General features: G+C 52.1%; 8 protein-coding genes across 11 annotated transcripts; 4 read left to right on the top strand and 4 right to left on the bottom strand.

The window, feature by feature from the left end:
- Positions 1–3629: 3629 nt before the first annotated feature.
- Positions 3630–148909, top strand: MYO1D (myosin ID; the record flags this gene model as incomplete). The annotated part of the gene is made up of 22 exons (XM_080360011.1): positions 3630–3724; positions 40840–41048; positions 42767–42860; positions 43553–43718; positions 45120–45173; positions 45993–46088; positions 47980–48096; positions 48898–49101; positions 50022–50167; positions 50263–50377; positions 51575–51745; positions 56684–56754; positions 57974–58048; positions 59481–59613; positions 68444–68610; positions 74685–74892; positions 86064–86287; positions 87898–88042; positions 88635–88739; positions 100005–100118; positions 105180–105334; positions 148753–148909. The coding sequence occupies 22 exons, from the start codon at positions 3630–3632 to the stop codon at positions 148907–148909; spliced, it is 3021 nt and encodes a 1006-aa protein (XP_080216137.1).
- Positions 148910–151720: 2811 nt separating this feature from the next.
- On the bottom strand, positions 151721–154478 carry CDK5R1 (cyclin dependent kinase 5 regulatory subunit 1). Its single transcript, XM_080360052.1, has one exon. It carries the CDS (start codon positions 154415–154417, stop codon positions 153530–153532), a length of 888 nt encoding a protein of 295 aa, XP_080216178.1. The 5' UTR covers positions 154418–154478; the 3' UTR covers positions 151721–153529.
- A 2741-nt stretch (positions 154479–157219) lies between these two features.
- On the bottom strand, positions 157220–175675 carry PSMD11 (proteasome 26S subunit, non-ATPase 11). The gene is made up of 14 exons (XM_080359769.1): positions 175534–175675; positions 173625–173726; positions 169939–170063; positions 167425–167496; positions 167021–167078; positions 165034–165228; positions 164059–164203; positions 163760–163820; positions 162539–162601; positions 161818–161943; positions 161254–161289; positions 160282–160333; positions 158747–158889; positions 157220–158616 (listed from the first exon to the last, which is right to left on the bottom strand). Exons 1-13 carry the CDS (start codon positions 175622–175624, stop codon positions 158747–158749), a joined length of 1269 nt encoding a protein of 422 aa, XP_080215895.1. The 5' UTR covers positions 175625–175675; the 3' UTR covers positions 157220–158616.
- An 11180-nt stretch (positions 175676–186855) lies between these two features.
- FZD2 (frizzled class receptor 2) lies at positions 186856–188773 on the bottom strand (the record flags this gene model as incomplete). Its single annotated transcript, XM_080359809.1, has 1 exon — positions 186856–188773. The coding sequence occupies one exon, from the start codon at positions 188771–188773 to the stop codon at positions 187103–187105; it is 1671 nt and encodes a 556-aa protein (XP_080215935.1). The 3' UTR covers positions 186856–187102.
- An 11422-nt stretch (positions 188774–200195) lies between these two features.
- Positions 200196–249572, top strand: GPATCH8 (G-patch domain containing 8). Its single transcript, XM_080359999.1, has 8 exons — positions 200196–200298; positions 216790–216864; positions 224507–224579; positions 233831–233898; positions 235013–235099; positions 235565–235708; positions 243577–243707; positions 244282–249572. Exons 1-8 carry the CDS (start codon positions 200254–200256, stop codon positions 248123–248125), a joined length of 4467 nt encoding a protein of 1488 aa, XP_080216125.1. The 5' UTR covers positions 200196–200253; the 3' UTR covers positions 248126–249572.
- Positions 249573–252926: 3354 nt separating this feature from the next.
- ITGA2B (integrin subunit alpha 2b) lies at positions 252927–263358 on the top strand (the record flags this gene model as incomplete). 4 transcript variants are annotated; one of them, XM_080360012.1, is made up of 30 exons in its annotated part: positions 252927–253075; positions 253165–253295; positions 253374–253471; positions 253561–253726; positions 253796–253845; positions 254566–254611; positions 254767–254895; positions 254991–255038; positions 255439–255482; positions 255586–255645; positions 256124–256176; positions 256286–256494; positions 256995–257177; positions 257261–257306; positions 257390–257494; positions 258443–258498; positions 258587–258738; positions 259136–259255; positions 260127–260197; positions 260271–260418; positions 260922–261014; positions 261103–261182; positions 261275–261349; positions 261420–261522; positions 261610–261762; positions 261848–261943; positions 262051–262164; positions 262365–262472; positions 262549–262671; positions 262880–263358. In XM_080360012.1, the coding sequence occupies 30 exons, from the start codon at positions 252927–252929 to the stop codon at positions 262973–262975; spliced, it is 3105 nt and encodes a 1034-aa protein (XP_080216138.1). In that variant the 3' UTR covers positions 262976–263358. The 4 variants fall into 4 exon arrangements, with proteins under 4 accessions (XP_080216138.1, XP_080216139.1, XP_080216141.1 ...); XM_080360013.1 differs by lacking the exon at positions 262365–262472; XM_080360014.1 differs by lacking the exon at positions 253165–253295 and having other exon boundaries at positions 252944–253075.
- An 865-nt stretch (positions 263359–264223) lies between these two features.
- FAM171A2 (family with sequence similarity 171 member A2) lies at positions 264224–273383 on the top strand (the record flags this gene model as incomplete). Its single annotated transcript, XM_080360053.1, is given in 12 exon segments — positions 264224–264323; positions 267317–267544; positions 268760–268852; positions 268927–269082; positions 269167–269343; positions 269994–270110; positions 270244–270370; positions 271239–271476; positions 271478–271504; positions 271506–271721; positions 271723–272495; positions 273329–273383. Coding segments are annotated over 12 exon segments (2307 nt in total).
- Positions 273384–273677: 294 nt separating this feature from the next.
- GRN (granulin precursor) lies at positions 273678–281630 on the bottom strand. The gene is made up of 14 exons (XM_080359619.1): positions 281592–281630; positions 280178–280391; positions 280036–280098; positions 279853–279937; positions 279672–279775; positions 278993–279134; positions 278775–278881; positions 277262–277364; positions 277074–277171; positions 276389–276616; positions 275595–275822; positions 274726–274953; positions 273906–274199; positions 273678–273827 (listed from the first exon to the last, which is right to left on the bottom strand). The coding sequence occupies exons 2-14, from the start codon at positions 280265–280267 to the stop codon at positions 273708–273710; spliced, it is 1890 nt and encodes a 629-aa protein (XP_080215745.1). The 5' UTR covers positions 280268–280391; positions 281592–281630; the 3' UTR covers positions 273678–273707.
- Positions 281631–282895: the final 1265 nt, after the last annotated feature.

The raw sequence follows: 282895 nt of genomic DNA on the forward strand, positions 1-282895 counted from the left end.
TCTGAAAAGCCCTTTCAGCTGCAGTCACTTGGACATTCATCCTCTCACTTCTACCAAAGCTGCTCTTTGGGATGACAGGGAGGATTTTTAAAGGATGCCATATGATGTGTGCAGCCACCCCAGGGCACTTCCCCTCTGGGAATAAGTCATCGCTTCCAATTATTTAAAAAAAAAAAAAAAAAATCAAGGCTCTACACCCAGATGTTTCCCCATTAATAGGGAGGAGGGCGTTTGTATCATGGAGTCCAGAACGTCTCCCCAGACCCTATGGTGGCCCAGTGGCCAAGACAGCCACAGGTGGTGGCTCAGAGCAGGCAGACCTGTCACCCCCTCCCACCGCAAACCCACCGAAGAGACACGTCACAGCCTTCAGCTCGTGCCACCATCGCGAGGTGACGAGGCCCAGATCCCTCTGGAAGGATCCATCCCTTTTCCAGCCTCCTGGGGAGAGAAGCTCAGTAGCTGGAAGAGGCTGATGCAGGGAGGTCGTCCCAGTGCTGCCAGGAGCTGGTGGCACTTAAGCAGGCCTGGGGACACCCTCAGGGGGGTGGCCGGGCACTGCAACACACCCCAACCGTCGCCTGGGCTTAATTTGAGCCCGGAGAACCCAGAGACACCCCCGTGCACAGAGGGGACCGTCCCACGGAGAGCCTGGAAACAAGTCACGCAGTGCCACCAACTGACGCAGCATCGCTGGGGATGCTGCTGCTCCCCAAGCTTGATGGGGCCCCAGGACTTGCAATAACAGCCACTCCTCTCCCCTTTCTTGACCAAACCTGGTGCAAAGGTGTCCAGCTGCCCTGGGCCACCAGGGCAAAGAGGCTTCTCTATCCAGGAAGGACCCATTGGAACTTTGGGGCTCATTTGCCCACCAGCAGGGCCACTCTGCAGATATTTATTGAGGGGATGCGCATGAGCACCCTCTGTCCTGCGCCCCTACATGGGTACATGGGTCACCCACCCATAGTCATCCAAGCCCACCTGCTGCTCTTGGTGCCAGCCCAGGTAGGAGATTCTGTCAAACAACGCTAATAAATACTTTATTTACCAAAAACCACATTAAAATACTCCTAAGGCTGTCTCATGTCCCTTCAGTCACAGCATAAGGATCCTGGGGGAGGCTTGGAGAGCTCACGCAGCAGCACCAGCTTTGTGGCCAGCAGGACCTGCTGGTGGCCGAGGTGGCTTCTTCTGCCGCAGCGGGACAGCCGGGTGGCCTCCAGCACCACGTCCCCAAGCAGCCGGGGGCTGCCGAGCCTGGCGAGGACAGCGGCCACCAGGCAGGAGGCTCCAGCGGACCACATCTGCAGGGACAGCAACCACGAGAGCATCAGCGCAACCACCCGTGGGGCGTATGGCTTGAGGAGCTGCCCTGCCCACCACACCTTCAATTCAAGTCAAAAACGTCCAGATTCAGCTAAAGCACAAGCATCCAGGCTTGGATACATGGATGAGCAAGCTGAGCTTGCAGCCAAGCCTAACTGGAGCGTACCTGGTTTAGGAGCTTGTGGATGTGGGTGGAATAAACCACCTTCTTCTTCTGCCAGCGGGGACGGAGGCAGAGGAGGCTCTGCCAGGCGCAGCCCATCGCTCCTTTCTTCCTTGAGAAAATGGGGGGCTCAGGCTTCATCACTGTTGCCCACAGCCCCAGCACCTCTGCTGAGCAACAACAGAGCCCCAGCACCTCCGCCCGGCCCAGGGCATTTGTAGGCACTCAATTAGCATCATGCAAATTAGGCACTTGCAATAACAATAAAAGAAATATTTAGCATGTTGTATAAAACAAGGCTGGAAAATATCCCACTATTGAGGTGAACACACCAGAAAAACAAAACACAAAAAGGGCATTTTAGGGCATTTTTTTCCCCCCGCTCACCTTCAGGAGCTCCCCGGCCCTGTCCTCCCCCAGGGGCAGGCAGGGAACAAGCCAGGAACTGCTACCTATAACCAGGGGGGTTATTGCTTTCAGCTGGGGGCTGCAGCCCTTTGGGACCCACCGGGCTGTGGGGACAGGGATGGTGACAAGAATGGAGACAGGGATGGGGACAATGACAGGGATGGGGATGGCCACACTGCCTCAGCCCTGCACCCCCCAGATCCTATACCCAAACAGCAATTCTCACCCCAAATACCTTTTTTTTCTTCAGGTCAGGCCCTTTCTGCTCCCATGTCTCCCCTTGCCCTTGTTGCCCTCATTAGTATTATTAACCTAATTAGCCTGAAGCCTGGTTCTGTGGTGGTGCAGGACCTTTGCTTGGGGCACCCAGGTGTTGCTGTGATATTTTTTGCATGGTTTTATTTTGCATGTATTTGGGGGGTTTCTGGGGGTTCTGTAAGTGCTGGAGTGAGCAGGACCTGGGAGGGCACCCATGGGTGCTGGGTGCAGGATCTGGCCCCACAGGGTGGGGGTCCCTCAGTGCAGCAGGACACTTGGGGGGGGGCTAAAATGCAGAATCCCCTTGGCTGCACCCTGGGGTGGGTTTGTGGGGAGGGAGGGTGACCCCTTGGTGCAGGATCCATCTCTGCAGCACCCTGGGCTGGGGGTTCCATGGGGTACAGGATGTGGCAGCACAGCACCCTGGGGCTTCGCAGCCCCTTGTCCTGGGGGTTCCCCTGGGCAGCCTGGAGAAGCCCGAAAACCAACCACCCCCTGGGCTGCGTCCTCAGTCCCATGTCCTGTCCCTGGTTGTCACCAGCAGAGCCTGGCTCCATCCTCCTGACACTGCCCCTTTCCATCTTGATCCCCAGGAATGAGTCCCCCCTCAGTGTCCTCTTGTCCAGCTCCAGAGCCCCAGCTCCCTCAGCCTTTCCTCACACGGGAGATGCTCCACTCCCTGCAGCATCTTGGTGGCTGCGCTGGACTCTCTGCAGCAGTTCCCTGTCCTGCTGGAACTGAGGGGCCACAGCTGGACACAAGATTCCAGGTGTGGTCTCCCCAGGGCAGAGCAGAGGGGCAGGAGAACCTCTCTGACCTACTGACCACCCCCTTCTAACCCACCCCAGGTCCCATTGGCTTCGTGGCCACAAGGGCCCAGTGCTGGCTCATGGTCACCCTGCTGTCCCCAGGACCCCCAGCTCCCTTTCCCCTACGCTGCTCTCTAATTCCCCAACTTACACTGAACCTGGGGTTGTTCTGCCCACATTCAAGACTCTACACTTTGTTCTATTTCATTCTCTACCCAACTCCCCACCCTGTCCAGCTCTCCGATGGCAGCACAGCTTCCAGTGTCACTCACTCCCCCAGTCTGCTCCCATCACCAAGCTGCTGACAGTGCACTCTACACGTCCCTCCTCATGGCAGGGGTGGCACCAAACTATCCTCCGATTCTATGTGCCCCCCCGCCACTGTTTGGGGGGGGGGACCCATAATCTGCAGTGCGCGTCTGTGCCCAGCAGAGGGCGCTCTTGTTTCTCCCGCGCTTTGCGGGGGGGGGGGGGTGTTGTGTGTGTGCTTCGCCTGCGCGGGCCACCAGGGGGCGCTGCGCACGGTGCCCGCCTCGCCCCCGCCGGCCCCGCCTCACCGCAGGTGAGGCGGGGCCCGGCGGGGGCGAGGCGGGCACCCCCGCTTCCCCCCCCCGCCCCCCCCCCCTCCCTCCCCAACCCGGGGCAGCGTGAACCCAACAGTCGCCATGGCGGAGCAGGAGAGTTTGGAGTTCGGCAAAGCCGACTTCGTGCTGATGGACGCCGTCACCATGCCCGAGTTCATGGCCAACCTCCGCCTGCGGTGAGGGGTTATGGCGCGGGGGGGGGGTGGGGGGACACACGGGGTGGTGTGAGGCGCGGGAAGGGTCCCCCGGTGTGTGAGGGGTTGTGAGGCGCCGTTTTCTCTGTTCGCCGCCACTTTGGTTACCGGGGTGAGGAGGGGGGTGAGTGACTTGAAGCGGGAGGTGTCGCCTCCCCCGCCGTGAGGTGACTGAGCAAAAATCCTCACAAAAGAGGGGAAACTTGTGTAAAACTGGGACTTTTGGGAGAGCCCAGTGAGCACCCAGCCCTCCCTGTGGGTCTGTGGGGACTTTTTTTCCTCAGAAAACCTCCTTCTTGTGCTTCAGTCTCCACCTCATACCCTCTAACAGGTCTGTGCTGACATCTGTGCAAAGTTGAGATGGAATTAAATAAAACAACACAGCAATAAAAGTCACCAAGTCCAAGGTTGCTCCAGCCTCACGGGAGTTACCTGTGAACCCGCGCTGTGCAGACAGTTTGTGATCTTTATGGTTTTATTTCCTTTTTAACTGCAGTCGGCTCAGGGAAGATCTGCCTTCCCACCCCAGGTTGTGCATCCAACTCATGGACAGTTCATGATCTTTATAGTTTTATTTCCTTTCTGGCTCAATGGGCTTGGGGAAGATCTGCCTGCCCACCCCAGGTTGTGGATGATCCCACTCATGGACATTTCGTTTGTGATCTTTATGGCTTTATTTCCTTTTTAACTGCAATCGGCTTAGGGAAGATCTGCCTTCCCACCCCAGGTTGTGGATCCAACTCATGGACAGTTCATGATCTTTATAGTTTTATTTCCTTTCTAACCACAATGGACTTGGGGAGGATCTGCCTTCCCACCCCATTATGTGGATCCAACTCATGGACAGTTCGTGATCTTTATAGTTTTATTTCCTTTCTGGCTCAATGGGCTTGGGGAAGATCTGCCTTCCCACCCCATTATGTGGATCCAACTCATGGACAGTTCGTGATCTTTATAGTTTTATTTCCTTTCTAACCACAATGGACTTGGGGAGGATCTGCCTTCCCACCCCATTATGTGGATCCAACTCATGGACAGTTCATGATCTTTATAGTTTTATTTCCTTTCTGGCTCAATGGGCTTGGGGAAGATCTGCCTTCCCACCCCAGGTTGTGGATGATCCCACTCATGGACATTTCGTGATCTTTATGGTTTTATTTCCCTTCTGGCTCAACGGGCTTGGGGAGGATCTGCCTGCCCACCCCATTATGTGGATCCAACTCAATCCCGAGCGGCGCTGGGTCAGCCGGGGGGACCCTGAGTCTGCGGTTGCCTCTTTCCATTATAAAACATTCATGTGAGCTCTTCCTGATAAACCCTTATGCCCCTGCCTGTGCAAGGATTTGATAGTTACCCAAGGGAAGCCTTTGGGATAAAAATGTGATTTATCGCCTGTCCCCCACCTGCTAGTTTTGCTCAGGCTTTATGACCCTCTCCTGCTGCTTGCATTGTGGAGATGTTGGAATCAATAACTTTTCAGGCCCGTGTGGTTGTTGAACACACCTGAGAGCAGCTCTGGCAACAGCCAGGGGAAGACAGGTGGGTTAAGCTTCCTCACCTGCCATAAAACTGCTGAGGAAGGAAAAAATTAAGCTCTTTCAGGCAATTATGATGTCTGTTCTGCATAAAATGTATAGATTTTGAGCTCTGGCTTCATCAGCTGCTGAGTGTTCGAGAATCTTTGTGCTCCACAGCCGGGTGGACCCGTTTTCTGAGGTGCTGCAAGGTCAGGACTGCGAGATGTAATAGCAACCAGCATATTCAATACTGTTTTTGCTTTTATATTTTGGATTTATAATTGGGTAGCGAGAGCATTTGTGTTTAAATACTCAGAAAAATGTAGTGTGAACAGGTGAGCTTTGAACATGAGGAAATGTCGGATTTAAATACATTTTTCAGTGCCTCTAAAAGTTTAAATTTGTTTCTCATTTGTGCATGCTATGACACTGTAATTGTATTACAAAAAGCTTGCAAACGAAGTTGTCCTAATTAGCAGGAAACCTGCATGTAACGGTTTGTTCTTGGGGTTTTTATTCTTCGGTTAGTGTGCACTAGGAATCTAAACGAAGTATTGGAAATGGATCGTTAGATAACTTAAAAATCAACATAGCGTGTTGGTTGTGTTTAGGAATCAAATTAATGAACTGAGAGGTGCCTTGCACTGGTAGACTTTGCTGGTTTTGCATGAAAGAGGATGAGCGGAACAAGCCAGCAATTCTGGATCCTTACAGTTGATGCGCAGTTTGATATTTTATCGGTTTTCCTGTCCTGTTGCTGACCGTGCCCAAGGACCTGTCTGGACATCCCTGCTGTATCTAATACACCATCAGCTCCAAGGCCTTGGTCCCTGTTACTCAAAACCAGGTTTTACCTTGTGACAGCAATTCAAACTCCGGTTTCTTTTGCAGGAGAACACATGCGCTGCTTTCACTGGAGCCTTGTGTCTGTGTTATGAGCAGAATAATTCCTTGTTAAAAATAATACTGTTCATTTTTCTAACCCTGGTCCTATCATCCCCTGGTTTGAGGTTTGTCTGCACTGGAACATTTGGGAAAGCCAGGCTGAATTTTCCAGAAGTGTGGCTTTTCTGTTATACTGCTAAACTCTGCTAAGCCCTGCTCAGAGCTGTGGGCCTGGCCTGCTGACCCAGCATCGCTGCTGCTGTGATTATTAATACAATTCTCAAGCAACATTTGCGTCTCTTATTTTTACCACTTTGGAGACAGTCATTAACACTCACAGCTGGTATGTTTTAAATTGTGTCAGACCCAAATTACACATGAGATTCTGACCTGTTGACAGGTTGATGCGTCACCTGTTTTGTCACGTTGTGTAGATGGCACAAGTCACCTTTGTGCTCGCCGTGCACAGAACGGAGAAATTGTTGCTTCTCCATCATTAACTTCAAGTGTCGCGTTTGCTGCGTTTACCCGGGATGGGCTCCACCCTATTCCATAAATCCCACTTTCTGCCAGAGCTATTTTTGTTTGGGGTCACTGGCTGACCCAAGACGGGTTGTGCTGGATTTAGTTCCCAAGTGAGCCCAAATGTGAGTGGAATTGAAATCATACCAGCGTCGGTGCAGGCGAGGATATTTCCCCAAGGATGTCTCTAGTGGGAAAAAGAGAAATGGTGAAGTTGCACTTTTTGTTGCATTAATATTTGAATTTAGTGCTGTTGACATGGGCTGGATTAACGTGGCTGGTTTGTTTGTCGGTGTGAGGACTTGCCTGGGTAGGTGAGTGGGTTCAATGTGAATTTACTGCCTCGTTTCCCAATCACTGCGCTTCACGCCCTGGTGTTTGTAGGTTCAGGTAGATCAGTCAGTGAGGATATGACAGTTTTAGTATTTTTTCCTGGCCGTGTCTTACAACTACTTAATAAACTGGCCGTTTCATGTGGACATGCAAGTGCTTACTGCATGTTACATATTAGCTGTAAATAAAAATCATCCAGTCTTTGAATTCCTCAGTTCTGAGTGGGCTTCGTACCAGCGCCTGGTTGTGATTTTTAGTCATCAAAATAAAAAGAAGCAGGAGTATTGGAACGGTTAGTGTGGACTCAATAGCTAGCTTGCTTTCTTTACTGAAAAACTCCAGAGCTCGAACAGATAATTGTTGAGATTAATTGAAAAGACTCCTTAAAACAGGGAATGCTTTTGGTGTCCAGCAGCTCTCGGATCCTTTCCCTGGCACTCATGGGTGTTCAGTCGCATGCCGAGTGTTACCCGCCTGTAACCAAAGGGAGAACGTCCTGCTCTGGGCTTGGTAAAACACTTTCATTTCAGTGGGAGGGTTTGATTTAACGTGACTGTGACTATTTGGCAGCAGGTGGAGCGAGATGGTGCAGGAGCTGCCAACGTTCTGCAGAAATTGTGGCACAGATGAAACTTGTGGCGCGAGCTCTTGAGTAAGGGAAACACTGAACTGTACATCCCCTCATTTCTCATCACTCCAAGTGATACAAGTTATCGTTTTTATTTTACTTCCTTGTAAAGAAGAAGGCAAAAAGGTTATTTTTCACAAGTGTGGAATATTCAGTGTTATATATAATTTCTTGTATTATCCTGCAGTGACCCCTCATTGCACTCTCCCGTACAAATACCATTTATCTCGACAAACAAATCCAAACTTAGAGCTTTAAAAATGGTCTGTACAGTACGCAAAGAGCTTGATGTCTTGAATTATCTGTTCTGTGGTCTCAGTGGTAACTTCAGGCATCACTTCAGACTAGCTGCTCCTCACAAAGTCTTGAATGTTTTGCGGGACAGCGAGACATGATCCCACTGAGCCGGGTGGTGGATAAACCCAACGCCTCCGAGTCGCAGCCGAGGGCTGGAAGTGGAAAACCAGGTAGAAAGTAGACTATTAATATTCTATATCCCAACAGCAGGGTAGCGTTCAGGATAGTCCCGTATGAGCTGGGCGCTCAAGGGCTTTCTGTTCTCACGTCTGATTCGTAAGCAGGTGTTACTTGACTCATCCATTCTAGAGCGTTGCTCATTTTCAGAAGCATTGTGCAAATTTCCTCCTGGGAATAGAACAGATCTTTGTCATGATTATTAAAGAATTCAAGGATGCATGCAAGGAACACTGTGAAAGCACGTGGTAAGGTGTAATGGTTGTAAAAGGAATTTTGGGTTGTTTTCCTCTCTTTTTTTAACTAATTCCAAAGTCCCGATGTGCAAAGGCCGTACTTGCTGCTCAGATAGTTGCTGGTCACCCCAGCCTGCCTGAGCCCAAGGATGTCCTGTGAAGAAATACAGTTGCATAGTCTTTAGAGTTGTCTCCCTGCACACATTGCGATTTCTGACCTCTTAAAGCAACACTTAATAAACCCACAGTTCTGCATTTCATTAAAAATAGGCAAAAGTGCTTTTTCTACTGTTTCTCAACTATGTCTCACAGTGCAACCACCCCCAGCATTTTCAAAGCTATGCTACATTAAGGCGACAGTCGTGAATTCGTGTTTACTGCAGATACTTTTGAAAGACAGCTAATGTTTATTATGATTAATAATATTTTTGGTATCAAGAATGTGGAAGGAAAGTGTGGTGCTCTGAGAACTCTATGTAGGTGTTGGCCATGCAGGCAGGGTGAGGTGTAGGCTCTCCTCTTATAAAAAGGTTGTAGCAAATGGAAACAGGGAATTGTGCTCCGTATGCTGCACAGGGGTATCTTGAAGGGATTTTCTTGAGACTGTGTGAAGGCGATACCTTTTGGGTGTCTCTCAAAAAAAAGGCATCTTTTGGGGGGGTTATTCCCATTTTCTGTCCTCAACAGGTCTGGCAAAGCATGCACAAGTTCTGGGCTTAAAGTTCTTGTCTTTAGAAAATCAAGAACCCCTGTAAACGTTAGAACTGATATTTTCTCAGCCAGGATGTGGATTGTGGATCACATTTGATTCTTCATCTCTTTAGCGCTCTTTCTACTCTTCCCTTGACTTAAAGCATTGGAGCAAAGGGTGCTGTCCATATTGTATTGATGGTTTTGCACCAGCTTGCTTATCTTTTGAACACCATCTTAAACATTTGTGGTGTTGGTTGAAGCTGTGGTGGGAGAGGTTTGGCTTTTCACTAGGTAGCAAAGTCTCTTTAATCCTGGCAGAGGAAATATTATGCAAATGCTTGGTTTCATTCGTGCTTTTAGTAATGAAATATTCATGCTTAATGAACAAGCTTTTCATGCCTTTAAGCCATTTTAATTTCCTCATTTTAAATAGATGTGAATATTTGAATAGTTCATGTGGTGTTGAATTAAATAGCTGCTGGGAAGAGTCTGTTTTGTCCCTGAGGGGGTTCGTGTCACCGCGGGTGCTGCAGAACGTTCCTCACCGCTGCTCGGACGGTCAGCAGTTAAATCTCATCAGCTCTTCTTGGCTCCTTCAGAATGGTTCAGCTTGCGGAGAGCTCTCTGGTGTCAGAATTCGGAATGAATGGAATGAAAACTCCCCTTAGTCCGTCAAAATTTGACATACGGGCTTGGCCAGGATCCAGCTTGATCTTGGGAGGTGGGAAAGGCCATCGATCTAGCTTACAAAGCAAATCCTAATGACACGAGTAGTAAAAGGGGGGATCCAGGCGAACTTTTGGCTTTCTGCAGGGACTTAACGTTCAGCTCAGCTGCGACAGGTGGGCTCTGTGTTTCCTGACAGCATTCATACGAATAAAGCATTGACCAACGTCACGTCTGGCGTGGAATTTGTTTTGCCTCCATATATGTTGCATTTACAGAGTCTCACTGAATCTTCTTTTTCACATCTGTCCTCCCCTGACTTATGAATACCTTCTTTCCCCAGAGCAGAGTTTTACAGTAGTCTTTTTATAGCAGTGTGGCTGAGGTAGTGTTTAATAATTGTAACACATAGGTGTTGAATAATATACGAGGTCAGATTTATGAATGAGATTAGTCTTTCAGGGTACCTTACAGTTTTAAACCCTGGTAACGCTGAGCGCCAGAGCTGCTGGTCCTGGCTTGCCAGCCCATGCCGAGCTGCATTTATGGTGCTTCTCAGAGCACAGGTAACAAAATGTAATTGCAGGTAGCTGGCTAACAGCAAGGGGGGATGGACATTCGTGTCACCCGTGGAAAAAAAAGCCCAGAAGAATCAGTTTTTTAGCCACAACTATTTTGTATTAGCTCAACAGGAGATGTTCCTTATTGCATTTTTTAAAGTACTTTTTTTCTGCTGTTTACACAAAGTATATCTACAAAAAGCTGGTAATTGAAGAATTCCTCAGCAATCTTTTTCACAGTATCACAGTATGTTTGGGATTGGAAGGGACCTCAAAAGATCATCTAGTCCAATCCCCCTGCTGGAGCAGGAACACCCAGGTGAGGTCACACAGGAACATGTCCAGGTGGGTTTTGAATGTCTGCAGAGAAGGAGACTCCACAACCCCCCTGGGCAGCCTGGGTCAGTGTCTGTCACCCTTACTGAGAAGAAGTTTTTTCTCAAATTTAAGTGGAACCTCCTGTGTTCCAGCTTGATCCCATTACCCCTTGTCCTGTCATTGTTTGCCACCGAGAAGAGCCTGGCTCCATCCTCATGGCACTCATCCTTTATATATTTATAAACATTAATAAGGTCACCCCTCAGTCTCCTCTTCTCCAAACTAAAGAGCCCCAGCTCCCTCAGTCTTTCCTCACATGGGAGATGCTCCACTCCCTTAATAATCTTCGTTGCCCTACGCTGGACTCTCTGCAGCAGTTCCCTGTCCTGCTGGAACTGAGGGGCCACAACTGGACACAAGATTCCAGGTGTGGTCTCCCCAGGGCAGAGCAGAGGGGCAGGAGAACCTCTCTGACCTACTGACCACCCCCTTCTAACCCATCCCAGGTCCCATTGGCTTCCTGGCCACAAGGGCCCAGTGCTGGCTCATGGTCACCCTGCTGTCCCCAGGACTCCCAGGTCCCTTTCCCCTACGTTGCTCTCTAATATGTAATTTCCCAACCTATACTGGAACCTGGGGTTGTTCCTGCCCAGATGCAGGACTCTACACTTTCCCTTGTTAAATTTTTGCTATCTTGTAGATTCTGATGGGGTCCTGAAGATCCTCAGAGCAGACAGTGCATCGGTTTGTGGTACTGTGAAGCAGAATCCTGCTTTTTGTTGACTACCACACATTTGAGATGGTTTATAAAACCTGCATCATCTTAACTGAAGTTACCATCACCTGAATTTCACAAGCTAAAGGTTGGCTTTAAGATCTGCCAATTTTTTACAGTAAATATTAGCTAATATTTCCAATAAGTCTCGTGGTGTCCTTTAGTCAAGAGTCCTTTGAATTGACTTCTGTTCAAAAATCTGCCTCTTCAAATTGTTCTCCTGCCCTACAGCTCCGCCGACCACTCGCATTCCTTTTGGGCTGAGCGAGCTTTTACACTACCTGAACATTTCTCCTTTAGTCTTACTCAAATTCCTTTTAGAGATGCAGATCTCGTTAGGTATTTGATGTTACACCATCTCCCTCCTTTCTCAGTCCCTGGGTCATGATTGCCTCTTGTGGAATGAAGAAATTCTGAGAGGGGGAGAAGGAAAGAGATGTCTGAACATGGGTTTGCCTGAGTGTTAAATAGGGAGCCGTGTGTCCCTTTGTAGCGAATGCTCGTTTCCAGTTTGCAGAAGCAGACATTCAGCGATGAGAAGCTGAGGTAGGAGGATGGGGGTAGCATGTAAAGACCTTTTATTTAAAAACAGTCATTAATGACAAACCAGAGGACCCACCCCATCATCACAGCTGCTCTTGTGGTGCTGTACTTCTCAATCTCACCAGTAGAATCGTAGTCTGTTCTTGCTTTAACTCTTGATGGTGATGGCACTTTCCATTCTGTCCTCCCTAATTTCAGACCATTTTTCTGCACAGACTTTACATTTTCTCCTAGAACAGTGTTGGAATATTTGCATCTCACCACTGTTGCGTCCTGGCCCGTTCACCTGCCTGCCGAGGTATTTTGCAGCACACGTTTCCCGGTGGCTGTGATGTTGCTGCCCATCCCTTCTCCATTCAGCAGCTGGCGGCGTCTGCTCTGTTGCTGCCTCTTGTCTGCTTTGACCTGCCAGCCTCGAGATACATGAAACTTCAGCGAATAATTAGTGTGTAGCTGTTGGGTTGGCCTGATCCAGAGCATTCTTCCAGAAAAACGTACTGTTGGGTGAAATGGTGGCATTAAATGGTCCCCAGACAGCTGCTCACCTGCCGTGATGTTGTTTCTCATCTGTGAATGTTTCTTGCTGCACTCCAGGGTGTCAGCTGATGACTCCCACTGTATCTTTGAGAAATGTTGTCCCACCTGACCCTTTCTCCTCTTACCGACTTCCTGGCTATATTTGTATAATTGTGTTCTCCTCTTGGCCATCCTTGGTGACTTCTCTTTCTCCTCTGGCCTTCAGCACCTTCTTTGTACAGATGGACAGCTCTGCCCAACCTTCCCCTTGCCGACGTGTCTGTTCAGGTACCTTCAGCTCTCCCGAAGATGTCTATGTCCTCTCTGATCTCGGTGCTGATGTTTTCTCTGGTTTCGGTGTCGATCTTTCCAGCCTTGCCTGGTGAGCCAGCTGGAGGTCCCTTGGGCGGGAGGAGCGAGATCTTCTGGGCAACAATTTACATGTTATGTCTGTACCCTCTGACTTGGTCCTTTCTAGGCCTTTGCATTCAAAGCCAGATCTTCTTGTTTCCCCTATCAAATACCAGACCCAAGTCTGAGCTAGACGCAGAGCTAAAGCTCTCGCCTAGAATCACCTTCGCACTGATCGCTGTGCTCACCTCTTGCCTTACGCCTTGGCAAACCCCCCTTTCCCACATACGCCTGTTCAAAGTGTATCCACAGGGGTTGGTCGTGTTTTCTGGTTTATCTGCTTCACCTATCTCTTTCACTCTTTCCCATTTGACCTCAGAAACACAGCTTATCTCCTTTAGATGTTTATCAGTTTCTCCCACAGCACACATCTGTTAACATATCAGAACTTTATGATGAGCATTTGTGTACTTTTCCCTCAGTTGCTCCTTTTGGCATGGAAGAAATGCTCTATAAATTTCAACCAAGACACAGCCTCCTCCTTAAATGTCTAATTTATGAAATCGACCCAAACTTTGCTGTGGTAGGAGGTTTGCTATGCCGTAACCGCTGATTATCCTCTTGATCTATTCAAGTAGTTTCCTGGTTCCATATGAGATCTGTGCCCGAGGGAGTTCACGTTCTCTTGGGTCTGGACAGAGCCTGGCCTGACATTATCCTATCTGAGCTTGTTCATGCAGAGAATAATTTGATTATAGTATCATGGTCTGTTCCCATTTGAAGTCGATGTAACTTAATTTGAGAAGCCTGGAGGCTCGCTACATCTTCCTGGGGAATTAAAATCTGCAGCAGCTTTGTGGCAGGACTGTTTGCAATATGTGGTATATGATACGCTGCAAGAGGTGAATATTTAGTTTAGGGTAGTGTGTCCAACTCCATCTCCAAAGCATAATGTTTTAAGATCGTATTTTTGTGTTTTCCCCTGTACACCTGCAATCCTGCATATTTTATGTAGATTAAGCCAACTCAAGCAGCGTTTCACTGGAATTTCTGACAATCTTTGAATCAATCTTCTGGAAAGGGGCTCCTGATGCAAAGGTTTTCAGTCTCTTTTTGATGTAGAGCAGGTGCACATTGTGACCCCTCAAATAAATTATACACTGGGGCTCAAGAAACTTTCTGAAAAGGTTCCCTTTTAATATCTGGCTTCCATGATAAGCATCAGACTGGTCAGTGCCTTCACATAGTTCTGGGTTTTATTTACAGTGCCTCGGACAAACTCGCAGTAGGAAAGCTAAAGGGGGCTCGAGCAATTTACTGCGGCATTCTGCAAAACAGCCAAGGAATAATGAGAACCCATATTTTAACAGCTTACTGGATGGCAGCAAAGCCTGGCTCACAGTGAACAGCAAAGACAAACAAACTAAAACAAAACCATTTCTCTTTTCCCAGTGTCCGAACAGCACGGCTTTCTTTGGGGAGAGCTCCTCTATGGTATATTGAGGTGGTAAAATGTGGCGTGTCAGCCTGCAAGAGCCGCAGGGGCTGTAAAAGCCTTCACAGCACGGTTATCAAGGGCACAATGAGGCTTTCATGTGGCTAGACATCTACAGGAAAACTTTTACTTTTATTCTTATAACTAAATTTCAAGTAAACAGGTTATTTTCTTCACAAGAATGAAGTTTCACCTTCGGAGTCAAAACCCAGCTCTCATTGTTTGAAGGCCTCTCTTCCCGTGCTCTGTTTATAAAGCTCCTGGATATTGCATCGATCAACTTGCAAGGCCAGAAACAGCGCCTTCCACTTCTTATTAACACCGGCTTATTTGGCGTTTTATCCCTTCTTGGTCCTGGGTGTAAAGCCCAGGGGAACGACTGAAAGAAGCCTCAAAGAGCTGTGAGTATCATTTAAGCTGCCAGAAAAATCCCGGAGTACCAGACCCTGAGCACCAGGAGTCTTTAAATGAATTTGCTTAGAAAATCTGGTGCCCCTGCACGCTGCGGAGAAGATACACTCTTTTGTTATATCGCAAAGACGCCGTGCTGCTTTTCCTCTTGCTGGCAGCGCCAGAAGCACCCCAGTATTCTTTTAAAGCTGGATGTAAACAGCTCCTTGGAACAGTAGCTATTAAACTTTGTTGAAAAGTGCTTAGCAATGACAAAAAAATGTTATTTCCGAAAGGATTTTTGTAGCGCTGAAGGTTTTTTTTGTTGGTTTTTGTTTTTGTTTTTTTTTGCAAATGAAAGTCTAAATTTACCACAAAAATGTCCCTGTAACCTCTTATAATTCAAAACATATTGCTTGCTTTTCAAAAGCACAGGCAAATTACCAGGGAGGCTTTCTAAAATAAGACCGAGGGTTAGATGTATAACTTTGTGGACGACGCTTCTTGATAATAAAGTGTTTCCTTTTTTGAGCTTCGCCTGTGTCGCAGTAAGAAAGTAACTTTGCTTTATGTGGTTTATATACTGACTTCTTTTAGGTGAAAACAGCACTAAGGACGTTACCGTATTCTTGCAGGCATCAGTGTATAAAAAGGAGTTTATTAGTTGGGTTTTTTCCTATTAAATGTAGCGTTTATGTCTCTAGCAAAACAAACAATAGGAATCTTGTCTTTGTTCTTGGATTTTGGGCCGCGGTGCATCCTGGCTTTCAAGGATGCAGACATTCCTAAGTTAGACATCTCCAGTCTCTGGCAGCTGATTCGCCGAATCTTGATTCGTTCTACTGAACTTGAAACCCTTTGAGGAAACGCCAAGAAAAAGAAGATACGTGTAAACCTTTTAAAGCCTGGTGTACAAACCATACCAGCCGGGCTTGGGAGGAAACTGACGGCAAGTTGAACGATTTTGAAATGATTGGGAATAATTTGCTTAATTTTTCCGATCAGTTGATAGAAAACATGTTTTCCATTAAGGGCTTAAACTTTTGGAAACTTAAAGGGGGGCTGCTTTTTGTCAAAAGGAGTCTTGTTTTTAAGCAAAATTTGGCTGCGTCCTTTCCCCCAGGTGCTGTCCCTCCCTTCCTGCGGGTAGCAGAGGGGTGGCTGGGCCAGGCAGTCACCCCAAATGCCCAAAGGGCTGGGTGCTGGGAGTTGCTGGGTGCTGGGGAATTTTGGGTGCTGGGTGGTTTTGGGTGCTGGGTGGTTTTGGGTGCTGGGTGGTTTTGGGTGCTGGGTGTTGGGGGGTTTGGGTGCTGGGCGGTTTTGGGTGCTGGGTGTTGGGGTGTTTGGATGCTGGGCAGTTTTGGGTGCTGGGTGTTGGGGGGTTTGGGTGCTGGGCGGTTTTGGGTGTTGAGGGGTTTGGATGCTGGGCAGTTTTGGGTGCTGGGTGTTGGGGGGTTTGGATGCTGGGCGGTTTTGGGTGTTGAGGGATTTGGATGCTGGGGAGTTTTGGGTGCTGGGTGTTGGGGGGTTTGGGTGCTGGGCGGTTTGGGGTGCTGGGTGTTGGGGGGTTTGGATGCTGGGCGGTTTTGGGTGCTGGGTGTTGGGGGGTTTGGGTGCTGGGTGTTTTTGGGTGCTGGTTGTTGGGGGGTTTGGGTGCTGGGTGTTTTTGGGTGCTGGGTGTTGGGGGGTTTGGGTGCTGGGCGATTTTGGGTGCTAGGTGTTGGGGGTTTTGAGTGCTGGGTGGTTTTGGGTGCTGGGTGGTGCTGGGTGTTGGGGGGTTTGGGTGCTGGGCAGTTTTGGGTGCTGAGTGTTGGGGGGTTTGGGTGCTTGGTGTTCCTTCCTGAGGAGCAGAGGAGTGTTGGATGTCCAGCGGGATGGTAGAAGCAGGGAAGCCAGGAAAGCGTGACGGTGGACACTTACCTTCTAAAAGATGCCATGTGTATTGTCATCATGCGGCAAATAAGTAGCAATGCAAATCTCAATGTTTTAATTGGCTTAAATAACAGCTGCTTATTTTTTTTCCTGCTTTTCTGTTGGGTTTCTGGATCGTTGATGCTCTCGTGGAGGGGCCAAGGTGGCACCTGTACGAAGGAACAGAAGCAGCCAGCTTAGAGCAGAGAGGTCTTCACTGTTTCCATGACTTCTGAGGTGATAATGTTGTTTTGGGGCGCTGGTGATGCACCATAGGCCTTTATTAACTTAGAGGCCAGTCCAGATTTATTGCTGCTGATTTTGGGGAGAAAACTCTTCAGCTGATCTTAATCTCCCTCCCAGGAGCTTTTTCCATAGTTCATACGTGGTACTTCAGCTGCTTTGCTGAGGGGCAGTTTGCTAAAGTTAGTGAGTAGACCCTGTGCAGACAAATACGGTAAACACAGTGAATTTTCAAGACAATTTCTAGCACCTTGACTAAATTAAAGGATAAAATTGCTAGGGTTACATTTACTAATGTACACTATTAAACCGCAATAAATTGCAGGATGGAACAAATTAACAGGTTCTTACGGCAGGACTGGCTTGGTCAACAGGTCTGGTGTATGTTGTACTGGGGATGTGGTCAAGACTCTGCAGAGCTCAAACATTTAAGCAGTCAGGATCACTCTTGTGGGTTATTTTTATCAAGACACTTCTGCTGCCTTCTTGAAGGCTCCTCCACGCGTCAGTTATGCATCAGAAATCTTGTGTTAATAGTAATCCCCACACCGCTTTCACATCCTTTGTGCAGTGCCAAAGTATTTCTCACCTCAAGTGCCAAATTCTTGGCTCTTGATGAGCATGGTAAGCCCCATAACCAGGCTGGGAAAGCCATCCAGGGAAAAACCCCAATCCTCTCACCTTTTCGATGTAGATGTATTGGCTTGTCTTAGCCCAAAGCAGTTTAAGATGAATGAGCAGCCTCTATTTATCTTAATGAGGCATTTGATGTAGAAGCTGATAGCACAAATGGACTTATCCCAAGTAATTTGCTGGGTAACAGTGTGTAGGAAAAGTGCACAATTGTGCCCACCCATCTGGTCGTCCCTGGTGTCCACATGGAGAGTGGGAGCCTTTGACACTCCTTATATTCTCTGAATGATAGAATGCAATGGATATTGTGCAAACCAAAAGTCCCTGTCACCGAAGACAGCAATTGCTGTGTAGTTTTGACCTGTGTTTTGATACTCTGTGCACTCCAGTGCTATGAGTGCCAAATGGTCCATTTTTTTAGCACGTGGGGAGGAAATACCATGAAAAAACAACCATACCATGTACAAACCATCCATCCGTCAGTGAGGACACTCGCTGTGTGTAAATGGTGAGTGAGCAGCACTGACAAATTCCACCACTCACTGCTCTTGTTTTCTGCTTTCTGACATTTAAGCCTTTGGGAGATGCTGTGGTTGCTTTCAAACCATTCTTTCCAGTGATGAAAGCTGAAAACCTCTCTTAATAGGAGTGAAGATGGTTGTATTCATTTTGCTCTAAGAGGATGCATTTAAAACTAAACAATAGTTATCATGAGAGCCATGAAATGAATCACAAGTGCCAGCGATGAGTATTATTTCTCAGTCTGGGATCTTGCCCTGTGTTCGCCTCCCTGCCCGGTGCTGCTGTCGCTGCCACTGACCACTTGGGTTCTCCAGGATTAACTTGTATTAACTTGTCCTTCCATAGGGTTTTCACACTGAGGATTTTGCCTTTGAAATTACATCTTTCACTCAGAGTGGAAGAATGGTTTGCAGTCTCTCCTTCTCTGTGTTCCCACAAAATGTCATTGTTGGCAACAGAAGGATTTTTACGGAGCAGGTAATGTCAGAATTGGCTTCCACGGGAACGTTGATGTGACACAAGAACTGAAGGATTTCTGGAGGAATGTCCCTGGCACTGATTTGGCTGGAAATAAGCCTGGCAAGAAAAAGGATCTGTCATTTCTCTGCTCAGGATCCCTGAGAGCGTCCCATGGTGGGAACCAGTGGCACAAGAGGGTGCTGGGGGTGACGAACCTCCTGCCTCCCGTACCCCTTCCTCAGCACTCAGTTCCCCCCGTCTGCTCCATCAGAGGCATCAGAGAATGTGTCCATTGAAACGCTGCTTTCTGAGCGTATTTGTGTTCATTTTTTCGTTCTAGCGTAGTTATCCTACTTGTCAGTCTTCAGAATTATTCTCAGAGGCCTCGCTGTTCAGCAGCACTGGACTCTCTGGAAGCCACAGAAGCATCGCTCGTGTTACCCCGGTACAAGTCCCTGCATTGCTGTTACATTCTGTAATTACACACACTATTACTCATTCTCAGGTCCTTCTGGATCCCACTGCAGAGTTTATCACTCTTTTGGGTTTCATGTTTGCAGAGTGTAAGTAGCCGTTCTTCATCTGGCTTGGATTTTTCTTGCTAGATTTGTCTTGAATTACATCATAAAGAAGAAATTGAAAAAATAATTATGAATCACCTTCCTATTAAATATAGATAGCATCTACTTGTCTCTGACTTGTTTTCCTCCCAAGTGTATTTTGGGATCTCCTGGAAACTTATTTATTAGATCATACTTGTGAAGACAGTGTATGAGATTGTTCCTCTTATTCCAAATATAACCATCTTGTGATCTTAAACAACATCTGCTTCAAAATTGTCCAGCCTGACGCATTTGGCCAACACCAGCGTTCATGTGGAGGTGCCTTTTTTTGGTTAGAGACTTAATTACTTTTCTGCCTACAGGTCTGACTGTGCTAGGAGAGCAGGTTGGGATTTCCAGTTTGGGATTTCATGCGAAGGTGACTCATATTTGCCAGATCCACCTATAGCAACAATAGCAAGTGTTGTTAAAATGTGTATTATTTAGGCTACTTAATATTTATTTTGCCCAGTAGTCACTGGACTTTAACTGGTGCCTTTATCTGTGAGTTTGCTTTTTCTTCCCCCATTTATCCACCCACAGACAACCCAAAACCGCAGGTGAAGCTGCAGCGCGTCTCTATTAATGCTCCTGCTGCTACCCTGCCCTCCCACCTGCCCCGCTTTTATAACTGGGAGTGGAAATTGCCCGAGGTCATCTTCCAGAAAGCAACAACGCGTTATTCCTGCCATCGACTCTACCTCTTGGCTGGTTTCTGCAGAGCTCACGCTCCTCCTTGCAGCAACCTGCTGGTTAATTAGTGCGAGCCGCACCAGTCCCGGGTTTTAATTTCCTAGATAGTCCTTGAGTAATCTCAGTTTCAATGGTAGTTTCACTGTTGTGAGGCCGTGGTTCTAAATGGGCGAACTGCCGTATAGTCGTGTTTCTCAGGGGCTGCGCAGCTCTCGGAGCTGAAGGGGCAGGAGAGAGCTGGGGGAAAACACTTTAATCTGGAACCTGCGCTGTGGATTCCATGGGGAGCAAGAAATTTCATCCCCAGGAGCAGCGTCTGCAGTTGGGTCTTGTTTGGGTGTTCTCAAATACTGGGGTTTCAGGGTTTTTTTGGCTGCTCAAGACGTTCTTTCCCATTCTTTTCCACCCCCCAGCATTTTGTTGCTGACATCCTTGTCCTCTGGCCTCTCTTGTCCTTTATAAACAGTTTGTTTGGATCCAGGAGCGGTTGTCTTTGCTGTTGAGGTGTTTAAAGAAGAATTGCCTTTGAAATTAGTGGGAAGGTTCAATGGGCAATCGTCTCCATTTAGGGATTAAAGGAGTGAAGCTAAACATGAGGGTCTAAATAAAATATTTCCAGGTTGAAATTAGCCCTGTTTGGATGCTCCTTGTGGGGTTCCATAATTTGCAGAATTACTTCCTAATATTTACAGATATTACTTCCTAAAAGGAGATTGTTATCGATGCTTTAGTGTTCCCTCAGGGCTCCACCAACCGGGTGACCTGTAGGAAACCTAAACGGCTTCATTCTTCTCAATTTAAATTCCTTCTGTCAAAACAGTCATAACTCTTCGGATAGGGAAATGTTTTTCGCAGGATCCTCCCTGCTCGGGGTGGTCCAGCTGCACAGGATTCAGGTTGGTTGTGTCACGGGGAGGGACGGTGCTTTTCAGCCCCATGATTATTCAATATATTCCACCCTTGGGCGCTGGCGCTGGTTTTGCTGCTCGGCTCGGCGGGGCTGACGCCAGGACGTCGGCACGGCCCGCGGTTGCATAAGGGCAAACCAGCTTCAGCAAAACAGTCGTCTTGGCCAGATGTTGCAGGGAGGCAGTGATTAAGCGGGGAAAAATTTTAACAACCTTAAATGGCAGTAGATTTATTTTGGCAGGTGGAGACTGAGAAAGTCGTCGCTGCCATGTAGTGGAGTGTTGCTCTGGGGAGTTAGAATCGCGTTTGATCTGCTATAATGCTTTCTCATGCTGTCTCAAACTTATACCGGAGCAAGAGCTTCAGTGCTTTTTACAGATCTTTCTAACGTATTTGCCACCCATGTGAGAATGTGGAATGATGTTGTTTTCAGACGCTCACTAAACATCCAACATCCCATTGCTGCTTCCTTCAGAGAATGCGATGGGTAAGGATTAAAATATCCTTCTGAGCTGACATGGTGACAGCTTGAGAATAAAGTTTATCTTTTTAAGGCATATGAATGGGCATTGTAAATAATGCTGAGTACTGTAGGGGATGAAGTATCAGCCTGCCAGACTGAATCATTTGAATATTCTTGGAATAATCTTTCTGAAGGTGAAAAAGCAACTGGGTTTATCGGAGATATTTCTTTAATACTGTCCTGGCTTAAGATTTGAGCTTTGAAAATTCAGTGAGACAGTAACAAACATTTCGAAGATCCCTGAGAAGCGAGTGATAATTGATTACTGTGATAATTTTAGCAACATTTGAGCCGTGAATTATTTTGGATTGAAAAGCTCCAAGTTCTTGGGATTTCTGCTGTGGTATTTTGTTTTGAACAGGACTTTAGTTTTGACTTTAGGTTGCTGGCATTTCTCTTTTCTAATCTTTCTGCAAACAGGTGAGTTGTTAGTCGGGCAGGATGTCGTTCCATTTTCCGTAGTAGTTTGGTTTCCTTTTGCCCTGGATGCACTTAAACTCCGCACTAGTCCTGAGCTGAACTGATGTTCACTCCGAGGTCAAGGGGAGGATATTTGTGAAAACATGTAAATGCAGCCTATCCAGAGAATTTAAAAATACTACAAGTATAGGCTCATCTGTACATAATTTTCCAAGTCCCATGTTTATGGCTGCACCTGACAGTTCTAGCTCCCAGTGCAAAGAATAACGCACATCTGAAACAGCTGAGACATTCATAGATCTTAAAGAGTTTATTCAGTTTACTTAAAATCTTAACTCGACATAAATTTAGAGCGCGTTGGTTCCTTCAGAAAGCTTTTGTTAGTCTGGATAGAGGCCATATTATGTAAGATATAATTATTTGGCATCAAAGTAGTGATTTGAACAAGGAAACAGTTGAAAGCTTGATGTGGTCTCTGTTGTGCAGTAACACTCAAGTGTCAGCGCATTCAGGAATATGCCCCAGGTGAGGTATGTTTATAAAGGCACGGTTTCCTTATTTACTGTATTGCAATAACTGCCTCTCATGTCCCTCCAGTTACCTTGCTGACACAGTTTTCCTTTGAGATGACCTTTAAGCCTCGTGTTAGCTGCGTTTCCATTTAGGGCATCCTTAAACTATTTGATGTTATTGGGGGTAGACTTAGATAGAGTCAGAATTTTGAATGTTCGTTTGCTAATAGTAAACTGTTCTTCAAAAACCTCCCCTGGAAAACGCTGTAATTTCAGAGAGGCGGCAGCAGGAGCGGCCCTGGGGTGAGAAGGGCCGTGGAGCAGAGCGAAGCCATTCTGAACATGGCAAAAGAGACAAGGTCTGGCACCAAAAATGTTCCCTGAATCGCTGGAGACAGGATTTCTCAAGATCTTGGCCACATGTGAAGTTTTGAAGCAACTGTGCCATAGGGCAGCAGCAGGGACTGTTCTGGAGAGCAGCTCCTCTTCCTCCCACCTTCACAATCTGGGAAAGCAAAGCTTGATCAGAACTAGATTGTATCAGGAGCAGCTGAGGCTTTTACCTGGACTCATCTATGCATCTTGCAGTTTCACATTAGCATCTAATCCTGTTCTGCAAACATTTCCTTTTCCCCGTCTTAACTCATTCTGTGTTTGGTATGAACTGTTCAGGTGATGTTTCGCTACTGCATTGAACATAAACTTCAGTTTCACAGAATCATGGTAACATTTTGGTTGGAACAGACCCTCAGGATCATTGAGTCCAACCATCACCCAACTCCAGCACTAACCCATGTCCCTGAGAACCTCCTATAAACACCTTTTAAACCCCTCCAGGGATGGTGATTCCAGCACTGCCCTAGGCAGCCTGTTCCAGTGCCCCACAGCCCTTTGGGGAAGAAATTGTTCCCCAGATCCAACCTCAACCTCCCCTGGCGCAACTTGAGGCCGTTTCCTCTGCTCCTGGCGCTTGTTCCTGGGGAGCAAAGCCCGACCCCCCTGGCTCCAAGCTCCTTTCAGGCAGTTCAGAGATCAGAAGGTCTCCCCTCAGCTCCTGTTCTCCAGCTGAACCCCCCAGGTCCCTCAGCCGCTCCATCACACTTGTGCTCCAGCCCCTCACCAGCTCCGTTCCCTTCTCTCCACTTGCTCCAGCACCTCAATGTCCTTCTTATAATGAGGGGCCCAAAACTGAACATAATATTTGAGGGTTGGCCTCAGCAGCATCGAGTACAGTGGCACAATCACTTCTCTAGCCCTGCTGGCCACACCAGTGCTGGTACCAGCCAGGATCCTGTGGCCTTTTGGCCACCTGGGCACACGCTGGCTCATGTTCAGCCGCTCTCACCAACACCCCCAGATCCCTCTGTGCCGGACACTTTCCAGCTGCTCTTCCCTGAGCCTGGAGTGTTCATGGGGTTGTTGTGACCCAAGTGCAGGACCCGGCACTTGCCCTTGTTGAACCTCAGGCAACTGGCCTCAGCCCATTGATCCAGCCGGTCCAGATCCCTCTGTATGACCATCCCACACTCCAGCAGATCAACACTCCCACCCAATTTGGTGTCATCTGCAAACTTACTATGGGTGCACTCAATCCCCTCATCCAGATCATTGATAAGGAGATTAAACAGAACTGGCCCTGGGGTCACCACTTGTGACCGGTGTTGATGTCCGTATCGGTGGACAGGGAGTGATGGTGGTCCTGGGGCTCAGGCACAACTCATCTCACCCAGCCCCTCCTGCTCCGTCTGTGTCATTTCCCGCTCTGGCCCAGGAGCAGTCATGGAAAACACTGGCACTAGGATCCCTCTGTCCCAAGAAGTAACAACAGGCCTGCGTTCTAGTTTGATACCTGTGTGAAACTTCCACCAAGCTGCTCAGCCCCAAGATGAAGTAGGGAATGTTTTCAGCAGTGGAAAAATTTAATTGCTAAAAGTCTTTTTCCCATTTAAAGCTTTTACCGTACGCTGTCTGCAAGATGTTACCTTGAGAAAGGCGTCAGATTAGTGTTATATGGTCAAAATACTTGTTATATATTTACTATGAGTTTATCAGGCACTCAAGGGATGAACCAAATCAATGAGTTGCTGACAGACCAGCTGCACAGGCCTTGAACAAACTGGCTGAGGGGCTGAATTTCTAAGTTATGCCCCTTTGACTAAAGGTACCAGCCTGGCACAGGCTTATTTTGCCCTGGAGGAAAGTACAGGTCTTTCTGCTGGAGGGTTTTGAGGTGCACAGGTCACTGGAACTACTTTACAGCTATTTTTATTGCATTCTTTTCCTTCAGATCTATAGAGGATGCTTGTTCTTTTACCGTCCTAGTTTTTATTGTGATGACAGCCTGTGAGTGCCAGCTGTGCAGGAGGCACAATTACTGCCCCTAATTGCAGTTTTGCATGGGAGTGCCTGGCAATGTGTGTCCTTTAATGTCAGACTGTTGTTTGGATGCCTCATGGAGTATCTGTCAATAGCTGAAATAATACCGTGATCTCAAAGTGGTACTGCCAGAAATCCCTCTTGCTTGTCTGTCTCATTCCACGGTCGCAGCAATTAGAATAAACTCTCATTGCTCCGGCTGCAGCTCGTTTTGCTCGTGAATTGCCCTTTCTGCTGTAGATCTGCGTGTGCTGGGGTAGTTACTGGTGATTTCAGCGTGGACAAACAACCACGGGCCGGGCTGTTCTGAGCCCAGGTCTGTGCACTGGCCGTTATCTCCTTCCCCTAATGCTCCTTGTGAATCTGAACTTCATGGGGGGATTTAATGATGGAAACAGCAGCGCAAACCACGTTGCCTGGCTAAAAACCACTGCCTAGCTGCACTTCTCTCTTCGTTGTGGTTTATCTAACAATTTTCCTTTCCTTTTTTTTTAATTAAGTTTGGATACAATGTGAGGGATAGAGAGGAACGTGAGGGGCCAGGAGCCAATTCCAGGCTTCATGAAGCAGCAATAAAGATGCTATTATACACGAGCAATGGCTTGTAAAGGGTTGCAATCTGCTAATGTAGGTTACTGGGTTGATACCATTGATTTAATAACGGTTCTTTAATCTGTTTAGATATTTGGGCAGTCCTTTCAGCTTCAATACGAGGAACTGGTGCCTTGTGAGTTTTTCCTTACTTCTCCGGGTCCGTTCAGCAGTTGCAAACCCTGTCCGGTAACACTGGGCTGCACAGCTCCCTGCTGCTTCTGGGCCACCTACAGCCTCAAGAATTGCAGTGAAGTTGAAGTAATTGTCATCCAACAAGCTGTAATTTGCAAATGGGTACCACTGCTTGGCAATGGGATGCTATAGTTCAGAAGCTTTTAAAATACTACCTCCTGATACCTTTATTTTGTTGTATACTACTTATATCTGATTAGCATGCGATGCAAACATCACAATGCCTATTTTCGTAGCCTTTGCATCATAATTACACATTTCCGAAGCAATCAGTGTTGTGGAGAAACTGAGATGTGCAGCGAGAGCCTGTGTTTAAATAACCAGTTGGTTTTGGCCGTGCCATATGGTGCATGATGTGTGTCAGTTGTGTGTTAACAGTTGGTCGGTGTGTTAGGAAGTCTGTGGTATTGTCTGATTGTTGTTGTCGTTCACCCTCCAGAGGCTGCTGCTAACAAGAAGGGAGCAGCTGGTTACGAACCGTTGAAGAAATCGGTGTGTTAGGCAGTCAGCGCTCATACCCATGGAGCTTAGTTCTGTGTTCTCCGGTCAGATCTCTGTGCAAACAGAGGTAAAGCAGATGTTGGAGGAGGGACTTGAGGAGCAAAACATCTCAATCAACCCAGTTTTAACAGGACTGTGAATACTGCCCTGAGTTGGTGTGGTCGGTGAGCAAGGAGGCCAGCAATAGATGAGCAAAAAGAATCTCCAGCTTCTGCAAGTCTCCCTGCTTTGTGGAGGTGATGTTTTATGTTGTGTGTATGCTGTTATACTGCTTAAAATCAGAATGGTGCTTTACGTTGTCGGATGGGTGTTTGCACCATCTTCTTTCCCTACTGAATGAGGGAAAGGGGGGGGCTTAAAAATAAGATTGTCAAGGAGCACTAAGTTAATGTTTAGATTTAGTAATAACTGGTTTATTTCCTGTACACTTCATCCTGGAGTGGTTGATCTGGTTGCAGATTAACCTCAGTGCTAATAAAGGCGAACGTGAGCTCTGCTCAGGGCAGCCGGGGTGCGGCGCTGGGACAATGCACCCATCCTGCTTTCGGCCCAGGGAGGCGTGTTACTGTTTTCTGAGCCTGTGGAGCTCCAGGTAACAAAGCTGAGGAACTGAGGCAGCGCTCCACAGAACTGCCTTTTGCATTTTGCCACCGTATTTTCAGAGCAGGGGCCACAGGGAAGGAGGTGCAGAGATCTCCCAGCAGGAGGTGAACCCCATTTCTGTGTCAGGGGCACCATACAGGAGCTAGTGATGTGAAGACCTCTTTACATAGTCAGTGGAAACCTGGTCAATGCAGCTGATGAGTCAACTCCAAAATTTTACCTTCCTGAACGCAGGTATGTTGTGGAAGGCTCGTGGCAGTGTGCTGGCTCAGCCAGGTGCAGGGCTGGCAAGTCTGGATGGAAAAGACCCTCAAGATCATTGAGTGCAACCATTTAAGTGCATCCCCCAGGGGAGAGTCACCATCCCTGGAGGGTTGGACAGACGGACATGAGGTTCTCAGGACATGGGGCAGTGCCAGGGGTGAGTTATGGTTGGACTCAGTGATCCTGTGAGTCTCTTCCAACTGAAATGACTCTGATTCTATGAAATGGACAACTCTCAGGCTTGGCTTTAAGTGCACACATACATCCCTTTATTTCCCAGTGAAAACGCCACCCATAGATCATAGAATTACAGAATCAATTTGGTTGGAAAAGACCCTCAAGACCATTGAGTCCAACTGTTCCCCACCCCTGGCACTGTCACGTGTCCTGAGAACCTCATGTCCGTCCGTCCAACCCTCCAGGGATGGTGACTCCAGCACTGCCCTGGGCAGCCTGTTCCAATGCCCCACAGCCCTTTGGGGAAGAAATTGTTCCCAGATCCAACCTCAACCTCCCCTGGCGCAACTTGAGGCCGTTTCCTCTGCTCCTGGCGCTTGTTCCTGGGGAGCAGAGCCCGACCCCCCTGGCTCCAAGCTCCTTTCAGGCAGTTCAGAGATCAGAAGGTCTCCCCTCAGCTCCTGTTCTCCAGCTGAACCCCCCAGGTCCCTCAGCCGCTCCATCACACTTGTGCTCCAGCCCCTCACCAGCTCCGTTCCCTTCTCTCCACTCGCTCCAGCACCTCAAGGGTTTTCTTGGTGTGAGTGGCCCAAAACTGCCCCCAGGATCCGAGGTGAGTTCTCATCAGCACCGAGTACCATGGACAATCCCTTCCCTGGGCCTGCTGGCCACACTGTTCTCGGTGTGCAGTGCAGAATGGGGTCTGTTGGAGAGCTCTGGAGCGCATGTTGAGACCTGTTGAGAAGGGTCCCTCTCCCAGGGCCGCTGCAGGTGGTGGGCGAAACATCTGCTGGCGAGGATGCTGTGCTTGTGAGCGGCTCTGCATCCACTGGCCTGTGGAACAAGAACCTCCCCGCAGCCGATCACAAAGGTGCTAGAGGTGTTGCTGCTTGTGTGAAAACAAGACTCATAACGTGAGTGATGGCACCAGTGGGGGAGGTGGTGCCCTCCCAAAGTTGCCTGAATCACCTCGTGGGTGAAATCCAATTGTACAAAATGCTGAGCCGTTTGTTTACGGAGGAGTAATGTGCTGTAAACTGCAAGGTCCTGGGTTGGTGGCAGAGGGGGATTAGAGGACACTACATGTCACCAGTTCAGTTTGCTTCTGGAAAACAGTCATGAGGCTCAGGGACACAGTGGGGGGAGACGCAGTCAGTAAAGACATGGAAATGTTGATCTGACTTCATAAAATATTAGCAGGCTTTTGGCTTAATATAGATAAGCAGTTTTGTTTCTCTCTATTTAAAGTAGGAAAAATTAGAAGAAATGGAGGTGGTTATTGTGATGAAGAGTTACTAGTGGTTTGTGGAAGGACAGTAAGTAAAGTTTGACTTGTTTAAACTAAAAGTGCAAACAAACCCCCAAACCCAAGCTGATGAAATTGTGCTTTGTCTCCCTCCAGTCTTCTTCTTGCCCCTCTTGTGCCCTGTCTTCACCAAAAATAGGGCGAATGAGAAACAAAAGAGATATTCAGCGTGAGCTGCTCCTTCCAGTGGGGTTCAGCTCTTCTGGATCCCTGGTCCATATTGAGGTTACATCAACAGCTTTGGACTAAGGAAAGGATTTTTGTTGTATCGGGTTACAGGACAGTTTAGAAGGGGTTTTGTGTGGCCTGTTTCCTAGAACTGTTGGCGTTTTCCCTGCTCAACTGTAATTCTTTTAGGACTGAGACAGAAATTTCACTACGCAAGCAAGTGGCTTCAAGAGACGAAGCTTTACTTGCATCAGAGAGAAGAAATATATTCGTTTTTATCTACTGTGACCTGAGACTTTGAGAGAAAATACGCTGTTAATAACTGTCCTGATTTCCTGGCGTTTGCTTATCAGCATTAATGACCTGTGCACCGTAGCAGCAACTTATCAAAGGTGATTTTTCTATAGGCAGGACTATTTCTATAAGCGTTAACACAAGTCTGTACTCCGGTTAAAAGGCCAAAGAACGACTGTTCAAAATGTGTATAGACATGAAGCGTCAGATTCCTTTGTTCTCTTTCTCAAAGGACAAAGATGCGAACAGGAAATCACTAAACTTCATTTCTTTTCCTGTAAGTCTCTCTTGAATATATTTAGGAGGAAAAGAGTCATTTCACAAATACATTCCACTCTCCTTTTGACAAAACCAGGATTTGTTGTGATTTTGTTGGCACCACATGAAAGTGCTGGGAATGAAACGCTTGAACTCGGCTGTTATCTGAAGGTCCATCGAGCCATCGCGTTGTATCCCAAAGCTTATAGGCACATTCTCTTACCGGATTGTTTAAGTGATCATTTTATTAATAAGATTTAGTTAAAAGCAGGCCAGAAGAGCGTGTGCTGTATTTATATACATATAAACCTTAATGCTTAGTTGATATATGAAAATACTGTATTCAGCGTGTTTGCTGTACGTGCACACAGTAATATAGTAGTGACTATTGCATCACAATATATTAAGCGTTTAAAATGCACGTAATAAGGGTTGTATGTGCTGTGGGTTTAAATTCCCTCATGAATAGGGGTAGAAAACAGTTATGCTTTAGGTCTGAACAGCATTTCGTTAAATGACAAAAGCCACTTTGGGGTGAGGGTCTTGGCTTTGCAGCTGCTCCTGATTGGGTAAGTGTGAATTTCCTGTGTATGTGCAGAGATATAACGATTGACAGTCGTATTCCACTGTGGATTGCGAGTAGACACCTACATCTATGGATTGCTGATGCTTTCCAGGTCAAAAAGCAAAATATTTTGAGAAACTTGAAGCGCTCCCTTGTTGTCACAAGTCATTGGAAAACTGGCAGTGGATCTGTTTCCCTCTTTTGTTATTGGTTGCCTGCTGGAAGATGATCACTGAGTGTTGGGGAGCTGATATGTGAGCAGTTCTAAGCTTCTAATTGTTAGTGATTTAGCGCTATCTGTGTTATTCCAACTCCACGAGTATTGATGAGATACCTCTGCTGCAGAAGAGCTGATCGGATGAATGCGGGAAGGACAACACAAACCTCTTAGAGAATAATATAGAAAAGAATCTGTCGATCTAACAGTTGATTTCATATCTCTTTTTAAAAGCTTTAAAGACACTGAGAGTTTGGACTGTCAGACTTGTCGATGCTAAGTGTGGTTCTTTGTGTTTCGTTGCAGCGTGTTCCTGCTCTGCAGGGGCTCAGAGCGGGTTGCACACAGGAGGAAAAGAGCTCAGCGCTGCTCTAAATAAGGTTAATAGCAAAATTAGTTTGAAAGCTCGTGCTGCTATTAGTGGAAATAATTATAATAATTAGTGGCTGAAAACTTTGTTATTAAACTTTTTGATAAACAGTGTAGCATTGCTCTGACTTTTGGTGATTAATGCTCATCACCTAACGAACGCGACTTACAGAAGTAGGAGCCTGCCTGAGTTCTTGGGCTCATGCGTTGTCTGAAAAGATCTCGTTTTAAATAATTTCAGGGAGTTCTGGATTCCACTGGCCTGGAATTAAAGATGCGACGTTGTGGTCAAAGTCATCTTGGCTTGTGGGAGATGAGCTGTAGATACTTCCCAGGTTATTTATGTATTAACCCTGAGGGTATTTGTGCCGGCACACAGGATTATTTGAATGGTCTTTCAGCTCTGGAGTGGCAGCTATCTTGACAGGAAAAATATATAAAATCTAAAGGAAGTCAATGAACGCAATCTTTCCGGTGCTAACTTGCTAAAGTAAGAAGCGTGTAAATCAAGCAATCTGTTTGAATAATCAAACCATTAAAGTCCTTTTCCATGTCGCTAATGTTCCACTTGCATTATCATTATTTAACAACTCAGCGCAGTTGGCATTTAGAAATTCCCTCCTTCTGCAGTGCCTGATGGATGCAAAAATAACAGTGACCTGCTCAGCCGCTTTTCCATCCAAGGAATATCAAGTGAGCTACTTCAGACTGTGGTGCAAATTCATTTGCTTATCTTGCCGATCCCACCCTGCACGTCCACATCCACAGGCATGTTGGAAGAGTTCCCTGTATCCTTCCTCATTCCCTTTTTGAAGTTGTTCTAGTGAGAGGGGAAAAAGATCCTGATTTTGACTCTGCCAGGTCAGTCACACTCAGGACTCTGAAAGCGCTACACTCAGTTCTAGTAAAACACCCCTTTATTTCTAAACCAACCTTCCTGTAAAATATTAGTTGCTCTTTAATTGGAAGAACAAACCGTGTGTGTTTACTAGGCCCTTTCAGCACTGATGTGTTTACTTAGCCTGGTTTCTATAGGGCTTGAGGGTTTGTCTTTCAGGACACCTGCTACTTGGTTCTTGTTAATGGAACAGGCTGCCCAGGGCAGTGCTGGAGTCACCATCCCTGGAGGGGTTGAAGAGGCATTCAGATGAGGTTCTCAGGACATGGGTTAGTGCTGGAGTTGGGTTATGGTTGGACTCGATGATCCTGAGGGTCTGTTCCAACTGGAATGATTCTGTGATTCTAAAGACCGAGAGACGGTAAAGTGGGGGTTTCACTGCAATCCTGGTTCAGATCGCCATTGGGTGACATGGAGCTTTTCCAAAACAAAACAGGAAACCCAAGCAAAAAAAAGTCCCACAACCAAAACGAGCCAAATCTGTAACCAAAAAAGCGGGAAGCTTTTCCTAACTAGACTTGCTTTCAGTGAAGTGCTGGGAGAAGTCCTTTCTTTCAACCTGAATCGTTAACTGTGCTCTGAAACGTATTTGCGTGGTGATTTGCAAACTTAGTTTTTCCCTCCATTGCTTACAGCCCTTTCTTCATGTTCACGGGCTGGCGCTGTTGGTGTCTGTCCCGCAGTGAACAGTGACGGCGATAACCTGGGGTGGCCGCCATCCGTCCCTGGGCCCTGGGGTGGCCACGATCCATCCCTGGACCCTGGGGTGGCCGCGATCCATCCCTGGGCCCTGGGGTGGCCACGATCCATCCCTGGGGTGGCCATGATCCATCCCTGGGCCCTGGGGTGGCCGCGATCCATCCCTGGGCCCTGGGGTGGCCGAGCTGGTGGCCGCCCATCGCTGGCCCTTCGGCAGACGTGGCAGACGAGGATGTTTGGCGAGGCAGCTGTAGGTGGAATATCTTCATCCGTCAGGCTCAGCGGTTCGTCTGCCGGAGCCCCGAGCTGCTGATCTAAAGTGCTGCTGGGACAGTTCAGGAGCCAAAACCACAAGGGCTGTGTGAAGTCACAATATGCTGTGAAACACATAAATGCCTGCAGAAGTCAGCCTGGTTGCATGGCCAGAAAACAAACAGTCCTGTTTAAGGACTACACACTTAATATTTGTGTTTTACTGAGATGATACAGATCACTGTAATAATTCTAAAAGAATCCCTAACTATGTGGAAACCACTCACATTTGTGCGTTATTTGCATATTGTCCATTATTATTTTTACATGATTTATGTGGCCTGTGTTAGTATAAATCAGACATCTAATTTTATTTTAGATCTCATATTACCAGAGTACTAAGCAAACACTGCAGATACGGCGTTACTGTATCTTAAGACTGCAAGCTGATTCTTGGCTTTGTTAAGCCCTGTATCAAAACAATGCTGTATTCAGGAGGCTCCAGCAGCATTCACAGATCCGCACTGGGCATGAGCTTAAAGCTTAACCAATGCAGAATATTCCTTTCCAGCAGAACAATGAAGCGTCTGAACATCAGCATCTCGTGGCCGGCTGACTGCAAAAGGAGCCTCCGAGCATCTACACAGAAAATCAGCGAGATGCTGTGGTTGTACCTTGGTGCCGAGGCTTGTGGAATAAATAGACGTGGCATTAGATGTCAGTACAGAGTTCTGTTAATTGTGCAGTGAATACAGAAAATCAGGAAGGTAGAAAATACCATCGAAAACCAGGTTGAAAGTCATCATCAGCTGATGTGGCTTTAGGTTATGTTTGTTGGTACACGGATGCTGCTGCATCAGGGGTATCAGCAGCGACGTGAATGGGTTTTGTTTCCTAAAATTACCCTGTGACTTTGTCTGAATTTCTCCAGTATCAGCTGCAATCTTTGGTTTTGGGGTGTTTCTTGATCTTTTGGTTGAGCTGCAGGATTTTGTGGTTCCTTTGTAGCATCTCTAGCAAGGAAGGTTGTTATTTAGAGGCGTAAGCAAGTCCTTGCGTGCACTCTGCTCACACAAACCCAGCACTGCAGAATTCATGCACCACCGAACCAAAGAGGTGAAATCAGGCGGTACCTTCTGCACTATGAGAATCTGTCCACCCAACAGTCCGGGTTTTGCCTTTTGTGCTGCAATTTTGTCCACTGATATATTTGGCGTTATCATACCCTTTAATACATGGGGTATAATCCAACGAACAAAGCTGAATTCCCAAAATTGAAGGCAGAGATAATCACGGTGTGGCAGGTTACACTTAATGTGGTGTAGGCAGATAGGAGAACCTACCTGATTTCTGAGCTTTCTTTTTACTATCCTATAGATTATGCGCTTTTATTGGACAGATAAAAAAGTTGATGTGTAGTCCGGTGCTCGTGCTGTCCCAGGCCTGTTCTCTTTCCTGGTCAGATATAGGATCACAGGACAATTCAGCTTCAGGAGGTGATTGAGGGCAATGCTGTGATTACCACATGAGGATTTTACAGCGTTCCAACCAGACTTTTCACAGGAAAAATGCGAGTATGTTTTATTGCTCTGTGCAGCGAGATCAGGGGAAACCTCTTTCCTCTACCTGTGCTCAGTAACAACTTCCTCACATGTGGACTGGGATAAAACCACAACACATTGATGTTGTGTCTGGAAGCTTTTCAAAGAAGGTCCTTTTGTCTCACTCTCTGTTTCAGGGCTGCTACGCGTCTGGAGATGTAAGAAGGGCCCGTGGTGCTTCCCTGCAGCAGGAGAGGCACAAATGGAAGTTCAGGGACTCCTATGTTTAGTGGTTTGTTGGTATTTTTTCAGTGCAAGGTTCATACATCATGTTGAAGCAGAGGGATTTTAACATCATACCCATTTCTAGCAACGTTTCACAGTTTTAGCCTTTATTCAGCTTTCGTTAGCGCTACCTGAGCATCCATCCTCCCTTTCCCTTTCTCCTGAGGGTTTGCAAAGCTGCGTAGGCAACTCGAGGCTCAGCCGTGGAGGAGCCGAATTGGCTGTATCAAATCAGTCACTCTGCTCCAATATTTGTTTCACAGAATCCCAGAATGTCAGGGGTTGAAGGGCCCTGGAAAGCTCATCCAGTGCAATCCCCCCATGGAGCAGGAACACCCAGATGAGGTTACACAGGAAGGTGTCCAGGCGGGTTGGAATGTCTGCAGACAAGGAGACTCCACAACCCCCTGGGCAGCCTGGGCCAGGCTCTGACACCCTCACCACGAACAAGTTACTTCTCATCTTTAAGCGGAACCTCCTGTGTTCCAGTTTGCACCATTGCCCCTTGTCCTGTCCCTGGTTGTCACCAGCAGAGCCTGGCTCCATCCTCCTGACACTGCCCCTTTCCATATTGATCCCCAGGAATGAGTCCCCCCTCAGTGTCCTCTTGTCCAGCTCCAGAGCCCCAGCTCCCTCAGCCTTTCCTCACCCGGGAGATGCTCCACTCCCTGCAGCATCTTGGTGGCTGCGCTGGACTCTCTGCAGCAGTTCCCTGTCCTGCTGGAACTGAGGGGCCACAACTGGACACAAGATTCCAGGTGTGGTCTCCCCAGGGCAGAGCAGAGGGGCAGGAGAACCTCTCTGACCTACTGACCACCCCCTTCTAACCCACCCCAGGTCCCATTGGCTTCCTGGCCACAAGGGCCCAGTGCTGGCTCATGGTCACCCTGCTGTCCCCAGGACCCCCGGGTCCCTTTCCCCTACACTGCTCTCTAACAGCTCATTCCCCAACTTACACTGGAACCTGGAGTTGTTCCTGCCCAGGTGTGACACTGATCACTCAGAATTTACTATTTTCTTTAAAAAAACTAAAAAGACATGATTACAAAGGGCTCTTTAAGGTTATTTCCAAGCTGCCTGTGAGAAGAGCAGCTGAATGGAGCATTCCTGCCCTCGCTGCTCCCCGGCACAGGAAAGGAGTGGTGCACAACGCGCTCCCAATGGCATTTCCTATTTGGTTACACTGGCAACATCTGAAAACTGAATTCATGCAGGACAACTGCAAGCAAAAAATTCACCTGCACGTTAAATGGACTCAAATTCCAATTTTTCCAGCCCTCGGGATGGATCAAACCCTCGTAGACGTGTGTATTCAGAACCCTGACAGATTCTGATTGTTTTCCGAGCGCAGGGGGTGATACTGACTGGACACTTTTCTGTCTGTTTTTCCAACTGCAGCAAGAATATTTTAGCTCTAGTGCTGCCAACACAAATCCTCTTCATCTGAGTTCTTTTGTGATGGGCATGATTTTCTATCCTACACTTTTTGAGCAATTTGCTCATTTCTTTCCTGCTTGACAGACGAGTTGATTTCAAGATTTACCTAAAATAAAGTATTTAAGTAGCAGCAAATACCTGCTATCACCTGTAAAAGGCACAACTGTCTGACACGGTGGGTGAATTGTGCTTAAGCAAAATCATCTCATTTGACCAAGAACAGTATAGCTGCCTGTATTGAGAAACATTGAGAAACAGGTAAATACGATTTCACTGCCAGAAATCTATTGAAATATTAAATATTTCAGTTTGTTTGTGCTTTGGAGTTAATAAGTTGGAAATAGATAGTAGTTTGAAACCATCAGCCTTTATTAACCTTCAGTGGTACTAGGTTAGGTGTTGAGTGTCTAAGCTGAATCCAACTGTAGCACTTCAGTATCCTGATTTATTCATTGATTTCATTTACTTGAAGCCTCCGTGTTCTGTTTGAACTGCAAATCTCCATCTTTGTGACTTTTAGTCTGTTTCTGGAGCATCTGTGGAACATCAGGGTGAGATGTTACTGAGCGCCTGCGGATGTGGGAAGGATTTAGTGCGTAACACAGAAAATCCCGTCAATGTGGGAGCAATGGTGGGAAAGGACGAGTTTCAGCTGAGAGAAGGTTCTTTCCTGGGAGAAAATGGTCTGTAATATCAATAGCTGCACTTCAGCTCTCTTGAAGTAACAGAAAATGAGGTGATTGGTGTCTTGATGTGTTTTTTCCAGCGGTTTCTCCCCTCAGGTATCGGGCGGATGGAAGGAAATGGTGATTGAGTGCAGCCCTGGCACAGCCCAGCCCTGACACTGCCCCGGTTCTAAAGCAGCAGTGACGCCGCAGCCGGACCACGTTCTGTTCATTAACATGTAAACGCTTAATTAGCAATCCCTTTCCCATTGGAATAGCGGCGTCTGGAGCGGCGCTCGGTGCCTCCGTCGACTGCTCCGCGTCCTGCAGATGTTGTTTGGGAGTGCGGGTTCCAAGTCTTGCCAACTAACTCTTTTCTTTATTTGTACTGAGTGCATTTGAAGTTGCATCATTTCCTCGGTAAGAACAGTTTTATTTTTGACCGGAGCATTTGTCAGGTGGGAGAAACCCTAAATGTGAGTGCTCCCTGGTGGCAGAGATTTCTCCTTCAGTTTTCTGATTTCTGCGGCGTATTTTCCAACAGCAATTGGATGTGAATATAGGATTCTGGATTTCAGGATATATTCTTTTTTTAACTCTTTTCCCTAAAAACAAAAACTACAAAACCAAGTTCAGAGCCTTTTTCTCACCTCTCTTCTTTCCTAGACCCCCATTTCTATCCCTTTCAATGGTTTCTATTCTGTGATTTATATTTTCTCACTGTCAATCGGTGTTTTAACAAGGTCATAAAAACTCATCAAAAGCTGATGTTCTTCATCAAAATAACACACAAACATTAAATACTGTGACTTTTTCTGGCTGCTGAGCTGGAGTAATAACTAGAAAATTCAGAAGATTATTCAAATAATACAGAGATTATTCAACCAGCATCATTACAGGGAAATCTCTTCACCTTGAAGTGATGTGGTTTTCATTACACATATAAAAAAGGGTTTGCGGTGGGGGTGTCAACCCTCAGGAGCAGGTACGGGGGTTCCTTTTACCCACTGTGCTGGAAATTGCTTTAACTAACAGAAATCCCAGTTCTGTGTGTTAATATGCTCAGTACCGCAATAATTACACCGTCCTTTGTGTGCGCCCTGACTGCCGAGCAGCTTTATCGCCTGTTTTGGTGGCCTTGCCTTGAAGAAAAGAGCAGGTTTAACAGAATTTGTCCCTCCCCGTTGGGCCTGCTGGCCGTGCGTGTTTTCTTGAGTTTTCCTGAGCTCTTCTTGGGCAGGGAGAAGCAGGAATGTCACAGCGAAGCAACGCACTAGGAAAACAGCCGCTGCTGTTCTTGGCCGGCGGTTGTGCTGAGCTGATGAAAAGAGGCTTTATCAGCAGGGAGGGGTGACGGCTCCTTTTAGGAACATCTAAGCACAGCGCTGGAATTTCAACTCGGGTGCTAAGAAGTAAAGAAAAAGGAACAGAGAGGTAAATTGGGAGATTACTTGTTCGTTAAGGCTGTATCCTTAAAGCCAAGCCTGAGAGTTGTCCATTTCATAGAATCATAGAGTCATTTCGGTTGGAAGAGACTCACAGGATCACTGAGTCCAACCATAACCCACCCCTGGCACTGCCCCATGTCCTGAGAACCTCATGTCCGTCTGTCCAGCCCTCCAGGGATGGTGACTCCAGCACTGCCCTGGGCAGCCTGTTCCAATGCCCCACAGCCCTTTGGGGAAGAAATTGTTCCCACATCCAACCTCAACCTCCCCTGGCGCAACTTGAGGCCGTTTCCTCTGCTCCTGGCGCTTGTTCCTGGGGAGCAGAGCCCGACCGCCCTGGCTCCAAGCTCCTTTCAGGCAGTTCAGAGATCAGAAGGTCTCCCCTCAACTCCTGTTCTCCAGCTGAACCCCCCAGGTTCCTCAGCCGCTCCCATCACACTTGTGCTCTGGACTTTGGCCCAGAAATGGGTCTTCCTCCTTCTCCTCCTTAGGCCGGACATGAGGAAGGAATTGTTGCCCTGAGGGTGGTGAGAGCCTGGCCCAGGTTGGCCAGAGAGGTGGTGGCTGAACCATCCCTGGAGACATCCCAGGCCAGGCTGGACGGGGCTCTGAGCACCCTGAGCTGGTGCAGATGTCCCTGCTCATGGCAGGGGGGGCACTGGGGGAGCCAGAAACGTCCCTTCAGCACAAACCATTCTGTGATTCTCTTTCTCCGTCATCTTCATCTCCCTTTTGCCACAGAGGTAGAAGACACACATCATCGGGGAAGCAGCAGCAGGCCGAACTGTCTGGGCTGTTCAGCCTGCGCAGCCCCGCGGTGCCGCAGCCACGGCCGCGCCGGCAGAGACGTGTCCACCGCTTCTCCTCTCCAGGCAGTCGGGGCCACTGAACTGTCACGGGAGGAAACTTAAACTGTGCTCTGCTACCGAAAGTTTACATAATTCATGACTTAAGGGAGAGGTCAGAGTGCTGGTACTGTCATGGTGACTTGGCACCACACTTCAGGAGGGATGTCCCTTTTTTGCCTTCTCCGCAGCCATAAGGAAGCCCCGTAACCTCTCTGTGCTGGCCACAAACCCTCCAGCCGCGTGCCTGGCCATGCGGTGGGGCTTAAAACCTCCTCCAGAAACTGCTGTATCTTTATTTATCGGTAGTGCCGTCAGCGGTGGTTGTGCATCTGCTGTGTCGTGACGTTCGGAGTCTATACGTCCTCCATTGGGCAGCTTGCATTTTGGATGGCCCAGCTCCAAGAAGATGGGAAGGATTCTGCTGATTTCACTGTCCTTGTGCTGGTTTCCATTACATATGTATGTCCCAGTGTGATTTGATCTCCTGCTGTGTGTATTTGGTTTTTCTCAAGCTCTCCCATGTATATGTAGAGTCTTTGTGCTCCGGAGAGGGCAGGAGCCGAGCGGCCTGCTATCCGATCTCTGCGCACGTGTGTCTGCTGCTTTGGATCCTCCTAATACCACCATTCCCAGCTGCTTTGTGCTTCAAAAGTCAAAATTAAGGATGGCAAAGGGCAAGGACTGAGTGCGTGAGGCTTCCTTTTTCCCTAAGCCTGTCCTAAGAGTTAGGCTGTGGTTCTGTATCTCATACCAGTTGCTTGCTGTTGTTGCCTGTGGGTTATTCATCGTTTTTCTTGCAGGAATTAACTGCTGAGCTGCGGTTGGTATTGCTAATTATAATGGCCTTGTTTTCTCTAAACCATTTTTGGTAGCTTCCAAACAACATTCACCTCTCTAATATTAACATTTTTGCATTTTAAGCTCACTAATGCTTTAGGAAACGCACATCGGGACTCACCTCGGTTAAAACCGAACGCGGGATCAAAAAGATGGTTTGCAATTTGTCTTTTTAGTGAAGTATTTCTGGAGGAAGCTGGAATGAGAGTTAGAATCGCTCTTTGGAAGCGGAATGCTGGCTGCCAGATTCTATTCCTTGAGCTTTATTACACCTGCTAAGGACCAACGCTGCCAAGATGCTGCGGAAAATTCTCCAATGAACAATAGAAAATGTCACAGCTGTCACCACATGGGGGTGGTAATAAATTCAATCAAATGATGCGGGAGGTTGTGCCGGAGTCTGATAGGGATATGAAGGCCCGTGTGGTCTCTAGAGGGGTTGTGGTGCCATCTAATGTTGGAAGGTTTAAATACAGGTTTAATGGTAGAACGGCCGCAGTTAGCGTGTGGATCTCTTCATCCACAGGTAGGGTTTGGGAAAGGCGCAGTTTAGGGCAGTTTTTCAGCATTCCGCTCGATTTAGCAGCGTTGTTGATAAAGTGTATTGTAGTGAACAGGATGGAGTGGAAGGTAATTGCAAAATGCTTTCACTTGCTTCTTGGCTTTGTTTAATTACAAATGTGATCAGACCTCTGAGCGGCTTCAGAACTTGTGCTTCTCTGGCCTGAGCCGGGCTGGCAACTGCACAATGGGAAAAAAGAGTTTGCCTTTAAATCCCCTTTATATGAGCTCATCACTAACTCATCGTCATCACTTGAGGAAACAGTAACTTGTATTAACCTGAATCTCGCTGGAGAGTTTCTTAGAAACGTTTGTTTCTGGCAACATGTTGATGGCAACAGAAGTACCTGAATATGCAGAAAATCAGCTTGATTGCCTCTGAAATTGGTGTTTGTACCTCAATAATCAGGTCGGTCGCGGATCCATAAATGAAATAGTCGCAGAAATTTCCTTTGTACATGGTAAGATTCAAGGCTGGCACTAGTTCTGAGTCCTTATTGCACAGAGACATAGTAGGACACAGTGATGTGCTGTGTTGGCTGGGTAATCACAGAATCCCAGAGTGTCAGGGGTTGGAAGGGCCCTGGAAAGCTCACCCAGTGCAATCCCCCCATGGAGCAGGAACACCCAGATGAGGTTACACAGGAAGGTGTCCAGGCGGGTTGGAATGTCTGCACAGAAGGAGACTCCACAACCCCCCTGGGCAGCCTGGGCCAGGCTCTGCCACCCTCACCAGGAACAAGTTGCTTCTCATCTTTCAATGGAACCTCCTGTGTTCCAGTTTGCACCCATTGCCCCTTGTCCTGTCCCTGGTTGTCACCAGCAGAGCCTGGCTCCATCTTCCTGACACTGCCCCTTTCCATCTTGATCCCCAGCAATGAGTCCCCCCTCAGTGTCCTCTTGTCCAGCTCCAGAGCCCCAGCTCCCTCAGCCTTTCCTCACACGGGAGATGCTCCACTCCCTGCAGCATCTTGGTGGCTGCGCTGGACTCTCTGCAGCAGTTCCCTGTCCTGCTGGAACTGAGGGGCCACAGCTGGACACAAGATTCCAGGTGTGGTCTCCCCAGGGCAGAGCAGAGGGGCAGGAGAACCTCTCTGACCTACTGACCACCCCCTTCTAACCCACCCCAGGTCCCATTGACTTCCTGGCCACAAGGGCCCAGTGCTGGCTCATGGTCATCCTGCTGTCCCCAGGACCCCCAGCTCCCTTTCCCCTACGCTGCTCTCTAAATTAATTAATGTCCTTAGTCAATGTTTTATCATAATGGTTTATCATAATGATTTATCATAATGTTTCAGTGCAATGATGGATTGAAGACTTCACCTGGTGAAACGAGCGGCTCGCTTGGAAAACACATTCTGGAGCTCTACATTTGCCTAATGTCCTTTTTCCCTTTCATCTCATCCCGGGCAGGTTTGAAAAAGGCCGGATTTATACGTTTATCGGGGAAGTGGTGGTTTCCATGAACCCTTATAAAAACTTGAACATCTATGGGCGGGACATGATTGAGCAGTACAAGGGCAGAGAGCTGTACGAGAGGCCTCCTCACCTCTTCGCCATCGCTGACGCCGCCTACAAAGCCATGAAGAGGAGATCGAAAGACACCTGCATCGTGATATCGGGTAAGCTCAAAGAGATTCGCATTGTGATGAACGCTTCTCTATGAAATTCTGGGCTGAAGAACAAGAATGATTTGACTAATGACAGCGTTTTAGAAAACTGATATAAAGCTGTGGTGCTGGAAATACAATCTTCCCAGTTTAACAAAGCAACAGGTAAGTAGGTCTCAGTAGGTTTCTACCTACCAGCCTCTGAAACACAGTTGGAAAAGTGTTGCCTGTGTTCTTAGTTGAGACAAGCTCAGAGAAAGGCCTAATGCAAATGGTACATCTGCTGTCTGCGACTTCAAATGATTGTGTTTCGAGCTTGGAAATGTTTGCTCTCAGAATTTGCCTTTGAATCTGTGTGTGGAGACCTTAACCATTATTTCTCAGCTGATTCAAGAGCCGGTGTCAGTCGGCAGCTTAATCTGCGCACACAAAGCGATAACTTGGACGTGAGTCCTGGAGCTCAGGGAGAACAGAACTGCTGATTTCTGTCCCTTTGATGCCCGCCTGATGTTTTGTTCTCTGTTTTGATGCCGGCCTGACCGCTTGTGGTGGCTCCAACAGCGGCAGCGGCGCTTGTACCATGAGCTCTTGCTATCTGGATCCTGACACTTGGTTCCCTTGATGTCCCCGTGGTTCAGCAGCTCTGAAAAGCGAGAGCCCTGCGCTGGGGTGTTGAACAGAAGCCCCTTGTGCGGCGGTTCCCGGCACTGCAGGCCAGTGTTTCTGCTCAAACAATGTTCCTTTTGATGCTCAGGGTGCGAGGCCTGTCACTGACCTGCGGAATCCGCTGTCGGAACCGCCTCAGAGTCAGCACAGCGGCAACGAGCAGCAGGGTTGTGCTGTTTGGAAAAGAGTCCGAGTGCACACAAATCAGATTGTTTAAAAAAACCCAAACCAACAAAACAACAACAGAAACAACCAACCAAACAAAAAACCCCCAAAAAACAACAAACCCCTGCTACCAACCAAAAATACACAGAATAACAGGAGGTCAGAGGTTGGAAGGGACCTGGAAAGCTCATCCAGTGCAATCCCCCCATGGAGCAGGAACACCCAGATGAGGTTACACAGGAAGGTGTCCAGGCGGGTTGGAATGTCTGCACAGAAGGAGACTCCACAACCCCCTGGGCAGCCTGGGCCAGGCTCTGACACCCTCACCACGAACAAGTTACTTCTCACGTTTAAGTGGAACCTCCTGTGTTCCAGTTTGCACCCATTGCCCCTTGTCCTGTCCCTGGTTGTCACCAGCAGAGCCTGGCTCCATCCTCCTGACACTGCCCCTTTCCATCTTGATCCCCAGGAATGAGTCCCCCCTCAGTGTCCTCTTGTCCAGCTCCAGAGCCCCAGCTCCCTCAGCCTTTCCTCACACGGGAGATGCTCCACTCCCTGCAGCATCTTGGTGGCTGCGCTGGACTCTCTGCAGCAGTTCCCTGTCCTGCTGGAACTGAGGGGCCACAGCTGGACACAAGATTCCACAAAAAACCACAAACAAACAATGAAAAAACCCACAACGAACCAAAAAACTAAAACCAACCAACCAAAAAAACCAAAAAATCCCCACAACCAAAACCAACCAACCAAACCCCAACACACACAAAACCAACAACAAATCCCCCCAAACCGAACAATGTAAAACCCAAACGCCCTCAGGGTGAAATGAAGAGACACAGTGCAGTGATTTGCTTTGGGTTCTTTTGGACGTTGTGTCACGTTTGTGTCTGTGTCCTCAGGTGAGAGCGGGGCTGGGAAAACCGAGGCCAGTAAATACATCATGCAGTACATCGCGGCCATCACCAACCCGGGGCAGCGCGCCGAGGTGGAGAGGTGAGGAAACACCTACATATAGCACCGGATTCTTACATCTATTAATTTCACGCTGATTTTTCCAACCATTTTGACCAGATTTTTACCAGACTTCTTCGGCTACGACTGTTTTACTCTCGGAATTTTACAATATTGATGGCTAAAGTCACATAAAAAATATATTTGGAAAGTTCAAATGTTCCGAATACAAACAGTCTCTAGAAATGGTGTTTCCCGGGGCAGATTTGCTGCAATAGGTTGATGTTAGAAGAGTATCTGGAGTGTATTCCATGGCCTTTCAGGCTCGTGTGCTCCCATGTTGCAAAATGGGCTTGTCGACCTTAGGGTAAAAGGTTTTGAGCAAAGAACAGGTTTAGTACCTACCCCAACAAAAGTGTTGAAAGTGACTTTAAAAGAGTTTGAGAAATTGATTTTAAATCTCATGCGTATAAAGAAACTGCATTTTTGATGCTATTTTCAGTGGGGAGATCTGGTCTTTGGTTCCCATTGACTTGGCTCTAAGGAACACAGCGGGAGATTCGCAGCTGATTTCCCGTGGGATGGCTGATGTCAAACACATCCACCCAAATATCTCATCAAAGAGCGTCTCTGCTGTTACTAAATTCTCTAGAAAAGCCTGAAAATAAAAAGGCATCATTAATTTGAGTCTGCAAGTCTGGACTTACCCCGTTCTCCTTCCGGTTGTGCTGCAGAGTGAAGAACATCCTCCTGAAATCCAACTGCGTGCTGGAGGCCTTTGGCAACGCCAAAACGAACCGCAACGACAATTCCAGCAGGTTCGGAAAATACATGGACATCAACTTTGACTTTAAAGGAGACCCGATCGGCGGGCACATCAATAATTACCTCCTAGAAAAGGTAAGTCACGCCGCTTTTAGACTTGGAGACTGTAGTGTCATTATTTTTATAAGATGGGCTTTGCCAATAGAAAATGTTCATTTTTAATGTTGTCTGTTACGTTACATACGAGGGCACGGAGTCTTATTGAAATCCAGGGCGTTATTTCTTCTCTAAGAGTTACTATAAGTAACTGAAACGCTGGTGGTTTCACACCACGGGACAAAAGCTTATGTGCATATAGGTGTATAGGTGTATATAGGTGTATATAGGACTTTGTATCTGGAATAGAAGCTGAGATTAATTTAATATCTGCAAAACTCCTTTCTAAGTTCCCACATTGCTGGATAAAGATATTTAGGTCCATAAGTAGCAACGATGTGCTTGAGAAGTGCGATTCTGGCATAAAGCCACAGCCCCGTATTGTCTTTTAGTAACTTGGGGGTTGTTTATTCCAAGTGTTCCTGCGTGTATTTTTCTTTCACATCATTAAGTGCTGCGAGAAAATGTTGGAATATGTCAAACTCTATAGAGAAACTGGGCTTATCTATTGACAGTTCTCATATGTGGATGCGTCTGGCTTCAATTTATCTATTTGACCACATCTGCTAAGGTGCCTTTTTCTGTGTGTTTTTTCCTTTCCCGTTGTTTCTCTGGAGTCTATTTGCAGACTAAACACTTTATTTTATACAAACCAAACCAAACAACGAACCCAAACACTGAACATGTGATACTTCCATGCGCAGGAGTGGGGCCGCAGCTGCCCTGACTTAAACCCTCATGTATTTCATATTCTTGACTTCCACCCAGTTACATTTCTTTCCATTTCTGGTCCGAACACAATGAACTTTGTGCAGCAGGAACACGTGCCTTGTAACTCCCCAGAGTTCAAACTTGTAGCATAAAACAAGGATCTGTTGCTTGTTGACTGAATTTCCGCTGCATTTAACGTTTTGTTTCAGGTGTTTTGGGGTTTTACGCTGCTTGGGAATGAACGTTCTGAAGTTGGAGATGTCACTTGCTCCCTAAACCAGAGCAGAGCTGTCACTTGTGCGCTCACCGCGTTCTCTTTGCCCTCCTGTCTTGGGCTTGGAGAAGTGGGTTTTTACTTCCATTTTATTAAATAACTTCACCTAAATGATATTTTATTTGACTCTTCCATGAAAGCCATTCTGTGGTTACCCCTGAGGGTTCCATGTTGGCAGCAGGATGTTGTAGCTGGTACCCAAGCTGGTCTTTTTGATTCTAGACTTCAAACTCCACGGTCGTGCCTCACAAATATTGTTCCTAACAGACTTATTACCAGATCGGCCGAGTCTGGGGGTGTCCTGGCCATGGTGACCCCACGTATCGCCATCTAAAGGTTGGATAACAGACTGTCCACATCCACAAACACCCACCTTGTGTTTTCTTCCCTTCCAGTCTCGCGTGATTGTGCAGCAGCCGGGAGAACGCAGCTTTCATTCTTTTTACCAGGTTTGTATTCCTTTGCTTCAACAAATGACTATTTAACAGTTTCCCAGACACAACAGGCAAAACATTTCAAGCTTTCACCCTCTTGGGTGTTTCGCTGTTGCGTCTTGGGTGATCTTACGTCCTCTAGTTCTTTGCATGAGAAGATTTATTTTTGTCTATCCTCCAGTCCTATATTAACACATTTATAAACTTAAAAGGAGGCTAACTAAACAAACATGGTAGAACATTGGACTTTGACTCACTGTTTTATTTGTAATAAGTCTAATCCCTCTATTTTCTCTGGGGGCCTTTAGTCCATATGGAAGTCATTTATGACAACAAGTTGACTTGAATTTTTTGTTTTGGGTTCTTTTTAATGTCTTCCACATTGTACGGTGGTTCCCCTGTGTGTCCTTTGGGGGAAACATCGGCCTGTTAGTATAACCTTTATTCTCGTTTCACACTGAAGGGAGCGGAGGTTGGTTTACTCATTTCCCATTTGCCCGGTGCTCAGGCTGGTGCGTTAGCACCTTTCTCGGGAACGTGGCGTTTCCGTGTCAGTTTGTCCTTGCCAAGAGCCGTCTGTGACAAGTCACAGCTGGAAACAGCTGAAAAGCCCCTCAAGAGCATCAAATCCAACCATAACCCACGCTGGCACTGCCCCATGTCCCTGAGAACCTCATCTCTGATCTGTTCAACCCCTTGTGACTCCAGCTACTGATTCTTCTATAGCGGCGATTTCAAGGGGTTTATCATTTGGCTTGTCGAGCAGATGAGTAAGAAAGAGAAAAAGGAAGGACTTGGTTTTATTCACCCTTTCTTACAATGCTCTTTGTGCAGCTCCTGCAGGGCGGTTCTGACCAGATGTTACGTTCTCTGCACCTTCAGAAGGACGCGTCTGCCTACAACTACATCTGTCCTGGGGCGCAGCTAAAGGTGAGGGTGCGCTCAGCGACTCAGAGGGAGCTTGTCTTAAAATCATAGATGCTTCTTGAAATACTTCAAGCACTGCTGAGCGAGCAAAAGCTGAGATCAATATTTACGGTATGAGTATGGAAACATCACACCATTATGCTATTTTTAATGGAGCTTCTGCCTCCAGAAGACAGGCCGGTGTGTACTTGCGTGTGCTACGCTTGTGTCTGTGTGCAGAAAGCAAACGGAGCAGGAGAGACACCACCTCTGGTAGTAAATGCATTCACAGATATTTGACTTGTTAACAGTGTCAGACTCTTCACGCTTCGTAACAGGTAAATTAAGCTGCTTTCTGGACCAAAAAGCTGGAAGGACTCTTTTTTTACAGCAAGAGCATTGAAATGACTGCGGCATTCATTCTGTGTATCTGCCCTCTCTTGGGGGACCTCTGAGCAGGAAAGAAGGGAACGAACCCAAAAGTTTTTAGGACAACAAGATCCTGAACGCTTTAGGTCCACCTGGAGTTGTCCCTAGCATTGTCTGGACAACAGGCTCCCTGATTTCCTGATGGCTTTCTTGAGCTAGATGTTCTTTGGCAAACAAACCCACAGACCTTCTGTCACGGTCCATTCGGTGATGGACTCGTGACGGTTCTTTTACCTTGATCTCGAAGTGCAAAATTAAGGCAACCAAAACACCAAGGGGTTATAATTCAATCAAGCGGTGTTACTTTATGAATTTGCCCGTAAAGCTGCATGCAATAGAGAGAGAGAGTAAGAAAAAGAAAAGGGAAAAGAAACGGGCCAAGGTAAAAGTAAAGAAATGAGCTTGTGTTTATCACCAGTTGAGTTCCAGGAGCTCCCTCTGCTCTCCGGTCTGTGGAGTCCTGCTGGTCCTCCGTCGTGGTTTGGGATCCTCTGGTGGGAAGATCTTCAACAGTGTCCATTCTCATTTCATCTTTTATGCTTCTCCACCCCGCCTCGCTCCCGTTGTTTGAGGCCAGTCTCCACCTTGATTTCACAACCCAGGCTCGAAAGATTCCCACTTTCTTTTGCCAGTGCTTGCGTGTCCAGCATTCAGGGGTCTCTCTCTGGTCCATTGGGTGACCTCAGGACCCTTGGCGAGCTTGTCGTTGGCCATTGTTTGGGGGAGCAGGTGGGGGACACGTGTGACTGAGGCTGCAGGTGAGAACACATCTGGACAGCAGCTGTTGTCCCTGGGTTGAAGAGACCCTCGTAACAATCCCTTTCAGGAGGTGGGGGCTGGTTTGGCTGCAGCAGCAGCAAAGTCCACACAGCAGCCATTGTAAGCAGCAGCCGCCCCGTATCGGATAAACCAGTGCAGCACAATGCTGCTCCTCGGGCCTCTCTCCAGGTCACTGTCCATGCGTTCTTGCTGTCAGGGCCTCTAAGTTCTTGGTGGCGATGGTCAGGCAAATGCTGCTCCATCTTCGGCCCGACTCTCACACCTTCTCAGACAACTTTATCAGTTTCTCTAGAAATCTGCAGTGAAACAAACCCAGATGGGTGGGAGAGGAGCGGACAGAGGCTCATCATGTATTGCTGGTGCTCTGCAGCTTCCACTCAGAGGGACTGTGGGCGCAACACTTGTAACTGTTGTTCTGACCTTTTTATGAATCCCTTCTACTTTTTCACAATAAATTGCACTAGGAAGGTGCTGAACTGTTTAATTGCACTGCGGTGGATTTGTGTGTCTCATTGGTGCAAGTATTGGTGTATACAGTGTGAGGTTCGGCGTAAGCTTATGGGAGGGCATGGGAGTAAGCTGAGAAATCTCCTGACATCTGAAAAATAGCACAGTACAAATCTATTTCCCATGGATCTACAAAAATCTTTGCTTTCTCACAGCTGATTTCCATCAATCCCCTCAGTTTCCATCTCTTTCCCCTCAGTGTTCCATCAACGACGGGGCGGAGTTCAAAGCCGTAGCTGATGCCATGAAAGTCATTGGCTTCAAGCAGGAAGAGATTCAGACGGTATACAGAATCGTGGCCGCCATCCTTCACTTGGTGAGTGCTGCCCATGGGATGGTTTTTGGGAGGGCTCAGATACACTTGTGCTCCCAGCAGCTCCAATTTTCCTGCTGCAGAAGCAGCTGGAAGATCCGTTGGCTGGAAAAGTATCTTCAGTTTACAGCTCCTAGCGGTGAGTGAAATCCCTTGGTGAAACAGGACACTCATGATGGGACATCACGTTTATTCCTGCGTATTCCACATCCCAAAGCAGACACACCACCGAGTATTGGGAGCTGCTAAATGCTCTGAACAGGAATCGGTTGGGTTTAGCAGTGAGGGGTAGGGAGGTCCAGCAGCACTGTGGTTTTGCTGGGGGGACGGTGCTTCACTTCGTGGTGGAGGCTTTAGCACAGCTGGGTGCAGGAGACCTTCATTCATGCAGCGGTATCGCTACTGAATCCTGGTGTTCGATAAGGTAGGCAACAGCATTACAATAAGAACCTGGCGTTTCTGTGGCGAGTGAAGGTGAAATACTGCACTCAAAGTTTGGATACTGTGCATCATTGCCCACCTCTACACTCTGAATCTTGAGATAGTGTTTGGTTAAACCTCTGGAAGTGTTTGATGTAGTTTTTTGCCACTCAGTGTCCAGCAGAGCTTTGGGAAATGCTTTTCTTTGAGTCAGGCTTTGCTGCTTCGCCTGGCATTGGAGCTTTGCGAGTATGTGGATACGCAAGGCCCACCCTTCTAATACCTTGAGAGATTTACTGACTTGACTAGCAGGTGACTTTGGGGTGTACTGATTCATATTAATAATTAACGTTAAGAAATCTTGTTTCTTGCTACTTATTGCAGGGGAACTTGAAGTTTTCTGTGGATGGCGATACACCCGTGATAGAAAACAGCAAGGTCGTGTCCGTCATCGCAGACTTGCTGTCAACAAAAGCTGACATGGTGGAGAAGGCTCTTTTGTTTCGTACGGTGGCTACAGGTCGGGATGTGATTGACAAACAACATACTGAACAAGAGGCCACCTACGGCAGAGACGCCTTTGCAAAAGTGAGTTGAAATATCCTTCCTCCGCGTCTGATTTTGTGCGTGACAGTGACTTGGAGTCATTTCTTTTGCTTTTGCCGTTTGGTTGAGCACAGCAAAGAATGGTGATGCCTGAGGGAGCCATTCGATGTCGAATTGTCTTCATAATTGCCCATTTTTCAGTGCTCGAGTCCCGGTAGGATTCCTGGGTGGATCGATAGGTACAGAGCTTGCTGGGATGCGGGAGATCTGTGTTTCACGCGGATTTCTTTCTGAACGTGTGCGCTCCTGTGTTCTGCGGGGGCTGCAGAACCCGCCGGGAAACCCAAAGTGCTGTGGTTACTTCGGAAAGGTGGATACTGATGAGCAAAGGAGTGACAACTGTCCTTCCTTTGCTACAAAACCAAATTACAAGGGAAGAATGGATGAAGTCAGGGAGATCTTTGATTATTAACTTGACTTTTTGTCCTAAGCTTATATGTTTGCACAGCTTCACAGTACATTTTAAACGTGTAGATGTCAAAGGTACCTATGCCTACAGAATATTTTCATTTTGAAAGGTGAACAGGAGCGTTTTGCTGCCATTGTGTTCAGTTGGTAGGTTTCTGTAAATGAACTCTGACTTGCTGTTCAATATTGTTAAATAATTCTCAGGTATGGAAGTTATCAGGGAGCTCAGAAGCAGAGTGGAACCAAACCAGGGGAGCTGCTGTACCCACTGACCTCACTGGGATTTTGACTTTGTGTAAATGAGTTTTGGAACAAAGAATAAGATATATTTTCATAGACTATTTTCTTCTTATCAGGAGATGTTCACTTGTAGCAGCCTGTTATCTGTAGCTCTTGTGTAGTTACGGCAGCATCTTGTAGCACCTTGTGTCACGTTTACCAGAAAGGCCAGAGACAGGCGCAGAAAACATTCCTCAGCGTTTGTTTCCTGGCAGGCGATATACGAGCGCCTCTTCTGTTGGATCGTGACACACATCAATGATGTCATTGAAGTGAAGAACTATGACACCACAATACATGGGAAAAACACCGTCATCGGCGTCCTGGACATCTACGGCTTCGAAATATTTGACAATAACAGGTGAGCCACGTTGTTAAAGCACCGTCCTGTGCCTTCTACATTCCTGGAAATATCATCACCTTGTTTTCTTATGTTTTGTTTTTTTTTTTTTTCAGTTTTGAGCAATTTTGCATTAATTACTGCAATGAAAAGCTCCAGCAGCTCTTTATCCAGCTGGTTCTAAAGCAGGAGCAGGAGGAGTACCAGCGAGAGGGGATTCCCTGGAAGCACGTGAGTGACTTCACAGAATCCCAGGATGTCGGGGGTTGGAAGGGCCCTGCAAAGCTCATCCAGTGCAATCCCCCCATGGAGCAGGAACACCCAGATGAGGTTACACAGGAAGGTGTCCAGGCGGGTTGGAATGTCTGCACAGAAGGAGACTCCACAACCCCCCTGGGCAGCCTGGGCCAGGCTCTGCCACCCTCACCCCCAACAAGTTGCTTCTCATCTCTAAGTGGAACCTCCTGTGTTCCAGTTTGCACCCATTGCCCCTTGTCCTGTCCCTGGTTGTCACCAGCAGAGCCTGGCTCCATCCTCCTGATACTCCCCCTTTCCATCTTGATCCCCAGGAACGAGTCCCCCCTCAGTGTCCTCTTGTCCAGCTCCAGAGCCCCAGCTCCCTCAGCCTTTCCTCACACGGGAGATGCTCCACTCCCTGCAGCATCTTGGTGGCTGCGCTGGACTCTCTGCAGCAGTTCCCTGTCCTGCTGGAACTGAGGGGCCACAACTGGACACAAGATTCCAGGTGTGGTCTCCCCAGGGCAGAGCAGAGGGGCAGGAGAACCTCTCTGACCTACTGACCACCCCCTTCTAACCCACCCCAGGTCCCATTGGCTTCCTGGCCACAAGGGCCCAGTGCTGGCTCATGGTCACCTTGCTGTCCCCAGGACCCCCAGCTCCCTTTCCCCTACGCTGCTCTCTAATAGCTCATTCCCCAACTTACACTGGAACCTGGGGTTGTTCCTGCCCAGATTCAAGACTCTACACTTGCCCTTGTTCTATTTCATTACATTTTTCCCTGCCCAGCTCTCCAGCCTGTCCAGGTCTCTGATGGCAGCACAGCTTCCAGTGTCACCCACTCCTCCCAGCTTGGTGTCACCAGCAAACTTGCTGACAGTCACTCTATTCCCTCATCCAAGTCATTGAATAATACCGGCCCCAGTACTGCCCCCTGAGTCACTGCACTGGATACAGGCCTCAACTGGGTCTCCTGGAAGGGGTTCTTGGCCTGGCTGTGGCTCAGGCCCTTCCCTCCTCCGGAGCCTGAACCAAACTGCTCTGGTTTGGCTGGGGGGGATCAAGTGCATCTGCCACAGCTGGTCGCTGTGAATAGTGGGCCCCGTTTTCTCTGTTCATCAGCTCAACCCTGCTCCGCTCCTTTCCCACTCACCGACATCACAAATACACCCGCTCCATGTTTTTTTACAGATAGATTACTTCAACAACCAGGTCATCGTGGACCTGGTGGAGCAGCAGCACAAAGGGATCATCGCCATTCTGGACGACGCCTGCATGAACGTTGGCAAAGTGACGGACGAGATGTTCCTGGAGGCTCTGAACAACAAGCTGGGGAAACACGCACATTTCTCCAGCAGAAAGGTAACCTGCTCCCCCGTGCCCTCCAAACCCGCTCACTTTCCTGCGTGTGAGGCCTTTGCTATGTTTTTAGGTGGAATGGAATAAGGAAAAAGACTCGCTGGGCTTGGAATCATTGCCATTGCTGGTCTTTTGTATTGTCCTCAAATAACAGCCTGATCATTGCCAGCATTTTCAGTTCGGATTTCTCTTAAATGACAACCGTCATAGTGGCCTTCTTGCTACAATGGTTTTATTTTTGCTAATTAACACAAAAGGTCTTGCTGCTAATTAGCATGCTAATTAGCTAGGTCTCTTTCTCTCTCAAAAGACTTGGTGAAGTGTTTCTGAGGAAGGTGAATCGCGGGCAGCGTGTGCTCTGTCTGCCAGATTCCCCAGAGTTTGCAGGAGCTGAGGCAAATTCAGGCTCCGAACAGCCGAGGGTTTCGGTGAGGATGGGTTTTGGCTTTAATTTAACAAGAAACCCAGCGCAGGAAACTGAGGATGCTGAGAAATCTCCCGACTGCACTGCTGCCCAAAGAACCGCTCCACTTCCTGAACACTGTCTTGTATTTACGCCTCTAAAATGAATATCCCCACACCAATATTTGCGGCCCTCAAATTTCCCCTTCTGCTCAATGAAAGCAGCAGCAGCAGCCCCTAAATTCAGCACAGTGTGGGTTCGGGCGGCCCCGTACCCGGCAGAGGGAGCTCCAGTATGTCCAATGTGAGATCAGATTTATTCTGGATATAAAAGAGCTCGTGCCTTGACATATCATGATGTCATTTGTACCCAATCCATGCCCGGTTTCGACCCACGTGACGTTCTTCCCAGGCTGCTCTAATACGTAGTGACAGTGAAATTATTCACACTTCTGCTTTATTACAGCGCTGTGATTTTTTATTTCCCATCATCATTGGCTGCAAAACACGCTCATCTCAGATTGTACCTATGATCACCCAGGCCCCTCGACTCGCTTTGTTTTGGGTACAACGCACGAATGAAAAGGCTTTATTTATTCCTCGCTTGGCAGCGTATTGAAAACACGATCTCCAGCCTGATTAATTTGAGAATCTTTCACACCGAGTAATCAAATAAGGGCCTTTAATTTACTGATGTCTCTCTACCGGGTAATGTTTGCAATGCATCATTCAGAATGCTGGTCCCCACTTCTCCCTCCCACCCCAGCACGCCCGTTTATGTAGGTCAGAAATACAAAATTAGCCTGGTTGTATAAGATATGTGCTAAAGCGGCCTCGGGGATGCCAAATAGAAACAATAGATGTGCTTTGTCTGGGTAGAAGGCGGGATGACAAGAAAATAACCACTTTTTCCTCCCAGATGTGGCTCTCCTGAAGTGCCCTTTTGCTGCAGCACACCTGGCAGCACATCTGTCCTGGACGCAATCACCTCCATTTTACACTATCACACACTCGAGCAGCAGATACACAGCGTGTTCGGAGCAAACTCACCTGAAAACAAGTATTTTCATGAGGCCTAATCTGCGTTTCTGCATCCGAATGCAAATTGCTTGCTTTAGTAGTGCTGCTGATGGTGAATAGTGAAGCCTGGGGGGATGGATTCCAAATCCTCTGCAGTGGGGTGGGAAGTGGTTTATTTAGGCGGTGGATGGGAGCGCTAGAGAAAGGAGCTCGGTGTCTGTTCCGTCCTTGTGCCCTGTGTATGCGAAGGTGGTTCCATCCTGCAGAGAGCAGGTGATGCTTTGATACAACGGGGAAGAGGATTGAGTTGCCTAAAGCACATGGGAGGCTATAAAATGAAAATTAAACAAAAAAAACGAACCAACTGTTTGAGTCTTTACCTTCAGGAGTCCCTTCGCAGCACAGGAAACGTGACAAGGAAATATAGCCGGAGGCAGCATTCCTCAGCAGGGGGTGGCGTTGGCAGAAAAGCCTTTGCACAGACAGGAGGGAAACAAGGGATGCTGCTATAAATAATGTTTATGGGGGGGATGATGGATCTTCCTGGCTTGCTAATTTCTAGTTCAAGTCAATACAACCTTGAAAAAATCGACCCGTAGAACTCTCAGCATCATAATTATTTCCCCTCTCCTCGCATTTTTGCAGATGTCCTTTACCAGTACCCAAAATATCTTCCTCAGTCCCATCTACACCTGCTGCAGGACACCTGAGCTCCCTAAGCGGGAATGAAAGCAAACCGCTTGATTTCATGGCATCAGTTGTTTTTGCAGGCTGCGGTAGTTCTGTCCAGACACTGCAGAGCTCAGCGTAGATTGAAACCGGCCCTGAGGAGTTAAAGCTTCTGTGCCAGGATGTGATCTGGTAGAGAGCAGCGTAGGGAAAGGGAGCTGGGGGTCCTGGGGACAGCAGGGTGACCATGAGCCAGCACTGGGCCCTTGTGGCCAGGAAGCCAATGGGACCTGGGGTGGGTTAGAAGGGGGTGGTCAGTAGGTCAGAGAGGTTCTCCTGCCCCTCTGCTCTGCCCTGGGGAGACCACACCTGGAATCTTGTGTCCAGCTGTGGCCCCTCAGCTCCAGCAGGACAGGGAACTGCTGCAGAGAGTCCAGCGCAGCCACCAAGATGCTGCAGGGAGTGGAGCATCTCCCGGGTGAGGAAAGGCTGAGGGAGCTGGGGCTCTGGAGCTGGACAAGAGGACACTGAGGGGGGACTCATTAATGGGGATCAATATGGAAAGGGGCAGTGTCAGGAGGATGGAGCCAGGCTCTGCTAGTGACAACCAGGGACAGGACAAGGGGCAATGGGTGCAAACTGGAACACAGGAGGTTCCACTGAAAGATGAGAAGCAACTTGTTGGGGGTGAGGGTGTCAGAGCCTGGCCCAGGCTGCCCAGGGGGGTTGTGGAGTCTCCTTCTGTGCAGACATTCCAACCCGCCTGGACACCTTCCTGTGTAACCTCATCTGGGTGTTCCTGCTCCATGGGGGGATTGCACTGGATGAGCTTTGCAGGGCCCTTCCAACCCCTGATGTTCTGTGGTTCTATGGGAGCAGCTCCCACCTCCCAGCCCATTCACGCCTGGCTGCTCCTGTGCATCGCGCTGAGCTCCGCGGGGCGGCCGTGCCCTACATAGCACTGGCCTAATTTGTGCGCTGCGCGGCCGATCCACTGCCGCCTGTTCGGGTGTCCTGCTGGAAGCCAGACCAACCAGGAAAAATATCGGCAAATGCTTCCACTAGGGGTATTTGTGGCGAAATTTGACGTTCTGAGAGTGTGGGTTGTTCTTCTGTGAGTTGGCTAATGCTCATCTAGCTGCTGATCGTGCTTCTCTACATCACAGCTCCATTTTTCTCGACCTCTGTAAGTTCTGATTGTTTCAATTGGTCTTATACTTTCAAAGGATCAAGTGCAGCAATACACAGTCTATGAATTCCTCAATCTTCAAATTGTAGGAAGCGTCGATCTCAACAAACTGATTGTGAAGGGAAGAATATCAGCAGGTCCATTCTAGTCCCCCTGACGTAGTATCGTCCGAGACACAAGGCAACAGTGAATGTCCAAGTGAGAGAAGAATATGGAGACAAACATGTAACGATAACTCGATATGTGTCCAGTGATCTGCAGTCCAGAAACCTGAATCAGGGCTGGTGTCCTTAATAGTTTATTTCTTTTTAAAAATAAAAATGACAAAGAATTCCACGGTTTAGATGCTCAGTGAAGAGCTCCTTCCTCCCCATTTTCCTCCTGCCTCCCTTTGCCGTTTAAGGTTACGTGTGTTACCTCCTGGTTCTCGAACAGGAAAACGGTGCCCACGCTTCCCTTAGTGACTTAATTCATCTACCTGCCCCTTTTGGCTTCAAAATCCTCATTTGTATCTTGTTCTTTTTTAATTAAGCTGAGCCAGGTGGGGTTTTTTGGCTCCTGTTATTCCTGAAGGAGAATTATGGCCAGTGCTACCAAACGGGGACACTTGCATGGTCCTTGTGATGGGATGTGATGGGAAGGGGTGTTGGATGATCTAGAGGGCTTTGGGACAGAACACGTTTTGCTATTGTAACCGTCTTAATTTGATTGCTTCATTTTTGGGGTTTTTTTTTTGGCTGAGGAGGGATATTGCAATGCAAAAAGAAGTAAAGAAGACAATATTTGTTTAATAAGACTCTTGCCCCTCGATTTTGTACAAAGATACATTCTTATAACGCATCCACGAAAGCAACTATTATGAAGTAGCGTTACAACTGGATTTCGCATCTACATGTGCATATATCAAGTGGAATAGCTATAGTTTCCATTTCTATTTGCAAGGCGCGTTGCTCTTCCATGAAACTCTGTCGAGGGTTTAGATTGCGGGGTGACAATAAAACCCTGGCAGATGTATTGTTAACCCCCTCTGCCCCCCACTTCCCCCTTTTGCCCCCCCCCTCCCCCCTTCCCACTCAGCACAGGCGATCGGGAGGGACAGAAGGACAGAGAGAAGAGAGTTGGAAACATTAACAATATTTTACTAATGCTACTGATAAGAATAGAGAAAATAATACAAAATATACAAAACCAATCTGGAAAGTCTCAACAACTGCAGAGCCGGCAGCCAAAGTCCTGGACTGGACTCTGCAGCCAAGCGGAGCTGGATTCAGTCTGTCACTGGCCTCAGTTCGCGGGGATGACTCGCAAGGTCGTCTCCTAATGTCACCATAAGGAAAAGGGAATAAAAAGGGATGAGATCCTCGTGATCTCCCACTTTTATATGAAGTATTCACGTGAATGGGATGTTATACACAGTTGGTCATTCTCTTGGTCACCGGTTTCTCGTTGCCCCTCTCACAAGATGTCCATCCATGCTTATCAATAAGTTTGCATTCCATTGCTATGTTACCAAAACATGTGTCTGGTTCTCCAGGAAAATACAGTTAATATGAAGCTTTAGCTGACAGGCAAATTCACTAAAAGAGAAACTTGTTTTTAACAAAACCAGGACAAACTCGCGAGCCACAGGTGATGTTTTAATGCACGTGTATTTCTTGTAGCTTTGCGCGACTGATAAAACGCTGGAGTTCGACAGAGACTTTCGCATCAAACACTACGCCGGGGATGTCATGTAAGCTGCCTTTTCAGATATAAAGTTGCACCTTCTAATGTTGTCCTCTCGCTTTGAAATGGTACAATATTCTGATTTAACGCTGCTCTGGTATGAGCCAGAATCGCTGTCATACGGAATTACAGAGCGCGGCAGTCGCTTATCAATTAAATCTTATGCTGGTGGCTTAAACGAAAGAATATGGGGAGGGAGGGTGAGGGCAAATGGTGCAAATGGAGAGAGGAATAAGAACCAGCACTGTTTATGGAAGAGAGCTCTACTGAGCTAATAAAACCTGATTTAGTATGATTATATAACTGCCTTTCAACGCTCCAATCAGTTGGAGCAGACTCCAAATACAGGGTGCTGTTAAACCGAAATAAATATCAGTGCAAGGAGCGTTCCCTGGTCGAGTTGAAGAGGTTTTGGTACCCGAAAGCTGCACAAATGTCTATAGAATGTGACAGGAACGTGGGGAAAGATGAAACCAAAGTGAATTATGCCCGGACAGTAGAAACCACGCTGGGAAAGCTGCTGTCTGGGATATCACCCGAGGGGTTTGATGGTTCAGGATTCGTGTTGCTCCCTGTGCCAGTAGAATCTAAAGGGAGTCAACAGGGAAATAACGCAGGGTTTATTTTATTATTTTAGGATTCAATTTACCTTTCATTTTTGAGGGTAACCAGTGTGATCGCACTGGAACTGGTTTGTTCTGGAGCCCTTGCTGAGAGACAGCCCTGGTTTCAAATGTTTTTCCAAGAGGGAGGATATACGAGATGCCAGAGGTCACCATCCCTGGGGCTTGAAAAGAGGTTCATGGCCATGGTTAGAGCCAGGAGAGGGTTATGGCTGGATGTGGTGATGCTGAAGGTCTCTTCTATGATCCTGTATTAGTGGTTGAACCTTCTGCACTGCCAGAGGCTGGAGAATTTTGTAAAAGAAACCTGAAACGTGGAAATATTTGCAGATATTTGAGCCCAAACTGTGTTCTGTGGAGATTCGGGGTGGATCGTGCTGGGTTTAACTCTGAAATGATAAGTTGGCAGGATGGGATTTCTGTGGGAAGAGAGGGGCGGACTGGATAAAATGTGGGTTGTTTCTGTGCTGGGCGGAAGGTCCAAATCTCCCTCGGTGACATTAGCACATCAGGGACAGGTTGGGAACCAGAGCCGGGTTCCCGATGATTCTATAGGAGCACGAGATGCTGCTTTGCCATTAACTTTATTTTCCTTCTTTTTAGCTACTCAGTCACTGGATTTATCGACAAAAACAAGGACACTTTATTTCAAGACTTCAAGCGCCTTATGTACAACAGGTAGGGAAAGAATCTCAACGAGGTGAATTGAAATGTGATTTGTCAGAATCCTTTTTGATAGAGTGGATGCTGGAAGAGACGAACATTTTCATGGCCGCTATTAATACCTTTACTATGTGTGCAGTGAACAAACACATCCCTCTGGGATTTGGTCTTTGTGTATCTTAGGCCCTTAGTTTGATTTTTCAGGATAAAGTCTTTATATATTTTGGTTTTATTCTGATATAACCTTTGATTTAAACACATATCAAGTCTTTGAAGCCAACTCAAAATAGCTGCGCAGAGGTTACCTGTGCTGCTTGATTTGCCATTAACCAGGTGTGTGGACCAGTTGCAGCTGTACCAATTACTGATCTCTCTTTAATTAGTGCTAATGGTGCTGAGCAGCATTTGATCAACAACAGATATCACCCACCCCAGCTTGAAATCTCTCTTGAAAGGAAATATAGGAGAAAAACAAGCAAATAGATTTGAATCCTTTTCATATGTGCAGTGCCGTGAAAAACTTAAACCACGTAGTCATGTGTTATAAATACTAATTAGGCGAGTCAAATATTGAAATGTGTGTGTATATGTCAGTGCCCCAGAAAACTATTAATATAATGTTTTCCTGGATGGCTGGTATTAAATATGTTCTAATTCTTTTGTAATTGAGGCTTATCTCAACCTTTCTCAGCGAAAAAGAACCTGCAGCTGCCTTGACAACTGTTTATCTGGCTTAGAAACTAGTACAGCTATTAACTTAGTTACAGTCCTGTTTACTCCTTTGAACAATCTTGCTCTTCATGTTTTTGAGACTTCACGTCCACCAAAAACCTGCAAAATATGTTAAATTTAGCCTCTGATTGCCGTTAAGTCTCTGGTAAAGACTGTTCCCAAAGACATGATGGCACATTAAAGCGCACAATGGCTATTAGATCGCTGCAAATGCTTTCGGCTTTTGTCTCTTGCGGAGCGCTCACCATCCATCATGGCCATTTTTCAGCCCTTCGTGAAAACGTAGCTTAAAATGTCTACATTATTTTATATATTGAGAACGGTGCAGGAATACAACTCGAAATCAGATAGCGGATTTCGAGGGAGGATGGTGTGGGCTACGGCCTCGCTTTTCTGTGGTTTGATTAAATTATTGCTGTTTGTGCGTGGGTAAGGCAAACTCTGCTTGTGATAGATCACTCTGCAGGATTTTTACTATCCCATTACCGCACATCTTTATGTGAAGAGGACAATGCATTTGTCGTTCTCCTATAATATTCAGTTGTAAGCTTGAACCATGTGTTGCTCGAGAGTTATTTTACCCAGGAATGTCGTGTTGGTTTGGCTGCTGCATTTTGAGCTGAAAACACTGGTAGATCTGCACAGAAACAGCTGTTGAATTCTGAATTGAGTGGAAATGCTGTTCGACTGCGCCATTAAAGAGCCTGTCTTTTAGCTCCAACCCCGTGCTGAAGATGATGTGGCCCGAAGGTAAACTCAGCATCACGGAGGTCACCAAGAGACCCCTGACAGCCGCTACACTCTTTAAGAACTCCATGATTGCGTTGGTGGATAACCTGGCATCCAAGGTAAGGATTTCTGTTCCAAAATCAACTCCAACTGATCATCAGCAGGGTGTAGCTTCTCTGTGGAGCGGCTGCCACCTCCTATTGTAGAATTGTTGAGGTTGGAAAAGACTTTTGATCATCAAGTCCACTGGAACCATGAGCCAGCACTGGGCCCTTGTGGCCAGGAAGCCAATGGGACCTGGGGTGGGTTAGAAGGGGGTGGTCAGTAGGTCAGAGAGGTTCTCCTGCCCCTCTGCTCTGCCCTGGGGAGACCACACCTGGAATCTTGTGTCCAGCTGTGGCCCCTCAGCTCCAGCAGGACAGGGAACTGCTGCAGAGAGTCCAGCGCAGCCACCAAGATGCTGCAGGGAGTGGAGCATCTCCCGTGTGAGGAAAGGCTGAGGGAGCTGGGGCTCTGGAGCTGGACAAGAGGACACTGAGGGGGGACTCATTGCTGGGGATCAATATGGAAAGGGGCAGTGTCAGGAGGATGGAGCCAGGCTCTGCTGGTGACAACCAGTGACAGGACAAGGGGCAATGGGTGCAAACTGGAACACGGGAGGTTCCACTTAAAGATGAGAAGCAACTTGTTGGGGGTGAGTGTGTCAGAGCCTGGCCCAGGCTGCCCAGGGGGGTTGTGGAGTCTCCTTCTGTGCAGACATTCCAACCCGCCTGGACACCTTCCTGTGTAACCTCATCTGGGTGTTCCTGCTCGATGGGGGGATTGCACTGGATGAGCTTTCCAGGGCCCTTCAACCCCTGACATTCTGGGATTCTGTGAATCGGTTGGAAATCTGAGCGGGTCAGTGGCAGATGAGCTTTGGTTGTGGCTGTGGGCTCTTGTGAAGATCTCGTAGGAGTTTTAGCTGCCATCCCTGCATAAAGAAGGTGGATTTGTGTTTCCTCTGTGACCAATGTATCTTCCACTTGTGCGAAAGTCAATCTCTCTTAGGTAATAATTATTTTATCAAATAAATAATAACCTATAACAAAGCTCTTTTGGCAGAGGGCCCAGAGGATGTCGTTTCGTGGTAGAGAGATTCTCTTTCTGTCTTTCAGTGCCAAGGGACTTCTGTCCAACCATAACCCACCCCCGGCACTGCCCCATGTCCTGAGAACCTCATGTCCGTCTGTCCAGCCCTCCAGGGCTGGTGACTCCAGCACTGCCCTGGACAGCCTGTTCCAATGCCCCACAGCCCTTTGGGGAAGAAACTGTTCCTAAATCCAACCTCAACCTCCCCTGGCACAACTTGAGGCCGTTTCCTCTGGCCCTAACGCACGTCTCTGTCCAAGGTTCGGCAAGCGCTTGTGGAAAAACTTGATTTGCTTGTTTGTTGGAAAAATTATTCTAGGCACCTGCTATTTGTGAAAATAGAACAGTCAAGAGAATGCCGTGCGTGTGGTTTGAACGATTCCTGCAACTCACAACAGGAGATGAGGAGTTTCAATAACACGTTATCCATCTTGAGGCAGTAGGTACCAACATTCATCATCAAACGCTGGCTGGCTTGTGTCAAAGGAGTTGGTTTCAGTCCATTTATTGTCAGCGTCTGTCACAAATGCCGTAACCAGGAACTGTTTCCAAGTCCAAGTTAAGCTTGGGAATTTAGTAGGAGGTTCCTGTGTGACTCAGGACATTCCTTTCATGTTTCTTGCCTTCTCTAAACTTCCATTGAGAACATTCTATTCAAGATGGTGGGTTTTTCATGATTTTCTGTTGAATAGCGATGGAGAATGTTGATTAGAGCCTTTTATTTCCCAGAGAGTTTTGGATCCCATTAAAGGGAAGACACTGATTGAACAGACGTGTTTGTCACACTTGGGACTCTGCTCTTCAGAGGTTTCATGACTAATGCTCCTCGCAGGACGGTGTTTGTAGGTACTTTGGTTTGCAAAGTAAGTTATGTAGTCAAGCTTTAGCCATTTTTAGCAGAGAGCTTGGCTGTTGTACATGAAAAATACGTTAAGACCCATCCTGAAGTCAAGCTTATCCTAAAGGGTCTGATTTTGGTGTGTCCTAGAAAGGAGAGGTTGCTTAGCTAAGGGTCCTGCACACCCAATGTACTTCAAATGGAAACAAAAAGGCAGCGAGGTGATGCTGCTGCTTGGCCATTGTGCCTTGAGGATCAAACTGAGGTGGCTTTTCAGACATGTGCATGTTATTATAGCAATTAATAACCCCGGGCATTCCAGCCGTGTTCGCTGGACACTGGTTGTGCACAAATAAATAGGAGTCAGTGCCTATTTGGATACTTGTCTCAGCTCTTTGGGGAGCAAGTGAACAATTCCCAGGCCAATTTTGGGGCCACGGCTCCCTGTGGTTCAGCTACTGTCATTCTTCCCTTGGCTCGTGTTACTCATTTTTCCCAAGCTTAACTTGCCACCAGAGCTGTCCCTGCTCAGCGGTGACAACGTCCATGCGGCTGCTGCGCTTTGGACCCCGCAGGATGTGTTTTGGGGAACCTGTGGTTACAGTCGGTGAGAACAGCCCTCTGAAAACAGCGCTGAACAAACGCTGTTTGCTGCTGTGGTCTGAGACAGCGCAGGAATCAGGTTCCACAGGGAGAGGTAACGTCAGTTCATCTTTGTCTCAGCTGTTCCTCAAGAAAACAAGATGAAGATAGACATGAATTTTCATTTGAGCTGATGATTTATTAACGTTCGCGGAGCGTGTCTGGTGCGTAAGTGCTGTTCTCATCCTGGGATGTTCTTGCTTCCTTCACGTTTCTCCATAAATTGCTTTAAACCGTATTGATGTTTTCCAAACAGAATGGCAATCCAGGAGCTCTTCACTGATTCTCATTTGGCCTTCCCAAAATAACCACCTTTAAAATTCTGTTTTGCTGATGTTCCGGTTTAAATGTGGAACGTGGTGCTGAAGTGGAGTTCTGTGGTTCCCAAGTGGGCCAGGGGTTATGGGAGTGTCAGCATGAAAACGTTAATGCTGCAGGAACTGATCCCAAATGTGATTTTAACCTCAGCTTGTGTCTACATGTGTCCATGCGAGCGGGAAGATTCAGAAGATGTGGTTTAGCAGGATGCTGAGTTGGTGCTGGGCAGTGCTGCTATCAATAATACTCTCATCCTCCAGGCTTAGACTCAGAGTCTTTGGGACAGAAACCTCTGGTAGGTAGAAAGAAGTGGGTTTGTTCTTCAAAAATAAACCACCCCAACCAAACCCCAGCTTTACAGATCTGCCATGTAGCACTTCTCAAGCACATTTTACTGTTCTCTAGAGGGTTTGCTCTGTGATCTATTACTCCAGGTGGCTTTTCTTTTCAATACTGCCATGGGAAGTCCTCTGGCTGGCACGGCTGTAAATGATGAGCTTCTCTGGACATGAATCTCTCTTATATTTTGGTCTTTGCTTTTTCTTCCCCTTAGTCTCTAACTCCCTTTGTGTGACTCTCCTTTCTTCACATCCAGGCTGACAGGCTTCATCTCCAGTAAGTGACAATGTCATCGCTGGCACTGCTGGGACACATCCAGCACAAATTTGGCAGCACTGTGTCTCATCCCTATGAACCAAAGAAAACCATTTGTTCAGGGTGCAGTGGCTTAAAACCGGTTTGTTTTCTTTTTAACGCTTAAGCTAAAAATCTCTCATCTTCATTAAAAAAACCAATCAGTTGCAATTAGGCATCTAACCAGCTTTCAGAACCGGGGGCTTTGTCTGTATTTCAGTTCTTCCATTTAGAAAATGCAGCTCCCAGGCTTGACAGCCTCATGGTGCAATAATGAGAGCAGCGTAATTATCCCCCTGAAGAGCTGAGGCTGGTGGGGTTGGAAGGATGGAATAATCTCCTTTAGAATTTACCCTGGTAGCTGTCATTGCTGTGAGGCGTTAATTACACTGTAATTGCACTGATGGATGATCTCCTGTCTGCGCAGGAACTTCCTAGTTCTGTTTTCCAAAAGAAAAAGAGCGTCTTGACTGCTGCCTTTTATATCCCGTGCACGCACAAGCGCTTCTCTTTGTGCTGCCTCCAAGTCAGGGATTTATTGCTTTTTGCATTGAGATTTGGTGCATTTTTAAATGGCAAAGACGCAAACACCAACCCAAGCACCAGCCTTGGCGCGGTGAAGGGGTTTATTGGCAATAACTAATAGCTGGGAACTGCGGTGTCCCTAAGGAACAAGTGACGCTAAGTGACACCGTTCCCTCAAGTCACAGGGTGGGCTGCGCTCTCCTGACCTCGCGCTCCTAACGACTTGTTTAATTGGATCCTCCCAGTCTCAAGATGTTGCAGCTCTGTGGATTGAACAGAGATTTGTGGTATCAGTCTCATCAAAGGATTTATATTCACCTGGACATCAGACGCGACGTGATGCCACTGAGGGCAGATCTGGCCCGACCTGGTGTCGCTCTGATGTTGGTGACCCTGTTGCTGAGATAGGTTTGTCCATAAGGGTCACAGATGGCTGGATGGAGAACGTTAGCAAGAAAGAATATGGAGAATTGCAAATAATTCACCTTCACAACCACTAACACTTTCACAGCTGCTAAGGTTGGATTTAATTGCAGGAGTTCTCTGGATAACCTGCATTTTCCCCCAGTGGCTTATTTCCAGTCATGTACGCTGTTTCCCTGAAAATAAGACAGGGTCTTATCTTAATTTTTGGTCCAAAAAGGGCTTATTTTCAGGACATGTCTCCTTTTTCCATGAACAACAATCTACATTTATTCTTGAACAAAAATTTCTTCAAATACCGTCACATCATCACATTCTGCAACATCCTCATAACTCTCCAAACCCTGAATTGCATCACGAATTTCTTACGACTCTATTTCCTTTTTCCATATTCAACAATCTACATTTATCAATATTCATGAACAATAATCAACATTTATTCCAATGGGGTCTTTTGAGTGTGATTCTTTTGGGGTGTCTGTTTTTCCTGGTGAAGGGTCTGTCTGTCCTGCTGCATTATATTGCCTATTAATTTTACATTTTTCCATGTATAGCTGTCTGGACACTATTTAAATTGACTTTTTTAATGAATGGTAAGTAGGGCTTATTTTTAGAGTAGGGCTTATGTTTTGAGCATCATCAAAAATCCTTCCCAGGGCACAGCCCAACTCTGCCCCTGAAGGACAAATCACCACGTTCTGAGAGCTGGTAGGAGCCTGTCGAGTGAACAAAGACCCTCGTAAACCTTCTACCTTCACCGCAGAGATAATTTTCCAAAGAAAGCCCAAAAAGTTAACATGTAAATCTCTTAAAACTCTTAAATTGCAGCATCACATTCTATTTCCCCACTCTAATGAAAGGAGAATGAAGAGAACAGGTAGGGCTTGTGTTGTCCGACACCTTCCCCAGAAGGTCCGTTGACTGGTATCGTTTCCTGGGATATGATGCTTTACTTTTCCAGTTCCTCCAGATCTCAGCCGGTTTAGACTCATATTCAACGTATTTACTCATCTTTACTCATGTTTAGTGCGTGGAAGCTCCGCGTGCCTGTCTCTGGTGCTGTGTCCCTCCAGGTTACGGCAGGACTAGCCAGGATATTTGTCACGGAGGCACCCCGAGGTTAGTTTAAGGGGCAACAGGGTAAACAGGGTTTTAGCACTCCAAAAGTGACTTGAATACAGGTTCGGGTATCAGTTGAGGAAATTATTAAGGGGCAGCAACTAATCCAACAGGAGATCCACAGTGCGCATGCACGTGGCTTCACCACAACAGTGCCGGAGCCGGCCCTGAGTCCGGGAAGAGTCCACACTTGCCTGATACGATGTGGGGTCATTTTAAAGGGATACACGTACTCGTATTGAGCAGAGAAAGTGTACACTCGCGATCCTGCGAGGGTAAATTTATAATGCACTCGCAATCCTGTGAGGAGAAATCCACGTGGAAATATGCACGGAATATTACACGTGCTTATGTGGAAGCACGGGAGGAAAATACACTCGCGATTCTGCGAGGGTAAATTTATACACGTGCTCGTATTGAGCATGGAAAGTATAAATACACGTGCAAATGTGCACGGAAAGTATAAATACAGGTGCAAATGTGCACGGAAAGCAGATGCACTCGCAATCCTGCGCGGGTTCATTTCCTCACAGCCGTGGCGCAAGGCAAGCGGAGTCTCCGTCCCGGGGGCAGTGGCTCCTGGCGGCAGCGGCTCAGCTCAGAACTCCGAGAGATCCGCGCAAGGGGCGGAACCTCAACGAGAATCCCGTTTTATAGCCTGATCAGACCTGACTGTGGGCATTCCAGAAGCTTCTCTGCACCCCCACACTGGCTGTGAGTGCCCCTGAAGTTTCCAAACACCGCCACACTGGCCACGGGCGCCCAGCGGCTCCTGGCGCCTCGGCGCTCCCTTCTCCTCTCTGTTAACGGCCCTGGCCAGGGGCTCTGGGGTCAAACAGAAGAAGCTGTCGGCCTCAAGCAGCAGGGAGAGGGAGGTGTGTCTGTCCTTCCATATTGAAAGAGGGAGAGGGAGAGAGAGGGGTTTGCATTCTGCCACAATATTCGAGGATGATCCTGTTTTCTTCAGTATCACTGAAGGGAAAATAGCAATTTTGAGCCTTTCGTATTACCCTGAGATTAGGTAAGTGACTTAAAATCCTAGAAAACACAGCTAAATCTTAGACAAATCATAGAAAACAGGGCTAAAGGGAACCGTGGGAATGCACCCCCTGTTTGAGGATACCTCTACCTTTTCCATTCAGGTGCTTGTTCAGGCTGTTCCTCTCCTTTCCACAGACATTCTGTTCCCATTCCTCGCTCTCCTGATGCCTAATCTGAATTTTTACACTATAGTTAAACTCACCGCTTCTTTATCCTAAAACCGAATATTTCCTTTTCTTCATTTCTACCCTGTAAGTCTATAAAATGGAACATCAGGGTTGTTTTGTGGCTCCTCAATCCTTCTTGACTAAATTAATGTTTCCTCTGAGTCACATTTGCCCCCAATGCAATGGGATCTTCAGATCGGTAGAAATCTGTTGGCTTCTTTTTTCTTACAGTTTTCCTGCCCTTTTCTTAGAAAAACACGAACCTGACTCATGTTCAGCTGGAACCCCCGGGTCTTTTTTTTAGCACCGCTGTCAAATCAGTGCTTCATTCTTTTATTATACAACTATTTCTGCCTAATGCGGAACTTTGCATTTGTCCTCACTAAATAAATCCTGTATTGAAACCCTCCAGTGGTACAGCCTGCAGAATATGCCAATCCAAGTTCTACTTAAGGAGTAATGTTTATTAAGGTTATAAAAATACACTTTTACCTTGAAAAACTAGCCATGACACTTATGACACTTTATGACATTTATTAATTGCTTTTCCCCCATCAATAAAGTTAGAGGTGGGATAGCAAGGGCTAACAATGAAGAGAAAGGAAAAAATGGACTTGAAACTTTAAGCATATGCTTAAAAGAGTTATAGCCGCCCTTCACAGGCTGCTGCTCATTATAGACCACATCAGCCTGAATGAAAGTTGCCTTTAATCTCAGAGATATAAAAGTAACCATCAAAATCAGTCTAGCAGGACTGTATATGGGGCTGGTCTCATGGGTGCTGGCTGGTGGCCATGGGGGTGTGTGACCCAGGGGACTCTGTCCTAGCAGGGCCGCTCCACTGTCCTGGGGAGCAAAGACGCCCGTCCCTGTCCCTCGGTACGGCAAGGGTGATGCAGACAGAATCACAGACTGGATGGGGTTGAAGGGATCCCTGTAGATCCCCAGCCCTGCTCACGCAGGGTCCCAGAGCAGATCACACAGGATCCCAGGGGGTTTGAATGTCCCAGAGCAGGAGACTCCACACCCGCTCTGGGCAGCCTGGGCCAGGCTCTGGCACCGCAAAGGGAAGAAGTTTTTCCTCGTGTTCAGATGGAGCCTCCTGCGTTTCAGTCTGTGCCCGTTGCCCCTCACCCTGGCGTTGGGCACCACTGAACAGAGTCTGGTCCATCCTCTGACACCCACCCTGAGATATTGATCCATTGAGCAGATCCCTCTCAGCTTCTCTTCTCCAGCTCCACAGCCCCAGCTCTCTCAGTGTCTCCCCATCACAAAGATGCTCCAGAGCCCTCAGCACCTTTGTGTCCCTCCCTGGACTCTCTGCAGTGGTTCCTTGTCCTTCTCAACCTGGGGAGCCCAGCACTGGCCCCAGTTGTGCAGATGTGGCCTCCCCAGGGCAGAGCAGAGGGGGAGGATTCACCTCCCTGACCTGCTGCTCACACTCTTCCTCACACACCCCAGGTCCCATTGGCCTCTTGGCCCCACGGGCACATTGGTGACTCACGGTCACCCTGTTGTTGACCAGAACTCCCAAGTCCCTCTGCAGAGCTGCTCCCAGCAGGTCCCCCAACCTGTGCTGCCGGGGGTTCTTGTTATTGATTATTATTGGTTATTAGACAGAGGAACTTGTGTGCTGGTGTCTTGTTTGTGTCCTGGGGATGGTGTGGAGCTTGTGGTGTCGAACTGGGCTGGGAGATGGTTTTGCCCTGCACAAGGTGGCGTTCAGTGATTTCTGTCCTTCAAGGGTGTTGCTACGGGCTTTAGAGGACCTAATTCAGCACAGTTTAAAAATGATGGAGTAATCCATGCTGCTTTTAGCTGTTGGTACTGGAAAAGCTGTATCTGACAATCAGGGCAACGAATTACATTTTGTTCTGTCTTTTATGAAGACCCTTTGTTATTGTCCAAGTCTGTAGAGCAGGGGGATGTGGACCTGGTGCTGATACATAGCAAAGGTCAATTGAACTCGACTGAGGAGCATGTGGCTCCTGGAGCAGATCAAATCACTCAGGTGACTGGGCTGGACTGACATCTCAGTGTTGTCATGAGGAAGCAGTTGCAGCTGCGTAGACTCTTTTCTTTGAGTGAAACTCATTTGATTTGTCCCCCTAGGAGCCCTATTATGTCCGGTGCATTAAGCCCAACGATAAGAAGTCGCCGCAGCTCTTTGATGAGGAACGTTGCCGGCATCAGGTGGAATATCTTGGCCTCCTGGAGAACGTGCGCGTCCGCCGAGCGGGGTTCGCCTACCGCCAGACCTACGAGAAGTTCCTGCACAGGTAAGGACGGTGCCAGGAGTGACAGTGTAAGTTGGGGAACAACCTGTTGGGGAAAGAGACCTGGGGGTCCTGGGGACAGCAGGGTGACCATGAGCCAGCACTGGGCCCTTGTGGCCAGGAAGCCAATGAGACCTGGGGTGGGTTAGAAGGGGGTGGTCAGTAGGTCAGAGAGGTTCTCCTGCCCCTCTGCTCTGCCCTGGGGAGACCACACCTGGAATCTTGTGTCCAGTTGTGGCCCCTCAGTTCCAGCAGGACAGGGAACTGCTGCAGAGAGTCCAGCGCAGCCACCAAGATGCTGCAGGGAGTGGAGCATCTCCCGTGTGAGGAAAGGCTGAGGGAGCTGGGGCTCTGGAGCTGGACAAGAGGACACTGAGGGGGGACTCATTCCTGGGGATCAAGATGGAAAGGGGCAGTGTCAGGAGGATGGAGCCAGGCTCTGCTGGTGACAACCAGGGACAGGACAAGGGGCAATGGGTGCAAACTGGAACACAGGAGGTTGCACTTAGAGATGAGAAGCAACTTGTTCCCGGTGAGGGTGGCAGAGCCTGGCCCAGGCTGCCCAGGGGGGTTGTGGAGTCTCCTTCTGTGCAGACATTCCAACCCGCCTGGACACCTTCCTGTGTAACCTCATCTGGGTGTTCCTGCTCCATGGGGGGATTGCAGCTTTCCAGATCCCTCTCAATCTCTGACATGCTGCGATTCTATGCCAACAGAGATGAGGTGTGTGATTTGGGTGAAGAGTAAGTTTTGAGTCTTGGGCTTGTGGTCCTGGCTCTGGAGCATATTATTGGTGGTTTGTTTGGTTTAATATCTGCTGTTGGGTGTGATAAAACCCGAGTCTAACAGGAGCTCTGGCTGCTCTCTGTTTTGTGGCAGCAGGTTTGTTTCGAGGTGGCACTCGGGCTCAACATCTTTGTGCTCAAAGTCATTTGCGGTGTTACTCTCTGCAGCAGGGATGTGTAACGCGGTTCTTCCCCAGAGCGTAACCCTAAAACCAGAGCTAATTAACTTCTGTTTTCTCTCTGAACATTGGTTAATTGTCACAGTGAGAGGGACTGGCACAGTGACATTATGCGTGTGCAGGAGGAAACCTATGAACTTAACAGCTGCAAGTTTGAAAATAGGATAATAATGAGCCCATTAAAACATGGTTTTGATAGTTCTTGCCCTCTTAATTCCTATCAGATTTGTGACAAATGAAATGGTTTAGGTTGAAATTTGTCTTGCAGCTTCATCAAATTAGCACGGGTACTGAGAATTCAACCTCTTCCTGATGAAATAGTGAATTGATTTTTACTTGTGTCATTGAATCAGGTGAGAGAAAGGCCCTGAAGGTAGAAAGATATTAAACTATTCAAGCGGGTGGGATGTCAAATGTTAGAGACAAAGTGCTGCTAAAAGATCTTCTGCACATTTGCCTGGATATTTCGTGATACCTGAAGCGGAACGAAAGGGTCCGGCTTCCTAAATCCAGCCTAAGTGCTGCGTGTTGGTTTTCTTAACCATTCTGCAGTGTGTGCATCTGCCCTCACGCGCGGCATCCGTTCCCACTCCTAAGATTGTGGAGTTACTATTAATACAAACAGCTGCTTTGCTTCTAATGACTGTTTGAGGAGCTCCTGGAAGCTTCAGCCCAGAATTGGTGTTAACGGCCAGGGAACTAAATTAGCACATGGCAACTGGTGCAGCTTTCGGGCTTTGGAACACGTGTCGTGCTGGAGCTGGAGGAGGATTACAGGGTGAGTACGGACACGGCGGCTGGTGCTGCGGGATTGCTCCGGGTCCCATCTACACCGAATTGTCTAAATTAAAAGAAAATAAATTAAAAAAAGAAATACATATATACATATATATATATATATTAAATCATCTGGTCTGGCTATTGTTTCTTTTTGCTATTTCCAAAATGATTTGTTCCTTGTGTGAGAGGCGATTTGGGGACATAACTTCACCACCTGTTCGCTCACGTTCGGAAACAGTACCGTAAAGGTTCAGTCCCACCAAGGGATATTTAAATCCCTCACGGGCCGCTGAAGTTTTCAGATATTTCACGTTTTCTGAGCCCGGAACCTGCGCTTTGTTTTGCTGATCGCTCTTAGAGGGACAGGAGGTATAAATAAGGACATATAGAAATGAGAGATGCATATATGTGTTAATATATATATATATTTGTGTGTGTGTATGCCTATTTTTTTATATATGTATGTCTTTAAGAACATATGAAAAGCAATTTTCCTTTTGGTAGAAAAAGACTTTGTTGCTATTCAGCCCTAAAATACTGTCAGGTAGTCAATATCTATTATTTATCATTAGCAAATTAAGTGAAGCAGAGCTAATTCCATTAATAAATATCCTTTTCCAGCTTTCCTTCAAATTAAGAAGAGTTTTACTTGAGCTGCCCTTACCAATTTGTAGCAAATAAGATCTAAGTGTTTTTTTAGCGAACGAAGAGGTTTTGTGCGTTCTCTTGGTAACTGTGTGTTCCGATGATGCGTCAAGCGCATCAGGCCCGTGTGTCTGAAACAGATGCGACGCATTCTTTTGTTTTAATTGCTAATTTGCTATCAAAAATAAAAGCCAATTGGATTTTGGGAAGGGGCCCAACAGGCCTGTGAGGGCACGGCCATGGTGAGAATAACCCAAGCCTTCCCCGGCAAGGACACGACACTGAAAATGCTGCTGGGGAGAGAAGAGCGCGGCCCCGCTTCACGTGCAGACCCGACATTGTGTAATGAAGCTTCATAATTGAGCGGCTCCCAAAAATCTGGAGTTTCGGGAGAGCCGCGCTGGGGATCGGGAGCTCTTGAAGCTGCCTCGTGTGTGTTTGTCGCTCCCAGGGTGAGGACGGAGAAGAAGGAGACGCGACGTTAGTGTAGAAATGGGTGTTTAATGTATAAATGACCTTGAGTGCTGTGGAGGTCTCTTGGTGGGAGAGGGGAAGGGTTGTGGTGTCAGCGAGCACATTGATTGATGTGCGGTTATAATTACCAGTGACTTGGGACCTGTTGGAGAGCAGCGTAGGGGAAAGGGAGCTGGGGGTGCTGGGGACAGCAGGGTGACCATGAGCCAGCACTGGGCCCTTGTGGCCAGGAAGCCAATGGGACCTGGGGTGGGTTAGAAGGGGGTGGTCAGTAGGTCAGAGAGGTTCTCCTGCCCCTCTGCTCTGCCCTGGGGAGACCACACCTGGAATCTTGTGTCCAGCTGTGGCCCCTCAGTTCCAGCAGGACAGGGAACTGCTGCAGAGAGTCCAGCGCAGCCACCAAGATGCTGCAGGGAGTGGAGCATCTCCCGTATGAGGAAAGGCTGAGGGAGCTGGGGCTCTGGAGCTGGACAAGAGGACACTGAGGGGGGACTCATTGCTGGGGATCAAGATGGAAAGGGGCAGTGTCAGGAGGATGGAGCCAGGCTCTGCTGGTGACAACCAGGGACAGGACAAGGGGCAATGGGTGCAAACTGGAACACAGGAGGTTCCAGTGAAAGATGAGAAGCAACTTGTTGGGGGTGAGGGTGGCAGAGCCTGGCCCAGGCTGCCCAGGGGGGTTGTGGAGTCTCCTTCTGTGCAGACATTCCAACCCGCCTGGACACCTTCCTGTGTAACCTCATCTGGGTGTTCCTGCTCCATGGGGGGATTGCACTGGATGAGCTTTCCAGGGCCCTTCCAACCCCTCACATTCTAGGATTTGGACTGGCTGTGGCACCCGGGGACGTTGTGCTGCACGTGCCATGGGACGGACAGAAGGACCAAAGGGACCATCATGACGTCCCAGCGCCCATGGGCGAGGAGGGGAATGCTCCCTCTGCTTCAGGATGCTCTAAATACCACATTTCTATATATATGTATATATATATAACAGTTCTTCTGGGCAGGTTTGCAGTTCTCTGGCATCCAATCCTTTTTCCTTGCTGTCTGATCAGTGGGGGTTTGCACTGCCACCCTCCTTGCCTCTTGTGTTTGTGTAAAGTCTCAAGGTGGAACATTTTCCCAGTGAACTAATCACTGCGGAAACATTTTCCCAATGCGAACAGGACAGAGAAACCAGTATAAAACATTCCTATCCTCTGTGTTTGCGTATTCGACAGGCAGAATGCTTTTGCCAGCCAATATAAATGCAAAAGTCTTCTTTTGTGTGTCTGGAGAGGGCTGATTTTTTGCATACCTGCTGTATTTCTCAATCAGATCCCGGTGTGTGTGCTGGACCCCTCGCGTGATGCCGATCCCGCTCACACACCGCAGACACCCCCATTTTCCCTGCTCACAAAGGCTGATGTGGTGAATGAAAGCGGCAGCGAGATGCGTTTCCATTCAGGCTCATGTTAGTCCGTTCAGTAACTCCCGCAGTGCACCCGCTCCCGCTAAAAAGGGTTATTGCCGCGGCCCTTTAATAGTAGCTGAAAATCCTGAATGTCTGAAACATTGAGATCGATGCTTGACTTGGATCGCGTGCTTTTTAATAGAGAAGTGGTTGAGATCGCTGCGTACGTGTTTTATTTAGAACATGAATGCGGGTAATTGCACTGGAAATGTCTCTTACGCTTTGGATTATGTCCATAAATCTTGTGCGGAAAATTCATTGTTGCTTTTTACAAACGTCTATTCACTGCAATAGCACTGCGCAAGGACGGGAAATCATAGAGAGCAGAGCCTGGTGCGGTTGTTTTCATGTGTGATTTGGAGTTGTTTTAGTTCTAATCTAATTCACTTCTAAGTGTAGAGTCTTGTATCTGGGCAGGAACAACCCCAGGTTCCAGTGTAAGTTGGGGAATGAGCTATTAGAGAGCAGCGTAGGGGAAAGGGACCTGGGGGTCCTGGGGACAGCAGAGTGACCATGAGCCAGCACTGGGCCCTTGTGGCCACGAAGCCAATGGGACCTGGGGTGGGTTAGAAGGGGGTGGTCAGTAGGTCAGAGAGGTTCTCCTGCCCCTCTGCTCTGCCCTGGGGAGACCACACCTGGAATCTTGTGTCCAGCTGTGGCCCCTCAGTTCCAGCAGGACAGGGAACTGCTGCAGAGAGTCCAGCGCAGCCACCAAGATGCTGCAGGGAGTGGAGCATCTCCCGTGTGAGGAAAGGCTGAGGGAGCTGGGGCTCTGGAGCTGGACAAGAGGACACTGAGGGGGGACTCGTTCCTGGGGATCAATATGGAAAGGGGCAGTGTCAGGAGGATGGAGCCAGGCTCTGCTGGTGACAACCAGGGACAGGACAAGGGGCAATGGGTGCAAACTGGAACACAGGAGGTTCCACTTAAACTTGAGAAGCAACTTGTTGGGGGTGAGGGTGTCAGAGCCTGGCCCAGGCTGCCCAGGGGGGTTGTGGAGTCTCCTTCTGTGCAGACATTCCAATCCGCCTGGACACCTTCCTGTGTAACCTCATCTGGGTGTTCCTGCTCCATGGGGGGGTTGCACTGGATGAGCTTTCCAGGGCTCTTCCAACCCCTGACACTCTGGGGTTCTGGGATCTACGTTCTCCCTCAGTGTAAAAAGGGTTTTTGATAGTAAGGGTGGGAGGGAATGACTGAGCCAGCATTACGGGCAGTGGTGTTTGCACAGTGTGGCAGTGAACTGTCTGCTCCTTCAGTGAATAATAGAATTTGTTAGAAATGGATACGGAAAGGGCAAACAACAAAAATTATGTGCAGAATTTTTGCATTTCGGTTTTCTGACAAAACAGTTAATTCCAGTTGGCTTCTGATGCAGAACGGGAGCAAACCAGAGCTGTTGTTCCCTGCAAAACAAATGGAAATGGAATGCTGAGAGTGTGAATAACGGAGCTGCCAAATCTCAGGAAGAGAATGGCGAGGTTTGGCATTTTGCATCAGTTCGGTGTTGATGATGTGAGTTCCTCACAGTGTTTTGTTCCTCAGCATCTCACCAAATCAAACCTCTCTTATATTCATTTTCCTTGAATTTTGAGGATCATGGTTCCTACACAGGTTGTTTCTATCTATAATGACGTTATTCTTATCTATAATCAGTCCTATTAGAATTTAGATCACAATTATATCTAAGACATGTCAAAGATTGGCCTTCTTGGCCTAGATGATGCATTGACATTTGCAATTTGTACCTTGGAATCTCAGGTACAAGATGATCTCGGAATTCACGTGGCCGAACCACGACCTCCCGTCAGACAAAGACGCTGTGAAGAAGCTCATTGAGTGTCACGGCTTCCAGCACGACGTCGCTTACGGCAAGACCAAGATCTTCATCCGCACGCCTCGAACCCTCTTCACCCTGGAGGAGCTGCACGCCAAGATGCTCGTCAGGATCGTCCTCTTCCTGCAGAAGGTAAAACCCGATTTACTGCATTAAAAACTCAGTTCAAGCTCCTTAAAACACTTTTGCTCCCTTTTCAGGCTCGTGCGCGAAAACAATGAGACTTGGCCAATTGTAGAGTTTGATTACTGCTGGATTTCTTAAAGCTTTTTCAGTCGCCCTTTATAGCTGCATTGAGGTCTTGGTGTTGTGTGATGTACCACAAGCTATAGGACCTACGAGATTATTAGATGCTGTTTAAAAAGTTTGCTCTTTACTCAGGGGTGCAGAGAAACGTAGAGGAGCTTTTGTGGGTGAGTATGTAAGTGATGAACAGCTGATGTTGAGGCAGGTTTACATGTGTGAAAGTTTATTAGTGGATCTGTAGCTGATGGTATAGATCCATTTAATGGTAAAACACTTGAGGGTGCAGGGAAATGAGTGAGAGGGGAAGACGGAGTGAGAAAAGGGACATGGAGTGTTTTCCTTGGAGTCTGGCTGGGAAGAGGGGGGACGGGATCCCAAGAGACCTCAGTGAGGCCTTTCCGCACTTAAAAGGGGCTGATCGGAAAGATAGGGACAGACTTTTGAGCAGGGCCTGTTGTGATAGGACAAGGGGTGATGGTTTGAAAGTAAAGGAGGGAGATTCAGGCTGGACATGAGGAAGGAATTGTTGCCCTGAGGGTGGTGAGAGCCTGGCCCAGGTTGGCCAGAGAGGTGGTGGCTGAACCATCCCTGGAGACATCCCAGGCCAGGCTGGACGGGGCTCTGAGCACCCTGAGCTGGTGAAGATGTCCCTGCTCATGGCGGGGGGGGCACTGGGGGGGCTGGGAACGTCTCTTCAACACAAACTATTCCATGATTCAATGATCCATCCATGAGCATCGTCCCAGATCGTCCTTTCTGGTATCTCCCTCATCATACTGGTCTATTAATAATTATTGAGTTTTTATCAGAACCTGAGCAAAATCACTCTTGTTTTTTCTTATCATCCTCACTGGAGCATCCAAGAACTGGAGGCAGATGTTTGTGCGTATTCATTTATTAAGCTTTGAGCTTCCTATTACTGAGTCCTCTAATTTAAACCAAAAAATACAGCAAGAGGTGCAGAAGGAAGGGGTGATTTGCACACTGCTGGCCGTTGCTTTGCATAAAAACCTGCTATAACTTGCAGAGTTAGAACACAGGAGCAGGGCAATCACTGCCCAGCTCGGGTGCAAAGGGAGCAGAGGAAAGCAGGCGAGGGATTCCTTGTTGAATAAAGCTGCAGGGGGACACCTTGCTCCCAGGTGACTCCAATTTTCACATTAAATGCCTGAGGAATTGACCTTTATTGAAATGAAAAGGGGCAGTTAGTGAAGAATAACAACTGCAGCTGCCTGAAAGGAGCTTGGAGCCAGGGGCGTCGGGCTCTGCTCCCCAGGAACAAGCACCAGGAGCAGAGGAAACGGCCTCAAGTTGTGCCAGGGGAGGTTGAGGTTGGATGTGGGGAACAATTTCTTCCCCAAAGGGCTGTGGGGCATTGGAACAGGCTGCCCAGGGCAGTGCTGGAGTCACCATCCCTGGAGGGCTGGACAGACGGACATGAGGTTCTCAGGACATGGGGCAGTGCCAGGGCTGGGGGAACAGTCTGTGCTATGGAAGCAGATGAAGTGTCACTGCAGGGTGAGCACCGAAGCTCCTCCTTCAGATAAAATCCACCAAATAGCGTGAAGCACAATATTGAGAGCAGCACATCACTCCGGGTGGGTTTGCTGGCCTTTCATTTAGGTGGAAGCTTCACACTTATATAGTCTGAACTGGGCTCAGCAACCTCGGAGGAGAGCAGGGCTGCAGAGGTTTTGCCGCTAGAAGGTGAGCGCCTGGTCAGGAATAATTATCAGCTCAGGTATTTTGCCAGAGTGGTTTTCTGTGGCATCAAGAGTGCTGGATTATATAGAGAATAATTATAGTGGTTTGGGGGCTTCTCTTCTTGAGACAATCAGCAAAAGTGACACAAGGTCCCATTGTCCCATGGCTTCACAAACCTCCCCCCATTTTCTCTTTTCCCTCGAGTGGAGAACTAACACAAATCTACTCGGAGGGCTCATTCTTCTGCACAAAATGTCAAAATTGGACAGGTGGAGCCATCTTTTCATTATTTCTCTCTGATAAATCTCTAGTGAGGTTCTAATTCACCCAATAAAAGGTTTGTGGGGGAAGACACCTCGAGTGCTCAAGGTACCGAAGACTTGAAGAAGCTCAACCCCACTGCGGTTCACTTGTGGCTGTTGAAACCCACTGGATGTTCTTCAACCGCGCTGTAAAATGCCGACAGAAAAGCTCTTTAGAGCCCTGGAACTTGCAGCTGAAGACAAGAAACACTAATGAATCTAAATCCTTACTATCCAGCTCACCACACAACAGCGGCTGGCTTGATTCTATAGGTTTGTAATGAAACACCTTGCACAGCATTAAGTCCAACAGGGAAACAGTTGAATTTTTACGGCGTTTTCTGTGTTTCTCTTGTTTTCCCGTTAGACCTGTGGGCTCTGCTGCCGGTAGATGGGGCAGTGCTGGCAAAGGAACACTCAGCACAATTAAAAGCAGAGGAAGATGTGCAGAGGCCTCTCTGTGCTCTGAAAGCATCGCAGCGGTTCTGCCTGTATCTTCATTTCTGTGCTCGTCTTGCTCTCGATTCCTCATGAAAACTCACAGGAAAATGTAATTCTTGCTGCTTTTCCTTACTTTGGTTTTGCTTCTGAGAATCAAAGGCCGATTAACACAAATTGATGCTTCTGAGAGTCACAGGATCTAAAAGGAAAGGAGAGATTAGCTTGATTTAAAAAAATAATTGAGCCTTCTGTTGCATTGGAGCTCATCAAGTTTGAATTCAGGAAAAGGCAACTGGAGGTAAAATGTGGTGTTGTGCCAACAGGCACTTGTGTGATAAAAACCGAGGGAGAAGCGTAAAGCGCAGCCTTAAAACGTCCAATAACGCTCTGCTTTGCGCAGGAATGCTTTAACGTGAGAGAACGGTCTGCGTACAGTGCACAGAGCAGTTCTGGTTCTTGGTGGGTTTAAATGTACATCTTCACTGAAATGATATTATAAATAATGTATATTATGTGGGTTCTTGCTCGCGTACAAATCAAAAGACTTTCGGTAATTACCTGAAGAGCCTCGTTGTGTGAGTAACCATTAACCCTTAACGCTGCTCCCTTTGTTCAGCAACTATAAGAATTTGCTTCAATTGAATTAAAACCGCCTTCCAGTTTAAGCAGATAATTCTCCTGCATCCCTTCTCTTTTAGCTTTACCTTCCACGCTCCTGTTTCTCCTGCAATTAAACCATTAGTGAGATTCCAGGCCGTGGTTTTGCTCCAGACCGAACCCACGGGTGAGCAGATGGGGGGTGATAGAACCAAAGCAACTCGCTGGCCCCACGATGGGATCTGTCTGGTGTCAGAAAACCCGTACGGCAGCGGGGCCGTCGCTGTCGGCCTCACCTTGAATGGTCATTTTAGAGACACCAGCTCAGAACAGGTTTTTATGTGCTGCATTCGAGTTTGTTCCCTGTATCTGTGCTCTTGCCCTCTATACGGTTGTCTTTGTGAATGCAAATGGAGCAGCTCTAATGTTAATAATAAAAATCAGTAAAGCTGCCAGAAAACCCCATTGCTTTTCCTCCCCTTGGAAACGTTCCCACCTATTCATTAGCTTTGCAGAACGGTGCTTTGTTCAAGCAAAGCAAGCCCGGCCGGCACGTGCGGGATGCGGAGATGATGCATCTTGTCCATATAATTCAGTGCGGTGTTTCGGAGCCGTTTCATCAGAGCGGCGCAGCTGCATGTGGCCATCGCTTCACTAAATCTTCGCTGCCCAGTGCAGAGGGAGCGAGAATTGTCCTTGTGCGGGAGCGCTGGGCACGAATCCAGGAGGTGGGTGCAGAGGGACGGTGGCCCTGGTGCTGCCGGTGTCCCCGTGTCCCCGTGTCCCCGCAGCGACCGCTCTCTGGAGAGCTGTCGCTCAGCTGCCGTCACCATAGCAACATTTCCCCAAACCCGGCGAGGAAGAGCTGGCAAAGCGAACCGAGGCTGAACCGAGGCCAACTCGGCGTCATTTAATGTCCCACCTGCCCTTTCCTCGCCGTCCCCGCGGGCCCTTGAAGCGCCGGGGAGCGGTGCCCACAACGGGCAGCGATCGCTGCGGCAAAGGCGGCGTTTTCATGTCAGATTATGGACGGGCAGCGAGAATCTGGTGAGGGCTGCGGTTCGGTGAGCCAAAGCAAACGTGATGCGATGCGTTCGCCAGCCGGACTCAAGGCATTTACCATCTTGAGGGGATGTGTTTGTGAATGTAAGTGGCGATAGGTGTATAATTACGTGCGGATTTGTACCGCGGACTGTGCTTTGATCTGCAGAAGGAGAAGCTGTGAAAGGAGGAGCTGTAGGTGCTGCCAGAGGAGCGGCGTGCGGCTGAAGGATCAAGTCAAACAAATTGGATTTATCTGCCGTGTTGCCGGTGTGGCCAAGCTGATCCCTCAGCTCCGATCCCACTGCTCGCTCTGTGCTGTTTGTCTCCCTTTGCTGGTAACATCACTCGTCTGCTTCTAGTGAACCCACCGAGGCGCTTCAAACTCAACCCAACCCAAACCAAAAAATCTAAACCCTCCCCTAAGAAACAAAACCCAACCAACCTGTCCCCCCACTACCAAAAAGAAGAAAAAGAAAAGGTTATTTTCTGCCACTTCAGCTCCACAACCAGCTCCCTGTTCTTCAGAGGAACATCCGTGCTGGGGAAAAGGTTGTTGGGGATGTGCCCATGGGGGAGAACGAAAAGGAGCTGGGGGTGTTGGTGAGAGCGGCTGAACATGAGCCAGCGTGTGCCCAGGTGGCCAAGAGGCCACAGGATCCTGGCTGGTACCAGCACTGGTGTGGCCAGCAGGCCCAGGGCAGCGATCGTCCCTGTGCTGGGACCTGGGGAGGCCAAACCGCCAATGCTGGGGCAGCTCTGGGCCCCTCACACCAAGAAAACCCTTGAGGTGCTGGAGCGAGTGGAGAGAAGGGAACGGAGCTGGTGAGGGGCTGGAGCACAAGTGTGATGGAGCGGCTGAGGGACCTGGGGGTTCAGCTGGAGAACAGGAGCTGAGGGGAGACCTTCTGATCTCTGAACTGCCTGAAAGGAGCTTGGAGCCAGGGGGGTCGGGCTCTGCTCCCCAGGAACAAGCGCCAGGAGCAGAGGAAACGGCCTCAAGTTGCGCCAGGGGAGGTTGAGGTTGGATATGGGAACAATTTCTTCCCCAAAGGGCTGTGGGGCATTGGAACAGGCTGCCCAGGGCAGTGCTGGAGTCACCATCCCTGGAGGGCTGGACAGACGGACATGAGGTTCTCAGGACATGGGGCAGGGACAGGGGTGGGTTGTGGTTGGACTCAATGATCTTGAGCGTCTTTTCCAACTGAAATGATTCTATGATTCCACCTCCAATGTTCCCCTGGTTCCTGCTCATTCCTGCCCCAGCAGTCAGGACGTTGCTCTGGACTCTGGGTGTTGTCACATCCCTTCTCAGTCCCCTCTTCCCACAGAGAAGTGTCCTAGTTATTTAACTTCTCTATGGTTGGAGATCGTTCTGTGCCTCTCGTTGTCCTTGCAGTCTTGCCCAGTGATAAAACACTGGTGATCACGCAGTGACCTCTATTTTGATACATCCACTGCGAAAAAACTCTTCCTTGAATTTTCATGGGATGAGAGAACATTCCTGCTTGCTCCTAACGCAGCGACCTTGTTCTGCTGATTGTTCCTCTCAAGTTATGTCCTTTCTCCTGACATTTTCCTTCCCTGCTCGCTGCCGGAGGCAGGAAATCCCGCAGTGTGCACCCAGGATGGCCCGTGCGGGGACACCGGGGCACCAAACGGACATCGCAAGGCCTGGCGAATAGATGATAAGGAGCTTTTCCCAAGGTTTTCCGGCTGAAGTGCAGCAGCAGCAGCTCTTGTCACAGGATGCAGCAGCTCTTCTCATGGGATACAGCAGCTCAGTCTCATAGGATGCAGCAGCTCTTGTCACAGGATGCAGCAGCTCTTCTCATGGGATACAGCAGCTCAGTCTCATAGGATGCAGCAGCTCTTCTCATGGGATGCAGCAGCTCTTCTCATAGGATGCAGCAGCTCAGTCTCATAGGATGCAGCAGCTCAGTCTCATAGGATGCAGCAGCTCAGTCTCATGGGATGCAGCAGTTCAGTCTCATAGGATGAAACAGCTCAGTCTCATGGGATGCAGCAGCTCTTCTCATGGGATGCAGCAGCTCTTCTCATGGGATGCAGCAGCTCAGTCTCATAGGATGCAGCAGTTCAGTCTCATAGGATGCAGCAGCTCTTCTCATAGGATGCAGCAGCTCAGTCCCAATGGATGCAGCAGCTCAGTCTCATAGGATGCAGCAGCTCAGTCTCATGGGATGCAGCAGCTCTTCTCATAGGATGCAGCAGCTCTTCTCATAGGATGCAGCAGCTCAGTCTCATGGGATGCAGCAGCTCTTCTCATAGCATGCAGCAGCTCTTCTCATGGGATGCAGCAGCTCAGTCTCATGGGATGCAGCAGCTCAGTCTCATGGGATGCAGCAGCTCTTCTCATGGGATGCAGCAGCTCTTCTCATGGGATGCAGCAGCTCAGTCTCATAGGATGCAGCAGCTCTTCTCATAGGATGCAGCAGCTCAGTCTCATGGGATGCAGCAGCTCAGTCTCAGAGGATGCAGCAGCTCGTCTCATGGGATGCAGCAGCTCTTCTCATGGGATGCAGCAGCTCAGTCTCATAGGATGCAGCAGCTCTTCTCATAGGATGCAGCAGCTCAGTCCCAATGGATGCAGCAGCTCAGTCTCATAGGATGCAGCAGCTCAGTCTCATGGGATGCAGCAGCTCTTCTCGTAGGATGCAGCAGCTCTTCTCATAGGATGCAGCAGCTCAGTCTCATGGGATGCAGCAGCTCTTCTCATAGGATGCAGCAGCATCGCGTTGGCTGCAGCCGTTGCTGAGCAGCAGAAGGAGCTGCAGAAGCCCCGAGCGGCAGGAGGACCCTGCATCCTGCGCACCCCGGCACGTCCCGCATGTGCCGTTCAACATCACCGCCGTTCCTCTGATTATTTTTACATTTATTAGTAGTACAATCTAATTAATCTCCGAGTGGGACCCTTCTCTCTTACCAAGCTTGTGCAGCTTTGTTCCTATGAAGCAGAACAGAAGGAACGTTGTTCAGCTGACCCACGTGAAAAGAGAAAACAGTGTTTAGGAAATTAAGCGGCTCTTCCCACTCGCTGTTTATACACTTGGTAATGCGATCTGTTAGAATGGGGAGGCTTTGGTTTAAGAACCGTTTGCCTCAACCCTTCCACGGGATCCGAATTTGAATTGGGAAAAGGCTGATGCCGAATGTGGTGGGTGCTGCATGTGAGCACCAGCACTGCCCTGCCCGGAGACGACCCCTTTCAGAAGCAATCAGGGATAATATAATTAAAGCTGGCTTCAGATTCCAGCATTTATTCAGCTGCGGTGCCTCGGAGGAGCCCGTGGCAGAACCGCGCTACGGGCTTTAATATTTAATAACCTTTCTTATTTGAGATCCTTCAAAGCTGCGCGAGAAGGTTCAGGCCTGTGCACATTTCTAGTTGCATTCTGGTTTATTTTCCCATCCGGATGCCTGCAGGGCGGCATGAAATATTGATCGGGGAAGGGTTCGGGGAGGCTGTGGGAGGACTGGGCTGCGTTCCTGCAGCCGCCAAAGAGTTTTCTGAGCAGAACGGCTCGAAAATAGAACACCCAGGTGTTTCATTTCGAGCGGCTCGGTTTGTTGGCTGCATTCTGGGCATCGGTTTGCTGGCTCGTCGGTAGGTTTTCTTGTGCATTCGCAGAGATTGCAGCATCTAGGTCATGTCTAGATTATCTCTTTCTCCGTGGATGACTGCAGGCGAGGAGACCTCGGCATCGCGGGCCTGCCCTGTCTGCTCGGCTGCGTTTCCCTGGGCTCTGCAGGGCCCATTGCATTGATTTCCTTTCTTTCTTCCCTTTTATTTTTTCTCTTTTAATGGGAAATTCTTCGCTCAGACACAGGCTGCAGTCTGCAATGTATAGATTGGGATTATATAGGGTTTATATTCTGTGAGGCGATGGTCTGTATTAGGTTACTTTAACCTTAGAAACTCCCCTAGGAGCGCACTGAGCTTTGTCAGCTGCTTCCAAAGGCACCTCCAGCTCTCCTTTTCCATTCATTTGAATTTTAATTGATTACATTTTATTCCAAAACCATGTGAAATAAACATCGTTCAGAAAATATTCCGGTGCTTTCCGCAAGGTAAGATGTGACTCTTGGGTTGGATGAACACTCGGGCACTTTTTGTGCAAGTCCTCATTTCAGAAGCTGCCAAAGGAGGAGGGAGGAGCCGCTGGGATCCTTGAGCACCCAGAGCCGTGTGGGCCGATCTCTCTTGGTCTGGAGCTTCTCATGGTCCCAGTCGTCTCTCCCACCTCCCCGGCCATAACCAGAGGTGGCAAAAAGAGCCTGTAGGAAAGCAAACGGCAAGGAACAAAGTCTACAAGTGCCTGAATGGCTTTCCATAGCAACGAGACTAAAGATTTGATAACCCTGGCCCCATCTGACCACCTGAGGTTACCCTGATATCTTGGGAAGCACCAAACAGCTTCAACCAGATCTGGCAGAAAAACAGAAGACTCAACGAGGCACACCCATATATCTCTCAGGAAAAATCAACAGCAGGGTAGAGCAAACCTCAAATTGGAGTGACATTGATGGAAATGCTTCAGAAGGAGCTCAAGAGCCATCTGCTGCCTTTGATCTCCAAATCCCAGCCAGGCACAGGCTCTGGGCCAAGGTGAACGGGCAGAGGTACCATAGAATCCATAGAATCCCAGGATGTCAGGGGTTGGAAGGGCCCTGGAAAGCTCATCCAGTGCAATCCCCCCATGGAGCAGGAACACCCAGATGAGGTTACACAGGAAGGTGTCCAGGCGGGTTGGAATGTCTGCACAGAAGGAGACTCCACAACCCCCCTGGGCAGCCTGGGCCAGGCTCTGACACACTCACCGGGAACAAGTTGCTTCTCATCTCTAAGTGCAACCTCCTGTGTTCCAGTTTGCACCCATTGCCCCTTGTCCTGTCCCTGGTTGTCACCAGCAGAGCCTGGCTCCATCCTCCTGACACTGCCCCTTTCCATATTGATCCCCAGGAATGAGTCCCCCCTCAGTGTCCTCTTGTCCAGCTCCAGAGCCCCAGCTCCCTCAGCCTTTCCTCACACGGGAGATGCTCCACTCCCTGCAGCATCTTGGTGGCTGCGCTGGACTCTCTGCAGCAGTTCCCTGTCCTGCTGGAACTGAGGGGCCACAGCTGGACACAAGATTCCAGGTGTGGTCTCCCCAGGGCAGAGCAGAGGGGCAGGAGAACCTCTCTGACCTACTGACCACCCCCTTCTAACCCACCCCAGGTCCCATTGGCTTCCTGGCCACAAGGGCCCAGTGCTGGCTCATGGTCACCCTGCTGTCCCCAGGACCCCCAGCTCCCTTTCCCCTGCGCTGCTCTCTAATAGCTCATTCCCCAACTTACACTGGAACCTGGGGTTGTTCCTGCCCACATTCAAGACTCTACACTTGCCCTTGTTCTATTTCATTAAATTTTTCCCTGCCCAACTCTCCAGCCTGTCCAGGTCTCTGGATGGCGGTGACACTTCAGTCTATGTTTAAGCATCTCAAGCAATCCAAGTTTTCCACACTTGAATTTTGCTTCAGAAAAGAGCACAAATTCCATCAGTCCTCCTTAATTCAGTACTCCCGTTGAATTTTGAGTGTATAGAGAAGAGCAGCTCTTCGCATCTCCTGTATCCCTTGCTACATTGAGGTTTTTTCAGCCACATATCAGGATCATCAGTAAAGCTGTCAAGAGAACCTTTGACATCGGTTTCATAAAGCAAGTATCATGTTGGAAATTGCCTCAGGAAATTAATTAATCCTTCTGTAAGTAGAAAGCTCGATATGCATCAGTGGTGCTATGGGATGGTTCTCAAGAGGGAAGTCAACTCTGCAGCGAGCAGCAAAACTCTCCTTGTGTGCAGGAGCCTCGTTATCCTGCCAGTTTAATTCTACCAGGGAACCAAACCTGTTTGCAGGACAGACGCGGCACAACCGCATCGTGCCCGAGCTCTTCAAACTGGGGACACCGTGTCCCAAGTGCCTCTTTGCACGGGGTGACAGAGGGAGAAGAGCAGAACGTGTTGTGTTTTCTGCCTCTGATGCTCTCCAGCCACAAATAAGACTCAGAGCGATGCTGGTGGAGCTGGATTCCCATCCAGCGAGTTGAGAGGGTGTCATTTCTTTGGTCTATTTGCTTGCCCTTCAGTGCCCGGCCAGAATAAATATTCCCCCAACTATTTCCAAAGCAAAAGCTCAAATGGTTTCTCCATGCACTGTTAGACACGGCGTTTTTTCAGTCGTAGAGTCATTTTGGTTGGAAAAACCCCTCAAGATCATCGAGTCCAACCACTAACCCAACTAAACTGACACAGAGAAATAAACTTAACAGCAAAGTCAATTCTACTGTTAAGTGACGTTCTTTATTTTATCTGTGCTGGGAAACACTGGGGATCATCCTCCATAAGTGCTGCAGTGACTGGATGCTCTTGTGTTGCTTATATTCACATAATTATTACATATGCATTACAACTTTTAAAGATTTTTACATACAGTACACCTATACTAAGAAATGATGATGTTAATTATAATTGTTTAGTTCCTTACTTACAGTACATCTATTAATTATTAGTTAAATATGAACTAAGCGCTCTGCTTCTAAACAATGTATTAGTGAATCTTTTGTCTCCTTCTTGTCATGCAGAAGGATCTAAAACTTGAAAAATATCCCCTTGTTCTGCAGGTGGTCAAAAGTGTTTATCACATTGATTGGTTAATGATGGGTACGTCTTTTATAACTTAATTACAGTATACAGTAATTTGGCAGCTTCCCTTCAAACCCATGTCCCTAAGAACCTCATCGCTGCGATGTTTTAAGTGGATTTTTGTTTATCATGTTTTAATTGGATTTGACTGGCATGGAGAAGTCGCTTCCTTTAAAATGAAACGTTTCTGGATTTCTAACGGTACAGGAGTACGGAAAGCAAAAGAATAACCAGCTTTTTGTTGCTAAAACTATTCCTCTCCTGCCTTTCAGGTGTGGAGGGGCACTCTGGCTCGCCTGCGCTACAAGAGGACCCGGGCAGCCCTGACCATCCTCCGGCACTACCGCCGCTCCAAGGTCAAGGGCTACATCCACGAGCTGGCCCGGCGCTTCCACGGCGTGCGCCAGATGAAGGACCACGGCAAGCACGTGCAGTGGCCCACGCCGCCCAAAGTGCTGCGGCGCTTCGAGGAGGCGCTCCAGGCCATTTACCGCAGGTACGGAGAGAAAACACCTCTCGTCTCTTCAGGCTAACCTAGAGGAGCGAGGTTTTGTGTTCTGTAAATGTTGGAAAACGACTGAAGAAGGTGAACTGGGTGTCGTAGATGAAGATGAAGATCTTAGTTGAAGATGAAGATCGGTGTCTACAACTGCCTGAAAGGAGGTTGGAGCATGGAGAGGGTTGGTCTCTTCTCCCAAGTAGCACGTGATAGGATGAGGGGAAACAGCCTCAAGTTGCACCAGGGGAGGTTGAAGTTGGATCTGGGAACAATTTCTTCCCCAAAGGGCTGTGGGGCGTTGGAACAGGCTGCCCAGGGCAGTGCTGGAGTCACCAGCCCTGGAGGGTTGGACAGACGGACATGAGGTTCTCAGGACATGGGTTAGTGCTGAAGTTGGGTTATGGTTGGACTCGATGATCCTGAGGGTCTCTTCCAACCAAAATGATTCTATGTTGGTGGCTTTTGGTACCCTTGAGCAGGCAAATAATTATTCTGCTTCAAAGGTTTGGTCAGGATAGACTTTATATTTCCTTCCTTGGCGCATTTCTGGTTGGTGTCAAAAGAAAAGAGCAGCTGCTGTTAGATGGGGGGTGGGGAGAGAAAATCTCATCAGCTTCATCAAGACTTCTTCTAGTCAGTCAGTACTTTTCTGCAATAGAATAAGGAATATTCCACTACCTCCCCGTATCCTCTGTGCAAAAGAGGTGTTTGATACTTCTGTTACAACCTCCTCATATCTAAAATCTAGTGATTTTTTTCTCTGGTAAGTCATAGACAAACAAGTTCTGATTCCAATTTGAGAAATGATGCATTCTGGAAGTCACAGAACAAGGGAAATGTTGGCTGGCTGGAGCCCCTGGAGATCTCCAGCCCATCTGCTGATGGGGTTTATCACCCGCACCAGATCGTCAGCCTTGGGTTTATCCCCAGCTGGCTCTTGCAAACCACCCACACCCAGTCTGGGTAGAGAGCTCTGCTCTCAGAACAAGCTCTGTTATCATACCAACAACATTTTAGTTACTAAAAGACTTTTCATAGCATTAATCCTGGAGACCTGGAGTTGCTGCTGAAGGCTGGAGTGTGGGATACCCTGCCCTGTTTCATGTTGTAGTTGGGTAGGTTTTAATTGTAGGGCCAAATTCAGCTGTTAAAGGAGAATGATGTTGCAAATGAGCCAAAAAAATGGGCTTGCAAAGACTTTATTACAAACAGGTGTGTCAGTAGTTGACTTGTGGATGTGGGATGGGGAGTACACCAGCCTCATTTGTTAGGACGTAGAGATGATATGTGAGTTTAAAATGTGAACGGCTGGTTCCAGCTTTGGGAATGCAATAAAAAAGATAAAAGGGTGGTAAAATACTGGCCCAGGTTGGCCAGAGAGGTGGTGGATGAACCATCCCTGGGGACATCCCAGGCCAGGCTGGACGGGGCTCTGAGCACCCTGAGCTGGTGAAGATGTCCCTGCTCATGAAGGTCGAAGGTCCCTTCAACCCCAACCATCCTGTGATTCTATGATTCAATGGAAGGATTTCTCTGCTGACCCGGCAGAATTAGCCCTCGTGGCGCACGGTGCAGCCTGTGGGACTGATCCAGGTGTTTTGCGGCAGGTGGCGGGCAGGTGAGCTCATCCGCAGTGTCCCACCGGAGCTCCTCCCTCAGCTGAGGGCCAAGGTCGCCGCCATGGAGGTGCTGAAGGGTCACCGAGCCGACATCGGCCTGCAGAGAGCCTGGCAGGGGAATTACATCGCGCTGGTGAGTACGAGTGGGGCGATGGATGCTGTGCCTGGGGCTCAGGATGCGAAAAGGGTGGAGGTTTGAACAATTGGCTCTTGGTTTCCTGGGAAGGAGAAGCACTTTGACATTTTTTCTCTAGATGGGTTTAGAGGGCTTCGGAGTCTTTGAGTTCTGCTGCACCAGGAGTGACTTTTTGAATACTAAGCCTGGCTTGAGCATCACAAGCAGCATTAAAAGATAACGAGTGACGCCATCGGCTCGCTCTTCAAATGGCCAGCGCTGGAAAAGAAGGCAACATACACCTCCAATCCCGGCCACAATGCGATGTTAAGAAATAGCATCAAATGAAAAGGAACAAAGAAATCCTCTCTGGGCAAATCGCATCGCTTCCTTTCACTCCGTCCTTCCTTTAAGCATTTTGTTTTGTTAAGGTTTGTTTTTTTGGGCAGAAAGCGCATAAAGCTCCAAATGCCACTCTTTGGGGAGGCAGAGAGCGGAGGAGGCGTCCGGTGGCAGCGGTGCGGCCGCAGCCCTCCCCGGCCGCCCTGACGCCGGCGACGGCTTTTTTCAGCCATCGGGAAGAGTTACGTGCCTGTTTTTGCTCTTGCAGAAGCCAGATCACCCTCAGACCGCCGGCTCTTTCACCCCTGTCGCCAACGAGCTGAAACGCAAAGACAAATACATGAACGTTCTCTTCGCCTGTCACGTCCGCAAGGTAACGCGCGCGGTCCTGCTGGCGGGGAGATGGTTGGTGGCCACGGTGGGATTTGGGGAAGCCCAGGGTAAGGAGGTGGTGCTGGCGATGCTGTGACAGGCAGCAGGTCACCGCCGTCCTCTCTTAAATGGAATAGGTGATCTTTTGATGGATCCGTAACTCTCTTGCACTAAGGGGCATTTGATTTGAGTGGCTCCTGTCGCTCCAGAAGCATCAATAAATTCACTTGATTTTTTTCTCTTAAATTGGTTGGAAAGTTTAAAAAAATACATAGAAAAATACGCTTGCTTAATTCTTTGTGGGTAGTTCATAATGATCTAAATTATTCTGGTTGTAAATGTCTGTCAGGAGAGGATATTTTGAATCTTACCAAGTCAACAGACTAAACCAGTTGCAATGGGAGGCCAGGGCTGCCGAGGTTCAAGTGTTTCTAAGAATATTCTTTGTATGTTCTTTATATTATATGTTCTTTGTATGTTCTTTTTATTTCTAAAATGTGCTATTGCAGCCAGTCCCCACTTGCCAGAAGTGGAGCACATACATGATTCTGGTTTATGGTTCTGCAAATGTTCCATTGAACAGGAACAACAACAGGAATGGGTGAATATTGGTTTATATTGTTGGCATTAAAGGAGGATCGGGGCGAGGTTGGACCCAACCTCCTCTTGACAATTGTGCAGCCTGGAACCTCCGTTAGGGAGCAAGAAATGCAGGAGAATTCCACTCACTCTGGGCTGAAAGCAAAATGATTCTTCTGATTCATTTAATGAAATATTTCAAAGTTGTTGCCGTTTCTGGCTAAACTGGGATAATTACAACAATACAACATTCGGTTCTTCAAGGTGTGATGATGGGGTTGTTGGTTTGGGTGGGGATGGAATGACAGCAAGGGGAATTACCTGGGCAGTATGTGTATTACATATATACATATATCTATATATAAACACCTGATGGGGGAGTTCGATTTTTCTTGCTCTTACGCAACTTTTAAGCTTTTAAATCCTTCTGTTTCTCCCGCTGGCTCCTGATGAAGCTTCGAAGGGCGATCTGTGCAAGGGTAGGGAGATGTAACAAGGTGGGTGGATGATGGCAGAGCGGTGGATGTGGTCACCTTGACTTCAGTAAAGCCTTTGACACAGTCTCCCACAGCATCCTCACAGCTGAACTGAGGAGGTGTGGTCTGGACAATAGAGTAGTGAGGTGGGTTGCAAACTGGCTTAAGGAGAGAAGCCAGAGAGTGGTAGTCACTGGTGGGGAGTCTAGTTGGAGGCCAGTATCCAGTGCAGTGCCTCAGGGGGCAGTGCTGGGGCCAATATTATTCAATATATTCGTTAACGATTTAGACGAGGGAATAGAGTGACTGTCAGCAAGTTTGCTGGTGACACCAAGGTGGGGGGAGTGGCTGACACTGGAAGCTGTGCTGCCATCAGAGACCTGGACAGGCTGGAGAGCTGAGCGGGGAATAACCTGATGAAATTTAACAAGGGCAAGTGTAGAGTCTTGAATCTGGGCAGGAACAACCCCAGGTTCCAGTATAGGTTGGGAAATTACATATTAGAGAGCAGTGTAGGAGAAAGGGACCTGAGGGTCCTGGGGACAGCAGGGTGACCATGAGCCAGCACTGGGCCCTTGTGGCCAGGAAGCCAATGGGACCTGGGGTGGGTTAGAAGGGGGTGGTCAGTAGGTCAGAGAGGTTCTCCTGCCCCTCTGCTCTGCCCTGGGGAGACCACACCTGGAATCTTGTGTCCAGCTGTGGCCCCTCAGTTCCAGCAGGACAGGGAACTGCTGCAGAGGGTCCAGCGTAGGGCAATGAAGATGATTAAGAGAGTGGAGCATCTCCCTTATAAGGAAAGATTGAGGGAGCTGGGGCTCTTTAGTTTGGAGAAGAGGAGACTGAGGGGTGACCTTATTAATGTTTATAAATATATAAAGGGTGAGTGCCACGAGGATGGAGCCAGGCTCTTCTCGGTGGCAAACAATGATAGGACAAGGGGTAATGGGATCAAGCTGGAACACAGGAGGTTCCACTTAAATTTGAGAAAAAACTTCTTCTCAATAAGGGTGGCAGAGCCTGGCCCAGGCTGCCCAGGGGGGTTGTGGAGTCTCCTTCTGTGCAGACATTCCAACCCGCCTGGACACCTTCCTGTGTAACCTCATCTGGGTGTTCCTGCTCCATGGGGGGATTGCACTGGATGAGCTTTTGAGGTCCCTTCCAATCCCAAACATACTGTGATACTGTGAGATGAGATTTCCAAAGGGCAGATGCGCTCCTGGTGCTGGTGGGTGCTGGGCAGCCCGGAGCTCCTCCCTCAGCACGTGTCTGAGCGGTTCTTCTTGTTCCTGTTCGTCCTTTTTGCTGGAAATCTCCATTTCCTGCTGGGGTTTGTTGCGCTGGTGTCCCAGCACCTCAGTAATAAAAGCAGGCGGGAGATGGGCAGATGTTACCTGTTAGAAACTGGATTTCTTCCTCAGCCTCAACCATTCCTTTTGGTGCTTTCAGAAGGGAGGGAAGTTTTAGCTTAACAGGAATACTGAGAAAAAGCAGCTCAACTGAAAGCAGAAAATACAGAAAAGACAAAGATTTGACATTCCAAGATTTACCGTTTCACTTCCCAGCCAGTGCATTTATTTGGGTAGTTTCTTGTGCCTTAAATCTGAACATTGGATTTGCAGACAAAGCGAAAACTCATGCGGAGCATGTAAGCGACTGTTGAGGGTTTAGATTGCAGGGTGACAATAAAACCGTGGCAGGTGTATTGTTAACCCCCCTTCCCACTCAGCACAGGCGATCGGGAGGGAAAGAAGGACAGAGAGAAGAGAGTTGGAAACATTAACAGTGTTTTACTAATGCTACTGATAAAAATAGAGAAAATAATACAAAATCTACAAAACCAATCTGGAAAGTCTCAGCAACTGCAGAGCCGGCAGCCGAAGTCCTGGACTGGACTCTGCAGCCAAGCGGAGCTGGATTCAGTCTGTCACTGGCCTCAGTTCACGGGGACGACTCGCAAGTTCCTCTCCTAATGTCGCCGTAAGGAAAAGGGAATAAAAAGGGACGAGATCCACGTGATCTCCCACTTTATATGAAGTATTCACGTGAATGGGATGTTATACACCGTTGGTCAGTTGCTTGGTCACCTATTTCTCATTGCCCCGATGTCCATCCATGCTTATCAATAACCTCACATCCCATTGCTATGTTACCAAAACATGCATCTGGTTCTCCAGGAAAATGCAACTCATATGAAGCTTGAGCTGACAGGCAAATTCACTAAAAGAGAAACTTGTCCTTAACAAAACCAGGACAGCGACTCTGGCCTTTAACTCTTCCCATGAAACCATTTCTATCCTAAGCTGTCTTTATAAAATGGTGTTTCTTTTGTCAGAAATACAAGCTCTAGCATTCTGCCTCTTACCCAAATCTCCTGCAGCCTGAGGTCAGCCTGCGGTGCTGTGCACGGGGGGAATTTCTTCCACCGCTTCATTCTTCCTTTTTCAAATAACAGCATTTCTTCCTTGTAGCCTTATCCTGCTTTCGCTTCCCCATATCATACCGCGTGTGATTTACACGAGGGCGGCACTTGGTGCGTAAAAGTCGCCTGGGCGCCAGGAGCGCTGGAAAGGCAGCGCCTGCCACCGCAGGGAGCTTTGTCAGAGGTTTAGTGCTAAACCCGGCTTGTTGCGGGTTTGCAAATTGGCTGTTACCCTTTGTTTCACAGCTGAAATTTAGTGCGTGCGAAGCTTTAGTGGGGGGCTGAAGAGTGAGTTATAGAAGTGAAAACGGAATTGATTACAAGGTGATTTTGTTGCTTCCCTTGAATGACACTCTTGAACAAAGTGTCGGCCCGCAGGATGAGGTTGCTGAAGTTCATTCGTGGTATATTCTCATTATTGAGCTTAGCTGAGGTTCTTGCTGGTCCCTGGGTCGCGCAGGAAGGTGTTTCTGGTAATGAGAGAGCACAGTGAGGTGAACGTTGGATTTCTGGAGCAGCATCAAACTCCTTTGGGGCCCTTGGGAAGGCACCGAATCCTCACACAGCCTGCAGAGCAGTTCTGGGCTCTCACCAGCAACATTAGCTGCCTTTTCTTTAACATTTCCAGATAATTACAGTCTAATAAGCTGCTTTCTTGGAAAAAGAAAGCGGGTCCAGGGAAGAGCAACAAGACTGGGGAAGGGACTTGAACACGAGCCCTATGGGGAGAGGCTGAGGGAGCTGGGCTTGTTCAGTCTGGAGAAGAGGAGGCTCAGAGCTGAGCTCAGCACTCTCTAGAACTACCTGAAGGGCAGTTGTAGCCAGGTGGGGATTGGGCTCTTCTCCCAGGCATCAGCAATAGGACAAGGGGCCATGGGCTTCAACTCTGCCAGGGGAAACTGAGGCTGGAGATTAGGAATCAATTCTGTGCAGAGAGAGTGGTCAGGCATTGGAATGGCTGCCCAGGGAGGTGCTGGACTCACCGACCCTGGAGGTTGTTAAACTGAGATTGGACATGGCACTTAGTGCCATGATCTAGTGAATGGACTGGAGTTGGACCAAGGGTTGGACTGGATGAGCTCTGAGGACTTTTCCAACTCGGTCCATTCTGTGATTCTGTGAAACCAACCTGCCCTTACCAATTTGTAGCAAATAAGATCTAAGTGTTTTTTCAGCGAACGAAGAGGTTTTGTGCGTTCTCTTGGTAACTGTGTGTTCCGATGATGCGTCAAGCGCGTCAGGCCCGTGTGTCTGAAACAGATGTGACGCATTCTTTTGTTTTAATTGCTAATTTGCTATCAAAAATAAAAGCCCATTGGATTTTGGGAAGGGGCCCAACAGGCCTGTGAGGGCACGGCCATGGTGAGAATAACCCAAGCCTTCCCCAACAAGGACACGACACTGAAAATGGAGAGAAGAGCGCGGCCCCGCTTCACGTGCAGACCCGATCTAGTGCAGACCCATGGTCTAGTCAATGGACTGGAGTTGGACCAAGGGTTGGACTTGATGATCTCTGAGGGCTTTTCCAACGCAGTCAATTCTGTGATTCTGTGAAAAAGGACAGTCCTGGGCAACTTGAATAAACCCAGGTTAAGCCTGAAGTTGATATATTTAAAAATATTCATGTACAGAACATATCTTATGGCCTGTAAGATATTTGCTAACTGTTAATTTATTTTGAGATGGTTTTTTTTAGCTGCTGATTGACGTTATTCCAGTGAGGTCAAGGCAGTCAATACCAACTCTCTGGGAGCATCGGTCACTGCTGGGGGAGTTTTCTAGAGCTTGAGCACGTGGGGTTGGAATTCAACAGCTTGAGATGAATAATAATGGGTGAGAATGTTTGGCCCGAAGCTTGTGGAGCTCTTTTTATAGCAGGTTGTGAAGAGGCTTTGAAGCGTCGCTGATGGGAGGCGCACGCGCTTGCTTTCCCGCAGCGGCTATAGGTAGAACCAGGTCGCTTCTGCCTATGGAAAAATGACGTGGTTTTTTTTCCGAGCGTTGCAACACTCTTTGTTTTTTCAAAGGAAATTTTCAGGTTCTTTGCCTTGGGAAACCGAATGCATATTTCATGGCGACCACTAGATTTTGTTGTATCACCTTGGAAACAAGTTTCCTCTTCTCTTTTTTGTAGAATAAAGCTTTTCTTCCCACTTTCTCCCTTGTGGCATCAAACTCCCTTGAGAGAAGAACCATCTCTTCCCAATGCCCTGCGGTGCCCGCAGGCCCCTGCAAAGCTCATTTGGAGGTTGATCTGCTATAGGATACACTTCTATTTCTCCCCATATGCCGGTGGGGAGGCTAAATTAAGACCGATTTCCATTCGGATCAACAAAGATATAAATAAAAACGCCCAGAAGGTGCAGAGAACACAATGCTGGGAAAGGCTGTTCTCCGGGAGGCTCGGAGCTGGAGCTGAGAACAGACGGGCTGTCTCTACTCCTACAAAATCAAAAGATTAGTGGCATTTGCAATGGTGCTGGCGTTTGCCTGAGTCTCTTCTGTGCGTGCTTCCCAACGTGACAGTTTACTTATAAAAACACAGCACGTTTTATTTCCATAAAGATGCTGTAGGTGCACGAGACACCTGGAGCAAAGCGATCGCTTGGGAAGAGCTGAAAAGGCCACGAGTTCCTGGGCAGTGAGAATTTGCTTCTCGAGTGAGAGAATCATAGAATCATGAATTGTTTGGGTCGAAGGGACCTTTGGTTGTCACCCAGTGCCCCCCTGCCATGAGCAGGGACATCTTCACCAGCTCAGGTTGCTGAGAGCCCCATCCAGCCTGGCCTGGGATGTCTCCAGGGATGGTTCAGCCACCACCATTTGTGTCTCTAGCCAAATGTATTGTTCAGTGCAAACACGAAAGGCGGTGGGTAACTGCAAGAAAGACGTAGGATTTAAAATATGCCTGTAGAACTACTGTGCTTTGATATTGTCTTGCAAACACTGGGCATGTTCCCCATCCCCGTTGTCTGGGCCACGGCCGCTGGACTTTGTGCAGTGTGGTGGCCCTGGTCACAAGCTCAGTGAGCTCTGCGCCCTTGGTCACCAAGGCCTCCGTGCTGGAGGTGGATGAGAGATCGGCAACAACCTGGCTGTGTGCTCATTGATTGTCCCCTGGGCTGCATCCTCAGTCCCGTGGGCGGCAGGTTTGGGGGGATCCTGCCCCTCTGCCCCACTCTGGTGTGACCCCCCTGCAGTGCTGGTCCAGCTCTGGGTCCTCAGCACAGGACACACATGGAGCTGCTGGAGAGGGGCCAGAGGAGCCACAGGAATGACCCGAGGCTGGAACAGCTCTGCTGGGGGACAGGGGAGAGAGTTGGGGTGTTCAGCTGAGAAGAGAAGCTCCAGGGAGACCTTAGTGCGGCCTTTCCGGACTTAAAAGGGGCTGATTGGAAAGATGGGGACAGACTTTTGAGCAGGGCCTGTTGTGATAGGACAAGGGGTGATGGTTTGAAACTAAAGGAGGGAGATTCAGGCTGGACATGAGGAAGGAATTGTTGCCCTGAGGGTGGTGAGAGCCTGGCCCAGGTTGGCCAGAGAGGTGGTGGCTGAACCATCCTGGAGACATCCCAGGCCAGGCTGGACGGGGCTCTGAGCAACCTGAGCTGGTGCAGATGTCCCTGTCATGGCAGGGGGGGCACTGGGGAGCTGGGAACATCCCTTCAACACAAAACATTCCACGATTCTATGGACGAGAGGGAGGACATTGTGACGGCAGCAACAAGCAGAATCATGTCAGTGAACAGATGCTGATGTCCAACTCTTTAAAAAAAAAAAAGATAAACCAAAAAGTCGTGTTTGGGAACTGTAGCCACACAGCATCAGGTGTGAGGTCTGTGAGGAGCACATCCCAGCCTGCCAGGCTGGAGAAGCCTTTGCTGAAGCTCCCGAGACACGGCCCAGTTACATCCGAGGAGCCTGTGCTGTCTGCTCACACAGCAGCTGACACTCCTGACCTGCTTTCTCTGGGCCATTCAGTGTTTCATAGCCTTTATTTTTTTTCTCCCATTCATCTCCTTCCTAAAATAATCCCAGTTATTCAGCATCTCTTCCTGTGAGGTTTTCCAGGCCCTCCGTCGTGTTCTTCACCTTCTCTGAACCATTAGAGTCTCCTCCATGTTCACCGTACTGGTGTTTCACACCCTATTCCAGGTGAGCCCGTGGCACCCAGGACTTTATTCCCGGTGTGTTTGTGCCCAGATCTATGCAGAGCTGTCAGAATCAACTTCAGTGACTTTTTCAGAGTGGTGCTGTTAATTTAAAGCTGTCATGTAGCTCCCCAATTTGCATTTATTGCCTCGATCAGCTCTGAACTTTGCCGCTCCGCCGCCTGTTGACTGAGAATATTGAAGTTCTCTGGTTGTCTCCTGACGTCGCCTCGGAAAATCCTATTTACATTCATCCTCCTCATCACGTCTCACCCTTGTCTGCCCTTCGCGATTGATTAATAAATGTCGCTGTGACTGTGTTACACCGACAACTCCGGTTTGGCCTTGATGAAAAACGTAATAGTTTCTACTTCGTGTGCTACTTTCTCACTTGATTTTCACTAAATTTCACATCTTGCCTGGTGACTATTTAGTACCCGGGCTCCTGGGGCATCTCAAAGGGTAGATGACATCAATGTTCTCCTTTGGTGGAGTGTTTTCTGGATAAATTAAGCACAATGTTAATGAGACGTGTGTTTCCTCTGTGAAAATCCTACTAGAGGCCTGGAAGAATATTTGTGATGAGCTGCGACGGTTGTGTAAATGATCGGTGTTTAAAAAGATGTGAATAAAGCCATGATCGCAGGGTAGGAAACACTGCTCTGGAGAGAATATAATGTTAATTCCTGCCATAACGTGATCCTCTCACTTCTATTTCTCTAAACAATCACACTAATTCCATAATGTGTGGAACAGTGATTTATTATCTTCAGTCTTTCTGGATCTTCCCCGGATCAGATGGTACCGTGAAGGTACAACATCTAGTATCTCGTATCCTTTGAATGAGGACGTTTTTAATAAACAGTTGCATATTTTTAGTGATTTTCCAGAGGTGCTTTTGTGGCATTTGACAACGGTATTGGTGATTTAATGTGGCAGGCACTGGAGGGTTGTGGTCACTGGAGACCAGATTGGTGGCCAAAAATAGACCTGAACTCACAACTTCACAATACCTGGAATTAAGGACAATTATATAATTGTATGGCCGCTATACATGACTTGCTGCTGGGCTGTCTGTTGCTTTGCATCATTAACTGGTGCTTAAATAATCTGTTCTCCCATTGCTCTGACTACATAGAAACGTGATGTACGAACTGCAACCGGATACTGGAGCTGGCGCTGGGTCCGTGGTACCTGCTCAGGGCTTCCCATGTCGCCATCTTCCAACAATTGATTTTTACCGCAGCAGAACTGTTACATAGGCTTGGTATTTGGGAAAAAAGAAAATATAAAGTATGCTTAAGATTGTTCTGTGAGGGTTTCATATATATACATGGATAATCTCTGCGGCTGTTGACTGCCAGGGAGATTACAGGTGATAACATAGTGCTTTGCCGCAGCAGGCAATTAATGGTTGTTCGTTGAATTATGGCGTGCATCTCTAATTAGTCTTCAATTTACAACGGCAGAGCCCGGTGGCAGCGCGAAGGTTTGAAGATATTAATGTTTCCCAGTGGTGACACTAAGTTTTGCACATCGGAGCGCTAGGAACTGTCGGAACACTTCAGAGTCTGTTTTCTTATGTGTATGGGCTGGTGGAATCTCGGGGTGATTGAGGTGGGAAGGGACCTCTAGACCATTTGGAGATTAAAACACATTTGGCACTTTTTGGAAGCCACTCTTAAAGTTGTGTGAAGTGCACGTTGATTTTCTTAGTTGTAGGTACCTTACAGGAGTCGATTGGGAATCAATAGACTGGAGGGCAGATTCCAAACCACCTGAGAACCGTACAAACATTTAATGAAAAAATACAAAGCAAAACAACTAAAAGTCTCACTCAGTGGCCAGTTAAGCTCTGGTACTTTCTTGTTTGCTCCGGAATGCTGGAGCTCTGCTCTCTGTGTTCACACAACAGCCCCAGACAGCACAGCTGGGCAACCAGCTCCTGTTCAAAGCGTTTCTTTTGAGCTGGAGCTATACCAGTGATCCTTTGACATCCTCGCCTTGAATACCGTGTCCTTAACAGAGCACCAAGTCGAGTTAAAATGAGCTCAGCGATGTCGACCTCTATAGAAAATCTGCTGCTCACAGTATGGGGCTGGCAGGGCTGAACCGAGCTCGGAACTTACTGCTGCTCGGCAGAACCGGCCTGTTTTCTTCCTCCATTTATCACTGCCCAGGGCTTCACCCTTTTTCCCTTGCAGTGGCTCTGATGCTTTTTGTGTCCTTCCCTTGCCAAGTTCATGAAAAGGGCAAATTTTCGTCAGATTAGTGAGTTAGGCTGCACAACAACCCCATGGCTGGAAAGTGCCCGGCACAAAAGGCCCTGGGGGTGTTGGTGAGAGCGGCTGAACATAAGCCAGCATGTGCCCAGGTGGCCAAGAGGCCGCAGGATCCTGGCTGGTACCAGCACTGGTGTGGCCAGCAGGCCCAGGGCAGCGACCGTCCCTGTGCTGGGACCTGGGGAGGCCAAACCGCCAATGCTGGGGCAGTTCTGGGCCCCTCAGCTCAGGGCTCAAAACGGCGGCACCAGAATCACCTCAGGGTTCAAAACGGCGGCCCCAGGGGTGCTGAGATCACCTCAGTGCACAAAATGGTGGCACCGAAATCAGCTGAGGGCTCAAGAAAGACCTTGAGGTGCTGGAGCGAGTGGAGAGAAGGGAACGGAGCTGGTGAGGGGCTGGAGCACAAGTGTGATGGAGCGGCTGAGGGACCTGGGGGGTTCAGCTGGAGAACAGGAGCTGAGGGGAGACCTTCTGATCTCTGAGCTGCCTGAAAGGAGCTTGGAGCCAGGGGGGTCGGGCTCTGCTCCCCAGGAACAAGCGCCAGGAGCAGAGGAAACGGCCTCAAGTTGCACCAGGGGAGGTTGAGGTTGGATCTGGGAACAATTTCTTCCCCAAAGGGCTATGGGGCATTGGAACAGGCTGCCCAGGGCAGTGCTGGAGTCACCAGCCCTGGAGGGCTGGACAGACGGACATGAGGTTCTCAGGACATGGGGCAGTGCCAGGGGTGGGGAATGGTTGGACTCGATGATCTTGAGGGTCTTTTCCAACCAAAACAATCCTGTGATAGTCTGAGCACCACTTCCTGGGCAAATTACTGACATCTGTCCAAAGCACGGATGGTTTAAAAGGGAGAAATGGGACCCGCTCAAATTTAGGATAGGCCAAAGCATCTACTTCCAAACACCTCTGGTCTGGACTGTCCCAGACCCTGGTCGCACCCTGTTTGGGGCAGGGACTCTGCATCGTGCTTTTGGGGTGAAAAAGGCACATATATCATGTAGGAACGACAGCCGTGGGCCTGGGCTCGGTGTCTGCCAGGGGACAGGGGCGCAGGTTGAATGTTTTTAGGGGAAACCATCAGTCCTTCATTTGGGTGAGACCGTGGGCTTCCCCAGGTTGCCCAGGCCAATTTTGGGAATGTTGCTCCCCCAAAACTCTGCGTTTCTCTATTTATAACACGGGATTGCAGAGTCCATCTTCCCTTTTCACTATTTCAAGACCTGTGGAGAAAACCTGTTTCAGAGCCATGCAAGTTGTGTGCATTTACTTTATGAGTTTTACATATTCACCAGGGCAGAGTTTTATTCTGCGTGTTCTTGCAGCGATGAATGAGGCTGAATATTTGCTTCTTTCCAGGTGAATCGCTTTAATAAGGTGGAGGACAGAGCAATCTTCATCACCGATCGACACCTTTATAAGATGGACCCTATGAAGCAGTACAAGGTGATGAAGACCATCCCCCTCTATAACGTAAGTACAAGGACCAGAGAATCTCATCTCAGGCTCTCGTAGTCATGGGCAGCGCATCTACTCTTTGGCTCCATTTTCACACCCATAAACTGGAAAAAGACCTCGGTTTACAGTTTTTAATATATTTAATATCTATAAAACGGTTATAGTGCAATTATCTACAACACTGATGCAGCACGGTAGCTTTTAATTCCACTGCATAAAATAAAAGCTAAAGCTCAGGCTGCTTATCGCACTTTCTTCTGCTCATTCTTCTATTTGGTTTTTTATTTGCAAGATCTTGGCCCCATAATGAGGGGGCAGCATTTCACAGCAGCTTATTTAGACAATTTCTGTGTCTCTGGGGGTTTGTTTGATCCTTCCTGTCGTGTTCAGATTGTTTTTTATGTTTATTCATGTTTAATGTAAATCTTATCAAAGCTAAATTCAGAATTACGGTGAGGTAGCTGGCCTTGGGGGTAGCAGAGTTTGGCTGCCGGTGACAAAGCAGCAAATTAGCACTGGGAGGAAGGAGCAAGAAAACCTCATTTTAGCTCCTCAGCATCCTGAAGCGTGGATTGGACTGCTTGTTTGTTTTCCTCAGCCTGAGGTAACACTACCAGAGTTATCTTAAACCTCCAGAACCTGGCTGAGTTGCTTGGAAATGAATTTGTTGGGACGTTTGCATTTGGAGAAATAATAAATCCGATGGCCTCGTATTGCTAAAAGAGGAGAGACGCGATTAGGGTTAACGGTAAAATCTAATCTGTGTGTGTAGAGTGAGTGATTAGCTCAGATTCCATCTGCAATATTGGGTTTAGAGCTCCTTTTCTAACCTTGGTGCTGGTCACCCACCCACCCAGACTGTGCACCCACCACCGTGGGTGGAATAACACACTCATACCCCAAAATGAGCATTTGCTGTAGCAAAGCGATGTCTCCACAAGAGCATCTCTCGTTTGGGAAAGACGTGGGTGCCTGGGAGCGAGTGGCTGCAGGTCCTTTCACAGAATCCCAGAGTGTCAGGGGTTGGAAGGGCCCTGGAAAGCTCATCCAGTGCAATCCCCCCATGGAGCAGGAACACCCAGATGAGGTTACACAGGAAGGTGTCCAGGCGGGTTGGAATGTCTGCACAGAAGGAGACTCCACAACCCCCTGGGCAGCCTGGGCCAGGCTCTGCCACCCTCACCACGAACAAGTTGCTTCTCATCTTTCAGTGGAACCTCCTGTGTTCCAGTTTGCACCCATTGCCCCTTGTCCTGTCCCTGGTTGTCACCAGCAGAGCCTGGCTCCATCCTCCTGACACTGCCCCTTTCCATCTTGATCCCCAGGAATGAGTCCCCCCTCAGTGTCCTCTTGTCCAGCTCCAGAGCCCCAGCTCCCTCAGCCTTTCCTCACACGGGAGATGCTCCACTCCCTGCAGCATCTTGGTGGCTGCGCTGGACTCTCTGCAGCAGTTCCCTGTCCTGCTGGAACTGAGGGGCCACAACTGGACACAAGATTCCAGGTGTGGTCTCCCCAGGGCAGAGCAGAGGGGCAGGAGAACCTCTCTGACCTACTGACCACCCCCTTCTAACCCACTCCAGGTCCCATTGGCTTCGTGGCCACAAGGGCCCAGTGCTGGCTCATGGTCACCCTGCTGTCCCCAGGACCCTCAGTCCTAGGTGTTCTGGGTCTTTTCCCTCGGTCTGTGTTCTGTTCTACCAACATTCACTCTTCATTGTGCAAAATGAAATTGTCAGCAGATTCCGCCGCTGAATGGCTGACTCCTGCTTGTGCAACCCAACTTGTGCAAACACACAGACACTCTTACACACAGTGTTTTTTCTACATGGGTGCTTATTTTTTAAGTATCGAGGTGAACTCAGCTGAACAAGGTAGAATTTTGCCCTTCGAATTTGCTCACTATTTGTTTTCTGCACTCTTACCTTATACAAAATGGTCAGGCCGCTGCAGTTCACCGACTGCATTCGGAACTACAGGTAAATCTGTATTTATCGCCGCTTTAGAAAAACATGTGTCGGTATAAATTTCTGTTGGTATAAATCAGATTTATTTGTAGATCTGCAATTGTTCCCTTTGGCAACCTACCACAGTTTCCTGACCAAACAGATCCCTTGGTCTGAGTCACTGTGAAGTGATGCTGGAATGTGGCACAGGAGGGCTGGCTCCAAAAAACCCTTCACTGCCTCGTACAGATGCCGGAATAATATTCCAGAGTGGAAATGTGATGCGAACTCTCTTTGGTCAACACTGTAGTGATGGATTTCTGCTCTGTTGGCCACAGCATCTCCTCCTACCTGCCCCGTGGTCCTGGGGAACAGCAGCAAATCCGCATGTACACACTGGGGTGGCATCGTGGCGCTGGGACACGCTCACTGATCCTGATTTACTGCTCTGTGCCGCGGGGAGAGAGTGCAGAAATTCATCGGGTTCATACAAAGCGCATGAAATATTTGTATTGCTTTTGCCAGGATTTGGTAAATTGAAACTTTAACGCTCTAATGCAGTTGGTTTTTTTTTACCTTTTGTAGTTATGTTTTATATTTGTGTCTGAATGACCTGAATACGTGTTGTGAGCTGCCTTGCATCTCTCTCTCGTTTTTCTGCACACCCGGTCCCTTCTTTGGGTGGAAAACCCGTCACAGTGCAGCAGGAGATGTGTAAATCCCCAATTAGCGATGCGGACATTCCCTTTCGGGGAAAGAACAATCGCTTGAACTGATAACAAAGATCTTAAAGAAGCAAATGGCTAATAATTACCCCAGCTATGATATATATCAGCATATCAAACATTTCCTACTAGGATGCGCGTTCACTGGGGAGGACAGATTGTCCTGGTGCGGGAAGGTGACCCCGACAGAACCGGGAGCTCGGCGGCTGCCGCGGCGTTTCGGCAGCACCGCAGGGCCGGGGTTTCCATGGCGATGCCGTGGGAGACACTCAGCTCGTGTCTGTACCACCGGCAACTTGTTTGCAGCCACAGCAATCGCGCTGCAGTTCCCCATCTCCTTTAGCTGCGTTGGCGGGGAGATGTTTGAAGCTCATGGCTCAGGCTCCGCGTTCGAATGCCCAAATTTTGTGCAAATGGTGACAAAGCAATAACTTGCCTTTCAACCCTATTTCCCCGTATTGAGATGCTGCTTTGGGGGTTTTCTGTGTGCGAGTGTCCTGGCAGCCGCCTCACGAGCATCAATATACAATTATCTCTTTGTTCTTAGCTGGAGAGAAAATAAATAGATAATGGCAGAAAGGAATGAAAAGGTGACTGAGCAGCAGGAAGAATCTTGCAACCACCTTTGATGAAGACAATGAAGCGTGTTCTATGGATGCTGGAGATCTTTAAGCAGAGCTAATATTAGTGTTTGTAAATACAGAGATAAGCGCATTTGCTGAAATAATTTGTGTTATATTTATTTGTTCAGAGAGGCTGACGGGGAGTGGTGAAATAGGAAAAATGTGAAGGGCTCTCAGACATCTAACATGCTGCTGTTGAATAATTAATGTTTAAATAGGCTTTTCAAATCCAGAGGTTTCAAGTTGTTCATCTTTCACACCCCGTGCACATTTAAAACCTTGATGGCCGTGGTCCCTGTGGTGCTATTGCGCTCACGGGATGTTATTTAAGCATGCAAATTAATTTTAAGAGACACCATAAACCCAGGCAGCTCTTAATGTCTGTGCTTGAAGTGTAGCTTGTTTTTAAAGTATTTCCTAACCTCAAAATAGCATGAGCGGTGGAGAATAAATGTGTTGGGCAACTGGTAGCAGGAGTTTTATTTTCATAGCACCGGTTTGTTGAATGGAATTGTCTCTTGCTCTGTGATTTGCAGCTTCTATTCTTCATCAAGATGTTCAGGCTTTTAGTGAAGTTAATTTTTGCGTTATCCGTGTGTTCCCAGCCTATGTGGTTGTTGGCCAGACTTGTGGTTAGTGTTGGTTTCCTTTGAAAGGCTGAAGAAGCAGGTTTGTGGTTCTGCCGCTGAGCGATGCGGTGTCACCAGAGTGAAGAATTGGGGACAGAGGGTTCAGCTGTCACAAACCCCCTCTTGGGGGTGGCTTGTGGTCCTGGCAAGGCCAAAGGACACCATGGTGACAGGGACAGGGCCGCTCCTGGCAAGAGCTGCTCCAGGTGAGCCCAGTCTAAGCAGTGACATTTCCTCACACCTTTGAGACCGCTGACACCCCAGAGGCTGCACTGCCATCCGGAGACCTGGGCACACCGGACTGGGCGAGAAGAACCTGATGAAGTCCAACAAGGGCCAGTGCAGGGTCCTACACCTGGGGAGGAACAACCCCCAGCACCAGCACAGGTTGGGGGACCTGCTGGGAGCAGCTCTGCAGAGGGACCTGGGAGTTCTGGTCAACAACAGGGTGACCGTGAGTCACCAATGTGCCCGTGTGGCCAAGAGGCCAATGGGACCTGGAGTGTGTGAGGAAGAGTGTGAGCAGCAGGTCAGGGAGGTGAATCCTCCCCCTCTGCTCTGCCCTGGGGAGGCCACATCTGCACAACTGGGGCCAGTGCTGGGCTCCCCAGGTTGAGAAGGACAAGGAACCACTGCAGAGAGTCCAGGGAGGGACACAAAGCTGAGAGGGATCTGCTCAATGGATCAATATCTCAGGGTGGGTGTCAGAGGAGGGACCAGACTCTGTTCAGTGGTGCCCAGCGCCAGGGTGAGGGGCAACGGGCACAGACTGAAACACAGGAGGCTCCATCTGGACACGAGGAGAAACTTCTTCCCTTTGCGGTGCCAGAGCCTGGCCCAGGCTGCCCAGAGCGGGTGTGGAGTCTCCTTCTCTGAGACATTCAAACCCCTGGGATCCTGTGTGATCTGCTCTGGGACCCTGCGTGAGCAGGGCTGGGGATCTACAGGGATCCTGCAACCCAGCCAGCCTGTGAGTCTGTGACTTCCCAAAAAACCCCCTTGGTTTCACCTCTTTTGACACATACTCAGAACCTGCACGTGGCCGTTGCCCAAGCTCTGTGGTAGAGGCAGAATTCGAGGAAAACACTCTCCTGGCGAGCAGCGAAGCTATGCCAACATATATTAATATAATGTTTTTCTTGCGTTCTCTTCGCAGCTGGTAGGATTGAGCGTCTCCAACGGGAAGGACCAGCTTGTGGTCTTCCACACGAAGGACAACAAGGACCTCATCGTCTGTCTGTGCAGCAAAGAGCCCTCGAGCGACAGCAGGATTGGGGAGCTGGTGGGAGTCCTGGCCAGTCACTTCAAGAGGTCAGTGCTGGGGATGGGTTGTGTTGAAAATTCAGTCTAACGTGCCAAATCCAAACCTTTCCAGAAGTCGTTTCAATGCCGGGCTTGAGCTTTATCTGTGTTACTTCACTGTATTACCAGGACGCCAAAACCACATGCAACACCACTTTATTTGCCCTTTCTATGCTCCCTCTATGTGTTTGGTTCTTGGGGACAAATATCACTGAAGATGCATTTTGAGTGCGTCGCAATATCTCCTTAATACAAACTCTACGTGTAAAATCAAGATACAGCTATTCCTTTCTCAAATTGCTCCGCCTGCTCCCAGTATCAGTCGACGATTTATTGCTTGAGCTGTGAAATATCATCTCTGTTCCTTGCAAATTGTCTCTCTTGTAAATCAACATGCAAATCGGTTTTGTTGGTGAACTGAGCACCTAAGGGGTTGTTCTGTATTGAGGTTCTTACAGCTGAACTAGCAATAATCACCTTTAAACTGTAGACCAAGTTCGGGACTGTCCAGAGAAGCATCAGGGTGGTGACTTTGCTGCAGACAGGCCCAAAAAAGAATTATAAGTCTGTAGAGAAATGGTGTATGGAGTGAACGGACCCTCAGAGCTGTTCCCTCTCTCCTATGGGACAGTTTCCCATTAACATTGAGCAGCTTCACATGCAGCGTTTTGCCGTTCACAGTATCGTGTTCCATTTCTGACCAACAAAGAGGCGGCTTTATAGGGAAATATTCATACAAGTGGCAGCACAACGGGAGCAAATTTAGGTTACGTTATGTCATTTTTTTCCTGAATTCAAGAAGATTGTGCCGGTTCAGCCAGTTTTCATGACTACTGAGTGAAGTTCGCTGCTGTCTGTACAGCCGGACGTGGGTGTTCTGTTCATTTGAAGTGAATTCTCGGCGTCGGCATCGCTTGTTTTGGGAAATTCAGTGCTGAAGAGCAACAGAAAATATCCTCTGGTTTTGCTTTTGCCTAAAGATAGTTTGATTTCAAAGGCAGCTGCTCTTGAAGGCTCAGGAGATGCTGGGTATTGTAAAACAGCACACTTCATTGCAGGAATGCTGTGAAGCAGCTGGAGATGTTTCACATCTGGTGTGTTTTGAACACAGGTGACATTTCCTGAGAGCTGATGCTCCTGATTTCACTGCAGATCCCACGTGGTCGGTGTTCACACTGCCCTGCTTTGCTGTTCCTTTCATCATGGATCCAGTAGAGCTCAGGGGTGATGATGGCTGGAGAGCTGGGCAGGGAGAATGTCATGAAATAGAACAAGGGCAAGTGTAGAGTCTTGAATCTGGGCAGGAACAACCCCAGGTTCCAGTGTAAGTTGGGGAATGAGCTGTTGGAGAGCAGCGTAGGGGAAAGGGAGCTGGGGGTCCTGGGGACAGCAGGGTGACCATGAGCCAGCACTGGGCCCTTGTGGCCAGGAAGCCAATGGGACCTGGGGTGGGTTAGAAGGGGGTGGTCAGTAGGTCAGAGAGGTTCTCCTGCCCCTCTGCTCTGCCCTGGGGAGACCACACCTGGAATCTTGTGTCCAGCTGTGGCCCCTCAGTTCCAGCAGGACAGGGAACTGCTGCAGAGAGTCCAGCGCAGCCACCAAGATGCTGCAGGGAGTGGAGCATCTCCCGTGTGAGGAAAGGCTGAGGGAGCTGGGGCTCTGGAGCTGGACAAGAGGACACTGAGGGGGGACTCATTCCTGGGGATCAATATGGAAAGGGGCAGTGTCAGGAGGATGGAGCCAGGCTCTGCTGGTGACAACCAGGGACAGGACAAGGGGCAATGGGTGCAAACTGGAACACAGGAGGTTCCACTTACATTTGAGAAGCAACTTGTTCCTGGTGAGGGTGGCAGAGCCTGGCCCAGGCTGCCCAGGGGGTTGTGGAGTCTCCTTCTGTGCAGACATTCCAACCCGCCTGGACACCTTCCTGTGTAACCTCATCTGGGTGTTCCTGCTCCATGGGGGGATTGCACTGGATGAGCTTTCCAGGGCCCTTCCAACCCCTGACATTCTGTGGTTCTATTTTCTTCATTTTAATAAAGTACGCTGTGCATCCCTCCATCTAAAATATTGCGCCTTTCATAGAAGGGTATAAACTATTGATTTTTCAATTTCTTCTACTGACTTTAACGATGACATTTTATCTTCAAAAATAATTGTGTTTATCTAATCACTGCAGAAGAATGGCAGTTAAATACATTTATATGCTGTTTAATCATCGCTTAAAACAATATTAGCTCTTTTTTTTTTTAGTGATTCAAAAGCCAAATCTCAGCGCAGCTGCTTCAATGGGAGAGCTGCAAATATTCTTGTTTTCAGCCACTTTCCAGTTTCTAAGAGTAAAAAAACCCCTTTTTAGCAAAGGTTGTGTAGGTAATGATACGTAAATACTTGTGTAATAAACTAACATGCAATTCTGTGCCGTTCTGGATCGATGTGTGGGCTGGAGGAGGAGGCTGGTGGTGACATCTGTGCTGGGGAGTCCTAAACCATCTAATTCAAATGCTTTTTTGCAGCTTTTACTATTTTTCCAAACTCTTTGAACCTGGAACTTCAACACTGACACATCTCACGATGGCTATTTGGGAAACTTTCAGCAAGAAACAATTTAGACTGTTTAGAAAAAGTCTAGAAGTAACATCATTAGACGCTGTATTTCAGTGGCTGCTTTTGGAGTCGTTCCTGTTATGAAGCATAAAGGCTTCAAATTTGGGAACATAATGCATGAGTTCACATATTTTCCCTTTGCCCATGAAAATCTACCTATTTTAAAAATTAATCCTAGTAGATGTTTTCTTACTTTCAGGTGTTGGTCACGAATTGAACATGAGATATAAAATTTCAGGGTAGCGACTTGACCAAGATGGTGAATTGTATATAGTTGAGTTAACGGGTGTTTGAGTCAGACTTTTGGTACATCAGCGAGATGGTTTTGTTACCAACGCAGTTATTGAGGTCGCTGACCTCCCAGCTGAAGGGATGGTTGAGACGCAGATGCCGTGGCCGCAGTAAGTTGGTGCCTCCCTGCAGAACGCTCCATCAATTTGAGTTCTGGATGTTTCCTCATGTTCCTAGCGCTGGATTAAACATGAAATAGCTGGAAATATTCTTTAGCAGCTCGGGACATTGGGTGGTCCCTTGTTGGAGCGACCACGTGAAATGTGGATCACGGGACGACTCTTACGCTGCTCAGCGGGAAGAAAAGACGCTCGGAGGTGATGACGGTGACGCTACAGACCTACCAGCTGGTTGGGGTTGGATGTGACCAGTGTCCCTTTGGGCGCTGGAGCCCATGCTGAGGACAAAGGGACCTCAGTAGCTCTTGGACATCAAAAGGAAGGATAATCAGCTGGAAGAGGACTCCTCCTTCCCACCTTTTACCCCTAAATGTGCTTCATGATCCTTACATCTCTAGAAGATGTTTCAACTGATGGGTCCAGCCACTGAGGACTCTTTCTGGAGGTTCTTCCAAGCTGTTCTTCACCAGAGAAGACCCGATCGCCCCTGCTTTCCAAAGCCTTTTCTCTCATATTCCTGTGGCTCTCGCACTGTGTGTCACCTCCTGTGTCTCCGCGGCATGGAAACGGCGTGATCCGAACACCGAGGATTGCCAAGGCAGCTCTGGTGTCACCCCCAAAGGTGACAGCGACCCCTCCTTTGTTTCCGAGCACCGTGCTCCATTCTGCAGCCCTTGCCTAAACAATTTAGTTTTTACAGTCTGTGTTGAATACACCCAGTATTTCCTGCCCGGTTCGGATCGATGGTATCGCTGACCTGCGCTCCTCGCTGCTTCCACTCCCTAATCCCGGTTCTCCGCAGCCACTGGGTTTCTTCCAGCATCCAACAAAGCAGAACCCCAGCAGAAAACCACTTGCTTAAGGCTCATTTTATCTTTTCTATTGCACTTAGAGACCCGTCAGCCAATTCTAATCATTATAGCGCACACTGGATTCATTTCCTTTAGTGCTGGGCTCTTACGCCGGTGTGTCCCGGAGCTGGTGGCGCTGGCTCTGTCACCCGGATCTTGGGCTAATCCGAGGTTCCATCAAAGCCTGTTCCCCTGTTCTGGTTCCACATGGGGCTCTTCCACCTTGGGGTGTTTTTAGGGCCTGGTTTTAATTTCATTAGCCGAGATGGCTGTGATTTATTTGATTGTGGAAGTGGAGAAGTTTGGTTGTTATACCTGTACGTGTCTATGTGCACTATAGGAAGGTGTGTATGTGTAATTTATACATACATGTCTAAAAAAATGGAGGAAAAATATACATACGTATGTTTATATATGTAAAAATTGATAAAATAGACTTATATAAACTTCTATTTAGAATGCGGAAAGTATGTTTATATATATTGGTGGGAAAATCTGTGCCGTCAGCCTTTCGAACCAAACAGAAATAGAAGCACATTTGGTACAAGTTGGCCAAGGCGCTTCCGTTGTTAAAGCTTAATTATGCTAAATACAAAATAAGAAATAAAAATATAGCTATAGAATAAATAAAGCAAACAGATCCTGAGCCAGAACAGGGGAACAACATCGCGCTGGAGGCGCAGGGGTTGCTCACCCCTTGCTATGGACTTAGGAGAGAGCAAAGCCGAGCTCAGGCCCAGCCTAAGGGAGTCTTAAAACTTGCTTAAAACTTCGAATAAGTGCAATAGGACCCTGATCCCCCCCAGCGACAGAAATCGAATGTATGAATAAAACCTACTCAGAACTGTGGGCAATTGGGGGAGATTAAATATATTGGGTACAAATAGAACTCACAAATAGGGGTTTTGTGGTGGTTTTTTTCCTCTTCGCAACAGTTCAACCCATGGCAAACAAAGGTCCCTGCAAACACGGCCAAGTGAGACTGAAATCTGCCATTAGCTACCAGTGCTGCTTAAGGTTAAGCTCTTCTTTTGTTCATAGTATGAAGTCTGAGATGTTCATCAGATGGATGGAAAGAAACGCTCTGTAAATACACATTTTCAATCCATTGTGCAAGGGTGAGGACAGGCATTCCATGTATTTTTGCTGCTGTCCATAAAAGACAGAGGAGGTTCAACATGGTTTGGTTTTGTTCCATAGTCTGGAACACGAATCATTAGGTGGGAGAGCCCAGTTTGATTCAAATTGATTCAGTATTTTTTATTGTAATACTTTCCACTAATATGAAGAAATAGACGTTCCCGCTCAGGCCCAGGTGTCACACAAGGGGTTAAACCCCTTCGGTTTGTCATCAAGATGCTCTTTCATCACGAAACTCTGCTGATTTCAATCAGTTTTGAATTATTCCTTTATCTTAAAGCTGTTGACCTTTCTCATGTAGAAACCTTGATTAACCACTGAGATTAATAGATTTACATGCGAGTTAAACCAGCAACATCTCTGTAGTCGGCAACAACCTGGAGGAAATGATGGGGATCCAGCATCTTGGGTTTTATGACAAAGAGCAAAGAAGGAGCCCGAATTTATATTTGAAGGCACAAGTGTGGTTCCTTCCCCCGAGGAAATTACCATCTCATAAGGCAGAAAACCACGCAAAGGCGGAATTAATGTGTCACGTCTGCTTTGCGATCGCGATGAGGATGATCCGCGAGGTGCTGGTGGGTGTTGGTGGTGCTGGGCGCTCTGCAGCTCCACCTTTCCATCCGCGCTGTTCAACCCTCCAGGTTCAACCCCTTCAATGCCCCACAGCCCTTTGGAGAAGAAATTGTTCCCACATCCAACCTCAACCTCCCCTGACGCAACTTGAGGCCGTTTCCTCTGCTCCTGGCGCTTGTTCCTGGGGAGCAGAGCCCGACCCCCCTGGCTCCAAGCTCCTTTCAGGCAGTTCAGAGATCAGAAGGTCTCCCCTCAGCTCCTGTTCTCCAGCTGAACCCCCCAGGTCCCTCAGCCGCTCCATCACACTTGTGCTCCAGCCCCTCACCAGCTCCGTTCCCTTCTCTCCACTCTCTCCAGCATCCTGCAGCATCTCTACATCGCTCGGTCAACAGCGATTACCAAGAGATAAACAATGAGCCGTTTTCTTCAAGCGACGCTCGCTGGTTTGATAAATAGTTGGCAAAAGGCGCTTCGTTTGATGGGTTTGTTACCCGCGTTGGCAGGGGGAGAAGTTTCCCTTGGCGTAAAATCCCAACCTGCGTTTCCCCGTCTCCCTTCCCAGCGTTTCCGCACCCAGAGCCGCTGTGTGTTGGGACGTCCCCAAGATTTCCCGTCTCAGGGACACCAGCCTGGTTTCCAAAAGGTAACGCCGTTCTCCCCCGGATCTGCCGCCCACCTCGCTGCCCTCACGTGAATTCTTCTCTTCAAATAAGGATTCCAGCGGCCAACAGCAAACAAAATGCACAGCAAACAATCCCTCAGGATCATATTCACTGGTGACCTACTTAAAATCCTCTCGCCTCATCCTCTTTTTGTGGGTTCGCTGAAACGCTGGCTCACGCTCTGCAAGGAATTGCTGGCGGAATGATAACGACCGCAAAACGCGGCCCCTGGTTTTTCTGAAGAGACGTGCTTTATGGTTTTATTGCATCATTTAGACTTCTTCTTTCTTTTCCCCCGCTTGTGATGCATTATCCCCTTTTTTGGTCTCACAAGCCTTTGTGTTCTGATTGCAGGCAGTGCTGCTGCTTGAAGAGCTGCCATTAAATCACAGGATGCCTTAATCTTTTCAATTTGTTTTTGAGGAAAATGAGGCTTCTCGCTCTACCCTGGAGAGCCCGAGCTGTGTTATCAAGGCCTGTGTTGAGCATCCTTTATTTGCCTTTTTCTGGTGCAAACGATCCAGCAGAGGTAATTATTTAACAAACGTGTTATTCTGCTGTATTTTTGTAGGGTTATTGTAGATGGGTTTGCAGCCCAGGGTAGAAAATCAGCGTTGCGCCTGCTAGGTTTGCTTCGTCTCTTTAGGAATTAATGTGGACGTCCCTCCTTGCTCATTGGTGCTGTTGGACAGCAAGAACACCATTATACTGGCACACACACGCGTGTGAATATTGTGATTAAACCGGCTCTTGGCTGCGTACGTGATACAGATAAACTCATCCTGCTTTTGCACAGCACATCAATGGGATGGTGCAGACACACCGAAACACAAATGTGGGGAATCCCACCTGAAATGGTCATTTCTAGGGCCTCAAGAACCCTTCTGGGTTTGTAACTGGAGTCCCGCGCCACTCGCCGTGTTTTCGTGCCGGTCTGAATTCCCTTATCACTAATGGAAACAGAATTTCTAAGCAGATGTATAAAAAGCCCCACATGAAAACAAAATTATCACCGGGTGGCTTCTGCGTTTCTTGGCGCCTAATAACTCTGTGCTGTTGGAGCTCAGCCCTGTTGTCTTTAGGCAGACATAATAAATTCAACCACTTGCAGTCCAGATAATTCTTGTTTTCTCCCCGAACGCTTTATTTTCACGCACTATCTGGTGTATTTTTGATGCTAAGGGAGCATTTGCCGGCTTCTCCCAACCAGTTCTGGGTCACCGCTGTGTGTTCGTGTCCTGTGTTGTCCCTCCAGGAGGTGACGGTAATAATAAAGATGGGGCTAATTAGCTCCACCGTACTGGTAAAACCACTCAGTATCTATGGAAATTAATGCAGTTTCAGGCTCCGGGGCACTAGCTTAAAATTAGACTGTAAGTAATGTTGTGTTCTCTTTTAAATAGTGAGGAGGAGCTGGTCAGGATGGAGAATAAACACGAAAACAGTTGAGTTGTTGGAGTTGCCGACGGGATTCAGGAGGAGCCGCATCTCCCGCATCCACCATTGCCCGCGGCTCTTGCGCCTTCTCTTTCAGGTGGAACAACTTATAGGTGACAGCTCCTCCTTATAAAGTGAATTAGGAGCCCTCGGCGTGGGTGTTGCTGCCTTGTTAGGGAAATTGGGGCGCACGTGCCTGTTTTCCCTGTGCGCTCACAAACCGGTAGGAAATGCTCATCGATCCATGAATTGGGATTGACTGCAAGAATAGTTCTGGCCACCAAACGTGGCTTGTTGGAAGGGTGAAAATCAAGACAACAGTGAAGAATATTGTCTGTCTGGGTCTATATCCATAGGAGTTAATCTGGGCAGATTAAAGGGAGTGTTTAAAGCACATGGAGCAAGTGGGTTTTGGTGACAAGAGAGTTTTTCTTACAATCAACGGAGTTTTAATGCATATCCTCCTCATCTATCCCACCGACCTTATGGTTGCGGAGGCTCTGATGGCTGATTTCACCTTAAAATGCACACAGAGCATGTTCCTCATTAAGAAGCATTGATCAGCAGTTGTGACTTATCTCCTTATCTTCTTTAATTTCGCTTAATCTTCCAGAGCCCGTGGTATAAATTAATATCCCTAGTCCACAGGGTGCCTCGCATAAAGCATTTTCACATGTAAATGGCACAATACATCCTGTAGCAGAGATGTGATTCATAGCCTATTACATGCTAAATCTTAGGTGCAAGCCAACGAACTAATTTATACGAGGTAATTAGATTCTGAATTAAATGCACAAAAGGGTTTTTTTTTTCTCCTTCTTGCTTTTCCTTGTGTGAAATGAGCAGATGAGCTGATACTGGAGAAGGGGAAGGTGTCCTGCCCTCTCCATCACCTCTGCTATCTCCGAGCTCCTCTCCAGGAACGACAGGGTTGCAGAAATGTGATGTATTTGTGTTTACATAGATCGTAGAATGTCCTGAGTTGGAAAAGGACCCACAAGGATCATCGAGTCCAGCTCACATTGGCAGTGTAGAATGTTTCGTTGATGTACAGGTAGAAAACAGCCAAAAGCGCTAAAATAAACCCTTCTTCATACTGTTCTACCCCCTCAGTCCAACCCAGCCCCAGCCTCCTGGAGCACAAGCTCGTTCCTTTGCTCATCTCAGTGTGGAGGTGTTTCAGAATCAGAGAATCACAGGATGGTTTGTGTTGAAGGGACCTTCCCAGCCCCCCCAGTGCCCCCCCTGCCATGACAGGGACATCTGCACCAGCTCAGGGTGCTCAGAGCCCCGTCCAGCCTGGCCTGGGATGTCTCCAGGGATGGTTCAGCCACCACCTCTCTGGCCAACCTGGGCCAGGCTCTCACCACCCTCAGGGCAACAATTCCTTCCTCATGTCCAGCCTGAATCTCCCTCCTTTACTTTCAAACCATCACCCCTTGTCCTGTCACAACAGGCCCTGCTCAAAAGTCTGTCCCCATCTTTCTGATCAGCCCCTTTTAACTCCAGAAAGGCCGCACTCAGGTCTCCCTGATGGGAGGAGAGATCTGACAGGCGAGCCTGCGGGACCTGGGCTGACACCAGCGCGGGAGCAGACGAACCCCCCGAGCTGTCGGTGCCGCCACCAGTGCATGACCGAGCTGGTTCCAGCTGTCACCTCTGTGCCGCCCATGTGCTGGAACTGAGCCGGGCTGAGGATGTGTTCAGACAAGGCTGAGGATGGGTTTAGACCAGGCTGAGATGGGTTCAGACCAGGCTGAGGATGGGTTCAGACCAGGCTGAGGATGGGTTTGGACCAGGCTGAGGATGGGTTCAGACCAGGCTGAGGATGGGTTCAGACCAGGCTGAGGATGGGTTTGGACCAGGCGGTGGATGGGTTTGGACCAGGCTGAGGATGGGTTTAGACCAGGCTGAGGATGGGTTTGGACCAGGCTAAGGATGGGTTTAGACCAGGCTGAGGATGGGTTTAGACCAGGCTGAGGATGGGTTTGGACCAGGCTAAGGATGGGTTTAGACCAGGCTGAGGATGGGTTTGGACCAGGCTAAGGATGGGTTTAGACCAGGCTGAGGATGGGTTTAGACCAGGCTGAGGATGGGTTCAGACCAGGCTGAGGATGGGTTTAGACCAGGCTGAGATGGGTTCAGACCAGGCTGAGGATGGGTTTAGACCAGGCTGAGATGGGTTCAGACCAGGCTGAGGATGGGTTCAGACCAGGCTGAGGATGGGTTCGGACCAGGCTGAGGATGGGTTCGGACCAGGCTGAGGATGGGTTCGGACCAGGCTGAGGATGGGTTCGGACCAGGCTGAGATGGGTTCAGACCAGGCTGAGGATGGGTTCAGACCAGGCTGAGGATGGGTTCAGACCAGGCTGAGGATGGGTTCGGATCAGGCTGAGATGGGTTTAGACCAGGCTGAGATGGGTTTGGACCAGACTGAGGATGGATTCAGACCAGGCTGCATCCCCACATTGGCTCTGCAGATCTGGGGGGGCTGGCTGGGCCGCACTCCTCCTCACACTGGGAGGAAGGTCAGTTCTCACCAGTGACCGCCTGCCAGACAGCGTTTTCCACTGGGACCTTTAGCATTCGAAGGGGTAATGCAGATATTAATAATTAACCCCCCGTGCAATCTCATCCTAACCGCAATTTCAAACACTCCAGACCATCCTCCCCAGCCAGCCCGGCTATTTTTAGGCTGGTTTCCCAGGGAAACGTGGTTTTATGTGGCTGCTGTATCCTCAGATTTGACAGCAAGGAGAGAGGTAGCAAAGAGCGTTCTCTCTTAAGTTCTGTGAAAATCAGTCACGTTGATTAAAGAGACAAACTCAGCCAAAGGGGAGAATTCAGCCGCCTCCATCCGATGGGGATTTGCTGCCCAAACAGCTATCACAGCATGGAAATGGGGTGAGGAACAGGCGCTGGGGGACAAGGTGATGGTTCAGGAGTGCAAGCTGTGATTAATTTGTTTGCTTGGTTCTCATTATTTTAGGAAAGCAGGCTGTAGTTGTTCCTCCCCTCTCAGAGCTTCTTTCTCAATGGTTTTAATGGAAGCATAAAAGATGCTTTGGGGCTGCCCCCCAGCCATGTGCCATTGCGGTATCTGATGAATGGATCCTGTTTGTTGGGTTTTTCATGTAGAAAAGGAGGAAGGAAAGAGGTTTCAGCTCCATGTGAGACGGCCACACGGGCACTGGGGAGCTTGGTGTTCACATCCACGTCCAAGCAGCGGCGCCTCCTCCCAGGGACTTTTGAAGAGGGTAAAATGTTTAATAACCAATTTGTCACCCCAGCAGCCAGCACACGTTCTGATTTGCATTGCTGAGGACGTCGCATTGAGGGTGATGCAGGATAAGTGTTTCCAGAGTTACTTGACATACGTCCCCGCTGTGGGCACCTGGCTCGACTCAAGCACCAAGTGGGGTTTTGAAGCAGACTTGACCAGTAGACAGGAGCAGAGTTCATTTGCCTGAGCAGAGGTGTTTAGTGCTGGTTTTAAACACCTCATGGTACATCAGGAATCTGCACAGGGCTGGTAGGTGGGACACGGGCCCTACAGGAGCCTCGTTCTTTCTGCAGCGGCAGCTCAAGGCAGGGGATGGACCCCGTGGTCTCTGCAACGGCACGAGGGACCTGCATGTAGGACCTTAATTCCACCATTTGTCTTCAAATCACCACTAGTTTTAACTGATGCTGCTTTGGGGAAAATGGGATAGGGTTGGCATTTCCCAAAGCATTCGTTAGCTACTTATATTTGCTTAAGTTGTACGTTTGCAGTTTGAAGGTGTATGTTTGCCCAGCTGCTGGTCTCGGCTGAGTTGGCTCAGACTGGAATTAATTTGCTTTATCATCAGGATTTACATGGAGACTTTTGAATGTTAATAGTCCTCTTGTGCCTCTCCTACAGTCCCACTCGTACTGGATCCTGCAAATTGGCCAGAAGAAAGTGGGAATGACAAGACAAAGGAGCGATGAGCTCAGAAAACACAAGTTGGAGGGAGTGTTCTTTACAGAAAGCTTAGACCGGTCCAGTCTTGATACCGCAGCGTGACTAAAGTGGGACTTAAGTGCCCAGCTTAACTCCACGCTGTCCTCCGTGCACATCTGCAGGCTGTAGATGTTGGGGATGTGTCACGTCGTGCTTGGCAGTGAATAACCTGTAAGGATCTCCCACTGGTACGAAGGTGCCTCCTGCAGTGGAGGTTGAGTGGCTGAGTAATTACACGGTGAGTGATTAGTGCCGATGACTCCTCTCGGTGCTGGGGGGTTGTCACGGTTTAACCTTACGCTGGCAATTCAAACCCACGATAATCGCTCACTCCCCCACTTGTGCCCCCAAATAGGGGAGAGAATCAAAAGGGAAGGGAGAAACTTGTGGATTGAGATAAACACGGTTTAATAAAATAACAAAATAATATTAATATAGCACTGCTCATTCTAATCGATATATATAATGGAAATAGAATATAAAATAAAAGAATGAGAACTTGCACCTGGTCCTGAACAGAGAAGAGAGACAAAGACAAAAGGCCCAGAGGCCTCTGCGAACGGCAGGATGGGGACAGGCCGAGCTAAGAGAGGTTCCCAAACAGAACTGCCCCAAAACAGAGCGAACCAGGACAGCCGCTGTCCTCCCAGCCAGACAATCCCGACTCTCCTTGAACACGAAGCCTGGCGCTAATGGCTTGGAATGCTGTCATTGCTCAGTCTGGATGTCAGGCAGGGTCTGTCCCATCCGTGTCCCCTTCCCCGCTGCCCCCTGAGAGCTCAGAAAGACCTTGGCTCTCAGACCAGAGCAATTCAAAACGTTAACTCCATGCTGGGGTGTTACACGTCCAGGGAGCGGCAGGATTTGTTTAAATTGTGGTTTAAATGCTGGTTTGGGGAGCCGGGGCCACGGGAGGCGGAGAGGTGTGTGTTTGCTGTGCTGTGCTTGCCGTGGAGCCGGGAGCTGTGCGAGGCGATGCAGCAGACAGGGTGACCAAGGTCACCGCTGCTGTTCCTGTCCAAGCCATTGCCACATATTTACCTGAAATAAAATGGAAGTGCTTTTGTATTGATGAAATCTGAGACACCTGGTGTGATTAATGAGCTGGAGGTTCCACCCAGAACCCCGTCACCGCCTCTTTTAGCCGTGACCGAGCTGCTTCTCATCCCGACCGCACGCACATCTTGCTGTTCTCCACCTCTCCGCGGGCGTGCAATCCATACCTGTGCTACCAGGAGGGCGCTGATGGAACAACATGTGGCTTTAAAGATGTTAAAACGATGCTAAATATATATATATATTTCCTCCTCAAAGCCAAGTGGCTGTAAATGCAGGTGCTGGTGCTCCCAACAACTCAGAGTTAAGAGTTTCGCTGCTGAACTCGCACCTGAAGCGTTTATCTTGCCAATGGGATTAAAGGCGTGTTTTGTTCTTAATTATGTTGAGAAAAATAGCGCAATGAGCGGCCGTTATCTGAACGCAGAGGGGTCAGTGCTGCTGGCTCGTGTTCATGAGCTCCCAGGTCTCTGGATTTGCCGTGTTGGGTTCATGCGAGTCGCGTGTCAGTTATGATCACGTATCCTCCAGAGCTTGTAGCGATGTATTCGCCGTGTTGTGTGCTCGTAGATACGGCTAAATATAGAGCGTGAGATGGCAGGACGGCCAACCCTGACCTAGTTTTGGGGTTTGGTGGGTTTGGTTTGGTTCTTTTTTCAAGACTTAGGAAAAGAGATAAAAGCTGTTTGCATGTTGCTGCTGTTCTGTTTGCAGATTGTTCCCTGATAAACCAGCTTCCTTTGGGTTTGTTTAAAGAATTGAACCCAGTTTAGCTCAACGCAAACCTGACTGCAGATTGGAAGGAAGTTCGTAAGAAGTTCAATGATCAGTGTCCATTGCAGCGTTCACCTGGTATTTCTCTTCCTACGTGTATAAACCAGCTCAAAGCTTTTGGCCAAAGGAGAAACGTGAGGTGTTTGTGCGTTACGCACTTGGTGCCGGCGTCTGACCCAGGTGCGAGGGTTTCTGTAGCAAAACCCGAGATCATTTGCTGCTCTTGCACAGTCTCTGTGTTTTAATCTGTCGTGGCCTGTGTTTCGTTTTGCTGTTGGAGAGGTTACTGAGCCAAAGGGGGACACACAAAACCCAAGCCGTGGCCATCAGGTCTGCGCACACAGGGAGTGTTGGACGCTTGGAAATACATTTATTTCAAACTTGAAAGTTTATTAACCCAGAAAAAAAAACCCTCTTCGGTCCTGGGTCAGCAATGGTTTGTGAATAAGGAGAGAAGAGATGAAGATGTAAACCTGAAACTGCACATTGCAGGTTAACATCGTGTTCGTTTTGCACTTAGGGAGTCCGTGCCTTTGAACAGAGGCGCCGGCAGTGGAACAGATCAAACCAGATTGCCTCAGGACTGGATCCTTTTCTGCCAAATATCACCATTCTTGGCATAACAGCTGATTCCTCCTCCCCTGCTCATCCTCCCACAGGCAGGAGATGGCACATTGTGCAGCCTGGCAGCAAAACCGACGTGGAAGGGTTGGATTTGACCTGCCTTTCCAGCACTGGAGTGTTTATTTGGCTATCTGGCAGTTAGTTTTTCATTTAGTTCATTTATTAGTCTTCTGTGTCTTGGGGACAGACGGATGGACGGGCAGCGTCATTGGACCAGCACACGTAACCGGCCTGAAACGAACCTTCTTTTGCAAAAGACAAAATAGCATTTCCTCTTTCATCCCCCAGCCACCCAAACATCAAATGTCAGTGGAGGGGAACTTGGGGAGGAAAAGGTTAAGTACACCACAGCTTTTTGGTTTGGTTTTTCCAAAAGCTTATTTTTAACCATCAGATTTCAGCGGAAAGTTCTCCACTTCCCTTTGCACTTAGAAAAGGTCAGCAGCTCCCCTCCCGAGCTCAAACCTCGGCTCCAAAGTCCTGCTCCCAGTCTGAGCCTTCACTGGTTTCCCTGGAGCTCCTGGTGTGTGCTCCTTGACCTGTCCCATCGCCCTTCCTGCGACAAATGCTGTGGGTCAAGCTGAATTGTTGCCTATTAGGTCCTGGGCTTCTGCATTGTTTTCTCTCCTTAAACAGACAGTCGCTCACCGCACACTTATTTCCATGTCTCAGAGCAGTGATCTGATCAGACGCGGGGCCGTGGGATCCAGGCTGGGATTGCAAATGACTTTGCAGGTACAAATATCAGCGGAGACGGAGGGTCGGAGCTTTGTGGGGCGGATGGGAGTTGCTGCGAAGGGCACAGCATCCACCTCTCCAAAGGCTTTACGCCCTCTATTTATGCGACAACCGTCTCGAGCATCACACTCCACCCTCCGTGCCAAAAAAAGCTGAGCCGGTACAGCTGTGCCTATAGAAGAAGTAGCTTTTCAGCACCGCATCAGTCCCTTTGTGCATCCTCCCACCTCTTGCTGACAGCTATTCCTGGGAAGGTTTGGGTTTAGTCTAAGCCTTACTGAGCCGGGCACCTCCACAGGGTTCATGCCGGGTTGGCTGAATGGGTTTAATTAAAATGGAGCTCCTCTGTGTCTAGACAGGCTGTGGGGCAGGGGGTTCAGGCAGTGAACATCTTGGGGCGCAGCTTGGCCTGGGCTGACGCGCTCGGCCCGGCTCATCCGAGGTGTGTCCTGCTTTGCCCAGACGCTGTTGAAAGAGGGTTAATGGGCTTTGTTTCGGTGTTTCATCCGCAGCTCTGTCATCCTCCTTGTTTCCTTTCCAACAGACTCAGAACTGCTTTTTCAAGGTACTTGCCCAGCTGGAAATCTCCCTAAATAAATGCATAAAGTCCCAAGTCACGTATTCACACATTCCCAGAAGCGAAGAGACCAGAATGTTTAAGCAGGGGCTGTATAAATTTTTAAACAAAGGTAACAAGCCAAGGCAGAGGTGGTAGGTGATGAAACGAAGGTGAAGAAAGCAGCAAATGAGCTCCCTGATGTGGAGCTGCCCTTTCTCCAGCAGGCTCAGCGCTAACGAGCTTGATTGCTTTGGCGGTGCCAGCCCATCGCTGTCAGCAGCTGTTGTCCCCCTTGGTGGTGGCCGTGGGAAGAGACGGCGTTGTTTTCAGGTACGCACGTGGGATTATGCAAAGCAGCGTCTGCTGAGTTTGCCATGTTGTGAATGTCAAAAAAGGAAATAAAGAGGGGTTTTTGTTGAAAGGCAAAAGGGTTTATCCAACCTCGTTCTCCCCCATCTCGCTGGCATCCCCAAGACAGTGGCCATTTATCATATCGAGTGAGCACAACCGGCTTTTATCCTGTGACCCGACTTAGTCGGACCAAGTGATGCTTCTATCTTGGACATCAGACCAACGTCTGATTCCATGTCTTTTCCTAAAGTACAGGTCAGTTTTATCATCAGCTCAGGTTCCTGTTCATCTGTGTTGCCCAATTTGTACCAGGACAACGTTATAGGGTGGAATTTGATTTATGTATACGTGTCGTGGCTTGCAATGCTCACTCTGAGAAATGGAGCGCTAGGGCCGTTCAGAAAACACCTTTAAATGGTACATCGATCTTATCCTATAGTGCAGATAATGATACCAAATATCAATATATCTGTTAATTAAACCTACAAGCTCTTTTCTAAGGAGAGAGGAGGCACACAGGGGTCGTGTGAGGTTCCCATGTCGCGGCATCTCCATCCGAGCAGCACAGGGTCGATGCTCCTGCAATTGGGCTTCACTTGCCTGCGTGTCAACTGGGAAATTCCAACATCACCGGCTCGTCTCTCTCTTCTCCCTCTTGGCATCCCCGGGAGGTTGGTTGCCAATGATGTGTTATTGCATCTCCTGCTCGAGTTCAAAGGAACTGGGTTAATGAGCGTAAATCAGCACGCAGAAAGTCAGCCGTCAAATTATATTGACGCTTGTTTGCTACCGACTGCATTTCCCGCTTCGTCTGGCTTTGATCTGCGTGATGCAGGCAATTAAACGCAGCAGCGATAAACACCGAAAAAACTATGGCCACCTTACAAGCTAAATTCAGTCCTTTTCTTTCATATAACGTGCTCTTTGCGTTAGGCTAGAAACAAAATGAGAATGAGGAGGTGGGGAGGGAGGAGACCAGAAATTAGTGGAAAATCTTTTGTCTGGGGAAACAAAATGGATATGGAGAGGGAGGCTGCGATATCCTCAAATCCTCGCGTGCTTCAGCAGGCTTGGAATAAAAGGAGTCGGCAGCGCAGCTTTGCAGAGGAGCAGTGGCTTGGGGAGCGAAGGGAAGGGCAGCGAAATCAGTATTAATTGTTATTGACGGCTTCAGCTTTCATGCCATGAGCGAGACCCTGAACCGGCGCTCGCACAAGATGCTGCTTTTGTGTGGCAGAGCAGGATCGGGGCAGCGGTGTCGGGGCCCCGCTGGCCGACAAATCAGCCTTGAAAAGAGGAGTTTCACCTGCCCGCTGCTGTTGGGCGGCGGTGGCGCAGCCCCCTGGAACAGCACAGGGATGCTCGCTCCATCTGTCGCTGCAATCGTACAGACCTGTTTGCTTTCAAGGGGTTAAATACCCATTTGAAGAGCGTCCTCTACCAGGAGAGAGGCGCAAATATGTCGGGAGGTTTGGAAAGCGGCAGCGTCCTCCTGCAAACCACATTTACTGGGGGGGCTGGGGGAGCCGTGCCAAAAACTCCCAGCGCAAAGCCAGGAGCCGAGGCCGCTCGCAGCGCCGCTCACGCTGCCGCGTTGGCCTCGGAAAGGCTTTCACCAGTGTAATGTAACAGCACGTTGAATCTGTGCCGTGTCAGACTTTAATATTTGCATCTAAAGAGAGACATCTGAGGAGCTTCTGGCGGGGTGTCTGCGTTTGGAGCCGCTGCCGGCGTCCGCATCCTGCCTTTGGTTTTGCTACGTGTTGTCAGCCGAGCTCGGAGAGTAGGAATTAGAGGTCGAGGTCTGACTTGAAAGTAGGAATTAGGACTGAAGGCGTCTTCATTGCAGCTCCTCGCTGAATTGTTCTTTCGGGGAGCTTGTGGAGTCGAGCACATCCTGTAACTGCGTGTGTTGGGCAAATAGATTTTTGCAAAGAAAGGCTGTTCTGTTCTGCTGTGACTCAGGATGGTGATTTCGAGCCCAAATAGCGATGATACAGCCGAGGATGCTGCGGTGGGGAGGGGGTGGCGGTGGGTGCGCCGCGGCCTCATGTCCCCACACATTAAAGAACTCAATTTTTAGCTTATGCAAATGTTTCACTTCCTCCTCATATGGCAGCGGTAGCTGAACTGATCCCAGCACCGGAGGTGATGCTGTCGTAAACTCTTCTGATCTAGTCAACAAGATGCCAGCATTTACTTGAACACTATTAATAATCGTCACTGGCTCTGTGTTTAACTGTAAAGTGGCAGAGTATGAGTTACATCTTGTGTTTGCAAGGGATCGGTTCTCGGAGATTACACGTGGGGTTTGCTTTTCATAGTTTGGATTGAATCATTTTTTGCAGCTTTGACTCAGCTCAGCATGGAGACAGGAGCTGGGAGGAGCCGCTGCCCATCCTGCTGTCCTGCCTGCACCCTGCCCGTCCTGCTGTCCTGCCTGCACCCTGCCTGTCCTGCCTGCACCCTGCCCATTGTACCTGCACCCTGCCTGCCCTCCCTGCACCCTGCCCGTCCTGCCTGCACCCTGCCCGTCCTGCTGTCCTGCCTGCACCCTGCCCGTCGTACCTGCACCCTGCCCGTCCTGCCTGCACCCTGCCTGTCCTGCTGTCCTGCCTGTGCCCTCCCTGTCCTGCTGTCCTGCCTGCTCCCTGCCTATCCTGCCTGCACCCTGCCCGCCCTCCCTGCACCCTGCCCATCCTGCCTGCACCCTGCCTGTTCTGCCATCCTGCCTGCACCCTGCCAACCCTGCCTGCTCTCTCTGCACCCTGCCTGCACTCTGCCTGCACCCTGCCCGTCCTGCCTGCACCCTGCTTGTCCTCCCTGTACCCTGCCCATCCTGCCTGCACCCTGCCTGTCCTGCTGTCCTGCCTGCACCCTGCCCATCCTGCCTGCACCCTGCCTGTCCTGCCTGCACCCTGCCTGTCCTGCTGTCCTGCCTGCACCCTGCCCATCCTACCTGCACCCTGTCTGTCCTGCTGTCCTGCCTGCACCCTGCCTGTCCTGCCTGCACCCTGCCTGACTCCTCGTTAGCATAAGCACCACAGCATTTATCCTCTGCCTGTCCGCAGGGCTGTGTTGGTATGTCCAGTGCATCCCGCTGCAGTCCCCGGGTGCTCAGTTTAATTTACCTGAGTGCAAATTCATTCCCCCTTAAGTGTAAATACAAACTCAAGCTGTAGTTTGTTCGGGTTTTTAAACTCAATCTTGTAGAATATTCTAATCAGCTTCATTAACTCTGCAGACACTGACCTCACTCCGTGCCCATTAAACCTGGGCAGGGAATATTTTCTCCCAATAGCCCACTGGGTCGGACGGGCTCTGCCCACCCTGGGGACGATCCCATCGCCCCCCCAGAGCAGGGAGCCCCCCATGTCACCCCCATAGTGCCACGAGGGTTGGGGCCGAGGAGAGCGATGCCACGCGAGGATCTTCTTGCAGAGCCGGAGCATCTTTTGTTTCAGCCTTTCGAGGAAAGAGCTGGAGCCGAGCCAGCGAGCAAGGGATGGGGAGGGGGCGGCGCTGGGAATGCAGATGTGTATGGGGGGGAAACGTACCCCAAGCAGACAGTGCAGGGACACAGGCTGCGCTTCACCGGGGGTGACAGTGATTTTGGGGCCAGCGAGGTCCCCTGAGCGGGGGACGGTTACCATGGCTACAGCAGCAGCATCTCAGCCGCTCGCTGTCACACCGCATCGGGGATTTCAGGAGTTTGGTACCAAGTCCTCCCAAATATTAGTAATAAGATGAAAACGGCTGGGCAGCGGGGCAGCTGTGCTGCCTGCACAAAGAAGCCACATTCGGGTTTGCTGGAGCGAGGATGAAGATGAGGGTGAGAGTGAGGATGAGGGTGATGATGAGGGTGAGGGTGAGGATGAGGGTGATGATGAGGGTGAGGGTCAGGATGAGGATGGGGTTGAGGATGAGGGTGAGGATGAGGATGGGGATGGAGATGAGGGTGAGGGTGAGGATGGGGATGGGGATGAGGGTGAGGGTGAGGGTGAAAGTGAGGATAAGGTTGAAGATGAGGGTCAGGGTGAGGATGAGGTTGAGGATGAGGATGAGGGTGATGATGAAGATGAGGATGAGAAGAGGATGAGGGTGAGGATGAGGGTGAGGATGAGGGTGGGGATAGGGATGAGGGTGAGGATGGGGATGAGGGTGAGGATAAGGTTGAGGATGAGGGTGATGATGAAGGTGAGGGTGATGATGAGGGTGAGGGTGATGATGAGGGTGATGATGGGGATGCGGATGGGGATGAGGGTGATGATGAAGGTGAGGATGAGGATGGGGATGAGGATGAGTGTGAGGGTGAGGATGAGGATGAGGATGAGGATGAGTGTGAGGGTGAGGATGAGGATAAGGGTTAGGATAAGGTTGAGGATGAGTATGAGGGTGAGAATAAGGTTGAAGATGAGGATGAGCGTAAGGGTGATGATGAGGGTGAGGATGAGAAGAGGATGAGGATGAGGATGAGGGTGAGCATGAAGATGAGGATGAGGATGATGGAGAATACCCGTCTGCGTCTGTGTGGGTGTCAGGGGTGGCATTTTCTCATATTTTTAGCCCAGAGTGCTGGATAGAAACCCCGAACGTGAAAATGACTCAGTGCTCTGCGCACTCCCCCTCATCACATGCAGCCGCGGTGGGTGGATGGAGGCTCTGCAGACCGTCCAGACACGGGCAAATAGCACCAAAAAGCCTATTTCTCACAATTTGGGTTTGACATAACAACAAAATTCATCATCAAAGAACGGCCAAGCTTTAGCCATGGCCATAACTCCCTGCAACACCGTATGATATGAAATATATAGAGTGATTTTCCATACTGACCATCACTATGGGGTTCAAGTGCCCTTCCCCGTTATTCCAATATTCCTCTCCCTTCCCCTCCTGCAATATTTTCTCTCCCTTACTGGCCAGAGCTAAAGCAGTGGAGCCAAATCTATTTCTGCATGTATAAAGGTTACATCTTTACAGATAACAATGTTGTAACACATGGAGACAATAACACTCTCTTGTTAAAAAGAAGCAAATACTCCACCTTAGTCGTGTGGCAATTAGAGACAAAATACATCTACTGGAGCACTCAGCTTGCAATTGAAAAGTAACATTAACATTCCGTTCTGTTTGTCTGGTTTGACAAGATTTATTGAAATCGTTCATTATGCGGCAAGTTGAAGAAAAACCTCTCTCCAAAGGACACATGCAATTTAGCAAATGAAAGCCCGAACCAGTTTATTATTAGAAGGCGGGTTGGATTTTGGAAGGCTCCTACAAGAATATATATTGTCATGTACCTTTTAGATACTTTGTGCTGAAGCTATTAAAGTCTTGGCATCCAAACCTGTTATTAAAACTATGGTAGGATAAATACTTTGAAGTCTATTTAATGCTCTTATTTCACTTCAGAATTCAATCTGCGGCCTAAGACTAAAAAGAGTTTAATTCACAAATCTTCCTTTTTGTGCGTTTGCATGTGGCTGTGCTGCTGAATTTCTTGGGTTTTACCAGTGGGACCAGCAGGTTGCACTATGTGAGTATTTCTCTATTTTGCTTGTATTTTAAGCTTGGAGGTGGAAATATTCGACTTCCTGCGCCGCTTCCGCCGCAGCTCATTCTGCGCAATATTCTCGTTGTGGAAACGCGGGGTATTTGCTTCATGTTACGTCCGCACCAAAGGTCGTTCGCAAGAAATCAATGTGAGCTCCACGGCCGCGTTTGCATTCAGCTCATGCAGGAAACCGCTGCTCCAATAGAAACCGAAATCTATTTCTGCACCGTCCATATTACATTTTTATCGTGCTGTCACTTTTCTTTTTCCTCCCGTTCATGTTACCCTGCCTATCCGCATTATTTTAATGTATGATGACAGATCCACCTATGCTTTTCAGGCCCGGCAAAACATTATGTTTTACCTCCATCCCTGCAATTAACTTGACGTGTGAGTAAAACTCAGCGTGGAGATGAAAGCCGGTGGTGTGTTTATTGGAAGAGAAGCGATGCACCGAAGGATGCATCATCATTCCTCCCCGAAACGCTTGCAGCCGCAAGCCCGAGCACGTCACGTGCCGGTACAGCGAGAGACAGTACTGGTAGTACTGGTCGGACTGGGCCACCTAAATCAATAGCCATGGTGGCCTTTGGGACAGAGCGGTGCCAGGGAACGTCTCTTGGCGGAAGGTACGTCCCCAGCAAACCTTCCTGCGCTGCCCGAGCTTGTGCCAAATTCTCCGCTTTGATTTATTTCCTCCTCTTTCGGATGGCGCTCGAGTTACCTCTGTGGTCTCTTTGCATTATGATTGTGTTTGGTAGGGCTGTACCCGTGTGCTCCGGCGGGTTTGGACTGACCCTCCTTTCAGGGTGAAGAACACCAGGACTCACCCCTTCATTCCCAGAGCGAAACCTTGGAGAAAACCCCCAAAATGAAGGTTTGGAGAGAACAGTGGCCAAAATCTGTTTGGTTGCCTCCCAGAGTCGGGTTTAAGTAGAGCTTAAGAACACACAGATCATTTTACCTTGGGCATTTAGGCTTTTGCTGAGCAATATCTATGTACAAATGGTTCAATGTCCATTTGTTGATGCAAAGCGAAGGTGAAAATAGGATCCTGAAGTGAAACCCCACAATCCTGCGTGTAGGAGCACAGGATCCCCCCGGGTTTGCTTTGGCAGCGCTGCCTTTGGTACGTGCTGTTAATCAAAGTCTGATGGTTTCTTTTCCTCTTTCCTTGTGAAACACAAACCCACATGGACGGTCACTGAGCCGACATGGTCAACGCGGCTACAACATCCCTCACTCTTGGGATTTGAGCCCTTTATTTGAACTGAAGCATAATAAACCATATAGGCTCTCTGTTAATGTGCTAAATTGTCAGCATCAAACAAAAAGATGGGATAATGCAGAGTCGCCCTTTATAATTCCCCGGCGTTAGGAAAGGCACATTGAGGAAATGGTTTCTTCTCTCCAGTGGCTTCATAAATAGCAATTTCTTAGGTAACTAAGTGGTATCTTTGGCGTAATATAAGTGAAAATACAGCAAAGCTTCCAGCTGCGAACCTGCCTGCTTTCCCTTCCCCGCAACCATGTGGCTTTTGTCGCCCCAGGAAGGTTAATTTGGCTTCTGGATGTTGCCCCCATGGGTTTAACCACCTTCGATCCGATGCTGCGGCCGAAGCCGGCACGGTGCGAGCCGCACACACTCACACACTGACAATGAGATTTTCCAGCAATTCAGGAGGAAAGAAGTAGAGCGGTTCCATTTTCCGGATGCCCAGGAAGCCATGGGACGCAGCCCGGGGAGCAGCGGCCCCGCGGAGGTTTGCAGCATCCCTCCTGTTATCCCGGGAGCAGCGGCCAGGATGAGGTTTGCAGCATCCCTCCCGTTATCCCGGGAGCAGCGGCCCAGTGGGGTTTGCAGCATCCCTCCCGTTATCCCGGGAGCAGCAGGAAGGATGAGGTTTGCAGCATCCCTCCCGTTATCCCAGGAGCAGCGGCCCAGTAGAGGTTTGCAGCATCCCTCCCATTATGCCGGGGAGCAGCAGCCAGGCAGAGGTTTGCAGCATCCCTTCTGTTATCCCAGGAGCAGCGGGCAGGATGAGGTTTGCAGCATCCCTCCCGTTATCCCGGGAGCAGCGGTCAGGATGAGGTTTGCAGCATCCTTCCCATTATCCCGGGAGCAGCGGCCAAGCAGAGGTTTGCAGCATCTTTCCCATTATCCCGGGAGCAGCGGGCAGATGGAGGTTTGCAGCATCCCTCCCATTATCCTGGGGAGCAGCAGCCAGGCAGAGGTTTGCAGCATCCCTCCCGTTATCCCGGGAGCAGCGGGCAGGATGAGGTTTGCAGCATCCCTCCTGTTATCCCAGGAGCAGCGGACAGGATGAGGTTTGCAGCATCCCTCCCGTTATCCCGGGAGCAGCGGGCAGGATGAGGTTTGCAGCATCCCTCCCATTATCCCGGGCAGCGCTTTGTGCTTTGCACCCGTGGCTCAGGAAAGCTGTCCAAGATCCACGTGCAAAGCATCCCTGTTAATTCAATGTCTTTTCTTGCAAAGCAAGTGGGTAGAAACTATCCAAAGCAAAAAGCTGATGCACAGTGAGCGCTGCGGCTTCTCATCATCCATCACCAGCGCTCCAGCAACTTATTGCTTGACATTTGATTAACAAGGAGCCCATTTATGACTTGAAAATGCTTATTCACAAAGTCTGTTTGCACTTAAGATTATAGAAGGAGCCACACGCCGTATCGCCCTCACATTATCAAAACCCAATGACTCATGAAATTTAAGCGGAGCGAGCGCTGAACCGGCACGTGTTTTGTTCAAACCGGCTTAATTCCCAACGTGCCGTTTCCCTGCTGTGTTTTTCCCCCCAATGGCCAAATCTTGACGTCCAAGTGTTCATTTAATTTCTCTAATGGCAAAGTGCAGATGGGCTGGAATAGTCTGGTTTGGGGTTTTAAAGGCCATCTTTGACCTACAAAAATTGAAGTGTATTTGAAGCTGTTTTTTCTGGACTCTTGATTTTTAATGAGCATTAACCTTTAGAGTATATGCTGCTTATTTTAAGCATTTTCTATTTTTCCATAATAAAACTAGAAAGGTTACAGAAACCAGAGCAGGTAGAACTTCAGCTGTATTTATTCCAGTCTGAGCGCAGTTTGTAAATATAACTCGAAAACTGCCAACACTTGTTAATTGTTCTCGTTAATACTTTGTGAGCTACCGGTGATTTTACTAAATCAAGTTGTTGATTTAGTAATCAAACTAATCACAGTGCTTCAACATTCTTTTAATTTGAAGTCACTTTAGATGCTGTGGAGTTGAGGAATCGCTCTACGAGCGTATTGTCAAAGGGGCTCTCTATATATTTGTAACTTTTAAAACCAGTTTTTGTTTGAGTAAAATGGTAGGAAAACAGCAGGAAATCTCTATAGCAAATTGGATACGTTCTTCCCGATCTCGAGAACAATTGAAATGGAAAGTATTGACTCGGCATAGGTTTAATTTAGGTTTTAATTATCATTTTTGTACAAGTAGTCTTTAAATCCTTCCTATGGAGCCATCAGAGGTAAAATTCCACCCCTAGGAATTGAGGAGGAGGTGGCTTTAAATAGCACAGCCGCCTCTTCTCCCTTTTCTCTGCGTCCCCGTGCGAGCGGCACCAGACAGCTCATCCGCTTTGCTGTTCATCCCCTTGGATCGGGCAGATGAGGAGGAGAGATGAAGGCACCAAGTCAAGGAGGAGTCTCCGAAATAGAGGAGGAGTCTCCGCTGTAGCCCCAGGGTGGAGCTTCCAGGCAGGTGATTCCACCAATCCCAATAGGACAAGGGGTGATTGTTTCAAACTAAAAGAGCGGAGATTTAGGCTGGATATAAGAAGGAATTGTTGCCCTGAGGGTGGTGAGAGCCTGGCCCAGGTTGGCCAGAGAGGTGGTGGCTGAACCATCCCTGGAGACATCCCAGGCCAGGCTGGACGGGGCTCTGAGCACCCTGAGCTGGTGAAGATGTCCCTGCCCATGGCAGGGGGGGCACTGGGGGGGCTTTAAGGTCCCTTCAACCCAAACCATCCTGTGATTCTCTCTGATCACTCATTTCCATTTTCCATTGTCGCAGGTCAGGGGATATGGCAGGTGCTGCCATCAGTGATGTGAACCATTCCTCCTACAGCTTCTGTGTCCCATCCTGCCTCCAGCATTTGTGGAGCTCGCAGGCTTTTGATGTCTGGAAACCTCTAAGAAAATCTTAAATTCATCTAGATTAAGATCAACATCTTGTCCTTAAAGGCTGTGAAGTGGTAGCTGGTGGTCAACAGCGTTTCTTCCTCTTCTGGTGGCCCTGAGTGGCTCCCCAAACCATCAGCTATAATGGGGGTTTTATTGCTGCCTTACTCCTGAAATTGAATCTAATTTTGAAGTTGGCCCCACTTGGGAGAGGAGCTTGGAGCTGGTGACCACAGTGATCCCCTCGAGCCGGGATTGTTCTGTTAGTTTGTATTTCGGGGACTGGTGCTGGAGGAGCAGACGGAGCTGGGGTTGGGGAGCATGGGGTGGGGGGAACCACCGCAGGGGGAGAGGGGAGAATCCAACCTCCGTCTCATCAATAAGAGCATTTCTGGACAGAGCATTTCTGGATAACATGTAGCCAGTGAAGGGAAAATGTATGAAAAAAGATGGAGAGACACTTTGGGCTTTCCTGGATCACCGCAGGGTTTTCCCTTCCTGCTCTGACCTTTCCATATAGAAGTTAAAGTGGAAATTCTGGAAAAATCCCTCTCTGCAGAGGGATCTGGATAGACTGGTAAAATGGGCCGATTCCAATGGGCTGAAGTTCAATAAGGCCAAGTGCCGGGTGCTGCACTGTGGCCACAACAACCCCCTGCAGCTCCAGGCTGGGCACAGAGTGGCTGCAGAGCAGCCAGGCAGAAAGGGACCTGGGGGACTCATGGACAGGAAGCTCAACATGAGCCAACAGTGTGCCCAGGTGGCCAAGAAGGCCAGTGGTGTCCTGTCCTGTATCCAAACCAGCGTGGTCAGCAGGACAAGGGCAGTGATCCTTCCCCTGTGCTCTGCACTGGGGAGGCCACACCTGGAGTGTTGTGTTCAGTTCTGGGCCCTCAGCTCAGGAAAGAGATTGAAGTGCTGGAGGATCCAGAGAAGAGCAACAAGACTGGGGAAGGGACTTGAGCACAAGCCCTATGGGGAGAGGCTGAGGGAGCTGGGCTTGTTCAGTCTGGAGAAGAGGAGGCTCAGAGCTGAGCTCAGCACTCTCTAGAACCACCTGAAGGGCAGTTCTGGCCAGGTGGGGATTGGGCTCTTCTCCCAGGCATCAGCAATAGGACAAGGGGCCATGGGCTTCAACTCTGCCAGGGGAAATTGAGGCTGGAGATTAGGAATCAATTCTGTGCAGAGAGTGGTCAGGCATTGGAATGGCTGCCCAGGGAGGTGCTGGACTCACCGGCCCTGGAGGTTTTTAAACTGAGATTGGCCATGGCACTTAGTGCCCTGATCTAGTAAACAGACTGGAGTTGGACCAAGGGTTGGACTCGATGATCTCTGAGGGCTTTTCCAACCCAGTCGATTCTGTGATTCTGCCCCTGGCCACACTGCAGCCCATCGCTTACCATTTGGCTTTTCCTTGGCAAATAAACCTGGAAAGAAATAAAACCACAGAGATACAGTCAGAAGCAGTACCAGGTGTTAATATCACCCATCTCTAGTGCTCCTCCCATAAAGAAAAACACCCAAATGGTGTCGTTCTTCAGAGATGAGCTGCGGATCTATAATGAATTTGGGTTTAGGTTGTGGTTTTCTTTGCAGAAAAGGACGCGGAGCAGCCTGATGGGATGTGACACAGCTGCTCCCTGTCCCTCCCCAGCTCCCCTCTCACACTCAACTGGGAGCACTGGATCAGTCGGACGGGTTGGGGATTTTGCCACAGACCATGTAAAGACGGTTCTTGCTGTGATAGGAAGAGCATGTGGATACGCTCAGCACCGAAAACAGCCCCTAACAGGCCAACACAAACCTTGTGTGTCCTTACTGTGCGGCTGAGATTCCGTTAAACGACAGCGGGAACTAAAGGGAAACTTGTGGTTCGTGTCAACCGAGTGCTGACCGACGGCTTCGGGTGCTCCCCTGTCCCGGGCTGCCAATTAGAGGCAGCAATTAGTGCCATTCCGCAGTGATGTCCTGTCTGCATTGGGTTTTGTTCGATTCTAGAAAGCAACTGTCTGCTTTTTAGTTTATAGTGTATGCAGAGAGGGGCTTTTTGTTCGTGGCTTTGAACACATTCTGTTTCCAGCGCTGCCTTCTGTCGGTGTGTATTTTCACGCAGAAAGCCGTGCCGCCAGACTCGTCTTGGGGGTAGCAAGAGGGCGAGTGGAGCCGTAATGAACTTCTTGAGCACGTCTTTGGATGTTTTCTATCTCTTCTCACGCAGGCGAGCGCCCGGCGTGCTTCTATCTACGGAGATCGCAGCTTTGGGAACGGGAGCTCCGCTTCTCCTGCCCAGCCCAGTCGTGTCCAGAATGCTTTGAAATTTAATCCTCAGCGTGCTTCGTTACGCTGTTGTTAACAGCTGTTCTAACGAGCGTTGAGCGGCTGGGCTCCTACTCCGGTTCGTAAGTCATCGGCTGTGCCGGTGCTGGTTAAACTTTCCATGTCCGGCTGTTAATCATCTCCTGTTACCACTTATTCCTTTATCTCAAGTGGGAGTTATCTCTGGAGCAGATCTGGAGTGTTCGAGGTTGGCTGAGACGGTTTGGCTGGGTAAGGGAAGATGCGATAATTAGGCAGCGGTTGCCCAAGGAGCAGGGTGGAATCCGCAGGGTGAGTTTTCCATCCTCTCGCTTCACAGGTCCAGCTTCAAACACTTCATCCTAATCATCGAGAGCGGTTGGATATGTAACTCGGCCACTTGGCACAAGAATATTGAAGCGCTTGTTACACTTGGGTTGCTTTGGTGTTGCTTACACGGCAAGTTGTTCTATTGTAGCCCCTGCTTGAGTTTAGCTGAAGCACCATCAGAAAAGTGGAGGGTGCTGGATTGTGTTGTATTTGCAGAACTTTTCACCCTAGGGAGCTTTTGCTTGTGTGCGCAGGGAAAACCAAGTTATAACAACAAAATCAGAGCTTGGCTTTGATTTAAATAACATATTAAAACAAAAGCAGCTCTGAAATTCATAGCAATACTCGCAGGATGACGAGTGCAGCCACGCTCGATGGGAACCAAATGATTCCCAGGTGTGATCTCTGGGGTCCTGATCCTTTGGTCCTGCTCCTGTATCACCTCATCTTCTCCAGGAACTGACCCTCGCCTCTCACCCCCACAACAGCGCACAGGGTCATGGTTTCCGACAGCTCAGGGATCATGGAGGATACAAAAAATCATTGCTAAGGTTTTATTTTTGACTACAGACCCGTGGATAAATAAGCTGTAATTGTGCTGACTTTTTGCTGGCAGCGGCTCAGTTCCTTGTGGGAGGGACAGAGACAGCAGAAGAGTAAGAAGCAGCTCCAATTAGTGACCTAAGTGTTTACACTAACTAAGGAGCTCTTAATTACCTGTCAGCGGCTTGCTTTCTCCTGGTCACAAGTGTTTACACATGGAGCCAGTCCTGCCAGCTGCAGGAATTCAGAGATAATTATATGCAGCAATATAAAGAATATAAGCAATCATGTGAAGATGGATACACCCAGAGGAGAGTCAAGTGGGCATCATCACCTTCGGGAAATGCCGGTCTGAAAAAAGCCTTTCTCTCCTTCCAGCGTCAGGAGTGGACACGCTGTGTAGGGAAAGGGAGCTGGGGGTCCTGGGGACAGCAGGGGGACCATGAGCCAGCACTGGGCCCTTGTGGCCACGAAGCCAATGGGACCTGGGGTGGGTTAGAAGGGGATGGTCAGTAGGTCAGAGAGGTTCTCCTGCCCCTCTGCTCTGCCCTGGGGAGACCACACCTGGAATCTTGTGTCCAGCTGTGGCCCCTCAGTTCCAGCAGGACAGGGAACTGCTGCAGAGAGTCCAGCGCAGCCACCAAGATGCTGCAGGGAGTGGAGCATCTCCCGTGTGAGGAAAGGCTGAGGGAGCTGGGGCTCTGGAGCTGGACAAGAGGACACTGAGGGGGGACTCATTGCTGGGGATCAATATGGAAAGGGGCAGTGTCAGGAGGATGGAGCCAGGCTCTGCTGGTGACAACCAGGGACAGGACAAGGGGCAATGGGTGCAAACTGGAACACAGGAGGTTCCACTTAAATTTGAGAAGAAACTTGTTTGGGGTGAGGGTGGCAGAGCCTGGCCCAGGCTGCCCAGGGGGTTGTGGAGTCTCCTTCTGTGCAGACATTCCAACCCGCCTGGACACCTTCCTGTGTAACCTCATCTGGGTGTTCCTGCTCCATGGGGGGATTGCACTGGATGAGCTTTCCAGGTCCCTTCAACCCCTGACATCCTGGGATTCTGATGGGATGACACAAGCTTGACCTCAGTGTGTCCAAGCCGGGCTGCCAAGGCAGCGCCGTACGGAAGCGCAGCGGTAGATTTAGAAGCTGCCAGCTCATTTTCGGGTATGTTTTATTTTGCAGCCTGGCTCACTAAGTAGCTGGCGCTGGCTGCCGGGCCAGCTTGGCAGCAGCAGGTTTGCTCTGACCTCTGGTTCTCGGTGATCTGAATAAACTGGCTGGCTCTGTGTGTCCGTGGCGGGATTTGAGCCCCAGAGAAGCGTGCGGGACTTAAGGAAGGCTTTCCTTGATCCCGGGGTCAGGCAGGCTCTGCTAATCGTCTCACCTAATCCCTCGCACCACACAAGGCACGGAGGTTCACCCAGCGATACCGAAGATCGCTTAATACCCGACTCTTGGCCGTCGTTCACCTCGCCGAGAGCAGGATCAGCACCGAGACAGGCGAGATCAGGGAGAGCAGTGCTTGTCTGCCGAGCGGTCACACCTGCGCTCGCTCCTTGGGATCCTCTTTGGGTTTTCAGTCTTGTGTAAACCACGTTTCCAAGCTCTGCAGTCCAGTGACCTCATGCTCGTGCGTTAAGAGCTCGGACTGCCGCACCGTTCTGCCGTCATGGCCTGTTTTCCTGGCTGTTGCGTTAACGGATGCCCTGGGTGTCGTCAGCTGTTTTCCTATTAGCGTGTTCTGCATATTGAGCTGTTGGCACTAGAAAAGAGAAGCTCTGGGCCTGTGAAGGGGAAGGAGACCAGTTCACCCAACTGCGGACAGGAAGGGAGAATCACAAGACTCAGAACAGTTGTTTCACAAAAATATATTGGTTTTATCCTATTTACTGAAACCCTTCATCACCTACCTCTGTCAGTCACAAACAAAAAATTACATTGCAAAAAAAACCAAGACGCTTGGATGCAGCTTTTAAATAAGACTCAGGAATATTCCTTGTTTGTGATGTTAGGGGAAGGTGTTGAGATGAGGGTAAGACGGTCCTCTCACAGGTTGTGTTCCAGTTCCTCTCCAGGTTCCAGTGTAAGTTGGGGAATGAGCTGTTGGAGAGCAGCGTAGGGGAAAGGGAGCTGGGGGTCCTGGGGACAGCAGGGTGACCATGAGCCAGCACTGGGCCCTTGTGGCCACGAAGCCAATGGGACCTGGGGTGGGTTAGAAGGGGGTGGTCAGTAGGTCAGAGAGGTTCTCCTGCCCCTCTGCTCTGCCCTGGGGAGACCACACCTGGAATCTTGTGTCCAGCTGTGGCCCCTCAGTTCCAGCAGGACAGGGAACTGCTGCAGAGAGTCCAGCGCAGCCACCAAGATGCTGCAGGGAGTGGAGCATCTCCCGGGTGAGGAAAGGCTGAGGGAGCTGGGGCTCTGGAGCTGGACAAGAGGACACTGAGGGGGGACTCATTGCTGGGGATCAATATGGAAAGGGGGAGTGTCAGGAGGATGGAGCCAGGCTCTGCTGGTGACAACCAGGGACAGGACAAGGGGCAATGGGTGCAAACTGGAACACAGGAGGTTCCACTTAAAGATGAGAAGCAACTTGTTGGGGGTGAGGGTGTCAGAGCCTGGCCCAGGCTGCCCAGGGGGGTTGTGGAGTCTCCTTCTGTGCAGACATTCCAACCCGCCTGGACACCTTCCTGTGTAACCTCATCTGGGTGTTCCTGCTCCATGGGGGGTTGCACTGGATGAGCTTTCTAGGGCCCTTCCAACCCCTGACATTCTGGGATTCTGTGATTCTGTGTCTTGAGACGAGGGATTAATTTGCCATTTGGTAGCAGCCATCCCCTTGGAGCCGAGAGCAACGGCTCTTTTCCCTGAGATTATTTCCCCGTGTTGGCATCTTATCTTGTCACTGCAATGGCTCTTCAGAAAAAATATGGGAAGCCTCTTGAAATGATGTGAGAGCCTTGGAACAAAGAGTTAATCTATTACCACTGGAAGCATTTGCTTTGCAACTCATTTTTCCCCGTTCGCAAGCTCAATTTTTCGATTTATCACAGAGAGCAATGTGAAAGATTTAACCGGTAAGCCCAGAGGAGGATGGAAGCTGATTAGAAACTGGAGCAGGGGAAGATATTTTTGCTCAGCTGGAATGACTGCAGCAAAATAAATTAACGCTGAATGCCTGAGCTGTAGATATTCCATTTGTTAATGGCTTTAGCTTTGCAGGCATTTGGTTGATGTAGCAAATTTCTCAGCGCCATGTGCAAATCTGCTGATTCCTCCTGCTGAAATATGGAAGCATCAACTATTGATAATTCTGCCCGTTTCAAGATGAATATGGCAGCGCTCAGCTTGCCACCGTTTGGTACCTCCTAATAGCATTCGCTATGGCTCGGGGATTGGTGCTATTTGTCCTGGGGAGTGATTAGAATCCCTCTTAGACTGGAAAACTAAAAATATATGATGCTGTGTCTTAGAATAACTCCATTTCGCCAAACTTGCCTGTATTTGGAGACATTTACACAGGAGCGCAAAGCCTTGGAGGTCGCTGTCTCCGTTTTCCTATGGCGCGGAATACCCGTGTGGTGTTTGCAGCGGAGAGGAGAGGAAAGGGACCCCAAGGCGACGGAGGATCCGCGTTGTTTGGTGTGAAGGCGACGTTCTGCAAGGAAAGATAGGGAGAGGGGTCGATTCTCTTGCAGCTGAGGAGGCGAACGGTGCCAGGCGGTAATTAAAAGCGTTTGGCTGTGCCTGGTAACGCGTCTGCGCGCTAAAGCTCGCGGCCCCGGCCGCTCGGGAACAAACCCGCATTTATACAGCACCGAGGGCTCCGGCAGCCCCGCTGGCGGGTGACGAGCCGCCGGCTCCGCCGTCCCTCCCCGGCCTTTCCGTCCCCTTGATCCAAACTGTCTCCTGCACCTTTCCTGGTCCTGGCCTTGCCGATAGCAGCGCGATGTCCTGAGGTCGTTCAGCACCCCAGCTAATAGGGCAGGGACATTTGGAAATTAGAGACTGCCATTTCCAAAATGAGATCCCCCCTACTGAGGAAGAATTCCAGGTCCAAACAGGAGGGATTTGCTGTTTCCAGTAGGTAGCTGATGATAAATGTTTGAATATATACATCCCCATCGTGTTTACATAGGTGTTGTCCTCCAAGAGTCACATAATACCCTGAAATGAAAATTAGATGTCGCTGCCATGCAAATGCAAATGGGAATACAGTGGGAATGAGCCTGGCAATGCGTTTCCCTCCAAACTTTTCATTTCTATCAGCAAAGATCTTTGTGTTTATGCCACATGGGAGAGCATCTTCCGCATGATGCAACAGGGTTATTTCAGCGATTTCTGCAAATCCAAACTTCTTGTTGGATGCGAGGCAAAGGAAAAGCAGAAATAGGTCAGGTATTTCACTAAGGCATAGCTGTCTCTCTGCACAGCAAGTTGCCTTTTTTCCTGCCGGTGTGAATTGTGCTAATGTGTCGGTGAATAAAGACGGGAGAACAAAGGGAAGCAGAAGTGCCAGCGTTTTTATGCTGGGATTGCAGCTTCAGAGCCCTTTACTTCGCTAAAGTGATACTGAGACCACTCTGGAACCTCTCAGCAAACGCTTTGGAAATAATGAAAACCAAATTGACTGCTCAGCCTCTCAGAATACATAAAAACCCACTTAAAATCCTGCCTGATGTTTTGCTACGACATTAAAAATTGATTTCCCGGCATAGCCGAAGCCCCAGTTCTAAGAAGCGTCCTTGATGCCGTCATGAATCCGTAATATCACGGAAAGACAGTGAGAGTTTGGTGCTCTCAGGAATCATCTGGCTTGAAATGTATAGGGGAGGCTGCCTCGGATCATTAGTGGCAGGGTGATATTTTGAGCTGGGTTCTTTGTTCCAGGGCCGCCTGTGGCTCATACCAACTCCTGGCAGGTCACTTGTCACGTCGGTTTAGGCTCATCCGGCTGCTCGTGGTCCTTGGAGAGGACGTTAGGAATCCAGAATTGAATTGCTCTTTCTAAATACCTCCGTGGTACCAGAAGGACTTTGTTTCATGACTTTTTAAGTGTCTTTCTTTTCCCTATGATATAGGGATGGAGGCTGCTCCCAGCCCTGCACAATCCAACCATCCTCTTTCGTCCTTCCTCCCGTTTCTCAAATCCCCCATTTCCCCCTAAATTTACCCACCTCGTGGTTACCTGCCGCACTTACCGCTCGTCTTCTCTTTTCTGTAACCCAGATTCTCCTTAATGACCAACCATCCCCATCTTTTGGGCACCCTGGGCTGGGAAACAGAGGCCAGATTTCACAATATCACAATATCACAGTATGTTTGGGATTGGAAGGGACCTCAAAAGATCATCTAGTCCAATCCCCCAATTTCCTAAGACTTTAAACCAAAATAGCATCACCGGGGAAGTTTGTTGTAGATGAGGAACATCAACGTCTTGACATCCTGACAATGATCGTAAATCTGTCCAAACATCATCCCTAAAATACCCCCTGCCTCTGGGGCTGGGCTGATAGAAAATACATCCAAACACTCCGAGTCATTCTGAGATCTGGGTTCATGTTCCTGAGGCTCCAGTGGATTTTCCGGTAGCACCAGCCCTGCTATGATCTGCTCCCAAGCTTCCCTCTGACCTTCTCGTCAATATAAAGCCCTTTTTTAAGCCCTGTGTACTTGCTTGATCTCCTCAGGCTCCTCCCAAAGGCCCCAGGAAATAAGAGGGAAAGAGCAGTTGCATAAAAAGCTAAAACCTGGACACGATGATGGAGTGGTGGAGAGGTCGGTGCCCTGAGTCACCCTGACTTGTCACCCTTCCTCTTCCCATCCGTCATCCTCAGCCTGGTGATTCTTTCCCACTTTGTTCCAGTGCATGTTTTGAAGTGATTTTGGGTTGGGAGGTGCCAAGCAAACACGGTGCTGCCCGCAGTGTCCCTGCTGCCACCTTCCCCATCAATCAGTTCAGCATAAATGCAAGCGATGGAAAAATCACCCTATTTGAGTGATTCTTCGTTAGACCACAGCGAGAGGCGTTTTTAACAGGAGGGAGACCCCCGCGAGGCTCCTCACCATCAAACCTCATTAACGGAAGGATGATTCAGGTTCCTCAGCTAAAATGTCACGATGTGGATGCCGGGAGAGGAGGAACCGCGTTCCTCGCTGGCGTAACGCCGGGATAACCTGAGCACACCCCACCTCTGCGCTCGGATCGAAATCCATGCTTTAGCGTTCAGGAATGAGCTGGTGGTTTTGGGGCTTGATAGTCCCGCTACTGGTGGCCTAAATCATGGGGGACAATGGTTGTCTGTGGGGCCGGTTGCCCGTGAACATGAGACATTTTATCAGGCGCTACGTGATCAAAATCTTGCTTCGCGTTGGGAGGGTGAACAGGAACGTCGCTTCTCTCCGGGAGAGAAAACAGCACAAAATCACCTCTTTTTCGTGGTGTTTTTTCTATCCCCTGAAGCTTTAGCTAATTTCTTCTCTTTTTCTCTTAGGAAAAAGGAGACAAATGTAGGTTTTCGGAGCAGCTCTGGAAATAGAGAGGCAGGATTAAGCACAGCTGTTCCAGGTCAGAGGAGCCGAGGAGGGGACACGTCTGTGGTGCTGGCAGAGCAAGGTCACCCCTGCGGCCAGAGCTGCGGGCTCTGATTGTTTCAGCGTTGCTACTGGGCAGAGTGGCCCAGGAGACCGGGAAGCCGCCGGCGTTTGCACATAATGTCACCTCGTCCTGCGCTAACTAGGTCACGGTGACACCCTGCCCGCAAGCCCTGCGTGCCAGCGGCGAGCGAGATGCTCCCGAGCAAACTAAAACCAAAAAATCCCTCAGAAAAGGGAATTGCTGCAGAATTAGCTTATCCAGGGGTTATCCGGGGTGCGGAGAGCCGCAGTCACAGGCGGCACTAAATGAACCCATCTCTGGTTGCTCTGCATCAGCCCTGGTTGGCTGGCAGGAGCAAAGCATCAGATGGGATGATGAATCTCCCGGTTGCTATAGCGACCGAGAGCTAAAAGCGGCCGGTCCCTCTCCGTCGCCCTCCCCTTTTGCTAAAGCGAAGCCGCAAGCTCGGCTTGGCCGATGCCGCCGGTGGGTTCTGAGCACCTGGCAGGGGCTGTTCCCCCCGTTAAATCCCCGGCGTGCGTGGAATATGAGGCTGCGGGGCAGGAGGACGGTGCCGGGGACAGCGACAGCCTTGGCATGCAGCACCGCGGGGTGTCACCGAACCGAAGCTGTCGGAGCCGTGGGCGGGATGCAGGGACACGACCCGGCGTCCCCACGCGTGGGGACAACCCTTGTGCCACCACCCTCGGCCCCAGATCCGCGTGTTTCCCCCGGCTCTGCTGGCAGCAGCAAAGCTGAGCTTGTGCCTTCGCTTTAGCGTTTTGCTCCTGCTTATTGTGTCTGCGTCGAGGGGAAACAAAAGGGCAACAGCAGCGCTTTTCCACCATAATGCACCATCAGCTGTTTAACGCACTGTTTGACGCTAGAAAATTGTCCCCCCTTATACATTTGAGTGGGAAAACAGTTGGATAAACCCATATTTATTGTGCTTCCCATCAGCTCCCTACACCTCACACTCCTGCAGGACTTGAATAAATACATCCCAGACGCCTGAGAGGTGCCGGATTCCCTTTGAAGTATTTTTTGGGGGGGAATTTCTTTCTTAAACTTCAACAATTGAGGCAGCGGAGTTTTCTCAGCATCTGCTAAACAGGCCGAGAGCACCTTTTGAGGGGGAACATTGCAGATGTGGCCCCAGCAAATGCGGGTGCGGTGGGTTCAGCCCCCTGGGTGACCGGAGCCAGAAATAAAATATAAGGAAAGACTTTTGCTGCTTCTCAACCTGCCCAGAGTCAAGATCTGTGACGTTCTAAGTGGGAGGCGAGTCCGCGCTCATCTTCCTAAGTGCCTTTGTTTTATTTATGTGCCGGTGCGTTCCTGATGCCGGATTCTTGGCATAACCCCGTCGATGAGCCGACGTTCCGCTCCTACTCCAGCCAAGGGCTTTGAATCATATTTTTGGCATCGCGGGCTCCAGCGTCTTGCGGCCGCGTTTGCTCCTCCCAAAGCAGAAAGGCGGCTGAGAGCCGACTCTCCCGAGCTTTGCCAGCGCTCAGAATAGCTGAGAAAATACTAATATGACTAATTGGAGAGTGGAGAAGAAGCTGTGGTTTATATATTGGTCCTGCAAGCAATGTGTTAACTGGGTCAGTTGGGTGGATGAAGGCGAGCGCACACGTCGCCAAACTGCGACTTGTATCCATCAGCCTCAAATAAATGTCTGTGTTGCTCCAAACTCAAGTGGGATGGAAACTGAGCTGCAGAGCCCACCCTGGGCAGGGCGAGGATGTTCCGCAGCTGTTTCGTACCTAACGAGATCCTCCGGTGTGCTGAAGTCTTGATGCAAAATGCACCATTTCAGCCATCGAGAGAATGTGAAATCCACTGGATTTTGCAGGGGGTTTAATTCCTATAGTATCAAACCACATAGTCCTGGCTCCCCGGTGCTGTGGTGCCGCCTTCTCCACCCCCGCTCCGCAATTCGGAATTGCAGGAGGAAATAAAAGATCTAACGCACTGCGTGTGCTTTTTCTTGTTGTATCTGAAAGCCGCTTTGTTGATGAGATTTCCTGGGAAATACCCTATTTAAGTGAGTGTGCGTTTTTCACCCACTAAAGCGCTGAGCGGCTTTTAGCGAGCGCCTCGGAAGGGACAAATGACATCAGGCGTCGGATGCTGGTGACACGAGGGGAGGAAAGAACAAAGACGGAGGTTTCTCCTTTTGGAGATGGATTCGGAGCCCCGAGAGGAGCAGAACTCAGGATCCCGATGCCAGGCAGGGAGGGGATTAATTAAGAGCATGGTAATGAGATCAGGGTATGGTTTAGAGCTGAGCTTAAGTGCCTAAAGCGCATCCTTCCCACCCCAAGGTCCAGCATGTTCGGCTTGCAGACACCAATTGTATTCGGGTTGGTGTCGGGGGAGCGTTCACCCCACTTCAGCTGGATCATGAAGCTTCGATTAGTTTTTGTTCCCTTTCTTGAATTTCATGTGATATGAAATAATTACAATCACTTTTTATTTCAATCACATTTCCCAGGGACGGAGGAGAGAGGGCATCGGGCGCACCTGCAACGTGCTTGCAAAGCGACATCTCCAAACCACATTTTTGGGGCTTTCCCCCATAAAATAAAGCAGTTTCGCTGGGACCCGACCCCAATTCACCTGCTTTTAGGTATTTTATCAAAACCCGATGAAGGAGACAGACAGGAGCAGCAGCACCCACCCCATCACCCCTTTGCCAGCAGCACGTGAACCAAATGGTTCTGCTGGAAGCGACAGGATCTCTTCCAGCTCGCTGACTTTCTGGCTGGCGAGGACGGATGCACAAATGCCCCAGTTACTCAATACATAGAGAAGGAACCGCAGCTCCCCCGCGCTGCTCCGGGGCCGCCTGACCATGGGTTTGAGGAGGAATCAATGCATTTTAAGTGCCAAACATTTGATGGTTCACTCCTCAGCTGGAGGGGAAGGAATATACCTGGATCTGCCACAGGCACATCATGGAAAAACCCCAACGGTGCCGTGGCAGCCACTGTTTTCTTAGCAAAGTGGCATTTATAGCTCAGACGTGAATAAAAGGAACTGTCTCAGTGCATCGGCCGCATGCCGGAGTCGGAATAGTTGGCTTTGCTTCTGCCTCGCTATGTGCCATTGGCCACATGTAACGCCTCTCACTGGGGATATACAGATGCTAACAAACCTTGTTTCTCATTAAAAGGGCAAAAATAGAGTTGCTGACGCAACCTTTGAGCGCGACGTTGTAACACGTGGGCTCCCCAAGCCAGGGCGAGCGGCTCTGCGGTTTGCGCTGGTAAATAGATGTCAGCGTGAGCGGCGGAGGAAAACCACACAAGTCTGAGCCGGAAGAGATGGAAAGTCACTCTGTGCGTTGAGTTTGCAGCGGGACGGTGAGCGGCTGCGGTTTGGAGCCCACTCCTCCTCTTGCAGGTTGAAAACTTGCTTGACAAAAGCGCTTCTTCCAGCTTCTGGGTGATTTGCCTGAGCTTAGGCCACAAGGTGCAGCACGGTATGAGGAACACACCGTGAACATTTGCTGGTTTTCAAGGCTGAAGAAGACTCATGGTACCGAGTGTCACTTGACTGCAAATAGCATTGAAAAACGGTACAGCGAGAGCCATGTTTAACTCAACCGACCTTTCTTGATGTTAAAATGCCTGGGGGGTTGGTCTGACCTCCGACTATGGAAATTTGCGTTTTAATCCTGACTCTAGATCTCCCTTATTCATGTCTGACTTCTTTATAGTCTGTCTTTCCATCACGTTGATCCATCTTAATGTCTAATCCCCGCCAAGATCCACCCTGCGACACCAACAACCCTACGTCTCCAAAAGCAACTGCCGGTTTGAGCAAACATCCTGTTTGTCTCGTGCTTTGGCCGTGCGAGACCTCAGCGAGGCTTTCGCAAGGCGGCTTCTGCAAACCCCTTGTGGTTGGGGACATTGCCGCGTCTCTTGGGTGCACGTGTGAGCGATGCAGCCGACACTGAACGAGCGTCACGCTCCCGCCGCGCGGCTCCGTCCCCTCCGATCCAGCTGCTCGTGAGTTATGGGCAGAGAGGAATGATCTGCACCCAAAAGTGGGGCTGGGTTAATCCCCTCACCCTGAGTTTGTTGGTAACCGGCTGGACGGACGGGATGTTCCTTTGGTGCTAATACAGCCCAGCAGCAGCGTGAGGAGGCAAAGAGGACATTGAATGATTTTCTCGGGCACACGGGATGGTAAATCACTGCTTTTAACCTGTAGCGACGCGAGCCGGGGTGTTTTATTAAGAGCTGTGTGGAAAAGGGGGTTTTCTCCATCTGACAGTCAACTAAAGAAGGATGATGGTGCCAAGGAGCCACCGGGGTGATGCTGTCAAAATCATCCCAGCCTTACGGAGGGAAATTGATGCTCCGACAGTGTAAATGTCGTCTGGAAGCACCTCGGATGTTCTTTCCTCCCGAGAGCGGAGGGGACACAGCGACACAAAATGCGCACCAGGTTTCGGCACAGCCTTTGTGCTCATTGAGAAACCAGATGTCCTATTTTTGTGTCCATTTTAGGGTTAATTTTCACTATAGTTCTTCCACCCCCAACACCCTCAGTATCATTGTTCTGCAAGTAGCAGAAACCCACGAGTGCTCGGACGAGATAGATCAACCCCCTCCCTACCAAACACACCGCCTGTTCAGACCCTCCTGCAGGAGACACTTATCTGTTCCAAAAATGCCACCTGTTGTAGCTCAGATACATAAATGTTTATTCCCTATGGTATATCCAATGTTGTGTTAGACGCTGCTGCGTTTTTCCCACCTCTGTGCCACCCAGTGAGCACCGAGACCGGAACAATCCACAATCCATTGCCTGAAAAGCTTTTAAACCCCCCTCAAAATTCCCAGTATCACTGTTGGTCTCTTTGGCTGTTGCAGAGCCTTGAAAAGTGCCTCTTTTTAGCTTTCTCTCTGCTCCCTCGGTACTTTCTTCATGCAGAATACAGCTGCCGCTTTTCCCGTTTCTTTTTTAGAGCCTCCCTTCATCTGTGAGCCTTTGCATTGTGATTTTTGCACTGCTGAGGCCCCTCGAAGGCTGCACCCGGTATCCAGATGAGACCGCGGCGCTCGCTTACATAAGGTGTTACCGTTTCTCCGTGTTCTCCATCCTGCTCCTTCCCAACATCTTGTTGGCAGCTGCGCGGCCGCTCGAGGCCGCTCAGCCCGCAGCGCCGCCGCCTTTCCAGAGAGAGGCCTTGATCTAAACCCTACAAAGGTTTGATCAGTTATAAAGATCCCCCCCGGGATACAGCCCACTCTGTCATGAAACTCAGGCGCTTGTTGTACTCGGCTTCGCCATCTTCTACCCCAATTTTCCTGGTGAAAAATGACTGATTTCCTGCTCCGTGGTTGCTTTAGCTGTCTCCATAGGCAGCAGCACCTCGTTTAATCTGCAGAAATTGCCCGTTCCTCCTGTTTTCCCAGCCTGTGAGGATGGGGCTGCATCCCCGGAGCCCCCGCCCGGGCTCGGGTACCACTGACCTGCGTTCAGCATCTTCCCGGCTCCCCAGGGAGCTCACGGCTACAAATAAGGAACTTTCATGCCTATTACAGCTCCATGCAAGACATTCCAGTTCACCTGCATTTGCTCTTAAGCATCTCCTATGCTCAACATTTATTTAGCAATGCATTTCTTTCACTTTCTAGCCTTACATCGCTTTCTTCACAGGAACTCCCTCTGATCTCCGGCTGCTCTTTCCCTCCGCTGCTTTGCTCCCCACCACTGATTTGCGGCGCCGATGCAGCGCTGACAGATGTCTCCGACCATTTACGCGCTACTTGGCTTGTGTTTTCCCTGAGGTCTGGGATGAAATGCTCAGCCAAAACTCCCATCTTTCATGGACTAGCGCTCAGAGTCGGCTCTTCTCTGCTTGTTGCCCTTTTGCCGGTGTTCACCCAAATGCCGGCGCAGCTCCTGCTGGATTTCTGACGATGCTTTGGCTTTGGGATGTGGTTGTTCCATACACATGATGCTCACAGGCACACGTGTGCTCACACCCAGAGCCATTAACGCCTTGGCTGGACTTCCAGGGTTACACTGGACCATCTCCATCTCCATATCTTCATCTCCATCTATCTTCATCTCCATCTATCTCCATCTCCATCTATCTCCATCTCCAACTCCATCTCCATCTCCACCTCCATCTCTGTCTCCATCTATCTCCATCTCCATCTGTCTCCATCTCCAACTCCATCTCCGTCTCCACCTCCATCTCTGTTTCCACCTATCTCCATCTACATCTCCATCTCCATCCATCTCCATCTCCATCTCATCTCCACCTCCGACTCTTCCTTAGGGATCTCGGTTCTGCAGGATCTTGGAGCAGCAGCTCCCCAGCTGCGTTGCTGGGTTAAATCTCATTGTAGCAGGGACATTTGGAAGGTCTTTAGTCGGGTTCACTGGCTGATGCAGGCAGCTGTTTTCTCCCTTTCGGTCAATAGATAAACCATCTCACCCCAGGGCAGAAGCAGCTGCCATCTCCCCTTTTTGTCCCCTGATGCTGATGTGACCGATGGGCTGGAAACCAAACTGACATTTCCTTTCAAGGTCCCGGCACGGGGAGCTGGCGGCAGGTCCAGCGTCGTGTCCGTAACCCCTGCGCAAAGGGAATTGTCCTTGGGATGCCATCCTGCTCCCCCGGCGAAAGGTTTGGAGGCTGAAACCTCTTCTCATGTGAAGAGAAGCAACATGTGGTCAGGTGTGAGTGGGAGAAGGGAATCGTAGCTCAAAGAATCATTTTGTTTAGAAAAGACCTTTAAGATCATCCAGTCCAACCATAACCCAACCATAACTACCCTCATCTCCACGTCTGTTCAACCTCCAGGGCTGGTGACTCCACCACTGCCCTGGAAACCCGTATTTAATGGAAATATTACACAGACCAAAGCTCAGAGCATCTTCTCCAGAGCCCAGGACAACATCAGCTTCACGTACATGTGTGTTTAGTTGATTCTCCTCATTCCAGCCGGAGCCAGGACTTGGAGACCTTCTTGCTTGAGGTCCCACAGCCACAGGGCTCACAATAAATCAAAGCCCATTGGATTTCCAGGCCTGGCTCCTGCTTGTGGTCAAAATTCTGGTTCATGACGTTCTTCCCCCCGAGTCAAGAGGTTTTGACTATTAACAGCGACAGAACTTTCCTCTTCTTACCTATAATCTAACGAGGGAGAGCAGGGAAGCCGTGGGGTTTATCCCTGGAACAGACACTCGATGCTCAACCCGCTCTGCGGGCACGTGATGGTTGGAATCTCCAACAGGCTCGTTCTGCTAAGACGCGGTAAAAATAGCAAACTAAGCCGGGATTTTAGCCTCGACTCGCTGAGGCAAGAGTAAATAAGTCTTAAATACCTGCGGCAACGTGAGGACTTGGTGGATCGTTATTGGGACAGCGCGATGGGTTCGTGTGCTGCTGCCTTGATAGAACCCCCCAACCGAGCACCTTTATGCCTTGGAAAGTCTTTTAGGATATAAATCATGGCTTTTATGGCCTTTAGCAAAGGGGACATCCCTGCTGGCCACCCCGACTCGACCGGAGCGGAGGTGACAGCCGCCTGTCCTGATGTCCCTCGCTGGCGGTGACCCAAACAGCCAATAAACACCAAATTGGGGTGGCAGAAACTCCTCATTTCACTCGTGAGCATCACCCTCAGCACCAAAGCCGTATTCAAGGCTTCAAAAGCCAAGGAAGGGGCTGCAGCGACACAGTTTTGTCCCCATGCCCACCCAGGGCGCTCAGATCCTGGGGGCTGCATGGTCAGTCTGTCTGTCTGTCCAGACAGGGAATGACAGACAAACCCCAGCCCAGTCTGTGGTTATTTTAGCTGTTTCGTGCTGCACCTTTAATCTCTGAGCTCAGAGCAAGGGATCTCATCATCTTTACTGGAATTAGAGACATGAGGGATCGCTCGCAAGGTCACCTGCCCCAGCCCCGGCCTTTTGCAGCCTTTGCTTTGCCGTTCCCCCATCGGCACCGCTGACGATGCCCAAGTCCCCACGCGTGGGGGACGGAAACAGAGCTTAACCAAACCCAAAACAGGGCTTGGAGCTTAGTGCAGCTTGCCCACGACCTAGAAACACCTGCACTATGGTCCAAGCTCCGGTAACCACATCCCGTCCTTCCTCCTGCCTCTGATTTGCTCTTTTCATTTTGCTTTGGCAGCGAGAAACGCGCTCTGCAGGTCAGCGTCACCAACCCGGTCCAGTGCAGCCTGCACGGGCGCAAATGCACCGTCTCCGTGGAGACCAAGATTAACCAATCCCAGCCGGATTTCACCAAGCATCGTTCTGGTTTCGTCCTCTGCGTGCCGGGGAATTAGCGTCCCGGAGGATGGAGCTTCCATCGGCGCCTCCCACGGCTCAAGGGGACGAGTTCAGAGACGCTTCAGCCGTGACTTGGGCCTGCGCCTAAAACGGGCTCTAAAGCCAGAGGTTTCGCCAAACCCACATTCAGGAGAGGGTTTTACTACCGCATGCAACGGTGGCTTAAAATAGCCAGTGACCTGTATCCATCGTACAAAACTGGCCAGAATATCAGGAAAGTGCTTCTTAGTCCAAAAAAAAAGCATTTATAGGTACTTACCCCCTTTCCCACATTGATTTCTGAAACCCTCTCCAGTATCCCTTTCTGCGTTGCCTTTTTCTGTGTTGTTTTGTTTGCAATATTATGCGGCCTCCGCTGGAGGAGGAACCAAAGATCGCGGCTCAGGGCGGCTGGGCCTGTGAGAGCCGATGGCGGCGGAGCGGGAGCAGGTTTGGGGAGCGGCGCTGGGTCCCCATGCCGGGGATGCTCCGCTCAGAGCCAGGATGGACCGTGGACACACTCTGAACTCACTGCTTTCCTGCCTGGAGCTCATCACCCCATCCCGGAGCTCGTCACCCATCCTGGAGCTCATCACCCATCCTGGAGCTCGTCACCCCATCCTGGAGCTCATCACACCATCCCAGAGCTCATCACCCCATCCTGGAGCTCATCACCCATCCTGGAGCTCGTCACCCCATCCTGGAGCTCATCACCCATCCTGGAGCTCGTCATCCCATCCTGGAGCTCGTCACCCCATCCTGGAGCTCATCACCCCATCCTGGAGCTCATCACCCATCCTGGAGCTCATCACCCCATCCCAGAGCTCATCACCCCATCCTGGAGCTCATCACCCATCCTGGAGCTCGTCACCCCATCCTGGAGCTCATCACCCATCCTGGAGCTCGTCATCCCATCCTGGAGCTCGTCACCCCATCCTGGAGCTCATCACCCCATCCCAGAGCTCATCACCCATCCCAGAGCTAATCACCCATCCCGGAGCTCATCACCCATCCTGGAGCTCATCACCCATCCCAGAGCTCATCACCCATCCCGGAGCTCATCACCCCATCCTGGAGCTCATCACCCATCCCGGAGCTCATCACCCCATCCTGGAGCTCATCACCCCATCCTGGAGCTCGTAATCTCATCCTGGAGCTCATCACCCATCCTGGAGCTCGTCACCCCATCCCAGAGCTCATCACCCATCCCGGAGCTCATCACCCCGTCCCGGAGCTCATCACCCATCCTGGAGCTCATCACCCATCCTGGAGTTCGTCACCCATCCCGGAGCTCATCACCCCATCCCGGAGCTCATCACCCATCCTGGAGCTCATCACCCATCCCGGAGCTCATCACCCTATCCTGGAGCTCATCACCCATCCCGGAGCTCATCACCCATCCCGGAGCTCATCACCCCATCCTAGAGCTCGTCACCCATCCCGGAGCTCATCACCCATCCCTCACCTCGGCTGGACACAGACTGTGGGGGTTCCCAGCGCAGAGGTTTTGTGGGTTTTATTTTAATCCTGCATCGCTTTTGCCTTAATTACCCTCACCCGAAATCCCGGTGGGTTCAATTCGGACCAAGTGGCCTTGCTGAACTTTTAAATGCTGCACGTGGCTCCGTGTTCATCCCAGCGATGGCGCTTGGGGGTGGGGCGCTGACAGGACCCACAGCCGCTGGAATGTTCTAGAAACCAGTGGAGTTTGGGTGCTGAGGCTGCAGCTCCCGGCTTTGCACTGTGGAGCTGTGACTGCGTCCGTGTCCCCGCGAGCGGCACAAACGTCCACGCTGTTCCCTGCGCAGCGATTTCCAGGATCTGCCAGCGGACGCTGGGCCGTCGTGCGGCAGCGCGTGTGCCCCGAGCCGGGCGGGCACCGCAGGGCCCGAGGGACCAACGAGCCTTTGATTCCCACCACAGGGGGGTCTGGGCTGTTGGGACCGTGTGTCCCGAGTCCTGGCGCTGCTGGTCAGGTCAGGATCTCCAGCCCCGGGGACACAGGGTGACCCCACCTTGGTGACCCCAGGAACACGTCGTAGGAACCACAAGGCCTGGAAGAGGCGCTTTGCCTAACGACGAGTTAACGAAGGGGCTGCCAGGGCCGTGAGCGGGCGGGTTTGTACGCGGGTTGGGGCACCGCGAGCACCGAGAAGCTGCAGCTCGGTGGGATGAGCTCTGTCCCCTCCCTGGGGCCTCCTGGACGGACCAGCGCTCACCAGTGTACCCCAGTATATCCCAGTGAGCAGCGCTGCGCTTCATGGGGGGGTCACATCAGCCCCAACCCCTCGGAAGAAGCTTTTCCAGCTGCCAACACCCCCCGTCCCCAGCGCCGGGGGCACCTGGTGACACCTCCCCCAGCGACCCCTCCTACCCAAACCAGGCCCACCCATGGGCACCCCACGTGCCCGCGGTGCCACCACGGGCCACCCCAGCGGGAAAATGCTCCCCCCGCGCCTTTCGATTTGCACTTGTGGCTCTTTGCGCCCCCGCCGGCCCCCCCGGTTCAATCAGCACTTTGAGTCCAGCCCAGCGGCGCACGGAACCGCCACGGGCGGCACTGAACGGCGGGTGCGGGAACCGGCTGATCCTATGAGACGGCAATAGAGTACGTGATGAAATGTGTCTATATAGAATATATATCTGTTCCTGCTCTGGTTTTATATATATATATATATATAAAAATCTACAAAATATATATATTCCTGTTTTTTCCCATAAATTAACTATTTCTAAATTGAATTCCGATTCTCAGCCTGGGCCGATAAGGCGATGATTTTTTATTATTATTATTATTATGATGATTTTTTTTTTAATCGCTGATATTTTAATGTTTAAAAATAAATCAACCCCAACTACACTGGGTTTCGTTTACATAATTCCCTGTAATTAATAAACCGATAAATCCAGATCGGCCGCATCCTGCTGCCGCTTTCTGTGCGCGGGGACTCGGGGGGGACGGCGCTCGGGGGGCCTGCGTAACCCCATTTTCCAGCTCTCAGCGCTGCTCCCCCCCGCCCAATGGACCCAATTAAACCCCGGCCTCGTTAAACCCTCCTCGTCAAGGCAAATCTGATCTCTCGCCGTCGGAGGCGCAGGAAAGACGCGGCCACGAGCGCTGCCGTGTAATGGATGGTCAGTGCATTTTTATTTCATCAGCACAGTACAAAAATAAATAAAAATAAGGGGAGGGGGATTAAATTACAGGCACACTGAGCCCCATGACACAGCCGGCCGGGTTATAAACCACACATACTTACAAACGCACTATACACATACATACAAAAATGAGACGCATATAAATTAAGAAGTAACAATACCCACCAATTTGGTCAACAAAGAGCTACGGAAGAGATTGCACTAAAAAAAGGTACGTACACATGTATCGGTAGCGGGTCCACTGTACAGCGGCGAAGAGCTTCGCGTGAAAAATACCAAAGAAAAAGAAATGGCACGTTATTTTGTCCCTCTCGGCCGCGGGTTCGACGCCCGATGGACCAGAACTGAACCAGAACTGCGCACACGGAGAAAACTCAATCAACCCAAACAGCCTGATGAGCCCCAGGCCACGGGGACCCAGCCCAGGGGACCCCGGCCCATGGGACCCCAGCCCGCGGGGCCGGGGGCAGCTCTTTGTGCATGGGCGGCGTTTTTACAGCCATCGCTCCTTAAGGTTTTTCTTTTGATTATGGTTATTTTTTCTTTTTTTTTTTTTTACATTTTTTTCCTTTTTCTTTTATTTTTGAAGACACAAAATGCTCCTGTTTGCATGCGCGATACCACTGGAAAAGCAACAATGAAAGAATAAAGAAGGTTTGTTGTTTTATCTCTTTCCCCCCCCATAGGTTAGTAGTTTGTGGTTTGTTTTTTTTTGTTCTAAAAGTATTCATATAGCAGCATGTAGATTCTTTCCTTGCTTGCACACTCAAGTAGATCCTTTACACAATACTCATGATCAGTGCACGATGGGAACAAGACATTTCACATTGATGTCATGATACAGTAGCAGTTTGTTTGTTTCCTCCCTTCGCCCAGAACCCGCTCGGGAAACTCGAGTCTCTTCAAAGAAAATAAATTAAGGGGAGGGGTTGGGGGTCGGGAGGGGGGTCGGGGGTCCCCGCGTCTCCGTCCCGTTCCCGGTGGGTCCCGATGGGCCCGTTCAGCCTCCGGTGACGCCTGTAGCCTCTATGTTTTCCCCATTTTCCTTCGCCCCCCCCCGGCCTTTGTCTCGGTGACCGAACTCGGGGCCGCCCCCGCCCGCGGAGGTCGGGGGGAGTAGGGGGGGATGATGCTCATTTGGGGGATCCCCCCCCCCCCGCTAAACACACAATTTGCTGAAATGAATCCGGTGGTGAAACCGCATCATCCCCGGGCCCGCAGGATGGGGAGGGGGAGACGGATGGGAAGCAGCTGCCCGGGGCGGGGGGAGAAGGGGGACAGCGGGGGGTCTGCGCTCCGGCCCCCCCCCCCCCCATCCCCAGGGCCGCAGCTCCCGCCTCCCCCCGCCTGGAGAAAAAAAAACCCGGGAAGCGGCTCGAAGACGGGTCGGGGCGAACGAAGCGAGTCCAGGCGGGGCCGGGAGCGGCCCCGGTGCGGGGCCCGGAGCGGCCACGGTACCCGGCGGGGCGGGCGGGCGCTCACCGGTCGAGGCCGATGAGCAGCCGGCCCTTCTCCTCGGCGCCGCTTTCCTTCTTGAGGTCGGCGAAGACCTGGGTGAAGTAGTGCGGGTCGGCGTTGACCTGCAGCATCTTGGGGCTCATGAGGTCGATGATGGAGAGGCAGCGGTCCCAGAAGGCCTCCTTACAGCTCTCCACCAGGAAGGGCTTGAGCGGGTAGGAGATCTCGTTGCCCATGTAGGAGTAGGAGAGGTACAGGCAGGTGAGCAGCACTGCCTGCAGTTCGTGGTCGCTGGCCACCTCGGCCGAGATGACATCCCGGCACAGCATGTAGAGGAAGACCACGTTGGCCGGCGTGATGAAGCCCTGGTCCTGCCAGCCCTGCAGCAGCAGCGAGCGGTCCACGGAGCGCAGCCAGAGCACCGGGTCGGTGGGCGAGAGGTGCTTCAGCCGGTAGCAGCGGCGGCACAGGAACTCGCCCAGGCAGCGCAGCAGCTCGCTGGTGGACGCCTGCACCACCACCCTCCGCGGGGTCGCGGCGGCGGCTGCGGGCGCGGCCGGTGGCGCCTTCTGCGCCGAGGCGAGGGCGGCGGCGGCGGGGGCCGGCGGGGGGGCGAAGGTGGCGAGGTTGGCGCAGGAGAGCGACTTCTTCAGGTTCTCGTTGTTGAGGTGGGTGACGTTGCTCTGGTAGCCGCCGTTGGGCTGCACCTTCTTGGAGCTCTTCTTCTTGGCGGAGACGGCGGCGATGCGCTTCCAGGGCAGCACCGAGATCAGCGAGTGCCGCTTCAGGCCCTTCTCCTTGGCGTTCTTGCTGTTCTGCACCGCCGTGTAGTGCCCCACCGTGGCCGCCCCCTCCTCGAACAGCGGGGCCTTCCGGTAGCTCGGCGACAGCGACAGCACCGTGCCCATGGCGCCGGCCGACCGGCGGGCCCCGCCGCCCGCCCCGGCCCCGGCCCCAGCCCCGGCCCCCGGCGCGGCCCCGCGCTCGCTGCCCGCTCCGCCGCCGCCGCCGCCGCTCAGCGCCGCGCCTGGCCCCGCCCCGCCCCGCGCGCGCTCCCGGCGGCGCAGTGCGCGCCCCCGCTGCCGCCCCGCCCCGCGCCGCCACGTGCGCCCGCCGCGCCGGCGGGAAAAGGGGCGGGGAGCCCACGCCCACGCTCCTCCCCTGTAGGGCCGCGCTCCGCCCCGCTCCGCCCAGACCACGCCCGCCACCACCCAGACCACGCCCCTCTGCGCTCCCTTGAACGGCGCGGCCACGCCCCCGGCCGCTCAGGACCCGCCCCCTCCGTCGGCCGCCCCGCCCACTCCTCGCTGGCCACGCCCCCGATGGGAGGAGCCACGGGGTGACCGGCCCGGGCCCGCGGTCAGGCGGGGAAACAAAAATACATCTTTTCAAAAATGATGAAAAGTTGAAATCTCGTCCTGGCGGCACCGCCCCCGGGCTGACCGCCCCCAGCGCCGCTCCGCTCCGCTCCGCTCCCCGCCAGGGCCGCAGCCATCGCGGGGCACGGCCCGAGCCCAGCGCCCGCACCGGAGGCTCCGGGTGCAGCAGCGCCCGGTATCCGCATTTACCGGACCCGGCGGGTTTTGAGCGAAACGCCGCCAGGCCCCGGTGCCGCGGGGGGCCCAGGGCAGCACCGCAGCGCCCGGGGCTGCCACCCCCCGGACCGGCCTCCCGGTAAAGCCGCTCGGGCTCCGTTTCCCGGCGCTGAAGCCGCGGCCGCCGCAGCCCGGTGGCGTTTGCACGAGCTGCAGCGACACGCGAAGGCGGCGCCGCGACACGGAGCCCCCGGGGACACGGGCTGCGGAGCGGCCGCGGCGCCACCGCCGCCCCGGGGACGCTGTGAGCGGAGACAGCGTCCATCCCTCCCCGGATCGGGGTTCGGCTCACGACTTGGACTGAGCTCATTTATTCCCCCAAATGTCACCACGGGCACACACGGTACTTGTCCCCTTCCCACCGCACAGTCTCCAAAAACCCCCATTTCATCCAGACACAACCGCACCCCCGCAGTGACCAGGGGACCAAAAGCCACCCAGGAGCAGGGGGACACTGGACAAGGCTGTCCCCAAAGCTGCTGTCCCCAAAGCTGCTGTCCCCAGGCCACATGGACCTGGGACACATCCACCAGGCGCTTGGGGTTTAAAGCACGTGGAAGGTAAAGAAAAACCTCACTCTGGGTTAAAGCCGCTGCGTCCCGCAGGGCTGGTGGCACCGCCGGGGACTCGTGGCCACAGCCGTGTACCAAAAACCAGGGGACATTTTCCAATTCACATTTTTCCCCTCCCAAGCCAGGGCAGCGATTTTCTCAGCCTTGAGCTCAATTCCAGCAGCTCGCAGGGTGACACTGATGCCCAGCAGCGGGATGCAGCGGTTTGAAATACAGACCAGGCCTTGAAAAACCCACCTGTCCCAATCCTGGTGCAGGAGCAGCTCAGGACCAACCCCCCGTACTGATGCTCACAGACCTGACCTAAGGTACCCGAAAACCTGCACATCCAGCCCAGCAAAGGAGCCGGTGTTTGTAAGGATGGTGAAAGGGTCTGCCCCTCATACACCCTCTGCACAAAGAGCTTTAGCAGCTTTATGACCCAAAAGGGACCGTGCGAGTCCAGCCAAGCGGTTCCGCTGCTCCCGAGAAGTCCCTCTGTCCATTAAAAACAGGACCCGGCCCCGAGCGGTGTGAAACTCGCCTCGGTGCGGACGCCTGCGTTTTAAGTCAAGCTTTTGAAGTTTAAGCCAAAAGGGTTTAACACCAAGCCCGGCCATTTGAGCTTGTTTCGTCCCTAATTTTAATGCACTCGGAGGCGGAAGGACCCAGACGCCTCGGAAAATCCCGACTTTCCATGGGTGATTTGAACAACCAAAGCGCAATTAAACCTCCCTGAGCGCGAGGGTTTGTCTCCGGGTTTGTCTGCTCCCGTTGGCACCTGCGGGGTCAGCACCGATCCTGTCCCGCTGTTCTTGAGGACACACGGGACTTCTGGGCCACCTCCACCTTTCCCCACCCCGCGTGGGACCGTCACCACAGCGCACACGGGCTGCAGCTCCGCTCTTCGGAATTAACTCCCCCTCCTTCACCTACAACCAGCAGAACGCGTCCGCAGCGAAGCAGCATCAGGGAAGACAGCACTTCGGTGGCATTGTGAGCTGGCCGGGGCTGCTTTTGGGAAATATCTCTATAGTTCAAAAAATAACTTATTAAGAGAACTAGAAACGCGTTTCCCCTGCAATCCAAGCCCTGCAGAAGAGCAGTTGGGCCCTTCATGTTTTCCCGCACCACCTCAACCTGGTGCTGAGCTGCACGAGTTTCAGCCACGAAGATTAAAGATGTTACATCAGTTCAACGACACCCTACACCCCTTTCTAGCCTTCCGCACGGCGTTGTACACACCAGACTCTCCAACACAGCGTCAGAGTTTTCCAAGAACAGTTAGAGGTACAAGGGGTAATTAATTTGTCACCTTAATAATGGTTATAACTACATGTGGTAGAACTCAAACTTGCCGTGCCGGAAACAGGTTGTGATCCATAAACCTGCAGCGATGCTGCTGAAAAAATGGTCCCTCACACTCTGCGTCGCAGAAGCGTCAACTCTGATGGTAACTCCGTGAGCTCCAGCCAGGCCTGTGTTCCAAATCCTCCTTCCCTAAGCGAGAAGATGCACCAAACGCGCCGGGATCTGCTTTGGCGGCTGAAGACAGGAGCCAGGGTTTTGAAAAAAAAAGATATTTTATTGGAACTTATCTGAACATCAGATATACCTGGTGTTGGTTAGCAAGAACCGTTTGTACATTTGATATCGATGGTGCCAAAAACCCAAACAGCGACTGACTGGATGAGATGGAAATTAAAATAAAGAGTTGGAGGGGTTAAAATGGGAACAGAAAGCAGAAAAATCAGCCTAAGATTCAGTTTGAAGGCAAAATATTTCCTTGATAAAACAGAATCCGTTTACAAAATATAAATTTTGTCAGAAAAACGCGGCGAGGGAAAGAGAGACGGGAAAGGAAATATAAAGATGAGCAGGACAGAGATGCAGAAGCTTACACTGCCCAAATGGCATTAAAACCGAGCTAGTAACCTCACCAGAGAAATGAAACGTGCTGGAATCAACCGCGCCCGGGGCTGAGCGGGAACGGTGCTGAGCGCCACGCCGGGTTGTTCCCGGAGAGCCGAGCTGCCCCACATCGGGCGGTGGGAAAGGAAACAGACACGGCAGAGGGAGATCCTGACAGGGCGCCCGGCCACCGCGTCCCCCGGCCACCGCGTCCCCCGGCCCAGGTTCGGCTGATGCGGGGAGGCGAGGGCTCTGGGACACCCGTCGCCTGCTCTTGCGACTGATGTGGGCGGGCGGAGGGGGAAAACATTGAAAAATCTACATCTATTTGAAAACAAGAGCATGCAAAACAGGCCCCCGGGGGAAACCTGCGCTGTTCCCTTTCGGAGAAACTGGCCGAATGGTCTGGACTGGGCCGCAGCCGCCTCGGGGTTGTGGCTGCGCAGGGCGGCGCTGGGCTGCAGCACAATGAAATTCGGGTGCGAAAGCCGTCAGGAAAATCATTATGGAGCTGCTTTCCGGGGGATCCGAGGCCTCTAAGATTTAAAAACATCAACCAGCAGTCTGTACATTTTGGGTTTTTTTGGTGCAGTACAAATGGAATCAAGTTGCTGCTTCTCCAGCGTCAGTAAAGCCTCAGATTTCAGAGCAGAGGGAGAGATGAAACAAACTTGTTTTGGGCACCTACTGGTAACAAAACTTTGTCCCTGTGTAACTCTCTGCCGTCCCTCAGGAAGTGGAAAGCACATGTTTAGGTAGTGTAAGCCTTTTTCCTTTTATTTAGAATACCCTCTTGGTTTAAACAATATTCCCCCCCCCAGATACAAAGTTCGGCCAGTAAAGATTACATGGAAACTGGAACACGCATCGTCTGGAATACAAGATGCACCGGATGAGGAAGTTTAAAAACTTTCCGAGTGAAAAGTAGAACAAAGAGGAAAAAAAACCAAAAAAACATAAAATAAAGAAGAAAAAGTCTCCTAACATTTTCCCAAAGGTTTCACTCTCCTGTCACACACACTCTCCAAATGACAGCTAGCAAATTCAACTCTGTGAAAAGAAAACAGAGCCACGTCAATCGAGAGGAGAGAAAAACGAGCCTCGGGGACACAAACCGCACCTTGGCCTGGAGGAGCGACAGGTCCGGGCGGCTGCGAGCGCCGGCTCAGCCGCCACTCACCTATGTCAACTTCTTGGCTTTGTTGTAGAGCGAATCCACTACTTTGCTCATGTTCTGAATAGTCTCGAGGGCGGCTTCGTACGTTTTGTCTACGGGGGGTTCGTCGAAGATGATCAGGACTCCCTCGCCTTGGTCAAGGATGCCTGTGGACACAGAGAGCGGGAAGTTCGGGGTTTAGCCACATAAGGGGTCGGCTGTGCGGGGTTTGGAAGGGGGTTGTGTGTTGGGTTGCGCTGGTTGGTTGGTTTTTGTCTGGCAGCAGCTTTTCCCCAAAAAGAGAAACAAAAAAAGCCTGAGAAGCCACCCTGGGGATGCTCACGCCTGCACGTTCCCTCATCCGCCTTCCTCCTGCGGCCCCTCGCACAACGCTAAAGCAACTCAACAAAAATAAGGCATTTTATGTCACTATTTCCAGGTGCCAGATGGGCACTGCAGCTGGATTCTGTAATTCCTGAGCTGTTCTCTAACCAAGACGCTTCTTCTAGCAGTTCGTCTTGCTCAGCTGGATCAAGAGGCCTTTCTAGATGGACATCAGGGACAACGTAAAGGAGAACAGAGCTGTTTTCTTGAGGGCTTGTTGGAGAAGCAGCCTCCTGTGGTCCCAGAGAAACCCGAATGATCGACTGTGCTGTGTGGGTGCTCACACCAATGCGCAAAATGCTCTTGACGTAAATTATGAGGGCAAGGTGAGCACAGGCTCCAGTGAGCTCCACGGCAGGAGAGTGGGCACCACAACTGCCCTTGGGTGCAGCTGCAGCAATTAAGGGTTTTAATGTGGTTCCTGATTTGTGAGAAATTCAGCCTCTAACTTAATGAAGGTAAATGGAAGGAGCAATAGAATCATAGGATTGTTTTGGTTGGAAAAGACCCTCAAGATCATCAACCATTACCCAGTCCTGGCACTGCCCCATGTCCTGAGAACCTCATGTCCGTCTGTCCAGCCCTCCAGGGATGGTGACTCCAGCACTGCCCTGGGCAGCCTGTTCCAATGCCCCACAGCCCTTTGGGGAAGAAACTGTTCCCACATCCAACCTCAACCTCCCCTGGGCAACTTGAGGCCGTTTCCTCTGCTCCTGGCGCTTGTTCCTGGGGAGCAGAGCCCGACCCCCCTGGCTCCAAGCTCCTTTCAGGCAGTTCAGAGATCAGAAGGTCTCCCCTCAGCTCCTGTTCTCCAGCTGAACCCCCCAGGTCCCTCAGCCGCTCCATCACACTTGTGCTCCAGCCCCTCACCAGCTCCGTTCCCTTCTCTCCACTCGCTCCAGCACCTCAAGGGTTTTCTTGGCATGAGGGGCCCAAAACTGCCCCCAGGATTCAAGGTTTGGCTTCCCCAGTGCCCAGCACAGGGGGAAAAGGAACAACCTTTGTGACAACAGAGTCACAAACAAACCCACAGCTCAGAACTCAGTGCCCATTAACCTGTGTCTCTGCCGTCTGAAGCAGAGCAGAGCGGTCTAAGGATGGCACTTGGGTTTGTCCACAGCTCCCTTACACACGACCTTGGCAGCAAGGCAGGACTGACGGACGCAGAGACTCACCATGAAACTTCTTGTCCAGTATCATCTGTGACAGTTTCCTTTCTACCTGAGCCTGAAATTGAAGCAGAAAAATTAAGTGTCTCATGGAAATATATATAAAGAAATGCAGATGTTACCACTCCCCACTCAATAACCCTGATGTGATACAAGCACTGCTTAAAAGCAGCTATTTCATCACCAAACACAACGTCAGGACAGATCTCTCCTTGCACAATACTTGATATTGCCAATGACATTGGGCTGTAGCTTTTAATGACGAGAGCAGCGGGACGTTCCGCAGAGGACGCTGTACCTGTCGTTACACAGGCACCGCTCGTTAGGGGATGGGGAGCGCCTGCCTTGGGTCAGCAAATATTCATCAAGTGTTGGGCAAGCTCAGCACCAAGCTGAGCTCCTGCCCTGTGCCAGGATGGAGGAGTGGGCTCCTCTCCTGCTCTTCAAACAGGACACAGAGCTGAGAAACAGCTTTTACTCAAACTATTAAGCATGTGTTAAACATCCAGAGCTAGTCTAGGAACAGACTGCACAGAGATGATGTAATGACCATAAAGGCTGAGCTCAGGACAGCCCCAAACCTCTGTGTCTTAACAGCAGCGCAGGACAAAAACACTTTAGGATGCAACTGGCTGGAGACTGCAGGGGATTTTCCTAAAACTTAATCACGGTGGGATTATCTGTAACGCAGTTATTGCAACAGTCGATGTGCCATACGCATCCCTAATGAAACTTCAAAGTGATTAGCTGGGTCCCAGATCTTAAGGGGTCTAGGGAAGGTTCCTCTGGGCACGCTCACGAGGATTAAATGCGGGTCAATGGGGAAGATTTTGCTGGTCACGACATGAGCCGTTACTGCAGCAGAGGAAAATCTGTCTGCAATAAAAAGCAAGTGCTAACACAGGGAGTAAAATGCCATTCGGCCTCAATTCCTTTGCCCTCTTGAGATGTGCCACTGATTTCTAGTGATGTTCTTACCTTGGAGAGCTTGATGAGGCTGGATATGTGTTCAATCTATAAGAGAAACCAAGAGAGCTCAGTAAATCGTTAGCTGCACTGCTGACACACAACAACACGGAACAGCTCAAGGGCCTGTAAACGCTCTGGCCTAAAAACCTCCAATGGCTTCGTCCACTTTGCAACTCCATCATATCCAATTTTAACTGAAGATGGATGGGACACCTAAAACCATTTCACTCTTAAACATGAAATAACAGTTCTTCTCCAACATTATGGCAGCTTCACCCACACCCTGTCAAAGCCATTAAAAGTCAAACACTGTTACTTTCAGCGTTAAAAGCACGTCCACCTTTCAGTGTGTGTAAGAGAGATGGATGGAAAGGGCAATGACCCTGGAACGGGGCTTTCCAAAGTTCCCCTCAGCCCCCTCATCATTTTCCAGCTCAAAACAATGAACCCTAAGCTCTGGGAGTGCTGAGCAGCTCTGAGTAAGAAATATTCTGCACAGGAACGTGTCCCTCACCCACCAGCAGCAGGGGACAGAGGTACCAGTGCGTTGTCCTGCTTGCTGGAAACATTTACCTGTACTCTGGAGAAGGGTTCGATGACTCTGATCAGATTCTGTTCCAATAAGTTATCATAGAGCTTGGCCAAGTGAGTGTTTATGATGGGGTCGTCCCTGAGCTCCACCTTATAGTCTGTCAGAGCCTGCGGAAAACACGGTGGGAAGAAATAATTCAGGTAGCAACAGCTCTCCCGTCCTCAAGTCCAGTTGGAAACAGCGTTCCCTCCCTGCCCAGCAAAGTGTCAGTGGTTAAACCCATCTCATAATTCAGCTAAAAGGCTGGGAGGTCATGACAGCCAAGCAGCCTTTTGAGCGCGGTGTAGAAAGCGACTTCCACGCTCGCATCCCGGAGCTTTGCAAGCCAGAATCTCCGGTTTTCACTCAGGAAACAGCACGACAGGATTGTTCCCTGTTCCTCCCTGTTATCTCTGTGGTGTTGCTGAACCCAGGAAAACTTTTCGGAAGATACGCATCCCACCGAACAGCACTAAAAGTACAGGAAACTGCTGCTGAGTTTGCTCTCCAAAAAAAGAACAAGTTTCAAGCAGGCTGTTACACCCCACGCTGCAAAGACCAAAGTGGTTGATTATTGTGGGGTATTTGCTTGAGGTACTATTGTTTTCTAGGAATGTTTTTATGGTTTCCTGCTGTGGGATGTAGTAGCTCCTACAGCTTTCCAAAAGTGGCATTTCGGAATGTTTTGTCCAGCCAGGCCCCGTTTTCTGTCTCCTGACTCACCTTTTCAAAATCTGCCAGCGATCGGTTCTTACTGGCCTGCGCCACACATTTTAGTGCTTCTGTCTGCAGAGAAACAAAATGGGAGCAGGTTATTTTTCTGGATTGTCCTCTCGGTGCCATTACACCAGCTGCGCAGGACACTGAAAACGTGCTTAAGCAGCAAAGCAGGAATGTTCCTTTTGGTATAAAGCCCCGTCAGTGTTACTGCCACACAGGCAGAGTCACAACAGCTGCAGGACACAGCATGAAATCGGCACTCGCTTAACGAACGTGGCCGTTTTCAGCCCTTAGGCTGCATTTCTGCCCTTCGCTGCCTCTGCTGAGACGTGGAAGCGTGACAGAAGTCCACGCTTTCCACAGTTGCTGTGAGAACTTGCGATGGCTGCTGTCCCGGGAAGACAGGGCAGGGAACAGCTGAGATTTCCTCGGCGTATGCTGCTCTCAAAGGAGCCTCCAACCCCGTTGCTGCTTGTGGGAAGGGGATGAAGCCGGAGCAGGGCTGCCCTTGGTGATTCGGAAGGGACAGCGCAGGGATATCCCCACTTCAGACTCTTTTTTACACACATCTGCTCACTGACCTGTGCTAAACAGCTTCCCCATCCTCTGTGAGGTAGGTATTAGCTCCTGCAGCAAAACAAACAGCTGGCTGGCCAAAGCCAGTGGTTAAGCCCGGCTCAGACCCTGGCACGCTTGGCTTTTGGCCCTGTACTTCATATAAACATCCCTGCACTGAATACGGGGGCGGCATTTACAGACTGGCAAGTTAACATGAGAATAAACAGTTGATTTAACAACTCCCCAGCTGCTCGGCTTCCACCTTACACTCAACGAGGTCTCAAGCTGCGCAGCTACGCTGCTATGAATGGATTTTCAGGACTCGCTACATCACCAGCAAAAACAACCAATAACTCAGGTTTAAATACATCAGACGAGCAGCTGACGAGGGCTGAGACATGGGGCATTGGGCAATTAGTTGCTCATCAAGGAAGCAGGGAGGAGAAAAATTAGAAATTGAAGCGAGCAGACCAGATTCTCAGGTGGTGAAAGTCACTGTGTTCCCTTTGAAGGCAATTGATTTATCATAATTACTTAAGTTTAATCAGTTCTGGATCTCGTTTGGGACGCTCAGAAGTGAAGGGTATTTTGGTATAAAAAGACCAAAGTGTTTGACAAAAGGAATAACACAATAATAGGAAGACAGAAAGGATTATGTTTCGATACCTGTCTCCCCGCATACCGCAGAGCAAGCTTTCCACTCACTAACGCTTGCACGTCTTCTGGGCTAGAGACGGAGGGAAGAGAGCATTTATTCAACAATAGCATCATATTAAATCTAAGCATTCCCCAAAAATTCCCAATTGATAGCAATATTGTATCAGAACCATTGATTAAGTCATAAATAAAGACAAACAGCAAAGCTTGTCTGCTCAGGTTCTTTCACTAGTTTAGAGTCTTATAAACAAAAAGCCTTTCCCATTTAACTATCAGACTTTAACTTCGCAGAACCATTTGCCACGTACATGTTCAGCATGATTTTGCACAGCAACATGTATTTCAGTGCAGTGATGGCTTTGGGGTTGTCAATTGAATCGTAGCCCTCAAACGCCTCGTAAAAATATGAATAGGCTGTTTTCCAGTCCTTCTCTTCTGCTGCGTGGATAATACCTGTTGAGAGGAACAAACAGGCGGACATCAGAGTTAATTCTGAATGCGACTGGAAGAGGACAGAACAATTTGGTTCCCCAGTGCTTTACCTTGTGCTTGAGAGAAGGGAAACCTTTCATTCTGCGCCTCTCTTATCTCTAGCAGAAGAACACCCATACCCTCTCTTAAGAAGACACGTTAAGACAGACAAGTTCAGGGCACTTTGGGTAAGTGCCTCCAAACTAGGTCAGGAACAACGTCACAGTAACACTAACACAGTGTAATGAATCATAGAATCATTTTGGTTGGAACAGACCCTCAGGATCATCAAATCTAACCTTAACCTAACTCTAGCACTACCCCATATCCCTAAAAACCTCGTCTAAATGCCTTTTAAACCCCTCCAGGGATGGTGATTCCAACACCGCCCTGGCCAGCCTGTTCCAATGTCCGACAGCCCTTTCCAGGGAGAATTTTTTCCTAATATCCAATCTAAACCTCCCCTGGTGCAACTTGAGGCTGTTTCTTCTTGTCCTACCACCTGCTACTTGGGAGGGAAAAAACAGCCCCCTCCATGCTCCAACCTCCTTTTGGACATTTGTAGACAGCTGCAGTTCTAGGGAGGTTACAGACCCTCCATCACTTGACATTTTCCAAAATGGGCTGAAAAAACATGTGTCAGGAGCAATGTAATTATAGCTGATCCCGCCTCGAGGCAGCTGGGCAGACTGGTAGGTATCCTGAGGTCCCACCTACCATCATTTTCTATGATTCACTCCGGAAAGAACAAATATCAGTCAACTGACGCACCATGACGAGTCCTAGTTTCCCCTTTTCCTGCAGGGCTTTACCTGACTGCATGTCTAACGCTGCTTGCAGCTTGGGCGGACAGTAGATTGCGTTGGCTGTGGTCCGGGCAGAGGTTAAGGCTGCTCTTGCTTTTGGCAGGTTGCTCAGGGCATGGTAAGTCTTGCTTTCTAACAGCTGCACTTCCACGAGCAGTGCCTTGTCATCCATCTTTTTCAGTTCCCGAAGAAGCTGGGAGCCTGGTGGTGGGGAAGAACAAGAACCTTTGTAACCCACACTGAATTTCGTACCAGCGACTACACAAACTAAGCGTTTGCAGACACCTCTCTCGCCCCACAGCAGGACGGGGTTTGAGGAAGGGAGGCCAGGCTTACACAACCTGTTCTTCCATGAAGAAATAAAGAAGAAATAATAGATTGGTGCTAATCCACAGTTGGAGAAGAATGAACCAGTTTTGTGTTAGAGGTAGAAGTGAGAATACCTGGGTACATGGATGTGTCTCTGCCACCTCAGTGCGGGCAGCAGACACCCAGCAGAAAGTCAAAGATGGGTTGTACAGGTTGGATGGTCAACTCTGGTGCCTCATCCCCAGGTGACAATGGGATATATCACTCAGAGAGCTCTGAGCAAACCTGAAATACTGCCTGCTCCTGCCTTGCTCCCCTAGGCTGAGACCTGAGGATTTTCAAGCAACCCCTAAGAATATGGGATGCAGAAGGAATGTTTTAAGCACAAGACATCTCCAGATCAAGTTTAGGAGGTAGGAATGGCCAGCCTAAGAAATGCCGAGATTAACTGCCACATTAAAGCCTTGTGAGGATGGAAAGTGCCAGCCTTAGAGGAAACTTTTCCCCTTCTTTCTTCCCGCTTCTGACTAAAAAGCTAATTTAGGGCACGCAGAGATGCAAACCTCATCTTTATCAACTCAGAAGCTGAAACTGCAGCTGAAACTGCATCACCAGGTGGAAGAGAATGGACCCTCCCTGGAAACACCCCGCACAGACTCTGTTTGTGCCAAGTCCCGTGGCCGCAAACACTCACACACAATGCTGACGGCTCGGCAGAAAGGCTGTCCTCTAGGTTCAGGCCTTCCCTACGCTGTACCACCATCATTAGTTAACTTAATTAAGCATAGCTTTGGAGTGTGGACTCTGACCAGCTTAAACCCGAGTTCATTACATATCTGTATGTAAACTAATTCTAACTTGATAGGGAATTCCATGTATCAGAGAGCTTAGCTTGCTATTCTGATCAGATACGAGTCACACAAGGTGACTCGGACATGACACATGCTCCTGTCACCACGCTGTAAGGAGTTACGGGTCCCCGGTGAGGTGTCAGCAGGTGAGCGCTCCTGCCCATGTCAGCACAGCCGTCCCTGGCCCCGCGCACACCCACGCTGAGCAAATCCCCCTTCGACAGCTTAAACCTCGTCTTACATCACCGCAGCCATCTGCAAAACGAGCGTTTGTAAAGCACCAAAGGGAGCGAGGTCGTAGATGATGACCTGATTTACCCTGCTTTGTGGCAGAGGAGAGTTCAGATGGTTAATTACCATATCTCAAGTGGTACAGAAGCAAATTCTTAAGGCCTTTACACTACTTCACCTCAAATAATTACATCCTTAGAGGTTTGCCACTTCCTGGTGTTACTGTTGCTTTTACCAGGGCCGTATTTGAGCAAACTGAAGAAAGCTGGTTTCCCCCTTTGACCTCTCTGACCACAGCACTACACTATATATGTCCCACCAGCAGCAAACCTGACGCCCTTGAACCAGATCCAGCTCCGCTGCTTCCAAAATAATTCGAAATGAACAAGTGGTAAGAACAGAGACCTCTTAAAGCTTTTATCGCCGAGCTATAAGCAAAAGGTGGCAGATCTGGTACAGCACTGAGAAATGAGTGCCCAAATCCTACAAAACTTATCAAGGAACATGACGTAGTTGACCATCTTTGTAGCTGACCATCTCTCTCGTTAGGCTCAAGACTAACTTCAAAGCAAGAAACTAGCCCCACCTAGTGGGAGACTCACCCAGCTGCAGCGCTTCTTGGTACCTCTTGGTATCGAAGTATAAAGAGACCAGCCTCGCCTGGAGAACAGAAAAGGAACTGCTGTGAGGAAAGCCAGAGAAATGGGGTACAGATTTATGTTGTAAAATGAAACTTTATACTCTTATCTGCACAGACTTCACTACACTCATTTGTATGGTCTAGTTCTGCAAGATCTACCGCTTGGAAGATCGGCAGGTGTAAACACGGTGAGTAAAATCCTGCCTGTTCACGAAGTGTCGCTAACCTTAGTGTCATCGCTATCGTCTGTCCGTTCCATGTATAAAAACGTAGACAACACACTACAAGTTCTCTACCTTTATAGGTATTTAATCTGATAAAGGGAAGACGTTATCACACAGATTTGGGATCCACAGCGTAACATACCTCCAGGGCCTGGCGTAGGAAAGTCCTCTTCTCTGATTTGGCCCATTCGATACACTCTAAACACAGGTCAACCTTAAAGGGAGCAGAAAGAAATTGGTGAAGCCTTCTGCTGCCCCTCTTTGAAACAGCAGCATGCTTCAATCATTTCCTACAAAGCAACAAAAATACAACAAAGCCTGAATCTCCACAATGTATTTTAAGGACATAAGTCATTGCTGTCCAAAGAGCAGCATTGCTAAACATCAAATTAGCTTTAATGAGCTCAGAAATTAGCAATCGTCATTAGTGTCTGCCCCAAATGGCTCTGAACGACACATTTAATTTAATATTGCTGGGTAAAGAACAGCTCACCACCAAGCTTAATGGGTGAAAGTTGAGCGACTTCTCTTTACGGACTGGCTGGTAACTACACACGATACACTTTAACCTCCCCAGGGCTTAAACTCACAGAAATGTTGCGCAGAATGATATAAACCAGCTAAATTTGTGCTACATACTTACACATTCTATTCCCTAGATTAACCTTCTGCACTTTGTAACAATGTTCACAGTATTACAGTACTTAAGATACAAATTGCAAGAGAGAGCCGAGTTCAGAAGGTAAACCAAAGTTTAGTTTAAGCTTCAACTGTCACAGAAAAACTCCAGACCACCTTCTTCGACTGCTTTTCTAATGCATTTGGCTTCCAAGAATGTTTTCTGACCACCAGGGACAATCCTCCCACACTGGAATACACATAAAGATTTGGTTTCCAAAGTTTCACTGCTGAAATCCTAACAGGGGCTCTTAACCAGCTGCGTTTTGGTTCGAAATAAAAACATCTGGGTACACGAGAACTGATCCCGCCTCAGGGTAAGGGATGGACTGAAAGGCTTTGAGGTCCCTTTCAGCGTGTTTTGCACCATTTTATTGAGCCATAAAGAAAAATATACTTTAAATTGCTCTAGAAAGGAAACCAGAATACGTGTGGTTTAGGGCCTAAATATGTCAGACCATGTGTGTCCTTTAGCAGAATAAAGCACCAGAGGTGTTGGGCTCCAGTATTTACAACCAAGTCACTAAGTGACACTGGATGTTTTATCTATCGCTTCAAAGCAAAGGGACCCATATTTTTAAGACCGCTGAGATTCCCTTGATGAATAAAGCAGCCGTGTTCCACCCCAATTAGCAAAGGGTGTCGATTAAGTACTGGCTAATATGTACAATAAGTCATCCCGAGGTGCTAGGAATGGCTATTCCCAAAAACCTCTGGCCCACAGCTCTTTCTGGAGCGGCTCTGGAGTTGTCCCACACTGCGGGACTTGGCAGCTCCTTGTCACTGCTCATTAAATGGGGACGTTTAATGAAAAGCCATTATGAAGTTGCAATTTATCACACAGCAATAGCTGGAGCAGGAGGAGCTGGAGGAATCTCTGATTTCAGTGCTTTACTGGACTCCTGGGAGTTTTATTAATCCACGTTACAGCGAGGAAGAAAACGTCCCTCTGAACATTTCTGAGGCCCTGAAAGTATTTGGGATTACGGCACCTCACAGGTGTCGTAATTCCTTAAGGTTTTGGGTTCGGCTTCTGAATATGCTTCAAAGTGAATGTTTTGACTGACCGGGCCACATTTCCATCACTGTTACTCCAAGTTCTTCCCCTGCTGTAAAATGCCACTTTTTGGGATTGCATCCAACTGTTGCACTTATTTCAAGTTACCTTTAGAAAAAGGTTGAAGCTGCTCGTTTACTCCTGACCCCTTTGGCAGTTCCCTTCTCACCTGCACATCCCACCCGCTTCCCTGAACCTCCTGTGTTAGAGGGACAAAAGACGCTGTTTGTCACCATTTACAGGCTGTAATTTGCCGGTCGCTGTGTGTATCATGTTAAACCACAGGTCAGCACCACTTCTAAGTGGCTCCTCACCATTTCTGAGTTGCTACTGTGCTTCTCCCATCCCCAAATAACCAACAATTCATGCGGATAAAAGAGGAAAAGAAGAAAAACAACCATATTCTACGGAGCTAATGAGAATGGAGTAAATCCTAACTGGGGGCTACCTGAGATCGAACTGATTTTCTAGTGGAAAAGTTCACCTGCTGGAAGTTATTTACACCTGATAGTTGCAAAATGTTTTCCACTCCTACTTCAGGAGTAAGTTTTATATCCCACCAACTCCTGAACAGCCCTGGAACACTCACTCCTCTCCCTATGTCATCCCTTTCCGCTGGACCGAGCTCCCCAGAACACGTACAGCACCTCTTGTATCCAACACTAAACTACTAATGCTTTACACCTAACAGCAAGCAACACAAATCGGAGCAAAATGCCCAGAGTTCCTCCCAACCTGCAGCAGGATGTGGCTTGCAGAAAAGCGTGGTGATGAGTGAATTCAATTATCTAATGTTTTATTAATAGAACGTATCCAAACGCATTAAATAAGTGTTTCCTGGCATGAATAATTCTTCAGTGTGAAGCAAAGTAGTTCAGATAGATTTTGGGGAACAGATTATCGCTGAAACGTGAGTCTCACCTCCTGTCCCGTTGCTGCCTCCATATCAAGGAAGAGATCGAGCAGAGAGCGGACTAAGCGTGCTGCCTTGGCTTTGCTGATGGAGTTCAAGAAGGGCCGAACGTACTTCAGAAGTCCTCCCAGCTCTGCGGAAAAACAAAACCAAGAAACAAATTATGAAGTACAACCCCACAGCCAAAAGTTACACCGTGTCTGGAGCACCTAACACAGCAGGATTTATTAGCCCAAACATTTTATAAGCAGCCTCTCAACATCATTTACAGGTAAAGGGTGATAAACGTCACCTGAAGGAACGTCGATGGGCAAAGGCAGCTCTGGGCTCCAGCTGTACCGCAGCGAACAGTTCCCGTTACTCCAGTTCACCCAATTATAACCCCATTTGTAACTACGCTTGCCTCAGGCACGTTTTTAAAACATTAAGCATCTGCTAAATGCTTTGAGATTTTGCTATAAAACGGGCAATGGAGTTTATAGTTTAAGTATGTTTTTATTAACTCACAGTTCGATGTTTTAATCTGCGGTACCTTACCAGGCCTAGAAAAGCTGATACACCCCGCACTCCACTGCTGGAAAAATGACATTTAACAACATTACCTAATTAGATCTTACCTGACTTAACTGGATTTCTGTTTCTACTATCACAGAGTCAGGGGAAGACGACACTTTCAGCAGAAGTATCGGTACTGACTCATGAAGTAGCGGGTTCATACGCTGAAATCATGGCTTATTTGCCCCAAACTTTTAATTCTTACACAAATGTCAGCTAAATCTCCTACTGCTGTGTTTATAAGATTTGACAATTAAAAAAAAAAACACAACAGAAAAACCACAACAACCACCCCACACTCATAATGAGTATTTCAATACACTGGGAAGGGAGAAAAGGGAGAAGGAAGGGAGAAGGAAGGGAGAAGGAAGGGAGAAGGAAGGGAGAAGGAAGGGAGAAGGAAGGGAGAAGGAAGGGAGAAGGAAGGGAGAAGGAAGGGAGAAGGAAGGGAGAAGGAAGGGAGAAGGAAGGGAGAAGGAAGGGAGAAGGAAGGGAGAAGGAAGGGAGAAGGAAGGGAGAAGGAAGGGAGAAGGAAGGGAGAAGGAAGGGAGAAGGAAGGGAGAAGGAAGGGAGAAGGAAGGGAGAAGGAAGGGAGAAGGAAGGGAGAAGGAAGGGAGAAGGAAGGGAGAAGGAAGGGAGAAGGAAGGGAGAAGGAAGGGAAGAGACTTCAGTACTTATCTTTCCACTGACTTGTTCAACAGTTGCCTGGGAATTCACTCAAAATCAGATTTGAACTCAACGACTAGAATATATCTGCACATTTTTTGAACTCCACAATTAGACATGCAAGCTCAAAGTTCCCATAGAAAATTCTCTTTCCTACCGGTGTAACTGTCAACTATTTTTAGGATATTTTTATAAATGAATGCAATGCTTGGTAAAGGGGTGTGATTGACAGCCCTGGAGAAGTGATGAGCAGCAGCTCTGGAAAATGAAGCCTGCTGCTCATCCTACAAGCTGACATGCCGGGCACCTCAATTCCTAATCCGAGTTATTCCACTCCTCTAGTTTTAATCAATGCTATAAAAACCTAGAACCACCCTAAAAAAACAACAATTAATCTACTAGTTCAATCCTTAATCTCTACCAAGCAGCCAAAAAGGGTAATTTGTATTATTGGGGTTTTTTTGTGCCATAGTTCACTAGGGGTTAGTCCTCAAAAACTACAGGTTTATTTCACACTCTCTGTACAACTGTCGGAACTTTCAAACGCCACCAAATAGCTCATTTTTTCCCCAAGCTGCAGCTCAGACTCTTCACTTCTGAGAAGTCATCGCTTGCAAGTGCCCAACGAGCCGCTGCAACAACCTCAAATCCACCCAAGAAATCCCACCAGCTCCAACTCAAACGTGCGCAGCGAGAGATCCACTTCACTCAGGCCAGAAAATGCAGAGTTTCTGTAATTTCCTCGTTAGGTTAAGCAGCAGAAGACAGTTGCCCTGTAGTTTAGTGTTCCCTTTAACACGTTTCACATTTGTTCTCTCATAAACCTGGTTTTGATGAGTTAACGTGGTCATTTTCAATCACTTCGCCTTCCTCTTAGAAAAAAACCAATTCTATTAGCCAACCACCCTCTGAGAATACACTGCAGCCCTTCATACTCATCTGAGACTTGGGTTTAAACCCAAAATCACTCCAAGCTCCACACCAGGCATCTAATAACTCTTCTCTTACTTATGCACACCAGCAGCATGTCCACACATTTCCTTGGGGAGACTCTGATGATGATTTCCCCCTTTATTAACCCAAACGCGCATCCTCCTCGGTGCGGGAGCAAAGGTACGTTTGGTTATCTCCACACAAGCACCCACCAGAGCGCAACATAGATACTTAGACCTGAATTAATTGACCTGAGGTCCTGTAATTTCAATTAGAGAAACAGGCACTTGTACCGCAGGCTTCATCTGTCCTGCTCTAAATTCTCACCGTTGGAAGAGGCGAATTGTGGGCTGGAAGGGTTTCTTTTTCTCCACTGACTCTAAAGCAGGTCGCGGTAGGTCAGAGGTGGACACCCATAGTTAGGGGAGATGAACAGCACCTTTTTTTTCCTTGCTCTAAGGGCAAGAAATCACCTGTGCCACGAGCTCTGCTCAACCACAAATCACAGCAGGATCAGTGCCCAGAATGCTCAAACACACGCAGATGTGTGTTCAACAGCCAACTCAAAATAGATGTTTATAGAGACTGGATAGTAGGACAAGTGTGCATTTTGGAATAAATATAAAACTGTGATCTCGATCAGCCGCTGGCTGAGACCTCACACTGCTGTCCACAAACTACTCGCACGTGAGGTCTGGCGTTCCGTCACATCTCAGTTTGATTAAACCTTCTGCTGGCTTGTGTTCCCCAAACAGTTCCAGACTTTTAAGAGCACACGCATCTCGCTTCTCATTCTGAATATTGCTGTGCACAGCCAGAAAACACCAGGGTTATCCCATAGCAAACTGCCACGGACAGGACGGTTTTCATACGGATGTGGTGGATCAGCTCCTCAAAATGCTCGAGGTGAGAGCTGCTCCAGAGAAGCAGGAAAAGAAACAAAACCGAACCACTGAGTCCAAAATAACAAACACATTGAGCTTCCCAGGAGACAGAACACACGAACAAATTCAACTCAAAAATCACTGAGCAGAGATCTTTGCTCCGTTTCTGTCCTTTCACACGTTCACAATAGGACGACTGTCAAGTCTCGCTCTTGTGAGGAGCTGGGCGAGGATTTTCTGATGTCATGTTTCAGCACGTCAATCAATGAATTGAGAAAGGAGCTGCTGGTGAGAAAGGACTTTTTGAGACAAATTTTGCAATTTGAAATAAGGCTCCGAGATTAACAAAAAACAAAACACAAGAAGCTTCTTATCTCAAACATGACACCAAAACCTTTAGTCACTGGTCCTAAAATGGCCACGCACCAAAGGGTCATAAACCAAACTGTCCAATGCATCAGCAATTGTTTGCAATACTGGGCCAAGTGACACGCGATTAATATTTTATGTTGTTTATCCAGTTTTTTAGCTTATGTCCTGCCTCTGAGAGAACATTTCCTGCCAAAAACTGCTTTTACTTCTATCCCATCAGGAGACTAAACTCAATTGAACGCACGTATTTGTCACCCATCCTCAGTTACTCATTTCAGACTCACCTTCTGCCTGCCCGGTCTTGGCCAAAAGCGACCCCAGCTCCAGGATGCTCTGCTCTTTGACCTGCACTGCTTCTTCATCATTTTCCTGGACATCGCGTTTCACTAGGAAAGAGCACAAAAGTTACCTTTAAAGCTATTTAGTCACAAAATAATGATTACCAGTCAGCTCCGGGAAAGGCACCAAAATAAAGTAACTGTTGTAACAGGCAATAGTGAATTGAGCCGGGCCTGTGAGATCTGGGAAGCAGATTATGTGGAAAGTTTAAACATAGTGAGCGCTTTAATCCAGCTGACAGACACTAATTAATTTCAAGTTGGAGCACGCAGTGAAGTTTGGAAGCAGCCTCATTAAGCTTGTCCAGCTGTTCAAGTTTCATTTAACAAATGCCACCACACAACAGACCCTCTCCTGCTGAAGCCACGAAACCAAATAAAACTAATTTAATGGGATTTCCAAGGCTGGGTGTTCTGGAAGTGGGATTTCTGATGTTTGTCGCTTTGTGTATTAAGTTGCAATCTTGTCATGTCCGAGAGCTGGGTATGTCTGCTCCCTTCGCTCAGGTGTCACCAGTGCTCTGTCCCACACTAAACTCCGACAATTGATCCCTCCCTGTGGGTACCAACGTTTTCAAGTGACTTACAGCACCAAACCTGCGTTCACGCAACATCCTCTCAAATAAGTTGTCCACAAAACAACACACTTTCTTCCCTGCCACCTACTACTGCATAAATATCCACCTCCAGCATCCCTTACGCAGGTAATCTCCTCCAACTTCCACACAAACAAAGCCAAAATTCACTGCCCAGCTCCAACAGAGGGAACCGAAATCCTCCGCGCTGCCCCTGAGCGCAGGCTGCAGCTTCCAGTCCCCATAATTGAACACGCACTGTGGCAAAACCAAAGTAACTTTGCTCTCAAGCAGAAAAGCATCAGGACAACACTCCCTGGGCTGCTCCGGCTCACAGCGACCAGCACCACGAGCTGTTTGTTCCTCTTGACCGAGCCCGACCCCACGGGATGTTGTTGGTGTGTTGACAGGCTTGAGAAAACCAGCTACTAATTAACCAGAGAAACACCGAGCGGGACGAGCAACTTTTAAAGCGCGTACGGCAATCCCGATTTCAACATCTCACACAAACACCAGGAAATATTTACACAGCGGGGTGACAGCGGGTCAGAAATCACCATGAATTAGAAGAATTGGGAATCGGTGTTTGATACAGCAGTTTGTGAGGCAGCCCCTCTCCCTGTGCCCCAACCCTCACATAACGAGGGGCGCCTGCATCTTGTCTACAAACCGCTTTATAGCACCAACATCTCGGCACCACTAAACCTGCTGATCCTTGTGGGTCCCTCCCAACTCGGGACATTGTGTTATTCTACGAAACAGCCGGGACAGCCCGACAAGGTAACGGCTGCAAACAAGAAGTTAAACAAGCAGAAGTTAAATCCCCAGGCACAGCACACACAAAAAAACTCCTCAAAACTTTGCACGCAGTGCTGAGAAGGGGATTTAAACAGCGGGTGTATTTGGGGGTCACAAGGTGAAATGACACTTGCAGCGGTTTCCTCGCCCTTCCGCACACCCAGAACCAGCACAACCCCAAACCCCGTGAGCAAACAGCCGGGCCGGGCACAGTCCTGCCCGCTGCCCCCGCCAGCCCCCGCGCCGCCCCGGGCAGAGCGGCCGCTCCGACCCGCGGGCTCCGCTGCCCGGCTCGGGGCTCCCCGGCAGCGCTCCCGGGCAGCGGTGCGGCGGCAGGAGCCGCGGTGCTGAGCGGGCCGGGCCCAGGCCTCGCTCCCGCCGGCTCGCACGGTGAGTCAGCAGCCGGCGGCGCTGGCGGGCGGGAGGCGGCGGCGGGCGGGCGGGGGCGGCCGGCGGGGCGGGGGCGGCCGGCGGCGGCTCACCTATGGAGTGCAGGATGCCGATGGAGGCCTCGCGGTCGGTGGAGAGCAGGGACTGCGCACGCTGGAACTCCAGCACCGCCGCTGCCGCCATCTTAGCGCTGCCTCACTCCCCTCACTGCCAGCCCGGAAGCGGCCGGCGGGGGCGCCACGCCCCTTCCGGGGGACCCCGCGGCATGACGGGAGTCGTAGTCCTGGTGCGGAGGGAGCGAGGAGGGGCGGGGAGGCGGCGTGGTCTGAGAAAGGGGGCGTGGCTAAGCAAAGGGCGGGAGCAGTAAAGGGGCGTGGCGCGGGGGAGGGGGCGTGGTCCGGGCGAGCACATGGCAGCGTGGGGAGAACGGGGGGCCGGGCTGAGCCAGCGCTGGGCCCTTGCCAATGGGACCTGGGGTGGGTTAGAAGGGGGTGGTCAGTAGGTCAGAGAGGTTCTCCTGCCCCTCTGCTCTGCCCTGGGGAGACCACACCTGGAATCTTGTGTCCAGCTGTGGCCCCTCAGTTCCAGCAGGACAGGAAACTGCTGCAGAGAGTCCAGCGCAGCCACCAAGATGCTGCAGGGAGTGGAGCATCTCCCGTGTGAGGAAAGGCTGAGGGAGCTGGGGCTCTGGAGCTGGACAAGAGGACACTGAGGGGGGACTCATTCCTGGGGATCAAGATGGAAAGGGGCAGTGTCAGGAGGATGGAGCCAGGCTCTGCTGGTGACAACCAGGGACAGGACAAGGGGCAATGGGTGCAAACTGGAACACAGGAGGTTCCATTTAAACATGAGAAGCAACTTGTTGGGGGTGAGGGTGGCAGAGCCTGGCCCAGGCTGCCCAGGGGGGTTGTGGAGTCTCCTTCTGTGCAGACATTCCAACCCGCCTGGACACCTTCCTGTGTAACCTCATCTGGGTGTTCCTGCTCCATGGGGGGATTGCACTGGATGAGCTTTCCAGGGCCCTTCCAACCCCTGACACTCTGGGATTCTGTCGCGGGTGGGTGGCCGGGCCGTGAGACCTTTGTGTAGGCTCCTGGGCACCAGGGGGCAGCGTGGGGCACCCGAGGGATCCGCTCTGGGTGGGATGAGGGGGCTGGCGTGGGGTCTATCCCACCCGAGACACTCCCACACCCGTGGATCCAACCACCCCAGGCAGCGCTGGACCGTGACCCCACTGATGACCACGACCTCCTCGTGGGTCCCAGGGGATCCCTCCCCCAGTTGCCCCCACCCAGCGCCCCCACAGCCTCAGAAGCGGAGGAAAACACGCCTCCGATTTGGCAGAAAGCAGCAGCCCCCCCCCAATCACTGCTGGGCTACTCAAAACCCACGCGTGTTCCACCACATCCCAGCTTCTGTTCCCCATCTCAAACGAGCCGGGACGAGCATCCCCCCAGGCCAGACCCGCCGCCTTTCCTGGAAAAGCAAATCGAATGCCTTGAATCAGTTTTATATGAAACAGGGAATAAAACCAGCCCACCCGGGACGTGACAGCCCTGGGGACAGACTGTGGTTTGCCATGGGGACAGGGACATAGGAGGCACCGGCTGAGATGCTTTGGTGGGTTTGAAACGCCAAACCCCGAACTCTCCAGTGAGATGGGGTGGAGACTTTTTCCATGATAATCTGAACTGGGGGAGGCGTCGGGGGGCAAGAAATTGATGGAAACGGGTCTGAGTTTTCAGCACCCAGCTAGGATCTTAAACCAGATCTTAAACCGGATCTTAAACCAGACATCGGATTGAATTAAATCCACCCCCCCCAAAAAAAAATATAATCAGTATGAAACGGCTTTTAAACCACAGTTTGCAAAATAAATGAATAAATCACGTTGACCGATGAATCCCAGCAGGGCGGGCAGCAGAGGGTGGTGTAGGCAAAGGCACGGTGCTGCCTGCAGCGCCGTCCGTCAGTCCGTCTGTCCGGCTGTTCCTTCGCTCACCCACGGGACAAGATGGGGGGCATTTGCCTGCACCCCCAGATAAGGCAGGTGAAGGTGAGTGGGGCGCTCTGCTATGCTGGACGGTGATGCTTTCCCTGCTTTGATAATAATAATTAATAATTAATATTAATAATAAATAATAATAAATAATAATAATAAATAATAATAAATAATAATAATAATAAAGTGGTGGTTTGGGCCAAGGGATTATTTCGTTCAGCCTGCACCAGCTGTTTTGGGGGTAAAAGTGGTGGAAATAGGGAGGGGGATGCTGGTGGCGCGGGGGTTAAATCCCGCTCATGGTGACGCTGGGTTTTGGGGTGCGCACTGATAGGTGGTCCTGGGGATGGGGGAACATGGTGCCACTTGGGGGTGCACTCCCATTTCTCCTTTTTGAGGGGGTCATGCACCCCCCTGCCACCCCGGCCTCATGTTTCTTCTTGCTCCGGGCTCACACTGGGTAATCAGAGATGAATTTGGGGGACTGAGCTGGGCAGTGAGGACGGGGGACCCCAGGGTCCCCTCAGAGGTGGCTCCTCTGGTCCCTGGACAGAGCAGGGACAGCCCCAATGGCCTTTAACGCCCCCCATGCCTCAAGTGTGGCTTTGCTTGCTGAGAGAACTCTGTCTGCACATCAGTAGGGACCAGAGTGAACGTCAGGGTCAGGGGGAGCCCCCATCATGCAGGGAAGCCTTTATTGTCCGGGAACCTCCATTGTGGGGAAAACTTCCATTGTGGGGATAACTCATCATGGGGGACACCTTAATTTTGGGGGTACTTGCATCATGAGGAAACCTGTCGTGGGGGAAACCCCAATTGTGGGGGAAACCTTAATTTGGGGGGAACTTCTGTCATAAGGGAACCTCCATCATGGGGGGAACCCTTTATTGTATGGGAGCCTTCATTGTGGGGGAAACTTCCATTATGGTGATATGTCACCATGGGGGGCACCTCATCAAGGGGGACACCTTAATTTTGGGGGTGCTTACATCATGAGGAAACCTGTCATGGGGGAAACCTCAGTTGTGGGGAAACCTTAATTTTGGGGGAACCTCCATCATGGGGGAAACCATCCTTAGGGAAACCTCCATTGTGGGGGGAACTGTCATGGTGGGGGAACCCCCATCATGGGGAACCTTCATCATGGGGGACGCTCCATCGTGGGGGGAACCCTTTATTGTGGGGGAACCTTCCATTATGGGGACACTACATCATGGGGGACACCTTATCATGGGGGACACCTTAATTCTGGGGGAACCTTCCATTATGGGGACACTCCATCATGGGGGACACCTCATCATGGGGGACACCTTAATCCTGAGGGAACCTTCCATTATGGGGACACTCCATCATGGGGGACACCTTATCATGGGGGACACCTTAATCCTGGGGGAACCTTCCATTATGGGGACACTCCATCATGGGGGACACCTCATCATGGGGGACACCTTAATTCTGGGGGAACCTTCCATTATGGGGACACTCCATCATGGGGGATACCTCATCATGGGGGACACCTTAATTCTGGGGGAAACCTTCCATTATGGGGACACTACATCATGGGGGACACCTTAATTCTGGGGGAACCTTCCATTATGGGGACACTCCATCATGGGGGATACCTCATCATGGGGGACACCTTAATTCTGGGGGAACCTTCCATTATGGGGACACTCCATCATGGGGGACACCTTAATCCTGGGGGAACCTTCCATTATGGGGACACTCCATCATGGGGGACACCTCATCATGGGGAACACCTTAATTCTGGGGGAACCTCTATTCTGAGGAAACCTTCATCACAGGGGACACCTCCATTCTGGGGGTACTTCCATCATGAGGAAACCTGTAATGGGGGAAACCTCTATAGTGGGGGAACCTCCACCATGGAGGACGATCACGGGGGACACCTTCTTTTTCGGGGACCCTCCATCATGGGGAAACCTTCATCAGGAGGGGAACCTCCAACATGTGTGTGCACATACACATGCCTGTGTGTGAGCCCACTCCCGTGTGTACACGTGCTCCATTTGTGCCCCCCCACCAGACTCCTGCTTGCCGGGTGTCCCCTGTCCCCATGGCCGTGCCGCCGCTGTCCCAGCACAGCCCCAGGGCCCCCCTGACCCCCCTGCGCTGCGGCGGCCCCGAATTTGCTATAAAAGGTTGGGCAGCGGTGCAGCTGGCGGCAGCTGGGACGTATCAGCACGGGGGGACACCCTGGGGGCGACACCCTGCCCTTGGGAACACCGTGAGGGGGAGGATACCCTGAGGGGGGACACCCTGTCCATTGGGGGACACCCTAAGGTGGGGGACAACCTGCTGGAGGGGACGTTGTGCTGGGGTGGGGGGGGGGGGTTACACACCCCAAGGGGAGACACCCTAAGAGGGGACAACCTGTCCATGGGGTGACACACTGAAGGGGGGACATGCCCTGCCCAAGGGGGGACTCTGAGGGGGGGACACCCTGCTGGGGGGACATTGTAGTGTGTGTGGGGGACACACCCTGAGGGGGGACACCCTGAAGGGGGTGACACCCTGCCTGGGAGGGGACACCCTGCCCAGGGGGACACCCTGAGGGGAGACACCCTGAGAGGGGGACACTCTGGGTGGGGGGACACTGTGCCAGTGGGGGACACCGTGATGGAGACACCCGGGTAGGGGGGATATCTTACCCATGGGGAGACACCCTGGGGGGGGACACCCTGCTAGGGGGGACACTGTGCCACGGAGGGGACACACCCTGAGCGGGGGACACTCTGTCCAGGAGCTCATCACCCCGCTGGGCGGTGACGCTGGCACACGCGTGTGCACACGTGTGTGTCCCTGCAGGGCAGCTCGGGCTCGTCCCACGTGCAGCCCGTGTCGCACAAGCTCAGCCCTTGTGCATCCCTGGGGCCTTCCCTGCTGCACGCACACATTTGCACACCTGCTCACGGGCACGTGTCCATGGCGCGTGTCCCCCCCTGCACACGTGTGCACACGCACATGCGTTTCTCCTCGAGGGGATGAACTCCCCTCACACACCTACATACACTCACACCCCCCCTTTGCACGCTCACACACGCTCCCTTACGTGCACACACATGCACTGACATGCTCCCCTTTCACACATGCTTGCTCTTCGTTGCACACACATGGTTCCCCTTTGCACACACACACAGCCCTTTGCACACTCACTCAGCCTCAGGCACCCCTCCTTGCACACCCAAGTGCGTCCCTCTTGCACACACACTGTCCTTGCACTCTCGCTGCCCTTTGCACGAACACTCCCCTTTGTATCCGCCCCTTGCGTGCACACACTCGCCTTCACACACACACATCCCCTTTCCACCCCCTCTTGCACACATGCCCTTTGCACACCCCCTGCACTCTCACACCCTTTTGCACAGATATTGTCCCTTGTGCACACACCCTCCTTGCACACCCCACTTTGAACACTCCCTTGAGCACAAATGCACCCCCCTTGTGTACACCCCGTTCCACACTGCCCTTGTACACCCGCTTGTGCACACACTCCCTTTTCACCTACACTGTCCCCCTTCCCCATCCCCCTTTGCACACCCTCTTGTGAACACACACACCCCTTGCACACACTGCCCTCCTTGCACACCCCCTTGCACACACATGCACCCTCCCTGCAAATCCCTCCTTTGCACACACCCCCCTTTTACACTCCCTTGTGCATACCCCCCTTGCACACACACACACCCCGCTCTTGTGCACACTCACCCCCTGCACACCCCCTTGCACATGCACATACCCCCTTGCACACCCCCTTGGACACACACACTCCTTTGCACACCCATCCTTTGTAGAATACACACACTGCTTCCCCTCCTCGCACCCCAGCCTCACACACACACGCCGCCCTTGCACACACACCCCTTGCACACACACCCCTTGCACACACACCCCTTGCACGCACACCCCTTGCACGCACGCCACCCCATTGCACACCCCCTTGTGCAAACTCACCCTCTCCTATCACCCCTCTTTGCACACCCCCTTGCACATGCATGTACCCGCCTTGCACACTCCCTTGGGCACACACGCTCTCTTTGCACACCCGCCTTTTGCACACACACTGCTCCCCCTCCTTGAACCCACATGCACCTCTGTTACACACACCCTCCCCCCCATTGCACACTCCTTGCGCACATCCCCAGCTCCTTGCACTCCTTCTTTGCACTCATAGCCACCCTTGCACCCTCCCTCTTTGCACACCCCTGCTCTTCGCACACCCCCCGTTGCACACCCCGCACCCCCCTTCGCACCCCCCGCCCGGGGCCGGGCCGGATCCTCCGGCGCTGCCGCCCCTTAATCGACTCCAGCTGCAAAAACATTCCCCGCATTCAGAGGCGACACCGCCTCCGGAGCCGCCCCCCCGGGCCGGGCCCGATCCCGCCCCCTGATCCCCCCGACCCCCCGGCTGGGCCAGATCCTTCCTCCCGATCCCGCCCCCCCCGGCTAGCCCAGCTGCTCCAGAACGGGGCTGTGGGGCAGCCCCATTGCAGGCCCCCCCGGGGGAGCTGGGGTGGGGAACTGTGTCCACCTAGCCCGTGTTGTTTGCATGGGAGCTGGGCTGGAGTCCCATGGGGTGAGCGTGGGGTCCCATGGGTTGGAGGTGAGGTCCCATGGGATGAATGTGGGGTCCCATGGGATGAATATGGGGTCCCATGAGATGAGCATGGGGTCCCATGGGTTGGAAGTGGGGTCCCATGGGTTGGAGGTGGGGTCCCATGGGATGAATGTGGGGTCCCATGGGAAGAGCATGGGGTCCCATGGGTTGGAGGTGGGGTCCCATGGGATGAATGTGGGGTCCCATGGGAAGAGCATGGGGTCCCATGGGTTGGAGGGGGGGTCCCATGGGATGAATGTGGGGTCCCATGGGATGAGCATGGGGTCCCGTGGGTTGGAGGTGAGGTCTCATGGGATGAATGTGGGGTCCCATGGGATGGAGGTGGGATCCCATAGGTTGGAGGGGGGGTCCCATGGGATGAACATAGGGTCCCATGGGATGGAAGTGGGATCCCATAGGTTGGAGGGGGGGTCCCATGGGATGAACATAGGGTCCCATGGGATGGAGGTGGGATCCCATAGGTTGGAGGGGGGGTCTCATGGGATGAACATAGGGTCCCATGGGCTGGAGGGGAGGTCCCATGGGATGAATGTGGGGTCCCATTGGCTGGAGGGGGGGTCCCATGGGATGAACGTGAGGTCTCATGGTCACCTGTGCCATGTTCTCCAGGAGGACACCAGGGTGGGGTCCCATTCCCACCCCACTGCCATCCATCTGCTGTTCTCCAGGAGGGATACTGGGATGAACGTGGGGACCCAGGCTCACCCATCCCATGTCCATCCATGCCATGTTCTCTGGTTGGGGTGCTGCAATGCACTTGGAGTACTGTGTCCATCCATGCCACGTTCTTCAGGAGGACATCAGAATGGAGAGTGGTCCCATTCCCACCCCACTCCATCCCTCCTCAACTCTCCAGGAGGATGCTGGGATGGAGATGGGATATCATGCCCACCCATCCTATGTTCATCCACCCCAGGTTCTCCAGGAGGGATGTTGGGATGGAGAGGTGGCCTCACACCCTCCACTCCTGCTCCCTTCATGTGTGACCCCGCAGAGCCGCAGGGTCCCACATCGCTTGGGCAGGGTGCTGGGGTGGGGTCGGGTCCCACATCACCAGGCCAGGCTGGTGGGATGGAGACAGCATCCTCCATCTGCCTTGGGAAACCCAGCCCTCCCCAGGGACATCCCTAATTGCCCGAGGGGCACATCCTGCCTGCTGGCAGCTCCGTCTCCTTTAAGAGCGGCGCAGCAAGGAGTCCAATTTAGCCGGTGCGGCCGCCTGTCCCCTCTGGCGTCCGGCCAGGGCTCGGTGACATTCTGCTCCAGCACACATGGCTGGAGGGAGACAACAGAGCTGGGGGGCCAGGAATCCCGGTGGGACCCACTCTGCCCACAGCACCCATGGGTGCTGGTCCCCATGGCCTTGTGTCCCTGCTGGCTTCGCCCTCGTGGAGGTTAAAGCAGATGCCTGTGAGTTGGGGACAGCAGCAATGTCCCCACTGAGGCCCTGGGACCTGTCACACCATTGAGGGCTGATAGAAATGGTGGGTGGGGACACCTGACATGTCACCATGAGCTGTCCTTTGTTCCCTCTCTGCTCCCTGTCGTGTTCCTCTGCCACCCTGTATGTGGGGACATGGGACTAGAGGGGACAGTGACGAGCGGAGGACCTCATTGCCCTGAGGGAATTGTCACCCAGGTGGTGGGATGGGTCCCCATGGGGCAAAGCGGGGAGACCCCTGGGGACAGAGGATGGGACAGCCCTGGGTACAGGGGAGCCAAGGGCCATGGGGACAGGACTGCCCATGGGACAGGGTCCCCAGGGGACAGGAGACCCCATGGATAGGGAGACAGGAGAGCTTGTGGCCAGGGGGGACGGGACAGCCAGGGGACAGGAGTGACCGTGGCCTGGGGGACAGGAGAGCTGAGACAGCCAGTGCTGGGGACACCCTGTGACCCGTCCTTGTCCCACTGAGACCAGTTCCTTCCTCCAGCATCCCCTTCCCTGCACTGGTTTCACCCCCAGTGCCCACCCAACCACAGTCACTCCTCCTGGGGACGCCCCTGTCCCTGTCCCCACCGGCACCACCCCGTGACCCCCCGGACACCGATGTGACGACTTATGGGTGCTCTGGGGCCGGGGGCACTTTAATTGACTTCTGCCGCTTTGGGCAGCTGTGAAAACAGAGCGGCGCTCATTAGGGGACATCAAAGGACCCCCAGCACGTCCCGTCACCAGCGTTTGCTCCCTCTTCACTTGGCTGAAAAGAGAGAGAGGAGGGTGGGAATCACCAGCTTGGGAGGGTGGGGGCTCAGCTATGTATGGAGAGGACGTCCCTGTCCCCTGTCCCCTGTCCTCTGTCCCCATCTCCTGTCCCTGGGGTCAGCTGGACCTGGGGGGACCCATTCTCTGAGTCAGCTGGACCTGGGGGGACCTGTCCCCAGGGTCACTTGGCCACAATGTGACACTTCCCTGGGCTCAGTTGCACTTGGGGTGATGCCCCCGTGGGGTGACCTGTCCCCAGGGTTAATTGGACCTGGGGTGACCCATATCTCAGCCAACCCGGGGTGACCTGTCCCCAGGGTTAATAGGACCTGGGGTGACCTGTCCCCAGGGTGACCGTCCCCTGGGGTAACTCACACCCAAGGTGACCTGTCCCCAGGGTTAGTTGGATCTGGGGTGACACATCCCCAGCGACACCCACTCTTGTGGTGACCTGTCCCCAGGGTTACCCTGACCTGGGGGGACAGACCGGGGGACAGAGCGGGGACACACGGACTGTTCCCTGCAAACGCCCTCCAGCTCCTTCCCCACTCAGGCCACAAACAACCTCGAGAGCCAAAACCCTCCAAAACCCTCCAAAACTCCTCAGAAAAGGCCTCCGAAAGGCGCTGCCAGGGCAGGATCCGCCCCAACTCTTCCAATTCCAGCTCAGACCCCCCCGGATATCACAGGAGCCAGGGGGGGAGACATGGACACAACCCCCCAGGTGGGTCCCCCAAAGCCCAGCCTCTGTAATCCCAGCTCTGTTTTCCAAAGCCGGGACACCGAAGGCTTTAAAATAAATTAAGAATAAAATCATCTCCCAACTCCTGCATTCCTGGGTGGAGAGTTTACATTCCCCCGTTCCCCGGCCGCTTCGCCTCTGGAAAACAAAGTGGCCTGGGGTGGGATTTGCTGTTTTGGGGACCCCCCCGGTTGGACATCGATGGGGCAGCACCCCCAGAGCAAGGCAAAGCACCCCCAGGGCTGGATCCGGTGCCCAAAAGGGCGAACCCCCCCATGCGATGGCACCTTTGGGGATGAGGGAGTACAAGGGGGGGTCCCCCCATCCCATGGGCCAAAGCTCGTGCTGCCGATGTCACCCCCAGTGCTCCCCGCTGGGAGGGCGGCAAAGACATCGCAGCGATAAAATCAACCCCGTTTTAATCCCTATTTCAAGAGCCACCAAAAATTTGGGGTGCCGGGGGGGTTCCCAGCCAGTCCCTCAAACTGCTTCTCCATGGATGGGGGGGGCAAATAACCCTGGATATATCTCCCCCCCTGTTCTCTCCCCCTTTCCAAGTCATCGCTGGAAAATTAAACCGGATCCAAAGAGTTTTTCCTTTCCAAAATGTGCTGGAGAGGCGCAGCCTTAACCCCTTCGGCGCCCGCTCTGCCCTCCAACGGAGAAAGGGGGTTTTTCGGGGGGTTTTGGGACCATCCCGGGGCTTTGCTGGGGAACAAGGAACCGCTCGATTCCCCCCGCAAGCCCAGAGGATCCCCACATCCCCCCGAATAATGGAGCCGAGAAGCTCCGCGACGTCGCGAGGCCGCTTTGGGGGCGGCCGCGGGGTCCGGCCGGGTCTCCCTCTCCATTTTGGGAGGAGTATTTTGATTTGCTTTTCATTTCAATGATTAAACCCATCCTCACCGAGCCCAAACTCCCCACATCGCATCCCCCAAACCCCCAAAACCCGGAGCCGGGACCCGCTTCTCTCCGCAGATTCAGGATCGGGGGCCCACGCGCAGCCAGAAACCCCTAATCCTATAGAAAATGCGAGCTATTTCCTCCGGGGGGGGCACAGGAGGGGCCCCTCTCACTCCGAACCACAAACCCCTTATTTTTGGGGGGTTAAATAGATATTTCCCCCCCCACGACGCGCTTTGTTCCAGCTGGAGGGAGATTCCAGCTCATCCCCGCGGTGCCATGAAGTGGGGGGGCCCATGGGGAACCCCCACCCATTTAATTCTTTGAAGGGGCTAAAAAAAAAGCCCCAGGGAGTAAATTAGCGTTTTGTTTTACTCGGTTGGGATCGGAACGGACTGTTTAAAAAGTTAATTCGGGAGGAAAAGTCAGTGGCAAAACAGGGGGGGGGACAAGCAGAGACCCCCCCGGGGTGGGGACGGCCCTGTCACAGCATCTTTTGGGAGCGAGCGAAGCGGGGGGAGTGAAAAAAGCCACTTTTTGGAGGAGTTTCTAAAAAGAGAAGGAGAAAAATGGCATTTTTAGTGGGTTATTCGCTTTGCTCCCCCTTGTCCCGGGGGGGGCGGCTGCGGCACATGGGGGGGACCCGAGCGGGGAACCTCACACACTCTCTCCTTTTTCCCCCTCTTTTTTCTTTATGTTTTTCTCTTCCCCTCCTCCTTTTTCTCTCCATTTTCTCCCTTTTTGTCCTCTCTTTTCCCCCCTTTTTTGCTCCCTTATTTCTCCTTTTTCTCCATTATTTCTCCTCTTTTCTCCCTTTTCTCTTTCCCCCTTCCCTTTCTCCTCTTTCCCCCTTCCCTTTCTCCTCTTTCCCCTTTCCCTTTCTCCTCTTACCCCTTTCCCTTCCTCCTCTTCTCCCCTTCCCCTTCTCATCCCCCCCTTCTCTTTTCTCATCCTCCCCCCTTTCGCCTTTTAAATAGAAATATCTCATTAAATTTACAAATGCTATTTACAGGTTTAATTACAAAAAAAAAAAAAATCAAAGAGAAAAAGAGACACCCCTTAGGCGTTAATAAATCTAAAAAATAAAAAATATATAATAATAAAATCGCCCCCCCACACCCCCCGACATCAAAATGACGAAGGCGGCGGCCGGGCTGGCGGCAGGGGGGTCACACCGTGGTCTCGCCCTGCTTGCTGTTGGTGAGCCGCGTGTAGAACTTCCTCCAGGAGTGCAGGGTTTTCCCCGACCATATCCAAAAGCCGGAGGTGATGCCCACGATGAGAGTCATGAGATACTTGATCATGTAGACGGTGAAGTCGGGGGTCATGCGGGGGGTGAAGTGGAGCGGGCAGGGGATGGTCAAGCTCTTGCAGTTCTGGCTGATCCAGCTGCGCTCCCAGTGCTCGCGGAACGCCTGCTCGTAGAAGTAACAGGCGATGACGATGGTGGCCGGGACGGTGTAGAGGACGCTGAAGACCCCGATACGAACCATCAGCCTCTCCAGCTTCTCCGTTTTGGTCCCGCCGTGTTTCATGATGGTGCGAATGCGGAAGAGGGAGACGAAGCCGGCCAGGAGGAAGGAGGTGCCGATGAAGAGGTAGACGAAGAGCGGGGCCAACACGAAGCCCCGCAGAGGGTCGATGTTGTTGAGGCCCACGAAGCAGACGCCGCTCAGCAGGTCCCCGTCGATCTGCCCCATGGCCAGGATGGTGATGGTCTTGACGGCCGGCACGGCCCAGGCGGCCAAATGGAAATACTGGGAGTTGGCCTCGATGGCCTCGTGGCCCCACTTCATGCCGGCGGCCAAGAACCAAGTGAGGGACAGGATGACCCACCAGATGGAACTGGCCATGCTGAAGAAGTAGAGCATCATGAAGAGGATGGTGCAACCTTCCTTCTTGGTGCCCTGGACCACCGTGCGGTAGCCGTCCTCCTGGAAGCGCTCGTTGCAGACCACCCTTTCCTCCAGCACGAAGCCGGCGATGTAGGCCACCGACACCATGGTGTAGCACCCTGAGAGGAAGATGATGGGTCGCTCGGGGTAGCGGAACCGCTGCATGTCCACCAGGTAGGTGGTGACGGTGAAGAAGGTGGAGGCGCAGCATAGGACGGACCAGATGAGGATCCAGATGCGGGCGAAACGGATCTCGTCCTCGTTGAAGAACATGTGGCCGTCGGGCCGGGCGGGCTCACAGGGCGCCGCGCAGTCCTTCTCGCCCAAGAACTTGTAGTTGAGGTAGCTGGGCACCTTCAGCGCGCGCGGGCAGTGGAAGGGGTGGTCGAGGGTGGCGTACCGAGGGGCTCCCGGGGTGCCCTGGCCGGCCAGCGGCGTGGCACTGGTGAGCAACGCCGGCGAGCCGCCGTCCTCCGAATGGTTCTGCCCCACGCAGATCTGCTCGGCGCCGTGCCGGGGGAAGTTCTCGCAGCGTAATCGCTCGGGCCATTGGAAACCGAATTTATTCATGAGGGCTTCGCAGCCCTGGCGCGCCCGCTCGCAGATGGAGCGGCAGGGCGGGATGGCCTGCTCCAGCACCGTGCACACCGGCGCGTACATGGAGCACAGGAAGAACTTGAGCTCCAGCGAGCACTGGACCTTCACCAGGGGGTAGAACTGGTGCACCTCCAACCCCGCGTCCTCCTGGTTGGTGTGGCCCAGCAGGTTGGGCATGATGGTCTGGTTGTAGGCGATGTCGGTGCAGAGCGGGATGGAGATGGGCTGGCAGAAGCCGTGGTCGGGGATGGAGATGCCCTTCTCGCCGTGCAGCTGGCTCCGTCCCGGCGCCACGCTCAGCCACACCAGCAGCCAGGCCAGGGCGGGCAGCACGCCGCGGGGGGCCATGGCGCCCCGATTTACCGTGCCCGGTGCCCGGCCAGCCGGCCGGTGCTCCTGTCCAGATCTGCCGTGCCCGGTGCTGGTTCCCAATGTCCAATCTGCCGTCCCGATGGCTCTCGCTGCACGAACAGACTCAGGTCCTGCCGGGACTGCTCCCGGTGCCCGAAGTTTGTGTGGCCGGTGCCTGGCTCGACGGCTCCCGCTGTCCCCGTGTACCGTGCACGGCGGGATGGCTCCCGGTCCCCGGTCGCGGTGCTCGGCCCCGGCGCTGCTCCCGCTGCCTGGACTTGGCGGTCCCGCTGCTCCCGCTGCTCCCGCTGCTCCGACCCGGCGCTCCGCGGTGCAGCCCCCGGAGCCCCGGCCGGGCGGTGGCGCTAGCGGGGTGCAGGGGGGGGGGGAGGAACGGGGGGGTACCGGGGGGAGGGGGTACCTGGGGGTGCCGGGGGAGCGCAGCGGCCGCACCGGACGCTCCCGCCGCCTTTGTGCGGGGCAGCGCCGCGTCCCCGCCGGGCGGAGCGGCCCCCCCGAGCCCCGCCCCCGCCGGGCCCCGCCCTCCCCGCCCCGCCAATCACATTCAAACGGCGAGGACGCCACGCCCCCCCCGCACCCGGCCACGCCCCCCCCCCCGCACCCCCGCCCCAGTCTCCGCAGCTCCCGGGGGTCACCGGCCCCCCCCGCCCCGCCGCAAACTTTTTGTGCGTTGAGAAAACTCCCCCCGCGGCGTGGGGTCGGGACGGGGCCACGGGGAAAAGTCCCCCCTGTGTCCCCTGACCCCCGTGTCCCCTGTTCCCCCCACGTGTCCCCTGTTCCCCTCACGTGTCCCCTGCCCCCCTCGTGTCACTTGCACCCCCCCGTGTCCCCTGCCCCCCCCATGTCTCCTACCTCTCCGTGTTCCCTGTTCCTCCCCCGTGTTCCCTGCACCCCGCCGTGTCCCCTGTTTCCCCCGCGAGTCTCCTGCCCCCCCGTGTCCCCTGTTTCCCCTCCATGTCTCCTGCCCCCCCCGCCCACGTCTCCTGCCTCCCCGTGTCTTCCACAGCCCCCGGTTTCCCCTGCACTCCCCTGGTGTCCCCTGCACCCCCCCTGTGTCCTCTGGCCCCTGGTGTGTGTCCCCTGCTCCGTCCTCCCCCCTCCCCCAGCCTGGATCCCCAACATGCTGCAGTGGGTCCCTGCTGTCCCCAGGTCCCCTTTAGGGTGCACTGAGGTAGGATGAGCCCCCTGGTGACCTCTGGCACCCACGTGTGTCCCGGCCACCCGCCCTGGGGACAGCGCTGCCTTGGCCTCAGTACCCCTTGGTCCCCAGGTGTCACCCAGGTGGACCCACCGCCCCATGGGGTGTCCATGGCCACCCTGGGGTGCTGCTGGAGCCACAAGGCCACTGCATAGTTGGGGGTGTCCCCGATGTCCCCAAATCAGACAGGGTGGCAGGGGACAACCCACATCTGCCCCCACAATGCCCCACACCTCTGTCCCCAAAACTGGGGCAGCAGGAGAGAGTTGGGGGGCTGGGACACACTGGGGGGAATTGGGACACACCGGTGGGGGAACTGGGACACACGGGGAGATCTGGGACCTGCTGGGGGGATCTGGGACACACTGGGGGGGACTGGGACACTCTGGGGGGGACCAAGATGTGCTGAGGGGGGACCAGAACACACCAGGGACATCTGGGACATGCTGGGGGGGGATCAGAACACACCAGGGACATCTGGGACATGCTGGGGGGTACCAGAACTAACTGGGGGATCCAGGACATGCTGGGGAGCACTGGGACACACTGGGGGGACCAGAACAAACCGGGGGCTCCAGGACATGCCAGAGGAGACCGGGACACACTGGAGACCCTTGTCAGGGAAAGAAACCACGGGCAGGCACCCCAAATGTTGGCGGTGGGTTAGTGGGGGCTGCCCTTCTCAAAGCAGCACCCCAAGGGGCACCGAGGGGGGGCTCGGTGGGCAGTCCCGCTCCTTTCTGGGGGGGCGAGGGGCTCTGTGCCGGCTGCCCCCTTCCCCTCTGCCGTCCTCCCTCCCTTTCTCTCCCTTTCCTGTAACTTAAGCTTTTGTTGTGAGCAGGAGAAACCCGGGCTGCCGTGAAAAGAGGGCCCCACCGCCTTTCAGAGCGTAATTGAAACCATTGCGCGGCTCCTGGCCGAGGGGGAAGGGCAGGGGGGGCTCCAGAAATCAAAGCCCGGGTTGGGGGGGAGCTATGGGACACACGATGCGCACCCGCTCCCGGCCCCCCCGGCAGCTTTCCCGGACGTGCCGGTTGTCACCGCGGCGCTTGGCGGGATGCTGGGGGCTCCCCGCTCTTGCGAAAGGGTCCGGGATGGAAAATGGGGGTCCCTGTGATCCCAGACAAGGCTGCAATGGTTGTCCCAGGGGGTGAGGTGGGTGGGATGGGTGCCAGCGGCCGGGTGCCCACCCAGGGGTGCTGTGTTTGGGGCCGGCGCTGAGCCCACGCCGCCATGCGCCGCGGAGGGCAGCTCGGCATGGCCGGCGCTTGGCGGGCGCCCAGCGGGTCCTGAGGGGCCTGGCGGGGCCGCGGGGGCCGAGCTGAGGACGGATCGTGGCCCCCGGCTGCAGCCCAGCCCCGTCCCAGCTCCCCCATCGCAGGTGTGACGTGGGATGGCCCCTCCAGCCGTGGCTCCTCTCAGCTTTGGGGGTGCAGGATGTGGCCCGTGTGACCCCCCCCCATGTCGCCCATGGCAGTGGGGGGACAGAGCCCAGCCCCACCAGCCGAGCATGGGGACAGAAGGGGGTGCGGGGGTGTCTGCACAGCCACGTGGATCTTGGCTTCCTAAAAGCTTTGGATTTTGGCCTCTTTCCAGTGTGTAACTTGCAGAGGGGGTGGCAGGGGCTGTCCCCGTGCTCCCTGTCCCCCTGGGCGCTGTGGGGTGCTGGTGGGTCAGGACAGGGGCTCCCCAGGACCTCTGGGCACTGGGGACACACGGGGATGTGGTCCCACCCGGAGTGGGTGCTGGACCCTCCTGGGGAGGGGGAAACTGGAGCAGAACCAGCAGGCAGCCCCAGGAGGGACCCCTGGGTGTCAGGGGCACCCCAGGGAGGCAGCCGGTGGGGTCTGGGCGGCTCAGGGGTGTCCCCTCGCAGGGACATGCAGTGTGGCCTTTGTCCCCGTCACCAGGCTCCCATCCCAGTCCCCAGGCGCTGCCAGGAACGTGCAGGCTGGGAAAGGATCCTGCCCCCTCCCTAAAGCTTCCATGTGGGGGTCTGGGGTTGGTGTTCTGGCCAGAGTGGACCCTGTGAGGACAGGGAGCCATGCTGGCACCCAGCGGGAAGAGGTGGGTGCTGCCAGCAGACCGGGCTGGGTGGCACTGGGAATATGGGACCAAGCCCAGCTCCCCCCAGGGCTCCCCCTTGCAGCTCTCCAGGCGTCCCAGTCCCTCCAGCGCTCCTCTCTCACTTCATCCCAGTACAGCACTGGGGGCTGCTGGTGGGCACCCGGTGCTGCCCGTCCCCTGCCCTGGCACCCTGAGGTCCTGCCTGCCAGGGTTGGCTCATGGGTGCCACCACCCCTGGAGATGTCCCTGCTGGAACAGGTCCCCATGGAGCCCCTCTCCCCAGGACTCCTGCAGTGCCACGGGGTGCCAGGGTGCTTGTGGGGTCCTCCCTGCACCCCAGAGGGCCAGGGATGTGGGACACAAGAAAGGCCCCAAGTCCTGGCTTTGGACCCCCCCAGGTCCCCAAGCCCAGTCATGGGGAAGCTCCGGCCCCTCTCTGAGCCCCAGTGCCCACCCGTGGGTTCCCACTCATGGGTGCTACTGGGGCTGGCACAGCTGCTCGCACCAGCCGCCACTCTTGAGCTGGTGGCCAGGGCATTGGGAGGGCAATATATTTTTTGGGGGGGGCTCTGGTAGCTCCAGCTCCCACCACCCCCATCTCCTGGGGACTGGCACGGAGAAGGGCGAAGCAGAAATCAGGGGATGGAGCGGCTACATCAGGCGATGCCAGCCGGGACGGGGTACCCCCGGGGGTCCCCCAGGAGCTCAGAGGAAGGGCCCCCCCGGCCCATGCCCTCGGCTTTGTTTCACACTTAAGAGCCTCTAATTAAAACCAGTCACAAAAGCCCTGGCTGGCGGCAAGCTCAGGGTGCCAGCGGAGGACCCGGGTCTGTCACCAAGGGAACAGAGAGGGATGCGGGGCCCCCGGCACGGGCACCGCAGGGCCCCCCGCACCCCTGTGCGTGAGCGGGCACGCGTGTGCACACACACACGTGTGCACACACGCATGTGCGCACAAACACAGCACCCGCAGGAGGGGCGAGCTGGGGATGTGGGGCTGGGGGGTCAGGGTGGCAGCGTTGGGGGATGCTTGTGTGATGGGTCTGCTGGCACGAGCGTGCGTGTGGTTGTGCTTGCACGCCCGTGCCCAGCTTTGTTGCACACATGCTGTCCCGCGGGTTGGGGCGGGCAGGAACCAGGGCCTGCTGTTCTCAGGCCTCTGGTTTGTACTGGTCTAAACTGGTCTAGTGGTCTCTGTGGAGCAGGAGGGGCCTGTGAGCAGCACTGGCCAGGTGGGCTGGGGGGTGAGCCGAGCCCTGGGGTACCTGTGGGGTGATCTGTGGGGTGAGCTGAGCCCTGGGGTACCCATGGGGTGACATGGGGTGAGCTGAGCCTTGGGGTACCCATGGGGTGACGTGAGCTCTGGGGTACCTGTGGGGTGACATGGGGTGAGCTGAGCCTTGGTGTACCCATGGGGTGATCTGAGCCCTGGGGTACCAGTGGGGTGAGCTGTGGGGTGATCCAAGCCCTGGGGTACCTGTGGGGTGATCAGCGGGGTGAGCTGAGCCCTGGGGTACCCATGGGGTGACATGAGCCCTGGGGTACCTGTGGGGTGATCCATGGGGTGAGCTGAGCCTTGGGGTACCCATGGGGTGACCTGAGCCCTGGGGTACCCGTGGGATGAGCTGTGGGGTGATCCAAGCCCTGGGGTACCCGTGGGGTGATCTGAGCCCTGGGGTACCAGTGGGGTGAGCTGTGGGGTGATCCAAGACCTGGGGTACCCGTGGGGTGATCTGAGCCCTGGGGTACCCATGGGGTGAGCTGTGGGGTGATCCAAGCCTTGGGGTACCTGTGGGGTGATCTGAGCCCTGGGGTACCAGTGGGGTGAGCTGTGGGGTGATCCAAGCCTTGGGGTACCTGTGGGGTGATCTGAGCCCTGGGGTACCAGTGAGGTGAGCTGTGGCGTGATCCAAGCCCTGGGGTACCTGTGGGGTGATCAGTGGGGTGAGCTGAGCCCTGGGGTACCCGTGGGGTGAGCTGTGGGGTGATCCAAGCCTTGGGGTACCCGTGGGGTGATCAGTGGGGTGAGCTGAGCCCTGGGGCACCGGTGGGGTGGGCTGCGGGTGCCCCAGCCCCAGGGGCAGCCCTCGGTGGGTGCCCAGGAGGTGCCGGTAGACACCAGGCACGGCGCTTTAGCCAAACCCTGGCACCTGCAGGGTCCCCAGGACGGGACCAGAGGGCTGCTGGGTGACCCCGAGAGCAGCTGTGAGGAACCGGGGGACACAAACCCCCACCCAGATGAGGGTCTGACTGCCCAGGGGTGGTGAAACCCCAATGTGCCGGTGTCTTCCAAACCTCCATCTGGTGCCAGCGGGGGACAAAACCCACGCCGAGGGGGCTGGCAGGACGCTGGCCCGTGGGGGCCACTGGCTTAAGCACACCTTGACCTTGCTGGCAGGGGAGGGATCCCGCCAGCTTGTCCGACACATCTCCCGCCAGCGCCCGGTATTGAGAGCGCGGCGAGCTCGCGCGCGGAGGAGCCGGCATGAAAAGGCAGCTTAGGCATCTCCTGCTGCGAGAGATGGATTAGGGGCTTCGGGGAGGGCCGGGGGGGACAGCCAGAGCCCGGCCGCCGCGGCGTGCCGGGGCCAGGCGCTGTGCCGGCGGCCGCTGGGCCACAGCGGGTACGGCCGGGCACGGTGCCGCAGCCACGAGCTCGCTGTGTCCCCGCGGGAGAAGGGGACAGCGGCCAGGCCTGGCAGGGTGCTGGGGGCTCCCCGAAACGCAGCGGAGAGGGAGAGGGGCTGTCCCAGCCGGGAGGGGACGCAGGGGACAGGGGGCTGCGGCGCCCAGGGCTGGCAGCCCCACGCCGCCACATGGCCCCGGCCCCCCCGGCGGGTCCCCAAGGCATCCACCGCCCGGCCCCTCAGCTGTCGCTGTCAGGAGGACGCGGTATTTTTAGAGCGGTCCCGGGACCGGCAGGTCGAGCGGTGACAATTTTTGCCCATGGCAGTGGGCAGTGCGGGGGTGGCGGGAAGATTTGCGACCCCGCCAGCCCCCCAGGAGTTGCCCTTTTTTGCTCTGATTTGGGGTCGGAAATGTCCCACTTATCCCCAGGGAGGGAAGCCCCGGCATGGGCAGTGGGTCCCCATGGGGTGGGGGGACAGGCCATCTCAGCTCAGTCCTCGATCTGTGTTCCCAAGATGGTGACAGTGATAGCCCGTGCGGGTGGCCCAGACCCCCGAGTCCCCCCCAGGACTGTCCCTTGTGTATGGGGTGGGAGTTGGTGGCTGTGAGGTGCAGGGTTGGGATGTCCCTCCCCGTCCCAGGAACAGCTGTGCCCCCGGCGGATGGCGGGGGGACCCTGCCAGCCCCAGGCATGTGACAGGAGGTGACTGAGCCGCCTGCTATTTATAGCCCTTGTCAGCGCTGGGTGTGGGGACACAGGCGAGCCCATGCCATGGGCACAGGGTGGCCCCCAGGGTCCCCTCAGGGTCCCCTGGGTGCCTGCCTGTCCCCCAGCAGCACCCAATTCCCCCCACTAGGGTGGGGGAGTGCAGCAGGGACATGAGGCCCCTTCGTGCCTCCCATGGCTTCTCCAGCTGTCCCCAGCACACTGGGGACACTGAGCCGTCCCTGTGCCCAAAAGGGACACAGAGCTGTGCCTAACTGGGACACTGAGCTGTCTCTGTGCCCAAGGGTGGCATTGAACTGTCCCTGTGCCTGACAGTGGCAGGGAGCTGTGCCCAACAAGGCCACTGGGCTGTTCCCATGCCCCATGGGGACACTGAGCTTTGCCCAATGAGGCACAGAGCCGTCCCCATGCCCAATGGGGACACTAAGGTACTCCTGTACCCAAAGGGGGCACAAAGCTGTGCTCAACAAGGACACTGAGCTGTCCCTATGACCAGTGGGGACAATGAGCTGTCCCTGTATTCAGTGGGGACACAGAGCTGTGCCTGATGGGGACACTGAACTGTCCCCATGCCCGATGGGGACACTGAGCCCTGCACCCAAGGGTGGCACCAAACCACCCCTGTGCCTGACAGTGGCAGGAAGTTGTGCCCAACAGGGCTATCAAGCTGTCCCTGTGCCCCACAAGGACACTGAGCTGTCCCCATGCCCAGCCTCTCCGGGCCGGGGGTAGCAGGGGCACAATGTGGGGCAGGTTTGTCCCTCAGCAGGCACAGGTCCCTGCTGGGTGCATGTCCCCTCGCTATGGGGAGAAGCCAAGGGGGGGCCGTTCCTCCTGGGCCCCCACCAGCTCCCTCCTCCGCAGCAGGCAGGGGGAGCTGGGGGCCGCAGCCCCCGCACAAAGCTGTTTTACATGAGAACAGGGGCCCTGGCGGCAGCGCCAGCCTCCTCCTCCTCCCAGCCTCTGGCCCGCAGAAAGGGGCCTCCTTCCCCCGGCCTCCCCGCTCGCACGAGCGCTCACACTCACACCCGTGGGCCTGCATCACACACGTGGGGACAAGCGTCCCCCAGCCTGGGGACACCGCTCCTCTCAAATACCTTGGGCTGGGAAGCGTGAGCCCCCCTGGGGTTGCCCCCCCAAAGTGGACTCAGTGCCTACCCCAGCTCCTGCAGCACTGAGGGAAACTGAGGCAGGGGGTGAGGGGCCTTGGGCAGCACCAAGGAGGGCACCCAGCCCTGGGTGGGGGGCACCCCTTCTCTTTGCCTCGGCACCCCTGGGGGTGCTATATCCCCCTCACCCCAAAGCCCAAGCAGGGCTGGGTGCCCCCCACCCACCGGTGACAGTGAGCAAGGGTACCCAGTGGTGGGTGGGGGTCTCCCGGTGTGGGTGGGGGTCCCGCTGCCCACGTGGGTGGAGCAGGAGCTCCCTCTCGTGGGCACAGCGCCGGCACTGAGCAGGGCCAGGGCGCCCACCCAGGACCCACGGGTGCGGAGCCACAGGACACACGTGTCCCTTCGAGCTGCCCACAAGGCTGCACCGTGCAGCATGGCTGGGGGGCAGGGGCCTGCCCGGACCCATCTGGGTGATTCGGGAAGACATGGGGTACAGTCCCCCCCCTAAAATGCAGCAGTTACTCCTGAAAGAGGAAAAGCTGCTCCACTCGGTGTCCCAGCTTCCCCACCCTGCGTGGGGCTGAGCTGTGGGGCAGTGCCTGGGGCACGCGGAGCGTGGGGACATCAGCAGGGAGAGAACACAACATCCAGGGACTACAGATCTGATGCAGGACGAGACAGGTGACCCCGCTGCGGAGGTGTTGGCGTGGAGAAGAGTAAAGCACAAACAGGCATGAGTGTCAGCAGGACTTTCTTAAGGCAATGAGGAACAAATTTCATAGAATCATAGAATCATTTCAGTTGGAACAGACCCTCAGCATCATTGAGGTCAACCATAACCCAGCTCCAGCACTAACTCACATCCCTAAGAACCTCGTCTAAACACCTCCAGCACTGCCCTGGGCAGCCTGTTCCAATGCCCCACAGCCCTTTGGGAAGAAATTGTTCCCCAGATCCAACCTCAACCTCCCCTGGCGCAACTTGAGGCCGTTTCCTCTGCTCCTGGCGCTTGTTCCTGGGGAGCAGAGCCCGACCCCCCTGGCTCCAAGCTCCTTTCAGGCAGTTCAGAGATCAGAAGGTCTCCCCTCAGCTCCTGTTCTCCAGCTGAACCCATCAGGTCCCTCAGCCGCTCCCATCACACTTGTGCTCCAGCCCCTCACCAGCTTTGTCACCTTCTCTGCTCTCTCTCTAGTCCCTCAATGTCCTTCTTATGATGAGTGGCCCAAAACTGACCGCAGGACTCAAGGTGCGGCCTCACCAGTGCCAAGCATCACAGCGCATGAGCACGTTCCTGCCAAGCAAAAGCTCTCAGAGCCACCTTGCGATGCAGAAGTGCTGGGATTAGGGGCATTTCTCAGCGTTATTTCTGCAGGGCTGCTGAGATGGGGCAGCGGGATGAGAGCAGTGACCCTCCTGGGAAGTTAGAGGCAGATGCACGAGGCTGATCCACGCAGCTCTGGCAGGGCAGCCCAGCCTGGCACGCTGCAGTAAGAGATCTGCGACAAGCTACACCATGTAGCACAAAGCACAGCCACTGCTTTGGCCTCCCCGACGTCTGAATTGCAGGGCCAGCTGTCACACTCATCCACAGGTTCTGTAACGCACATGGTCATAGAATCATAGAATCACAGAATGTCCTGAGTTGGAGGGACCCGCAAAGATCATGGAGTCCAACTCCTGTCCCTGCACAGGACACCCCACAGGTCACCCCATGTGTCTGAGGACGTTGTCCAGTCTCTTCTTAAACACTGTCAGGTTGGGGCCGTGACACCTCCCTGGGGAGCCTGTTCAGTGTCCAGCACCTCTGGGTGAAGAACCTTTTCCTCATGTCCCACTCACCCCCCTGGCTCATCTTCTGCCGTTCCCTGGGCTCTGTCACTGTCACAGAGCAGAGCTCACCCTGCCCCTCCTGCTCCTGCTGAACCTGCAGCCCATGAGCTCTGCCCTCAGTCTGCTCTGCTCCAGCTGAACAAACCCAGGGACTGCAGCCGCTCCTCATACGGCTTCCCCTCCAAACCTTCACCAACTTTGTAGCCTCTTCTGGACACTCCCCAGTAGCTTTATCTCCTTTTTATTCTGTGTCCCCAGCCCTGCACGCAGTGAATGCTGCAGGTGAGGCCCGAGCACAGCGGGACGATCCCCTCCCTGCCCGGCTGGCCGTGCTGTGCTGGATGCACCAGGACACGGGTCCCTCTTGGCTCCAGGGACACTGGTGGCTCATGTTCAACTGGCCATAGACCAGAGCCCCCAGATCCCTCTGCAGAGCTGCTCTCCAGCATCTCGTCCCCCAGTCTGTCTGTACAGCCAGGGTTGGCGTATCCCGTATTCAAAATCCGGCACTTGCTCTTGTTGAACTTCATGCGGTTGCTGATTGCCCAGTTCTCCAATTTGTCCAGATCTCTCTGCAGGTCTCTCTGCCCTTGAGAGTGTCAACAGCTCCTCCCAGTTTTGTGTCATCAGCAAACTTACTAAGCAATCCCTCAAGTCCTGAGACTTCTATAAAGACACGGTCTGGTGAACATGCTCCAGACAGGCCTGTTTCTGAACTCCTCTCTCCTCCCCCCGCCTCCACAAGGCGGCAGAGGGCAGCACGCAAGCGGGATCCAGGCAGTGAGGCTTCTGGGGAGAGAAAGAGAAGGAATGAATGGAACAACAGATGGAATCTGGCTGTCCTGCTGTTAGGGACAGCAGAGAGACAGCAACACACGCTGCCCCGCTCAGAGACAGCTGGTAACAGCTGTGGGGGTGGATGGCAGAGCTGGGCTTCAGCTGCCGCGGGCGAGATGGAGACCCCAGGCATCGCATGGCGTGTACGGGCCTGAGGGGCCGCTTCTCTGCCAGCACGTACATGGACCTGGCACACAGAGCTGAAGAAAGGCCCCTGCAGCCTGGCTACCAGCATGGTTCTGCCTGGCCCCGAGCACCGTGCTTCACCTCAGGGTTGGCTCTGAGCACCAAGGCCCAGCTCAGACTTTACTCTGGGCTCCTTAGGCCTGTCCCCGGGCACCAGGCGCCATCATCAACATCAGGGCTAGCCCCAGGCGCCATCATCAACATCAGGGCTGGCCCCAGGCGCCACCTACCAGCACCAGAGCTGGCCCAGGGCCCGTCCCCATCACCCGGAGCGCTGCGCTGCCCCTTTGCCCGCGTCTGCTCGGCCCCGCTGAGGAGACTCTGGGCACGCCCCCCCTCAGCTGCCAGCGCGACCCGCGACGCACGCCAGAGGGCGCCGGCGAGCCGTGCTCCTATTGGCTCGCATCGCCATCACTCAAGAGGCGAGGGCAGCCCCATTGGTTTGGGCTGGGAGGGGCGGGAAGGCTGAAGCGGGACCCCCTGTCACCCGGGGTCGAATCCTCGCCGCCCGAACGACTCTGCGCACGCGCAGAACGGGACACCGGGGCGTGGCGCCCGTACCCGCGGTGCGCACGCAGGCGGGGCGTGGCGCATGCGTTGTGCGTGCTCCGTTCCAAACCACCGCGGAGCTCCGCGGGGGGGCGGGAGGGAAGGTCCGGTGTGGCGGAGCCTTAACGGTGTGACTGCCGGTACCTGCCGCCCTCCGCTCTCCCGGCTCTTGAGAGCGCCTCCGCGCCGCGCATGTGACCTGTCCCGCCGCGCATGCGCGGAGCTCCCCCCGGCGCGGCGGGGGCGGCGCTGAGGGGAGGCGGCCGGAGCGCGGGCTGAGCGGGGCCGGGCCGGGCCGGGCCGAGCGAGGCGGCGGCGCAAAATGGCGGACAGGTTCTCCCGCTTCAACGAGGACAGGGACTTCCAGGTAACGGCCGCGCCGCGGGGCCGGGCGGGCCCTCAGTGTATCCCGGGGCGGCCGAGCGCCCTCAGGCCGGGGCGGGCCGCTCGTCTCCCCCCACACACCCCGGGGCTTTGTGCGCGGGCCCCGCGGCGGTAACGACACAAAGAGTGGAGCGGGGGGTTCGGGGCTGTCAAGGTGACCCGGGGAGGGGGGGTCGGAACGGCGGCGGTTCCCCAAGCTGAGGGAACCCTCGCAAAAGCGGCGGTTTAATTTAATTTAATTTATTTTAATTTTTTACGGTGTGCGAGGCCGGAGCGGCAGCCCTGTTCACCTGCCCCTCGGCATATGCCAGCGACCCCCCTTGTGGAAAACGCCTTTTCCTTCTCGTACCCCCCCTTACCCGCAACAAAACATTAGTATTTCGCCGTAATTAGCGCCGCTGTTGCTGCTTTAGAGGGGATTTAAATAAACAATGGGAAAATTAACGTTGACTCATTAAGCCTAAACAATGACATTTTGTTTTCTGACTTCAGCCCCAGAGTCTCGAGGTTTAGAAAGAAAAACAAAAGGAGCGAGAATATGAATAAACGCGGCTCGGGAAAGAGCTTTTCATGAGCTTTGTGTGAGCCCCAAGTTGGAATTGTCCTTTTCACCCGAACTCCTGCTTTTCATCTGAAAATCTAGGAGGTTTTTTTTATAGTTGCGGAGCTTGCGTAACTCGACTTCATGTAGCATCAAGGTCCAGTGGTGTTAGGACATCCAGTAGTAATTCATTTGTGTTGTTCCTTTGGGATGTTTGACGGGATATACGCTTTGTAAGTCAGTATTAAACTGTGTTAGAAATACATGAAAGTATACGTATCGGCGTGGTTGTCTGCACTATTTACCTTATTTTATCTGTGGACTGTAGCTTTGGCTTCCTAACGCAGCCCAACACACGGGCTGGTTTGCATCGTTTGTTTCCTTAAATGAAGGACCAAGTTGTAATTAATAGTGAAATGGTCTGATTAGGGTTTGAAGTTCCTGTTTCAGGAAGTGGAGGGAGCCAGATCTGGGGTTTGAAAAGACGTTTCTGGTGACAGGGAACCTAAGACAAGTCGAGGACTGCGGGATGTACCCAAGAAAGCAGTAAACTCTCAAGTCGCGTGTTGCAGAACTTGTTCACATGTGCTTTTTGCTCCATTTCCTTGTTGTCCCTTTGCAAGAAAAATAATTGTAGCAGTAAAACCTGTTACTGTGTCATTGCTCTGGTCATGCGGGGAGAATGTGTAGTGATGTCAGGGAGGAAACCGGGCTCCATTACCCGATGCTGAAATCTTAAAAGCTGCCGAGCGTGCTCGGAAACAAGAACCCGGTCACAACCCTGTTTTCTCTTGACTTAAAGAAAGGGCACTGTTTTTAATTGGGACTTTATCTGTGCCTAATATCAGCCTTTCATTATCTTTTCCATGGACTAGAGCAATAAAGAAGTTAGGGTTTGTTTTTATAGTAGGGTAACTTCTTTCTTTTCTCTCTGCAAATCTGCCGGTGAGAAGACATTTTATTTTGTGTGCAAACCCTTCCGTTGAGGGAAAAGGAGAATCGGTCCCCTGGGAAAAAGTGTTTCGTTATGACCACGATGAGCTACAAATAACTGATGATAGGCAGGCAGGGCCCAACAGTTTTTCTGGAGTATGTTGGCTTTTTGAACCTTAGTTTTCCTTCTTCATCAAAATCCTTTTCGGAGATTTTTAACTTTTTATCTCTTGATTTATATGGAGGTCACTTGAGACATAACATGGGTATGGAATAAAGGACCTGGCTCCCTATGCTGAGTTTGCAGGGCAGTTGTGACCGTTGGTAACAATCTACACAGCTTTTGATCATCTGTCTAAAATACTGGTCTCAGAAACGATGACAAAAATAAGACGGTTAGTGTGAAGTCACAAATTTGTATGTAGGCTTCCTTTGTAGGAGTGTTTCTGTCGGTGTTAAAAATGCATTTCTAGCAATTTTAATTCTGAGCTTCGGCAGGTGAAATTTCTGTCTTTTGATTCAGGATGACTACAAACGTGACCCCACGTTACTGCGAGTTTGAGACGCGAGTGGGGACGACAAAAGGGAGACGATGCTCTAAAATTCTGCGACTTGAAGCGAGGATGGACACGGCAAGGGGGAGGGAGGATGTAGAGATCCCTTGGGTTTCGTCCTTGGATGATCTACTTGTGATCTCCTCGGTGGAGTGGAAGGATACGTTACCCGAGAGAGAGAGAGAGAGGAGGAGAAACAAAAGGTCAGGAAGAAAGTGTATGGGTCAAAGGAACCTTTTAGCTGTTTGGAATAAAGGCAAATGCCTTGGGATTAGTGATGTGGCTAATGGAAGAGAGTCTGGATTAGAAAAAAGAAATATTAGAGTCGTCTTTATTGTTATCAGCCTTCTTTTGGGAAAGAAACTTGAAAGCTTCTGGGTATGGGAAGATTAGTTTGGCCAGAGGGTGAGTTGAGCAGGGGAGAGATGGGGTCAACAGAGGTGATATTCAGATTTCTGAGCTTCTGATATGCTGGGGAGAAGTGGATTAAAGGTGTGAGAGCTACCCAGAGCTGTTCTTTGCTGCGCCTGACTAAAGGAACCGCGGTGCCATCGGGGAAGTCAGGAATGGAAACACATGGGAAATTGGTTTGGGAAGGAAAGGACCTGAAGCAGCCAAGAAAAAGAAGGTATGAGTGGTGTGAAGCGCGTGAAAAGGTGATGAGGGGACAAGGATTGTTGAGCAGAGGGGACAAGTGAGGACTGGAGGAATAAGAGGGATGAGAGACCTTCCCGTAGCTGCAGCTGAATTGGTGTGAGGGGTATAAAGCTGCTGAGGAGATGGAGACACTACACTGGGGTTATAAGCAGCGCTGTGGAAAAGAGGTGCTAGTAGAAGGATAAAAAGTCAGATATCCCTCAGGATAAAGATCGTGGTGTGGAGCGGGAGGAGAAAGATTACGCACTCCAAAACCATTATTCCAAGTCCTCTCTGTGGTGGGGTGGGAGGAACCTCAAAGCTAAGGATGCTTTGAAAGTTGAAATTGCCAAAGGAGCAGCAAATGGCATTGGGGGTGTTGCCACAGTGAGGTGATTAAGCGGCTTTGGGTTGGTTTTTTTATAGGATTGTCTTGCTTCTGCTGTGCTGTGCAGCTTCAGAAGCCGCACAAAGGGCGTACGTAGATCCTCTTTTTGTTGTGTGTTCCCAAACCTCAGAAAGCCGAAGGGAAAGCCCCTGGTGGTGACTGTATTTTGCAGGTGCTGAACTTGAGGGCAGCTCCAGCGACCAGAGCAGCACAGGTTTTAGTCAGTGAAATGAATTACTGAAGGAGGACAGATATTCCTGATCTTCTTTCCTCTTTCTCGGCTCTGAAATTGTCAGTTAAGCCTGCTGGATGGCTTACCCCAAAGAAATCCCAGCCTCTTTCCTTTTCCCATTACAGGAAGGGTTATTTTTGAGTGGGCCGCTGACAAGTTTAGTCCTTTGGGTAAAAGATCGTGCTACGTTATCTGTCACTTGTCTGCCGTCTCCTTGACTGACTGCCTTCCCCCCGGCCCAGACAGCCTTGTGAACCGCTGGAACTTCAAGTAATTACGAACAGAAGCTGTCAGCTACGCTAACGGAGTATTTTAAAAGCATTGCTGAAAGCTGTGTGAATACACGAGGCTGCTGCAATAAGTGAATGTATTTTTAGTGTTACTTTTGTAATTGCAATAATCTTATTCTTTAGATTAACTCTACTGAACTCAAAAAATGCTGTGGATGTCTCCATGTCACTGAAATCCAGTGGAGCTCCCAGTTACTCACAGATGTTGCGAAAATGTTTTCTTGCTCTATCTTTCTCCTTCCCATTGTTGAAGCAGAAATATTACGAGCCATATGTGTATATGTGTACAATAATTTCCTCTTCCTACGTACATTGCACTTATTTGCATCATTAGCCAGACGGAACACAAACTGTTCTGTCTCTTGTTTTTTTTTTTTAGTTTGTTGTATAGTCTGTGTAATCAAATAACACTTCCACCGAGCACAAATGCCTGGTTTACTAAACTGGGTTGAAACGTGGCCAGTCTGAACCTCAGTTCTTGCTTATGCCAAGAAAATCGGTTGGTTTTTCCCCCCGCAAAAGGATTGAAGAGCTGACTGAGCGCGTCGCTGTTATGGCTGCTCTGTGCCCATGGCGTGGGGATTTGATGCTCTTTAATTGGCAGAATGTCAGGGATAAAGTTTGTTCCCAAGCAGCTTAGGCCGTCCGGCTTAGCCGACACCTGGGCCGACAGCGTGGAGTTTTAAAACCCGTCCTTTTAACGAGCGCATGTTGTCGGTGGCTTCAATTAACGTCTTAGGTGCTGCCTACGCCAAAGGTGTTTGATTTTTACATCCTTCAGCCGGCCCTGGCTGCTTGTGGCTTATGTGGCAAAGTAAGCTGATGGCTTTTCTCTGTGCTGCAAGGAAATGAAGTCATTATCTTTTACCTAGTTTTACTAATTGGAAGAAGAAAACGTTACCATATGGATGCGAAGGAAGGAATAGGACTGGAGTAGCTATGATATTCTGGCTTTCTAACCGATACAAGATCCTCGTGTGTGAATTTGCCTTTGACAAATGTAGTTGAGAGCGCAGCAGGAGGGAGCCCGTTCAATGGCACCTTTTCTTGCTTAAGCATTCATCTTAGATTTTCTACAATCTATTATTATTGCTTGGAGAGCCTTGTTTATCATTAGATTAATGTTAAATATCTGGCACGGGCACAGCACAGGAGGGTCGCTGCTCTATCTCTTTGACAAGACTTGCTGACCTCTCAGTTGACATCAGAACTGTGAATTTTGAGGGTTTCTTTTCCTGTAAGAGGAAGGAAAATGCATTAAGAAGTAGATCAAATAGCATCAGAGCCAATTTTAGAAAATCACAGGAGAATCTGCACTTGAGTATGAATTTTTGGAACTCATGTGGTAAGTTAATTTTACATAGCCCTTCTTCCCTGCCTTGGTTGTACTTCTCCCTGCTCTGTGTTTTGTCACTTCTCACGCAGCGATGTTCTCGATTGCCGTGAGCAACCAGATAGGGAAGGAAACACTCGATTCTGCAGTTCCACAAACCAAATCGCAGCTTCTTCTGAGTCACCCCCTCCCAGACAGCGCAAACCTCTCCTAACACCCACTGCGTTCATCCCAGCAAAAAGCACTATTATGGTTATTAGCCAACATTTCCTCACTTGACATATGTTTTCTTTCTCTTTAAACCCGTAGTAATTCTTTGTACTTTCCCCCTTCAAGCAGCTCCACGAGTGATTAATTCGTTTGAGGCTTTAGCCATTCACGGTTTTGAAGCCAGAAGTTGATCCTAGGATATCTGCTCTAAAATCCAGGTATCGCTTACCCTTCAGTTTCCATCATTTGACCCAGTTTTGAGTCCAGGAATTAACACTTGCCCACAGAATATCATGATAACAAACACTTTCCTTTATAGCTTGTTCTGATAGTTTGGCCACTGAAGGCTGTATTGTCCTTTGTTTTTCTCCTAGGTTTCTATATTTTCAGGTTCTAGCTGTTGTTTCTTATGTCCTTCTCTGCTGTGCCGAAGCGCACATTAGTGCACTGTCTTCTGTGATGTGAGGGTGTATATAACATTTGTGTCTTAGTTGAGACTCTTTTGAGAACCTTAACGCTCTGATCTCTGAATTAACTGAGTTATCACGGGACCTTTTGTCTTTCCCTTTGCGTCGTTATGGTTTTCTGCACCTTCATTTTCCACATTTGTGACTAGAACACTTAGTGGGGTCTAGAGTAGACTATCAGTATAATGTACAGACATAAACATCTTCTTTATTACTTTATTCTTATTCAGCATTCGTTGATGGGACTGTATTTTCATCCTTTTTGCTACCGTGTTGCATGAAGTGGTTTTAACTGGGATTTCTCCTGCCTGCAGGTGTGTTTGCTCAGGGCTCTGTGAAAACAGACTTTGCTTAGCGAGCTCAGCCCGCTTTTAAACGGGTCAGATTGCTCTGGACAAACACACTGCCCACGTTATATTTTACTGTTCGTTGGGCTTCATGAGCCCCAAACGCAGTCGGTGGTTGTGCTTTTCCCCCCCTCTGATCATTGATAAAGATGTTGAACGGTGCCAAGTGTCGTGGAATGAGTTTGAATGCAGTTAACGTGCTCCTGAGTGAGGTTTTCGGTAGCGTTTTGGTTTAGAAACAATCCTTTATAAAGTTAAACAGCGTATTAAGAAGGAAAAGAAAAGGAAGAAAGACCATACTACACAAACTTGGAAGTTTGTGGCAGTAAATAAATTATACCATAGGTAATAAATAACCATAAGACATGAAATTGTTCTCGTTTGGTGCCAAGGTATGCAAGGCAGAGTGAAGGGGATGTGCGCTGGCTTCCGCTCCTTGTACGAGCTGCTTATCTCTGACTGTTGAACATGTTTTTAATTGCACAGCTCTAACGAGGTATTTATGTGCACATTTTCCTGGTTTTAAGCTCTTGACCGATGAGTAATATTGAATGTGTTCTAGTGGGTGTTGTTTCTCAGCGTTTTTGGATTTAACGCTTAGAGTTTTGCCATCAAAATGAACTTTTAGTTTGGTAAACAAGGTGCCCTCAGCTTCTCAACCTGCAATTACAAGGTGCTTCTTTCAAGAGGTGCCAATTTAAATTGGTATCCAAATTTTAAGTGATTGCTTTTGTTGTATTGACTTGAGAGGATTTTCGCTTTAAGTGCTCTCTAAATAATTGATGCGTGTGTTTGCCTACAATGAGGTTCTGCTGCAGCTTTCACAAGATGTTGACTGTAAATATTAAGCTGTTTCAGGGAGTGTGAAGATGTGCAGTGTCCGTACTTATTGCTTATTTACGGGAAAGGGACTGGAAAAGCCATTTATAACGTGCGGAAGGCTCTGAAAACGCTGTTTGTGAATGTGTTACCTCTGTGTTGCTAGGAAAGGATAACTGATTTTATTATATTTTTGTTTCTTTAGAGTCACTGCAGGGAACAACAGGAAAAAAGGATGATTTTGTTCTGGAAGCATTAAAAAGGCTTTCCAGGTACCAGCACAAAGTTGCGTTGTGTTGCTTTTTATGGCTTTAAGAAACCCCACGGCCTTTAAAATTATCCAAGGAACCTTCCAGTGCGAGTGGGGTTGCATGGAATCATCTTCTAGGTGCATATTGGTTATAAAAATGTCTTTTCTTCTGGGTGTGTAATGAATATTCAAGCAAGCGATGCTTTGCTGGAGTTGTTTTTGAATCCTCTGGGTGGATTTCTAGACATCACCACGGTTGTCTGCATCAATTACGTTTTGGAGATCTTCCATCCTATGGAGTCATCAGGCTTAAAAGGGCAGCATCAATTACTGGCTGAGACTCTCAGGGTCTTGTGTGGATCGAGTGGGGAAACTCGAAGCCTCTCTACGTTTTGATTGTGTGTAATAAGTGGTGGATTAGTTGTGGTGAGCTGGATCTGGTTTTAACACCCTGTGCTGGGAGCCATTGGGAAAAGCCAATGGGTGTTGAGGTGCCTTGTCACAGAATCCCAGAATGTCAGGGATTGGAAGGGCCCTGGAAAGCTCATCCAGTGCAATCCCCCCATGGAGCAGGAACACCCAGATGAGGTTACACAGGAAGGTGTCCAGGCAGGTTGGAATGTCTGCACAGAAGGAGACTCCACAACCCCCCTGGGCAGCCTGGGCCAGGCTCTGCCACCCTCACCCCCAACAAGTTTCTTCTCATCTTTAAGTGGAACCTCCTGTGTTCCAGTTTGCACCCATTGCCCCTTGTCCTGTCCCTGGTTGTCACCAGCAGAGCCTGGCTCCATCCTCCTGACACTGCCCCTTTCCATCTTGATCCCCAGGAATGAGTCCCCCCTCAGTGTCCTCTTGTCCAGCTCCAGAGCCCCAGCTCCCTCAGCCTTTCCTCACACGGGAGATGCTCCACTCCCTGCAGCATCTTGGTGGCTGCGCTGGACTCTCTGCAGCAGTTCCCTGTCCTGCTGGAACTGAGGGGCCACAGCTGGACACAAGATTCCAGATGTTGTCCTCCTAAAGGTCTCGGAACTGCTCAACCTCTTCCTTTAAAAAAAGAAAGTTTTGAATTTAATAGGATATTTGCTTCTGGAATCACTGAGTCTTTAACAGTCTTAAAAGCTGTGGCTTTATCTACACTAGAAAATGGCCTTTTTTGTGGCTCCTCATTTCTCGTTTTAGATATTCCCAGTGTCTGTGCTGCTGGTTTACAGCCTGACGCCCTCAGAGCTTTAGGAATGGGGACTGGGCTTAGTTAAGTGTTTTAAAGTGACACTTGTGGGTAACAACCCTGAATTTAATGGCTTGACTTAATATTTTTGGGAGTTTAAGGTTTATTGATTGAATTGATGGATGAATAGAATATACACAAGTGGTGCTGATCCGCTTGACTGTTTTAAAATTTCTAAAGTGCAATAGAAACGTTGCTTTTTTTGAGGCTTTTCCTGAGACTCTACCAGCACAAAACGAGTTTTTGAAGATGCGAGGAGCCCGGCGTGCTCGTTTCAAGTGCGGTTAAGCAATCATCACCACGCTGCCAAATAACGATGGTGAGCAGAGCGACTCTTCTCCGCAAAATTGCTTCCTTCAGATTGTTATCTGCAACACCACAGGAACACGCGTTTCTGTGCGCCTTCCTAAGCTGAGCTTAAAATTCAGTGTGGACATATTATAAATAGAAAGTTTCTACTTTGCCATCTCAGCAGCTGCATTCTGCGTGTTCCCTCCCCACTCATGGCTTGTTTAGTGCTCTTAGGCATAGAGATTTAGGCTGGATTATTTTCTTAATTTACTCCATTGGCACCATTTAAGGCGTCATCCCTATGACTTGTGAACCAGGCAGCGTTTTGCCCAGTTATTCTCATTCTATAATCTTCCTATCCGACTTGTTTTTTGTAGTTTACATCATCTTCTTTCGTGTTAATAATAACACTGGTGGAACTGAGCTCCCTTGTTGAGCGGGAGCTGAAAGGACAGCTGAATGGAAGCATTCTGAAAGAAACCCACGGCTTTCCCGGCTCCTTTATGCTGCTCCTTTGTCGCCTGGCGCTGCGTTTTGAGGTTCGGCCTCACCGCTGAAATGTAAAACCACCGCATTTACTTCTGCTGAAATAATACATGGGTAACTTCAGGGCCGGGCATCAAAGAAACCGCTAATTCCCGTCAGGAATGGGCACTATATGGATGTATTCTGCAAGCTGACATCTTAATATCCTCAGTGTTTGGACAGATTGGAAAGAGCAGCCCAGTAATTAATATCCAGGGAGGTCTTTGCCTCGGAGTCCTCAAAGTGACTCATCGTTCTCTCCTCCTTGTGCTGCTGATGCTGGAGGTGATTTGGTGTCTGGTTTGGATACACCCTATTGGGGAGGGGGGAGAGGGAAGGACAGAGCATATTTTGCTTCCATCTTGTAGTTGTAAAGGTATTTTCAAAAGGTTGTTTTTCTCCCCTCATCATATCTGTGTGTTGTTAGGTACTTTATCTTTGCCCGCCTTCGTGAAAAGGTGCCTTGTGGAGGGGCGAAAATTACTTCTATGATACTAAACTTACTCTGATAAATGAGCTTAAATCAAAAATTCATTGGACTTGCCTTGAGTCATTTATTGGCAACAATTCTTGCCAGTAAAGATTTTGGGATGAAAGTGTGATTAAGCTTTTAATTTTATTTTAATTATTCTGACTGGCTCTGTCTGTTACAATGTTTGGGACCTTATAAGTGAGAAATAAACAGCAGTATTTTCCCCCTCAGGTATTTAATTTGACTTGATTCAGGAAATTCAGTGACGCTGCTACATTTAATCTCAGCCAAAATGACATTTATTGGGCCAGAGCTCTGAAGTATTTACAGCCCAAATAAGGGAGAATAAAAGCCCGCACGGAGGCAGCTTTTGTTAGTTTATTTTTCAAGGCTGTATTTATAACTCGGTGGTTAAATGTGTGAGGGCTCTGAGGCGCGAGGAGTTTCACGCAAGGATCAAACAATGGGAAAGTGGAGGAGAGAGGAGACGTGTGACTGTGAGTAACCAAAATGGGTAACGAGCCAAAATTCAGGTGGTACCACCCCAAAAATTACAGGACGCAAACGTATTTACTCCTGGAGATGAATGCAACAAGGAAATGAAATGGCGTGTGTGCTGTATAATAGGCAACATTTAGATATTGAATGATTCTCCTTGTTGCTCATCCAAGTATTAAAATATATTGAATTTCAGGATGCTTGTAGTGAAGCACCGAGCGTTGGAGCACTTGCTGTGGCACAAAGTGATAGCAATAAATGATGCTTAAGTGGAAGCCTCTTATTTGCTCTGCTCTTTTAGGATGGAGGCAGCATCTGCAAGAAAATGATGCAAACAGTGGAACACGGCTTGTTTTGCAAAGCAGAAATGAGGAATCCTGATATAGGGGGCAGAGGGAGAAGGGAACCACCTTCAGCCCCAAAATCCTCATCTACAGGAATAGGAGGAAACACTGTTGTCAGTGAACCAGGCCAGGGTTTTACTATATTTTTATGATAATCATACAGGGAAGAATGTTTGGAAATAGGTTTTGAATGCAGCTGCTGTTTTATGGTCTGGTATCCATTTTGGAGAGATTAAATTCATTACTTCAAGGTCTCCTCTGAAGAGGAAAACATCCCTCAAGTCTGCAGAAGACACAGATCCAAATCATTAAAATGCAGTCTCTGCTTACGGTTTGTGTTTGCCAAAAATGTAGTTTATTCTCAATAGATTCACCACTTAGCGTTTAATTAATTGTTCGACTGAAATGTTAAAGCATTTTGTGTTCCTCTGATTCATTGACTTAAGACACAGCAAACCAGAAATGTTACATGGACCCATGTGACGTGCCAGGTGGAAGGACTGGAAAAGAAGGAAAAACAGATGGAATTCCCCAAAACTTGTTCCTTAGGGATGAGATAAAGCGAAGGGACAGACTGTGCCGCCTCCAGCTCCTCAGGTCTGTGATCACCACGGGGTCTCAGCATCGCTTGGCGATCTGCTCGTCCTGCCCCTACAACCGAGACCAGTTCTTCTCCTTGCTCATCAGGCACCATCAAGCTGAACACACTCAAAACTTTGACCTTGATATGACTGTTGGATCATCCTCTTGTTTTTTTGCAGGGTGAGCTGCTTTGTGCTGGAAGGAAATGTTTTGCTTTATCATTTAAGTATTGATACAGAAAGAACCATCGCCATGATGAGTATCGATTTGTTTGATGCCTTAAGTCATCAAGTCTATAACAATCCATTTTTTAATCCAGCGAGCACTTTCTCAGCATCCTACTGGGGCTTCTTCCCTCTGCTTGGGTGATGTTTGTGTACCCGGGAATTCAGGTGATGGAAGCACCTTGTCTCTTTTGAAAGCTCTAATATTAGTATTGCCGTTATTTGTGAAAACAAGCAACCTGACCCCACGCCCATTAACCAGTAACGATAAACCCAAAGTAGATAAAAAGTGGATAACAAAACCCAAAATGTATCAAGTAAAACCCCCAAATATATCAATATACAAAGTGACCCCCCCAAATATATCAATATCTAAAATAAGCTATCCAAATATATCAGTATCCAAAGTAAACCCCCCCAATATATCAATATCCAAAGTAACCCCTTCCCAATATATCAGTATCCAAAGTAAACCCCCCCAATATATCAGTATCCAAAGTCAACTCCCCCAATATATCAGTATCCAAAGTCAACCCCCCCAATATATCAGTATCCAAAGTAAACCCCCCCAATATATCAATATCCAAAGTAACCCCCCCCATATATCAGTATCCAAAGTAAACCCCCCCAATATATCAATATCCAAAGTAACCCCTTCCCAATATATCAGTATCCAAAGTAAACCCCCCCAATATATCAGTATCCAAAGTCAACTCCCCCAATATATCAGTATCCAAAGTCAACCCCCCCAATATATCAGTATCCAAAGTAAACCCCCCCAATATATCAATATCCAAAGTAACCCCCCCCATATATCAGTATCCAAAGTAAACCCCCCCAATATATCAGTATCCAAAGTAAACCCCCAGATACATCAGTATCCAAAGTACCCCCCCCCCCCCAGATACATCAGTATCCAAAGTAACCCCCTCCAACACATCAGTATCCAAAGTAACCCCCTCCAACACATCAGTATCCAAAGTAACCCCCTCCAACACATCAGTATCCAAAGTAACCCCCTCCAACACATCAGTATCCAAAGTAACCCCCTCCAACACATCAGTATCCAAAGTAACCCCCTCCAACACATCAGTATCCAAAGTAACCCCCTCCAACACATCAGTATCCAAAGTAACCCCCTCCAACACATCAGTATCCAAAGTAACTCCCCCCAACACATCAGTATCCAAAGTAACTCCCCCCAAACACATCAGTATCCAAAGTACCCCCCCAAATAAATCAGTATCTAAAGTACCCCCCCCCCCAAAAATATTAATATCTAAAATAAGCCCCCCAAATAGATCAATGTCCAAAGTAACCCCCCATGTATTAAGGTGGATGACAGTGGGATCATTAGAGCGAGTGACTTTATTTCCTTCCTGACTTGCTGCATTTGGCTGCGCCACAGGGACTGTTCAGCCCTTCTTGGGCTGTTTCTTGAAGACAATGACATTTTTAAGCCCAGACAAATGGAGTAATAAAGCCCCAAACTGGACCCGACCCTCGCCTGTGCAAAAACCGCTTGAACCGCCTTGGCGGGCAGAAGTATTTTGCCAGCTCCAGGTAATTCAGTTGGCATTTTCCGAGCCATCTGCAGGCAGGAAATCACGTGGTGGCATGCGGAGCCGGGGAAGGATGTCTTTGTTTTTGCTGAGAGTCTTTGAAGTGTTAACTCAATGTTATACAGGTTTAATTTGAAATACAAAATTTTAGGCGTGTGGTTTCGCTCGTCACGTTCATTAACGGCGTGTGCATCCTTGAGTGCTTTTTCTCCTGGGCGCTAATTTGGTTTTTTGGGACGCTGGGCTGCGTCCTTTGTGCACTTTTCCTGCTCTCAGCTCCCTGACTTCCCAGCACACACACATATACAATCTTTACATTACCCCTCTCCAAGAATTGCTTATTTTAAGCAGCTCAACGACCACATACGCACGGTAGGTTTGCCATCAGCTCGCTCCTTGAAGGCCATCCAAAAACACTGCGCCGGAGCCGATCGCTGCCTGCACATCAACCCCCAAATTCGCTTTGGAGAGGCCATGGGAAAGCAAAGCGCTGGGAGCGGAGTGGGAATTACGGCGCGGACAGGAGATGATGGACGGGCCACCGGCATCAAAGCACGTTCTCTTGGCAACAGGGTATTTTGTCAAGATGGTCTTTTGCAGATTTGCATCACTGGATATGAACGCTCGTTCCAGAGGATTTTTGGAGGCTGGTGCCTGGTTTGTAAAACTCTGAGGCACTTCGTTACGACTCTGATTTGCTCTTTGGTGGGCTGGCTTTCATTAAAATTCTTGCAGAAGGGCAAGTTGGTAGAAGGGAGGAGATGACAGCGTGTTGCTCTTGGCAGCGGTTCGAGGTGTTTCTGCTCAAAGTGCCTGCGGAGCGGGGATGCAAATCAAACCCGTCAGGTGCTTGGTGTTTGTTTGAAGGGTTTTGGTGACACCGCGGGCCCTGGGACAGGGATGGGGGTGCTGCGACACCAAACAGTGCCCATGGAAACTAGGGGACCCCACTCAAATAACCCCCTTGGGTGCCTTTTGCGCTAATGTCATCTCCAGTTTGCTTTTGCATGTGAAAGTCAGATTATTATCCTTTGCAGGTCTGTGCCAGCGACAGTGGATGTCCGTGCTACACCACGGGCCTGTCGAACGGCCAAAAGCGCTTCACCACATTTGCAATTTCAGGAATTTGAGGTTTCGGAAACCTCTGAAATTATAAGAGAGATGTTTTTTTTTCCTGAAACAATCTTTCGCACTGATGGCGATCCAGCACCACTAGTTATTTTGGAGGAATAACCACCCGCCTTCCCAGCTCCTGAGCCCTGTACACTTGGCAAAAAGCTTGGAAAAATGGGATTTTGCTGCTGGCTGCTTGAGGAAGGTTTGGCTCTGGTGGTGTATGATCTGATATCTCAGGGACATGGGTTAGTGCTGGAGTTGGGTTACGCTTGGACTTGATCATCCTGAGGGTCTTTTCCAATCAAAATGATTCTGTATTACTGCAGGCTGGGCACACCACACTTTGATGACAATCCTATTTCATTTTTCTCTCTACTTTAATTATGATACATGACCAGATTGTCCGACTGAAGGTGGAGATCGCTCTGGGAGCATAAAGAAGCGATGTGCTTGGATTTATTATTCTTTGTAGCGTTTCCTTGCTGTATATACACATAGTTATTCGCACGCTTTCCTGTGTATCTCTTGGTCTGTCGTTCCTCAAACATATTCCTCAGGTTTCTCATATTTTTTGTGCAGCTGTTTGAGCTCACAAATATTTTAACCTGCTATGTCTGGAATAAGTTCCGCGTGTGCGTTCTCGGTGACGACATCGTGCTTGTGTGGCCGCTCGGGGCGGCGCTAAAATGGCTCTTTTTGCGTCTTGGAGGATCGTTTCCAGCCTGCAAACAAGCACTGTGGGCACAGGGAGAGGATTGATTTGGTACCAACGTGGGGTTTTGTTGATTTAAGATGCATGGAATTCCGTGTACGCCTCACACCATCTGGATTTGCTTCTGCCAGGTGTGGTGGTGGAGTTGCTCTTTATGTGAGAGAGCAACTACAGTGTATTGAGTACTGTCCGGGCACGGATGAGGAGCGAGTTGGGAGTCTGTGGGTGAAAGATAAGGGGCAGGCTGGCAAGGGTGATACCCCATCATCTTTGCCAAGTCTTGGGAAACGGGAGAGGTGCCTGAGGACTGGAGGAAAGCAAATGTCACTCCAGTCTTCAAAAAGGGCAGGAAGGAGGAGCCGGGTAACTCTAGACCGGTCAGCCTCACCTCCATCCCTGGGAAACTGATGGAACAACTTGTCCTTGGTGCCATCTCAAGGCATATCAGGGATGGGAGGGTCATTGGGGGCAGTCAACATGGCTTCACCAAGGGGAAGTCGTGCTTGACCAACCTCATTGACTTTGGTGAGGACATAATAAGATGGATGGATGATGGCAGAGCGGTGGACGTGATCTGCCTTGACTTGAGTGAGGCATTGACACAGTCTGCACAGCATCCTCGCAGCTGAACTGAGGGAGTGTGGTCTGGATGAGCGGGGAGTGAGGTGACTGAACTGGTGAAGGGAAGAAGCCAGAGAGTCGTGGTCAATGGGGCAGAGTCCAGCTGAGGCCTGTATCCAGTGCAGTGCCTCAGGGGCAGTGCTGGGGCCAGTATTATTCATTGTATTCATCAATTATTTGGACAAGGGAATAATACTGACTGTCAGCAAGTTTGCTGGTGACACCAAGCTGGGAGGAGTGGGTGACACTGGAAGCTGTGCTGCCATCAGAGACCTGGACAGGCTGGAGAGTTGGGCAGGGAAAAATGTAATGAAATAGAACAAGGGCAAGTGTAGAGTCTTGAATCTGGGCAGGAACAGCCCCAAGTTCCAGTGTAAGTTGGGGAATGAGCTGTTGGAGAGCAGCGTAGGGGAAAGGGAGCTGGGGGTCCTGGGGACAGCAGGGTGAGCATGAGCCAGCACTGGGCCCTTGTGGCCAGGAAGCCAATGGGACCTGGGGTGGGTTAGAAGGGGGTGGTCAGTAGGTCAGAGAGGTTCTCCTGCCCCTCTGCTCTGCCCTGGGGAGACCACACCTGCAATCTTGTGTCCAGCTGTGGCCCCTCAGTTCCAGCAGGACAGGGAACTGCTGCAGAGAGTCCAGCGCAGCCACCAAGATGCTGCAGGGAGTGGAGCATCTCCCTGTGAGGAAAGGCTGAGGGAGCTGGGGCTCTGGAGCTGGACAAGAGGACACTGAGGGGGGACTCATTGCTGGGGATCAAGATGGAAAGGGGCAGTGTCAGGAGGATGGAGCCAGGCTCTGCTGGTGACAACCAGGGACAGGACAAGGGGCAATGGTGCAAACTGGAACACAGGAGGTTACACTTAAATTTGAGAAGCAACTTGTTGGGGGTGAGGGTGGCAGAGCCTGGCCCAGGCTGCCCAGGGGGGTTGTGGAGTCTCCTTCTGTGCAGACATTCCAACCCGCCTGGACACCTTCCTGTGTAACCTCATCTGGGTGTTCCTGCTCCATGGGGGGATTGCACTGGATGAGCTTTCCAGGGCCCTTCCAACCCCTGACATTCTGGGGTTCTGTGAAATGTTTGCTGTTTTGCCAACTTCTGTAATTTGTGGTTATCATCAAATAGAATATTTTTTTTGTTCTTACAGCCTATATACTGAGTTGAACCTTTATAGAATACATTCATTTGTTTTGCTAAGCAACTTATGAAATACATAACACAGCGTCCAAAGCTGAATTCTTAAACTAGACTGTTGGACACGTTTTCTGTGCTGTTGAGCTCACAGTCGTCTTCTCTTCCAGGGCAATCACTTTGATCAGTATGAAGAAGGGCACCTGGAAATAGAACAAGCATCTCTCGACAAGCCCATCGAATCGGTAAGACACACATTTACCAGCAGCATCGCCCCACCAAAAATTCGGCCGCGATCGGATGGTACTTGATGTGAATGCAGCCAAATTCCATAGCGGTGGGCAGCTTTTTGTCAGGTTTAATTTTTTGGTGGTAAATTGCATGCTGAGATTAAGCGGGCCTGGGATTAAACCTTTAAGTAGTTCTAAAGCTAGAAGTGGCTTCCAATTTTAGTTCAATGTGATAGTTCAGAAATTATTTAAAGCAATACATTCCTTCGTAAAGTTTTTAGACTTTTGGTTGAAGAGTCAGCTTAATTCATACGCAAAGCTGATGGGATAGCGTAGTAGAACGTATTTTGGTCCTTTTTAGTTTATATTTTTTGAAAGCTACTGGTGTGTTAAGTGTTAGGGTGACATCTGGCAGTACAGAAACACAGATGTGTTCCAGTATTAATATAACAGCCCTTCCCCGTGAATCTGAAACTGCGCTCTGAGTCTCTATAATATGGCTTTATTTGGGATTAGGTGTGGAGAGTACAGCCATAAGAGGGGGGAAAATGTCATTTCAGTTAGTTTTTAAGCTTTTTGGAGCTTTTAAACTCTTTTGCTAGTCTTAGGTGTAGTAGCTCATTCAGCCTAAACTGGACCTAAGTTGGGCACTTAGCTTAAGCTAAGTTTCATCTTGCAGTTTCAGCGCAAGCAAACTTGTAGCAAATAACCGAGGGTCGCTTAGCGGCGTTTTGATTAAGCCTAGATTAAGTATTTATTTTTTCCCTATGAATAATGTAAGCGTTAAAGCTTCTTCCAGTTAGTCTGCGCTGAGAAGAACCTTAGCGAATAAATAATCAATGGCTGTCTTTTCATTGGTGTGTAGGTTGGTGTTGTGTGTGTTTGTGTGCGTGTTAGATGTTTACCAAAGAATTTACACAACTTGGGGTGTTCGACGTTTTTCTTCCGCAGCAGTTGGCCCATATTAGCTAAGCAGCCATGATCTGGTTTGTATTGCACGGTCTGCCTTTTTTTTTTAATTTCTTCTCTAGGGTTTCCTTTCCCCCTTCTTATTTCTGTTCTTCTGGTCCAGTGAACACTGCATATAGTACCTACTGTCTTAATGTGCTGGCATGATGCTAGATTTAGGCATGGCAGTAATGGATGACGCATGAGATAATGCTGCAGAGATGGCAATTCGGATTCGACGCTCTCCCAAATACTCCAATCTTAGGTTGCGATATGGGGATTTTAATTAAAATGCCACGCTTGTTTCCTTAGGTAAATACAATGAGAAATACCTGTCAGTGGCCTACACATTCCAAAATAATTCAAATAGTACTTATAGAATAGACTGATGGCTACAAGTGTTTTCCCAAGCGGAGGAATTGAAGTGGCCACAGGTTACATCTCTCTGACTTTTGATGGCAAAACACCAATGAATCCCTTGGCCCCAACACCATAGACACAGATCTAACGCTTTGCAGTTTGATGGATGTTGAACTGTGGCAGAAAAAGTTACATTCAATCACAGCTTTAATATTTTATTCAGACATATCACCACCCAAATAGCGGGACATTATTAATCTGGACAACTTTTGGGTAGGTTTTAATATGAGCGGTCCAGCCTAATGGTTAATGGTTTTCTTGTCTCTGCGAGGTTTCTCCCTAGGAGAGAGCTGTTCAAACCGCTTTTTCTGCTGCCTTATATTTGACGTTCTTTGCTCCCCGACAATTGGATAATGTCCTCAAACCGAAATGGAGAGGGAAGGAGTAAAGACACCAATATAATTTGCAAACACCACACATCTAAATACTGGCAATATTAACATTTATTCCCAAATTGCTTTATAATCCTCAACCAGCTCCCTGGTAGCAATTCAAGTGACCTTTACAAAGGAATCTGCTCTGAGTAATGAGTAAGAGCGTCAGCTTTGTGTTCTGGAAATGGTTGGGATGACAAATGTCTTTGTGCAAGGAAGGGTGTTCACAACAACAGCACATCAAAGCGCTTTCCAGTTGGGAGCGGATTAAGTGTAGTCTCTTCAATGTGCTGTTTGCAGCTTCTCACATCTTAATAACAGGAAAACGCTTTAAAGACTAAACGTCACTCGCATTTGGAAATCCCGGGGGTTCCGCTCGCATTTGGCAATGTCTGGAGTGAGATCCATCTCTGCAGCATTATCTGTTGAGAGGTGCTGACTGTACTGCTACAGCATGCAACTCAAAGGTGCCTGGAAAAATAGGGTTTGGGAGTCTACAGATCATTACAATGTTGAAACGTGTCCTCAATTAGCGTCCTAGGGTGGTTTTTTTTCGGTTGTTCCTGTGGAAATCCTGCTTTGTACAGCTTGTTTAGGCCAAAGATGTCTGGACTGAAACATGCGACTATAACCAAAGTACATTGATGGAAAACAGAGCTGACATGAGCCAGGGGATGTACTCAGCCTAAACGACAAGCCAGCTATTTTCCATTACTAAATTGAAGAGAATATTTCATATCAATAGACTCTTCATAGCTGCAAAGAGTGATTTTTATTATTATTTTTTTAATTTTATTCTTTCTCCCCCCACAAACAACTCTTTTTTGTTCTGGTTTGGAAGATGCTGCGCTTACACTGGCTCTTCACATCAGTGGAACCACTGCGCTTAACCCTTTTTAAAACCCATTTTCCAACGCTTTGCGCACCCCAATTCAGGGCACTTAAATGGGAAGTCGCAAAGCATTGCAGCTTTAACAGATTCCCTTATTTCCACTCGTTGACTGAACCCTGTTGCTGTGAATTGCTGGTTTTCTTTATCCCCGCAGTGCAGGTGCAGGAGGAGACAGCGAAACCCCCTTAGAGCCCAGGGCAGGTTGGAAGGCCAGGCTGCGCATCACCCTCTTATTCCAGAGCTTGGTAGTTTGTCCTCGTCACAACTAACAAATGTCCTTTTTCCGCCCCCCACCTCTAATTCTGCTCCGTTACACGAGGAGGCCCTTGAGCTACGCGAGGGTTCAGCTGTTGGGCGATCACGGGCTCCTCGAGCTGAGGTTGGGTTTTGTCGCACTGTATATCTGTACAGATCTGTGGACTCCGCTAGTTCCAAAGTGTCATTTGACGAGGCTGCTGATTTGACATTTAGCAGTAGCCATATGTGGACAGCGCTATAAATAATGTGCTTCTTGAAGCTGAATGGTGTAGCATTACTATTTGGCTTTTCTCTCTAGTCTTCATTGTGTCATCTGTAGTGAGCTCTAGGTTTTGTTTTGGGAATCTTTCCAACCTCTTGTTTGCATGGGTTCACCCCGTAGCATCCAGTCCTTGCTTATAGATTCCTCCATACACAGTCAGCACAGCTTACAACCCACTCAAGAGACGTATGGTTCCTGCCGGTGCCGAGAGAACGATGATGTGGCCACGATTCCATCCCCAAAAACCCTGCACTAGGCAAAACTAGTGGTTTGGTTTACCTGTAACGCAGCTCAAGCCCCCAACTGGAGATTAAACCCCATGTACAGCATCACCAAAAGCTTTTGGTTCTTGCACGATATCCTGATAAGGAATCACTGATGGAAAGCGATCGAGGGCATCACGTCAGGGAGCTGAGGAGGTAAATTGGAGCTGTTGGAGAAGGTTGCTTGGGACGAGATGATTGTCCAGAGGAGCTCAGCCAACTTTGGTGAAGTCCAGACCTTTACTTTTTACAAAGTTCCCCGTTCTAATATAGAAACAATCCCTACTGAACAGCTCCAAGTGGCGAGAGCAACACCAGGAGGTGTTAATTATCCCATCAGGAGATGCTGAGCATCCCCAGCCTGGTGTCCTCTCCATGACCGGATGCCTGGACAGGTAGTCCTGCTCTTGTGGGTAGTTTGGAGAGTAAATCAGAGTTGACCTGCTCACCCAAACACCTTTTGGGAGCCTGATTTTGGCTGCCTTGTTCATTTTTATTGCGGCTGCAACACAAGGAGCTCCAGAACGATAACGTGAGAAAGTGAGGAGGCTCAAGGCAGCTGAGAAACAGGGAGGATTTGGGTGTTTTTCTAGATGGCTGCAGCTCTTCCTGTAGGAAAATTACAGCGTGAGGGTTGTTTATTCGAAAGGAATGACAGTTTTAACACTCCCGGGAAGTTTGGTTTAAAAAAAGCCATATTTTCTATGTGAAATAGCCCACGTTTGTGCAGAACCTTCACGTAAAGATGCAGCTTGGCAAACAGCCACCAACTGTTGCAGCGTTTGCTGCCCCGCGTCAAATTTTGCTCCTAATATCCCCAAGCTGGCAGATTTTGCAGAATCGTTCTCAAATGGGAGCCTAGCAAAGCCTGACCTTCCATAATCTAACTTTTAGGGCAGCATTTCAAGAACCATCCGCACCAGTGATTCGAAATGGAAGAAAAAGGTAGAGAAACGAGCAGACTAATGCCCAGGTCCCAACTCTGCTGTTGAATATCAAACCCTTAGGGTTGTTCTTATTCAGTGAAACAGAAGACGCTCCATTTCAATTTGATAATATGAAAAATCAGGAAGTAGTTTGACTCCTTTAGCCAACAAATTGAAGCGATTCGGGGTGGGGAAAACACCCCCATCCTGGAAACTCAGCCATAATTCCAATTGATACCAACTCGCGACCATCCTCTTGAGTGGTTTTGTAGAAGTGGTGCTAATGTGTATAACCCTTCTAAATTTTTCTTTCCCCCCCCCTCCTTTAACATTTGTTTCCCCCTTCACTGTGTCAGTCACAACACGCCGCTCTTGAATCTCCCAGCTGGTCTTGACTTGTTGAATTTATTTTATGCTTTCACTCTTCTTTAATAAATACATTACTTGCAAGCAGTGAATTGAAAACAAAGCAAAAGCGAAAAAGAAATTAAAAAAAAAACAAACAACAAATATAAAACCTACCATTAGTGATTGGACAGTTTCTTACTTTGTGTTACATTTAACTGTTCTTTTGACAGCCCAGTTTTTAAAGCCAGGTTCGTATGGAAATGCTTTCACTCCACTTGCACTGCTTTTGGAAATAGCGTTACCGCTTCATCCGTCTGTTTATTTTAGTGCATTCATAACACGGCGCAGTCAGCACAATGTCTCATCTCCGCTCAGCCAAAATTCCAAGCGCTCCTTGCCCTTTATTTGATTTCTTTTTGGGGGAATGATTTTCATTTGGAACACACACATTTTTGCCAGCGCCGGCGTTTCAACCCGGCCCTGATGACCCTTTGCGGTGCTCACGGTAAAACAATTAGCACCGTATCCACAAACCCTTTTGCCCGCGGGGCCGTGCGCAAACGGTCTGCGGCACATACAGGTAAGTCCTACAGTTCCAATAGTGTTTGTGGTCAGAATCCGTATTTCTTCATTCCCCCCCCCCTTTTTTTTTTGCATATGCTTATATAAGCTTTTAGAACCAGACATATTTTTAATTTTTTTTTTTCCATATAGCTCTAATTATACCCAAGGGAGAGCCAATAGTTGGGAAAGACACCTTGGAAAATGTCTTTCTTTACTGGTATATGAGAAAAACCCCTAAATTTATACTTGATAGAATCTTTTTGGGGAAAAAAAAAATCTATATATTACAGAATCCCAGAGTGTCAGGGGTTGGAAGGGCCCTGGAAAGCTCATCCAGTGCAATCCCCCATGGAGCAGGAACACCCAGATGAGGTTACACAGGAAGGTGTCCAGGCGGGTTGGAATGTCTGCACAGAAGGAGACTCCACAACCCCCCTGGGCAGCCTGGGCCAGGCTCTGCCACCCTCACCACGAACAAGTTGCTTCTCATCTTTAAGTGGAACCTCCTGTGTTCTAGTTTGCACCCATTGCCCCTTGTCCTGTCCCTGGTTGTCACCAGCAGAGCCTGGCTCCATCCTCCTGACACTGCCCCTTTCCATATTGATCCCCAGGAATGAGTCCCCCCTCAGTGTCCTCTTGTCCAACTCCAGAGCCCCAGCTCCCTCAGCCTTTCCTCACACGGGAGATGCTCCACTCCCTTCAGCATCTTGGTGGCTGCGCTGGACTCTCTGCAGCAGTTCCCTGTCCTGCTGGAACTGAGGGGCCACAGCTGGACACAAGATTCCAGGTGTGGTCTCCCCAGGGCAGAGCAGAGGGGCAGGAGAACCTCTCTGACCTACTGACCACCCCCTTCTAACCCAGCCCAGGTCCCATTGGCTTCCTGGCCACAAGGGCCCAGTGCTGGCTCATGGTCACCCTGCTGTCCCCAGGACCCCCAGCTCCCTTTCCCCTACGCTGCTCTCCAACAGGTCATTCCCCATCTTATCCATGCAACCAGTATCTTTGGGAATATCATGTCTTTCAAGCTGATTCTGTGAACTGTGTGTAGTCATTTTCTTCAATGTGGAGTGAAAAGAAAAAAATTCTGGCCTGATTTCTGTTGATAATTAAGTTATTTAATTAAAAAAACCCTGCAGCACATATATATATATATATATTTTTTTTTAAAGATTCCATGTACAACTTGATGTGACGGATTCACAGCCTGTTACAATTCAGGATATTCCTGTGACATCTGGAGCTGTGGTTCCCCTTGTCACAATGAGCAATTAACAACTAAAATTGATTTTGGATGATTAGAAGGCAAACAAGAGTCCTAACCAAGCATCGTTCTTTGAGGAGCTGACAGTAAATGGATCAATAAGGGCTAAACCGGCGGCTTTATACGGTTCAAGGACGCAATTAACGCTTTTGTTCTTTATTTGGGGCAAGAAATCTTGCCCAGAAACACAACCAACTCCACACAGAGCCCTGTTTGGAAAAGCTGACGCTTCATTGCTGCGTCACTACTTTCCCACTTATTCCAAACCATCTTTTTTTAGGAAGATGAGACATTATGCTCATTGTTTCCCCTACATGCACTAATGGTTCCTCGCTGTTAACTTATTGCTAGGCCTGTTTCATCCTAACATCTTAGTATTTTTGTTAGTTTCCATGTGAAATGCATCACCCAGTCTGTGCTTGAGCTCATTTTATTTAATCGACTTTATTTTATAGTTTTATTTGGTTCTACTAACCTCACTGTTTTTTCAGTTTAATATTGGCTGCATGCTAGTTTATATATATATATATACATATATAAAACAAAAAACCCAATCAAGTCTAGCTTGGATTTTGCTCTGATTGTGTTTTGGTTTCTAGTGGTGGGGCAGTTTGCACTTACAACTTACTCAGCATTACCAAAGCCTGACACACAAACAAAACCGACTAAACACATGGTCTCGATTTTCTTTACAAACCCCCAAATTTAAGCGGTGCTGTCTAGGTGATGGATATGATTGTCTTAAATAGCTTGATTTCCTGCTTTTTACTGTCAATTTTTATTGGTACACTTTATTTTCTCCCACATTGCTTTGTTGGTTATTATTTTGGTTTCGGTTGTCGTTGTTATTTCAAATGTGATGCACAAAAGTTGCCCAGCACACCATCAGAAAGTGACCGTCCCCGATCCCCCATCCCTCGGATCAAATTCTAGCCAGCAATTTTTGAACATTTGTCTTTCCCTTTTCTTGGGCATTTATTGCCTTTTCAGTAGCATTTTTTTTGCATGCGTATCTATATGTAGAAAAAAACCAACAACAACAACAAAATTCTCTTGCTCATCACATGTTTAAACGTCAGCGGGAAGGGAAGAATATATTATTGGAATATTTTTGGTTTGTTTTCTCTGTTCTGTCTGTCAGGATAATATTGGACACCGCTTACTGCAGAAACATGGCTGGAAGCTGGGCCAGGGATTGGGAAAATCACTGCAGGGTAAGTCCAGCTCGTGTCTCAAACCTTCAACACCAGCTCCGGTCTTTCACACAATTATTTCTGCTTGTTTTTTTGTTTTTCCCAGATTAGATTTTATTTTTCTTTCCGTTCTTAATATATCCAAACAAACACAGTGTTGAGTTTGGTATTTAGCGATTTGCCAGCGGAAGCTGCCGCCTCCCGTCCCGCTCCAGGTCAGACGTGACGTTGTGTGTGTGTCGTGGATGTGGACAAACCACCGCGTTTGGCCTTTGGGGAGGGAGGCGAATTAACCGCCCACTTACTAACAGGTAGTTGAATTAACCGCCTACTTACTAACAGGTAGTTGTGCGGCTGCTAAAACTATAATGCTGTTCTGCTGACTGGACGCTTTGGTATGACAAGAATTAAGAATACAAGCTAGTTATGCGTGTGCATGTTTCACGGGGTGGCAGAAGCCATCGGAAGGCAAGGAAAAGGTCCCGGCCGAGCTTCTTGCAGGTGGGAGAGCCTCATTTCTAGTTTCTCCAGAGATTTTTCATGGGTTTGCTTTATTTCTCTTGCCCAGAAATCTATTTCTGGGGGATTTAGTGAGCCTTGATTCAGCACAGCGCGGGTTGAACCGATGCACCTCTTCCTCACGCCGTCTCGAGCCGAAATTCTCCCTGTGATCTAAATCCAATCAGTTCAGCTGGGTGGCTTTAGCCGTCCCCTGGCCCGTAGTCCCAGTTCTGCAGAGGTTCCCAGCTTGGGGAAAGCACAGAACTGTGTTGTGTTGAGAAAACACTGGAGGTGCTGTGTCTTATCCCGAACTACCTGTGCATTCAGCGTCTGCCTGTGCTACTGGGTGTGAGTTGCTCAGTATTTACTACAGGTATGAGACACCGCGACCGGGCAGCTTCTGTAGAAACCTCTTGAGGTGTTCGGAGTTCAAACACGCCCCAGTTCTTTGGAATTACTTACTGGTCTTCCCATACCCTTAGTATGAAGAGTACGAGTTCATAGTTGGATTTGCATGGCCCCACAGCGAGCCCGTTAGGCAGATAAGTATTTCTGTGCCGAGAACGCCTGTTGAGAGGTAATGAGTTCTCCGAACTCTGGGAATGTGGGTTAATCTCTTGGCCTGAGGCGCTTGGACTTCTCAGACAAGACTGTGTTGGTGGTTAATGCTTCTTGCTTCCTCTAGCACGGTTTAATTGGAAATCCTTCGGTTAATGCATGGCACTCCTGCAGTCCTCGTGTCGCCAAAGCTCAGGTCGTGGTTGTATTGTCACCTCTTGGGCTTCTGCTTTGGCATGGCCTTCACTGGATGTGTCATCTGCTCTGTTTTCTGTTTGGGATGCCGTGTGGTGTTCTGTGTGTCACCAATGTAGAAACATGGAGAATTGAAAGAAGATAAAATGCTCTCCCGGCCGGATCCCAAAGCGCTGTGATGGGGTAAACAGCAGATGACCAAACGAGTTTGGGACAAGGAGGTGTTGTCACCGTGTCCTGAGGCCCAGAGAGCCCAGGGTTCATCAGACATTGGGACATTTGTCCACATTTAGATTTCCCCCTGGTGCGTTTGGAAGCGTTGAATCTGTACCGTATCTCTTACGTATTATGTCTGGAAGCTGCAGTGCAGTCGTGGGGACAGACTGGGAGGGTTTTCCTGTGCCTCCTGTGTTTTCAGAGGAAGACAGCCAGACAGACAGCCTCTCATAGACAGACAGACAGCGTGTCCGGCTGTGGTGCCGAGGCAGAGGATGAAGAGGATGAAGATGATGCTGGTGCTTCAGCTCTGCTTGATATAAAGACATCAAGGCTGCTCCCTCTTAGTTCCGAGCAGCTTGAGCCTGTGCCGTTGGTGATGATCACGTTGGGAATGTTTAATTCATTATCCAGTGACCTTTTTACATGAGGGAGCAGTTAAGCAATCTGGACATCCATAAATCCATGGGTCTGGATGGGATGCACCCGCGGGTGCTGAGAGAGCTGGCTGAGGTCATTGCTGGACCGCTCTCCATCATCTTTGCCAAGTCTTGGGAAATGGGAGAGGTGCCTGAGGACTGGAGGAAAGCAAATGTCACTCCAGTCTTCAAAATGGCAAGAAGGAGGAGCCAGGTAACTATAGACCAGTCAGCCTCACCTCCATCCCTGGGAAACTGATGGAACGACTTGTCCTTGGTGCCATCTCAAGGCATATCAGGGATAAGAGGGTCATTAGGGGCAGTCAACATGGCTTCACCAAGGGGAAGTCGTGCTTGACCAACCTCATTGACTTTGATGAGCATATAACAAGGTGGATGGATGATGGCAGAGCGGTGGACGTGATCTGCCTTGACTTGAGTGAGGCATTGACACAGTCTGCACAGCATCCTCACAGCTGAACTGAGGGAGTGTGGTCTGGATGAGCGGGGAGTGAGGTGACTGTGAACTGGCTGAAGGGAAGAAGCCAGAGAGTCGTGGTCAATGGGGCAGAGTCCAGTTGAGGCCTGGATCCAGTGCAGTGCCTCAGGGGCAGTGCTGGGGCCAGTATTATTCATTGTATTCATCAATGATTTGGATGAGGGAACAGAGTGACTGTCAGCAAGTTTGCTGGTGACACCAAGCTGGGAGGAGTGGGTGACACTGGAAGCTGTGCTGCCATCAGAGACCTGGACAGGCTGGAGAGTTGGGCAGGGAAACACTTAATGAAATAGAACAAAGGCAAGTGTAGAGTCTTGAATCTGGGCAGGAACAACCCCACATTCCAGTGTAAGTTGGGGAATGAGCTGTTGGAGAGCAGCGTAGGGGAAAGGGAGCTGGGGGTCCTGGGGACAGCAGGGTGAGCATGAGCCAGCACTGGGCCCTTGTGGCCAGGAAGCCAATGGGACCTGGGGTGGGTTAGAAGGGGGTGGTCAGTAGGTCAGAGAGGTTCTCCTGCCCCTCTGCTCTGCCCTGGGGAGACCACACCTGGAATCTTGTGTCCAGTTGTGGCCCCTCAGTTCCAGCAGGACAGGGAACTGCTGCAGAGAGTCCAGCGCAGCCACCAAGATGCTGCAGGGAGTGGAGCATCTCCCGGGTGAGGAAAGGCTGAGGGAGCTGGGGCTCTGGAGCTGGACAAGAGGACACTGAGGGGGGACTCATTCCTGGGGATCAATATGGAAAGGGGCAGTGTCAGGAGATGGAGCCAGTTTCCCTGGACTGTGCGTGGTGTGTAATTAATTAGATACTTTAAACACGTCTATTTAATTCGTATTCACAGAACTGGGATTATCCTGCTCTTTTGTGGTGAATCAGAATCTATAACAGCATTTTGCTGTGGCGACAGATCACGTTTTTATCACGACGTAGCTACTCTGAAGTATTTATGCTGTTGAATCAAATAGTTTAGATAATACAGAGTTTTTGTGGAATGGAGCCTTGAAACTCTATGTAACTTTGCTCCTGGGTTGTCTGCAGGAGGCTAAAGCAGCTCTTCCATCACTTGATTTTTGTTGCGATGGAAATATGACTTGGTGTGAAGGGAAATGAGGTGTCAAGGTGGATGGCGATGTTTTGTGGGACCTTGTTTTGTACGAGCACTTGGATTATCTTGGTTTTTCAGCAAACAGAAGCAGCAGGTGGCCATGGGTAGAAAAGGGAGATCCCTTGTGGGGCAGTTACATGTTGATCAAGGTATCAATTGTGACACGGAACAACAGTTTCAAGTGTGCGCAGCGGCACTTTGGCTTGATTTTTATGCTTTCACGAGCATATAAATTAACAAGATAGCCAAGTTGGGTATATTGAATTTATTACAAAATGCTAAAATTCAGTTCCTCCTTCTATCTGTACTTTTGTTGCGTGGTTTTCAATTGAAGAAAAGCAGATGTAGATTTCTGCTCTGACTCGCAAATTCGGTGATGATAAATCTAATCATCACTCCCCCCATTCACTTGTACTACGATGTGGTTCTTATTTGGCATGTTCTTCGCTAAACCTGTGCAGACAAGCTCGTGTTTTCCCTCTCGGTCTAAAGGACGAGTGAAAGAATGGAAACGTCTGCAAGAAACGCTGGAAGATGAGCAGAGAGGAGAGTGTGGGTGAAGAAACGCTGCTGTTGATATGGTAGGAAATACCCATCTTCTAGCAGCCTCTGCAAGAATTCTCATTTCGGAGATCAGAGCCTCTATTCCATGTGGTGCAAACTATATTTTCTGGATGGTGGTTTCGTTAGGTACACGGGGAGTAATCACACGAAGCTTTGACCACTCGAGCGACCGAGATGGGGCACAAATGCGATCGCTCGGCAGCTGCGGCTTGGAGAAAACAGCTCAGGGTTTGAATTCCAGGGGTCTTGAATCCCGGCTCTTGTCACCCGTTCGCCAAATGGCTCACAGCTCCCATATTAATCTGTTTTTCCATTTGTTCAATGCTCTAATCTCAGAAGGACAGACAGGGGATGTTTGTGAGGCCTCGAGAACGCGGAACAACGGACGACCGAGAAAAACACGATGAGGAATGTTGTGTTGCTTTCTGCGTTTTGAAGCTTTGTAATAAATACAAGAAAATATGGAAGAGAAAGGGAAAATGCCTAACAGGGCCTTTATTCATTAAGTATGGAATGCTTTGGCAGTCTTGCCCAAGAAATAGATGTGAACACAATCTTATCTTGTATCTTAACGTGTCCTCATGGGAACCTGAATTCTGGCATAGCCTAATGTTTCTGTGCTCGTGTTTGCATCATCATTGCAATAGTATTTTCATGTGAAATTAGCATTGAAAATTGGACAGACTGGAGGGTTGGGCAGGGAAAAAATTAATGAAATAGAACAAGGGGAAGTGTAGAGTCTTGAATCTGGGCAGGAACAACCCCAGGTTCCAGTGTAAGTTGGGGAATGAGCTATTAGAGAGCAGCGTAGGGAAAGGGAGCTGGGGGTCCTGGGGACAGCAGGGTGACCATGAGCCAGCACTGGGCCCTTGTGGCCAGGAAGCCAATGGGACCTGGGGTGGGTTAGAAGGGGGTGGTCAGTAGGTCAGAGAGGTTCTCCTGCCCCTCTGCTCTGCCCTGGGGAGACCACACCTGGAATCTTGTGGATTTTCAACGTGATAGACCCAGGAAGGTTTGGAGAGCTTGCAAAACCCTCAGCTTTGAAAACGAAACTCATCCACGACCACAATAACCGCGATCGCTCCTGTGTTGCCGGGTGCTTTGCCGGGGTCGGTACCCGACCCCAGGTCCCTGTGGCCCTTTCCCAGCCCGCGATGGGGTTTGGACCGCGGGTCACTAATCTGGCTCTTCTCCACCAGTACAAACCAGTGATGTGATGGTGAAATCCCCCAGCGCTGCCTTTGCGTGCCTCATCTCCACCGCGCTCCCTTTCCAGGAGCAATTAAAACCAGCAAGTTCCTCCCTTATTGTGCTTTTGTTTTTTGTTGTAGCATAAAGATATTGAATAAGTACAAATCCTCAGTGCCCAGCGAGATTATGTCCCTTCATTTGTATCCTCCCAAGACAAGTTCATGAAGTTCTTCTCTGATAGTGTGATATCAGCCAGTCCTTTAGGATTATATCCCAGTCCTTTAGGATTATATCTCCCAATTCCTGGCAGGAATTTTTATTAAGATGTCAACATAGTGAGCAGGATTAGGGCTGTTCTGTTACCTCTCTGGTGCTTACATGCATAAGTGATAGGCTGAAATAGATGATATTAATGCAGAGTTTTGGGGGTACATCCTTTTTTCAACGGGCGTTAAACCGTCAGAACCGTCTTGTATCCAATGCAGTGCACGGTCCAGCTGGAGGGAGCAGTTCTGAATCTGTTGATGAAGACTCTTTTCTGTTTTGCCTGTTTATAAAACCCAAAAGCTCAAGTGTGCGGTAGCATTGACAGGGCTGGTGTTTCTCCATGGGCTCAGATGGCACCGTCTGGTGCAGCATCTCCCCATTGACCAGAGATGCAGCCCGAACCCACAGCTGGGAAAGGCTGGAAAGACCCCTTGGTGTCTGGTACTAAAGCCCTGAAGCGTTAGGATTAACTCTTTTCCATACATTTGTTAATTTATAACACCGCTGGCAAATTATTTGTTCGCATCCGGTACCTTTGTGCAATTAAAAAGGGGTGTTGGGGTGGATTTAGGGGTGAGCGCTTCTCTCACAAGCTGGAAATTTCAGATTTGAAGTCTCACTTCATTTCTGAATTATGGAAATAATTACAAACTGAATTTACTTTGAGAGATTGGATTTTGAAGGTGTGACTCCTGAGTAAGCTGTTGGTTCTCCCCATCCCGCTGCAGTTTGTGCTTTGTCCCCTCTGTGCGGTTTTGTTTTCCCCTTGTGTGGAAGCGTTTTATACAATAACCCTCTCTGGTTTGGGGTTTGTAGCCTGTGTAATATGACCAGGAAAGAGTTTGTGACCTGATTTAGAAAGAAAATAGATATTCTGGGGTGTAAGGGGATGGGTACAGACTCAGCTTTGTGTGTTGTGCATGGTTTACCATACGGGGGGTTTGTTGTTGGTGTGGCGGCGCTTGCAACCCCATGTAGTGGCATGAAGCGTGGGAATTGCTGCTCTTTTCCTAAAAGCTCCGCTTTCCCCTTCAAAATCTGGCTGTTTACCCAAAAAGGGGGTCAACAGGAACCCCAAACGTGGCAGTCTGGCCATTGAGAACCACGTTTACATGCTGGTAAAGATCCCATTGTCATGCACAGCAGCTCTGGAATAAATTCCCGTCAGGAAGCTCTTTAGAAGGAGCAGTTCAAGAGCCTTTGGCTGTTCTCCACCTTCCGCTCGGCCCCTTTGGGAGCCTGTTTCTGTCCCCCAGCCAGGGCAGCTTTCCGAGGACACCGAGCGAGGTCCCTTGGTGACACCCCTTGGTGACACCTCTTGGTGACACAAGGGACCCGGTGCCACATGGCCCGGCGGACATAGCCACCCATTGGTGCCCATGGCCGCGTTGCTCTTGGCATCGCGTCCCACTTGGATATCGCTTTCCTAACTCAATTCTGGTGACACCGCAAAGAAAAGCATCGCTTTTCGCATCGAATCATCTCCCCTTGCCTGAAACCAGAGCTCCTTTTCACCCCAAATCTTTGTCATTAATGGATCTCGATGTGTTTCCTTTCGAAGCTGCCTCTCCAATTGGGCCGTCAGCGGGAGCTCAACCCCGACACCCCAAAATTCCAAGTTGTGAGCGCAGCTCTGCAAATAAATAACCGCTCCAGACCTCCCTGATTCCACACGGCAAAGCACGGTGATGGGGTGGAGGGGTGAGGAAGAAGCCTCCTATTATTATTATTTTATTGCCTTTCTTTATTTTTAAACCCATCCTACCTGCCCGCTACAATTTTCCGCCCCTAATGGTTTCTGCCTAACAAATGGTGTTTCTTTTTTACAGCGTTATGATCCTGGACTTGTTGTGGTGATGGTAAACTTAGCAGTGGTAATTTTTTCTTTTCAGACTGAATTACTCCTTTTGTCATCAGTGCACCAATATGTTAGGCTTACTTTCTCTGTTGTAGCCATCATCCTTCTGCTTGGTCTTTCATTTTCCTTTCCTTTTTCCTTTCTTTATGCACACTTGTCTGATCCTTGTTCATTAAAGGGTATCGCTAAGAAGGGATGTTTCTGTTTGTGTTAGAACTGCCAAAAATCAGTTTCAACATCAATTTCTAATACTGTCCAACCTTGATTTGTATTATTTCCCCTCACACGATGGGCACTAGCACTTGCTACTGCAATTTCCAAAGAGATTTTGAGAATAAAACCCAATAAAACTCCCAAACTTTGACTGCCTTAGGAGGCAAAAGTACTGATGCATTGCTTGTCCGCAGGGGTTTACCAGGGCAATGAGGCATCGAAAGATCTCGATTGCTGGAGAAACCAAACAAAAACCAAATTAAAAAGGAAAAATGAATATAAATTGTGGGCACTTGCTGCCAGCCATTCCATTTGGGTTCACCGCTCACCAGTAAATCCCTGGCGGAGACGTTCTCAAAGTGAAGTCATTTTTTAGAACCTGTCTTTAATTTGGTCCTTTTGCTCAAAATTGCAGTCACTGCTTACTTTATTATACCATTGGGCGGAGGAGAAACGTTTCCCAACGTTGACAATTCCAAACGACGAGCTCGATTCCAAATGTCCTTTGGGATCAGCGCCGCGCGGGAATCTTTGGGCTCGGTGGATTTACACCTGTCAAATTTACGGGCGCGTAAACAAAACCATAAAGCTATTAATTAAACGGACTCATTTCTATAATAAAACCCACATGCCTCTGTGCTTTAACATATCCAAAGACACAAATCGGACCGGAATAGGTTCCTTTTGAGGACTACGGGCCGTCGCTTTTGCAGGAGTTCGTGTTGATATTAAATAAGAGCCAAGTTGGCGCCTACATGTTTCTTTTAAAGGCAGTTTTCAAGCTTTTAACCTTATGGCGATGGAATAAATACATTTGGCACGATGCAAACCTTTGAGCCCAAAGGTATAATAGATGTGTATGTGTGTATAACAAAACAGTTGTTTACACCAACCCGAGAGCAATAATAAGGGAAGTAAACACTCTGTTTTCTTACTTAAGGTGTGCACCGGACCAGGTAAGTACTATTTCAGTGGGCTTACATCACAATGACCAGCGCGAGTTGTGATGTAAAATACAAATAATAATAATAATTAAAAAAAAAAGCTGTGGTAGTAAAGTGCTTGTCTGCCCCATTTTGCTTTGTTTGGCTGGTTATGAGTGGATTAAAGATATGTTATTTCAAACCAAAACAATCTCCAGCATAGTTTTTGATTAGTTCAAAGTCAATTTTCTTCGCAACTAGTCCTTTTCACAGCTTACGGGGGACGCGGCGAGCGCCGCAGCGTCGTTGCAGGGGCTCGGCCACCCGGCCTGGACCAGCCGGTGGCTTTGGATGGAACGCATTTGGACTTTGTAACCCGGGGAGACCTTTCACAGGCAAACCCTCCGCAATTATTAACGCGGTAGAGCAGTAAAATATATTTAATAGATTTGTTGCATCAGAAGATGAGGAGGATGTGTAGCAGCAAAGCTTCATTCCTCAAGCCAACAGCCCTACGACTTGTCCCGGTTGAACATTAACAACAAAAATACTTTATGTGTTAATGTTCAGTAAATTCTCCATCCCAGGGGGTGCATTGAAGCGTTTTTGGAGCCGTAAGCTGTGAGAATGGCTGGTGTTTGGTTCACTGTAGCTTTCTGGTCTCTGCACTCCAAGGCAAGATCTCTAACCACCCAAACCCAATGTGTCGAAGCGAGCGGTGGTGCCGGGCCGGGTGCTCATGTCCCTCTGTGTGTTCCTCTTCCAGGCAGGACCGATCCCATCCCTATCGTCGTCAAGTACGATGTCATGGGCATGGGCCGCATGGAGATGGAGGTGAGTCTGCCCCGGCGCTTCCTGGGGAGCTGGGAGGGAAGAAATTGAGAAGAAATTTAAATTTGTGCATCAAAGGTAACAGAAAACTTACTCTTAAATCAACACAGTGAGAATTATAGAATCCCAGAATGTCAGGGGTTGGAAGGGCCCTGGAAAGCTCATCCAGTGCAATCCCCCCATGGAGCAGGAACACCCAGATGAGGTTACACAGGAAGGTGTCCAGGCGGGTTGGAATGTCTGCACAGAAGGAGACTCCACAACCCCCCTGGGCAGCCTGGGCCAGGCTCTGCCACCCTCACCACGAACAAGTTGCTTCTCATCTTTAAGTGGAACCTCCTGTGTTCCAGTTTGCACCCATTGCCCCTTGTCCTGTCCCTGGTTGTCACCAGAAGAGCCTGGCTCCATCCTCCTGACACTCCCCCTTTCCATATTGATCCCCAGGAATGAGTCCCCCCTCAGTGTCCTCTTGTCCAGCTCCAGAGCCCCAGCTCCCTCAGCCTTTCCTCACCCGGGAGATGCTCCACTCCCTGCAGCATCTTGGTGGCTGCGCTGGACTCTCTGCAGCAGTTCCCTGTCCTGCTGGAACTGAGGGGCCACAACTGGACACAAGATTCCAGGTGTGGTCTCCCCAGGGCAGAGCAGAGGGGCAGGAGAACCTCTCTGACCTACTGACCACCCCCTTCTAACCCAGCCCAGGTCCCATTGGCTTCCTGGCCACAAGGGCCCAGTGCTGGCTCATGGTCACCCTGCTGTCCCCAGGACCCCCAGGTCCCTTTCCCCTACACTGCTCTCCAACAGCTCGTTCCCCAGAAAACACTTCTCACAATAAATATTCACTTTCCCCCTGGGTACCTGAGCTCTGATGCTACCGAAATTCCTGCGCTTTGCAATTTCTCTGCTGCAAAGCTGAGGATGCTCCTCCCCAAGGCGATTAATGAGCAGTTTTGCTTCTGGGATGACAAAACTGGGAAATTAAAGTACAATATGCAACGATTCTATCTCAAAACCTCTTTTTAAAATTACACATTCCGGCAGTCTCAGTAGCGTGAAGTGTTTTGTGGGACAAACTGCATCTCTTCTCTTTTTGTAATTCGATTTGATTTGATTTTTAAAGCTTGACTACGCCGAAGATGCCACTGAGCGGAGGCGAGTACTGGAGGTGGAGAAAGAAGACACCGAGGAGCTGAGGCAGAAATACAAGGTACTGAAACAGAGACACTAACACCAATGTATTGCGGGCTGAACGGGAGAGGATTGTTCCACTAGGCTGTGGTGCTGGTCATAGGAATTTAATATTCTAGTTTTTCTGGTCATTATTGAGATTATTTGTATTTTAACACACTGATTACTCACTTCCTGCCATTACCCGTGGTGTTTGCGTGGCTGCTGAAGAGCCGGAGCAGAGCAGCAGGTTTGTCTCTGTGTGTTTTGCTCCTGTTGTGGAAAGAATGACGTGAGCAGGACATCGGACGTTTCCTTCCCTAAACCCAGAGCTGCCGCGTTTTTTAGCGTCACGTTCTCAGCGCAAAATGTGCGGGTGCGAATCTAGCATTGCAGAATTATCTTTCATACCTTTTAATTTCGAAGAACCATCAGCTTCTTCATCTGCTGTTTGTTTCACAGCAAGTTTAACAAAAGGCATTTTTTACTGTCGTTAATTTTGCAGGATTACGTCGATAAAGAAAAGGCAATTGCCAAAGCTTTGGAAGACCTGAGAGCAAACTTCTACTGTGAACTCTGCGACAAGCAGTATCAAAAGCATCAGGAGTTTGACAACCACATCAACTCTTACGATCACGCTCACAAGCAGGTAAATAAGTGTTGATAACACATTTATATTCATTGCGATTAATACTTTGAATTTCCCCAGTGTATCTATTTCCTCGTTTCCCCGGGAATAGGTGTGTTATGGCACTGATTAAGACTCTTATGCCCACCATACATTAAAAATAAACCCCCAAAACAACAAGGAAAGAAAACCCCACTCCACTGTTGGCATCGAGGAGCCCAGTTTGCAGTGACCCATGAGCTACTGGGAAACTGGGAGGAGCGCACGTGGTTGTGGGTGGCTCCCAGTTTGCAGCGGGTAGCGTGGCTTTGGGGACTGGCCATGTGCCATGTGTGCACCCTTTTAATTCTATGGCCCGTGTTCTGTCAAATGACCGAAAATAGAGTAGGAAACAACGGGCTGTCAAAAGTTAGAGAAGAAAAGCTCGTCCCAAATTCCCTAACTCTCAGGAGGAGGATTCAGAATCGCGTGGCTTTGGTCCCAAGGTACCTAGGGATCTACGTGACACTTCCTACTGCGCAGTAAATAGCAGCTCATGGTTTAACTTGATCGATCTGACCATCTGAAGCATCTAAATGAGATGTAAATGTCCAACAGACAGCAGCGGTGGCTCATCCAGAGGCGAAATTGCTCAAAGGAGGTTTTTTTGCTATTGCTAGTCATAAATTCTCACAAGACAGTCATTAAAATGCTGATAACTTGGGGAGGGGGTGCATAGACTACTAGATCTTGCCAAATAGCAGTGAAGCAACAGCTTAAAACCAATATGGCTTTACAGAGTATGTTTGTCTGGGTTTTTTTCCATGTATTAAGTATAACTCAAAATAAATTCACTAAGGGAACCTAAGCAGGAAATCTCAGGGCAGTTTCTGTGTGAGTGCCCTGAGAAACTGGGTTTTAATAGAATTAAGAAACTCATTCATTTACTTTGCCTTGGGAAAACGAGCGGGGACACCTGATAGCGGCGAACTTACTGTCAGGTTTTCCATCGACTTGGGTGAAACGCGAGTGCGATTCCATTTATCGAGAGGGTGGAAGGACCTGCTTGTGTCACGTTCTTACAGCACGGGGAGGCAGCGTGGTTATGTCAACTCCTTTTTAAAACCCTCGGGTGATTAATAAGGGGACTGACATGAGGTTGGCGAGGCCGCGAGGTTTTTCTGGCGTTGAGAGATGCTGGGGAAGAGAAAACAAACCTGTAGAAAGCAGCCACGTTGGTATTAAAAAGACATCAGCAAGAGTGCAAGAAAATAAGCATCTAGAAGATAAAGAAGATTATAATGTGTTGGGAACGTGCAGAGCGGTGTAACCTTCTCATCAGTAAAGAGAATTTGGGGGTTGCTTGGTGCTGCTGATTATTCTGAATGGAATTGATGTTCTTGGATAATTTGCATCCGTTGCAGTAACTTCAGGCGGGCTTTGGGGAAATGGATCCATCAAACTCTCGCTACGTCACCCAGCATTAATTCCTAGTTACACAGGGATTTAAACAAAGAAGCGATCGTGCTTTGCTTAGGGAAAAAGTTGCTTGTCCGGCTTTATGTCGTGTGGAAACGTGTGTCGCCCTGTTGGGTCAGTGCTCAGGGAGTGAGCTTGAAACTGCCTCGAAATAATGAAGGTAAATTTGCATAAGTAACACCATCTCACTTCTGTTGGTCATTACCGCTCAAGGTAGGCTCGGTTCTAACTGTCTATTCTCAATTATATGGCAGTTAGAGTAAAAAAAAGCCAACGCTGTGTGTTTCATAATGCATTGCACATTGATGCTACACATTTTGCCTATTTGGACAAGAAGAGAAGGGGTTTTTTTTGAGCCTAACACGAAGTTTTCTTACATTATGTTATCCTAGATAATTAGAGCCAACCATCTCGGTGTATATTATCTACAATGTGTCTTCTCAGCAGTAACTCTTGAGGCAACAGCGCTTTGGTTTTGCCTTTTCCAGAGCTCGTTGAACAGATTTCCATGCGCTCAATTTTGCTTTCAAGTATTTTTAGTGACACAAACCCACCACATTGAAGCGTTTGCTTATTTCTCTGCGGCTCAGCGAGCGTCAGGCTGTCCCTGTAAATAGATGTTCCATCCTCACATCCCCTTCTGCTCCCGAGTTAAAAAGACACTGTCTTGTATTCCAGGAAGGAACTCAGGATTATTGCGAAACAGGGACGATCGGTAAGTGCATTGATCCCTACCGGATACATTTTGGACCCACCAGCTTGTCAACACCAAACAATTAAAGGGGAGACTTTACTATTATTATTTCCTGACAACGCTGATTTCATATCACATTTGGATATGAATGAATTGACCTCAACACTAAGGTTGTATCCAAAAGGCAATATTTTAAAAGATTACCTTAACTGGGAAAATAATCTTCCATCTTTTATCACAAACCATTGGCCTGTTTGGGTAATTGTGTTTTAAACACCTTGGAGGTGCGTGATATCATTCTCTAGATTATTTTTAATTAGGTTGATACTTGAAATGAGAATTACAACTATTCTAAAGAACAGGAACCACATGGTCAGTCCCTCGCAGGGGAAACCAGGACACCAGATCCAACTTGAGTTCATACAGATGGCACTGGAAGAGGAAACATAAACCCAGTTCCCTTAAAGATCCTTCAGTGAGCAGCTGCAAATGGTTGTGACCATAGATGGCTTCAATTTTTGTCACCCTGGAAAGCTTCTGATATCTTTAATGGGTTTGAGCCTGGTGGCTTGGGAAGGACTGGTGGCTTGGGAAGGACTGGTGGCTTGGGAAGGACCGGTGGCCTAGGAAGGGCCGGTGGCTTAGGAAGAACCAATGGCTTAGGAAGGGCCAGTGGCCTGGGAAGGGCCGGTGGCTTAGGAAGAACCAATGGCTTAGGAAGGGCCAGTGGCCTAGGAAGGACCGGTGTCTTGGGAAGGGCTGGTGGCTTAGGAAGAACGAATGGCTTAGGAAGGGCCAGTGGCCTAGGAAGGACCAGTGTCTTGGGAAGGGCCGGTGGCTTAGGAAGAACCAATGGTTTAGGAAGGGCCAGTGGCCTAGGAAGGACTGGTGGCTTGGGGCCTGGGAAGGGCTGGTGGCCTAGGAAGGACCCTGGTGGCCTAGGAAGGGCCAGCGGCCTTGCAAGGACTGTTGGCCTAGGAAGGGCCGGTGGCTTAGGAAGGACTCAGCCTCTGGTGTTGCACCATGCTGACTGTCAGCAGAGTGATAATAATTAACAGACATGCAAAAGAAAGCAAAGATAGAGTATTACATCTGAGTGCGGCCTTAATTTGGTTTTGGGCTTTGACATCGAGATGAAACACTGGTGTTAGATTTGCATCGAGAAGAACATGGGTCACCATTTCTGGGCTTGCACCCGGTTCTGTTTTCGTAGCAAATGAACCTGATGTGTATCGCACAACCGTTAGAGCAGCTAAAATTGCAGTGCTTGGATTGACCTTCTGTGTAAGTAACGGAGCTTTTACGTTATTTTTTTTAGCTTAATCTACAAATTTCCTAAAAGAATCTCATATTCCTGCTCGCCTCCCTGATGAAGGGCTGGGCTGTTAGAAGTCACTGTTGTACACATAAAAACATTCGCCTTCCGAATTAATGGTGAAAAACAAACGCTTTCCTGTGTGAACTCTTGCCAGGTCAACTGTGAGAACACCAGCCAGCATTGAAATGCGGCCTTTTATGGAGCTTTCATTTGATTTATTTGGAAATGTGTGGCCTTTTGGAGGTGCAGATGATTAATCCTGCCTAAGATTCTCTTTATAAAAAGACAAAGGGAACGTATTTCCATAAAGAAGCTCTTTAGGAAAGAGGGTGGAACTAAGAACTGAAACTAGAGATTTGCGCTTCTCTTCATGCCCTAATTATGTATTTAACACCGAGGCAGAGGGATCTATTAACTCACAATAAAACAACCACCATAGACACTGGTTGATGAGTTCTTAAAATCCAAACCCTGACCTTTCAGGTTTGGGGAGAGTTGGGCTTGAGCTTTCCAAAAACTCGGATCTTCAAGCACAACTTGAATGCCAAAGCTTGGAGAATCTCCATGTGAAGCTTGAAATGCTTAACCCTCCAAAACCCCACAGTATTTCTCTTAAAACTCAATTTAAACTGTTGAGCTGCTCGTTTGCTGAGCCAAACGCAGTTGGGGAAGATCACTTATACCTGGAAAATGTTCAAGAAAATAACTCTTGAGTGTGCAAGGGCTGGACGTGGCAATTACACCCAGTGTTGGGTTCTCCATGGTGCTTTAACACAGGGTATATTTTCTATAAGATCCAGACAAGATGTCACAGGAGAAATGAAGATAAAGGAGCAGTTTCGTGCCGTTTCCCCTCTGCCCTCTTCACTTCATTCACAAGTGTGCAAAGAATGTCGATGACCAAAAATAAGCAGGGCTTGTGTTCTCATTTATATGAAATATTAAAGGTCTTTCGAGCTCATGGTGTCGTTTGCTCCCAGAAGCTTTTGTGGTAGAGAACTGAGCGTACGTGGGAAATCCAGGAAGCCAGAAATATGTAATGAAAACGACATTATTATCTTATTTAAATAGGGATCAACAGAGAGACTTGAGAACAATAGCAAGGGAGGAGCAGGTTCCAATGAGATCGTGCTCTCCCATCTCAGTGATCCAGTTTATCCCTCTTCTCGATATAAGGTTTGTCCTGAATGTCTTGCATCTTCAGGTCCGGTAAAGCAGTGGGGCAAAGTGCTTTTTATATCCCGAGAATAACACCGTCTCATCCTGCTCTGCGATTTTAGGCCTCTCGAATGGGCCTGGGTTCGGTAAATCGGTATCAGCTTCAGTTGAGAAAATGCATTCACGCCCCAGTTTGGTGCTGGGGGGTCTCGCTTTGGTACCATCTCCCAGCAAAACCTCATGTGCGATTGCCGAGTTTTTTGGCTTTTACAGCGGTTTCTGAACGCGGATGGTCCCCATGTTATTCAACCACCTTCACGTGGTTCCTGAGCTTTTAAATGACACGGGAGCGCAACTTATTTAAGGCGATTTGAAGAGAATTAGAAGGTAGTGGCGTAATGGCCAATTTGGCTCCTCCTGAGCTATGCAGTGATCAGGATTCCCTATAAAACCACTTCTTCAAAAGCTCCATTTGCGCACCCACTGAAATGTAAAGAATTCATAGTAATTTTCTTAGAAACCAGGCTCAAAACCTACAATACTATTCCTTGTTCCAACGCTGAGGTGGGCGGCAGCTCTTCATAAAACCCAATATTAAGCTGGAGGTAACAAATTCAGCTTCAATGTGCAGCAATTTGGATGCATGTCGCTCGAGTGCTGCTGGTTTGTGTCCCATTTTGCTGGTCGCTGGGTTTACCGCTGTCACCCTTATTATAATAAACCGGAGGGTCCTAAAAGTAATTTCAAGCTTGCGAGGGATTAGAATAATGAACTAAGGATTAGCTGGGAATTTCTTTAGTGTTAAGCCTAGTTTTAATATCCATCTAGTTCCAGTAGCTTGCTGGGAAGGCCGAGACCTGCGGTATGCTAAGAAGCATTTCATTGCTTTGATATATTCCTTTTATTACTGTTTTTTAATTAATTCACCTAATTTAGGTTAGGGGAGGTGGTTGTTAACTGGTTGTCCACTGTTTTTTACGTGGATAAATCACTGGATTCAATTATGGACTTTCTATCTGTAACTTACCCAGCAAGATGCTTCTTTCTGGCCCCGACTCAACCTCAAGATCTCTTAGTCCTTTTCCAACTCAGCTTTGTAAAATCAAACCCAATCCTCCCCAATTGGGGTGTAATAAACCCTCAGCACTTTGAAAACCTTCTGGAGTGGTTTATAATCCGAAAAGGCGCAGGGATTAATCAGTGTCGCGGTGCACCCGGATACTTCGTTTGCTCCATCGCTTCTAATTGTACCCATTGAGAGCGGGAGGTTTTGGGGAGCGGAGCTGCCCCAAGATCAGCATTGAAGGAAATGAGCATTTAATCCCATTTTCCTTAAAAATCTGTAACAAAGGCAGAATTGCATTGCGGCAGGAGCATCTTTATCCACTTTGAGCCCATTTGATTTCCCAGGGAGACGTTTCATGGGACAGAGGTGGGTTCTTCTCAATCGCACCGTTGCACTTTCCTCTTCTAATGAAAGGTCACAGTTCACTCCTGGTGTAAATAGCCGGGTCGTATTTTCATCAGTGATCTAGAGATTTGGCACCAACCCCCAGTTAAATAGTTTTAAATAGTTTCGCCGGCTGCTGGTGACTTTAAATCAGCGTAAAAAAGCCGATAGCGTCACTTAGTCCATTTTTATAGGTTTTTTTCCCCTCCTTCTTACAAAATAAATGACTATTCAACACTTAACACACACCATGAAACCCGTGAGCCCTTTACTTGTCCTGGTGAAAGCAGCTCTGTAATTCCAGGTGGGATTATTGCTGTGTCCGTCCGTGTCTGTGTGTCCCCCGTTCTGCTCCTTTTCCATAGAATAGCTCACAAACGCACCCAAACCCTGCCTAGTAACACTTGCTTTTTATTACTTTATATTTTCCTCTCTTCCACTCTTGTTATATTTTTACTTTATGTTTTTTTCTTTGTGATGTGACGTTTTCAGCTGATGTATTGAAAGCAAACCCTTCTAATTTTGGAGCCCAGATCACAAGAGTGAGTTCCTTTCTACTGCTGTCTGTAGCCGTATTATTTCTCTCATTTGTGTGTCCTCCCCTCTGATTTGGGTAAATTTAGCAACCACACTTAGTAAGAGAATCCTCTGTCTTGTCGAATCTTCCCCTTTTCACAAAGCAATGTTCTCTTTACATTGGGCCAACTTCATTCATTCAAATTGGGATTTTGGGGTAGTTTTCAGCTCCGCTGTTTCTGACTCTGCTCCGCTCAAGGCAGAGTCAGCCAGAGGCGTATTTAGAATTCACTGATGCTTTGTCCATCCCGTAGGAGGATTTTGCTGCTCTGAGCACCGTTACTCCTGCAAACCCTTCATTGAAAACCACGACGCTGTTTGCAAAGCTGGGTACACGTTGCTTTCTGGGCCTTTTGAAAGGGCTTCAAATCGTGCACTGAAAAAGCAAAATGAATCCCTTAGCGTGGTAGCGATCTTTGCTGCTTTCTGTTCCTAAACCCTCTGTATAGCGCTCTCAAACAAAAACTTAGGAGTTTTTACACGTATTCAAAGGGAAAACAGCAGCTCTTTGCCTAGTGCTTTGAGACACAGACTTTCAAAGATGCTCTGAAATCTCAGCGACGTTACGATGTCTGAAATCCCTCGGGTTTGGGTTTGGTTTTATTCTGGGGAACTCAACATTTCTACCCTCCAAAGTACGAAACCCCCAAAGACCCCGCTGCATTTTAGAGCCTTTGATTTCTTGAGAGACTCTGGTCAGGAACTGTCTGTTGGATTATTTATTTGCTTCCTTGAATCATCCGCATGGGATTTTTGGCACCTTCCCCCATGTTTTTGGCACCTTCTCCAATGTAATTTGTACATTGCTTTTGTCAGATCGAATACGTGGGTGACTCTCTAATCCCTTTCTGTCCTTTGGCCCGTGCTACTCAGACTTTAGCCGTGCGCTGTTTGTCAAGTACATTCACACCCTGCAAAATGAAGTTTGTTTGGTTTTTTTAGCCCCTTTTCCTTCCAGAATTCGCTTATTGCTTTGAAATCAACTTCGCTAAAGAAAACCAGCCGCGTGAATTGGAAACGCGCACGCAGACTTGAAGCCGTAGCCAAAAGCGATCGTCGGTTGTCGTTCTGTTCAGCTCCTGGGAGGATAACGATGCGCCCGCTCGCTTTGTTGAGCCGAGATGCTGTTGGTCCATCCCAGCTCAATAAACGCGACCGGGGACGGGCCGTACGGCCTATTTCCCGGTGCTACGGCTCAACCATCCCTAACCTGCTCCCGCTTTCTTTTGCCCCAGAGGTTGAAGGATCTCAAGCAAAGGGAATTCGCTCGCAACGTCTCGTCGCGGTCGCGGAAGGATGAAAGGAAGCAGGAGAAGGCGCTGCGGCGGCTGCACGAGCTGGCGGAGCAAAGGAGACAACCTGAGTGGTGAGTCTGACTGTCCCTGAGCGCCTCGGCCTGCGCTGGGGTTCTTACTTCTCTAACCACAGAATGTCAGGGGTTGAAGGGCCCTGGAAAGCTCATCCAGTGCAATCCCCCCATGGAGCAGGAACACCCAGCTGAGGTTACACGGGAAGGTGTCCAGGCGGGTTGGAATGTCTGCACAGAAGGAGACTCCACAACCCCCTGGGCAGCCTGGGCCAGGCTCTGCCACCCTCACCCCGAACAAGTTGCTTCTCATCCTTAAGCGGAACCTCCTGTGTTCCAGTTTGCACCCATTGCCCCTTGTCCTGTCCCTGGTTGTCACCAGCAGAGCCTGGCTCCATCTTCCTGACACTCCCCCTTTCCATCTTGATCCCCAGGAAAGAGTCCCCCCTCAGTGTCCTCTTCTTCAAGCTCAAGCTTGTTGTTCATGGCAAAAGAAGACATGCCCTGAAAATAAGCCCTTTTTGGAGCAAAAATTAAGATAAGACCTTTTTTTTTGCTGAAGTGAGGTATGATTTACTTGAAACCAGGGTATAACTGGCAGTCAGCATTTTCCTCTGTTTTAATTGCTCTACAGTGCTCCCGGGAGCGGCCCCATGTTCAGAACAACCACGGTGGCCGTGGACGAGGAAGGTGGCGACGACGACGATTCCGCAGCCGGCGGCTCTTTCATCCAGACGAGTTCCGGCCAAACGACCGAGACGCCGATGGACAGAGGGTTCCTCAACACGGGCCAGGTCGGCGGCACCGTCATCCCGGGCCAGACGCCCCTCCAGACAACACAAGCCATCAGCTTTGGCATTAAGAGCACGTTGGGGACGCCGCTGCAAAAGATCGGCGTGTCGTTTTCCTTCGCCAAGAAGACGCCGGTAAAGCTGGAGACCATTGCTTCTGTTTTCAAGGACCACGGGGAAGAATCAGGCTCTGCAGACGGAGCAAAAGGTGATGAAAGAGGGTCCTCGGACGCAGGGAACCTGCAGAAATCTGGCGAGGGCGAAAGCACAAATAATTCTGACGGTAAGGCAGAGGAAGACGACCAACACGACAAAGATAGCGGGTCTCTAGCCACTACGTTATCTAAATTAAAAAAGATGAAGCGAGAGGACGGACCAACGGCGATAGAACCAGAATACTATCACTATATCCCCCCAGCCCATTGTAAAGTCAAACCCAATTTTCAATTCCTGCTTTTCATGAAGTCTACCGAACAAATGGAAGCTGAAAATGTGCACAAAAAAACCACGCATGAAGTTAAAAAGGGTAATTCTCCAAAACCCAAACCCGGCAAGCAAGCAGAAAAGGCCGTTGAGAGCGCAGGGCAGCAGAAGGAGCAGAGCGCTCCCGAAACCGTGGCGCAGCACAGCAAAACGGAGCTAAAAGAAGTCCCGGAAAATGCGAACGTTCAGGAGAGCAAACAGCATCCAGAGAGCAGCCTCCCCGAGCCAGACGCTGCTAAAGAAATCACCCAGCCTGTCTCGGGCTGTAAAGATGTCTCTGAAGGACCAAAGCATCCAACTGGACCTTTTTTCCCTGTTTTGAGTAAAGATGAGAGCACGACGCTCCAGTGGCCTTCAGAGCTTCTCATATTTACCAAAGCGGAACCGTCTGTTTCGTACAGCTGCAACCCCCTGTATTTTGATTTCAAGCTCTCACGCAACAAAGATGCGAAAGGGAAAGGGGCGGAGAAATCGAAGGATGCGGGGAGTGTTTGTAAAGAAAACGCCCCAAACGCAGAACCCGGTGAGATGAGCAAAGCCAAGGAGGTAGAAAACATGGCGAACCGCTCTGCTCTAAAAACGGAAAACAAATCTCTGTCGGCCTGCAGCTCCCAGGTCAAGCAGGAATCCAGTTTGGCGAGTGTTAGTAAGGGAGAGGGAGAGGATGGGAGTAAAAGCGTAACCGGCAAGAGTAAATCCGGAAGGTCCCATAAACACAAAAAGAAAAAGAAGCACAAAAAGTCTGGCAAACACAAACGTAAACACAAGGAGGAAGCTGATGAGAAAAGCCGAAAAACTGACCCGGGGGAAGAGAAACCCAAGAAACGGAAAAGACACCGGCACAGGAAAGGCAAATCCTCTCTTTCTACCGAATCGGAGCGGGCGCTAAAAACCGAACTGTCTGAAGACTGCGGCCATTTCCAGAAGAAAAAGCGATGCTCGCAGGAGTCCCAGAGGAAGTCTCTGTCTGCCGAGGAGGGGAGCAGCGGTAAAAAAGAGGACGGGGGTAACTCCTGCCAGGAGCACGGCAGCAAAAAGCACAAGGCTGAGCCGCAGCAGGTACCGGCTTTCCGGCGACGCTGTGCGGCCCCGTCCCTGGGCAGGAGCGGCCGCCGCAGCCGGCAGAGCAGCGGCGACTATGACAGCGACGAGGGCTCGCGCAGGAAGCGCTGCCGCCAGAAATCGCCCTCGCGGTACAGCGACGACGACTACGACTCCGGCAGCGGGCGCTCCAGGAGCCGCTCGCGCTCGGGCCGCGGGGACTCCTCGGGCAGGTCCTATTCCAGCAGCTCGGACGCGTCCTCGGAGCGCAGCCACTACAGCTGCCGCAGGAGCTACTCAGATGACAGCTACAGCGACTACAGCGACCGCTCGCGGTGCCGTTCCAAGCGGTCCCACGACTCGGAGGACGACTCCGACTACAACAGCTCGAACCACAGGTCGAAGCGACGCAAATACTCCTCTTCCGAGGACGACTACAGCTCGAGCAGGAGCAGGTCGAGGAGCCGAAGCCGGAGCCGGACGCACCCTCGAGACAGGTCGAGGACGAGGAGCCGCGGCAGGACACGCAGCAGCAGCTGCAGCCGCAGCCGGAGCAAGAGGAGGAGCCGCAGCGTCACGGGGCGCAGCTGGAAACGGAGCCGCAGCTACAGCAGGGACCGCAGCCGCAGCACCCGCAGCCACTCGCAGAGATCGCTCTCCCGAAAGGGCTCCCGAGGCCACGAGAGCCCCGAAGAGAGGAGATCCGGGAGGAGAGACTTCATCAGGTCCAAAATCTACCGCTCGCAGTCTCCTCACTATTTCCGGGCAGGCCGAAATGAAGGATCGGCGCTGAAGAAAGAGGACGGCAAAGGGGAGGATCTGAAAGGGTCCGGCTCGCTCTCCCAAAACAGCAGCGGCACGGGGAGGACCTCGGAAGGCGACTGCAGCCCGGAGGAGAGAAATTCTGTCACTGCAAAACTCCTCCTGGAAAAGATTCAGTCCAGGAAGGTTGAGAAGAAGCCCTGCGTCGCCGATGAGGTGCTGGCAGGGCCAAACAAGGTGGGCATAAAGCTGAAAGATCCTCCGCAGGGCTACTTTGGCCCCAAACTTCCTCCTTCCTTAGGCAACAAACCGGTTCTCCCCTTAATTGGGAAACTACCGACTGTTCGAAAACCAAACTCCAAAAGATACGAAGAATCCGGCTTGGAGAGGGGCGAGGAGCAAGAGCTGTCGGATTCAGAGGATGCTTCCCAAGGCGTGGAGGAGGCTCAGCTGGCCGGGCAGTCTCTGCTGGAAGATGTGGTGATGATGATTCAGGACAAAGCTCTGGATGAGCAGAAACGGGATGAACCCGCCGTGGAAATGCCGGCCGTTCCCCTGGAAGCGCCGGCGCTCCCCGAGTGCTTCGGTTCCGGAGACCTGGTCATGCCGCACAACTTCCTCGCGGATCGGAGCGATGGCGACGGGCTGGAACCCATGGACGGGGGCAACCAACCGGTCTCAGTGGAAACCAGTATGATGCCCTTAGTTCCGGATGTCGAGCACTTTTCCGGCTACGTGCCCCAGGGCGGGGATCCGAGCATGGAAGGTGATCGCGAAGGAGGAGAAGACTCCTCTCTAGCGCCGCTTGAGAGCCAACCCATCACTTTTACCCCCGAAGAAATGGAGAAATACAGCAAGCTGCAGCAAGCCGCTCAGCAGCACATCCAGCAGCAGCTCCTGGCCAAGCAGGTCAAGGCTTTCCCCGCCGGGGCGGCCCTGGCGCCGGCCGCGCCGGCCCTGCAGCCCATCCACATCCAGCAGCCGGCGGCGGCGGCGGCCACGTCCATCACCACGGTGCAGCACGCCATCCTGCAGCACCACGCGGCCGCCGCCGCCGCCGCCATCGGCATCCACCCGCACCCGCACCCCCAGCCGCTCGCTCAGGTCCACCACATCCCCCAGCCCCACTTAACGCCCATTTCCTTATCCCACTTGACCCACTCCATCATCCCGGGGCACCCCGCCACGTTTCTCGCCAGCCACCCCATCCACATCATCCCCGCATCTGCCATCCACCCCGGCCCCTTCACTTTCCACCCGGTTCCTCACGCGCTCTACCCGACCCTCCTGACCCCCAGACCCGCTGCGGCCGCCGCCGCCACCGCCTTGCACCTCCACCCTCTGCTGCACCCCATTTTCTCAGGACAGGACTTGCAGCATCCCCCCAGTCACGGCACATGAAGAACAACGTTAACCCTGGAGGAAGGAGACTATATTTTGCATTTCGGGAAGTTGATCCGGCTGGCGGGTGAGGCCTGAAGAATTTCCTTGCGCTATTTTGCAGCCAAAGAAGCGGAAGGCTGGAGGGCCGGGCGGGTCGGATCGTTGCGTTCTATCCGCTCCCAGGGACTGTCCCTTGTCCCCGTGGCCCCGCGCACTCAGCACCGCCGTCCCACCACAATTATTTCACCTGCGGACCAGCGAGACGCTTGGAAAGGCCTTTTTCTCTTTTCCCTGGATCCTTACGCTTGGTCATCTCCGCCTTGCAGATGAGAAACGAGATTTCAGGTCTCGCAAAAATCCTTTTAATGAGGTCATCTAATTAAAATAGTCAGCATGATTGAATCCGCCTTGTAATCGGCCATACAACACTCACGGGCAGCTGGGGATGCTGGCGATGGAAGGGCCAGCACCGGTTTGCAGGCGTTACAGGAGGTTTCTTGGCACCTTCTTGCTGCGTTTTTGTTGCCTTGCTGAGCAATGCAAGTGGGAGTCAAGTCTTAGTTTAAAGCGTGTGCCCAGCGCTCCGACCCTTCCCCACCGAGGATGCAGTGTCGGGAAAGGGGGGCAGGAGGGTTTGTGGTTGGTGGTATCACCCTGGGCTTTGACCGCTTGAGAGTGGGGCAAAAAACCCTATAAATCACTAACTTCCATCTTTTGTGGTATTGAGAGGCAATGGGGCGAGAGAGAGCGGAAAAATCCCTTCAGGAATCGAAGCAATACAGAGAAGAGAGGCTGGGGTATGTAAAGTGTATTATTCTTTCCTCTGTAATACTGATGGTTTCCTTAATTTATAGGTGGTTTGTTTTTCTTTTTTTTTTTTAATGTAAAGAATTGCACTGAACTCTGTAAACAAAGATGCTGCTTTTTGTAGCTCATCTAAAGAAAAAAAACAAAAGGTTACATTTGTAGTATACCGCAATAATATTTTTTACAGCCAGTTCTTTTAGTGGTACTCGTTCTGGTGGCTTCTGTGTAAATACGTTTGCCGTAGGTGAAATAAAACACTTGTAAAGGTTCGACTTTATAGTTTCCGCTAGACGCAAAGTGACTAAGCATGTATATTTTACCAAGCTCATGTATTTTTGAAGTTTTTATGTACTATAAAATGTAAAAAGAAAAAAAAATACTATCTCCATTTAACATTTTGCAGAAGAAAAACAAGTAGGTGAGGAGAAGGTTCCGGTGCTGAAGGGAACCGGCACCGCAGGAGCTCGGGTTGTTTCCCCCGGTGTAAAATATCCTGGGTTTTGTTCTGGTTTTTCCTTTGGTTTGTTTTCCCCTGGGTTTGATTTGCAGGTTCATACAGTCTCCTGGTGAAGGAAAAAGCCTTTTCCCCGTAAGCCTTTGCTGCTTGCATGAAGGACGAGCTGCTTTGCGTCCCATCCCTCGAGATGCTTTGGATCTGATCCCTCAAGGTGATTTGGGTCTTTAATCCCTCGAGGCGCTTTGGGTCTGATCCCTCAATGTGGTTTGGATCTGAGCCCTTGAGGGGCTTTGGGTCTTAGTCCCTCAAGGTGGTTTGGGTCTAACTCCTGGAGGTGGTTTGGATTTAGTCCCTCGGGGTGGTTTGGATTTAATCCCTTGAGGTGGTTTGGATTTAATCCCTCGAGATGCTTTGGGTCTAATCCCTTAAGGTGTTTGGTTCCGATCTCTCAGTGCATTTTGAGTCTTAATCCCTTGAGGTGCTTTGGGTCTAAACCCTTGGTGTTCTGGATCTAATCCCTTGAGGTGCTTTGGGTCTAAACCCTTGGTGTTCTGGATCTGATCCCTCGAGGTGCTTTGGGTCTAAACCCTTGGTGTTTTGGATCTAATCCCTCGAGGTGCTTTGGGTCTAAACCCTTGGGGTTCTGGATCTGATCCCTCGAGGTGCTTTGGGTCTTGATCCCTCAAGGTGTTTGGGTCTTGATCCCTCGAGGTGTTTGGGTCCTGATCCCTTGAGGTGTTTGGGTCCTGATCCCTTGAGGTGTTTGGGTCCTGATCCCTTGAGGTGTTTGGGTCTTGATCCCTCGAGGTGTTTGGGTCCTGATCCCTTGAGGTGTTTGGGTCTTGATCCCTCGAGGTGTTTGGGTCCTGATCCCTTGAGGTGTTTGGGTCCCATCCCTCGAGGTGTTTGGGTCCCATCCCTCGAGGTGTTTGGGTCCTGATCCCTTGAGGTGTTTGGGTCCCATCCCTCGAGGTGTTTGGTTCTTTAATCTCTCAAGGTGCTTTAGATCTAATCCCTCGAGGTGTTTGTGCCCAGCACCCAACCCCATGGAGATCCAAAGCATCAAACGCTTGAGCTTCCTCGCTCTTCAAACTTCACGTTCGAGCAGGTTGGACTGAAACACAGCACTCAAAAAGAAAGGGACTCAACCTCTCTGTAAATAATTAACAGTATTAACGTCTCAGCGCTTCATGAGCTTCTCGATCCGATACGCATGTTCTGGCACCTTCACACCACGGTCAGGCCTTTGGGTTATTAGTTTTTCCCGACTTCCAGAATAGGCGCTAAAAATACTTAACCTACCATTACTTAACGAGCGTAAACAGACTGTATTTAACTTTGTCACATAAGATATATATATAAATATATATATATGCTGTAAAATGAAGGGGGGAGGGGAAAAACCTTTCTAATAAACCAATGATTTGTGGAAAAAAAACCCTAAAAGTGTGTGGTTGCGTGAGATGACTCGGAGCGGCCGCGTCTGATGGTGACGGAGCCTGGGGCTCCTTCCTAAAATAACGGGATTAGATGCTGGGTTCAGCGAGGGAAAAAGTCTTTATATTGCTTGGAAGATATTGAGCTGGATGCAGAGAAAATGTCCTGTTAATTATCCTTCTTTTAAAGGACGTTATTGGGCCCCAGCGCTGTCATCTCTGCTGGCACCCTCAGTCCTGGCCAGGTTGTTACTGAAGGTGAAATGGGGCAAGAAAGGGAAATGGGGCAGGAAACAGGAAATTGAGTCATTTGATGGGAGAGAAAATAGACTTCACTTAAGGCGTTTGGGGGGTGGGTTTGGGCTGGGCAGAGCCCAACAGCTGCTGCTTGGAGCTGAGCTGGGCTCGGCTAAACCCTGCACAGAACCCCGCAGCTGGGCTCAGCTTAAAACCTCCCTAGAGCCCCACAGCCTGGGCTCAGTTAAACCCTGCCCAGAGCCCCACAGCCTGGGCTCAGTTAAACCCTGCCCAGAGCCCCACAGCTTGGGCTCAGTTAAACCCTGCCCAGAGCCCCACAGCCTGGGCTCCCTTTAAAACCTCCCTAGAGCCCCACAGCTTGGGCTCAGTTAAACCCTGCCCAGAGCCCCACAGCCTGGGCTCAGTTAAACCCTGCCCAGAGCCCCACAGCCTGGGCTCAGCTTGAACCTGGCCCAGAGCCCCACAGCCTGGGCTCAGCTTAAACCCAGCCCAGAGCCCCACAGCCTGGGCTCAGCTTGAACCCGGCCCAGAGCCCCACAGCCCGGGCTCAGCTTGAACCCGGCCCAGGGCCCCCCAACCTGGGCTCAGCTTAAACCCAGCCCAGAGCCCCACAGCCTGGGCTCAGCTTGAACCTGGCCCAGAGCCCCACAGCCTGGGCTCAGCTAAACCCTGCACAGAGCCAGGTAGCCTGTGCTCAGCTTAAGCCCTTCCCAGAGCCCCCCAGCCTGGGCTCAGCTTGAACCTGGCCCAGGGCCCCCCAGCCTGGGCTCAGCTTAAACCCAGCCCAGAGCCCCACAGCCTGGGCTCAGCCCCAGCTTTGGTAAATCCACCTCCCAGCTGCTCCCAAGGGTCCGTGTGTCCCCCCCGGGGACCAAAGTGCCACTTGGCTGCTGCAGGGACCTCCCGGGTCCCACCTGCAGCTGTTCACCTGGGCCCCTCATCCTGTTTCTTCAGAGGAGCTGGAAGAAGTTATCAGATATTAAAATATATAATAAAGAAGGATGAGCGGCCTGTTTCGGGGCGGGGGGGCGCCCGCGCACAGCCAGATGCTCCTGTCCCCATGTCCCCAACTCCAGGGGGGCGAGAGGAGCTCCTGGCAGCTTCAGTGGCCTTAATTAAGCACATTTCAATTAACCCCAAGTGGATTAAGCTCAAGGGGACACTTGGGTTTTGTGGCAGGTACCAGAGACACGATGTGACATGGGGGGGCCATTGTTCTGAGGACACGGAGCCCCCTTGTGCACTGTCCCCCCACGCTGGCACTGTCACCGTCTGCCCTCCACAGCCGTGTCCCTGCAGACACCGCTGCTTGCTGCCCCCCCTCCCTCCCCAGAGCGGGTTTCGGGGTGTCCCTGCCCTGGGAAGGGGGGGCAGTTTGGTGACCACACTACTGGGACCCAGGCGTCCCCCACCCCGCCTGCCCAGGGGACCTTGGGGACAATGACCAGCCCCCCCTGCCCTGTGGCTGTTCCCCCTCCCTGCCGTGTTTCCGCTGCCTGGGCCGCAGCCGCCTGCACCCCCAGATATGGGGCTGGGTTTGGTGGGGGGCACAGGCTGTGGTGTCACCTCCTGCCACATCGTGTCCCCCACAACCCCTCCCTGTGTGCCCCCCGGCACTGTCACCTCATGCCCCCCACCCCCGGCTCTGCCAGCCGGGCCGGTCACCTCCGTCCCTTGGCCAAAAGCTGCACGTCCCCCCCTGCGTCCCCGCACCCATTTGGCTCCCTGGCAGGAGCGGTTGTGCCCACGGGGGGGCCCTTCCTGTGTCCCCATCCCCGTCCCCAGCTGCGTCCCCTGAGATAAGGAGGGGACACGCTGGGACAGGCTGTGCTGGGGCTGGTGGCCGCGTTTCAGGGTGACCATGGGGGCTGCTGCCCTGTCCCTGCTGCTCCTGGGGGGTCTGCGCTTGGCCCCCACCCTGGGGCTCCTCCAGGACCCCCCCACCGTGTACGAGGGACCCCCCGGCAGCTATTTTGGCTTCGCCCTGGATTTCCACATGACGGAGGGCAGGTAGGGGACAGGGGGGTGCTGGGACCAGACGTGGCACCCGTACCCCCACCTGACACCCGTACGCCCCCCGACCCCCGCTCTGCCCCCAGGCCCAGCGTGGCGGTGGGGGCTCCCCGCGCCAACACCTCCCAGCCCGGGGTGACTCAACCCGGCGCCGTCTTCCTCTGCTCCTGGCCCCCCGGAGACCCCCCGTGCCGCCCCCTCCCCGTGGACACTGCGGGTACGTGGGTGCCGTGGGGTGCTGGGTGGGTGCGGGGGGGTCACCGACCCCACACGCTCCCCATCTCGCACCCCCCAGGAGACGAGACCGAGACCCAACACTCCTTGGAGCTCCACACCTACAAGTCGCACCAGTGGCTGGGGGCGACGGTCACCAGCTGGGACGGCAAACTGGTGGTGGGTGCACCCAGTGGGTGTGCGGGTGGGTGGGCACCCTTGGGTGGCAGCGGGGTGGGCACCCACCCTGTCCCCGTCCCCGCGGCCAGGCCTGCGCCCCCCTGCAGCACTGGAACGCCATGGAGGGCCATGACGAGGCTTTCCGCACCCCCACGGGCGCCTGTTTCGTGGGTGCCCCCGGGCTGCAGCGCGTCGCCTGGTACTCGCCCTGTCGCGACCAGATCATGGCCAGCACCTACCGCGAGAGCAACTACTGTGAGTTTTGGGGGGAGGGGGGTGGGTGCCCCCCACCCTGGCCGGGCTGACCCTGCCCTGCGCCCGCAGCCTACGACAAGCGCTACTGCGAGATCGGGTTCAGCGCGGCCGTCACCCCGGTGAGATGGGTGCTGGGGCGGGTGCCCCCGGGGACGCCCGTGGGGATGCAGAGGGGGGGGCCGGGGTGGTACCCGGGTGGGGATGCTGAGTGGGGGGATGCTGAGGTGGGGGTATCAGGGACGGGGATATTAGATGGGGGTGCCAGGGTGGGGGGTGCTGGGGTGGGGTTGCTAAGGTGGGAGAAACTGGGGTGGGAGATGCCAGGGTGGAGGATGCTGGATGGGGGTGATGGGGTGGGAGATGCTGGGGTGGGGGATGCTCCAAGGTGGGAGTGCCATAGAGGGGGTGGCCCGGGGTGGGGTGCCATGGAGGGGAATGTTGGATGAGGGTCTCGGGGTGGGGGTGCTAAGGTGGAAGAAACTGGGGTGGGAGATGCCAGGGTGGAGGATGCTGGATGGGGGTGATGGGGTGGGAGATGCTGGAGTGGGGGATGCCCCAAGGTGGGAGTGCCATAGAGGGGGTGGCCCGGGGTGGGGTGCCATGGAGGGGGTTGTTGGATGAGAGTCTCAGGGTGGGAGATGCTGGGGTGGGGGGTAGCAGGGTGGGGGTGCCCCAGGATTGGGGTGCTATGGAGGGGGATGCTGGATGAGTGTGTTGGGGTGGGGGATACCAGGGTGGGGGATACCAGGGTGGGGGGTACTAGGCTGGGGGATGGATTCTGGGGTGGGGGTGCCATGGAGGAGTGCCCCGGGGTGGCGCTGACACCACTGTTCCCGCAGGACGGCCGGCTGGTGCTGGGTGCCCCCGGCGGTTACTACTTCATGGGTGAGTCCCACTGCCCGGGTCCTCACTTTGGGTGGGCACAGCGGTGACACCCAGCACGGGACACCCCATAGATGCCACCCGCAGTGGCACTGGCAGCCCGGGTGGGGCCCAGCAAGTGCCCACCCAGTGAGCGCCGGTGTCCCCCGGTGCCCCAGGGCTGCTGTACTCGGTGGAGCTCGATGCCATCCTGACTCGCTTCCACGGCCAGTCGCTGCTGTGGCCGGGGGCCCCGGGACGCCCCACGGGGCAGCCGGTGTCTGAGGACTACAAGGACGGGTACCGGGGTGAGCAGGGGCTAGGGGGACAGGGGGGCAGCCCAGCCCCACCGTGGCTCCTGCCGGGGGGCACAGTGGGGGTCACCGGGGCCATATCTCTGCAGGGTACGCGGTGGCCGTGGGCGAGTTTGATGATGATGCCAAAACGAAAGGTACGGGCAGGGGGGCCAGGGCCGGTTGTGGGGGGACAGGTCTCAGGCACCCCTGGGCTCCGGGGTCCCCTCCCAAGGGCTTGGGAACACGGCTTGTTCCAGCTCAGGAGTCCTGTCTGTGCCCGTGTCCCCCTGCCCACCCCAGCGCCAGGGGCGTCCCCATGTCCCCCTGTCCACCCCGGTGCCAAGGGTATCTCTGTGCCCACCCTGGTGTCAGGGGTGTCCCCATGCCCACCGCAGTGACAGGGGTGTTCCCATGTCCCCCTGCCAAGCCCAGTGACAGGGGTGTCCCCGTTTCCCCTTGCCCACCCCAGTACCAGGGGTATCTCTGTGCCCACCCCAGTGTCCCCATGTCCCCCCGGTGCCACACTGGGGCACTCAGGACCTTTGTTCACCACAGAGTACGTGGTGGGAGTTCCCAACAAGAGGAACACGAGGGGCGAGGTGAGTGGCACCCGCTGGCTGTGCAGGGGTGACGGGTGGTGGGGACAACGCTGTGACACCCCAGGATGGGGACGGGGACGGGACCTGATGCCACTCTGGGCAGGTGGAGATTTTCAGCGTGGGGGTGACCATGCGCCGGCTGCAGGGAATGGCCAGCGAGCAGGTACCCCCCACAGCGGCACCCCAGCACCCTGCCCCACACCCTGCCCCACACCCTGCACCCCCAGCACCCTGCCCCACACCCTGCCCCACACCCTGCCCCACACCCTGCACCCCCAGCACCCTGCCCCACACCCTGCCCCGCACCCTGCCCCACATCCTGCACCCCCAGCACCCTGCACCCCCAGCACCCTGCCCCACACCCTGCCCCACACCCTACACCCCCCAGTGTCCATCCCATGGCCCCCAGTGCCCCCCCACCCCACTGCCCGCTCCCAGCACCCCTTGGCTCCCTGCTGCCCACTGTCACCCTTCCCAGCACCCTGTCACCCCACAGTTGCCCCCCCAGTGCCCCACAGCGCCCCTGCACCCTCACCCCAGAGCACCCAGCACCCACTGTCCACCCCAGCACCCAACTGCCCCCTCTCCCCACCCACCGCACCCCACGCTGCCCCCCCGGTGCCACCCCACACCCTTTGCAGGTGGCATCGTACTTCGGGCACACGGTGGCCGTGGCTGATGTCAACGGGGACGGGTGAGAACCAGGACTGTGCGCCCCCCAACCCCCTGGGGGCACCCTAGGGTGCTGCCCCCCACCCAGGACACCCCTGCGTGCCACCAAGTCCCCAAACTCGCCCCTGCAGGCACGACGACGTGCTGGTGGGTGCCCCCCTGTACCTGGCCCGGTGCCCCGACGGGCAGCGCAGCGAGCTGGGGCGCCTCTATCTCTACCTGGGGGGGGGACAGCGGCCCCTGGCCGGGCCCCCCCAGACCCTGACAGGCACCCACCCCTATGGCCGCTTTGCCGCTGCCATCGCCAGCCTGGGGGACCTGGACAAGGACGGCTACGGCGGTAACAGCGGGGTGGCACGGGGGGGTGTTGGGGACACCCCGGTCTGAATAAACCATCGGGGAAACTGAGGCAGGAGCACCTGGGTGGGCGGCGGTGCTGGGATGGGGCAGCTCGTGGGCGCTCGTGTCCCCAGATGTGGTGGAGGGTGACCCACTAGGGGGTGACAGTGGCAGTGGAAGGGGGGCTGTGACAGGGGACATGCCAGAGCCCCCAGTGCTTGCTCTAAGCCATTGGGGAAACTGAGGCAGCAGTATCTGGGTGGGTGGAAGTGCCAGGATGTGGCAGCCCTTGAGCGCTCATGTCCCCATGTGTCCCCAGATGTGGTGGTGGGTGCCTCGCTGGGGTGACAGTGGCAGTGAGGATGGGGGGCTGTGCCAGGGGACAAGCCAGACTCCCCAGCTCTAAATAAACCATTGGGGAAACTGAGGCAGGAACAGCCAGGTGGTGTCAGTGCTGGGTCGGGTCAGCTGGTGGGTGCTGATGTCCCCGTGTGTCCCCAGACGTGGCGGTGGGTGCCCCGCAGGGGGGTGACGGTGGCAGCGGGCAGGTCCTCATCTTCCGCGGGCAGAGCGAGGGGCTGTCCCCGCTGCCCACCCAGCGCCTGGGCAGCCCCTTCCCCGGCCCCGCCGCCTTCGGCTTCGCCCTGCGCGGGGCCACCGACCTGGACGGCAACGGCTACCCGGGTACGGCCACCCCGCGGCACCCCCGTGTCACCCCAGCGCCACCCGCCCCGTCACCCACCCCCTGCTTGTCCTTGTCCCCGCAGATCTGCTGGTGGGGGCGTACGGGGCGGCCGGGGTGGCTGTGTACCGGTGAGTGACCGTCCCGGCGGCTCTGGTGGCAGGGTGGGTGTCCCTGCCCGGGTCCCCTGGCACCTGAGCTCTGTCACCCGCAGGGGACAACCTGTGGTGGTGGCCCGGACTCAGCTGAGTGTCCCCGATGGGCTGAACCCTGAGATCCTGGCGTGTGTCCTGCCCGGGTCCAGCACCCGCGTCAGCTGGTGAGCCATGGGGTGGGGACACTGCTGCGGGGACACTGCCATGGGGACACCGCTGTGGGGTCACTGCCATGGGGACACCGCTGTGGGGACATCACTGTGGGGACACTGCCATGGGGGCACCGCCATGGGGACACAGCCATGGGGACACCACTGTGGGGACACTGCCGTGGGGACACCACCATGGGGACACTGCAGTGGTGACACCACTGTGGGGACACCGCTGTGGGATCACTGCCATGGGGACACCGCCATGGGGACATCACTGTGGGGACACTGCCATGGGGGCACCGCCATGGGGACACAGCCATGGGGACACCACTGTGGGGACACTGCCGTGGGGACACCACCATGGGGACACTGCAGTGGTGACACCACTGTGGGGACACCTCTGTGGGGCCAGCACTGTGGGGACACCGCTGTGGGGACACTGCCATGGGGACAGCACCACGGGGACACTGCAGTGGTGACACCACTGTGGGGACACTGCTGTGGGGACAGCACTGTGGGGACACCGCTGTGGGGACACTGCCATGGGGACAGCACCATGGGGACACACCGCCATGGGGACACCACTGTGGGGACACCGCCATGGGGACACTGCCATGGAGACACCACCATGGGGACACTGCAGTGGTGACACCACTATGGGGACACTGCCGTGGGGACAGCACTGTGGGGACAGAACTGTGGGGACACTGCTGTGGGGACACTGCCATGGGGGCAGCACCATGGGGACACTGTAGTGGTGACACCACTGTGGGGACACCGCTGTGGGGACACCACTGTGGGGACACTGTTGTGGGGACACCGCCATGGGGACACTGCCATGGGGACACCACAGTGGGGACACTGCCATGGGGACACCACTATGGGGACCACTGTTGCGGGGACATCGCCCTGGGGTGGCAGCAGGTCCCTGAGCACCCCTGGGTGCTGTCCCCACCGCAGCTTCCCCGTGGTGCTGTGTGTCAGCGTGACGGGCCAGCGCCTCCCGCCGAGCGTCCGTGAGTGCCAGCGTCACCCGGGGGGACAATGGGTGGCACCAGGGGTGGCACCGGTGCCATGTGTCCCCTGCCCGGTGTCCCCTGCCAGGCCTCGATGCGGAGCTGCAGCTGGACCGGCTGAAGCCCAAACTGTCCCGGCGGGTCCTGCTGCTGCAGGGCCACCAGCCGGTGTGGCAGGGGACACTGGCGCTGGCGCCGGGGACACCCCCCCAGTGCCACAACCTCACCGCCTTCCTGCGGGTATGGGGACAGGACAGCGTGGGCTGGGACAGTGGGGACAGCGGGGTCCTCAGCCCCGGAGGGTGGGGGGCAGGGGTGGGGACAGTGGCATACCCAGGAGGGTGGGGGACTGGGATGGGGACAGTTGGCATCTGCAGCCAGGATGGGGACAGTGGCATCCCCAGCTGGCATGGGGACATGGATGGGGACAATAGTGTCCCCAGCCAGAGAGGATGGGGACATGGATGAGAAGAGTGTTGCCCCCAGCCAGGCTGGGGACAGAGATGGGAACAGTATTGTCCTCAGCCAAGTGGATGGGGGGACAGGGTTGGGGACAGTGTCATTTCCAGGCAGGATGGGGACAGGGCTGGGGACAGGGCTGGGGACAGCATTGTGCTCTGCCCGCGGGTGTCCCCAGGCTGAGACCGAGTTCAAGGACAAGCTGAGCCCGGTGGCCCTGAGCCTGCGGCTGTCACTGTCCCCCCCGGAGGGGTCCCCGGGGCTGGTGCTCTATGGGGACACCCTGGTGCAGGCGCAGGTAGGTGACACGGCTGAGCTGGGGACATCGCTGCGGTGATCTGGGCTGGGCTGGTCCCCAGCCTGTCCCCAGTGTCCCCAACCCCTCCCTGGGACACAGCCCATGTGCTCCCCGCTGTCCCCAGTGTCCCCGTGTGATGTCCCCCCCATCTCCCTCCCTGTCACTGCTCCCTCCCTCAGGTTGTCCCTCCAGTCCCCACACTGTCCCCAATCCTGCTGTGGGATATGTTTCCTACTCACCCTGCTGTCCCCAACCCCTCCCCATGATGTCCCCTCCTGTTGTCCCTGTTTCCTCCTTGGGATGTCCCCTCGCTACCAGCCTCTGTCACCAGCCTCTCCCTGGGATGTCCCCTCTGTACCCCACTCCCATCCCCAATCTCTCCAGCGTGGCCCCCCAGTACCTTCCATTGTCCCCAGTACCCCTCTAGGATGTCCCCTCAGTACACCCTGTTGTCCCAAACCCTTCCCTGGGATGTCCCCCAGTATCCCTTGTTGTCCCAAATCCCTCCCCAGGATGTCCCCACACTATCTCCCCCTGTACCACTGAGATGTCCCCCCAGTATCCCTTGTTGTCCCCAGTCCCTCCCTGGAATGTCCCCTGAGTACCTCCCACTGTCCCCAAGCCCTCCCCACAATGTCCCCTCTGTACACCCCACTGTCCCAAATCTCTCCCTGGAATGTCCCCTCAGTACCCCTTCTTGTCCCCAATTCCTCTGTACCCCGCACTGTCCCCAGTGTCCCCCTGGCATCTGTCCTTCCCTGCCGTCCCCAGTCCCTCCCCACAATGTCCCCTCTGTACCTCCCATTGTCCCCAATGCCTCCCCATCCCACCCCTCCCACGCTGTCCCCCTGTCCCCCCTTGTCCCCCCCAGACCCACATCATCCTGGAGGACTGCGGCGATGACAACCTCTGCGTCCCCGACCTCCGCCTGGCCGCCCACACGTGAGCACCCACCTGGGCGAGGGGGGGTCCCCGCTGTCCCCCGGGTGCTGACCGTGTCCCCGTGTCCCCCCAGGCCCAGCAGAGCCCTGTTGATGGGGGCGGAGGCCGGGCTGGTGCTGAGCGTGGTCGCCGGCAACATGGGCGAAGGTGCCTTTGAAACCGAACTGCGGGTGCAGCTGCCCCCCGGCACCCACTACCAGGCGGCACGCAGCAGCATCCCGGTGGGTGTGGGGTCACATCCTGCCCTGGGTGGCCATCACCCTGCATGTGGGTGCCCAAGGGTGGTGGGTGCCAGGGGGTGATGGAGATGGGGGGTCACATCCTGCCCTGGGTGTCCATCACTCATCATGTGGGTGCCCAAGGGTGATGGGTGCCAGGGGATGCTGGGGATGGGAGGTCACATCCTGCCCTTGGTGACTGTCACCCTGCATGTGGGTGCCCAAGGGTGGTGGGTGCCAGGGGGTGCTGGGGATGGGTGGTCACATCCTGCCCTTGGTGACTGTCACCCTGCATGTGGGTGCCCAAGGGTGGTGGGTGCCAGGGAGTGCTGGGGATAAGGGGTCACATCCTGCCCTTGGTGGCCGTCATCCTTTGTGTGGGTGCCTGACAAAGGGTGCCGGGGCGGGGGGGTCACATCCTGCCCTTGGACCATGCAGGTCCCCAGGGTGGCTGGTGAATGTTAGCGTCCCTGATGTGTCCCCCCCGCTGTGTCCCCCCCCTGCAGGGACAGGAGAAGCTGAACTGCAACCCCCGCAAGGAGAACGGGAGCCAGGTGGTGCTGTGCGAGCTGGGGAACCCCATGAAAGCGGGGGCGCAAGTAAGGGGTTGGGGTGTCCCCCCATGCCCATCACCCTGGCGGTGGGGCTGGTGTTGGCCAGTCAACCCCTGTCCCGCTGTCCCCCCAGGTCACCGTGGACATGGAGCTGAGTGTGTCCAGGCTGGAGGACATGGGTGACACCATCACCTTCCAGCTCCAGCTGCGCAGGTGACTCTGTGACAACCCCCTGTCCCCTGCCCAGTGTTGAGGACTTGGTGGCCTCAGCGTGTCCCCAGACTCACCCCTTGGTGTCCCCACAGCATGAACAGCCCCAGCCCTGCCAACGTGTCGGTGACCGTGCCCGTGGAGGTGCAGGCGGAGATGGAGCTGCGGGGGTGAGGGGCTGGGGGGACACAGAGGGCTGGGGGGGACACGGGGTGACACTGACACCCCCTCTCCTGCCAGCACGTCCCTTCCTGCCACCACGGTGCTGCCTGCGAGCTGGCACAGGGCAGAGGGCAGCCGGCGCCCCGAGGACCACGGCATCAGGGTGGAGCACGTCTACCAGGTTGGGTGCTGCACCCATGGGTGCCCTAGTGACTGTCTCCTTGTCCCCTTGTCCCCTCCCCGGTGTCACCTCACCATCCTCCTGCAGCTCCACAACAAGGGTCCCAGCACTGTCAGCGGGGTCACCCTGCTCCTCGCTGTCCCCAACCAGCTGGGTGGCCGTGTCCTGCTCTACCTGCTGGAGCTGGACACCGAGGGGGAGGTGAGCTGCACTGACCCCCCCGGCCTCAACGCCGAGCAGGTAGGGTGCTGCCAGGGGAGCTGAACCCCCAATAGGTGCTGGGTGGGTGCCGCGGTGATGTCCCCCCCGCCTTATCTCCTTGCAGCTGGAGATGCCGCGGCCCACGGGCGCAGCACCCCGCAATGGCACCCACGGGCGGGAGCGCAGGGAGGTGGCGGAGCTGGAGGAGCCCGTGGCCGTGGTGAGCGGGTGCTCCTGGGGACCTGCACCCCAGGACGGGTGCAGGGGCTGCGGGTGCCCCCCAGCGTGCTGGGGTGGGAGTCACAGTGACACCCGGATGTCTCGCAGGGCTGCAGCAACACCCCGTGTGTGGGTGTCACCTGCTGGGTGCCCACCCTGGCCAAGGACCAGCGGGTGCTGGTGAGCGTCCGCGCCCTGCTCTGGATGGACACCCTGCAGCAGGTACTGTCCCCTCTTGGGGACACGGGAGTGGCGCGTGTCCCCAGGGTGTCCCCCTCCTGCATGCTGGTCCCTGGGCACCTATGGGAAGCAGCCATGGGGATGTACAGGGAGATGGGTGCCCCGTTGGCTGCCAGTACCCTTGATGCCACATCCGCACGTGTCCCCAACATGTCCCCACATGTCCCCATGTCTGTCCCCAGCCGGAGCACCTCCTGCAGCAGTTCCTCATCCAGTCGCACGCCTGGTTCAACACCTCGGCCATGCCGTACCGCGTGCAGCCCCGCGTCCTGCCCACCGGGGAGGCCGCGGTAGGGCTGGCACGGGCACAGGGGGACACGGGGACAGGCTGTGGTGGCAGCCATGTCACACACCTGTCCTTTGCAGGCTGTCACCGAGGTGGTTCGCGCCACTCCCGGGGGCGAGGGGACTGTGCCGGTGCAGTGGGTGGTGCTGGGGGCCCTTGCTGGGCTCCTGCTCCTCACCCTCCTCATCCTCCTCATGTGGAAGGTGAGTGGATGGCAGGGGGACACTGGGGACACCAGTGACACTTGCCACGGTGGTGGGACCCCAGTGGCACTGGAGTGACTCAGGAAATGGGAGATCCAGCCCTGGGAGTGCAGAATGGGGGGCAGTGCCTGGGGTGATGCTGTGGTGTCCCCTGGGGTGATGCTGTAGTGTCCCCGGTGGCTCGGCTGTCACCGTGTCCCTCCCCCAGATGGGTTTCTTCAAGAGGACACGGCCACTCACCGAGGAGGACACGCAGGAGCTGACACCCAGCCAGGCGCAGGAGCCAGAGGGTGCCCAGGGCTAGTGGGGTGCCCCGGGGCCCCCCTGTGCCCCCACCCCATGGCATGTCCCCTGTCCCAGTCCACATGTCCCCCAGCACCCCTGGGTGCCCATGGGGTGCAGGACCCACGTTTCCAGCACCCCCGGGTGCCCATGGGACACAGGACCCATGTCCCTATCACCCCTATGTCCTCAGCATCCCTGAGTGTCCATGTGGCACATCACCCATGTCCCCATTACCCCCATGTCCCCAGCACCCTTGGGTGCCCATGGGACACATCACCCATGTTCCCAGCACCCCTGGGTGCCCATGGGGCACATCACCCGTGTCCCCATTACCCCCATGTCCTCAGCACCCCTGGGTGCCCATGGGGTCCTGCCCCCACTGCTGCCCCTGGACAATAAATCTCTGCCTGGCACCATGGTGGTTCCTGTGGGGTGACACTGGGGGTGAACAGGGACCAGGTTTGCCTTTTGGGGACCCCACGTGCCTTTTGGGACCCCGTGTGTCTTTTGGGGACCTCGTGTGCCTTTGCACCAGCCCTGCTGGTGCTGATACGGTGGGGACACGAGGGTCAGTGGGGGATGCCGATGCCGATACCAAGTCCCGGTCCCGTTGCTCGGGGCGTCCCAGGGATGGGTACATGGTGGGGATGCTGGTACCGGGGTCAGCCCAGGATGCTGGTGCCGGTACCAAGTCCCGGTCTCTGGGCTCGGGGCGGTCCCGGGGGTGGGTGCAAGAGATCAATGCCGGTCCAGGACTGAGTCCCGGGATGCTGGTGCCCGTACCGAATCCCAGTCCCGGGGCTCGGGGCCGTCCCAGGGATGGGTACAAGGGGTCGATGGTGGTACTGAGGTCAGTGCCAGGATGCCGGTGCCGGTATGGGGCTGTGTCTGCCGGTACCGAGCTGTGGCTGCCGGTACCGGGGTCAGTCCCGGGATGCCGATGTCGGTGCCGAATCCCAATCCCGGGGCTCGGCGGTGGGTACAAGGGGTCCATGCCGTTACTGGGGTCAGTGCCAGGATGCCGGTGCCGGTACTGGGGTCAGTCCGGGGGTGCCGGTACCGACTCCCGGTCCCGGCGCTGTCCCGGGGGTGGGTCTGGGGGTCCGGGGCGGTCCCGGCGGTGGGGGGGCCGGGCCGGGGCGGGGCGGGCGGCGGTGCCCGGCGGCTCCGGCAGGTGGAGCCCGGTCCCCGCGGCGGCGGCGGCGGCGGGCGGAGCGGGCCGGGCCGGGCGGGCCGGGCATGGCGGGGTAACGGCGGCGGAGCGACCATGCGGCCCCGCCGCCTCCTGCCGCCGCTGCCGGTGCTGCTGGCGCTGGTGGCCGCGGGCGGGCGGCGGGCGCGGGGCGCGGCGGAACCGGGAGCGCACGGTGAGAGCGGCCTTTGTGTGCGGGGGCGGCGGGGGGGAGGTGGCCGCCCCCGCCCCGACCCGCCCCGACCCTCTCCATCCCCCCCATCCCGCCGGGGACGGGCCCCTTCGGCTGTCCATCCGTCCCCGGCTGTCCATCCGTCCCCGGCTGTCTGTCCGGCTCCCCTCCGCCCCTCCCGCGTCTGTCCGTCCATCTCCCCCGCCCCGGGCGGTTCTGGCTATCGGCGGCAATAGGGTGCTGGGCGTGGGTCCTGGGGGTGCAGGAGGGTGTGTGTGGGGATCCTCGGTAGTGCCAGGGGGTGCAATTGGGTGGGTGGAGGCCCTGGGCAAGAGCTTGGGGGTGCAGGGTGGTGGGTGGGGGTCCCAGGCCATGGAGTGCAAGGTGATGGGTGGGGGTCCTACACAGAGCCTGGGGGTGCAGGATGGTGGGTGGGGGTCCTGGGCAGTGCCAGGGGGTGCAACATGATGGGCGGGGGTCCCGGGCAATGGGGTGCAGAGTGATGGGTGGGGGTCCTAGGAAGAGCTTGGGGGTGCAGGAGGTTATAGAGGGGTCCTTGGTGGAGCCAGGGGATGAAGCTGGGTGGGTGGGGGTCATGGACAGAGCTTGGGGGTGCAACATGATGGGTGGGGGTCCCAGGCCATGGAATACAGGGTGATGGGTGGGGGTCCCGGGCTGTGCCAAGGGATGCAACATGATGAGTGGGGGTCCTAGGCCATGGGGTGATGGGTGGGGGTCCTAGACAGAGCTTGGGAGGGTGGTTGGGGGTCCCAGGCTATGGAAATGCATGATGGTGGGTGGGGTGTCCCGAGCAGAGCTGGGGGGCAGGATGGTGGGGGCGTCCTGGGCAGTGCCAGGGGATGCAATGCGGTGGGTGGGGGTCCCAGGCTGGGGTGTACAGGAGGGTGGGGGTCCTGGGCAGCACCCAGGGGTGCAGGATTGGGGGGGGGGGGGCATCCTGGGTGAGGTGGGGGGGTCACCCCATTGCAGCACCTCTGCAGGCAGGGTGGGCCTTGGGGTGCACTGTCCCACTTTGGCGTCCCCACCATGGCTCCCTGTGACACCCCACCCACACCCAAACCCTCCTGGCAGTGCCGGGGAGTCAGGCGGGGGGGGGAATAGGGTGAGGGGGTTCCTGACCCTGGCACAGCTGTGGCCCCATCCTGCCTGCACTGGCTCAGCTCTCCAGCTGCTGTCACTCGTCCCCATGGGTGACAGCGGTGACGGGGCACAGGGCCGGATGCCTGGGTCCCAACACCCCCCCAGGGCCTGGCACCCCCTCCCGCCCCATCCTGGAGCTGTGGAATCATACTGGGAGGCACTGGGAAGCCAGGGGGGTGCCAGCGTGCCCTGCAGTGGCCGTGCCACCAGCTGGGGACCCCTTGGCCATAGTGGGGGGGCTTGTGTCCATGGGCCAGAGTGTGGGGAGGCTGTGCCCCCCGCCCTGGGGTGTGGCATCTTCCCCCCGACCCGGAGGACACGGGGGGTGGCCATTGGTGCCAGCTGTCCCCTGCAGCTGTGGGTGGCCGGCATGTGGCCGTGGGGACATTCCTGCCCCCTGGGTGCCGGCTGTCCCCACTATGTGGGGTCACGCCCCCCAGCTCCCCCTCCCCATGCCTGACCCCCCCAGCGCGTCACCAAAACAGCTGCTGCAAATTCCTCCCCTTACCCATCGCCACATCTGGGCTGGGCTGGGGGGCGGGGGTTGGGTTGCCCCGTGGGGTGGGGACATTTGGGGGCACAGGACGCTGCCGGGGGGGACACGGGGTCCCGAAAGCGCCCGGGGTTGTGGGATGAAGGAGGTCGTTGCCAGGGTGACGGCGCCTGAGCCGGGCCGGCTGCCAAGGGCTGCGGGCTCATGCGCAGGATGGCGCCGGCACGGGGGGGCCTGGGACATGGGAGGGGTGGGGTGACCCCCCAGCTGTGCCCACCCCTGCCCTGCGTCGGGGACCGGGCTGGGGAACCTGTCCCTGAGCTGCTGGTGGGACCCACTGGGGTGGAGACCCCTGAACTCATGACATGTGTGAGTTGCACCCTGGGGGGATGGCCCTGGCTGTCCCCTTGGTGGGGGGGGACACACACAACTGGGTGCACCCACCTGCATGGGCACATCACCCTGGAGCAATAAGCCCCCACCTGCTTCAGGGGGGCACAGGAGGGGCATAGGGATGATGCCCCCACCCCCAGGATGGTGCCCACTGTCCTGCTGGGGTGGGACCTGTCACCTTACTGGGGTGGTGCCCATGACCCTCTGGATGGGTCCCACCATTCTGCTGAGCTGGGTCTTACCACCCTGCTGGGACAGTGGCCATGACCCACGGGGATGGGTCCCACCGCCCTCCTGAGTTGGGTCCCACATCCTGCTGGGTTGGTACCTGTGATCCTCCAGGATGGTGCCCATGACCCACTGGGATGGGTCTCACCACCTAATGGGATGGTGTCCATGACCCTCTAGGATGGGTCCTATCACCTGTTGGGATGATGCCCATGATCCTCCAGGGTGGTGGCAATGACCCACCAGGATGGTGGCAGTGACCCACTAGGATGGGTCCCACCATTCTGCTGAGTTGTGTCCCATGTCCTGCTGGGATGGTGCCCATGACCTACTGGGATGTATCCTGCCACCTACGGGGATGTTGCCCCTGACCCACCAGGGTGGTGCCCATAACCCACCAGGATGGGTCCCACCATCCTATCCAACCACCCTGCTGGGTTGGTGGTCCTCATCCACCACCATGGCCCTCCAAGATGAGTCCCACCAGCTGTTGGGATAGTGTCCATGATCTTCCAGGATGGTGACCATGACCCCCTGGGATGGGTCACACCACCTACTGGGTTGGTGGCCATGACCCTCTGAGATGGGTCCCACCACCCTGCTGAGAATGGGTCCCACCACCTGCAACGGTGCCCCCACACCATCCCCAGGACACTCTGGGGTTCCCATCATCATGTGGTGTGACCTGTGTCCTCACCCACGTGTCCCCATGTCCCCGCAGAGGTGCTGCTGAAGGTGCAGGTGCTGGAGAGCGGGACGCTGACCCCGCTGGCCCAGGCCACCCTGGAGGTCTTTGGCCAGCGCAGCTCACTGGCGGCCACCACCACCGACCACGAGGGCACCGGCGTCCTGCCCGTCCCCTACCGCCTGGGCACCTGGGTCCTTGTCACCGCCGCCCGCCGCGGCTACGTCACCGCCTCCGTCCCCTGGCGCGTCAACAAGCTGCCGCGTGAGTGATGGGGACCCCAGCCCTTGTGGGGGACCCCAACCCTTTACTGGGACACCCTGAGCCCTTATGGGGAGACACAATCCCTTACTGGGGGATCTGAGCCCTTATGCGGGTCCCAGTCCCTTACTCGGGGACCCTGAGCCCTTACAGGGGACACAATCCCTTACTGGGGGCCTCCAAGGCTTGATGGGGGGACCTCAACCTCTTACTGGGGGACCCCAAGCCCTTACTGGTGAGCCCCGCACCCTGGGCTGGGTGCCAACCCTTGTCCCCGGGGCCATGGCGGGGCGCGGGGGGAGCGCGAGGTGGCGTCGATGGGGTCACCTTGCTGGGGGTGGGACACGTGGGAGGGCTCAGCTGGGGGGAGGGCGTGCAAGGATGGGGGTGCAGGGATGGGAGTGCAGGGATGTGGGGTGCAGGGATGGGGGATGTAGGGATGTGGGGTACAGGGATGGGGGATGTAGGGATGTGGGGTACAGGGATAGGGCTGCGGGGATGGGGGTGTAGGAGTGGGGGTGCACAGGGATGGGGGTGCAGGAGTGGGGGGTGCAGGGATGGGGGTGCAGGGATGTGGGGTACAGGGATGGGGGATGTAGGGATGTGGGGTACAGGGATAGGGGTGCAGGGATGGGGGTGTAGGGATGAGGGTGCACACAGATGGGGGTGCAGGGATTGGGGGTACAGGGATGGGTTGTACAGGGATAGGGGTGCAGGGATGGGGGTGCACACAGATGGGGGTGCAGGGATTGGAGGTACAGGGATGGGTTGTACAGGGATAGGGGTGCAGGGATGGGGGTGCACACAGGTGGAGGTGCAGGGATTGGGGTACAGGGATGGGTTGTACAGGGATGGGGGTGCAGGAATGAGAGGTGCAAGAACGAGGATGTAGGGATTGGGGGGTGCCTGTGCTGGCAGGGGGCTGGAGATGTTTGTGGGGAGCAGGAGGGGTGCAAAGATCGGGGTGACCACAGGATGGGGGTGCAGGGGGCGTGCCAGGACTGGGTGCGGGGGCACACAGGGACTGGGGGACAAGGACAGGGGACGTGCACGGGCTGTGCAAGGATGGGGGTGTGCAGGGGTCCCCCACCTCCCTGTCCCCACCAGTGGACTGTGCTGTGCGCATCCCCCCCTTCCCACCAGCACCCCCCTCCTCCCCAACCCCTCCCACAACTCAGGCCACTGTGGGGGGGTATTTTTGGGGGTCCCCCTTTGCAGTCTACGCCTCCATCAGCCTCTACCTGCTCCCCGAGCGTCCTGCCACCCTCATCCTCTACGAGGACCTGGTCCAGATCCTCCTGGGCTCCCCAGGTGAGCGATGGCGCGAGGCGGGGGGTGACACCAGCACCCTTGGGTGCTGCCACCCACCGCGTCCCCATGCGCAGGTGGCCGTGGGCAGCCGTGGGCGCAGTTCCCGCGCCGGGCAGCCCGCCTGCCCCGCAGCTCCACGTACAGCCAGCTCGCCGCGTCCCTCACCGCCGCCACCGGCCCCGGCCTGGCCCGCGCCTTCCCCGCCTTCCTGGGCGCCGAGGACAGCAGCGGTACGGGGGACACGGGGGGGATGCAATGGGGGACACCCCAAGAGGTCACCCCCATGCGTATGTCACCGTCACTTGTCCCCGCAGCCAATGCCAGCTGGCTGGAGCTGGCGCCGGTGGCGGCTGTCAGCGTCCACCTCTTCACCGGCAACGGGACCGAGGTGCCGCTGGCCGGCCCCGTCCATCTGTCTGTCCCTCTGTCCCCCGACGCCGGGGCTGTGGGGGTCACCAGCGTGCCGGCCTGGAGGTTTGACCCCAAAAGTGGTGAGTGCTGGTTCGGAGGGGTGATGGAGAGGTGGGCACGGCTGGTGCCGGAGGGGGCAGCAGTGGGGGTGATGAGTTTGGGGGATGGCAATGGGGAGGGTGATGAATTTGGGGGTGGCAGTGGTGGGGATGATGAGTTTGGGAGGGTGATGAGTTTAGGGGATGGTGGTGGGGGTGATGAGTTTGGGGGTTGGCAGTAGGGGGCTCATGAGTTTGGGGGAGTGATGAGTTTGGGGGATGGCAGTAGGGGGCTGGTAAGTTTGGGGGATGGCAGTAGGGGGCTGATGAGTTTGGGGGCGTGATGAGTTTGAGGGATGGCGGTGGGGGTGATGAGTTTGGGGGATGGCAGTAGGAGGCTGATGAGTTTGGGGGGGTGATGGGTTTGGGGGATGGCAGTGGGGGTGATGGGTTTGGGGGATAGCAGTGGGGGGAGTGATGAATTTAGGGGGTGGCGGTGGTGGGGATGATGAGTTTAGGAGAGTGATGAGTTTGGGGGATGGCAATGGTGGGATGATGAGTTTGGGGGATGGCAGTGGGGGTGATGGGTTTTGGGGGATGGCAGTGGGGGGGGTGATGAGTTTTGGAGTGTCACCCCGCTGTGAGGCACAGACAGACAGACGTTGTGGGGGGACACACGTGTGTCCCTGCAGGGCTGTGGGTGCGGAACGGGACGGGGCTGATCCGTAAGGAGGGCCAGCAGCTCTACTGGACATTCGTCTCCTCCCAGTTGGGATACTGGGCGGCGGCCCTGCCCTCGCCCAGCACAGGTAGGGTGACACCCATGGGTGTCCCTGGGGATGGGCTGTCCTGCAGGTGGGTTTGGGGGGGTGAAGGGCACCCAGCCCCTGGGTGCTCTCATGGGGGGGTCCCCGTGTCACCTCTGATCCCGCTGTCCCCCAGGGCTGGTGGCCATGGCTGCGGGCATGACGGACATCACCACCTACCACACCATCTTCCTCCTCACCATCCTGGGCGCGCTCGCCCTGCTCGTCCTCATCCTCCTCTGCCTCCTCATCTACTACTGCAGGTCAGTGACCCCCCCCCACACCCTGGGGTCCTGACCACAGCTGGGGGTGGGACAGGGAACGTACAGGGGACATACACATTCACCTGGCACCCTGGGCATCCTATAGCTGGGTATGGGGGGACACTGCCTGCCTGGATCCCTTGGGTGCCCTATAGCTTTGGAGGGGGGGGCAGCATTCCCTGGCACCCCTGGGTGCCCTATACCTGATTATGGGGGGAGTCAGCCCCTGGCACCCCCAGATGCCCTATAGCTGCCTATGGGGTGGATACTGGCTGCCTGGAACTCCTCCACACATATAGCTGCCTATAGGGAGCCCCCCCACCCCCTGGCACCCACAGGTGCCCCCATAGACAGCACCACCCTCCTTGCACCCCTGGGCATCCTCTAGCTGGCTTTCTTTTTTGGGGGGTGCACCAATCCCCAGCACCCCTTGGTGCCCTATAGTTCCTTTTGGGTGGGGGGGCCACCACTCCCCTGCTTCCCCACCTTGGGTGCCCTATAGCTGCTTTAGGGTAGAGGGAGCACCATTTCCCAGCACCCCCAGAAGCCCTACAGCTGGTTTTGAGGCGGGGGGTCACACCTCCTTCTGGCACTGTGGGTCCCCTATAGCTGCTTTGGAGTGGAGGGGGCACCACACCCCAGCACCCCTGGGTGCCCTATAGCTGGTTTTGAGGGGGGGGTCTCACATCCCTCTGTCACCCTGGATGCCCTATAGCTGCTTTAGGGGGGACCACCCTCCCCTACACCCCCCCCCCTGCCCGGGAGCTGCAGCCCCCTCCTCTAGCACCCTCCAGCAGGCGAGCGATGGGGTGGGGGGACCCCAGGACCCTGGGTCCCTCCCTGGGGTGACCCCCTCATCTCCCCGCAGGCGGCGGTGCCTGAAGCCGCGGGCCCAGCACCGCAAGCTGCCGCTGCCGGGGGGGCCGCTGGACCCCACCCGCCGTGACCAGGCCACCTCGGTGTCCCAGCTGGACCTGCTGTGCGGTGGCAGCCACCTGGAGACGGCGTCCTCGGGGGGGGACACCGACCTGCCCACCCCCAGTTTACCCCCGTCCACCCGTGACCTCCCCACGGCCCGCCCGGATTTCTTCCAACACCCCCCGGCCCCCCCCCCAGCTCCGCGCCGGCCCCCGCCCCCCCCGCCGCCACCCTGGCCCCCCGCCGCCGCCAGCCGCCCCCCACCGAGGACTATGGCCCCCCCCGCGAAGCCTTCGGCCTCAGGGCCGCCCGCTCGGTGGATGGGCTGCAACCCCCCGACGAGCCCCCCCGGGGGACCCCCGCTTTCCCCTCCCCCCGCCCCCCGTCCCCCCCGGTTTTCTCTCGTTTTCCAACCGAACACCCGCTCCCCGAGCCCCCCCCCCCGCCCACCCTCGCTGGCCCCCCCGGGTCCCCTCCTCCTGTGCGGGGGGGGGGACGATGTGTACCGGGGGGTGATGCCCACCCTCCTCATCCCCGCCCGTTACATGCGCTTGGCCCCCGGCGAACCGGAGGCTCCCCCCGAAAACGACGCGGGGGGACCCGCTCCTACGGGAGCCACAACGGCCCCCCCGGCCCAATCCGCCGCTGGGCAAGGGTTTGAGGAAGGGGAAAACTGGGGGGGGGGCCGTGCCGCCCCCCCGGTGAGCGGCTCGGTGGCCATCCCGGTGCTGCTGGACGGGTCGGCGGTGGCTCAGCTCAACGGGGAGCTGCAGGCGCTGGCGGGGCAGCAGCTCCTAGAATTGGGGGGGCCCCCCCCGCCCCGGGCTTGGTTCGTCTCCCTGGACGGTCGCTCCTCGCAGGTCCGACATTCCTACATCGATCTGCAAGGCGGGGGGGAGAGGGGACCCCCCCAACACCGCCTCCCCCGGGGTGCTGCGGGACAGGGGGAGGACGGAGGAGGGAGCCGCCCCCCCGCCCCGATTCCTGTCGCCTCCCCCGAGGACAACTCGCTGGCCCCTTTGCTGGAAGGGGGGAGGCGCGGGGGGGGCAGCGGGAGGAGCAGCGCCAGCGAACCCCCCCACGACTCCCTGACCAGCCCCGAGGAGGAGGCGCTGGCCGAGGGGGGCGAGGGGGGGGACGAGGGGGGCGACAGGAAAAGCCCCTGGCAGAAGCGGGAGGAGCGGCCGCTCATGGTTTTTAATGTCAAGTGAGTGCGGGGCGGGGACACGCGTGGCAATGAGGGGGGGTGCTGGCATGGTCACCACCATTGTCCCATCCAGCCGCTGCCCTTGTCCCTTGTCACAGCCCCTCCCCTATGTCCTGCCTCTGGTCCTGGGGGGGGACATGTCCCAGAGGTTGGGGGGAGCTGTGGGACCACGGGATGGGGGTCCTGCTATTGCCCGGGGGGCTGTGGGACTCCGGGGGGGTGGCGGGATGAGGGAGTACACTGGTAATGTCATCCTGTCCTGTCACTGTCCCATCTCACTGCTGTCACCCTGTCCCTTGTCCCCATCCCCTCCCCTGTGTCCTGCCTCTCTGGTCCTGGCGGGGGGGGAACATGCCCAGGGGGTGGGGGGAGCTGTGGGACCGTGGGGGTCCTGCCATTGCCCCAGCCCACTATTGTCCCATCCAGCTACTGTCACCCTGTCCCTTGTCCCCGGCCCCTCCCCACTGTGCCCTGCATCTGTCCCTGGGGGGGACACGTCCCAGGGGTGGGGGGAGCTGTGGGAGCGCGGGGGGGTGGTGGGATGGGGAGGGTACACTGGTAATGTCATCCTGTCCTGCCACTGTCCCATCCCACTGCTGTCACCCTGTCCCTTGTCCCCAGCCTCTCCCCACCACCCTGCCAGGAAGGGGACAGAGGGACAAGCCCATCCCCAGGTCACCTGTGTCCATATGTGCTTGGGACCCCACCTCAGGGAATGTGTCACCCCCCCTCCCCAGTTCCTGTGCTGCCACCCTGAGTCCTGATGTCCTGTCCTCGTGTCCCCTTGCTGTGACATTGCCATTCACCTCCTGTCCCCACTTGTGTCCTTGCAGGACGGGGGGGGCCGGCAGTGCCCCCCGGGCCAGTGGTGCCTCCAAGCTGCCATAGGAGCCGATGGGGGGGTCCCTGTCCCCCCCTAAACCTCGTGTCCCCCCCCACCTTGAATTTAATTGTGTTTCTAAACATTTTCTACATGGCGAGGAAGAAGAGGGGCCAGCGGGGCCAGGTTGACAGTGGGGGGGACATGGGGACCCCCCCGCCCCGGGCACTGCAGGGAGCTGCTGCCTGTTCGTTAGATGGCATTAATATATTAAAAAAACAAAAAGATACCCCCCCGCCCCCGCTTTGTGCCTCAGTTTCCCCACCCAACAAGGAGCCAGGGGCCACGGCTTGTCCTGGAAACCTTTAATTGGGGTGGGGTCCCCAGGGCCATCAGAGCAGCACCCTGCGGGGTGGGGGCTGGTCCCAGCGCTGGGGGCTGCACCCCCAGCCCCCCCCAGTGCAGCGGGACCCCCTTGGGCAGCAGTGCCGGCCGTCCGAGCAGCAGGAGCCCTGCGGAGAGACACAGGGTAAGGGGGGGACCAGGAGGTGATGTCACCCACACCCCCACCCTGTGTCCCCCCCACTAACCTGGGCAAAGGGGCAGCACCCCCAGGAGCCCCCCCGGCCCCGGCAGCACCGCTGGCCACCCCAGCAGGAGTGGGTGGCATTGCAGGACACGGCGGCACCCGCAGCGGCGCCGGGGGCTCGCAGCCGGGCGGGGGGGGGTGTGGGTGCGCGGCGGGGGGGCGCGGGGGCCCGGGGCGTGGATGTGGGTGCTGGCAGCAGCGGGGTGGGGGTCAGCAGCTTGTCGCAGCTCTGGGTGGCCTCGTTGCAGGTGTAGCCGCGGGGGCAGCAGTGCTGGTGGTCCTTGCAGCAGATGGCCTGGGGGGGGAACACAGGGGGAGCCTGGGGTCAGAGAGGGACCCAGGCGTCCGGGGGGACCCAGGCGTTCGGGTGCCATCCTGGCGCCTCCAGCCACATCAACCCCCCACTGCTCCCCAGCCCTAAGGGACTGTGCCAGACCCCATCCCCAAGGACCCCCGAGGGTGGGTGAGGGGCAGTCATAGAGGTGGGGAGGGCAGTGATGGATGTGTCCCATGTCCCCCCATCCCAGCCCCAAGGGACCATGACAAACCCTGTCTCCAAGGTGCCCCAAGAGCCCCCAGGGGGTTGGGGTGGGATTGATGAAGGTGGGGGGTGCAGGGATGCAGGTGTCCCATGTTGTCCCCTTCCTCTGCCCCAAGGGACCATGACAAACCCTGTCCCCAGGGTACCTGCAGAACCCCCACGGGGTGGGGTGGGGGGGCAGTGATGCAGGTGTCCCATGTCCCTGTCCTCCCCAGCCCTGCTCTGCCTCAACCCCCATCCCATCCCAACCCCTTGTACCCTGGCATGGCCCCCCCACAACCTGCTCCAGCGGGCAGCACCCCCAGGTCCCCAAGCTCAGCGGGCAGCAGGTGCTGCCCTGGGGACAGCTGGTCTCCTCGTCACACTTCACGTCCCCCCCCCGGGCCTGCGCCGGGGTCTTGTGCACCCAGGGCCGGGGGGGCTCTCCGTCCTGCAGGCAGCTGCCTGTCCCCGGGTCACACGTGTAGCCCTGGGGACAGCAGTGCACGTGGTCGGGGCAGCAGACGGCCTGGGGGGGCAAAGAGGAGGGATGAGCCCAGGCTGACCCCCCCAGGGGACGAACCGTGTTCCCACCTGCCCAGCTCCAGCCCCCCCCACCTCGTCCCGGGTTCCCCCCATCCCAGCCTAGCTCCATCCTGTGTGGGTGAAGGGAGACATGGGGACTCCCAGCACCCTCGTCACCCCCCAGGGGGACACAGTGATGTCCCCAAGCGCCCAGTGGCCTCATCCCCCTCCATTGCCTCCCCGCACCGAAGCCCCAAACTGGTCTCAGTTAGTAGAGTGGGTCTGACTGGGGGACCAGTAAACGAGCCCAGCGCCACCCCCATGGGACACCGGGAGCCCTTGGCCTGGCCTTGTCCCTCGTGGGGGACATCGGTCCTCATCCCACCCAGGGCACAGGGGACACCTGCCTCAGCCTGTGTGGACACAGGGGTGGCTCTGTCCCTGGGGACAGGAGGTGGCAGTGCCCAGCTGAATGTCCCCATGTCTCCAAGTCTGTGGCTTCAGCTGCTTGGGGTCCTTGGGCCAATTCCCCCCAGTGACACCTCAGCCCCCCAGTCACAGCCCAGCCCAGCACCCCTGGGTGCCCCAGCCCCGCACCCCTCTGGGGTGTCCTTGTCCCCATTTGGGGACCCCCGTGTCCCGCACCTGCTCCAGCGGGCAGCACCCCCAGGCCCCCGAGCTGAGGCGGCAGCAGGTGTTCCCGTCGGGACAGCTGGTCTCCTCGTCACACTTCACGTCCCCCCCCCGGGCCTGCGCCGGGGTCTTGTGCACCCAGGGCAGCGGGGGCTCCCCGTCCTGCAGGCAGCTGCCTGTCCCCGGGTCACACGTGTAGCCCTGGGGACAGCAGTGCACGTGGTCGGGGCAGCAGACGGCCTGGGGGGGCAAAGGGGAGGGATGAGCCCAGGCTGACCCCCCCAGGGGACGAACCGTGTCCCCACCTGCCCAGCTCCAGCCCCCCCACCTCGTCCCCTGTTCCCCCCATCCCAGCCTGGCTCCATCCTGTGTGGGTGCGGGGGACATGGGGACTCCCAGCACCCTCGTCACCCCCCAGGGGGACACAGTGATGTCCCCAAGCGCCCAGTGGCCTCATCCCCCTCCATTGCCTCCCCGCACCGAAGCCCCAAACTGGTCCCAGTTAGTAGAGTGGGTCTGACTGGGGGACCAGTAAATGAGCCCAGCGCCACCCCCATGGGACACCGGGAGCCCTTGGCCTGGCCTTGTCCCTCGCGGGGGACATTGGTCCTCAGGGCACAGGGGACAGGAGGTGGCAGTGCCCAGCTGAATGTCCCCATGTCCCCAAGTCTGTGGCTTCAGCTGCTTGGGATCTTGGGCCAAGTCCCCCCAGTGACACCTCAGCCCCGCAGTCACAGCCCAGCCCAGCACCCCCGCACCCCTCTGGGGTGTCCTTGTCCCCATTTGGGGACCCCCATGTCCCGCACCTGCTCCAGCGGGCAGCACCCCCAGGCCCCCGAGCTGAGGCGGCAGCAGGTGTTCCCGTCGGGACAGCTGGTCTCCTCGTCACACTTCACATCCCCCCCCCGGGCCTGCGCCGGGGTCTTGTGCACCCAGGGCCGGGGGGGCTCCCCGTCCTGCAGGCAGCTGCCTGTCCCCGGGTCACACGTGTAGCCCTGGGGACAGCAGTGCACGTGGTCGGGGCAGCAGACGGCCTGGGGGGGCAAAGGGGAGGGATGAGCCCAGGCTGACCGCCTCCCCCCAGCTACACACCTGGAGACCCCCCAGGGGACAAACTGTGCCCCCACCCACCGAGTTCCAGCTCCTTATCCCCTGTCCCCACCCTATCCCAGCCCGTCTCCATTCCCCCTTTATAGGGGGAGAATGGGGACCTCCCCTCACCCTCTTATCCCTCCCACGATGGGACACACAAAGGTCCCTGGTGGCCTTGTGCCCCTTCATCACCTCCCCAAACTGGTCCCAGTTAGGAGACGGGGCCTGACTGGGGGGGGCAGTCACCCCCCTTCCCCGCAGGACATTCTAGCGGGGGTGGGAGCCCTTCCTGTCCCTCCTGGGGGACAGGGGACACCTGCCCTCCTCCCACCCAGGGGACAGGGGACACCTGCCTGTCCCGAGGGGCACAGGGGACCCCCCCACCCTTGTCCCCCCCACCTCCTCCAGCGGGCAGCACCCCCAGGCCCCCGAGCTGAGCCGGCAGCACGTGGTCCCCTCGGGACAGCTCGCCTCGTCGTCACACCGCACATCACGAGCTGGGGACACAAGGGGACAGCTCAGAGCCGGCATGTCCCCCCATCCCGGGGCTGGGACAGGGGGTGGCCGCCCCCCGGGGGGGTCCTCACCTCGGGTTGACAGCGGGGGCCGTGTGGAGATGCAGGTGGAGCGCTCCAGGTCGCAGGCGGTGCCTTGGGGACAGCAGTGCTGCCCGTCTGCGCAGCACACGGCCTGGGGACAAGGGACACCCGTGTCACTGCCCACAGAGCCCTGCCTGCCCGGGGGGGCAGCGGTGACAGGGGTCGGGGGGCTGGCAGTGTGGGGTGCATGGCATGGGGAGCCTGGCACCGGGTGCTGTTCAGGCTGGGGGTGTGTGGGGGGGTCGTACTGGGTGCCAACCACAGGGTGCTCAGTTTGGGGTGCCCAACATGGGGTGCTTGGCTTGGGCTGGGGGTGTGGGGTGCCTGGTATGGGGGGGTGGTCTGTAACTGGGTACCCAACATGGGGGTGCTCAACATGGGGTGCCCAGTATGGTGAGGCTGGGGGGTCTGGTACTGGGTGCCCAACACGGGGTGCCCAACATGGGGTGCCCACTATGGGGAGGCTGGGGGGTCTGGTACTGGGTGCCCAACACGGGGTGCCCAACATGGGGTGCCCACTATGGGGAGGCTGGGGGGGTCTGGTACTGGGTGCCCAACATGGGGTGCCCAACATGGGGTGCCTGGTATGGGGGGGTGTCTGGTACTGGGTGCTCAATGTGGGGTGCTCTGTTTGGGCTGTGGGTGTGGGGTGCCCAGCTCATGGTATCAAACATGGGGTGCTCCTTTTGGGGTGCTCAACATGAGGTGGTCAGTTTGGGCTGTGGGTGTGGGGTGCCCAGCTCATGATACCAAACATGGGGTGCTCCTTTTGGGGTGCTCAACATAAGGTGCTCAGTTTGGGCTGTGGGTGTGGGGTGCCCGGTATGGGAGGTCTGGTACTGAGTCCTCAACGTGGGGTGTTCAGTTTGGGGTGCTCAGCATGGGATGCCAAACAGGGTACCTGGCATGGGATGCACAGCTTAGGGTACCCAACATGGGGTGCTCAGTTTGGGCTGGGAGTGCGGTGTGCCTGGTATGGGGTACCCAGTGCAGGGTGCCCAACATGGGGTGCTCAGTGCAGGGTGCCCCACATGGGGTGCCAGGACAGGGTGCCTGGTAGGGGGAGCATGGTGTGGGGTGCTCAGTATGGGCTGTGGGGTGTCCAGTATGAGGGGGGTTCTGGGGGTGCCTGGCATGGTGTGCTCAGCTCACGGTACCCAACTTGGGGTCCCAGGATAGGGTGCCCAGTACAGACTGGTTGGTTTGGGGTGCCCAGTATAGGGCGGCCAGTTTGAGGTGCCCACTATGAGGTTCCTGTTGTGGGATGCCCTGTAGAGGGTGTTTGGTTTGGAGTACCCAGTAAGGGGGGGCTGTTTTGGGGTGCCCAGCACAAGGTGGCTGCTTTGGGGTCACCAATACAGGGTGGCCAGTTTGAGGTGCCCACTATGAGGTGCCTGGTTTGGGGCGCCCAGTACAGAGTGGTTGTTTTGGGTGCCCAGTACAGGGTGGTGGGTTTGGGGTGCCCCGCACAGGGAGGTTGTTTTGGGGGGGCAGCACTCACGTTCTGCAGGGGACAGCAGCCGTACTGCCCCGGGGACAGCTGGCAGCAGGTCGCACCGTCGGGACACGCCGAGCGGCCATCGGGACACAGCACCTGGCGCAGTGTCACTGCGGGGGACACCCACACACACAGTGTCACCAAGCCCCCTCCCCACCGCCCTGTCCTCTCTGTGGGGACAGCCAGGGACACCCCAGCACCTGGAGGGGGACAGCCCTTACCTGCTGGCGGGGGCTGGCGCTTCCAGGCGGGGAACGCGGTGCCCATGGGGGTGTCACCGGCGGGTGACAGGCAGCGCCCATGGGCCAGGTCACAGATGGTGGCGTGGGGACAGCAGTGCACCTTATCAGCGCAGCACAAGGCCTGCGGGCACCAAAGCTGCTTGTCACTTTGGGTGTCACCCCCACAATGTCCCCGTGTCCCCCCGCTGTACCTGGGGCATGGGGCAGCACCCCCAGACACCACTGCCCCCCCTACAATGTCCCCATGTCCTCCTGCTGTACCTGGGGCATGGGGCAGCACCCCCAGGCACTGCTGGCCCCCCACAACGTCCCCGTGTCCCCCGCAATACCTGGGGCACAGGGCAGCACCCCCAGACACTGTTGGCCCCCCACAATGTCCCCATGTCCCTTCACCATACCTGAGGCATGGGGCAGCACCCCCAGGCACTGCTGGCCCCCCCACAATGTCCCCTCACTATATATGGGGCAGCACCCCCAGACACCACTGGCCCCCCACAATGTCCCCATGTTCCCCTGCCGTACCTGGGGCATGGGGCAGTGCCCCAAGTGCCACCAGCCCCATACAATGTCCCCATGTCCCCCTGCCGTACCTGGGGCATGGGGCAGTGCCCCAAGTGCCACCGGCCCCATACAATGTCCCCATGTCCCCCTGCTGTACCTGGGGCATGGGGCAGCACCCCCAGGCGCCGCTGGTTGTCACACAACAGGTGGCGTTGTCGGGACACTCGGACTGTCCATCGGGGCAGGGGACAGCACGGGGGGCTGCGGAGAGCAGGGATGAGGTGAGGGACCCCTGTGTCCCCCTCCTCAGGCCCCCCCCACATGTGACCCGCTCGTACCTGTGGACGTGACACAGGATTCGCCATCAGCGCTGCAGCGGGATCCTCGGGGACAACAGTGGTGGCCGCCAGCGCAGGGGACATCCTGCGGGGGGGAGAGAAAGCAGGGGAGAGATTGGGGGAAAAGCACCCAAAAAATGGCAAATAGAGGGTGGGGAAACTGAGGCACGGCGGTGGGCTCACCTCTGGCGCCGCGCAGCACGGGGCACCGTCCTGGCACGCTGCAGCACTGCTGGCGGGCAGGACCTGGAGGGGACACACGGCGGGGTTAACCACGGGTGGGGACACCCCCCTGTCCCCCCCACCCCGGCCCCTGGGTGCTCACCGGGGTGGCAGGGCACGGCTGCCCGTCGGGACACGGCAGCAACGCGCCGGCTCCGGCCAGCGCCAGCCACAGCGGCACAAGGCTCCTCATGGCACTGGGGGCTCCTGCACGCAGGGACCCCCCCGCTGCACCTCAGTTCTGCCACTCGCCGAGGCGGGAGCAGGTCCCGGCACCACCCCCCAGCGCAGCTCTCACTTCTCCTTTCGTGGGGGTGCTGGGAAAGCCCCCACCCCCTTGTCACCCAGGGCCCGCCCCCCCCCCCCGCAAGGGTGCACCCACACGTGCCGGGGGGGCCGCTGCGGTGTGTGGCACCCCAACCGCCACCCGCAGCATCCCGATACCATCACCCTGCACCGCTGTTGGGGGGCAGCCCCCCCCCAGCCAGCACCCTTGGGTGCAAAGGGCTGCCCTGCACCCCACTCCTGAGTCACCCCCCCCGTATGCCCTTCCCCCCCCACCACCCGCTTCCACAATCACTTTCACTTCCCTTTCTCCGAATGGTGTGTGTGACCCCCCCGCACCTTTGGGTGCTCCCGCCCCACGGGTGTCTGCACCCCACGGGGCAGTGGGGGTGCTGGTCCCCCTTTACCCCCCCCCCCCAGCTCCCACCCGTGGGGGAAACTGAGGCAGACTCCAGCCCCACAGCCCCCTCACACACCACCCGGGGGGGGACACGGCCCCCAGCACCCAAACTGGGACCCTGGGCTGGGGGGCCCGATCCCTTGGTGTCACCGTACTGTCCCCCCCAACAGCACGGGACCCCCGAGGGGGGGCTCGGACCCCCCCAGGGCCTCTATAGGGACACGCAGGGCCCAGACCTCGTGTTCCCCATGACTTCCAGTACCTCCCAGTGCCTCCAGAACCCCACCATGGCTCCCAGTGCTTCCCGGTGCCCACCAGCGTGTCCCGCTGCCCCCAGAGCGCCCTGTGACTCCCAGTGCCCCCAGTACCTCCCAGGGAACCCAAGTCCCCCACCCCCAGGGAAACCCAGTATTCCCAGTGCCCTCCCCGTGACTCCCAGTACCCTCTGGATTCCGTCCCAGTGCCCCCCGATAATCCCAGTATACCCAGTGCCCCCCGTGACTCCCATTGCCCTGCAGGGAATCCCAGTGCTCCCTAGGGAATCCCAGTATTCCCAGTACCCCTGTGACTCCCAGTACCCTCGGGATCCCCTACCAGCGTCCCCCGTGACTCCCAGTATCCCCAGTGCTCCCCCCGTGACTCCCAGTATCCCCAGTGCTCCCCCCGAGACTCCCAGTGCCCCCCAGTACTCGCAGGGAATAAATCCCAGTTCTCCCAGTGCCCCCAGCTCCAGCGTCCCCAGGGGTCCCCAGGGGCTCCCAGTACCCCCAGCACAGCGCCGGGTCCCGGTTCCCCCCGATCCCACCACGCCCGGTGCCACCCCGGCCCGTACCCGCTCCCGGTCCCTGCCCGGTCCCGATCCCGGTCCCGAACCCGCCGCTAGGGTCGCGGAGCCGGCCAGCCGTAAGCCCCACCCCTTCCTCCCCATTGGCTCACTGCCCCGGCCTGCCCCGCTCCCATTGGAGGGAGGTGCTTGGAGGGGCGGTGCCCTCCGCCTCCTCACCCTCCCCGCTCATCCCGCCCCTCACCATGTGACGCGAGTCACATGACCTCCCCCCCATAGTCACTCCGAGCTCAGCCCGGGGGTCAACCCGCGCCCCCCGCCCGTCCCGCACCCCGAGCGGCCCCAGCGGGGCGGGACCCCCATGGCCGAGCCTCGGGGCCTGGGACCACGGCGGGGCTGGGCCCTGTGGGCCCCCCAAGGCCTCGCTGCTGGGGCGGGGAGCGCCCCCGAGCCACCCCCAAGCCACCCCAGTTCTCCCCAAACTCCTAATCCCCCCCCAAGCACCTTCACCCCCCCATCCTTGTTCAGACCCCCAAACCTCCGCTGAACCCCCTGCCACACTCTCGAATCCCCTTCAAACCCACACAGCCCCTCCAAATCCTCTTCAACCCCCCTAAACCCCCAACCTCCCTGCCCAGTCCTTCTAACCCCCTTCTTCAAGCTCCCCAAATCTTCCCTAAGCCCCCCCAATCCCCCTCCAGCCCCCCCAAACTCCCAACCTCCCCCAAATCCCCTCAACACCCCCTCCAACCTCTCCCTACCCCCCCCATCCTCCCTCAGTCCCCTGCTCAAACCTCCTCTGAACCCCCAAATCCCCTTAAACACCCTCAAACTCCCAACCTCTTCCCAAATCCCCCCCAAACCCCCCTAAGCCCTCCCCCCCAATCCGTTGCCAAACCCAAAGTCCCCCCAAATCCCCTCCAAACTCCCAACCTCTCCCCAAATCCCCCCCAAACCTCCCCTAACCCTGTTGCCAAAACCCATAGCCCACCTAAATCCCCTCCAAACCCCCCTCCAACTCCCCTAAACCCCCATACCCCCCATCCTCAATCCCCCCAAACCCCTTCCCAAACCCCCAAGCCCCACAAATCTCCTCCAAACCCCCCAAACTCCCATCTTCCCAAATCCCCCCCAAACCTCTTCTAAACCTATTGCCAAACCCCCAAACTCCCAACCTCTTCCCAAATCCCCCCCAATTCTCCCCTAAATCTGTTACCAAACCCCAAAGTCCCCCCAGATCCCCTAAAACACCCCCCTAAACTCCCTCGCCCCCCCCAGCCCCTCTAACCCCCCCAAACTCCCAACCTCTTCCCAAATGTCCCCCAAACCTCCCCTAAACCTGTTGCCAAAAC

The sequence above is a fragment of the Nesoenas mayeri genome (assembly GCF_963082525.1).
Source record: "Nesoenas mayeri genome assembly, chromosome: 26".
NCBI classification, from domain to species: Eukaryota; Metazoa; Chordata; class Aves; order Columbiformes; family Columbidae; genus Nesoenas; species Nesoenas mayeri.

What these genes read in the sequence shown, in the direction of transcription:
- GRN (XM_080359619.1), bottom strand. Translation starts at nt 280,267, where the DNA reads ATGAGGAGCCTTGTGCCGCTGTGGCTGGCGCTGGCCGGAGCCGGCGCG. An exon ending in GGTGCTGCCCGCTGGAGCAG is followed by an intron (nt 274,954 to 275,594) that starts GTGCGGGACACG and finishes TTGCCCCCCCAG; the next exon opens with GCCGTCTGCTGCCCCGACCA. An exon ending in GGTGCTGCCCCTTTGCCCAG is followed by an intron (nt 273,828 to 273,905) that starts GTTAGTGGGGGG and finishes GTCTCTCCGCAG; the next exon opens with GGCTCCTGCTGCTCGGACGG.
- CDK5R1 (XM_080360052.1), bottom strand. Translation starts at nt 154,417, where the DNA reads ATGGGCACGGTGCTGTCGCTGTCGCCGAGCTACCGGAAGGCCCCGCTG.
- GPATCH8 (XM_080359999.1), top strand. Translation starts at nt 200,254, where the DNA reads ATGGCGGACAGGTTCTCCCGCTTCAACGAGGACAGGGACTTCCAG. An exon ending in ATTGGGAAAATCACTGCAGG is followed by an intron (nt 224,580 to 233,830) that starts GTAAGTCCAGCT and finishes TTCCTCTTCCAG; the next exon opens with GCAGGACCGATCCCATCCCT. An exon ending in ACGATCACGCTCACAAGCAG is followed by an intron (nt 235,709 to 243,576) that starts GTAAATAAGTGT and finishes CTTTTGCCCCAG; the next exon opens with AGGTTGAAGGATCTCAAGCA.
- PSMD11 (XM_080359769.1), bottom strand. Translation starts at nt 175,624, where the DNA reads ATGGCGGCAGCGGCGGTGCTGGAGTTCCAGCGTGCGCAGTCCCTGCTC. An exon ending in AGCGTTAGACATGCAGTCAG is followed by an intron (nt 164,204 to 165,033) that starts GTAAAGCCCTGC and finishes TCCTCTCAACAG; the next exon opens with GTATTATCCACGCAGCAGAA. An exon ending in TGCAAAATCATGCTGAACAT is followed by an intron (nt 163,821 to 164,058) that starts GTACGTGGCAAA and finishes CTCCGTCTCTAG; the next exon opens with CCCAGAAGACGTGCAAGCGT.